Below are 287,397 nucleotides of genomic sequence, written 5' to 3'. Positions count from 1 at the left end.
GAAAGAAAATTCCCACACATGCACATGTGACAACATGAATGAACCTTGAGGATATCAGGCTATTTATAGAGATGGAATTTCCCTCTTGTCACCCAGGCTGGAGTGCAATGGCATGATCTTGGTTCACTGCAACTTCTGCCTCTGGGTTCAAGTGATTCTCCTGCCTCAGCCTCCCGAGTAGCAGGGATTACAGGAGCCCACCACCACACCTACCTAATTTTTGTATTTTTAGTAGAGATGGGGTTTTGCCATATTAGCTGGGCTAGTCTCAAACCCCTGACCTCAGGTGATCTGCCCACCTCGGCCTCCCAAAGTGCTGGGATTACAGGTGTGAGCCACCATGGCTGACCAAATTTTAATTATTTTAACTTGAAACTAATGCATTTGTCCATTCATCCATTTATGCATTTACTCTCCAATTTATTCAGCAAACATCTAATGAGCATTTTCAATATGCCAGGCCAGTGCTGAGTTGGGTTCAAAGACGAATTACTTAAGACAGGCAGCCTCCGATCTCAGGGCCCTCACAGTCTAACAGGGAGACAGACAGTTACACATTTGGGTGCAGGAGTTGATACTCCACAATTTCTCAGGCAAGAAAGTATTTTATCATTTGTGGCCAGATGGATTCCTCTGAACAGTGAGGCATAGTATTTGTCACCCAATTCCTGTTGGAAAAAACCCTTTGAGCCTCTGACCTAGATATTTTAACCATTGTTTGCTTTTAATTTGTGTTGATGGTAATGTGGCTGTGAACGATATGGAAACTGGTGGACAGTCATGTCGAGGCCTAAAACCATGGATTCCCTACACCCCAAGAGAGACGGAAATAGCTTTTTGTCCTGCCTAGTCTAATAGACTCACTTTTTAGAAAACGGGTCTCCTGGAAACCTTAGATGTTGCTAATTGACAGCCACTAAGTGGTCCTTCCTTGACAGACTATATGAGTGATCTCAGCCTCCTGGGAGCAGCACAACCCACTGATGGAGGGTGTGAGAGAGAATATGAAGACTGTTGGACCTCTTTTTAAAGCGCCGATTTCTTTTAGCAGAGGTGAATATACTTGTAATCTATTCCCTTTGTAATCATGACATAAAAATAACATGTTTTTTACTATTCAGCCACAAAAAAAGAATGAAATCTTGTCTCTCGCGGCAACATGGATGGAAATGGAGAGCATTCTGTTAAGTGAAATAAGCCAGGAACAGAAAGTGAAACACCACATGTTCTCACTCATATGCAGAAGCTAAAAAAAAGTTCATTTCCTAGAAGTAAAAAGTGGAGCAGAGGACAGGAGGCTGGGAAGGGCTGGGGGAAGAGGTGGGGGATAGGGAGGGATTTGTTAAGGAATGTCAAATTCCAGCTCGGTGGGAGGAGTAAATCCTAGCGTTGTGTAGTACTGAGCAATGACTAGAGTCAACAATGATACATCGTTTCAAATAGCCAGAAGGAGGTTATTAAATGTCCTCAACACAAAGATGATAAACGTTTGAGATGACAGGTGTAATTACCCTGATCTGATTGCTACATATTATGTGTATCAAAACATCACTATGTACTCCATGAATATGTGCAACTAGTATGTTAATTAAAAATTTAAATTCAATCCCAAAATATAGCATTTTATAATTAAATCATTTTGAACACACTCCTTGCCATTTGTACTTAAAATGGCATCTGAAAATCATCCCTGCTTGTTCCAGGGAATGCCCCGATACCACCACTGCAGCACGTGATGTGTGGCCCAAAGGTCCTCAAAGCAGACCAGGAAACATAGCCCTGGACATTCCAGAATCTTCTTGAAAAACCTAAAGACCTCCTCTTCCAGTCCAGTGTCCTTTATGGCCCTTGATATGGTTTGGATTTGTGTCCCCACCCAAATTGTAATCCACGATGTTGGAAGAGGGGCCTGGTGGGCGGTGACTGGATGGTGGGGGCGGATTTCCCCCTTGCTGTTCTCATGATGGTGAGTTCCCACGAGATCTGGCTGTTTATAAAAGTGTGTAGCACCTTCCCCTTCTCTCTCTTCCTCCTGTTCTAGACACGTAGGATGTGCCTGCTTCCCCTTCACCGTCTGCCATGATTGTGTTTCCTGGAGCCTCCCCAGCCATGCTTTCTGTAAAGCCTGCAGAACCGTGAGCCAATTAAATCTTCTTTCTTTATAAAGTAGCCAGTCTCTGGTAGTTTGTTATGGCAATGGGAGAACAGACTGATACAGCCCTCAATCTGGTATAACTAGTTATATTTTTGTGACAATGCTATGAACTGGAGTTATTCAACTCTTATCTGCTAAAGGAGCAGAATTTCTGAGGCCTTTCTGATGGCTGATGGAGATGACTGGATAGAACATTAAAAGCGAGACTTTTGGGAAGACAGGTTTGCTGTTCGTGCTCCTTCTAGTAAAGGACACTCTTAGGTTTTGATTATTTCCTTTCCCCTAACTGCTCCCTTACAAATGAGCTTGAATACACCCAGTAAGGAAAATCATGTGATCTGGTGTAAGCCTTTCCCCCAGGCCCCATGCTTGCCTTTAAATTCTCAGATGCAAAAGACTGAGATGGTGGTGGCGTGGCTCGAAATGGAAAGCCCTTATAGGTCTTGTCCTAAGACAAGCTGGAAATCTTACAGCTGATACTTCTATAGCACTTCCTCCATGCCAAGCACTGTTCTAGAACTCTGTGTATATTAACATACTCGATACAACCACCCATGAATTAGGTCCTATTAACATCCCCTTTTTTATAGATGAGGGAACTGGGGCACAGACCTCCTTTTTCAAGGTCACACAGTGAGTATGCAGCAGACCAGAGACCTAACCTAGGTGGTCTGCCTCCAGATTTAGAGAGGATAACTTTTTTTTCATAAAGAAAGCTCAGCCTTAGGAGCCAGAGAGCCTGCTTCTGAATCCAGGCTCTGCCTCCATGTAGCCAAGTAGTCCTGGGCAAGTTATCTGAACCTCAGTTTCCCTTTCTGTTAAATGGGAAGGACTCTCTGGAAGGATCAGAGGTGGTGCATGGAAGACTCCAGGTGCACTAGGGCAGTGAAGAAACGCCAGCAGTCTCCATTTCAAACCTCCCCTGGCTTTCTCCCCATACACAGACACTCAGGCCCTTGTGGCCTGGCCAACTCGTGCCCGTCAGCATGCCGAACTCAGCTTGGAGGGGCCGCTTCTTCAGCAAGCTTCCCCTCGCAAGTGCAGCGAGGCCATTGTGTGTGCATCTGTGAGCCCGATAACCATGCAAGGCGGGCAGGGAGAAAGGGCTCGGGACCCAGCTTATGGGCTTGGAGGAGGTAGCAGGAGGAACATTCCAGGCAAAGAATGAGTAAGTCGGGCAGAGGGTTAAGGAGGACCAGTACTTGTGAGTGTGCTGCTGGAGGGCAGTTAGGAATTGGAAGGTGATGGGGCCAGGCTTGGGGTGGGCAGGGGCAGTGGGGGAGGCCCTGCAAGGTTCAGGATCCAACCACGTGGGCGGCAAGACCCGTGAAGAGGCTGCTGCTCCAGGACTCTGGGGCCAGAAGCAGGGCAGGGGAGAGACCACTGCAGGAAACACATCAGTGAGACAGGCACCTAACTGGATGTGACAGGAGGGAGGAGAGGGCAGAGGGGAAGATGGGCTGGATCTGCCTGAGCCTCATGACAGCTGCTGCTATTTAACTTTAAACTGATTAAAATTCAATGGAATTTAAAATTCGCTTCCTCAGCCTCACTAGCACATTTCGCATGCTCAAGGTGCGCATTTGTGCCTGAGCAAAATCTGCTAGGGAAGCTGGGAGAAAGGCAGGTGGCTACCTGTGGCCAGTGGCTGCTTTAGGGGACAGAGCACAAGAGACACTGCCACCCCCGTAGAAGTGTCTCCTGGCCAGCAAGGCCTAGATCATGCAGCACCTCGGAGCCCAGAACAGGGCTCAAAAGCAGAGAGAAAGGGCTCATCCCAACGCCATGCATTCTCCTTGAACAGTCACTCCACCTCTCCAAGAACAGCGACCAGCAGCATAGTCATCTTAGCTTTATTGAGTAACGCATCCCAATCTCTACTAAGATTCTTCTCAGTGAATGGCTGATTTTTCTGCAAAACTATGGATTGGTCAGTTAAAGAGAAATCACCACCTCGCCACCCCATTTTGTTCCCCCACAGGACACTAAGGGTTCTTAGAGATAAAAGGACGATGCATTCATGCTTGGAGAACTAATCACACCTGATTTCTCTGGGATCTAAAATAATGTCAAATTTGATTCACTTTATGTAATGAAAATCTTTTTTTTTGCAAACCCCTTCAAAGCAATGCTGCCATCCATGAGAGATGTGTGTAAGGCCACCTCTGTATACTAAGAATGATGCCCCAGCAGGCGGAAGGACGGCACACCTGCTGAGCGTGGATGCACGCTGCGTGCTACATCTTTGAGACCACCGGTGGGTTCCGGGCATCAGACTCCAGCCACTTAATGAGGATCTGATTCACCTCGGCGGGCCTGGAGGAAAGAGAGAAGAAAAAAACAAAGCCATTCACACTTGTCTGTGCCTACCCACCCAACTCGAAGGCAGAGGTAAGTGATATGAGTGGCTAAGCCAGGCCAAAGCCACCACAATGAAACCAGGAAAGCTTTTATGGAAGGTGAACAGGGGGCCCTGCTCTCCCTGACCCCAGGTGCCCCCAACCTCCTTACTTGTCCATCTGTGTCCAGTGCCCACAGTCCTCAATGTGTCCCCTTTTCAGGTGGGGAATCTGAAAGGAAACCCCATGCAGGAAGGTAAATGGAAGAATGCAGATGGGTGTGTCTCAGGTTAGAGCAACGGGCAATGGACGCCTTCTCTCTGCTCCCCGCAGGCCACCCTGCCCGAACCCTGCATGACTTAGGAAGGGAATAATGAGTGAATGAAACCCCACATCCATGCAGGGGAAAGGAAGGCACAGTCACGGTTGCTGCTTGCAAGCGGGGGACAGTGATGTTACTGAAGTGCTTCAACCGCGGTCCCATCCACATGACAAGGTGTATCCTCCGCTGCCATCTTCCCTCTGAGCACCCTTGCCCGTGCCCTCTCCCGGGGGGCACCGATGACCCCTGTGCAGGGCCATTCCCTCACCCAGTCCTCCATGTGCTTGGACATCTGAGGAACGAGCACGAAGTCCTTCTCCGCCGTGACCATCAGGGCCGGAATCAGGATCTGGGGAGAGAACAGGAAACAGGAGTGGCCGGCACTCCACAAGGGAAGCCCTCCCTTCTCCCATGAAAGACCCCTGCCCACCGCCCTGTTGTGGTCCTGACGTTGTATCTGCCAAACTTTGCACAACAGACTCGTGGTTATTACTGGAGATCTTTAAAATGACAGCTTCAGCAGTGCAGAGGCCAACATGGGTCTTGTGTGTGCAGACGTGTGTGAGTGAGAACGTGTGCAGAGCTGCGTGTAACTGGGAGAACTGAATCGACCGCACCAAGAGGGAAGACACCCTTGAATGAAGATCAAGATTCCTCTTCTCTGAATTAAACAGACGCTTAAAAGGGGCGGCCAAGGTTCCGGAGAGAATGGGGGCAGTCACGATAGTTATCAATGTGACATGAACAGCAGCAAAATGACTTCCCTTTTAACTGCAGGCAAATGAGTTGAACGTAGGGAGGCATGCACAGGAAGGCCAGGAAACCTCTGTGTTTTTTTATTTGTTCTGGCTCCACCATTACCCTAATTTCTAAGCACCTTTGACCCATCTCTGGTTGAGGAACTTGCACTATTTTCATTTACACATGGACTGATGGGCGTCTCTCCGCACCCCTCCCTCCTCCCATAACCAGGAGCCAGGAGAAGGTCAAAAATGATTTGTGGCTAAAATGAATCCTGAGGCTTCTATGAGGTTTGTAAACTCTAGAATGTTCCAAGCTAAAATGTGAACTGGGTAGGGGGTGGCAGGGGGGCGGGATGGGAGGAAGTAGGGGAGGAGAGAGGAAGATCCGACCGGAAACTGCGGAAGAGAGGCTGGGCGCAGCGGCTCAGGCCTGTCATCCCAGCACTTTGGAAGGCCGAGGTGGGTGGATCACCTGAGCTCAGGAGTTTGAGACCACCCTGCCCAACATGGTGAAACCCTGTCTCTACTGAAACACAGAAAATTAGCAGGTTGTGGTGGCGCACTCCTGTAATTCCAGCTGCTTGGGAGGCTGAGGTAGGAGAATCACTTGAACCCAGGGGCAGAGGTTGCAGTGAGCCGAGATCACGCCACTGCACTCTAGCCTGGGCAACTGAGCAAGACTGTTTCCAGAAAAAAAGAAACTGTGGAAGAGGAGGGTTTCTGACCTTAGCACCATTGGGATTCACCTTCCCAGTGCCTTTGTCAATATTTTCCTCCACGCTTTGAGAGATTTTGTCTGTTCAACTGCAGTTTGGTCATTTTCATCAGTCATATGATGACAATGACAAGGAACACTAATGGAGCTACTAGGTTCCCAGTACTGCTTGTAACAGGTCATGTACCTTCACCCATTTCATCCTTACACAGCTCTATGAGGGAGCCACTGTTCTTGCCACTTCCATATTGCAGAAGAAGCAACAGTGGATCAGAGGGGTTAAGTACCTTTCCCAGGGTCACACAGGGATTAGACTCAGCCCATGTGCTTCCTAGGCTGCTCTTAACCATGATGTTATACACTCTAGTGCCTCAAGACCCAACTTCGGGAGGTCAAGACCTGGTCTGTTTACACACCATGGTATCCCAGGGTCTCGCAGGAAGCCTGGCACGTAGCAGTGTGTTCACTTACAGAGTGAACCAACAAGGTAACCAGGGTTACTGAGTGAGCCGATGAAGGCCTGGCGACCTGCGCAATCACACTGGGGAATAATTTGATTTCCCTTAGATTTTTAAACATTTTGAATGTAAACTGGGGACCTCGATTACTCCTTCTACAGACCCAGAGATTGGAAACCTATCTTCTGCTTGACAAATGAGGAAACTGAGACTCAGAGATTCGCTTGTGCAAGGTGACTCAACCAGAGGCTGAAGTCACATCTCTGAGAGCGTCTAATGCTCCTCCAGCGCTGGGAGCTCCAGTATCCATGTCGCTTCTGGGAGGTGCCCTGGGCCATCTGCAGCCCTGGCTTGGGGTACCACCAGGGGACCTGGGGATTCCGGATGGATGCTGCAGTAACCTGGACACACCCCACCTCCATCCCCAACGTCACCCTCTACCATCCCAAGGGAAATACCAGCAAGAAAGATCCTAACGGGAAATCCCTGAAGGGAGTCACTTCCCAAACCCCAAAGGGAAAGGAGGTAGCCAGCAGGTCTGTCCACGACCAGCTCTGGCCCAGGTCACATCAGCTCAGGCCAATGGGAAGCCCCATGGGTGGGTTCTGGGGTGCAGAGGAGACCACACTGAACCTGGCACTCACCTTCCGCCCCAAGCTTTTGCAGGCCCATTTCCAGTTCCTTTCCATGTTTCGGTACCAGTTTAGAGGACCTCTGGGGAGAGATCAGAAAGTAAAAAGAGGGAGGCGGTAAGTAGACGGCTCTGCTACACACACCAACAGAAACCTGCTCTGCACGGCCAGTCATCCTGGGAAGAGCAAAGCCTCCTGCGGGGGCAAGGGAGTAGAACCCAGGACCCACGCCGTGCTGTCGGGCGCAGTTGCCAGGCTCTAGCAGCGAGGCCTTGTGCAAGGACACAGGACTCCACTGAGTGAACTGGCAGCCTCTGGGTGGTCTTCTGGGACACACAGAAGCCGGCCCTACAGGACTGTCCGGGGAATGTCATCGTGTCGCCTTGGAGGCTGGGGAGGTTGCTGATGCTGGGGACCTTGGTTGAGCAGCCTCACCATCCAGAGGCCACTCGCCTGCCCCAGGGAGCCCACTTGAGAGGGACACAGGGAGGTGGAGCAAAGATGCCCCCTCCTAATATGACATCGGGAAGTAGGGCAAATGCACCAAAATGTATGCACTTTTTGAGTTTATGTGGATTTTTATGTCTTTCTGAAGGAAGAGCCCAGAGTTGCCATCTGATTCTCCGAGGAGCCATGACTGAAAAGTAGTTGAAAACCTCTGCCCTATGGGGGCTCCGCAAGCATAAGGAAGAACAAGCTGAGTGTCCCAAACTAGAGCAGGCTGAACACCAAAAAGTAGTGAGCCTCCTGACACTGGAGGCATTCAAGCAGAGGCTGGCCTGGCACCCATGAGGGCTGTGGTGGAGGAGAACTGGGCCTCACCCTCCACCCTGAGGGCGGAAGATCACTATCTGTCGATCGTCTCTCATCTGTGTCTGGGCCCTGCGCTCTCTTTACCTGAAACCAGACTTCTTGAACTGCTGCACATAGAACTGGATTTCCTCCTCGGTGACCATCCTGCTGAGGCTGGGCTCTTCTGGGGTCCTTACAAAAAGTCCTCCTGCAAAAAAAGCCACCTGTTGACTTTCCCGTCCCCGGGCCAGGGTTCTGCGTTTTAAGGCCTCTAACGGAGGCTGGGTACCTCACTGCCTCTCACAGACCATCTGAACTTGCGCAAGGCCTTGTGAGCGCCTCCATCTTTTGTTCCCTTATCCTTTGCCAGAGTGAGCCCATCTCCTCAAAAGCTCCAAGCTGTGATCTCACAGTCACACTGCAGGCTGACGTTCCCTCCCACCTAGCCACGACTTCACTGGCTATTATCACAGCTCCTGGACCAACCACAGTCGCCGGCTTTTTCAGGTACACAGCAGCTGTATCCCAGACCCTGCCAGCCCCCAGATCCTGCTCTCCCCCCGTCTGAACCTTTCCCAGCCAGCTTAACTGTGACCCTTCGGAGATATTGCCAGAGATTCTTGGAATTTTCCTAAGGGCTTGCTCTGTTTTTCCTCTTAGGCAGGAAGAGAACCCAGGCCAGGAGGCTGGATCCTGTCGCCTCCCATGTGCTGCACAGACCCTCTATGGTATCCCACTGTGGACCCCTATCTTGTCTTCAAGGTGCTGCACAGTCCCCCCAGAGGATGGCCTGTGATGACCCTTGGCAGCCCAGGGACCACTGCAATTTCAAAGGGCACAGCCTCAGTGCTGGTGCCTGAACAGGGCCAGTCGGCATTTTCAGATTCACGAAGACCCAGAGGCAGAGCAGCTGGCTATTCCAGGCTTTTGTGAGACATATCAAAGGGGTATGTGACCAGGGTGTCACCCTGTGATGAAACCACCCTAAGCCTCCCCACTAGGCGGGTGCCCCAGGCTCACTGTACCTCAGGGCCCCTCTGCGCGCATCCCAGCTGTTCTGCCTCCCATGAGACAGTGGGCTCACCGAGGGTGGCCACGCTGCTTCGTGTGTCTGGGTGTCTGAGCATGCAGCCCTGGCCTCATACCCAGCGTGTGCTCACAGCATTTGAGGAATGAATGAATGGGTGAATGAATGAGTGACAGACAATGTGAAGGAATAAGGGAATGTGGGTATGGGGGAGGGAAGGGAGATGTTCTTTGAGCAGTGACAAGAGCATGGCCTGCAGGGTCACAGGAGTTTAACCCCAGCTCAGCCACTTTGGACAAGTTACTTAGCCCTCTGAGACCTGTTTTCCTCTTTGGACATTAAAAATAGTAGCATTTTTTGGAAAGCTTCGAGGATCATAAATAATTTATCTAAAGGGGGTTAGTCCAGAGTTTTATACAGATGGTCAGCATGTGCCCAGACAAGTGACAGTGGTCATCATTATTCATAAAAATACAAGTGAATGATGTCAAGGCCACAGTGCTGCAGCAAAAATAAGGTCTTGTGGGAAGAGTGCTGGATCTAGGGGCCACGGGGATGAGCTCCAATCAAATCTCAACTCTGACCCTTCATTCATACCCAACCCAGGAGGGACACAAGGATGGGCTCCATGTGGGGGAATTGGAAACGTGGCGCCTGGATGGAGAGGGGCCAGTGGACTGCAATGGAGGAGACCTGGGCAGGGGACCCACCCACTCCACCTGCATACACCGGGTGACCCCCGTAGAGGTAACATCTCAATCCTGGGGTCCTTATCAGTAGAGGGTGGATTTTGCCCTGGACAAGCTCTAAGACTCCTCCAAGCTCTTACTGTTTAAGATCTTGAAGCCACAGCTCCCTAAAGGGTAGGAACTCCAGGCTGTGTGCTCAGGCCTGGGGTTAGAGTCAGCCCTATGCAGGCCAAGGAGACCCTGGTTGGGCAACTTTAAGTTCAGAGCTGGAGGGCTCAGGGCTTCTGCCCATAGCAGTTACAGGCAGAAACATCCATTTAACATTCAGCTGGTTCCCGATGTGGCTCTCCCAAGCATGTCTCTTACCCATTTCACAGACTTTATGCATGGATAAAACACTCTGTAGGAAGAAAACAGAAGAGTTACAAATGACGTCATGGGTGATGCAAAAGAAATATGCTCATCTGAAAACCCTGTTACAACAAATGACCTCTAAGTACCATGCAGACTGTAACAAACACATGGAACTCCCAAGAGAGCCCGGGACCCCCTCACAGGAGTCAAGTAAAGAGGGAGTTCACAACCAAAGCTCTGGGCTGAGACTGCCCCAGGGCCCTTGCAGACCTTGGTAATGTGAAGACCTAGGTTTATCAACTAATAGGAACAAGAAAAGAGATCTTAGGCCTATGATGAGAAGTTGGAGATGTGATATTCCATGCCCCTCCATGGTAAAGCCAGTAAATCTGGGGTCTCTGACATGCTATACCTTCAGTGAAAAAATTGATGAGAAAAAAAATCCCCTCATGATGATAAAGATGTTAAAGGAATTCATCTGTTTCAGCTTGGTACTAAGAGGAAACCAAAAGACACCCCCTTGGGAATTCATAGCTCTAGGCCTGCCTTCCCAACTGCTTGGATTTGAGTTTGCATTCTCTGCATGATCTGGAAACCCCCAAGGTGTGAAGTAAACAAGAACAACAACAACAACAACAACAAAGTGAGCCTAGGCTGGTAATGCCCCCAGGATGCTTGGCAGAAGAAATCCTTAACCACTCAAGGAGTCATTTCCTCAAGCCCAACTGAAGCAGACAGGTACAGATTAAGTACTGCTGAAGATGAGTTTATAAACCAAATTTACAAAACCCACACTCACATAACAAGGCCCCACAGCAAACGGCAGCAAAAGGAGCAAACAGTGAAATATGACTCTCCAAAAACATCAAATAATAGAGCTTGCAAGAGGGAGAGAGAGACAGAGAAAAAAAAAAAAAAAGAATTAGAAATGAATATACTTCAAATAATTGAAGACATAAAAGGAACTGAAAAATAAGAATACAAGACTCTATCAAAAGAGATCAGAATGATTTGAAAAAGAACCAAATAAAACTTTCACAAATTAAAAAAAACTATTTATTGAAATTAATACTTCAAAGATGGGTTAAACTGCAGATCAGACCTGCAGTGTCCAGGATAATTAATTGCCTTAGACAATTAACATACAGGGGGTTAGACCAGAGGCTGACTCACAAGCAAAGACAGAATTTTCTAAAAGAAAACACCCTAAAATTCTATACTCAGATAAATGATTCTTTAAGATTAAAATTAAGATGTCTTCAGGCACCACAATCTGAATTTACTACCAACAGACTCTTATTGAGAGAACTACTAAAGGGGATGCTTCAGGAAGAAAGAAACTGAACTCAATGCAAATGAGTGAGATGCAAGAAGTGATCAGTAAAGAAAGTGGAAAATATGGGACAGGGAGCAGGAATTGACTGTATATAAAACAATAGTGATGATGACTCCTAACACGTAAGACAGGAGGGTGCAGGTTACAGAGTTAAAGGTTTTTAAACTCCTCTGCTTCAAGAAGAGAGTTGGGGACAGCAATTAATTTTGGACTTGGGTAAACCAATTATGCATGTTAAAATGGTAATGGTAATAGCATAATTTCTAAGCTATCATTATTATAATCATTCTCTGACCTTGTGTGTCAGTGGGGATATAAATTTTCCCACTAAGGACGGACCAGGAGAGTGGGGACCTCAATTACCCTGACTACAGAAACGAAAGAAAAGGAGGCCAGATTGCTACTCCTGGTCCCTGCCACACACTAGGTACCCTACTTCCTTCACAACTGCCCCCTCCTGTTTTTCTGCCCCCGTCCCCACCCCTCACCTCATCGCTTGCTCTGAAGAGGCTTTTGAAAGTCCGACTCAGGTTCTGTTCCAGTTCAGCCTCAGCCACTCCCTAAAACAATCAAGAAAGCAAAATGAAGGACCCTCTAGAAATTGTGGAAACTGTTCCCCTCCTTCGTCTGACTGAAAGCAAGAAGCCCCTACTTGTGCCCCATCTAGCCCAAGTCTCATCAGAATAGCATCCATTTGAATTTTCATCTTAAAACATTTTTTAAAAGGTTAACATAAAATACAAGATGCTAACTGTAGTTTCCCATGGGAGGCAGATTCATAGATGCTGCTTTGTGTTTTTCAATATTCCTATAATGAGAAGGTACTACTTATAATAATCTCTCAAAAGGAATTGGGAAGGGGCTGGTAGAGGAACGGGTTGGAGGCTGACTGGTGGTAAGAAGAAGAGAGGGGCTCCAAGGATTCTGAGAAACCAAGCGGAAAAGCCAAAAACTATAAGCCAAATGCTCTTCCACCCAGGCATCTAAATTTCGCTATATTGAGGCCAGGAGTTTAAGACCAGCCTGGGAAACATAGGGAAACCCCATCTTTACAAAGAAATTTAAAGAATTTTTTTCTGCTCTAGAAACTTCAAAACCAACTCCTTTGATTTGGGTCTTAATTGTTACAGACCATTAGATTGCCGATGGATTATATTCCACAAACAGGACAGCGAGGTTTCCACTGTTAAAGAGCTGGGACACGTAGCCTTTCTGGTGACAAATGACCAGGTTCTTCCAGTTCTTGGGAGCGGTATGGCATTGAATTACCCAGTCGACACACAGTTCTCTGGCTGTTTCCAGGTCTCTGGTTTGTGTATGGGGGGAGTTCTCTGACCTGAACTTGCTTCATCAGTTCCACAGACACTGAGCTCCTTCTCTGGCAAACTGGACCAAGAGATGCCAATGTACAAAATACGTTTCAGAACCTTCTCGGTGGACCAGAGGATGGGGGAGGGGCTTGGATGAGGACTAAAGTGAAGTGTCCAGGTCACTGAATGTTGTGTGCTGAGGGCTAGAGAGGAGATTCCTACTGGAGACTCAGGGTGTGGAGTCTTCCTCTCCTGCTTCCCCTCTCCTTCCTACCCCAACCCCCTCCAGGAACACTTCAGCAAAGCAGACACCAAGAACAGGGGCATGGCTGGAAGGTGATGAGAGCTCCATCCATGGATCCTACTCTCCTGTAGCCTGGTTCATGGAGCATAAGAGGACAATGTTAATTCAATCTGTCTTTTCCAGAAGTTGAAAGACGGTGAACCTGAAAGCTATTCCAGATGCACTTTAGGAGAAAACAGCTGTCCTGGAGGCAGAGATCCACTAGGGGCAACCATTCAGAAATAATAAAAATCTTGGCCGGGCGCAGTGGTTCATGCTGTAATCCCAGCGCTTTGGGAGGCCGAGACAGGCAGATCACCTGAGGTCAGGAGTTCGAGACTGGCCTGGCCAATATGGTAAAACCCCGTCTCTACCAAAAATACAAAATTGGCCGGGCATGGTGGTGCACGCCTGTAATCCCAGCTATTCAGAGGCTGAGGCAGGAGAATCACTTGAACCCAGGAGGCAGAGGTTACAGTAAGCCAAGATCTCACCATTGCACTCCTGCCTGGGCAAAAAGAGCAAAACTCCATCTCAAAAAACTAAACTAAACTAAACTAATTTCTGCAACACAGCTGCTGCTGAGGGACTAGTGCTACAGGAGGGAACTGAGTTAAGTGTGGTAATGCCAACTGACTGTCCTCTCCTTCCTTCTAACCACCCACCTGCATGCACCCAAACACCAGCTGAACTGGTCTGCAGGTGTTTTCTGAGCAGGCTTCCTACTTGCTGGCCTCCCTGGTTTAACACATTGTGACCTTCACCAACAGCATGGACTTCTATCAGTTTGGCCTTCGACACCAGACCCAAACGCTGCCTTCTCCATGAGGTTCCACCTTTCCCACCACCAAGGGGTAACTCTACTTTTCTTGGATCCTGCAGAGCCTTGAGTGTGCTCTCCTGGGATCCCCTTAGGGGCAGGGACTCATCCTGTTCTCAGCAGCATCTGTGGCTACCCTTGAGATACAGTCAGAGGAGAGGAAGATCCTAAGGCCACATACACGAAGCATTCGATCCAGCGACCTGCAGTCGTCAGTGCTTGCACATGTCGAGAGGTTACATTTTTTTTTTTTTTTTTGGACGGAGTCTCGCTCTGTCACCAGGCTGGAGTGCAGTGGCACGATCTCAGCTCACTGCAAGCTCCGCCTCTCGGGTTCACGCCATTCTTCTGCCTCAGCCTCCTGAGTAGCTGGGACTACAGGCGCCCGCCACCGTGCCTGGCAAATTTTTTGTATTTTTAGTAGAGACGGGGTTTCACCGTGGTCTCGATCTCCTGACCTTTTGTATTGTTAGTAGAGACGGGGTTTCACTGTGGTCTCAATCTCCTGACCTTGTGATCCATCCGCCTCGGCCTCCCAAAGTGCTGGGATTACAGGCGTGAGCCACCGCGCCTGGCCGAGAGGTTACTTTTTTTAGTTTTATTTTTTTTAGATGGAGTCTTGCTCTGTTGCCCAGGTTGGAGTGCAGTGGCGCAATCTCAGCTCACTGCCAAGATGGGTTCAAGAGATTCTCTTGCCTCAGCCTCCCAAGTAGCTGGGATTACAGGGGCCCGCTACCATGCCCAGTTAATTTTTTTGTATTTTTAGTAGAGACAGGGTTTCACTATGCTGGTCAGCTAGTCTCGAACTTCTGACCTCAAGTGATCCGCCTGCCTCGGCCTCCCAAAGTGCTGGTATTACAGGTGTGAGCCACCACGCCCGGTGAGACATTACTCTTTTTTGTTCTGCTCATTACTCCTCACAAGAGCTCTGGATCTGTGCAGTGGCAGCACAGAAGAAACGGAGACATTGATCATCTGGTGGTGCTGGATCTAGGGTTGGAGATTTTCTGATGAAAGCCATGTCTGCCTGTTAATGACAGTTCCCTCTGTTTTGTAAGATTCAATTATAATGGTGTCAATAGCGGCCTTCTGCAACATGATGATGAATTTCTCTGCACAGTGAGAAATAGCCATGGGAAGAAGCACATTTAAGTGATGGATGGAAGCCCAGGTCAGCTCTGTGTATGTGGCTGTCGGTCATCATTCCTATTTACTGAGAGCAGTCCTCATCACAGAAACAGCTGCTGTTCATGAGCTCAGGGGTGCATTTCAGTGTTTGAAGGAACCCATGGAAGCCTGGAGAGGGCTTTGCCTCAAATGACCCTTAAAAGGGCAAACGATGTCAAAAAGTCAGTAAAGAAAATCAAAGAGAGGCTAGGTGGGGTGGCACAAGCCTGTAATCCCAGCACTTTGGGAGGTCCAGGCAGGAGGACTGCTTGAGACCAGGATTCGAGACCAGCCTGAGCAACAATAGAGACCCTGCCTCTACAAGAAATATTTCAAAAATCAGCTGGGCATGGTGGTGCATGCCTGTAGTCCCAGCTACTAGGGAGAGTGAGGCAGGAGGACTGATTGAGCCCAGGAAGTCAAGAATGCAGTGAGCTACGACTGTGCCACTGCACTTCAACCTGGGCAACAGAATGAGACCCTGTCTCTTAAAAAAAGTCAGAGAGAAAAAAGGTAAATAAATCTGTTCACTCACATAAAAGTGCAGCAGAGCAATGGAAATAATAGGATGAAGCTGGGAGCCAGAAAGGAGAGAAGATGACAGAAGATAACATTTGTCCTCTGCTTATGAACTTAGCTGAGAAATTCCGACTCTCTTTAATCTACAAAGGTAAGACTATATCTTTAAATCCTACAGACCAATGACAAATTTCCTGTCTGCCCTGGATAGGGGCTCCTCCTTTTGTGTTCCTGTGCACAGAAGTTAAAGGATGGACTTTAGAATCCAATAAACACGGTTTCAAGCCCAAGTACTGATAGTTACGAGCTGGGGAACTTCTTTCCCTAGAGCCTCGGTTTCCTTATCTGTAAAATGGGGATTTTGTAAGGATTAAATGAGATAATGCCCATTTCTTACAACGCCTGACACACAGGAGGCATGCCAATAAAATTAATATCATTACCTCCATTATTATTATTATTTGTTTAGAGACAGGGTCTTGCTCTGTTGCCCAGGCTGGAGTGCAGTAGTGCAATCACAGCTTACTGCAACCTCAAACTCCTGGACTCAAGTGACCCTCCTGCTTCAGCATGCTGAGGAGCTGGGATTATATGTGCGCACCACCATGCCTGGCTAACTTTTAAAATTTTTTTGTAGAGATGGGGTCTGGCTATGTTGCCCAGGCTGGTCTCAAACTCCTGGCCAAGTGATCCTCCCACCTTGGCCTCCCAAAATGCTGGAATTGTAGGTGTGAGTCACTGCACCTGGCTGATTTTTAAAAATTTTAAATTAATATCTAATTAGGGCTCTTTAGATGACATCATCTTGGCTTTAGATTGGGCCTTAGATCTAATGACCTGTGTCCTTATGAGAGAAAGAGGGAAACTGAGACATACAGAGACACAGAAGGGAGGATGCCACACGAAGACGGAGGCAGGGATGGGAGGGACGCGTCTACAAGCTGAGGAACACCAGGAATTGCCAGCAACTGCCAGGGGCTGGGAGACAGGCATGAAACGGACTCTCTCTCGGGAGCCCCCAGAAGGGACCAACCCTGCCAAGACCCTGATTTTGGACATCTAGCCTCAAGAACTGTCGAGAATTCACTTCCGTGGTTCTAACTCACCCAGCTTGTGGTACTTTGCTATGGCAGCCCCGGGAGTGGGAACACAAAAGGGGGAGGCCCTATCTAGAGCAGACAGGAAATTTGTCATTGGTCTGTAGGATTTAAAGATATGGTCTTACCTTTTGTAAATTAAAAAGAGTCAGAAGGTCTCAGCTAAGCACGTAAGCAGAGGACAAATGTTATCTTCTGTTATTTTCCTCCCATTCCTGGCCCCCGGCTTACACTAAAGCATATCTCCAGGGAGTATCTTGATGTGGGGGCTGAGGGGAGAGGGTGAGGAGGGAAAGGGACCAGGGTCTTCATTACCCTGGGCTCAGGGGGGCCAGACACTGTCCCCAGGAGCAACAGGCAGCAGGTGTGCCAACCACAGGGTGAGGGGTCCCAGGATCCAAGGTGCCCTGAACTTCCCTCATCCCCTCAATTTACTTTCCATGTGCGTATTCAGCTCGCTGTCAGAGGAGCCCCCAGAAATGCAGGGCGCCACCAAGAAGATGGAGTTTTGTCTAGACTTTCCACTCAGCACTGGTAGGGGCAGCGCTGTCAGTCACCTAATTTGCTAGGGAGGTGCCCCCACATCGGTAGGGGGCACAGGATTGCCTCCTGTGCTCAGCCCTCCTAACAGGGAGAGCTTCTCCTCTTTAATCTTCTCTTGTGTCCTTTCCAAGGTAGAGAACAAGTCTGCTGAGAGGCTGCACTTAATTGTGGCTATTGTTGTGTGGGTGAGACAATGGAGGCAGCTGCTGAAGCCAAACTGCAGGTCCACGAAGCCCCCGCTCAGCCCTCCCGCCCTTTACAATTAATGCCAAAGGACACCATCCAGGAGGGGAGGTGAAGTCTCTGCTGGTCAGCGGGCTGGGCCAGCGATTCTGTTTCGTGCTCCGTCTACCTTGCCAAAAATGACTCCAGTTCCTCTGGAAGTCTGCGCCAGCGTTCTCCAAGACAGGCCAGGAGAAACAGTGGGGTGGTTGTCCCTGAGGTCAAAAACGCCAGTGGCTGGAAGCATCCAAAATCTGGGCAGACAGCAAACGGTGGACCTTTGACTCTGCGGTGTGGCTGGCCAGATGAGAGAGAGGTGGACAGCAAAGACTTGGGGGGCTCTACAGAGACTCAGGGCACTGGGGGCCGCCTGCCACATGCTGATGGTGCCAGCTCTTTCTGTCCATAACAGCACTGAGCTGGGCAGCCCATTTCACAGAGGAAGACGCTCAGCTCAGGGGCCTTAAGCACCTCGTTGAAGGTCAGACAGATTATAAATGAGAACATCGGACTCCAAACCCCTCCATACTTGGTTCTTTTCACCACAACCTAACACAGCACTGCCAATTTAAGACAATGAAAATAACCCTGTCAAGGGTTTCCTCCATAAAGGGCATAAAAATTAAAGTAACGGCTAGGCATGGTGGCTCATGCCTGTAATTCCAGCGCTTTGGGAGGCCGAGGCGGGCAAATCACCTGAGGTTGGGAGTTCGAGACCAGCCTGACCAACATGGAGAAATCCTGTCTCTACTAAAAATACAAAACTAGCTGGGCGTGGTGGTGCATCCCTGTAATCCCAGCTACTTGGGAGGCTGAGACAGGAGAATCACTTGAACCCGGGAGGTGGAGGTTGTGGTGAGCTCTGAGATCACGCCATTGCCCTCCAGCCTGGGCAACAAGAGCGAAACTCCATCTCAAAAAAAAACAACAACAAAAAAAGTTAAAATAACAATAATTAAAGCTTGGTGTGTAAGGTAGCAAACAGTGGCACTTTCTTTTAAACTATATTATTTGGCTGTAAAAAAACAATCACAATAATATCCCTTAACAGAGGATTACATAATCCATAGTCTACCTGTTACAAAACCCCATGCGGTCATTAAAAAGAATGAGATAAATCTATATGTGCTGACGAAAAAAATCTGTGCAATATGTATTAAATGAAAAAGCAGCATGATTCCATTTATATGAAAAATCATGTATGTGTGCACTCATACACACATATATTTGCTTAAAAATATTCAAAAATAGTTTTAAAATATTTCAAAAAATGTCTGGGAAATACCAGATTATTAGTAGTAGCTACTAGTAGGTTGTCGGTGGGCAAAGGGGGATTCAGCTTTTTCCTTTACACAACTCAGGACTTTTTTTTTAATAGCAAGCATAAATTACTTCATAATTTCAAAACAAAAACAAAACCTAAAAAATAAACTCTAACTAATCACCAGCTGTCCCCATGGCCTGAAGGAGCTACTGTGTTCTAGAGATTAAGAAAGACTCAACATTTAGGCTGGCATGGCGGCTCTCACACCTGTAATCTCAGCAGTTTGGGAGGCTGAGGTGGGAGGATCACTTGACACCAGGACTTGGAGACCAGCCTGGGCAACACAGCAGAAAAAAAAAAAAAAGAGAGAGAGAGAGAGAGACTCCAGGTTTGAGGGGAAACAAAATCATTTGTGGATGGTTTTCAGCCATGTAAAACTTTCTGTCTGTAATTTTTCTTTTCCCACATTTTCTCTCTGATCCTTAGTTTCTCATCTGGTTAAATACTTAAACGAAAGGGCTGTTTTATTTTTTTTCCTTTTTTTTTTTTTTGCTCATGTTGGAGTGCAGTAGCGCGATCTCAGCTCACTGCAACCTCCGTCTCCCAGGTTCAAGAGATTCTCCTGCCTCAGCCTCCCGAGCAACTGGGATTACAGACATGCACCACCACGCCCAGCTAACTTTTGTACTTTTAGTAGAGACGGGGTTTCACCGTGTCGGCCAGGCTGGTCTTGAACTCCTGACCTCAGGTGATCCGTCTCCCTGCTGAGATTACAGATATGAGTCACCACGCCCAGCCCAAAAGGGCATTTCTTTTGCCTGAAATCTGCCTCTAGCTTGCTATATGGTTCCAGACACATACATAGGTGCCTGCCACCCAGTCTTCCTCAAAGAAATACAAATACACACGTGTAGTTTAAGGAGGGAGAGAACAGGGTTCATAGGATATCCTAGGCACATTCTGGTATGGGGGGCTGAGGGGGTGTAAGTATCCCCCAGGCCAAGTGAGGACTTTGGGAATCCTTAGAATTAAAACATGGAACAGCTCAGCTGAAATGACCCAGCCGATTCCACTGGCCTTGGCTGTCAGAGCTGCCTGGTCTTCATGCTTTCTCACTATACGCATGGAAAGCTGTCACCTCTTCTCTGAGAAGGAAAGAAAAACACGCCTTCTTTGTTTCCAGCAGACTTGGCAGATTCCCAGGCCAAGACTCAGCACATTGGCTAAGGGTTCAAAGAGCTATATTGGAGCTGACTCTAAACTTGGGAGTTAACCTAAGCCTCACCCTGCAGTGCTCAGCAGAGATGAGCCAGAAGTGGGGAAGACAGGGCTGGATGCAGTGGCTCACCCAGCACTTTGGGAAGCTGAGGAGGGTGGATCACCTGAGGTCAGGAGTTCAAGACCAGCCTGGCCAACATGGTGAAACCCTGTCTCTATTAAAAATGCAAAAATTAGCCAGGCACGGTGGTGGGTGCCTGTAGTCCCAGCTACTCGGGAGGCTGAGGCAGGAGAATCGCTTGAACCCGGGAGTTGGAGGTTGCAGTGAGCCGAGATCGTGCCACTGCATTCCAGCCTGGGCGATACAGTGAGACTCTGTCTCAAAAAATAATAATAAAAAAATAAGTGGGGGAGACGGGTGTACCCACGGCACAGAAGGAGTCTTCCTTAGGTTGCCTGGGTCTGGAGCAGCCTCAGTGCTCCTAGGGAGAAGGAGGAGATGTCAGAAATGCCTCCTTCTGGCCAGGGAGGGAGTGGATTAGGAGGTGGCAGGAAGGAGTAACTCCCAGCACCCACTATGCATCCAAGAGCTCTTCTCCACGTTATCGGCTTTATTTGCTGGAGTCAGCTTAAGTTTGACCTGGAGTCGGCTTAAGTTTGAAGCTATTACCTGTTTGAAAACCACCCAAAACCAGCCTTTTGCAGATGAGGAAACTGAGGGTCAGAGATGGGAAGTACCTTTGCCTACTCGTTCCTTAGGAAGTAGGTACCAGGCAGGCTGGCAGGAACCCCTGAGTGATTTCTCCTCCAGTCCCAGTTCTGTGCCTGTTGAGTGGTTCCAGTGGCTGGATGCAGCCCAACCTGGTTGCTGGGTGTCTTTCTGTGGCCCGATCACTAACTTGAATATCTAACATTTCCCTGCCAAGGCGCTTTGTTCTTAAGAACAAAACCGTCCCCGAAACTCTCACTGCAGATTTTAAACCCAGCTGCTACAACAGAATAGAGGTACTGATTTTTCCACAATAACTGTTAACAACCTTTGAAACAAAAAACTGTGCCTTGACGAGGGCTGTAATTACTAAGCGTCTTTCTCCTAAGGTCACTTTTGCCATCAGGATTTTGAACTTATCCCGATTTGTCCCTTCTCTCTCTGCTTGACTCCCCAGAGCACACAGAACAAAGCCCAAGCTCCCCTCCAGCACGGCTTAGTTGGAGGCATGGGCTTGGGAGTCAAACAAGCCTAAGTTGATATCCTGACCCAGTCATGCACCTGGTCTTGGGCCAGTTGGAGTTAAGCCCTCTGAGCCTCTGTTTGCTTGGCTGAGAAGATAGGAGAGGATTCTTTGTGTTTCTGTGAAGATGAGAACCATGTGGCATATGAGAGCTCAAAACTAGCTGTAGCTGTAACCTACTGACAGATGACTGGATTAAGAGACGGTGGTCTCTACACACCATGGAATAGTATTCAGCCTTAAAAAGGAAGGCAGTTCTGGCCCCTGCTACAACATGGGTGAACCTTGAAGGCATGATGCTAAGCGAAAGAAACTAGTCACAAAAGGACAAATACTGCATGCTTCCACTTATACGAGGTTCCTAGAGGAGTCAAAATCATACAGACAGAAAGTAGAATGGTGGCTGCCAGGGCTGGGAGAAGGGGAGATGAGGAGTTAGTGTTTAATGGGTACAGAGCTTCAGTTGGGAACATGAAAAAGTTCTGGAGGTGGATGTGGTGATGGCTGCACAACAATGTACATGTGCTTAATGCCACAGAACTGCACACTTACAAATAGGTAACATGGTCAGTTTTACATTACATGTATTTTACCACAATTAAAAGTATTTTAGGCCATGTGCAGTAGCTCACACCTGTAATCCCACCACTTTGGGAGGCCAAGGCATGTGGATCACCTGAACCCAGGCATTTGAAACCAGCCTGGTTAACATGGTGAAACCCTATCTCTATATATTTACGCCTGTAATCCCAGCACTTTGGGAGGCTGAGGCGGGCAGATCACAAGGTCAGGAGTTCGAGACCAGTCTGGCCAATATGGTGAAACCCTGTCTCTACTGAAAATACAGAAATAAATAAATAAACAAACAAACAAACAAACAAATAAATAAATAAACAACAACCAAAAACAAAAAACTAGTCAGGCGTGGTGGCATGCACCTTAGTCCCAGCTACTCGGGAGGCTGAGGCAGGAGAATCGCTTGAACCTAGGAGGTGGAGGTTGCAGTGAACCGAGATTGCGCCACTGTACTTCAGCCTGGGCAACAGAGGGAGACTCCGTCTCAAATAAAATAAAATATAAAATAAAATAAAAATAAAAAATACACACACAAAAAGCACATGGTGCTTTCATTCAGGCCAAAGGAAGCTCGTGGATTCCCACACCCCAGGCTGTGGCACATCAGGGCCCAGGCCTCCCCGCAGGATGCGGCCATGTGGGATGCGACGTGCTGAGGTCTCTTCAAAATGCTGCTGGGAGCTTTTGGTGAATGAGTCCAGTTATTGCCTGAATCGCAAAGCTCCTTTCACACAGATGCTGTCTCATTAATGAAAATAATTGTTGGAGAAGAGTTACTCATTGAATCACAACTGGGATGGTTGTGGTCTTGCGGGAAATGGTCCCTCCTAAGAGGATAAGAGGTGGAGGCTGGGAGAGGAATGTGAGAGTGTCTCTCACATTCCTGATTAATTGATTACTTCCATTCCTCTCTCTCTGGAGTGTGCGGGAAACATCTTTTATTCTCTCTGGATAATTCCCGCAAGTGGATGCCCACAGAAGGCGCAGCTGCAGCGGGGGCACCAGGCCAGGTGACGTTGACTCCTGATGCTGCTCTCAGTGAATTCCAGTTAACGGTGGCAGGGATGCCCCAATACACATATCAGCCACGTCCAGGGGCATCTCTGAAAGGCATCTTCATGGCATGTATATTAATACCGAGAAACTTCTCAGATTCTTCAGAGCACACGTGGGGCCTGCTGCAGGACTCTTTGACCCTGGTGCCATCATCACTAGCCTTTCAGCCAGAGAACCAGGAGGGGTGGCTCTACCTGAGCACTGAGCCCCCAAACTCTGCAATTGCAGAGACACTGGAGAAGTCATCCCCCAGGGCACAACATCCCCCGGCCCTTCACCACCCGAACACACACAGAAATGTGCCATTGCCTGGGAAGGACCAGCTGGGCACGGCAGCCAGTTTCACCTGAGCCCATTTGTAAAATTGTTTCTGACTAATGCCACATAAAATTAAAGGGGACAGAGATAAAGCAAACGAGAAGGAGATAGGCAGGGGAAAGGCAAACACGAATGCTCCCGTTGTTGCCCTTGGTGCCACACTTACTGGTTCTTGGAAGTAGAGCTGGTAATCGAATACCGGGTTGGCTTTGATACTCTCCAAAGGGGGCACGTTGGGATTTGCCGGTATGAAGGGAGTATTCAAACTGGCCACCGCCCTACAGAAATAAGAGGCAGCAAGATATAGCCCCTGTAAGAAGACAGTCTTACAAAAGCCAGAAAGGACTTTGAAGTTCAAAACTGGAGCTCAGAGTGGGAACATTCTATGCACAAGGTCATACACTAGCAGTGAACAGGAGAATGGGATCAGAACATCAGAACTCAGAATTTTCGATTCCTAGTTCAGTGCTTTTATTTCCCCACTAAACTGCAGTATTTCTCACCAACTTACCTTAGATACATAGGAACATGCACACACACACACACACACACACACACACACTACACATACTATAGCAACCCTGAATAGAATATGGAGACATGAATCTCTCTCTAGTTTTAAAATATGCATTCATTTTCTTCCTCCCTTTATTCACTCATTGTGTCTCCTCTGGATTGAGCATAATTCTATGGTATATACTAGAGGACAGAAAATGTAAAATGAATAAAAATGTCGTTTCTATCCTCAAGGAACTCATTATAATTTAATAAGGAGAAACAGAAAAACACACAATGACCTTATGAGATGACTGTGACATGAGCCATAGAACAGCACAAAATAGCATGGGAGTTGGAAGGAGATAAGAAATTCCTGAACTGGGCGCCATGGAGGACCCTGTGGAAAAGGGAGCATTTGAACTTGGCTTTTCAGAATGGGGAGAGTTGGGGAGGGGAACAAGGCCTGGGAGGAGAACAACATGAGGTAGCCTAAGCAAATTCTAGAAGGGGGCAAAGCTTGCAGCTGTGTTCAATGGAGCACAGAGTCAGAATGGTTAGAAGCCAAGCATGGAATGGGATATGTTGGAAAATAACAACAGAAAGGCAGTAGGGAGCCTAGACATGAAGGGCCCTGAGTCTGAATTTGATGCTGTAAGAACCAAGAAAACCATGAGGGCTTCTCAGAAGAAGGGAGGGTGGATTCGAGTTGCAGTCAGGATGATTAATCCAGCCCTTAGAGACCACGTGGACACAGAGGGAGCAGTCAGGAAGATTAATCAAGCACTGATAGACCATATGGATGCACACAGAGAGGCCAGAAGCCAGGAATCTAGCCAGCAGACCACTGACTTATCACCCGAAGATGGAATAGGATGCTAACAAAAGGAATAGAAAACATGGACGGGCAGAGTTGTCTCATGCCTGTAATCCCAGCACTTTGGGTGGATCGCTTGAGGCCAGGAGTTCTAGACCAGCCTGGCCAACGTGGTGAAGCCTCGTCTCTACTAAAAATACAAAATTTAGCCAGGCATGTTGGTGCACGCCTGTGGTCCCAGCTACTCGGGAGACTGAGGTAGGAGAATCACTTGAACCCAGGAGGCAGAGCTTGCAGCTACACTCCAGCCTGGGCAACAGAGTGAGGCTCTGTCTCAAAAAAAAAAAAAAAAAAAAAAGGAATAGAAAAGGTGGTGAATTTGAGGGGCAAACACAGCTCATTGCTATCTTTCCTTTTGTTCGCTTTAACCAGTATGTCGTGCAGTTTGTAGGGTAACTTTTTAGTGAACCCAATTCTTAAGAACCAAGCTCTTATTTCCACTTTGAATGAGAGAGGGGACAAAGAAAGAGAGAGGGAGAAGCTAGAATATGCTATGTACCCACAAGAAATTTTTTAAAAAGCTGGAGAGATGAACACAACAATAGCATGAAAACTTTAACAATATTTTAGGAAACATTTGATTCTTTTTATTCTTTGATATAATCCTATCATTTGAGCCAGGAGAGAAGCAGAACAAAGTTTCCTGGTAGTTCCAATCTCAGAAACTTAGCCAAATACAAAATAACTGGGTTAGTTAGGGAAATTCAGATGGGAAATGAGAATGATGTTTCTTTAACTTGCTAAGATCAGAGGCTAAAATGGGAAGTCAGGTTTAACTGCAGCTCACCAGCTCAAACGACCAGAGACTACAGAGTCTCTGGGCCCAAAACCTGCCATCTGATAGCTCTCACTCAAGCCATGAAATGCTGGTCTAAGAATGATTATGAATGAAATGGTGGGGACCATGACATGCTGGGCTCACTGGACATTTGCACAGCATTTTCTGGTTGTGGAGTCAGGCAGGAGTTACCATTACCACTTTGTGGTTGAGAAAGCCCAAGCCTAAGAAGTGCAGTGATGTGTCACACAGCCGATCAGGGCAGATTGAGGGCCACACTTTCTGATTCTCAGTCCAGGACTGAAGACACACCTGTTGTACTCCTCAAGCTCAGCCATTATCCTCCTGCATTCCCACTGGCCACTCGGGCCCTGAATTATCTGTCCCATGGACTGTAAGTGGAACAGGTGCTGCTTCCTAACACATTAGCTCATTAGGCCTTTTTTTTTTTTGAAACGGAGTTTCACTCTTGTTGCCCAGGCTGGAGTGCAATGGCACGATCTCGGCTCACTGCAACCTCCACCTCCCGGGTTCAAGCGATTCTCCTGTCTCAGCCTCCAGAGTAGCTGGGATTACAGGCACCCACCACCATGCCCGGCTACTTTTTGTATTTTTAGTAGAGATGGGGTTTCACCATGTTGACCAGGTTGGTCTCGAACTCCTGACCTCAGATGATCCACCCACCTCAGCTTCCCAAAGTGCTGGGATTACAGGCATGAGCCACCACGCCCGGCTAGGCCCTCTTTTCAATGTGTCACCAGATACTAAAGAGTGAAGACATCACCTTCCCAGATTACCTACTTGTTTTTGAGAAGTTTTCTGGGGTTAAAGATCTGAGGAACAATTCTCACAGGAGCCCAAGTCCAGCCTCCCCCAAATCCTTATTGCCCGAGGCCCAATTACCTCACTCTCTCGGGGTAGAAGAGAGCCATGTACCACACCAGCACACCTCCCCAGTCATGGCCAATGAACACTGCTTGAGAGAGGCCCTAGAGAAGGAAAAAGAAGGGAGGCGAATGTGAGGAGGTTTCTGGAATGGGGTGCTAAGAGGTTCAGCCCTCAGCCAGCCCCTTGACACCAGGGCCTCCTCCCCCGACCCACAGCAGCTCTCCAAATGCCCACCCTTCAAACCTCTCCTCCCTCCACCAGCCACAGACCCTCAACACAAATAGCCAGCCTTTTACATCTGCTTAGGAGACCGAGGCCACAGGCCATGGGTTCCTTCTCCCTCTCTACCTTCTCTCAAATCAAATTTTCCTTCGTTCTTTTCTCCTTTTTCCTCTCTTCTATCTTAAAAGAACTGTAACTTACCTCTTCATGTTCCAAGTACATCTTTTATCAAATGATTATGCTTCTACCCCCCAAAACCCTACTTTTTTTGGAAGCTCTCCTCCCTTAAACAACCATTAAAAGTCCCAAAGCATCTTTAATCTCTCTTTTTCTGCTGCAGGTACTGACAATGACAACGTCAACGCCTCTTCATGGAGCAGCTATAGCCACGTGTCGCTTAACAAGGGAGACACATTCTCAGAAATGTGTCAGGTGCTTTCGTCACAGAGCAAAACCTAGCTAGCAGAGCCTATCCACACCTCCCTCCACACTGACTCCGCCGGCAGCAACCACAGAGTCACTCTCTTAACAATAAGGGGCACCCTTCTAGACAGAAGACTGTACAGAGTCAGGACTGGATGGCCACTCTGGGCCATGCCCTGTTCCCTGTCCCCATCACACACAAGAGTTCCAAACCTAATCCCAGGAAACTGAGAATCCGCAGAGGGCAGGGACCATGATATCCTCACAGTCTCTTCCCTGCCGTGTCAGGCACAGCGCCCCGCTGGTGAACCAGAGGTCAGCGTCCTAGATCCTCTCTGACTCCCACATCCAATTAAGAGGCCCTAAGTCCCACAGCTCCACAGTCCTTCCCTGTCCTCCACTGCTGCTGTCCTGGCTGAGCCTGACCCCTCCGTCCATTCTGCCCCGCTGACCTCACTTGGGGAAGGGGAGGCTGTTATACCATGCAGTCTTGGGAGTGGGAAGTGTACTCTGCAAAAGCACATTCTCAGCTCACTACTGCTGATTTGCTTTCATTTGGTATCACTGAGTTTGACATTCCCGACAATGTCAAATGCAAGCAGTAGGTTCTAGGAGTTTCAGAAGGGATGAAAGTTTAAAGAGATGGGAAATATTAGCCTTCGGGGTATTTTCCAAACTTCTCTACCTGATACTCAAGGCTGTCCTCCCTGGTCCCATTCCCTGGAACCTGCCCTTCATTAAAGGACAAAGAAACAAGCTAATCTCCTCCTTGCACTTTGCCATCTGTTTCTGTGATTTTCTCTGCCCATGTCCACTCTGCCCTCGACTGCCCCCAAATGTGCCCTCCCTGCCCGTGCACCTCTGCTCGAGGCTGACGCCTTTTCTTTAAATACCCAGGTCCCAAAGGAATTCTCCAAAGATATCAGTTCAAAATAATGACTTACCAATTTATCCAGGAAGGTTACCATCTCCTAAGAAAGAAGACACACATAGGCAAAATCAGCAACCATACCTGCCTGCCTCAGCCTTTATGATGGGCTGAACTGTGTCCTCCCCAAAACTGCTGTGTTGAAGTCCTAAGCCCCAGGGCCTCAGAATGGGATTGTTTTTGAAGATACAGCCTTTAAAGGGGTGATTAAGGTAAAATGAGATTATATGGGTGGGCCCTAATCCAACGTGTCTGGAGTCCTTATAAGAAGAGGAGATTAGGCCGGGCACAGTGGCTCAAGGCTGTAATCCCAGCACTTCGGGAGGCCGAGGTGGGCGGATCACAAGGTCAAGAGATCAAGACCATCCTGGCCAACATGGTGAAACCTCACCTCTACTAAAAATACAAAAATTAGCTGGGCGTGGTGGTGCATGCCTATAGTCCCAGATACTCGGGACGCTGAGGCAGGAGAATCACTTGAACCTGGGAGGCGGAGGTTGCAGTGAGCCGAGATCACACCAGCCTGGCGACAGAGTGATACTCCATCTCAAAAAACAAACAAACAAACAAACAAAACCCCAAAAATTAGCCAGGCACGGTGGCAGGCGCCTGTAATCCCAGCTCCTCAGGAGGCTGAGGCAGAAGAATCGCTTGAACCCAGGAGGAGGAGGTTGCAGTGAGCCAAGATCGTGCCACCATACTCTAACCTGGGTGATAGATCAAGACTCTGTCTCAAAAAAAAAAAAAAGAAGAGGAAGAGATTAGGCTGGGCACAGTGGCTCACACCTATAATCCTAGCACTTTGGAAGGCCGAGGCAGGAGGATCCCTTGAGCCCAGAAGTTGGAGACCAGCCTGGGAAATACAGGGAGACCCTGTCTCATATTTTTTAAAAAAAAAAGAAAAGAAAGAAATGAAAAGAGAAGAGGAGGAGATTAGGACACAGACACCCACGAAGGGACGAGCATATGAGGACACAGGAAGAAGGCAGCATCTACAAGTCCAGGAGAGGCCTCAGGAGAACCAACCCTGCTGACACCTTGATTTTGGACTTCCAGCCTCCAAAACTGTGAGAAAACAAACATCTATTTTTGAAGCTGCCTGGTCTGTGACACTTTGTTACAGCAGCCAGGCTGAGTAGTGCAGCCATCCATCATTCAGCAGCCTTCATGACATCACCCTTCCCTTCCTTCCTAGCATCCTCTCAGGAACCAAGCTGACTCCAAACATGCACAGTGAATTATTCAGTGTACACCAATACATATCCCTAACTATCCCATCACCACTGTAAGACAGCAAGCCTGGGCTCTTCCCTGGAGGGGGATGGAAGACAGCTGCCCTGTAGAGCTTGCCCCCGTGCTGCTGCAGGGGAGCAGTGAGAGGCTCGTTCCATCCCGGGGACAACACATTCCTGCCCCACCACCCACGGTCCTGACACAGAAACCGGCTTCTTTTGCTGAGCATCATCTTTTGAGAGTTCATTCCTGCTGAAGCTTGCACCAGCACGTCATTCCTCTGTACAACTGAAGAGTGTCCCATTGTAAGGATAGGCCACATTTTATTTATCCATTCATCAGCTGATGGACATGTGGGTTGTCTCCATTTCTGGCTGTTGGGAATAATGCTGCTGTGAACATTTGTATCTGGGTTTTTTTTTGTGGACATATATCATCGATTTTCTTGGGTAAATACCTAGCTGTGGATGTACTCATGATTTTTCAAAGTTGGAACAGGAGGATGGGAGCACCATCTTGTTTGTTTTTGGTAAAAGGACTTTCTTCAAGAGACTAATTCTCCTAAGTGACCCAATGTGCCTGTCTCAAGAATGGATTTTGATGGAAATAAGCAAGGTCCAGGTTAGAGGACAACAGCAGGATAGGGGCTCCTGCGGTCACTGGTGAGACCTTGGTAGGACTTTGGGGGAGACACTTGGGATCAGGAGCAGCAGAGTGCAAGATGCAAAGACTGGGAAACTGAGGAAGGAGAAGCAGCCCTGCCTGGAAATGGAACTTTTACTCATGATTGCTTCTGAGATGCCAAAGCCAGCACATGAAGCTGGGGGACACACATGAGGGGGAGGAGCCACCCCCCCAGGGCTGTGACTCAGAGATGGAGGCTTTTGTGATCCCCGTGTCACCAGCAGCATTACTAGTTCCCCAGCCAACCTGGGGACTGTTTCCTCCCCTGGGCTCCCCCAGCCTTTGCTTTTGCTCCTGAGCTGCATGGAGGTTTGGGACCCAGTCTCTCCTCACCTTGGCCTTGGCCTCCCCTGCCAGTACTGAAGTGAGGGGCCCCTCTACAGGATGGTGCTTACACCCGTCTTAGAGCAGGAACTCCATACTGGTCACCAGTCTGCAGACGTCTGGCCTAGGTCTGGCCAACAACGTGTTTACCAGAATAAAGTGACTTTTTTCAATGCTCTAGATGGTGAGGCAATCGAATGCAGTACTGCAGGCTTCCAAAATGGCTCTACTGGCTGTTGACCTCAGGCAACTACCTTTAACTTCCCCTGACTCAGTTTTCTCTTCTGTCAATTGCTTGAAGGAAGATCTGGCACACAGTCAATGCTGCATACATGTTGGCTCTCAATCGGAAATACTGTCCTACTTTCAGTAGGAATTTCTACCCAGAGGCTGTGAAATGGTGCTTCCCTAAAATTTGAATGGATACCCCAGCTTCCGGTTTATAGCAACAAAAAAAAAGCAGGATGGGGAAGATGTTACCCAAGATCCTTCTTACCTTACATAACACTTCCATGCAATATTCTTCTATTTCTGCAATTAAAAATAAAAGAAACATATTTAATTCACGTTACTTAAAATATATCAACACATCAAGAGGGCCGTTTTGCAAAGAAAACCAAAAACCAAACAACAACAACAACAACAAACCCACAAAAACTTATTAAAGCCTCAGACCGAGGTAGACCCAAGTGTTTATTTTTGCTTTTGTTGCCTGTGCTTTTGATGTCATATCCCTCCGTGAAATCACTGCCAAGACCAATGTCAAGCTTTCCCCCTGTGTTTTCTTCTAGAAGCTGTACAGTTTCAGGTCATACATCTAAGCCTTTCATCCATTTTGAGTTGACTTTTGTGTGTGGTGTAAGATAAAGGTCCAATTTCATTCTTTTTCATGTTTCCCCACCACCATTCGTTTGAAGAGAGTGTCCTTTCTCCACTGTGTATTCTTGGTACCCTTATCAAAGATCAGTTGACCACATATATGTGGATCGACTGCTGGGCTTTCTATTCTGTTCCACTGAACTACGTCTGTCTTTATGTTTGTATCGCACTGTTTGTATCATACTATAGACTTGTAATATAGTTTGAAATCAGGAAGTGTGCTTCAAATGCCTCCAGCTTTTTTATTCTTTCTAAAGGTCGCTTTGTCTATTTGCGGTCTTTCGTGGGTCCATAAGAACTGTAGAATTGCTGTCTCTATCTTTGTAAAAAATGCCATTGAGATTTTGACAGGGATTGCATTGCATCTGTAGATTGCTTTGGGTCATATGAGTACCCAAATCAATGGGTAGTATGATTTTTAAATAATAGCAATTTTAACAATAACAGTATTTTAACAATAGCAATTCCAGAAAGCAAAAAGAAAAAGAACAAAAATAGAGAAAATCCAAGAGAAAAAAATATCAAAGAACTAATTCATGAAAAGTTACAAGAACTGAAAGATAAATGTACCCAGCAAAGTAGGTCTCTACTAAAAATCCAAAAATTAGCTGGGTGTGGTGGCACACATGTGTTATCCCAGTTACTTGGGAGGCTGAGGCAGGAGAATCACTTGAACCTGGGAGGCAGAGGTTGCAGTGAGCCAAGATCACGCCATTGCACTCCGGCCTGGGTGACAGAGTGAGACTCCGTCTCAAAAAAAAAAAAAAAACAAAAAGAAAGGAAATTGTGGTGCCATCTGTAACATGGAGGAAACTTCAGGACATTACGCTAAGTGAAAGAAGCCAGGCACAAGAGCAGAAATACTGTATGAGTCCACTTATATGAGGTCTTTAGAGGAGTTAGATTCATAGAGACAAAAAGTAGAAAGGGGTTGCCAGGGGCTGGGAAGAGGAAGAACTGAGGACTGAATATAGCCTTTCAGTTTTGCAAGATGAAGAATGTTCTGGAGATGGATGGTACATTCTATGTCCGCCATCCTCCATGATCAGTGGGAGATCCCTTGGAGCATGGGTCTTTGGGGCTGCTGTATTCATTCAGAGTGTGGGGGCAGGGGCATCTGAGGCCCAAAGTGCAGAGACACAGGGCACTGTAGGAGAGGAAAGGGGTGAAGTCAGACTCTCTTAAGGGGAAGGTTACTCTGATCTGGGACCAGGGAAAGCACTGAGGCGTGGAGCGCTCAGGCAGGTAGAAGGCAAGACCAGCACAAGACAGCTGCAAGACAGCGCACCCACCAGGAGGAGCAGACGACTCTCCATAGCCTTTCATGTCCATAGCTATGACCCGGTAACCTGCCTGGGCCAGAGCAGAGATCTAGAAAACAAACAGGCACACTCCAGCACAGTCCCATTAGTTCTAGGCGGATACTCCCTCTTTGCTTCCCTCCATCCCCTTCTTCCTGTAAATGGCTCAAACGAAAGAGCCACAAGGCACTACCTAGTATATTTGCCATGGGGCTGCAATGAGCCCATTTATACAGGGCTACTGTGGGTGGTGGCGGGGCTTGTGCACCGGAGAAATGCCACATCTAAGAGAGCATCTTTCCTGGCAAAGCTCTTGCAGCTTTCTATACTCATTACAGAGAGTTGCCAGCAGGGGGCATGGAATGTCTTAAAGAAGTCTGCCCTTTTCTAATCTGCAAAGGTGCCTCGTGGCCTAGCACAGCCCTGAGGTCTGGAGTCACCCTCCTGCCCCGACCTGGTCACACTTTGGAGACAATGCTCCACTGTAAGGTTTCAGCTTCCTCACGACAGTCCACATCAGGCCACACCATCTAGACTCCCTCCACCTCACCCTGACCGGCTGCACCTTCCCCCAGCTTTCCTCACCTGGTACCTCCAAGAATACCAGCTCTCGGGAAATCCATGGCAGAGGCACACAGCAGGGCCGGAGCCCAGCTCCACAAAATGCAGACGGACCCCGGGCTGTGGAAGGGAAAGAGGAGCGGGCAGTGACGAAGCACCAGGCCCAGTGGACCCAGGCCCCACAGCGTCTACAGAATGCCAGGGCTATTTCAGTCCATTGCTGGATCACACAGGACCCAGATTTCTCAGTGAAGGACCCCAGTGTTAGATGAAAATGGCTGAGAAGAGGCCCTGATCAACCTACTCAATAAAAACAGGTGGCTCTCACCACAACCTAAGAACTCTGCAAAGATTATGATGTTGGAAAACAAAACAACACACTTCTCTTTCCTCTCTACAAGCCCCCATACTCTCAGAATTTCTGGTGCTGTTGTGATGCATTTTCAGTATATTAAACAGGGGGCTGATATTGTGCAGAGCATAATATTCATGCTCATGTGCAGAATACCGTTGCAAGACTTTTCCTTAGTTCAGCTAAAGACGGGGTCCTTGTCCCATGGTCATGAAAATACAGGCTTGCAGACAATTTGAAGTGTGAGTAAACAGCAGGGTTTTATTGGGTGAAAAGGTGAAAAAGGGGGAACAGGGACTCTGCAAAGCCAGAGTTCCCTGCCAGAGCACTTCCCGCCTCACTGTTGGAATCCCAGTTTCCACACAGGAAGAGGAGGGGCCAGGCTCCTCCCTGCTGCAAAGGGCAAGAACTTCCTGAGGCTCTACCCCAGTGCGCAGGCTGTTTGGAGTTTCTCTGGGGACCCCCTCCCACCTGGCTATCTCAATACCATGAGTGTTTCATTAAGAGCTGTTTACTTCTTAAATATGAAATCTGTTCAAGCTTTCCCACACCCACAGTCTTTTTGGGGGCTATGGGTGTGGCAGAGACTGTGAGGGCTTGAAAAGGTCTGTGTTCCCTCTTCTTTCAGGCACATGGTAGCATCTTGCAGAGCACCTCCCCCTCCTACAGTCGCTGTGGCCATACAACTGAGCTCTGGCCAGTGTCTCCCAGAGGAAATGTGACTCTGATTGTTCTCCTGCATTTCCTTTTAGGATAGTGGAGATATGTAATTGGGGTAAGAACAGGGCACTTTGATTATTTGGTTCATTTGGCTGGATCCCACCATAATAGTCAAGGCTGGTTAGTGGCTGTAACAAACACCCTGCATCCAGGAGGTTTGATCCAGAAGGTGCTGCATCCAGGGCTCACAGGAACCTCCTGTGGCCTCTCTCCCTTCGCCTGAATGACATGGGCCTTGAGGAAGGTGGAGGCAGCAGAGAGAAGGAGCCTGGTGGTTTGAATGGCTGCGTGGACAGAGCCCACCACACTGCACTGTGCTGTAGGCGAGAAACACACTTGGTGTGAAGCCACTGAAAAGGACAGGGTGTTTGTAACAGCCACTAACCAGCCCTGACTATTACGGTGGAGTCCAGCCAAATGAACCAAATAATCAAGGTGCCCTGTTCTTACCCCAATTACATATCTCCACTATCCTAAAGGAAATGCAGGAAAACAATCAGAGCCACATTGTAGAAATTCACGGGGAACAGTTTCACTTGGCTATATCTCAGATGACTCCAAGCTGTGCCCCACACTGAAGTTTCTTTTTTGGATAGTGCGGGGACATGGTCTCACTTTGTGGCCCAGGCTGGAGGGCAGGGGCATGATCATAGCTCACTGCAGCCTCAAACTCCTGGGCTCTAGCGATCCTCCCACCTCAGTCTCCCAAGTAGCTGAGACCACAGATGCGCACCACCACCCCAGCTAATTTTTACATTTTTTTGTAGAGATGGGGGGGTCTCACTATGTTGCCCAGGCTGGTCTCAAACTCCTGGCATTAAGTGATCCTCCTGCCCTGGCCTTCCAAAGTGCTGGGATTACAGGTATGAGCCACCACACCTGGCCCCACACGACATTTCATTCATAATTCCCAACAAGCTATTTTGCCCAAGAAAACATTAGGTGGGCATCTGGCAGTCCCTCTCACGAACTAGAGTGTTTATCAGAGTTTGTTCCATAGTCTTTCCTTCAGCACTTGGCAAAAGTTGACTTTAAATTTGATCTACCTTACACTGAGAAATGTTTCACATTCTGGGATCAAACCATCCTAGTTTGCCTGTGTTCTAGCACAGATCCCAACTAAACAGCTCACTCTTGAGCTTTATCATCTCATTAGGAAGCTGTGGATACTGAGGCCTACAGCTTCATACTGACTCAGCTGAGGAGGCCAGCAAACACATGTCCTTTCTCATCTCATTTCTTTTCTGTGTTAAGAAAAATGTCCATAAAGCCAGAACACAAAAAGATCTATTATCAACCCAGTTTAGGATTCAGTAGCTATCAATGCACCAGCCCCCTGAGAGCCTGGCGCAGCTGGGACTCCCCAGAAATTCACTGCCTGCTCTTAAATATGGGGTGAAGGAAAGACAAGGTGGGGTAAAGCGATTCTGATCACACTCCTTCAAGGTCAAATAATCTCTTGAAACTGGCTGGATATGCAAACCCTAAGGGAATTACAAGAATAACCCTGTCCACGGTTACAACCCAGCCTCCAACTCTGGGCGAAAAGCCCCTCACTCCTTTTTAGCACCAGAGAGATGAGACCTGAAGGCCCTGATTAAACATTCACCCCTTCAGGAGAACCCAGAATTATAGAAGGGACGTCAGTGATGCTGAGCAGTAGCTTTAAGTCCCAGAAAAGCCTTTTCTTACTATGTAAACCCACTCGTGCTTGGATGCCCACTTTACGTTTATGGTGGCTGCCTCCACCCTTGCAGAACCCATTCTGAGCACAGATCCCATTCTGAGCAGACACCTCATCCTTGCTGTAACCAAACCACCGAGGCTGTGAATGTAAAATCCCTGGGGCCACGGAAGATCCTCCATTCATCTCAGAATTTCTCTCTGAGGTTCTCCTCCAGGACAGCAAAGGTCCCCAAGGTCTCCAAGGCCAGCACAGCCGTAGCCTCCAGCTCTCCTGTTTGTCAGCTGCAGTTTATGGAGCACATGGCTGTTGGATACTATGCCCCGTGGTCTGCATATAACATTTCATTTAATTTTCACAGAAACAGCATGGAGAGATATTGTCATTTCATTATAAAGGTGTGGATACTGATGCTCAGAGGGATAAGACGTTTGTCCAAGGCTGCAATCTCAGTTAAATGGCAAAATGTAGATTCCAGCTGGGTCTACCTGGCTGCACAGTAGCTGTCTGGCCTTTTTTGCTGATGAGTTGGACCCACAGATTTAGGTCCTTTCACATTTAAATGAGGCCAATGACAAATGAGGAAAAATCCCAAAGTGAATCTATGAGGATATACTAAACCCCTGCTCTGTGTCAGAAAGCCAAGTTAGATCTCCCAGCCAGATCATAAGCCAGGACCCTCTGTATGTGGCCTTGGCCTTACAATAACCCTTTAAAACAAAAAGAACATTTTAATGACCCTTTCTCTCTCTTTGCCCTCAATGTGGGCTCCTTGAGGACAGGTCTGTCTTGATCATCACTGCACCCCTTGTATCTGGCCTGTGCCTGACACAGAGGAAGTGCTTGATAAATGCCTGTTGAATGAAAACATGTTCTCCCCCAACACAGGCCAGCTGTGTGTGTGCTTTAGCCCCCCAGGCTGCCCAAGCCCCCTAGCCTGCTGTTCTGCGGGGGTTTGGCCACATCAGTCACACTGCTTTACAGAATCTGAGGCAGGGTCTGTCTTTCATTGATATCTGAGGAATGAGATTTGCAGGAAATATCATTTCCTTATAAATAGCGGATGTTCAATCACCCTCGATATTTAACAAATGTCACTGCTGGTCACTTTTTCTTTTTTTTTCTTGAGACAGGGTCTCACTCCATCACCCAGGCTGGAATACAGTGGTGTGATCATGGCTCACTGCAACCTCCACCTCCCAGGCTTAGGTTCCGGTGATCTTCCCAGCTCAGTCACCTGGGCGTCTCTGCTGGTTGTTTTAGGTGACCTGGTGGGACAGCACTCAGCTGACTGAAAGACAAAACTGACTCACCTTTATTGTCACGTACCCATGGCTCATGTCACTTGGATTGCAACAGGTCGGCAGAGGGGCCGGGGTATTGAGAAGCTGTAAGCAGGAAAGGTACAGTGAGAGACACTGCCGCAGCCTCCTTCCGTGAGAGGCTCTCCCGAGTACTGGTGCCAGGGGAGGCCTCAGAGATCACCTTTGCCGCTCCATCCTGAGCCCAGCTGGCGACTGACCAGCCCATCTCCCTCTCCTGCCAGCACAGCCAGACTCCATTATCCCTCCTGCCTTCAGGTTAAGTGGAGCCCCAGGACTGAGTTCTGGCCAATGGACGCAGATGGAAGAGTGCAGCCTGGCACATTAAAACCCCCACACAATTCTCTACATTCCTAACTCCCCATCTTCCGGCCAGGTGTCCAGTGTGACCTCGAAAACCACATGTAGAAGACAGTGCATCCTCCATCACCCTGATCCCCAAATGACTGTGTGAGGCAAAGCCCCTGGCAACTGCCCACTGAACTTCATATAAGCAAGAAGCAAAAATCACTTGCTCTAAGCCAGAGAGTTTGGACTTTAATTAATATTATTTGCTTCTGTGGCAGCTCCTCAGATGGTCGCCCAGGCTCATGTGGGACACCATACAAAGCTCACAGAGCAGTCACTCCATGACCGCTCCCCTCTGTCGAAAGGTCTCTCTTTCAAGTTGGCCAAAATCAAACTTTCTGGGCCTTTGTATTAGTTTGCTCCGGCTGCCATGAGTAAATACCAGTGTATGTGGTTTCAAGAACAGATATTTATTTTCTCACAGTTCTGGAGGCTGGAAGTCCAAGATCAAGGTGCTGGTGGGGCTGGTTTCTCCTGAGGCCTCTCTCCTTGGCTGGCAAACGGCCGTCTTTTCCTTGTGTCTTCACATGGACTTTCCCTTGTGTCCTCATGCTCCTGGCACCTCTCTGTGTGTGTCCTAATCTCTGCCTCTTCTCCCTTTTTTGAGGGTCTCTGCTCTGTCATCCAGGCTGGCATGCACTGATGTGATCACAGCTGACTGCAGCCTTGACCTCCTTGGCTCAAGGGATCCTCCCACCTCAGCCTCCTAAGTATGTGGAACTATAGGTGTGCACCACTATGGCCAGCTATTTTTTTTTTTTTAAAGACAGGATCTTACTATGACGCCCAGGCTGGCCTTGAACTCCTGGCCTCAAGTGCTGGGAATGCAGGAGTGAGCCACAGCTCCTGTCCATAATCTCTGCTTTTTCTGAAGAGACCAGTCAGATGAGATTAGGGCTCAGCCTTGTGACCTCATTTTAACTTCATTACCTCCTTGAATGCCTTTTTTTCAGACCCAGTCACATCCTAAGGTATTCGCGGTTAGGACTTCACTGTATTAATTTTGGGGGACACAGTCTAGCCCCTAATAGCCTTCCACCAGCAGGTCCCAGGCCTGTTCTCAGGAGTCCTTGAGGGCTTAGACTAACCCATCTCAGTAAATAGGAAATTCCTGAACAAGCAGTCCTTATGGTAGCTTTTGTACCTTACTGGAATCAGTTTCCCTGAGGCAGAAATAACAAGGAGCCTGCTACTGAGCACACGTGTGTGAATATCACCTTACGTCTGAACTCTGCTGCCAGACACGCTGTCAATCCTATTGCTGGAATGGTCACTTTTAGTCCTAAAGGTGTAACCCAAGAAAAAATTCATTCTCCTCAGTGACTCGGTTTTGTTACCTCTAAAATGGGGACATAAGCTAAGAAACCTACCTTCTCTATAACCATAGGAGACTCTGCCTGGGTGTCTGCAGAGGGGGACACAGGAGATGAGTCTCCCCACCTCTGTGGCATCTGGAGAAGACCTGGGGGCAGGGAGGTACTCAGCGTGATGCGGGAGGGCATCCTGGTGTCCCCTGATGGTCATGAGTCCATAGTCAGGGGGAGCCAAGGCCCGTGAGCAGGGCTGGTGCCCCTTAGGGCCCCTCCTGCCATGTGTCCTCAGTTTCCCAGATCACACACCAGGGGATGCCTCTGCTTTTGGGGGTGGGAAAAGTGGGGGATTCCTACTTTAATGATCCTCTTGTATGTTTGTGCAATTTACAAAGCCTGTTCATGACTGATGCCCACTGCCTTCCTCTGAGAGAGAGACATAGTCTCCCCTGTTTAAAAAGGGGTGATTTTTCTGTGGGGATATAAAAGGGCATAGCTGCTGTGAAAAACAGCACAGCATTTCCTCAAAAATTCAAAAATAGAATTTTGGCCAGGCACAGTGGCTCACGCCTGTAATCCTCATGCTTTGGGAGGCTGAGGCGGGTAGATCACGTGAGGTCAGGAGTTCAAGACCAGTCTGACCAATATGGGGAAACCCTGTGTCTATTAAAAATACAAAAATTAGCCAGAAATCACTTGATCCCGGGAGGCGGAGGTTGCAGTGAGCCAATATTGTGCCACTACACTGCAGCCTGGCCAACAGAGCAAGACTCCATCTGAAAAAAGAAATGATAATAATAAATAAAAGAAAAATAGAATTTCCATATGATCCAGCAATTCCAATCCTAGGTATACACCCAGAAGCATTGAAAACAGGGCCTCAAAGAGAGACATGCACACCCACGTTCATAGCAGCGCTATTCTCAATAGCCAAGAGGCAAAAGCAAGTCAGGCATCCTTGAATAGCTGAGGGGATAAACCCAATGTGGTCTATCAATACAGTGGAGTAGTTAGTATTCTATCCTAAAAAGGAAATTCAGACCCATGCCAGGACATAGGTCAACCTTGGAGACATTATGCTAAATGAAGTAAGCTGGTTACAAAAAGACAAATATTGTGATTCTACTTACATTAGGTCCCTACAGGAATCCAATTCACAGAGGAAAAAAGCAGGATGGCAGGTGCCAGGGGCTGGGGCAGGGGGAATGGAGAGTTCGTGTTTGATGGTGCAGAGTTTCATGTGGGGAAGATGAAAAAGTTCTGGAGGTGAATGGTGGTGATGACTGCACAACAATGTGCATATTCTTAACATCACTGAACTGTCCACACACACACACACACACACACACACACACAGGTGGTAAATTTTATATTATATGTATTTTTCCACAATGAAAAAAATAGAAGGGGGATGATGTTCATTTTTCCTTCTATCTTCCTCTTCCTCCTACCCTGAGACAAAGAGAAGTAAGATATGATTTACTTTCCCAGTTTCACAAGACAGGTATCTGTGGCTCAGGTATGCTGAAGGGACAGACCTAGCAAGTGACACGGGCACATGGGTTCCCTGACCCCAAGTCTGATGCGCTCTCTTCTCTGTTGCCTGGGACTTGTAGGTTTATAGAAGGAGAAATGAACAAAGCTTGGGCAAGATACTTTAAGGTTATGGAGTCATTGGGTGTACATTTTAATTTATTCATTAAAGACAAAAAAAATCAATCTTATCATGGGCTGAACTGTATCACTCTCAAAATTCACATGTTAAAGTCTTAGTGCCCAATACTTTTTTGTTTGTTTGTTTTTGGAGACAGAGTCTCGCTCTTGTTATCTAGGTCGGAGTGCAGTGGCACAATCTTGAATCATTGCAACCTCCACCTCCTGGGTTCAAGCTATTCTTGTGCCTCAGACTCCAGAGTAGCTGGGATTACAGGTGCCCACCACTATGCTTGGCTAAATTTTTATATTTTTAGTAGAGACGGGGTGTAGCCATGTTGGCCAGGTTGGTCTCGAACTCCGGACATCAACTGATCCACCCACCTCGGCCTCCCAAAGTGCTGTGATTACAGGAGTGAGCCACTGCACCCAGCCTTAGCCCCCAATACTTTAGAATGCGACTGTATTTGGAGATGAGGCCTTTATAGAAGTAACTAAGGTTAAAGGAGGTCATTAGGGTGGGCCCTAGTGCAATCAGACTGGTATCCTCATAAACAGAGGAAGTTCGGAAGCAGAAAGACACAGGGAAAAACAAAGTGAGGACACAGGGAGAAGGCGGTCATCTGCAAACCAAGGAGAGAGGCCTCAGGAGAAACCAACCCTGCTGGCACCTTGATCTTGGACTTCCAGCCTCCAGAACAGTGAGCGAATACGTGTCTATTGTTGAAGCCACACAGTCTGTAGTACTTTGTTACGGCAGCCTGAGCAAACTAACTCAGTTCCCTTTGAGGCAATGGCTGTGCATCCTTGGACGTGTGGCAGGCTCAGCTGAGTGCCAGCTCTCTCCTGCCTCTTCCTCCCTGTGCTCACAGGACGAGGGTGCTGTACTTCTGCAGGAGGCTGTGGACTAGGTGAGATCAGCGATTTTAGGTCAACCCAAACAAAGAAAGGTGCCTCAGACCTGGAGGAGCAGGCTAATACCCAGGCAACCCCAGGGACATCATGATGGCTGTCCCATTCACCTCAGGGAGGGACAGGCTTTTCTTAAGAGGCTTCGTTCTGAGCTGGGTGGAACTAAAGGGCTGCACCTGAGTGCCAGCAGCACACTCGGGCATGCCAGGTAGGGGCCCTGAAGCTTAGGGTAAACGTTCTCCACACTTACTCTCAAAAGTGAAGTCAGGATGGCCTTGAACATCCCACTCTTGCTGCCAGTTATCTGGCCCTGGCACTAACACTAGTATAAATTCTTGTCTCCCTGTTCACTGACTGCAGAGAAAGAGACAAGATGCTCCTTAGGGACATCATGCTGACTGCACGGCGAGTGACGGACTTCCAACTAGCGGTACCCGGGAGTCATACATGGACTCCATGGACAGCAGTTTCTCTGCTCGTGGTTTTCTCCTGAGTCCAGAAACCACAGACAATTGCAGGAAGCTTGGCTCGCTCGGAAGTCAAATTACCTGGATTCCGGTCACTTTTTCCAGTTCCCTCAGGGCTGTGTCAGTGTCCCGGACCAGGATGGTGACCATTCCCAAGTCACGGGCTGGCTTCAGATTAGACCCCACGTCATCCAAGAAGACAACCTAAGCCCAAAACAGCATGGAAGAATCCCAGAAAGAAACTCACCAGAATGCAAACAGGGGCTATTTTATGATGAGATTAAAAACCCTTTTTCTTTTGTAACCATCTACTGCAAAAATGGAAAGCATTTAATGACATCACATACGCATGAAAACACAGGTACATACGACCCCACACAGACCTACTGGCTTCAGCCACTTCTGAAATTGCAAGAGGATTAGGAGAGGATACACACTTATCAAGGTGACATTAAAATTCATCTGGGAAAATGAACAGGCATCAGTAGACCAAAAAACGTGTCTGGAAAAGAACTGTAGTGAGGGCTTAGAGTCAACAATTGATGAAGTTACAAAAGGCAGAAATTTGGCACTAGAAAAGAAACAGACATATCTATGAAATAGACTCAAATACACATAAGAATTTAGTTTCTAAGAAAAGTGTCATGTCCAATTGGTAAGGAAGATTGTTTAATGGCCTTGGTATGACTGGTTAACTGTTCAGGGGAATAAAGTGGATCCTTACTTTACATCTTACCCCCAGATAGATTTTTAATGAATCAAAAATTTGTATGTAGTAAGAAAGTGCTAGGCTTGGTGGCTCACACCTGTAATCCCAGCACTTTGGGAGACTGGAAGGATTGGTTGAAACCAGGAGTTCAAGACTAGCATAGACAATATAGTGAGACCCCTCGTTACAACAAAAAGTAAAAAATTAGCCATGCATGGTGGCATGAACCTGTGGTCACAGCCACTTGGGAGGCTGAGGCAGGAGGATCACTTGAGCTCAGGAGTTTGCGGCTGCAGTGAGCTATGACCGCACCACTGCACTCCAGCCTAGGTGACAGAGTGAGACTCCGTCTCTAGGAAAAAATAAATTAATTAGTTAATCAATAAAAAGAGAGAAAAATCCTGGAAGTCATAGAAAGCATGGATGCATGCATTTACTATCTTGGACAAGGGAAGTCTAGAATTCTAAGCAGCTCATCCAACCTGGAAGCCATCGATAGGAAGACTGATATATTCCTGTGCAGGCATAGATTCATAGCCCTGCTCTGAGGCTGACTGCAGGCACTGAGAAGAGCAGAAGCAAAGTCCAGGAGGAGAAAGGGGAGGTCCCAGGATGGAGCATGACGAGGACTCCAAGGTTTGCTCTGATCAGCTTGTGGGGAGGTGGAGGGTTGGAAATGTGAGGGAAAAGAACTTAATCTCCATCCAATCACCTTTTGCAGATTAAAGTAGGGACACCCAAAGAGAAGAGAGCTTTAGGATAGGTGATCTCTGGAGACAGGCTCAGGGCACAGGGTGTCTGGTGGCAGACCGTGGCTATACCGGAGCCCATCCCCACTCACCCTTTGTGGGGATGAACCTGACTACTAGTCTTGTGGCCTTGCAAGTCTCCTAGGATCTCCATTTCTTTGTAAGTAAACTGAGGCAACTGGGCTAAAACAGCTTTTACTGATGCCTATTTTGACCAAAGTTCTGTAAGAGCTATACAGTGGAGCCAAATGCCCACCTCTGGGAGAACTTTCTAGATCAAAGAATGGGTAACAGTCTTTTAGGAGAAGCCATGGTCTGGGAGAAGTGGACTCAGAGCTGTCCTGCCAGGCCCGAGATGTATCCCACCTGCTCACTCCTCAGTTTTTCTCTGGTTGCAATATCTCTGAACATCCTTCTCCACCGTAAGGAAGTGTCTCCGTACCTCGCTGGGGCTGGCCTTCAGGGTGTCCAGTAGAAACCTGTAGATCTGAGGTTCAGGTTTGACCATTCCCACCTGACACGACTCTATCAGGAAGTCAAAGTGCGTCTTCAGCTCACACATCAGCTGGGCCAGGCCATCTCTCTCAGCACGGTCATCCAGCCAGGTGTTGGTGAGGATGGCAGTTGTGAATCCTGAGCAAAAAGCCACCAGTGGAGGGACCAGCTATAGACCTTTGCCCTGAGATGCTCCAGATGCCCCCAGGGGACCCCAATGATGGGCCAAGCAGGTTGTGCTCACTTTTATCAATCTCTTATGCCCAGCTTTCCACTGACAAATTGGAAAATAATCATCTTGACCCATGAACACCTCTGACACAGACACAAGCGTGAGCTGCGTTCATTCAAGGCCTTCAGAAGCCCAGATGGAGACACTACCCTCCTTCCTCCTTGATAGCAGTGGAGCAGCACTCTTACATTCATCAGCTCGTTTGATCTCTACCACCTCAGGGGTGGACAGGGCCGATCTTCCCCTCCCAGATTCACAGATCAGCAAATAAGCTCAGGCAAGTTAGGAGCCGCCCAGAGCCACAAGGCGAAGGTCCAGCATTCTTTCTAGTCCATGCTACTGAAAACTCTGCTTGACTAAATTCCAGAATACCTGCCTTGGCAATCAGAGACTAGGTTCCTATTTCAAAACTAGAGAACTGTACATAGAGATAGGATTATCCTCTGGCTTTATCTGCCTAACCAGCGAGGGTGAGAACTAGGCAAGGCTGGAAAGAAGACACTGAAGAATTGATGGTGAGACTCTTCCCACGCAATAGGAGGGAGGAATTGCAGACACAGGATGGCTCAGCCACAACCAGGTAAGTCTACTGATAAGAGGGTGGAATGGTTTCAAGTATGCCTATGACAAGAGTCAGGTGCTCACACCAAGTCAATGCCTATGGATGAACTTGACCTCATGTCTTAGACTATGTGACATAATCTGAGCCCATGTCAGCCAACTCATAGCTTGGACACTCTGATACCCAGAGGCTGAGAAAATCACAGTTGCTAAAAAGGCCTTGTTTTTAAATCACTGTGACAAAAGATCGTGTCATTTGGGTCATTACTAATGTGCCATTGAAGGGGAGAATGATGCTCACGAGGCAGTCATGGGCATCAGTTGCTTTATTAAGTAAAATTCTGCCATTTTTCCAGCTATTCTAATGGTGCTGCTTTTGCCATTGGATAAAACTTGCTCTGGGGCCATGTTTAAAGAGGCTTTCCATCATGGCTCAGAAGATCTGTGATCTTAAAACTCACTTCTATGGATTCTGACCTAATGCTCCCAAGGGTTCTGTGTGGTCAGGTCTGAGAATGGCCAGTATCAGATCCTTACCTTTCTTCTTGAGCATGAGAGCTGCCTGGAGCATGGGGCGGTTGATCTTTCTGGCTGAAATCGCCTTGCCAAAGATTTCATTTACAGAGAAATTCTTGGGGAGGCTGACTTCAGAGGTCTCGGAGCACTTCCTGCAGTTTTCTTCCATGAGTGGTATCCACTGTCAAAGTGAAGTGAGGGGACAATTTGTACAGCCATTCAGAAAAGCTCTGGCAGGATCTACTATATCTAAACACATGCATTCCCTGTGACCAAGCAATTCCATTCCTGGACACATACCCACTGGAAATGTCAACATATATTCTCCAAGAGACATGGCCAAAAATGTTCATAGCTGTACTCTTCCTAGGAGTCCCAAACCAGAAACCACCCAAACGCCCAATAACAACAGAATGGATAGACTGTATTATATTCACCCACAGTCATAGCAGTGCTATCCCTAAGAGCCCATCTCAGCTGCTATACTCTTAGCCCATCTCAGTTGCTATAACAAAAGACCAGAGTCTGGGTGGCTCATAAACAGCAGAAATTTATTTCTCACAGTTCTGAAGGCTGGGAAGTCCAAGATCAAGGCTCCAGCAGATTTGGTGTCTGGTTAGGGCCTGCCTTCTCTTTAACAGATGGCACCTTCTTGCTGTCTTCACATGGCAGAAGGGGCTCGATAGCTCTCTGGGATCTCTTTTATAAGTGCACTGATCTCACTCCTCAGGGTTCCACCCTCATGACCCAATTACATCCTGAAGGCCCCACCTCTTAATTACATCACCTTGGGGGTTAGGATTTCAACATAGGGATTTTGGGGGGGACACAAACACTTGGACCATAGCAAGCCCCAAACTGGAAACTACCCAAATGTACACTGTTATGGGCTAAACTGTGTCCTCTAAAAATTCCTGTGTTGAAGTCCTAACCCCCAGAGCCTCATGATGTGACTATATTTGGAAACCAGGACTTTAAAGAGGTATTTAAGGTAAAATGAAGTCATTACGATGAATCTTAATCCAGTATGACTGGTGCCCACATAAGAAGAGGAGATGAGGACATAGACACACACAGAGGGATGACCATGTGAGGACACAGGGAGAAGACAGCCAAGAACTTGCTTTTTTCCCCTCTTTCTCTGCTTTCTACCATGTGAGGCTACAGTAAGGAGGTGGCCATCTGCAAACCAAGAAGAGAGCCCTCACCAGACACTGAACCTGCCAGTGCCTTCATCTTGGACCTCCCAGCCTCCAGAACTGTGAGCTATACACGTTTGTTGTTTAAGCCACACAGTCTATGGCATGTTTGCTGTAGGTAGCAGCTGAAGGTGCTATATAAGACACAAATACAATCGTATTAGCAAACTAATACACTCACTAATAGCAGAATGGATTGTGATATCTATACATCATCATAGCAGCACTATTTGTAATAGTCCCAAACTGAAAACTACCCAGGCCCCCATCAATAGAAGAATGGATAGATTGGGGTATATCAATGTGATGGAATGCCATGCAGCAATGAGAATAAAATGATCAATGGCAGCATGCAACAACTATGAGTCTCACTCATACAATGTTGAGCAAAAGATGACAGACACAAAAGGGCTGATCTGCACCATTCCATTTACATAAAGTCCAAAACAGGTAAAATGTTCTGTTGGGATAGAAGTCAGAAAGGTACTACTCTTGGAGGGATGGTGTCTAGAGCGGGGATATGTGTTGCCTACAGCACTGAGAATGTTTTGTTTCTTGATCTGGGTGCTGGTGACAGCAGTATACTCAATGTGTGGAAAGTCATCAAGCTATACGCTATGTGTACTTTTCTGTCTGTATAGTATATACTTTTCTGTCTGTATAGTATATACATGTATATGTATATACATGAAAAGTTAAAAGATGACATTCATTCCCAAGATAAGACTTTTTTTTTTTAAGACAAGTCAAGTGTAAATAGACTTTAGCATGATATAATTTAGTCTTCCAGGCTTCTTCCCTCTAGCCATGCCGGTTTCCTAGAAGTTACACACAGACTATCAGAAACCACTAAAGGAGTCTAAATGAAACACAGGATTTTCATAGCAATTACTAGAAATTCACTCTAAATTCTGTATATTCATTGAAAATATAGGCTGGGCATGGTGGCTCATACCTGTAATCCTAGCATTTTGGAACACCAAGGTGAGCGGATTGTTTGAAACCAGGAGTTCAAGACCAGTCTGGGTAACATGGTGAAATCCCATTTCTAGCAATAATAATAATAATACAAAACACAGCTGGGCATGGTGATGTGTGCCTGTAGTCCCAGCTACTTGGGAGGCTGAGGTGGGAGCATCATCTGAGCCCAGGAGGTAAAGGCTGCAGTGAGCCATGATTGTGCTACTCCACTGCAGCCTAGGCAATAGAGTAAGACCCTGTCTCAGAAAAAGAAGAAAGAAGGAGAAGAATATATATAGCATTTCCCTCTTTCTTACCTTCCAACAATATTACTGATGTTTTTTTATGGATTAAATAAAGTCAATAATTCAATAATGTTCTTCCCAATAGTTTCATCACAGTTTTCATTCACCAGTTGCCACAATATATTAGCATGTATGTTTTAAGGTGACTGCAATATTCCCATTAATACCATTAATACAACATTTGCCTTCACAGAAAAGGTGGGTGTTTGCTATTATGGTGGGCCCTAAGTTCGGGGAGATAGGCACATAGGCAGAGAATGTCCATCCAAAGGGCTCTGTGTGGTGATGTCCCCTCACCTGGGAAAGTGTGATCTCTCCTCTCATGAGCCGGGTAGTGGCACCCTCCAGGCCCCCTTTATGGAAAGCATCATTCAGAAGGCCTCTGGAAAACACAAAGAACATCAGGAACGTTCTGTGGATTTCGTCATGGCAGCACATGGAAGCAGATGCTGTTCATATTCATTGAGAAGCAGCCACTAGAAAGGCATACTGCCAGGAACCGGAAAATGCAAACGCAGTTCAAATTGTGATCTTTGTCCACAAGGACCCAATCAGCTGAGGATATGAGACCATACAGTAAATCACAATGTGTTCCACGGAGAAGCTGCTCATGGGAAACCACCTGATAGCAGCTTCAACCAGAGGTGCTTCCTACTTTACCATTTAAGGGTCAGAACCAAGAGTGGGCACGTGGCCATTACTGTCCTCGTGTGCACCAGGCATGGTCTCGAAGAACTTTTTCATGAGTTCACCTTCTTCAAAAAGAATGGAATATGTTTTTTCTGGTTTTGATTCTGCCTGTCTAGTTTCTATTTTATCTTAATCTCATCTTCTAACCTTTAAAAAGTTTCCTGTATTAGTCTGTTCTCACACTGCTATAAAGAAGTACCTCAGATCAAGTAATTTATAAAGAAAAGAGATTTAATTGGTTCATGGTTCTGAAGGCTGTAGAGGAAGCATGGCTGGGGAGGCCTCAGGGAACTCACAATCATGGTGGAAGGTGAAGGGGAAGCAAGGCACGTCTTACATGGTTGGAGCAGGAGGAAGAGAGAGAGGGGAGAAGTGCTACACGCTTTTATAAACTAGATCTCATGAGAACTCACCATCACGAGAACAGCAAGGAGGAAATCCACCCCCATGATCCAATCACCTCCCACCAACTCCCTCCTCCAACATTAGGGATTACAGCTGGACATGAGATTTGCGTGGGGACACAAATTCAAACCATATCAATGTGTTAAGTTGTGTGCCCCCATCCCAAATACATACATTGAAGTTCTAACTTCCAATACCTCAGGATGTGACTGTATTTGGAGAGTGGGTCTTTAAGGGGTAATTTAAGTTAAATAAGATCATACAGGTGGGCTCTAATCCAACAACAGGACTGGTGCCCTTATAAGAAGATTAGGACACAGACACACACAGAGGGTCAACCATGTGAGGACACAGGGAGAAGAACACTGTTAACAAGCCAAGGAGAGAGGCCTCAGAAGGAACCAACCCTGCTGACATCTTGATCTTGGACTTCCAGCCTCCAGAGCTGTGAGAGAAAACATTTCTATTGTTGCCATGCAGTCTATGTTTGCTGTTATAGCAGCCCCAGTAAATAAATACACTGAGTAACAGAACAAATGTATTTATGTGTACAAATGCATTTGTTCTGTTACTCATGTCTGGAAAGTAATTTTAACTGGCTTGCCAATTCCAGATGAATTCCAGTTGAATTGGCAAGCCAGTTAAAATTACCAGCCCTGAGTAACAGAACAAACATCCCCATCCCGGGAGCTTTATTTTTGATAATAGTCAAGTATACCTTTTATCAGACAGCCTCTTGCAGGTAACAGTGGTCAGCTCTGGACCAACTATAAGGAGACGTATACCTAATATCTGTGGCCTTGCTCAACTTTTCAATGTCAGCAATGGTTTGCCCATACCTTTGCCAACAGTTTTTGGTTTTTTAAAACAGCTTTCTTAAGGTATAATTACTGCTATGGTTTGAACATTTGTCTCCTCTGAAGCTCATGTTGAAATTTAATCCCCAATGTGGCAATATTGAGAGGTGGGCCTTTAAGAAGTGACTGGGTCATGAGGGCTCCACCTTCATGGATGGATTAATTCATCCATGGGATAATGGGTTAATGAGTTAATGGGTTATCATGGGATTGGGACTAGTGGCTTCACAAGAAGTGGAAGTAAGGCCTGAGCTAGCACATTGAGCCTCCTCACCATATGATGCCCTGTGCTACCTTGAGACTCTGCAGAGAGTCCCTACCAGCAAGAATGCCCTCACTAGATGCAACCCCTCAACCTTGGAATTCTCAGCCTCCATAACTGTAAGAAATAAATTCCTTTTCTTTATAAATTACCCAGTTTCAGATATCGTGTTGTAAGCAACAGAAAATGGACTAAGACAATTACATAGCATTAAATTTATGTATTATGATGATTCAATGATTTGCAGTAAATTTACAGTTGTGTAAGCATCACCACATTCCAATTTTAGAACATTTCCACCTTCTCCAAAAGACTCCTGGTCCCTTTCAGTATCTGCTCCTCAGTATTAAGAAGCAACGTAATATTCAACTTAACAATCCTATTGAGCATCTTAGGTATGCGAGGCATTGTACTATGTGCTGTGATGCAAAAGTGGAAAAATATGATGCTATTCATAGGAAGCTCACAGAAGAACAAGGAAGGCAAGGTATAAACAAATAACTACAACACACTAGGTGAGTGGGAAAACAAGGGGAAAATTATTCCTTCTTCCTGTAGAATGGCAGATGATAAAAGAAGAGGAACTAAGGAAAGAATATAACTACAAGCAAGAAGATACCACTGAATCTATAAAACAAGGGCAGGTGGTCATTAAAAAAAAAGCAACCTGATACAACAAGAACATTCTTGGTATTGGAAAACATGAATTCCCAATTTTAAGGATGCTTAATGAAGGCAGTGAACAGTAAAATGGCTTTCATAGAAAATGAAATTGTTGAATCAAAGGACAAGGAATGCTCTCTTCGGCCTTTGTTACAAGCAGGCTTTAAAAAAAAGGGAACTAGGAAGGGGTGGATGGAAAGTTATCTGACAGGATTTCTCGCTGGTTTACAGAAACAATATTGGTTAGTGATTGGCTAGGTGGCAGGCCACGTTTCCATTAGCAACCAGAACAGTCAGTTTCCTTGAACCCTTTACTATAATTTTGATGAATGCATAAGTTAAACAAAGAATTGGAGAAACTAGTGCCTGAGTATGAGGGGTAGGTTGTGAAAAGAAACCCATAAAGATCCCGCCAGGGTTTTTTCAGACCCCAAAGTCTGACTGAATAATAATAGCATTCTTACACATACACCTCCTATCAGGGTCCACTAAGATTAAGAAACTGTCCAAGACTCTCGGGAAAGCTTTCCAGACCCTACATCCTAAAGATTAGATAGCGATTGCATGAAACACTCCTGCTTGTAGGTACAATCCCACACATAGCATGGAGCTTAAAATGTATATAAGCACTAGAAAAAAAATGCAACTTTGAGCCTGGTGAGTTACTCCAACCTTCTCCCATAACAGGTTGCAGAAATAAACTCCCTTCTTTCCCAGTCTTGTCTGCATCTTGTTATTGGACCATGGGAACAAGCAGCTGGACCTCATTCTGTTCAGGAACAGCTACACATTTGTGGAAGTTGATCATCTGAATTGATTCTATACTCAACTAAAACAGAGTGGAGAAGCCAAGGGGAAAAAACATCCAAGGTTCAAAACATTGTTCCAAGAATGTAATTCTGAGAAAAAGAGAAAGGAAGAAACCAGTCAGGCAGACAGTTAGGGTGAGTCCTCCGTTAAATTATTTCAAACAAAAGTGCAGCCAGTGAAATAAAGTTGTAAGCACAGATAATGGAACTTGCCTAAGACATACCCACAGCCGCACAGATAAGAAAGGTTATACAGGTGACTTGGCCAGATATCCCCGCAATGGAAAATTCCATCCCCTGACACATGCACAGTAAGGGCAACAAAGCAAAATGGAGTAACTCAAGCTAAGAGCCTGCAGCTGTACTAGGAGGATGGGGTGGAACTACCAGAAATGCACACCTTATGCAAATGAGATGCCCAGCCCCATATGGATTTCTTACAAAAACCTCTGTATCCAAACTGTGAATCAGCAACCCATTTTTCCAGGACCCCTCTCTGTGGCAGAGAGCTTTCTTCTTTCACTTGCTAAACTTCTTTCCTTTGTTAAACTTTGGCTCCAACCTCATCCTTGGTGTCCATATTCCTTAACTTTGGTTGTCAGACAAAGGACTCAGGGTACCACCTCAGCTAACAAGAAGATCGCTACATTGTGATGCACTGGTGAGACTGTAACAATTCTCTGCAAGCCCAACTGCTAGAACTGCTTGTTCTAACTGGAAACCAGTTTTAACTCTAGCTTCTCAGATAATTTGCTACAACTCTAGGACCAATTTTTCCCATGGCTGTTGCTCACCAATCAGAGTTTGGCAGCTCCCCAAACTCTTAGAGTGCCAATGAACTTTCTCAAAGAGCAATTCACACCATTTCTCCTTTTTCATAAAACCTCTAACTTTGTCTTTGTTCTTGGGACATATCAAAGACCACCGGATCTGCGTGTGTGCCCCAAATTGCAACTCTTTCTTCCCAAATAAAACATTAAATTTAGAGATTAATCTCTACATCTCTATTTTGACTTTGACACACTGTTGAATTATAGGGTGTGAGTTATGGTGTCCAGTGTATGGCATTTTATGGCTACTTGGTTTCAGTTAGTCTACAGCCTACCTAGCCAGTGACTTCAAGAAGTAATTAGCTAATGGCAGAGAGTGAGCTGTGTAAAGCAAACTAAATATGGCCTGAGAAGGACTCTGTACTTCTATATTTGAGTCCTTGTAGACGAACTGCAACCTAACTTAATAGGTAGACAAGACTGAAACCCTAACTTACGAGTAGCACCTGTAACAATAGCTGAATCTTGGCCAATCCGAGTGGCTGTACTTCAACCATTCATACACTGCTGAGTGTTCAAACTGTGTTCAAATAAGGCAAATGCTGAGCTGTAACTAATCCAGCTATTCTGTACCTCACTTCCAGTTTCCGTAGGTCATTCCCGTTTTTTGTCTGTAAATCTTCTTCTACCACCTGGCTGTGTGGAAGTCTCTGTGAATCTGCTGTGATTCTGGGGGCTGCCCAACTCGCAAATCATTCATTGTGAGACCTGAGGCCAGCTGGACTTCTGGGGACAGGGGGAACTTTCCTGTCTTACAAGAGGATTGTAAAATGTACCAATCAGCACTCTGTAAAATGCACCAATCAGTGCTCTGTAAAACGCACCAATCAGTGCTCTGTACAATGCACCAATCAGCAGGATTCTAAAAGTAGCGGGGAAGATTGAAAAAAGGGCACTCTGATAGGACAGAAACGGACACGGGAGGGGACAATAAGAGAATAAAAGCTGGCAACCCCAGCCAGCAGTGGCAACCTGCTTGGGTCCCCTTCTACACTGTGGAAGTTTTGTCCTTTTGCTCTTCACAATAAACCTTGCTACCGCTCACTCTTTGGGTCTGTGCCATCTTTAAGAGCAGTAACACTCACCGCAAATGTCCGCGGCTTCATTCTTGAAGTCAGCAAGATCACGAACCCACCAGCAGGAACCAACTCCCGACATATCTTGGTGGCTCGTCTAGGATATCACCATGCAGTAAGTACCATCGGACCTCTTTTGCTTGCTATTCTGTCCTATTTTTCCTTAGAATTCAGGGGCTAAACACCAGGCACCTGTCATCCAGTTAAAAGCAAGTAGCGTGGCTGTCAGACTAAAGACATGGGTGACAGGCTTTCTGGGAAAGGCAAGGGTGCAGGTTTTCGAGAATGCATTGGTAAGGGCCACTAAATCTGACTTTCACTAAATCCGACCTTCCTCGGTCCTCTTTGTGGTCTGGAAGGAAAACAAGTGTTTCTGCTGCTGCTTCGGTGAGTGCAACTATTTGGAAGAGCAGGGCTCAGGGACCATTGCAGGTTCTTGGGTGGGGTGGGCGTGGGGAGCAGACCAAAACTGCAGGCGGTATTTTACTTTCAGATAAGAAACACTCAGGCATCAACAAGCTCACCCTTGAAATACATCCTAAGCCATTGGGACTAATTTGACCTGCAAACTCTGAAAAAGAAGCAGCTTATTTTTTTTCTGCACTATGGCCTGGCCCCAATATTCTCTCTCTGATGGGGAAAATTGTTCACCTGAGGGAAGTATAAATTACAATACTATCCTGGGGCTTGACCTTTTCTGTAAGAGGGAAGGCAAATGGAGTTAAATACCTTATGTCCAGGCTTTCTTTTCATTAAAGGATAATCCACAACTACGCAAAACTTGCAATTTACATTCCACAGGAGGAGCTCTCAGCTTACCTCCATATCCTAGCCTCCCTACAGCTCCTCTTCCTGTTAATGATAAGCCTCCTCTAATCTCCCGCCACCCAGAAGGAAACAAGCAAAGAAATCTCCAAGGGACCATAAAGCCCCCGGGCTATCGGTTATGTCCTCTTCAAGCTGTAGGGGGAGGGGAATTTGGCCCAACCTGGGTACATGTCCCCTTCTCCCTCTCTGATTTAAAGCAGATCAAGGTAGACCTGGGGAAGTTTTCAGATGATCCTGATAGGTATACAGATGTCCTACAGGGACTAGGGCAAACCTTTGACCTCACTTGGAGAGATGTCATGCTATTGTTAGATCAAACCCTGCCCTTTAATGAAAAGAATGTAGTTTTAGCTGCAGCCTGAGAGTTTGAAGATACCTGGTATCTTAGTCAAGTAAATGACAGAATGACAGCTGAAGAAAGGGACAAATTCCCTACCGGTCAGCAAGCCGTCCCCAGTATGGATCCCCACTGGGACCTAGACTCAGATCATGGGGACTGGAGTTGCAAACATCTGTTAACCTGTGTTCTAAGAGGACTAAGGAGAATTAGGAAAAAGCCTATGAATTATTAAATGATGTCCACCATAACTCAGGGAAAGGAAGCAAATCCTACCTTCCTTGAGCAGCTAGGGGAGGCCTTAAGAAAATATACTCCCCTGTCACCCGACCCCCTCGATGGTCAATTGATCCTAAAAGATAAGTTTATTGCCCAATCAGCCGCAGATATCAGGAGAAAGCTCCAAAAGCTACCCTTGGGCCCTGAACAAAATTTGGAGGCATTATTAAACTGGCACCCCCAGTGTTCTATAATAGGGACCAAGAGGAACAGGCCAAAAAGGAAAAGTGAGATAAGAGAAAGGCTGCAGCCTTAGTCATGGCCCTCAGACACACAAACCTTGGTGGTTCAGAGAAGACAGAAAATGGAGCAGGCCAATCACCCAGTAGGGCTTGTTATCAGTGTGGTTTGCAAGGACACTTTAAAAAATATTGTCCAACAAGAAACAAGCTGCTCCCTCACCCATGTCCACTATGCCAAGGCAATCACTGGAAGGCACACTGCCCCAGAGGACAAAGGTTCTCAGGGCCAGAAGCCCCCAACCAGATGATCCAACAACAGGACTGAGGGTGCCTGGGGCAAGCACCAGCTCATGTCATCACCCTCACTGAGCCCCGGGTAAGTTTAACCATTGAGGCCCAGGAAATTGACTTCCTCCTGGACACAGGTGCAGCCTTCTCAGTGTTAATCTCCTGCCCCGGATGGCTGTCCTCAAGGTCCCTTACCATCCAAGGAATCATGGCACAGCCTGTAACCAAGTATTTCTCCCACCTTCTCAGTTGTAATTGGGAGACTTTTCTCTTTTCACACGCCTTTCTTATTATGCCTGAAAGTCCCACACCCTTATTAGGGAGGGACATATTAACCAAAGCTAGATGTATTATCTATATAAACATGGGGAACAAGTTACCCATTTGTTGTCCCCTACATGAGGAGGGAATCAACCCTGAAGTCTGGGCATTGGAAGGACAATTTGGAAGGGCAAAAAATGCCTGCCCAGTCCAAATCAGGCTAAAAGGTCCCACCACTTTTCCTTATCAAAGGCAATATCCCTTAAGGCATGAAGCTCATAAAGGATTACAGGATATTTTTAGACATTTAAAAGTTCAAGGCTTAGTAAGAAAACGCCGCAGTCCCTGCAACACGCCAATTCTAGGAGTACAAAAACCAAATGTTCAGTGGAGACTAGTACAAGATCTTAGACTCATCAATGAGGCAGTAATTCCTCTATATCCAGCTGTACCCAACCCCTATACCCTGCTCTCTTAAATACCAGAGGAAGCAGAATGGTTCATTGTTCTGGACCTCAAAGATGCCTTCTTCTGTATTCCCCTGCAATCTGACTCCCAGTTTCTCTTTGCCTTTGAAGATCCCACAGACCACACATCCCAACTTACATGGACAGTCTTGCCTCAAGGGTTTAGGGACAGTCCTCATCTGTTTGGTCAGGCACTGGCCCAAGATCTAGGCCACTTCTCAAGTTGAGGCACTCTGGTCCTTCAGTATGTGGATGATTTACTTACGGTTACCAGTTTGGAAGGCTCATGCCAGCAGGCTACTCTAGATCTCTTGAACTTTCTAGCTAATCAAGGGTACACGGCATCTAAATTGAAGGCCCAGCTCTGCCTACAACAAATCAAATATCTAGGCCTAATCTTAGCCAGAGGAACAAGTGCTCTCAGCAAAGAGCGAATACAGCCTATACTGCCTTGTCCTTGCCCTAAGACATTAAAACAGTTGTGGGGGTTCCTTGGGATCACCAGCTTTTGCCGACTATGGATTCCCGGATACAGCGAGATGGCCAGGTCACTCTTTAATCAAGGAGACCCAGAGGGCAAGTACTCATCTAGTAGAATGGGAACCAGAGGCAGAAACAGCCTTCAAAACCTTAAAACAGGCCCTAGTACAAGCTCCAGATTTAAGCCTTCCCAAAGGACAAGACTTCTCTTTATATATCACAGAGAAAGTGGGAATAGCTCTTGGAGTCCTTACTCAGACTCATGGGACAACCCCACAACCAGTGGCATACGTAAGGAAACTGATGTAGTGGCAAAAGGCTGGCCTCACTGTTTATGGGTAGTTGTGGCAGTGGCCATCTTAGTATCAGAAGCTATCAAAATAATACAAAGAAAGGATCTCACCGTCTGGACTACTCATGATGTAAATGGCATACTAGGTGCCAAAGGAAATTTATCGCTATCAGACAACCGCCTGCTTAGATACCAGGCACTACTCCTTGAGGGACTGGTGCTTCAAATACGCACGTGTGTGACCCTGAACCCTGCTACTTTTCTCCCAGAGGATGGGGAACCAATCAAGCATGATTGCCAACAAATTGTAGCCCAGACTTATGCCAGCGAAGAGGATCTCTTAGAAGTCCCCTTAGCTAATCCTGACCTTAACCTATATACTGATGGAAGTCCATTTGTGGAGAATGAGATATGAAGGGCAGGTTATGCCATAGTTAGTGATGTAACAGTACTTCAAAGTAAGCCTCTTCCCCCAGGAACCAGTGCCCAGTTAGCAGAACTCATGGCACTTACCCGAGCCTTAGAACTGGGAAAGAAAAAAAAATAAATGTGCATACAGATAGTAAGTATGCTTATCAAATCCTACATGCCCATGCTGCAATATGGAAAGAAAGGGAGTTCCTAACCTCTGGGGGAACCCCCATTAAATACCACAAGGAAATCATGGAGTTATTGCACGTAGTGCAAAAACCCAAGGAGGTGGCAGTCTTACACTGCCAAAGCCATCAAAAAGGTGAAGGAGAAAAGGCAGAAGGAAACAGGCAGACGCTGAGGCCAAATTGCTGCCAGGTGGAACCTCCCATTAGAAATACCTAGGAAGGACCCTTGGTATGGAACAAGGCTCTCCAAAAGATTAAGCCCCATTATTCCCCAACCAAAACAGAATGAGGACTTTCACGGGGGCATAGTTTTCTCCCCTCTAGGTGGTTAACGACAGAAGAGGGAAAGGTACTCATACCCGAAGCCAGCCAGTGGAAAATACTTATGAACCTCCATCAAACTTTTCATATGGGTATTGAGAACACTCATCAAATGGTCAAATCCCTATTTACAGGGCCAAATCTCCTCCAGACTGTCCAACAAGTAGTCAAAACCTGTGAGGTGTGCCAAAGGAATAATCCCTTGGTCCATCATAAGGCCCCTCGAGGACTAGCAGTTAGACTTCACCCATATGCCTAAGTCAAGGGAATTTCAATACTTGTTGGTCTGTGTTGATACCTTTACAAATTGGATAGAAGCCTTCCCCTGAAAGACAGAGAAGGCTCAAGAAGTAGTTAAAGTCCTAATTCATGAAATAATTCCTAGATTTGGGCTTCCCCAAAGCTTACAAAGCGACAATGGTCCGGCTTTTAAAGCCACGGTAACTCAGGGAATTTCCAGGGTGCTAGGGAGACAATATCACCTTCACTGTGCCAGGAGGCCACAATCTTCAGGAAAAGCCCACACAAGACCCTGTCACCATGAATACCATCTTAACTTTCCAAGCCCCTTTATGCATCCAATGCAATCTGTTATCAGGCCTGCCCCTGGGGCACCTACTATCCCATCAGTGTAATTACACCCTATAACTTCAAGCCCCAGCTGATCATACCAACTCCCGAGTCACCCAAACAGCTCCATTCAGATGGCTTGTCTGCTTCTCAGGGCCCCCCAAAATCATCACCTCCTCCCTGCTTAACAAACAGTCCAGGTTTTGTAATGGCAAACATACTCCCTGCATGACCATTCACCCCTGGACCCCCTGCAGCAGCGCCCCCACCACTAGTGAATGCCTTCGTATCCCTCTTTCAATTACTCTCTTGAATGGCTCCTAGTAGACACAAAACGTTTTTTCTCCAATGGGAAAACAGAACACAGGGAACCACTCAGTTTGCTCCCAACACCCCTTTCCAGCCGCTCACGGGAGCTACCTTGGCAAGTACTCTAGGAGTGTAGGAAAACGAAAACAACAAACTCACCTACCTTTTTAACATACACAACCAGTGTCTACCCAGCCAAGGCATATTCTTATGTGGAACTTCAACCTATATCTGCCTCCCCACCAACTGGACAGGCACCTGCACCTTAGTCTTCCTAAGTCCCAACACTGACATTGCCCCAGGAAATCAGACCCTATCAGTACCCCTCAAAGCTCAAGTCTGTCAGCACAGGGCCATACAACTAATACCCCTACTTATAGGGCTAGGAATGGCCACTGCTACAGGAACCAGTATAGCCAGTTTATTTCATTATCCTAATACCACACACTCTGAAAGGATTCCTCAGGCAGTTTGCAAGAAATAAATCTATCCTTACTCTACAATCCCAAATAGACTCTTTGGCAGCAGTGACTCTCCAAAACCGCCGAGGCCTAGACCTCCTCACTGCTGAGAAAGTAGGACTTTGCACCTTCTTAGGGGAAGAGTGTTGTTTTCACACTAACCAGTCAGGGATAGCACAAGACACCCCCTGGCATTTACAGGAAAAGGCTTCTGAAATCAGACAAGGCCTTTCAAACTCTTATACCAACCTCTGGAGTTGGGTGACATGGCTTCTCCCCTTTCTAGGTCCCATGACAGCCATCTTGCTATTAGTCGCCTTCAGTCCCTGTATTTTTAACCTCCTTGTCAAATTCGTTTCTTCCAGGATCGAGGCCATCAAGCTACAGATGGTCTTACAAACGGAATCCCAAATGAGCTCAACTCACAACTTCTACCAAGGACCCTGGACTGACCCACTGTCCCTTTGGCCTAGAGTTCCCCTCTGCAGGACACTACAACTGCAGGGCCTCTTCTTTGCCCCATCCAGCAGGAAGTAGCTAGAGCAGTCATCACGCAGTTCCCAATAGCAGGTGGCGTGTCCTGTAAGGAGGGGGTATTGAGAGGTGAGACCAGCTGGACTTCCTTGGTCGAGTGGGGACTTGGGGAAATTTCCTGTCTTACAAGAGGATTATAAAATGCACCAATCAGCACTCTGTAAAATGCACCAATCAGTGCTCTGTAAAACGCACCAATCAGCAGGATTCTAAAAGTAGCTAATCACAGGGAGGATTGAAAAAAGGGCACTCTGATAGTACACAAATGGAACATGGGAGGGGAGAATAAGGGAATAAAAGCTGGCCACCCCCGCCAGTAGCAGCAACCTGCTCAGGTCCCCTTCCATACTGTGGAAGCTTTGGCCTTTCCCTCTTCACAATAAACCTTGCTACCACTCACTCTTTGGATCCGTGCCATCTTTAAAAGCTGTAACACTCACCACGAAGGTCCATGGCTCCATTCCTGAAGTCAGCGAGACCACGAACCCACCAGTAGGAACCAACTCTGGACACAACTACAGCCTCGAACTGCTGGGCTCAAGCAATCCTCCTGCCTTAGCTTCCCAAGTAGCTGGGGCTACATGCATGCACTAATGTCTAGCTAATTTTATTTTTATTTTTGGAAAGACATGGTCTTGCTATTTTGCCCAGGCTGGTCTTGAACTCTCAGCCTCAAGTGATCCTCCTGCCTTAGCCTCCCAAAGCACAGAGATTACAGGCCTTTCCCTCAAGCTACTTGCCATCTCATCTTCCTTACTATATTAAAAGCAAAGGCTCCAGACATGGACTGCTGAGGTTGGATTTCTGCCTCTGCTCTTTAACAGCTATGCGATCTGGAAAGCTGGTTTCTTTCTGTGCCTCAGTTTCCTCATATGTAAAAGGAGGATATGAACAATGGCTTCCATGCCTGGTCTTCTTTTTTCACTTTATAAATAAGTGTACTTCTTTCTGAATGTAGGAATAATACATTGTTTGTTAATTTAAAAGTTGGAAACTACAAAAAAAAAAAAAAGAGAGAGAGAGAGAAAGAAAATCATTACATTATTCCTCATCCCATTTGATGTACTTTGGCCTACTTCTTCCACGCATTTTTCTGCATGTACCTTTTTTCCATAGTTGAAACCATATTGTATAAACAGCTTCAGATTCTGGTGGGCTGTTTTTTTCATGTAGTAGAACAGGTATTTTCCCAAGTCCCTGAACTCAGACTCTGCACACCCCATCTACCATTTCCCAGTGATGTGGCTTTGGGCGGTTGCTGCAGTTTGCTATTACACAACAAGTAAACCTGCAACCCACACCTGGGGACAGAACTTTCTTCTCTCCTGAATCTCAGCGCGCATGTTTAAGCGCCACCCCATTAGACAGGACGCAGCAGCAGTAGAAAGCTCCGTAACTCCTCTCCCTTTTGGAAAAGTTCACAGAAAGCAATTTTGGAGTCCTTAGCAAGGTTTAATTATGAACGTTTAGAAAGACGACGGATCGCCTCATCCGCACTAGGACTTCAGGGCCAGGTCTTCAGTTTCATGATTCGCATGAATCGCAGGGCTCCGGCACAGGAGCCATCTGAAAGCAGGGCTGCAAGTCCAGCCCGGCCTGCCTCCTGAGGCCCCGACCCATTGCGGCGGTGGCGCTGGGCCCCCTTACCTGGGCAGCGCCAGGGCCTCCTCCGTGCGGCCGAGGACGCCGAAGACCGCTGGCAGCGCCAGCACCCCGTCAAGGTCGAATACCGCCGCGCGCAGCGCCATGGCGGCGGGTCTGCAGCCTCGCACCCGGACACGCTGCTCACCCGGGTCCGGAGCGCAGGACCCGCCCAACTTGGCCCGGCTCTGCCCCGCCCCTGCCCTGGCCCCGTCTCCTCCCGAAGCCGCCTTAACCTGGCTCCGCCCCCTGCCCGGGTTAAGGCTGGACTCTGTCCGGCCGAGAAAGAGGCAGGGGGAGGGGCATGGGAAAGGGAGTCAGAGGGAGAGGGAGAGGAGACCGGGAAGGCGGGGACCCCAGGCTAGAATCTCGCCTCCAGATGTAATACCTTCTACTGTCCCAAAAGAAAGTCCAAAGTCTCATATGCCCCCTCCCCACGCCCCTGCAGTAACTGCTTGAAGAGGCAAACCCAGGCCCGGGCCTTCCTGGACGGGCTGACATCTCCCTGCGAAGTTGCCGGACTTGGAATGCCTGGAAAAGAGGCCACAGACCGCGTGTGTGTGTGTGTGTGTGTGTGTGTGTGTGTGTGTGTCAGCACATCCAGTGGCTTTTCTAGATTCAGAACATAAGACCATGTGTGTGTGTGTATGTGTGTGTGTGTCGGCATATCCAGTGACTTCCAGATTCAAAACATAAGACCCTGTTGGGGTGGCAGGGAGGGGGCATATCCAGTGACTTTCCTAGATTCAGAACAAAGGATCACAGATCCCTCACTATCCTGACCACTCCTCTAGGCACGCTCTTCTTTGCCAAGGCAAATGTGTTTCTAGAATAAAATGTGATGTTCCAGCTATGGTGTGCCAGGCCAGAATACTTCGATTTCAACCTCTTGTGGAATGAGGCTTAGAAGGACTAACTGTATGCTATTATTTTCCTTTTGTACATGCTACTTGTAATAATTCTGTCTAAAAATGTGCGAGGTTTGTTTTTAATCACCGATTTCCACACTACTGGCTCATTTATATTCCTAGAAAAACTAGAACTTTGGCTGGGAGTCCTTGAGCTGTTGTAGTGCAGCTCCGTGAATTAAAAACCATGTCTTTGGTGAAGATCAAACAGAGTGAGTGAGGTCTCCAACAGTGGAGAATTTACTCTTGAATGTGTCTCTGTGGATTTATCCAACATACCCTCTACCACGGAGCTTCAAGAACCTCGTGAGAGGTTGTCAGATACGTCACTGTAACTGGGAGGTCTACAACAGTCTCTGGATCTAGCAATCAACAACAGGATTGACCAGAGCCGTGGGTTTCCTCTGGGCTGTTTGCTCTTGGCAGGCTATGCTGTTGCTTCCTTCTCTAGCTTGGTAACCTCTTCTAGGCTCCTGCCTGGAGCAGTTATTAGTGTGTTCTGAGATTCTTGTCAAAGAAGCGGAGAGTGGCCCACACTGCCAAATGTTACAGGAAGAACTGAAAAAAAAAAACCGTCCAATTTTGAATTTGGATGACACTGGATGTTTCAGAACACTTTTTGTGGGCCCTTTGTGGTAGGAGCTAGATTACTCTGGATTTGAAGACTGAAAGATTGGCAGAGAACGGAATACAGTAAGCTAGTTCTCATGAAGTTAGTTGATCTCAAAGGTATAATTGAATTTAAAAAATAGAAAGCAAATTGCAGCCTGACCTATATAGTATGAAACCTCTTAAATCTCCAGATTGGGCATGGTGGCACACACCTGTAATCCCAGCACTTTGGGAGGCTGAGGTGGGAGAATTGCTTGAGGCCAGGAGTTAGAGACAAGCCTGGGCAACAAGACAAGACCTCCTTTCTATAAAAAATAAAAATAAAATATTAGCTACGCATGGTGATGAACGCCAGTAGTCTCTGCTATTCAGGAGGCTGAGGTGGGAAGATCACTTTAGCCCAGAAAGTGGAGGCTGCAGTGAGCCATGACTGTGCCACTGCACTCCAGCCTGAGTGACAGAGCAAGACTCTACCTCCAAAAAAAAGAAAAAAAAATTAAATCTCCAGCTTAGAGTTTCCTTTGGGCTCCAGACTTGCCAATTTCTTACTCAACATCTTACTCAACGTCAATCCAACTTCTTACTCAATATCTTCTCTTGAGTGTCTAACAGGCATCTCAAATTTATCATGGCTAAAACGGAACTCTTGCTCCATTTCTACTTCCCACGTCTGTTCCTCCTAGTGTACTCCCTATCTTACAAACTGGCATCCCCATTGACTCAGTGGCTCAGTCCCGAGACCACAGAGTTGCTTCCAGATCCCTGGCTCCCAGCCAAACCATATGTTCGTGTTTCTAGTGGTGGGCCGCTGATTGAGGCAGAGATAGCAGCTTCTAGTTCTATGGTGATGTTTTCTGGGAGTCCTTCCTAAAGGCCCAGTCTGGAGCTCACTCCTCCATTCTGTTCAAAGATTTTGTAGGTTTGTAGTCTCTCATCTTAAATCCCTTTCTTCTCTTTCTGTTTAAAATAGCTACAGTGATTTCTGTAGCCTGCATCTGAATTCTGCATCTAGCACAGTATTGCTTATGAATACATAAGTATATTTATATAAGCAATAAAGTGTAGAGGACCAACATACCTACGGAACTAGATTTCATAAAGCCCCCCTTTGAGACAAAAAAATTTAAAAACGTAGAAATATGAGTTTTCTTTCCTCTTTGGTTAAGAGAAAGCCATGAAGCTATCACATGAACTTTTATTTATTCAGGAGCGGTTAACCTGTAAATAGCTCTAGTGTGGAATGTTTTATAATGCCTTGTGAGTTATAGAACTTTCTGGATGAATTGCTTAGGCAAAGATTAAAGGTTTTGATTGCATTTCACTGCACTTTGCCCTTTTTCATGGGTCGTGCTTTTCCTGTGTTTTCTGCTACTAAGGTAGAGAGAGAAGTGCTTACCCAGCAGGGCTATGGGAACTGGGTGCCTTTTTGAAATGTAAATCCTAACCCCTGTGTCTTCTAATTTTAATATTTATGAAATATGTTTTAGGTGATAGCATGAATCATAAAAGATAGCTAATGTAGTAGTGAAAATTTATAAATTACACCTGATTTCAATCACTAAATTCATAATGAACGTACAGTGACCTCATTAAGGTTTATTTTGGGTTTCCTGCCATTCTTATGCCTTCCCTCACTTCCTGCTAGTCCTTGATTGTCCAACCCTATTTTATAAAATCTATTTAACCACTAGGGTTTGAGAGGGAAGAATTTACACTGCTGCTTCTCTCTACTGTAGATACTTTAATCAAATTCAAAGTAAAGCTACCTCTGGCAGTTTTCTAAAACTACAAACCACTTGAAGTTTTGTCCTTTTTTCAATGCAGTAAATGAACGGGTGTCTTTAATTCCATCAACAAATATGTATCAAGCACATTCTATGTGCCAGGCACTGTTCTAGGCACTTGGAATCAATTGTTAAATAGATCAGACAAATATAGGGGCCGTCAAGGATCTTCCATTTTAGTGGAATAATGAATTCAAATAGTAGTGGCTCGTGGTTTCTGGGGCAGTGAAAAGAATGAGATTGGGAATAGTGGTGGTGGCTACTTGTCATTTTTCTTATTTGTCATTTTCCAGCTTCCCAACATCTATAACGTTTTCTTACATACAGAAAATTCCACCCAGGCATGGTGGCTCACGCCTGTAATCCCAGCACTTTGGGAGAGTGAGGCGGATGGGTCACCCGAAGTCAAGAGTTGGAGACCAGCCTGGCCAACATGGGGAAACCCCATCCCTACTAAAAACACAAAAATTATCTGGGCATGGTGGCACACACCTGTAATCCCAGCTACTTGGGAGACTGAGGCAGGAGAATTGCTTGAACCCAGGAGGCAGAGGTTGCAGTGAGCCAAGATCATGCCACTACACTCCAGCCTGGGAAACAGAGCAAGATTCTGTCTCAGAAAAGAAAAGAAAACAAAAGAAAAGAAGAGAAGAGAAGAGAGAAGAGAAAGAGAGAAAGAGAGAGAGAGAAAGAAAGAAAAAGAAAGGAAGGAAGGAAGGAAGAAAGGAAGGAAGGAAGGAAGGAAGGAAGAGAAAAGAGAAAATTCCACCTGGCAGTGATGAAGTTCTGCTTCAGAGATACACAACATCCTTTGAACATCTTCTATTTTGATAGTTCTCACTGTTTGAGAGCTACTACTGTTTTGAGTTCTACCCTCTCACAGTAGAATCCACAAACAACATGTTGTCCAGGCGCCCTTAATGCTGGCCGGGTGCACGGGCTCTGCCAGTTGGGGCACACACTCGCCAGGGATTTGGAGATGGAGATTGGGCAGCCCAAAGCCACAGCTGTGTGCGCGGGAACTTTCTTTCAGCAAAGGCAGAAGCAGCAGCCTCTAGTTTTTCTGGGGAGGCTGTGATGGAGCTTCTCCACTCTGGTCCTGAGTGTACTTGGTGCCCGCGCTGGGGCACAGCGGTAGCTTTGTTAAAATTGCACTAAGGGTGGCCTGCAGTCACTGTGCTGTTCTTGGCTATATAGTTTCCAAAACTGCATCTCTTGTCCTCCCTGAGATTCTGTGAGCTGTTAATGTCCTATAATAAGCCCCTTTCTGCTTATATGACCGAGAGGAAGCTCTGTGGTTGTAATAAAAACCCGATAACGCATGCCCGCCTTATGAATGTTGGTAGAAGGAAGAACCGCATGGACTGTAGAATTTGGAAATGCCGTGTGCCCACTCCCCAGCCTGCTTGGAAGTGAGGATGAAGGCCTGTGAGTTCGACTCAGCAACTCAGGCGCACCAGCCCAGCCTTTTACAGTGGGAGCAGGTGAGGGAAACAGGCCAGAGGAGAAGGGTGTTGGTCGGCGGTTTGAAGGGCAGCAGCAGCAGCGGCCAGGGTCCCTGGCTGGCAGGGATGGTGCAGGCGCCGAGGTCCTCAGCACCCAGCTACAGCAGTGGTGTCTTCACAAGTCCATTTCTGTGCTATGAATTTGGCAATGGCCTTGCTCTTGTTTTCCAGGCTTAGTTCTCCAAGCTCCCAAGGGCCCTCACCGATATCCTGCCCTCAGATTCTGTGCTTATGTCAGTCAGAGTAGACACTTCTCACTCTTCACCAACTCCAAAAACTCTTCTACTGTGCCATCTGGAACTTTCTGGAACTTGGGAATATCATCAGCAAAATTCGCCATTTCCTCAACCTCTTTTCCATTCTCTTCCCCTCCTGCTGTACCTGAAACCTGGCTCTGCCCTGAGGAACCTGCTTCCACTTCAGTCTTTTTTTTTTTTTTTTGAGATGGAGTATCAGTGTGTTACCCAGGCTGGAGTGCACTGGCATGATCCTAGCTCACTGTAGAGAGCAGCAGGAGGCAGCCAAATGCCTGGGCAGATAGGAGCGGGTCCCTGGTGAAGCCCCACCTCCAAGCCGAAGACAGTTTAAAGCCTCAATACCAAACTACAAGTTAAATCCCCAGACCGGATTTGTCTTCCTGTTAGGCACACCTTCCTCTGACTGTTCCCACCCTGCACCTATTAGACATATACCTACCCTTTCCTAATTTGTTTTCTACACTGTCATGCCCACCTTTGAGTGGTGTCATCACTTTAACCTTTTTTGTATACTCACAAACCAATCAGCATGCACACTCCCCATTCTGAGTCCATAAAAGGCCCCAGACCCAGCCACACGAGGGACTTTCCCACCTTTGGGTAGGGGGACCACCCCTGTGTCCCCTCTCTCCTGAAAGCTGTTTCATCACTCAATAAGATTCTTCTCCACCCTTCTCACCCCTCAATGTCCAGCATATCCTCATTCTTTTTGGGTGCAGTACAAGAGCTTGGGAACCACCAAACATGGGTACAAGCTATAACACAGGCAAGCTGGGGCACGCCAGCTTAGCCAGCGGGGCCTGGGTGGGGTGTCACTGGCAGGAAGTCCCCAGCTTGCAAAGTGATCAAGAAGAAAAATCCTACATCACTGTAACCTCCAACTCCTGAACTTAAGCGATCCTCCCACCGTAGCCTCCTGAATAGCTCAGACTACAAGCATACGCCATTGTGCTTGGCTAATTTTTAAATTTTTTGTAGAGATGGGGTCTTGTTGTGTTGCTCAGGCTGGTTTCAAACTCCTGGCTTCAAGCTCCTGCCTCGGCTTCCTAAAGTGTTGGGATGACAGGTGTGAACCACCATGCCTGACCCCCATGGCATGCCTGGCCCCCACCACAGTCTTTGCAAATGCTCAGTGTTCTCTCCCCTCCTCCCTTGTGCCACTGGGCAAGGACAGGCAGCTATGCTTCTTGGCCCTCATCACAGCTCCTGAATTGTCCCTGAAGACCCACTAATTCTACTATTCTTCTCTAATCTGTTTTCTCTCCTAATCGCCTAGAAGACTATGTAAGCTCCCTTCTCTGCTTGCATCTCCAATACTCTCTCCCTTATCCTTACTCTCAGCCAATACCTTTTCTTCCTATTTCTTTGAGAAAATTGGAACAATCAGAAAACCGACTGGATCGCAGCCCCCTGTCAACCCTGCACCTAGGCAGATTCCCTGCTGTCACAATGTCCAGGCCCCACCACTCTTAACCGAGGCCAGCTTTCTACTGAGGCAGTAGATTTGGTGCGCCTGTAGGCAAGAGGACAATCCCCCATCTCCCACATTGTTGGTTATCTCCTCTACGGGATCATCTCATTCTCATACCAACAAAAATAACGTATTGAGCCCACATTTCCCTCCAGTTACCATCGTATTTCTCTCTTCTAAAGGGAAAGTCTGTGAGAGAATTGTTTCTGCTTTTTATCACTTAGCCTTCTTGGCCCATTCACCCCGAACTCATTGAAATCATGCTTTTGTCTTTACTCCTAGCTGAAAGTCATCTTGCCAATGTCCCAAAAAAACCTCTACATGGCTAAATCCACAGGACAATGGAAGTCCTCATGGCACCTGGCCTATCAGCAGCCTTTGGCCCAGCTGCTCCTCTCTCTTCCTTAGCAGGCTGTCTTTCCTGGCTTCTGAGATCCTTTCCTCCTCTCCCCCGGGCTGCTCCTGCCTGATTTCCTTTGCAGGCTTGTCATTGTACTGATCTCTAAATAAAAAGTTGGTCTTTGGATCTCTTCTTCTTCTTATCTACAGTCACCCTTTTGGTGATCTTGGCCAGTCTCTTCTTCCTAAATGAGTTTTTTTGTAGCCTTCCTCATGCATGTCCTCTGGCCACAGTCAACTGCAGGCAGATCACGTGGGTCTCTGGTTTCCATGTCAAGAGGGCCTCAGAAAGGGGACAGCCTGACCAACATGGAGAAATTCCGTCTCTACCAAAAATACAAAATTAGCCGAACATTGTGGTGCATGCCTGTAATCCCAGCGACTCGGGAGGCTGAGGCAGGAGAATCACTTGAACTCAGGAGGTGGAGGTTGTGCTGAGCCAAGATTACACCATGGCACTCCAGCCTGGGCAACAAGAGCGAAACTCCGTCTCAACAGCAACAGCAACAACAACAACAAAAGAATTGGGAAGGTTTCCATGATAAATGCCATGGAGCCTTCCTTATCAATGAAAAATGTTTCTCTTTCTCTGCCTCATGAGCCCGTTCCTGCCTAAGCTGAAAATCCTGTCACATCCTTGCCTGAAGGATACACCACACACCCCAGGTAAACCCATTTTCTTCACGGTCCACCCCTCCCTGCCTCTGGACTTGAACTAGAGTCAGATCCCCACATGTCCTGGCAGGTGGGGCATGGGAAAATCTCAGAAGAAACATAAAACACACCCCAAGTCTGAAAGATGCTGCTTGTTTGTGGTCACAATCTGATGAACATACACAGGAATGGACTCTTGAGGTCCTAGACCAAGGACAGAAAGCTGAAGTAGAGTTTGGCTAACAGGGGTGTGCTTTCTTAAGATTTGGGTTTAGTCTGTAAAGTTGAACAGCTGAAGGAAGTACTCACAGTTTGCTCAACTGATAATCCATGCAAAGCGAAGATAAGATACCAGAAATTAGTTCAATGTAATGGAAGACTTGGAGGAACAGGAATATTGGAATGAATTGCTTAATGTATGATCTGCTCGCCTTCCTCCTGATATGGAAGGACTCATCAGAGACTTCTTTTTCCAAGACCTTGAGAGGTACATTGGTGAGGAAGAACCATCATCTCAATTACTGGAAAGTGCAGGAAGTGGTTTGGACCTTCAGTCCCAAGCTTAGAGTTAGGGAAACTTCTCAGTACATGGCTGTATTAGTCCATCCTTACACTGCTGTAAATACCTAAGACTGGGTAATTTATAAAGAAAGGAGGCTTAATTGGCTCATAGTTTGCAGGCTGTACAGGAAGCGTGGCTGGGGAGGCCTCAGGAAACTTACAGTTATGGCAGAAAGCAAAGGGAAAGCAGGCACAGCTTCACATTGCTAGAGCAGGAGGAAGAAGAGAGAAGGGGGAGATTAAACACTCTTTTAAACACCAGATCTTGTGAGAACTCATTCACTATCATGAGAACAGCAAGGGAGAAATCCACCCTCATGATCCAATCACCTCCCACCACGCCCCACCTCCAACATGGGGGATTACAATTTGACATGAGATTTGGGCGGCAACACAAATCCAAACCTGTCAATGGCACACATCTATCATCCATCTGCTGAAGGAGGAAACAAGAGGAAGCTGTGTAGTGCCTCCTACCTGACAAAACCATAAATGCAATTAATACAATATCTCCAGAAGAATCCCAAGAATTAGGGCCACCAGCAAACACTGTAAGGATGCAGAAGTGGTAATTTTGATGATCACCAAATGCTACCTTAGGTAGATGGGTCTCAGACTGTCAGTGGTTCATCGTAAACTTAAGTGATTCTGATTACAGAAGCTGTTCCCAATGTGGCCCAAATGCTCATTTTCCCAGCAGCAGTGGCAAACCCTGGTTTCTAGATGTGCTGGCAGAGCCCAGAGGTTCAAATTATTCACTTGGTGGCAAGTTGATTGTAGCGAATGCCTTACATGCTTGAGAAGGCAGCAATCTGGCTTTTATGGAATACCATAGATGCTTATTCTGGAGAATGGCTGGAGAGGAAAGCAATACATCCTGACCCTAACCTCATGACCTATTACTACAATGAGCACTGTACCTGTCTGTATTTTCTTACTGACTTTGCTAATTTATTTCATTTTCTGCCCACCCCATTACTTTCTATGTGTGTGTGTTGGGTGAACGTTATCATTTACTCCATAGAAAACAGAATTTCAAGATGGCTCCAGTGTCAGGACTAGAGCAAGAATAGAATTAGAGCAGGAGGCTGGACTTGGAGCTGGATGGTCACTGGTGAGACTTGGGATTCTATCCCTGTAGAATTAGGGTGGGGTTAGGGGGAGCCTTTTTGCTTGTATGAGGAATGGTTACATTCTGTTAGGTTCTATATTTGTCTGTTTGGCATCCACTATGTGCAGAGCCAAACTAACAGCCAGCATTGTTTATATCTCCCCTGCAACCAGCTTTTGCAGGTGCACTAAAGTTATAGTACAAGCCCTCTGCCTAATCTTGACTCAGTATCTCCAACAACCCCATTTGTCGAACTCTCACACACTGAGCCAATATTCCTCCTGCCCCAAATCACCTCAGAGCCAGGTACTGGGCAATCACAGACCACCCCTATGGCCCAGAGCCCACCAAGATTATTCAAACTATCTCATCGCAAGCTGCTTCCTTGCACTGCCCTGGCTTTCCCGGGAAACCTCATGAAGCTCGGGGCCAGGCTTCCTGCATTGTGCCCTCCACCTCCTGACACTCCCTGGTGCTGCTCTGTGTGGCCCTGCGGGGATGTGCCACCCCTCCTGTTTCTAGGGATCTGTCAGTATAAACTCCTTCCTTTATGACAGTCACTTACGTGTCTGCATGTCTTACCACACCTGATTAAACATTTTTTTTCAAGGTGTGATAATGGAAAGTTGAGTGTGCACTGATATTAGGAGCCAAAGAGCTAGATTTTGGGTGTGGGAGGGGGGCTTTCCAGCATTGAAACAACTTTCAAATATTTCAGGAATGTCCCCCCTCTTGAAGTGGGCAGAGCCCACCTTCTGCATAGAAGCTCAAAACCCCAGATTCCTGCTTCCTTGGCCTTCCTGGCATCTGGTTTGGGAGCACATGCTTTAATCAGATGCATCTGTTTCGACTTTTGTATGCAGAGCTAGTGACACAAAGGAGCAGGGCTGGAGGAGAATTAACTGTGGCAGCAGCAGCAGCAGCGGCAGCAGCAGGGACGGCTGCTTCCAGGGACAGCGGTGACAGTGGCACCCGTGATGGTGCCAGGTTCTCATGCAGCTCTGTAGCAGCAGGACCCACCACGCTGGCCGGGGGCAAAGGCTTCCCTCTTCTTCCTGCTCTCCAAGCAGCCCCTCCAGCTTTCTAGGTTCTTCTGTGGACCACCCGTTTTCCCTCAATAAAACCATTCTCCACTTAAAGTAATTGGTAGGTTTTATTGCTTGCAACCAAGAATCCTGATGGATACGATCTGTGATTTTCTTTTCTTTTCTTTTTTCTTTTCTTTTCTTCCCTCCCTCCCTTCCCTCCTTTCCTCCTCCCTTCCCTCCCTCCCTCCCTCCCTCCGTCCCTCCGTCCCTCCCTCCTTCCTTCCTTCCTTTCCTTCCCTCCTTCCTTCCTCCAGTCTCCAGATGGAAAATGTATACATCTAACTTTATATATGTAAATATGGTGAAATATTAACATTTATTACTTATGAATAGTGGAAATATGAGTGTTTATGGTTTTTTGGTATTTTATTGTCTTTTAATTCTCTCAAAAGATGATGCTAACAATCACATGCACATGTGTACACACAATGCATGTGTGTGTTTGTGTTTATTTGTGCTAATTGACTCCTCATAGTGAACCTATGAGGCAGGAGCCATTGCTCACATCTTCTTTTTACATCTGAGGAAACTGAGGCATAGGAGGCTGAAGAGGCCTGTCCAGGATTATGCAGCTGTTTAAGAGCAGAGCTAGAAATTCAATCTCAGCAGTTCGTGGCCGGGGCAGGTCCAGGGCCTTTGCTTTTAACAAAATAAGGGAGAAGAGCTAGCAAGTAGCTTGAGGGAAAGGCCGAAACCAAATAGCGTTTTTAGGATTGGAGATAAGCTTAGTTAGGCGCTGAAGGGAACGAACAAGTGGGGAGGAGAGGGAGGGTCTGAGAAAACCCGGGCTGTTAATAGATGGGGTGATGTCAAGATCACAGCGGGCCAGGTTTCGCCATGCATGGGAGGAGACAGGAGTCCTGATCTGATGCTGGAGAAAAGGAGACTTCTCCCGAAAATCAAAGGCAAGGTCACCTGCAAGGAGGCTGAGGGGGTGAGAGGGAAGCAGCCACACTGGGTGGCCACGCGAGTGACTGGTGGTCCTCTAGGGTGGTGGGGGAGGGGTCTCACAGGGGAGGAGGGCAAGGAGAGAACCGTGGGCTGACTGGCCAGCAGCTCTGTCCTTACTCCAATTTTTCCGATGCTATTTACTGACTTAGCAGGTAAATACTTTCCAAGGTTCTTCAAGTTCTTTACAGCTGGGCTTGTTCCAAGGCTGGAATTTGTGAAGTGGATTCCTCATTTCAAAACTCTACTGCTATATTGACAGATAGACCCAGGACCCAGGACCCAGAACCTGTGTTTGCATTCAGGGGCCCCAGACAGTGATCCTGACTCAATAACATACTGAGCCCACATTTCCCTCCAGTTACCCTCATATTTCTCTCTTTTAAAGGGAAAGTCTGTGAGAGAATTGTTTCTACTTTTTATCACTTAGCCTTCTTGGCCCATTCGCCCCTGAACTCATTGAAATCATACTTTTGTCTTTACTCCTTGCTGAAAGTCGTCTTGCCAACATCCCCCAAAAAACTCTACATGGCTAAATCCACAGGACAATGGAAGTCCTCGTGGCACCTGATCTATCAGCAGTCTTTGGCCCAGCTGCTCCTCTCTCTTCCTTAGCAGGCTGTCTCTAGGGGTCCAGAGAGCAGGGAAGGGAGCATCGTGGTGACTGGACAGAGGGAGGGCAGAGCTACCACTGTCCCCACCAGACACAGGCTGGAAAGTCACAGGCTCCTCCTCCTTCCCCTCCAGAGAGGCTGTGTGTGTGTGTGTGTGTATATGTGTGTGTGTGTGTGTGTGTGACAGAGAGAGCGGCGTGAGCCTGTGTGCTTGTGTGCTGAGTGCTGAGCCCTCATCCCCTCCTGGGGCCAGGCTTGGGTTTCACCTGCAGAATCGCTTGTGCTGGGCTGCCTGGGCTCTCGTCAGTGGCGCCTGCATGAAGCCACTCTGGCTGCCAGAGCTGGACAGCCCCAGGAAAACCTACCTCTCTGCAGAGCTTGCCCAGCCGTCCCTGGGAAGCCAGCTGCCTCTCACGTAAGTCCTCCGCTCGACGGGGTGTCTCTAAACCCTCACTCTTCAGCCTCTGTTTGACCATGAAATGAAGTGACTGAGCTCTATTCTGTACCTGCCACTCTATTTCTGGGGTGCCTTTGTCAGCTGCGCAGAATGTCCGAGCCAGGCTGGTTCTCTGAATCCTTTGAATGACCTGTCTTCTTCTGTAACCACAGGTAAGAAAGGTACCCAAGGCTTATGTTGGGGGTGGCATGCATGTGGAGAGATTGTGGATGTGGGGTCAAAGAAATACTAGCAGTTTCTGGGTACTCAGGAGGGGGTTATGTCGGAATGCGGGATGTCACCTGCTCCTAGAAATATTTTAGTCTCCTGGTTGTCCCTGCTGAGGCTGTCCACAGCCAGGTGATGATGAACACCTCCTGGCTAGGATGGCTAGCCCAGTCTCAGGAATAGTGGCTTTATTATACTGTATCTGCTCCTATGTCTTTATCACTGCTGTCCGTTCTTTTGTTCATTTATTTATTCATTCAGTAAATTGTCTATGTGCTTTAAAAGGGCTAAAAGACACCAATGCTATTTACTCACTTAGAAGGCAAATACCTTCCAAGGTTCTTCAAGTTCTTTACAGCTGGGCTTGTTCCAAGGCTGGCGTTTGTGAAGTGGATTCCTCCATCAGCTGGTGTGGTAGTTCAGATGACCTTCCAGATCCCACCCAACCTTGAGATGTTAAACTTCTGTGATTGAGCAAAGCAGATATAAAAGCTAGAAATACACTCTCTAGCCCCTAAGCACCTCTAGTGAATTTATTGGGAAGAAGAAACAGTACCAGTTTCTCTAATGGAGGGGCTTCTTTGGGAGTGTAGTGTTGCCAGTTGTGAAAAAGCTGAGACCCGTATGCTTGGGGAGGTTCTGGACGGTAGAAAGGAACCAGATGGGATGGAAGCAGCCTTTCGGGAGAAGGAAGTATTAGTAAAAAGAGGAGAATGTGGGCTGGTGGGTGGGAAGTTGAAAACAGCAGTAGTAGAACTATGGGCAGGGAAGTGAGCTCAAATCACCTTGACTTCCATAGAACCAGAATTCAAGCAGGCTAGAGATGCTGCAGTGAGTGTGGGGGTGGGGTGGGGGTGGCTGGCACTGGTGTACATGAGCAGCGACACAAGCCCAATGGGGACACTGATGTCCGAGCACTTTACATATGCAATCTCTTTTACATAGGCTTCTCTGTACACCCCATTCACCTAGACCCACTTTATAACTAGGGACCTCATTCCATTCTCTCCTCTTCCCCAAATCTGCCAATCCAGCCACTTAGAGGGTCAAAGTGTGCAGCTCTTTTTCTTTTGACATCTTCCTAACCAGAGGTGGAAGTTCCCTCTAATTACCGTCAATCACTTGGAACAATTCCTCCTTTGGTTTCCAGTGATAAGTTAAATGAAATGATATAGTGGGCTCATCACAGGGGGTGCAGATTTGAGGCATCTTACTGGGAATACATCCTCTAGAGTCACCGCATCTTATTTGCACATTCTTCTGGGGGGTCCCGGGTGGCTCTCCTTGGATCTCTACATGATGCAATTTTAGTATGCCTGGATTCCTATTCTCACTAATGGAGAAAAAAATCTCCTTTTTAAAAAATGCACTTGGTTAAAAGGTGAAACAGATGATAGCTTTGGAATTTGCAACGATGATATTGATTGGCTGGATAAGAAAGTGAATCTGCACTAGAGGAACCTCCTAGAATCTGGGATCCAGGTGGACCTAGCTTTGGGGTGAGGTGCCTGTTCCCTCTCCTCACTTGTCCTCAACAGACCTCAGTCCTGATGGTGGCTTAACAATGACAGACACAGTGCTAGGGTCTACAGAACACAGGTGAGTACTGGCTGAGTTGCTTATATGAAATTGCCCCCCTAGTTAACACCACATTATAATTTATCACATTCTAGTTTCGAAGCTAAAGATCTTAGCTTGAATCTCAGCTTCATCACTTTTTATCTATGTGGCTTTGGTCAACTTCTCTGAATATCAGTTTTTTTCTTTTTAACTTACATGAAAGAGATAATAATATCTCTTCCCCACACCCTCCTAGGGGTCATGTGAGGCCCAAATAGGTCAAAGCTGCAAAAGTACTTTGTAAATCTGAAAAAAACATAAATGCATGGTGTTCTTAGGAAGACCTTTTAGGAATTAACATCAGGGGGGATTCTGAAATCCTCATTCCCTGCACCAAATCAGCCCTGTGTTCTAATATCTAGCAAAAACTTCATGCCTGTATGAAGGTAGACATAAACCATGGAATTTCACAACTCTTCTTTATTTTAACTAGCAAATGAAACTTCTAGATGGCACTGAGCCACATGTAAATGGGGGAGGGCATGAGATCTTTGAGGATCTTAAATCCTCCAGGGTAGAAAGGATGAAAGAGACAAGAGACAAGGAACCAGAATGGCAGCTTTGTGATTATCAGGTGTTTGAATGATTGTGGAGAGCAGAGAAAAAACCTCACCTCCTCTGCAGTTTCCCCTGGGTATTAACGAAATTTAATCTCTGATGACAACACTAGGGTCTCTAAACTCAAGTCAACCCAACCCAAGCATCTCTCAGACACTTATGCAGATTCAGACTCGGGGAAGAGCTTCCCAATGTGGAGAGTTGTAAAAAGCCTGGAAAGGATGCCTTGGGGAACTTGGGGCCTCCCTGGATGGCTTTGGAAGCAATGGGGCTAAATGAATAAAATCATGTCCCACATTAGGGGTGGATGAGTGGATGAGACTCTAGCATTTTCCTTCCTTTTGGTTCTTCTCTATTCAAGTTCACTCAGTTCCCTGTCCCTGGTGCCTGGCACACTGTTGGCCCTGATGAAGAATGAGGCAGTACATTCTCTTACAGTCCAAGCGTGAAACAACAACAACAACACAAAATGAATGAGGTAGTGGAAAGATAAACAAAGAAAAGTCAACAATCACACTATGAGTGCAAATGTTTGAAGCCGTGCTGCTCCCCAAATTAAGTGACAAGCCTTGGTCTCCTTCTTCAGGCTCTCGGAGCCCTCCTCCTGCCCTGGGTACCTTTTGCAGGTGGCTCTGAATACGTGGAACCCACAAAGTGGGCTGGGGCTTTGCTTGGGGCTGGAGGGAAGAGGTGAATAAGATACAGTGGTCACCCTTAAGGAGCGACCTCACGACAGGAAGTTCAACTTTTCTCTGAAAGCCCCCATTTGACCTTTGAGATCAATGTGGCGATCCCATTTCCCGGGCCTCAGCCCTAAGGTGATTCCAGATGAACACAGCTGACTTTTAAAAAAATTATTATTGTGGTAAAATATGCATAACATAATTTACCAGTGTAACCATTATTAAGTGTATATAGTTCCTCGTGTTAAGAACATTCACATTGTTGTGCAGACATCACCACTGCCCATCTGCAGATTTTTCATCATCCCAAACTGAAACTCTGCACCCATTGAACAACAGCTCCTCACTCCCTTCCCCCTAGCTCCTGGCACCCCCTCCATGCTACTTTCTGTCTCTATGAATTTGACTATTCTAGGAACCTCCTATAAATGGAATCACAATGTCTTTGTCTGTTTATAACTGGCTTATTTTACTTAGCATAATGTCCTCAAGGTTCATCCGTGTTGTAGCATGGATCAGAATTTCTGTCCTTTTTGAGGATAAATAATATTCCATTGTATGGATAGACCACATTTGTTTAACCATTCATCTGTCGCTGGATACCGGAGTTGCTTCCGCTTTTTACACAGCTGATTGATGAACTGCACTGCATTCCGACGGAAGAGTGGAGTCAAATCTACAGAGTTTGGGTGAGCTCCTGCTGCTGTGAGATGAGGGGAGGGTGCGTAAAACACACCACAGGTATTGCTGCCCACTTGAAAATTATTCTGATATTAAGTAACCGATACATGCTGATAGTGGGAAATTTGGAAAATGCAGAAAACTGTCAAAAAGAATAATATTCGCCTCTAATTCCTGTGCCCAGAGATAACACAGGTGATCTATTTATATGTAGAAAAGAGATTAAAAGAGAAAAGAGCAAAATGGTAATGCTAGCCCTCTCTGGTAATCAGGTAGCTGTGCTGTTTCCTTTGCAGTGGTCTGCTTGGGGGAAGTCCCCTGGGGACAAGCTCCCGCACCTTCGAGGGCCAGAGATCCCAGACCCTGCCACTGCGGTTCACCCGAGCCACAGAAGCTGCTGATGCCCAGGCTGGGGTGGGTGCTGTACAAACATTCTGCATAATTTGCAGGGCGATGTGAGGTTACACATTATATAAAGCTGCACTCCTGAATGAGAGCTCTTGTGGGGCTGTGTATATCAGGCCTATCTGTGGAGAAGCTTCCCACTGCCAGGACTCCCTGCTTCTCCCCCGTGGAGGCACCGTCCTGGGAGAGCTTTGGGAGGCTCTCTCGGGCAGCTTATTCCATATACTGGGAACCACCAGCCTTTTCCACTTGCCAGCTGGGGATTTTCAGAGCCAGGTAGGAACCAGGAACCTCTAAGACTGGGACAAAGTGAGGAATCCCAGGGCAGGATGGGGTGTAGGGTGGCACGGAAGATAAGGGCAGCGGGTGGACAGGGGCAATATTCTCCCAAGGGAACAGAAGAAAAATGTAATCCTCTATTTCCAACAAGTCTTTGAATTGAAACCTTCTGGGGAAATTGATGCAGGAGGGCCCTTTTCCCCCACAACACTCTGGTGTCTGTGCTATAGTCAGTATACGACAGCAATTCCAACACATCAAATCCTTCCCACATTCCTCTTCTCCGACTTGACACAAACTGTCATTGTGCGATGCCACTGGATCATGGGCCCTGACAACCACAAGAGCAACCTGTTCCCTGATCAGCCCTCTGCAGTTCCCCAGGGACTGTCATGGACACAAATGACCCCGTTTGCTCCCGTCACTCCTCCCACAGGGCAGAAAGTGTTCGATCTTTATCTTAAGACAAAATCCCAGGGGGATTGAGTGACCTTTCACAGATCACCACCAGCCAGTGGTGGGGCCAGGACTCGAAGCCACGTTTGCCAGCACCAGCCCTGCTCTCATTTCCTGCCAGGAGGGTAGGATGGGTTGGTGCAACAGGCCCTGGGAGAGATGGAGGATTAGTGACGCCAGAAACACTGTTGAGAGGCTGGGTCAGAGTGGGCAGGAAGATGAGAATGACCAGATAAAAGTGGTTTCACAACTCCATGAATAATAATTCTGATTCTCTCATACCTGGTGGTTTACTTTGATTTTTACTCTCTTTTTGAGATGGGATCTTGCTCTGTTGCCCAGGCTGGAGTGCAGTGGCATGATCATAGCTCATTGCAGCCTTGGTTTTCCCAGGCTCACGCGACCCTCCCTTCTTAGCCTCCCCAGTAGCTGAGATCACAGACACACGCCACTATGCCCAGCTAATTTTTAAATTTTTTTGCAGAGACGGGGGGGTCTCACTATGTTGCCCAGGCTGGTTTTGAACTTCTGAGCTCAAACACTCCTTCTGTCTTGCTCCAAAAGAGCTGGAATTACAGGCATGAGCTACTGTGCCCAGTCCTTGGTTTACATTTTTAAAGCCACTTTTACCCTTATTCTTTTTTTAAAGTTGTGATTCAGTACACATAACATAAAATTGATCATTATTGGCATTCAGTACAATTGGAACAGTGTGCAGCCATCAGCACTATCTAGTTCTAGAACATTCTCACCCTCCCAAAGGAAATCCTGCACTCACTAGTTGTACCGAGAGCCATTGTTATCTCCCTAGACCGCACACACGATGTGTCCCTGAACACAAGGCCTCGCTCTTCTCCCCATGGGGGGCTGTTTCAAAAAATGCTAATTTGAATGTGTAAGCTTGTAAGGCAATAATGTTATTTTAGTGATATATACATATGATTTAAATCACACACTATATAAAATAATATTTTAAAATACTGCTTTTCCCGACTTTCCCAATTATGAAACATTCATTTCACATGAAACATTATGTTTACCCCGATCTTTGACATCCGTGTCCTTCTGGTCACTAGAACCCTTTGTGTATTGATTCTTCATGTTTGGCAAATATTGTCACCACAGTCAAGAGAGGTAGCTGCTGCTGCTTTTTTTTTTTTTTTTTTTTTTTTTTGAGATGGAGTGTTGCTCTGTCACCCAGGCTGGAGTGCAGTGCAACGGTCTCGGTTCACTGCAAGCTCCGCTCCCGGGTTCACGCCGTTTTCCTGCCTCAGCCTGCCAAGTAGCTGGGACTACAGGCGCCCGCCATTACGCCCGGCTATTTTTTTGTATTTTTAGTAGAGACAGGGTTTCACCGTGTTAACCAGGATGGTCTCGATCTCCTGACCTCGTGATCCACCTGCCTCGGCCTCCCAAAGTGCTGCGATTACAGGCGTGAGCCACTGCGTGCCGGCCTAGCTGCTGCTTCTTAATCCACGAGGTGTTTGTTTATTTTTTAATAAGTTTTTTTGAGATATAATTAAAATACCATAAAATTCACCCATTTAAAGTGTGCAATTTGGTGAATTTTAGTATATTCACACATCTGTGCAACACCACACCATCTAGTTCCAGAGCTCTCTTATCCCCTCTAAGGGAAACTCAGTGATCATTAAGCAGTCACTTCCCATCCCTCCCTCCCGCCACCCCACAACCACTAATCTACGTCTGTCTCTATAGATTTGCCTGTTCTACATATTCCATATCAATGGGATCATACAATGTGTAGGAAAAACCACAAACTGTTTTTCTCTGCTCTCACTCCACAACAATCAACACGGAAGACTTCTGTGACCCCCAAAGATGTGGGGATTTCTCCCCACCCACAAGCAAGCAGTCAGTTCTGTAGCAGAGATCAGCTGGGTGCCTTCTAATTCAATTCAGACACCATCCACCTGGAGACAGCTCAGATCCCACACGTCGAGGGCTCAGTCCCCAACACTGGCCCCCAATGTCAATGCCGATCACAAGTCCTAGGTTGTTTTACCTGTGCTTCCAACCCACTGGCTATAAATTGGAATTGGGGTTCCCATGACTCCTCCTTGGGTTCGACTAACTTGCTAGAATGGCCCACAGAACTCAGGGAAACACTGGTTTACTAGCTTATAAGAGATAGTGTAAGATACAGGTGACAAGATGCATACAGCAAGGTTTGGGAAGGGGCACAGAGATTCCATGCCCTCCCTGGGATCATCACCCCTCAGGAACCTCCAATGTTCTGCTATTTAGAAACTCTTCAAAACCTGTCCTTTCGGGTTTTTATGGAGGCTTCATCATGCAGCATGATTGATTAATCCAGTGGTCACTGGTGATCAACTTAACCTTTAGCTCCTCTCCTGTCCCTGGAGGTTTGAGGGGCGGGGCTGAAAGTCCTAACCCTATAAAGCCTGCCTTTGTCTTCCTGTGACCAGCCCCATCTTGCAGCTGCCTAGGGGCTGCCAGCCACCAGTCATGCAAAAAGACATCATTTTGCAGATTCCAAGTACTTAGGAGTTGTATTCCGGGAAATAGGATTGAAGACCAAATACATATTTTACGTATCACCTTCAGTACGTGGCTTTTTACCACTGGCTTCTGGTACTTTGCAGAATGCTTTCTAGGTTCCTCCATGCTGTAGCAAGTGTCAGCACCTCAGTCCTTTTTATGGTAGAATCATGTTCCGTTGTAAGGATTTACTGCCTTTTGTCCATCCATTCATCAGCTGATGGACATTTGTTTGGACAAAAGGCTGTTTCCGCCCTTCGGATCTTGTGAATAGTACCCTGATTCTTTTATTGATCACTCTTTGCAGTATGATTATTCCCATTTTACAGATGACCACTGAGGCAAAGCAATGGGGACCTCGGTCCCATCCTGTGCCCTCCTTTGTCCAGCAGGTCAGGGCTGGTCTTAGGGCAGAGTCGCTGGCTGACTGGAGAAAGAGGAAGAGGCTGATTCCTCAATAAGCCAGGGAGAGCCCAGGAGCGCTTAACTGCTGAGAGGCCTGCTGAGGGCCTTTTGCTCACATTTCATGCCTGTGTAGAACGTGAGAAACAGAAATATGCCTGTGTCAAGGATACACGACCCTAAGAGCCCTTTCTTGGGCTTGCTCAGGTTTGGTGGTGAGAGGAAGCCTTGCAGAATCCAGCAGCAGCTCTGCTGGGGACATGGTCCGAGGTGCAACCCACAGTGAAGCCCTGACCTGACCTCCTGATGCTCAGGGGAAGCCATGGGCCCCTCCCGTCCTGCATTCCTGTCCTTCACAAAGCTCAGTCTGTGGTGGCTCCTTCTGACCTCAGCAGGTGAGTGCTTGTCACCTGTCATTGTAAGACTTCATCTCACGCTTGTCGGCTCACAAACTGTAGGAAGGAGTCTGCAGATGGACCCCTTGCAACCGTCAAAGCTGCAGGGGACTTCAGAGGCCATCAGCCGGGTGGCTGGTTCCACTGGGAGAGGTGGAGGGGCGGTCACAGCTCTGACGTTAGCATCTGTGTCACCTTAAATGTCCCCAAGCTTCAATGTCCTCAGCTGCAAAATGCAAACAGTATTGTGTACCTCCCAGGCCTATTGTGAGGATTAAACGAAAGTTTGTGACCAGAATCCGGAATACAGGAGGCACTCGGGATGCAGCGCTTTCTGTCCCAGATGGTGCTGACACGTTTTTCTGGGATTTGGAGCTGTAATTCTCGACTTGCTCGGACAGCAGAGCCCTGAAGGGGTGAAGCTGTTTGCTGAACACAGTGAAAACTGACATGAGTGATGTCATAGAAACATTTTGAAAAGCTTTGTTTATCTGATAGGAAGTGGCACATGCCCATGGTTTAAGAAAAAATTGGGGAGGATCCCAAAGCGGTCTATTTCCCTGTTAGCATTAATGGTTCATCCAACAAGTGGGTGGGAACGGGAGACCGCTGACCCTGGCCAGGCTCACTGCAATGCCGGAGCCCTTCTCCCTGCAGCCCCCGACTTAGACCAGGCATCTCTTTCACTTCCCTGTCCCCGCAGGGGCTCTTCCATATGGGGCTGAATCTTGTCTGTAGATTCATGTTTCCCTACTTCCCTGCCTCTGCCCCTTCCCCTCGACCCCTGCAGCACTAGTTCCCACTCCTTTCTTCTCTAACATCACAAAGCAGTTGACCTTTCCTGAGCTCCCACGACCCCACAGCCTACTTATGCTGTGCTCAGCTCTGATAGACATTATCATCTGCCATCTTCAACAGTGTTTTGAGATAGGTTCTGGATAAGTATCCCCATTTTACAGATGAGCAAACTGAGGCTCAATGAGGCTGAGTGGCTCTGATTTGATAGCAGGTGGAGAGGAAGCCAAGCGCCCACCTCCCAGGGCTCCTGGAGACCCCCTCTCCTCTCCCAGTCCCACGGCGTTGCCGCAGGGAGGATCCCATACCCAGGCTGAGGACCGGCTCTTCAAACACCTCTTCCGGGGCTACAACCGCTGGGCGCGCCCGGTGCCCAACACTTCAGACGTGGTGATTGTGCGCTTCGGACTGTCCATCGCTCAGCTCATCGACGTGGTGCGCCTGTCCTCCCACCCCTGGCCCCGGGGAAGGAGATCCCAGACCACCCACCACTTCCCGCCACCCCCAACCGCTTCCCGCGCCCCCCCCACTTCCTCTACCCCAGCCCAGCCCTCACGCACAGCAGTGACCTGGGGTGGGGGCGGGGACGGCTCTTCCCGGGGCTGCTACACCCTTCCCTCTCCCAGCTCTGGAGCTCTCTCCTAGGAGGGCATTGATTGGCAGCAGTGCCTGTGCGATCCTGGAGAATCTGAGTAAGGGTGGGGTTTCAGAGCGGATGGTGGGCGGGATGGGCTTGGGGTGTCCTATCAGAGGGTCTGAAACAGCCCATCCCACTCCACCCTGTCTTCTGGGACTGGGCCAACCCCTCTAATTGCTCCTGTCTGTCTCTGGGCCAGGATGAGAAGAACCAAATGATGACCACCAACGTCTGGCTAAAACAGGTGAGGGCCCCTCCTCCAGTCCAGGCAGGAGCCTACTGGAAATCCATGGACCCCAGACCCCCCTAGGACTTCTTCGCTAGTGAAAGACCAAGGAACAGCAAGACCCTGAACTTAGTTTACCAAGCAGATGCCACATGGGATGTTCCCAAAGCTGACTTTTTCCACAGGGCCTGTGTTCTTGGTGGCTAGACTTAAGTCTAGTGCCTGAGAAGGTCGCCTCAGGCACTAGAAAGCCACGTGGTGCTTTCCTGGGAGCAGGCATCCATTCATCCCTGCTACTTCGGAATCCTCCCCAAAGCCCCAGGAGGGGTTCGTTCTGCCCATTTTGCAGCTCAGGAGAGCAGGAAGCAGAGAGCAGCTGGGCTGGAAAAGGGGGCCCAGCTGTGCCTGACTCCGAGCCCCAGGCTCCTACGAGAGAACGCTGAGTGCTTAATATCTATGCTGCCACCCAAATACCCCCAAACTTACAGGCTCACAGCAGCTCCTAAGTCACTATGTCTTATGGCTTTATGGCCAGGAGTTTGGGTGGTTTCTTCTGCTTCGCATAGTGACCACTAGGGTTACTTGGTGGTATTTGAGTGAGGGTTCATCTGGTCTGGAGGGTCTAAGACAGCTTAATTCACACATATGTCCCTTAGCGGGGATGTCCGGAAGGCTCTGGAAGGTGCTGGAAGGCTGGACTCAGATGGGCCCCTCGTCCCCTTCAGGGTCTCTCCAGCAGGGGAGTCAGATTTCTTGCCTAGTGGTTCAGGGATTCCAGAGTGAGGGTCCCAAGAGACAGGGAGTAAAAGAAACTGGGCCAGCATTGATCTTGTTGTATACTACTGGTCAAGACAGTCATAGAACCCAGTTAGACTCAGGAAAGGACGCACAGATCCTGCTTAGGTCGGAGTCTTCCCTCCCTCTGATGCCATAATCCAGGAGCTATTAGGGGTCACTTGGCTAATCTTTATGGATGTGACAGCTGAGGGCCAGAGGGAAGCAGAAACTTGGAAGCTACCCAGTCATGTGGTGTGTGTGTGTGTGCAGGGAGGCAGGACTAGAACTTGGTTTGACCCAATTGTCCCCATAGGCTGGTCACCTGGGCTTCAGGGTTGAGATGGCAGGGCAAGGAAGGAGTACTGGAGTATGAGTCAGGCCAGTCAGCAATGCCTCTGATTAGCTTGTGATACTGGGTGAGCTACATAACCTCTCAGAGCCTCAGTTTCCTCATCTGCAAAATGAGGATAACACAGTCTACTACCACATGCCTGGGAGGATTAATGTACCCCAATTTGGTATGGCTGCCTCAAAATGTTGGTTGGACCTGAAAACTTGACAGATGGACTACAGAGAGAATACAAACCTGATGGAGGCAGGGGGACCTGCCTTGGTGGAGGCCTCGGTGGAGGCAGGGCTCCCATCCCATCTCTGGTGGAACTCCTGTGGGGCACTTGGGAGTGCAGTTGGAAGATCCCCAGGTAACTCCCCTGCCTCACTGTATGCCTCTGGCAGGTTGATTTTCCTGTCTCTGGTCCTCAGTTTGCTCATCTGCTAAATGGGGGAGATGCTTTCACTTGCTCTGCATTCCCTGCTTAGCTGTCCCGTGGAGGCTCTTCCTAGATGGAGAGTAGAAAACAAACCATAAACTGTGATGCACTAAAAATGAGAGACTTCACTAGAGATGAGTGAGGTGGCCCACCAAGGTCATCCAGCCAGGGATTGGCAGAACAAGGACTAGAGGCAGGACAAGGGTGAACTTCATGTGCCCAGGACCTTGACTACTAAAGTCCAGGCAAAGCGAGAAGGTTGATTACTTGCTCAGAGCCCATTCCCAGCACTGCAGCTCCCTCCACTATTCTGGGCTGTGTGGGGAGCCCTGGCTGCTCCAAGGGGGCTGCTTGGCCCAATTCTGGGCATCCCTGGGGTGTGCTAGCTTTGCCCTAGGCTGCTCCCTGAGAGCGAGGTTGACACAACTTCCTCCCCACGCACAGGAGTGGAGCGACTACAAACTGCGCTGGAATCCCGCCGATTTCGGCAATATCACATCTCTCCGGGTCCCTTCTGAGATGATCTGGATCCCCGACATTGTCCTCTACAACAAGTAGGAAGCCATTGGGGTCCTGGGGGGATGAGGGGAGGCCAACTGGCAGGGGCCGGGTCCATGGCCTTGGGAGGGGCACCCCTGGTGTCAGCTTCCTCGCCTCCTTCTCGACTGCTTTGCTGAGCATGTCTCCCCCACCTCTCTCTTTATTCTTTCATTTCTTTCCTTTTGTTCTCACTCTACACCAAAATGAATGGCAGCTGAGCACCTGTTAGGTATTGGTGCCTGGCACTGTGCTAGAGGAACAGAGATTTGTCAATACGGAGTATTCTTTGAGAAATGTGGTGCAGGCTCTAAAAACAATGCCTTGGGGTTGAAGTTGTGAGGGGTGGCAGTGTTGGTCAGACAGGCAGGCAGCATCGGCCAACACCTTCAAAGGCCATGCACTTCCTTGGCGTGCAGTTTCCTTTTTCCCAATCACGTTATTTTGTAGTTGTCTTCAAGACTAAAAAGGAGTAATCTTTGACTACAATGTCAAGAAGTTAATAGAAGGCAGAGGAGTCTAAAGAGAGCCCCAGTGGACAAAAATAAATCAACAAAAAATATTTTGATGGAATAGATAGACATCTATAATTTCATTTCTGTATTTGGTATCAGGCAATTCTTCCCTTAGAAGTTAAGAAGTTAAAATGAAAAGATGTTTGGTGTTACGTTCATCTAAAAATGTTTTCTAAGGTGGGGCTATAGAGCATGGCTTCTTTGAGTTATAAATAGGTATGAAAAAGGGTTCTGTGGTCAAGTAATTTTGGATGACATTGTATGTAACACCCACCCCCATCCCCACCCAAGTCTTTTGGAAAATGGCAGAGCACAATAGCGTTTTAAAAATGTTATTAGAAGTCCTTCAGCAAAGACATCCACCCAGCCCAGCATTTCCCAATTCATTTGATCCTACTTTGGAAATGCTATTTTTAAAGAAAGAAATAAAAGGAAAAATGACCCATTTCTGGATTGTTTGTCTTCAGACGGGTCAGATGGTTTTTTTTTACACTGTCTAGTTCTGGTCAGAACTAAGCCCTTTCACCTAAGCCATTTTGGTGAACACGTGTTCATCCTGGGTTCTCACACTGGCAGCTCTCACATCTCAGGTGCCTAGTGTTTGCAGCTGCTGCGGGACTCACGAACTCCCCACCCTGTCATATCTCTGTGCCCCATAGCTGGCACCCAGGATCCTCTGGTTTCTGTTTTCTTTAGGGGTGGCAGAGGTCAGGAGCAAAGTCCTACATCAACTATGACTTTGAGTTTGAGGATTACCCAATAAGACTTCAGCCAGTATTACTTGAATAATTACAAGAAATTTTTTTTGGGGGGGGTACAAAATTCCAAGCCAAAGTCCTGCTGACATTTAGAAAAGGGTCCCTCCACCCAGATACCCCACTCAAGGTTAACAGGAAGGCGTCAAAGAGTTTGCCAGGTTCCTTCCCCCAAATGAGCACATGTTGCCATCTAGTGGTCGTTGTGTGTGATAAACAAAATGCTTTAAAACAATTTTGTTTTTGCCTGGGCGCGGTGGCTCACCCAGTACTAATCCCAGTACTTTCGGAGGCCGAGGTGGGCGGATTACGAGGTCAAGAGACTGAGACCATCCTGGCTAACATGGTGAAACCCTGCCTCTACTAAAAATACAAAAATTAGCCGGGCATGGTGGTGCGTGCCTGTAGTCCCAGCTACTCGGGAGGCTGAGGCAGGAGAATCGCTTGAACCCGAGAGATGGAGGTTGCCGTGAGCCGAGATCACACTCCTGCACTCCAACCTGATGACAGAGTGAGACTCCGCCTCAAAAAAGAATTTTTTTTTTTTTAACTTTTGTCTCAAGGTATTTGTTACTGCCTTACAAAGTTCCTATTTCCAACCTGCCTATATCTCTACCGTGGAACTACTCCATGGGGGAATAAGGCCCCCTGTTCCCAAGCACTCTTCTGATTTCTTGGATTTTAGAATTGGCTGTGGGAATTAGAGGGGGAGGGAGGATGGTTAAAGACTAGAGCAGGAGTCCACTGAGCCAACTCCTGGTGGAATCAGGGGCTGAGGTTTCCAGGAAGTGCTGCCTGACTGGTCACCACTATTCCAGTGTCCCCAGACTCCTTGTGGGTCCTTGAATGCCTAGTCCCACGATACCCCTGATTCACACTCTCTGTCCCTGTGCGAGCCTCTACCGGAAAGCTCTCTGCCCATGTCTCAGCCAAATGCTACCATCAGTCGAGGCCTTTTCCAAATGGCAGGCTTCTCGATGACCCTGCTCACCTCCCAGATTTCCCCCAAAGGGCCCGGGGAGCACCCAGACCGCCCTCCTAGTGTTGCCAGCTGCCTCTCTGATGTTGCAGTGGTTCCTGGAGACGTCTCATCTCCTCATGGCTCCTTGGGCAGGGATCTTTCTCATATTCCTCTTCTGCACAGCTCTGGTACCGGCCCTAGTGGATGAGAGGCTCAAAAACGCATGTTAAATGGATACATTCAAGGGAGTATCTTCACCCGCAAAGATGTTAGGTCTCTTCTGAGCAAGGATGATCCCAGGTGGAAAGGGATCGCCCTCCTGAGGGGCCGACTCATCATCTGCTAGGGAAGAAAAACAGACTCATAGATATCACTCTAAAATATTAAATGTTCAGCGCACAGGAGGACAGCTTTGACCCACTGCGATATCATCTCCGCCCAGCCAATAGCAGCAAGCACCTGGCCACACCCACCCCTTCCCCAAAACTGCCTTTGAAAAACCCCTAACCTGCGAAGTTTGGAAGAGATGCTTTGAGCGCTATCTCCATCTCCCCTGTGGCGTGGCTGACCTTGTGTCTATTCAACTCTTTCCTTACTGCAAATGAAATAAAATATTAAATGACTAAAAATAGGCAATCAAATGACATATACCCCATGATCACAAATATATATGATTGTCATATATTGATAATGTATACATAATCGTTTTATATTTTATATACACATATTTATCATCAAAATGTTATTAGTGGTTGTTTTTAGAATTCTTGGTACTTCACTCTATTCCTCACAATTCCTCCTTTTGTATTTAAGAAGGTAGTAATTGACAAGACAGCTCAGTGGCTATAAATGTGTGTGCCGGGGGAGACTTACACACTTGTAAAAATAAACCCCACCAGGGTGGCCGGGTCTGACTTGGTTCTTGGGGTTCCCCTGCTGCCAGCTCTCTGAGTAGCTTGGCTCAGGCAGGTGGGTGTGCAGGGGTCTCCCCAGCTCCTCTCCTCTCCCCAGTGCAGATGGGGAGTTTGCAGTGACCCACATGACCAAGGCCCACCTCTTCTCCACGGGCACTGTGCACTGGGTGCCCCCGGCCATCTACAAGAGCTCCTGCAGCATCGACGTCACCTTCTTCCCCTTCGACCAGCAGAACTGCAAGATGAAGTTCGGCTCCTGGACTTATGACAAGGCCAAGATCGACCTGGAGCAGATGGAGCAGACGGTGGACCTGAAGGACTACTGGGAGAGCGGCGAGTGGGCCATTGTCAATGCCACGGGCACCTACAACAGCAAGAAGTACGATTGCTGTGCCGAGATCTACCCTGATGTCACCTACGCCTTTGTCATCCGGCGGCTGCCGCTCTTCTACACCATCAATCTCATCATCCCCTGTCTGCTCATCTCCTGCCTCACCGTGCTGGTCTTCTACCTGCCCTCCGACTGCGGTGAGAAGATCACGCTGTGCATCTCGGTGCTGCTGTCGCTCACCGTCTTCCTGCTGCTCATCACCGAGATCATCCCATCCACCTCGCTGGTCATCCCGCTCATTGGCGAGTACCTGCTGTTCACCATGATCTTCGTCACGCTGTCCATCGTCATCACTGTCTTCGTGCTCAATGTGCACCATCGCTCCCCCAGCACCCACACCATGCCCCGCTGGGTGCGGGGGGCCCTTCTAGGCTGTGTGCCCCGGTGGCTTCTGATGAACCGGCCCCTGCCATCCTTGGAGCTCTGCCACCCCCCAGGCCTGAAGCTCAGCCCCTCTTATCACTGGCTGGAGACCAACGTGGATGCCGAGGAGAGGGAGGTGGTGGTGGAGGAGGAGGACAGATGGGCGTGTGCAGGTCATGTGGCCCCCTCTGTAGGCACCCTCTGCAGCCACGGCCACCTGCACTCTGGAGCCTCAGGTCCCAAGGCTGAGGCTGTGCTGCAGGAGGGTGAGCTGCTGCTGTCACCCCGCATGCGGAAGGCACTGGAAGGCGTGCACTACATTGCCGACCACCTGCGGTCCGAGGATGCCGACTCTTCGGTGCGTTGGGGTTGGGAGAGGGGCCAGCCTAGGTGACCCCACCAACTTAGCGGGGAACCACCTTACCACAGAGTGTGAGCTTGGGCAGCCCAGGCCCCTCCCGTGAGGACCCACTTCCCTCAGTCATGGTCCTTAGAAGTATGGAATAAATGGTGAGAGAGCACATGTAGCTGGCCACTCTGAGGACATTTATTGGCAGGTGGCAGGTTACACACCATGGGGTCAGACATGAGCAGCTCAGCCTAATAGGAAGCCTGAGAGCCAGAGAGGGAGGACCCTGCTGCTGAACCCCATGCCTCCCTCAGGCCGCCAGCTCCCACCATTGCCTTGGAGGTGGCGGGAAGCAGGGGGAGCATTTCAGGAGAGACCTAGAAAGTCAGCTGCTGCAGCGTCAGCCTTTGTCTTTTGTCTTGGATGGTCTCTTCCTCTGCTTTCTTGTTTATGGACTCTTGAGGATCTTGCAAACTTCACTCTTCAACCACAAACCCTGCAGATTCTTGGTTGTGCCAGGTGGACTCCGCTCCCCCGCCCCTGCCATGGCATTGGCCACACCCTGACCCCTGCCCCAGCCCCTATCTGCCATTGTTACATGAGCCGGCCACTACTCTAGCACAGACCTCCTCCTGATGGAGCCAGGCACAGGGAGCAGGGTTCCTGGGGAGGAAGGAGGGCGGAGGGAGGGAGGGAGGGAGGACAGGCCGAACAAGAAGAGTTTGAGTTGGGTCAGGGCCACTACTCTACCACTACTCTTATCAGCCTAGGGAAGGATGAAAGGCTGGGAGGTTATTATGAGTGGCCTTGATGAATAGATAAGAAAATTAATCATGATGTCATCCAGGAGCAGTGAAGAATCCAGGCTCCATTGTCTGGGCTGTGAGCCCAAGTTCTACGAAGCCTCCGCCCCACCCCCAGCCTGCCAGGGGTCCCAGCCACCTTCGCCTGTTTCCCTCTCCCCAGCTCCAGCAGGTGGGCGAGGAGGCAACCTGTGGGCAGCAAAGTCCGGTGTTGCATTGAAGTCACTGCAGACTCCCTAGAAGGGCCCATGCCCCTGGGTGGTCCTGCCGCCTCCTTGCGTCCCTCTAGCCTCCTTTACCTATAGTCTGGGAGCAAAACATGGACATGTGGAGGGGCTGGGATGGGAGGGGAATCATCAGGGGAGCTTACTGGAGCCTTGAAACAGCCCGTCCCTCCCCTCCACCCACCCTGCTCCGTGCGCTGACCTTTGCTCCGCAAGATCTCTGTGGGGCAGTTACTGCTGCCCCCAGTGGCCATCTGTGCAGCGGCTGTGCATGGGGGGAACCCATCCCCTTTCCTGGGCCTGGCCCCCGTCACTGTGTGCTGTCTTCCCCACAGGTGAAGGAGGACTGGAAGTACGTCGCCATGGTCATTGACAGAATCTTCCTCTGGCTGTTTATCATCGTCTGCTTCCTGGGGACCATCGGCCTCTTTCTGCCTCCATTCTTAGCTGGAATGATCTGACTGCACCTCCCTCAAGTTGGCTCCCAGGGCACCCCCGCTGGCCTTCTTTTGACCATCTCTGCTGCAGCTGCCTCTAGTGTCCTCTTTGGGGTGAGCAGGTGTCTCTCTGCGGAGTCTGGACACTGACCCAGGCATTGCAGGCCTCCATCCAGCTTAACATTATTGTACCAGGGCTGAGAGCCTTCTGGGTGCAAACTCCTGTTTTGGATACTGAGGAGCTAGGGAAGCTCTGCAGAAGGTCACAATAGTGTGGTGACCAAGTGGGGCAGAGTAAGATTCTCCTGGAGGAGCAGTGCAGACCCTAAGTGACAGAAGGGTCAACCAGGGAGACAGTGGGGCCAGGGTGACAAGGAAGGGAATGCAGACTTCAAAGGAGGGGCCATGGGGGCAAAGGGGAGGGTTCCTTGGGGGTGGAAGGGCTCTGAACAATGTTTAGACTTGGGAATGAGCCCGAAGTGCCAGGGAGAACAGCCAGGTGAGGTAGGAGGTTGGAGAGCCAGGTGGGGTCTCTCTCAGCCAGGCTGGGGATGAAGTTCGGAGTCTGTCCGAGTTGCAGGGTGCTGAGCTGTACGATCCAGCAGGGGAGTAATAAGGGCTCTTCCGGAAGGGGAGGAAGCAGGAAGCAGGGCCTGCACCTGAGGTGGAGGTGCAGGGCAGATCTTCCCTACCGGGGAGGGACGGATTGTTGGATACAGGTGGCTGGGCTATTCCATCCATCTGGAAGCACATTTGAGCCTCCAGGCTTCTCCTTGATGTCATTCCTCTCCCTTCCTTGCTGCAAAATGGCTCTGCACCAGCCGGCCCCCAGGAGGTCTGGCAGAGCTGAGCCATGGCCTGCAGGGGCTCCATATGTCTGTACACGCGCAGCGGGCAAACGTGAAAGACCATCCTGAGCTGCTCCTGACCCAACTCAAACTCATCTCGTTCGGCCTGTCCTCCCTCCCTCCCTCCGCCCTCCTTCCTCCCCAGGAACCCTGTTCCCTGTGCCTGGCTCCATCAGCAGGAGGCCTCACTTGGGAGTTGAAGATCTTTGCCTTTAGTTCCTTTGATTCGGAACTTCTCAAGGGCAGGACCTCTGCCTGTTATTTTTCCCATCCCCAGCACCTAGCACAGCACCGGGTGAGTGGGTCAGCACTTAAGGCGTTTGTTCTGAGTGGCTGAGGGGAGCAAGCTGGATTGTTTGGGCCCCAGGACTGCTGTGTAGATGGCAAAGCTGTGATCCCATCCCTTATCAGCCTGGCCCGTCTCTCCCAGAGCCCCAGGGTGTGTTGACCTGCTCTGAACCCCTCAGAGCCGCCTGTGTGTGCACTTTGGAAGGCACCACCCCAAAGCCTGAGGCTGCACCCGGGATCCCAGGCCTAGCTGCTGCTCCTGGGATCGGGCACCAAACCTCTCCCCAGCTCTGTCCAGACCAGAGGGTGGGACGTTGGCAGCTAACAGATGTGGGCACTGGCTTCTTGGGACAGTGTGGAGGCTCCAGGCAGGAAGCCGACCAGGGCGAGCTTCCAGTTTCCTTTTGGTCCTAGGGGTCCCCTCCTTCCAAACCCCGAAATCTCTCTCCCTGACACTCCCAGCCTGCCTGTGACACCCTGGCCCACGCCCTGCCACGCCTCATTCCTCTCCCACTACCCCCTGCTCATGGCCCATCTGGTTTCTGTCTCCTGTCTACTCCTATGCATGCAGCCCCCAGCCTCCCCTCTCCTCCCGCTTGCTCTCCGGAGGCCTCAGAGCTCTCAGGTCCAGGCTCCCAGACCCACTCTCCTGAGACAGTGATGTTCACTCCTGTTGTCCACATCTCCCATCCGCCTTGCATGTGAATAAAGAGATTAAATAAAGCTGCACCTACTGCTCACTCAACTGTGTGGCCCCCTCCCTGCCAGCCACACTTCAACATCGCCAGTGTCACCCAAGCCCCTCCGGAACCTGGGTGGTTTGGGGGCCCACTGGGAGAGAAATGATATGGCATTCCTCATGTGGCCATGGAGGGGACTGCTCTGGGTCCCTCCTGGAAAGTCGCCCCCCACGGCCCCTGCAAGGGCAAAGAGGCCAGCGCACACCCCTGACCCACTGCCGGGCATCGCCGTTTGTCCCTCCTTGGCCGATGCCCAGCGCTGGACGGCCCTTGATCTCCGTCCAACATGAACACAATCGGTTTCTTCCAAGGCTTGGCTCACAGTCCCCATTCTCCCACAAAGGGCGGATCAAACAAACAAAACAAACCGCAAAGCAAATGGGACAATTTTAATTCAACCACAAGTCAAATAGAAAGAAGTTAAAAGAATGTTTATGCAAACACGCGAGAAAATGGGGTGCAGATGAGAACGGGGCTCGGGGGGAGAAAAAGGAGGAGTAAGAAAAGAGGGAAGAGAAGAAAGGGAAAGTAAAGGAAGAGAGAGAAAGAGGGGCAGGGAGAGAGTGGATTTGGTCCAAGGTCCTATCTTGGCCGCATCTCTCTGCTTCTTCCCTCTGATGCTTGGTTTGCTGACAACACAGCGTCCTGTGCCTGGACTCCCAATTAGGTTGTTCCTGGACTATGCCCCAGGTCCTCCCTCAGGAGGGCACATGCTGTCAGTCCAGACCAAACTCACATTAAATAAATTCCAATATACACTGTACAAGAATGCCAGGCCCATCCCTCATCTCACTGGCTGCTTGACCCCCAAAACAAAGCTTCTCCCCAGCTTCTGTGTGCATCAGGGGACATCTGAGGGCCGAAGAGGAAGGAAAAGGAATAGCTTGGTTCCCAAATCGGCCTGCCATGTCCATAGATAAAGCTAGGGGCACCGCGTGACACTCCCCCACCCCCAGGAGCCCCCTGCACGGACCAGGCTGGCGTAGGGAGGAGTGGCCAGGCAGCAGCAGTGCCCCCTCCGAGCCATCTTTGTCACCCTCACCCTGTGTCCGTAGCCCAGAGTCCCCTCTGTCCAGCTGCAGCCTGAGCAGTACAGCCTGGGGTAGGGGTGGGGAGAGGGAGTCGTGCAAAGTGGCAAGGGAAGGTGACTCCCCTCGGCCTTCCCCCTGGAAGACCCACATGACCAACAGCAAGGCAGGGGAGGTACATGGCAGGCAGGGGCGGAAGATGCAGGCAGGTGGCCCCCACCCTCCGTCACTCTGCAGGCGGGTGGGCCAGATTGGCCAGAACCTTGGCCTGGTCCACAGCGTCGAGCAGGTTCTTGGCGTCCACGGCCAGGGTGTGTGAAGCCGTCAGCATCTGCCTCTTGCACTCCTCACTCAGGGAGGTCACGGCGTTCTGCTGGGCCAGCCGCATCTTGTTGATGAGCTCTGCCAGGTCTTTGTTGAGCAGTTTCTGGGTGCCCTCGATCTGTAGGAAGATCACACAGGACAGGTTGAGGGGCCACAAAGTCTATGCCTGGAGGATAGGGAAGCCACAGAGGTGTCCACCTGCGTGCTGGCCAAGGCAATCAGAAGTTCCCTGGAAGCAAATCAGACTTAGGAGTGGGCTGAATGCAACACCTGGTGCAGGGTGGAGTCAGGTCTACAAGGACTGACATCTCAGACCCCAGCCGACCCTGTGTAGGCCCAGCCTGACCATCCCTTCATGGAAACATCCCCTTATGCTTTCTAAAATGCGAATCTGATCTTTTTTTTTTTCTTTCTGAGACTGAGCTTTGCTCCTGTCGCCCAGGCTGGAGTGCAGTAGTGCAACTTCAACTGACTGCAACGTCCACCTCCTGGGTTCAAACAATTCTCTTGCCTCAGTCTCCTGAGTAGCTGGGATTACAGGCACTTGCCACTATGCCTGGCTAATTTTTGTATTTTTAGTAGAGATGGCGTTTCACCATGTTGGCCAGACTGGTCTCAAACTCCTGACCTCAGCTGATCCTCCCACCTCAGCCTTCCATAGTGCTGAGATTATAGGCATGAGCCACCACTCAGCCATCCACTGAAGCCTTGAACCTCTCAAAATCATCCATGAGGGTTGGAATCAACTTCTTCCAAATGGTTAATGATATTTTGACCTCTTCCTATGAATCACAAATGTTCCTAATATTATCTAGAATGGTAAATCCTTTCCAAAATATTTTCAATGAACTTTAGTCAGATCCATAAGAGAAATCACTATCTATGGCAGCCATGGCCTTAGAAATGTATTTCTTAAATAATAGAAGTTGAAAGTAGAAATTACTCCTTGATCCATGGGCTGCAGAATGGATGCAGTGAAAACATTAATCTTCTTCTATATCTCCATCTGAGCTCTTGAGTAGAGGCATTGTCAATGAGTAGTAATACTTGAAGATAATCTTTTTTTTTCTGAGCATTAATCCTCAACAGTGGGCTTATGATATTCAGTAAAACATGCTGTAAACAGATGTGCGGTCATCGAGGGTTCATTGTTCCATTTATAGAGCATAAGAAAAGTAGATTTAGGTTAATTCTTAAGGGCCCTAAGGTTTTCAGAATGGCCAATGAGCGCTGGCTTCAATCGGCATTAGCCCCTAACAAGAGAGTCAGCCTGTCCTTTGAAGCTTTGAAGCCAGGCATTGACTTCTCTTCTAGCTATGAAAGTCCTAGATGGCATCTGCTTCCAATAGAAAGTCGTTCATCTACACTGAAAAATCTGTGGTTTAGTGGAGCCATCTTCATCAATGATCTTAGCTAGATCTTCTGGAGAACTTGCTGCGGCTTCTCCATCAGCACTGGCTGCCTCACCTTGCACTTTTTTATTACAGAGGTGGTTTATTTCCTTAAACCTCATGAACCAACCTCTGCTAGCTTCCAACTTTTCTTCTGCAACTCCCTGAACCTCTCTCAGCCTTCATGGAATTGAAGGCCTTGCTCTGGATTAGGCTTTGGGAAAAGGGGATGTTGTGGCTGGCTTGATCTTCTATCCAGACCACTCCAACTTTCTCCATATCAGCAATAAGGTTGTTTCACTTTCTTATCATTCATGTGTTCACCGGAGTAGCTAACTTTTCCTTTGCATTCACAACATGGCTAACTGGGACAAGAGGCCTGTTTTTTGGCCTATCTTGGTTTTCAACATGCCTTCCTCACGCAGCTTAATCATTTCTAGTTTTTGATTTAAAGTGAGAGGTGGGCGACTCTTCCTTTTACTAGAACATACAGAGACCACTGTAGGGTTATTAAATGGCCTAATTTCAATATTGTTGTGTCCCAGGGAAAAGGGAGGCCCAAGGAGAGAGGATAGGGGAATGGATGGTCGGAGGAGCAGTCAGAACACACACAACATTTATTGATAAGTCTTCTGTGGGCACAGTTTATGATGGCCCCTCAAAATGATTACAATACTAACATCGCTGATCACCAATCACCAATCACCAACCATAACAGTTATAATCATACTGAAAACGTTTGAAATATTGTGAGAATTACCAAAATGTGAAGAGACACAAAGTGAGCACGTGCTGTTGGAAACATGGTACCAATATGCTTGCTCATTGTACGGTTGCCACAGATGTTCAATTTGTGAAAAATGAGATATCTGGGAAGTGCAATGAAAGCAAAGTGCAATAAAATGAGGTGTGCCTGTTCGTAGCTGGTGCCCAAGAGGTATTTACAAATGAAGTAGATGAATGAATGAATGGGTTGGCATCCCAAGGGTAAGGAGCTCTTAACTGAGATGAGACAGCCCCACAGCCCCACCTAGGGCTCCTGCATGGGTTGTCACTGCCCCTGAGAGAGAGGCCAGGAATTGGCCCAAACTCTCCTGCCTTCTCCTGCCTTGGGCAGCCACTGACAGTAGGGACAGTGGCGGGATGTGGTAGTCATCTGTGCCGCAGGGCTGGCCGCTGGGAAGCAGGGGATCAAAGGGCTCCAGGCAGACAACCAACAAACGTCCCATGGCACTGTATTGTGTGCCTATGGCTTTGGCAACTAATTACCAGAAATTTAGTGGCGCAAAACAACACAGATTTACTGTCTTATAGTTCTGAAGGGCAGAAGTCTGAAGTGGGTCCAACTGGGCTAAAGTCAAAGTGGCCACAGGGCTGGTTCTCCCTGGAGGCTCCAGAGGAGAACCTGTTCCTTGCCTTCTCCAGCTCCAAGAGGCTGCCGCCTTCCTTAGCCTGCGACCTCCTTCATCCATCACATCTGTCACTCTGACCGTGTGTCTCTTGTCACACACTGCCTCCCTCTTGTTTTATTTATTTATTGTTTTGAGATAGGGTGTCGCTGCTGCCCAGGCTGGAGTGCAGTGGTGTGACCACGGCTCACTGCAGCCTCCACCTCCTAGGCTCAGTCTATCCTCCCACCTCCGCCTTCTGAGCAGCTGGGACTACAGGCACAGGCCACCACACCCAGCTAATTTTTGTATGGTTTTGCCATGATGACCAGGCTGGTCTCAAACTCCTGAGTTCAAGCAATTCACCTGCCTTGGCCTCCCCACAGGTTGGCATTCTAGATGTGAGTTGCCACGCCCAGCCAGTGTTGTCACAGAGAGCCCTGTAAGATCAGGACCCCTGATCCCGGGATCTCTGTGACAACACTGGGCCCAGTCTGATAACTGAGCACAATCTCCCAATCTCAAGGTTCTTAACTTTATCACATTTGCAAAGTCTCTTTTGCCATGGAAGGGGGCATGTTTCCAGGTGCCAGGGCTTAGGATGTGGACATCTTTGGGGGCCTTTACTCTCCCTACCGCAGGTACCATCTCGTGGAGCACCAAGACTCTTGTTTTGATTTTCAGTGATTGCTTCTCATTTAAATAAAGAAAATCAGATTAAATAATTAAAGAAACCTTAAGTGCTATTTCTATGACTCATCCATGTTAATCTTAACACAGACGGCAAGGCAACCAGACAAACGATAATAGGAGGGGGGAAAGGAAGGTGTGTCCCCTTTAGCATAACCTCAGTAAGAATTCACTGCCATCATCTGGAGACCTGAACTAGGAAATCCCCGCTAGCATCTGGCCAGGTCCCTGGGTGCCCTCTCAGCCCTCTGGTGGTAGCTGATGGGATGAGCCACACAGAACCCACCTGGTGGGGACTCAGTGGACAGACATGATGTTGCCCAGGCAGCCCTCGTGAGCCTCTTATGGAAGCATAAGCAGGAACAGGTGGGGGTGCAGGAGCAAAGCAACAGCCTATGGCGCTGTCTGGGATAGGACACTCACCTCTGTCCGTGAAGACGACGGCAAGGAAGGCAGGAGATCGTCCACGCTCCCGATGAGCTTCCGCAGGGTAAGCCCCACGTTCTGAGGAGAGAAAGGGGCAGGATGGCTGCCACTCGTGGCTTTTGGAGACAGCCAGGTTTCCCCTGGGGAGAGCTCTCCTGGGGTGGTGCTTGGCCCCATGAGTGGCCTGGGACTCAATTCCCCTGGCCCAGTTTGCTCTAACAGGATCTGCTGGGCCAGCCAACAGGAAGCGCAGTTCTCCTTCCTTCAGGGCGGAGTTGAGCTGCCTCCACCTCCCCGACCCGGCCCTGCTCTCACCTTCACCACCACCACATAGCCCTCGGGGGGCAGCTGACAGAGCTCATTCTTGAGCTCCAGCACAGCCCGCACCAGCTCCATGACATTGAGGTACACCAGGTCATCGGTCCGGTCCAGGTTAGCTGTGGGCTGGATGGACTGAGGGGAAGACACAGGTGGCCAGTGAGTGGAGGAGAGCCAGAGCGTGGCACCATTCTCTCCTGGGCAGGCACTACTGCGGCCACCTCCACCACCAGCCCGATTTGAAAGGACTATTCTCTAGAACAATCATGCCCTGTCCCATGATGCAATGCCCCTGTCCACTTCTGGGGCAGTTTCCAGCCAGGGAGCCTTAACAAAATACTGGTGGTAGCCTCACAACAGACTAATAGAACCACCGCCTGGACATAGGGTGCAGGTAGGCTTTTTTTCTTTGAAGAGACAGGGTCTCACTCTGTTGCCCAGCCTGGAGTATAATGGCACAGTCATAGCTCACTGCTGCCTTGACCTCCTGGGCTCAAGCAATCCTCCCGCCTCAGTCTCCTGAGTAGCAGGCATGCCACCAAGTCAATTTTTAAAAACAATTTTTAGTAAAGACGGGTTCTTGCTATATTGCCCAGGCTGGTCTTGAATTCCTGGGCTCAAGCAATCCTCCTGCCATGGCCTCCCAGAGTGCTGGGATTAAAGGTGTGAGCCACTGCACCTGGCCTGTGCAGAGGGTTTCAAAGTTCCTTGGGTGATTGTAATGGACAGCCAAGGCTGAGAATCACTGTTCCAGAGGAAAGAAAGCCAGCACCACCCCAGATGGATGTAAGAAAAATGGAAACCAAGTGAGAAGGCTCAGAAGAGGGAGGGAACCCACATCCCTTTCCCTGAGGCTGGACCAGGGAATTCTACTCCAAGTCTGGGAGGGGGATGAAGGGTGGGAGATTGGTTCTTCCTCTTGCTTTTTCATGAATTAGCTGTGTGGCCTTAGGCAAGGCACCCCACCCCACTCCCCCTGCCCCGGGCTTCATCTGTATAATGAGGACACTGCACTGCATTCTGAGAACTGTGAAGCTTTCATAGTCCATGGTCTTCAGTCTTGTGCAACTCTCACTCTCATTTCTTATCAGTTTCAGCGGAGCCCACACATACCTGCGCGCCCAGCCTTGGGGGCTTCTGTGGGGGCCCTGTGAACTCCACTGCAACAAAAAGAACAGCAAGTGGGGGGCAGTTCTCAGCACTCCAACCCTTCCCTTCGTACCTGCTGACATCAAATGAACCCCCTCCCCTCTACCACCAGGAGACGTCAGGGAAATTAACTCTGAATCCAGGAAGCAGGAAGGAGAAAGAACCTCCTGGCCTCTCTGGTTTCGCAGTCGTCAGGGACATCACTGTTGTCCCTTTTATAGGAAGAAAAAGGCAAAGTCCCAGCAAGATGGGGGGATTGCAGTGGTGCCCCAGCTCTGGCTTGGGGTTCCTGCCTGATGGACACAAGGCCTGAGGGACAGTGCTGGGTAATCTGAAGGGAAGAAACCTCTCTCTGAAGCCAGCAGGTGCCTGTGGTGCCCCCGCCCTGGGGAGACAGCAGCTCATGGAGTAAATTTGTGTGGATTCTCTAATGGTTTTCCCGGAGTGTTTGGGGCTGAAGGAAGCAAAATTGCAGCAGAAGCATGCTATTCACTCCCACTTTGAAGAGCAAAGACATACACAAGTCCACTCAGCACACTTTGTTCCATTTTTTTTTTTTTTTTTTGAGACAGGGCTTGCTCTGTCACCGTGGCTGGAGCACAGTGGTGTGATCACAGCTCACTGTAGCCTCAACCTTCTAGGCTCAGGCAATCCTCCTGCCTCGGCCTCCTGAGCAGCTGGGCTTGCAGGCATGCATCACCATGCCTAATATTCTTAATCTTTTGTAGAGATGAGGTCTTGCTATGATGGCCAAGCCAGTCTCAAACTCCTGTGCTCAAGTGATCCTCCCGCCTCAGCCTCCCAAAGTGCTGGGATTACAGGTGTGAGCCATCACACCTGGCCTTCTATTCTCACCTCTGCCACCAAAGAGCTCTGCGACCACCCCAGGCAGCTCACACTCCCAGGGCCTTAATTTTCATTTGTAAGATAAGAGAGTGAGCTCAGAAGGGACTCTAAAGTCAGAAGACTTGGGTTCAAATCTGAGCTTTGCTAACTATTAGCTGTGTGACTTTGGACAAGTTACTTAACCACCTTGTACCTCAGAAGATAATAAATGGTCCCAGGCCCATGTCTGACTTGTGTCCAGTTCTGTGACTGCTGTCATCCTGCTCCTCCTCAGTGCCACCCCTCCAGGCCCCGGGCTTACTGCTGGCTCTTCCCTCCCTGCCTTCAACAGGGTCTTCCAGAGAGAGCCTGAGGGCTCAGCTGCCCCTCCCACTTTCTCTCCTCTGTCCCTCAGGCCTACAGAAGATGAATCTGAACTGGGAGAGGCAGGTGGCACTGCTTAACTTTCCCCGCAGGAGCCTCTGACAGAGCAGGAAATAAGGAAGAGAGAATTCCCAACTCGTCCAAACTAATGCAGGAGGGGGATGACTTGAGGAGGGGCCTGAGGATGTGGCCGCTGAGAGAGAGATGGGCAGGGCGCTGGGCAGGGAGAGGAATGGGGTGGAGGGAGTGGAGGAGAAGCTGGCCCGCCCCACGTGCTCTGAATTAAATCACAGCTGATGCTGCAGGAAACGCAGACAGACTCTTCTGCTCCCTGCCCTGGGCGGTGGGCAAGGATGGTGGTTCTGAGCAAGGTGCCAAGCGGAAACCCCCCGAAGAAGGGCGGGAACACTCACTGTAGCCGACCTCCTTCTCTGGCGTCTGGAGGAAGGAGGAAAGAGAGCGTGAACGTCACTCATGCGGCTCTGGAGACAACCTCCTCCCCCGTTACCCATTCCCCAGTCCCTCCACTGTGTGTTTAGAGATTATAGCCATGGGGTCAGGGGTGCTTCTGGGAGCAGCTTGTGACCCAAAGCTACCATTCTGGGAGGCCGAGGGGCCTTGGGGAGGGCCACAGACAGCGTTAAGGGTGCAATCACAGGAGACTTCAGGAAAAGGGCCACATAGGGGTTGGCGGAAAAGGAAAAGACACCCTCCCAACACGGGAAGCCACTGAGGAGGAGCTGGGCAGGCCCGGGGGTAGGAGCAAGGGTGGGGTCCTATGGTGGACGAGGCCTTCCCAGGCCTTGGCATGAAGGAAGAGGCCTCTACTGGCGACTCACCAACGGGGACTTATCATTCATATAAACCATGGGGTCCTGCAGAGGAAGAAAGAAGAGCAAAGGACTTAGAATTCTGGAGCTGAAAGCACCAAGAATGCAGGGGACCCTTGCCCCAGCCACCTGGGGAGGTGGAAGAGGACACAGATGGGTGCAGGGCACCGACATCCTTCCTGGGGTGCTCACCAGGGACTTCTCCTCCTGCCTGAGCCACTGGTAGTCCTCCACCATCTGCTTCTGCTGCTTGTCCAGGATTTGTCGCATCTTGATCTTCTCGGCCTCCCACAGCTGCTGGGCCTCTTCTCGGCTGCTGGGTCGGATGAAGTCCTCCTCCTAGGAGGACGGCAGAGAGAAGGGAGAGGATGCAATGAGCCCTGCTCTCAGACTCCAGCAGGGACAGTCCTCTGAAGAACCTCATGGCAGCAGCAAGCCTTGGCCTGGCCAGCTGCTTTTTTCTCATAAGTTTGTTCTGAAACCCAGAGCTGTATGTGCAGATGGTTACTGGGTATCAACCCGAAGCATGTGCCTGCGTTGCAATGTGATACCAAACCCAAGAACCCATATTGCTCAACATGTGCTGTATTCAAATGATTACATGTCTGCTCATGATATTTTATCAAGTGACTGCTCTACTATTATCTCAGTATTTGTGATGGTTGCTGTCATTTAATAGATTTAAAAAAGAAAACTATTATCTCAGTGTTTGTGATGGTTGTTGTCATTTAATAGATTTAAAAAAGAAAACCTATTAAAGTCTATTAAAATCTACTTTAAAATCTACTAAAAGCATCCAAAGGGTTTCCAAGGGGCTGGCTCTGCTTAGTTGGAGAGCATCACACCGTTCTGATGCTATCTCCACCTAAGGACCAAGGTGGCAGGTCTGGAAGCTTTGAGAGACAGGGGTGCTGCCTCTAGCCTCACGGTGTGCAGTCCCACGTGTGTCCATGAATGAGCAGAGCCTGAGAGAACAAGCAACAGCATGCACCCACCAATCATGCCTTCCTATTAAGACATACTCTTTATTAAGATAATAGCTTGGGTTATTTAACTAAATGTTAGGAGAAATGCATGAGCTAAGGGATAAAATAGGAACAAAATTTCATGAAATACAGCACTACAGAGATAAGATAAATGCAATCATAGCTTGAGTTATTTAACCAATGATTAGAAGAAATGCATGAACTAATAGATAACATGAAAAACAAAATTCAAAGAAATATAGTTTGATAGAGATAAGATAAATGTTTCCTCTCCCTAGATCTAGTAATCTAACTCTTGCCTTAACTTACCTCTAGGGCATTAGACCTATTCATAGTTTTAGCTGCTAGTTCCTAAATAGAAAGTATTCCATGTCTTCCTATTTTCCTTCAATCTTCCCCCATGGTTCATTTGTATAAATATCTGCTCAGTGCCTCTAAACTATTTTTCTCTTGTTGTGCAGCACATGGTGACCCTGGCCTCCTGGACAGATGGAGGAGGAATATTATTGGCATCCTTTTCATTGCACAAAGCCCAGGAGTTGCCTTTGCTAGGGCAGGATTTTTCTGTGACATCTAAGCTGGCAGGTCTGTCAGTTCCTTGCCTTTGAAGTGGCCATTTGCATACAAGTCACTTGCAGAAGATGCTAACAATTATCTCTATCTACTTTTAGCAAGCAATAATCCCTACCAAGCCTCTTAAAAGACTTTCCTCACTAAGCTCTACAAAACACACTTGAATATTACAATATGGTTTAAAAGTGGTTATATTGGGATGTTTTACTTAGTGCACACTGAGCTTCAATTACTAACCTCAATTTCTAATCACACGTTTCCCCACAAGTTAGGTTCCTTGCTGAAATATTCTTTATTCATTAATCTATTCAACAATTATTTATTAAGCAACTACTATGTGGCAGGGCTGGGTGCTGGGAGGACAGTGATTTTAAACTGTGCAATATTCTTGTTCTCATGAGGTTAAGTAAATACTAGTTAGACCAGGGCTCCTCAACCTGAGCACTGTTGACATTTGGAACCAGACAAGTCTTTATTTCCAGGACAATTTCTTGTACATTGTAGGATGCTGAGCAGCATCTCTGGTCTCCCCACAATATATGCCTATAGCACCTCCCCAGTTGTAACAAAAATGCCTCCAGACATTGTCAAATGTCCTCTGAGAGGGAAAACAACTTAGCTGAGAACCACTGAGCTAGACTTTATTTTAGGAAAACAGAGTCCAGCATTTAAGAGTATTTTATAATCATGGAATTGATAAAAATGAAATAGGTTTTGTTGATCAGAGGCTGATACTCCAAAATGAGGACATTTTAAGGCCATAAAAATCCCCAGTTAAATGTCAACACCTGCAGACACAATGGCATGGCTGCCCCAGGCTGTTGACAAATAGTGACAAACAGGAACTCAGTGTCAAAAGTTCTAAATATAGAGCTAGGGATTTCTGGATGTGAGAAAAATGTATGGGTTAAGGAAGAATATGGTACCAGTACTCTTCATATCAGTATGGTACTTAATATACTGGTTAAGTACCAGTGGGATGCGTTACTAGAATCAAGAAAATTCTACAAGCATTTATAAGTATTTGTAAGTTTATAAGTGTTGAGAGAAGATTCCACCACTAAAATGCCTAGCATGCCCCAGGCCTGATCATACCACGTATTTTAACAAACACAGATTAGGAGACATCCTGATGCCTTCCAATTTCATAATAAAACTCAAGGAGAAAAATGAACACTTAAAAAAATGGAATCTCTTTGAGGTTAGTTTTGCTGAAATGCATCTCCAATATTCTTATTAGATAATGGATACTTACATTGCTAATTACATTCTATTCTTAAAAGGAATTGGGTACTCATGGTGTTTTAAAATGACTCTTGTAAGTCGTGACACCTTCCATAATTTGGCTATGACCCATCTGCTGGCCTTATGTCAACATCCACAAGTACCCTTCCTGTTGTAGTCCAACAGTTGTTGCACTTGTCCTGTGGTTTCCCACCACTCAGTCTTGGCTCCTACTGAAGCCTCTGCCTCTTCTATTTCCTGAATCTCAGTTTCCTCCTGTCCACATCTTTCCCATCTTTCAAGGCCCAGCTTTTAAATAGAAGCTGGAAAGGGTTATCCTCCTCTCTGAACTCCCACTTTGTGATACCCACGACCTTCTGGCTTGCATCACAGGTAAGTGTGTACCTGGCCTGATCCTTCTGGTCGACTGTAAGCGCTTTGAAAGCAGAGCCTCCCTCCTTCAGCACCGAGGACAGCGTCCACCAGTCACAGCAAGCCGTACTGTTTATTGAATTGTATTATTTTTATTTTTATTTTATTTTATTTATTTTTTTGAGACAGAGTTTTGCTCTGTTGCCCAGGCTGGAGTGCAGTGGTGTGATCTCAGCTCACTGCAACCTCTGCCTCCCGGGTTCAAGTGTTCTCCTGCCTCAGCCTCCCGAGTAGCTAGGATTACAGGTGCACACCACCACACCTGACTAATTTTTTGTATTTTTAGTAGAGACGGGGTTTCACCATGATGGCCAGGCTGGCCTCAAACTCCCGACATCAAGTGATCCATCTGCCTTGGCCTCCCAAAATGCTGGGATCACAGGCATGAGCCACCGTGCCCAGCCTTGAATTGTATTATTTTTAAAGCTCAATTGTGAGGTCTTCAAGAGAGAGACTGCTGCCATCCCAATGCTGGTATGGCATCCCACAGACTCCCTGATGAGTCAGGCTATAGAGCCACTCAGTAGAAAAGTTGTTTTTCTGGGAAAACCACCTCTGAATTTTTGTTAAATGCTTCCAAATGCTTTGTGAGGAGCCTATTATACCTTCTCAGCATTCTACCTGGAAGAGACTTTCTCAGTGTTTCTGATCTGTGTCATAAAATGGAGCTTATGTTTTTAACTTTTTTGGGTTTGTTTATTTAAAGACATGCTCATTGTGTTCTTTTAGGCAGATTTTCCTTATGGCAATTACTTCTAAAGCCCTGATACAAAAGGTCTTTTTTCCTACTACACAATCTCTTTATGGAACTGAACAAGGTCCTTGTGGAGAAGCAGGAATTGGATAAACGCAATGCTACCCCTCAAATGTGCAAATACCTTCATTCTAAAATAACACAATTTAAAGCAAAACTTACTAAAACAATCAATTATGAATAGAGAGTCAAAGGCAGGAGGGTGGAGGAACTGAACACGGCCTAAATTATAGCACATGCTTAAAAATGTAGTTTTATTATTGTTAAGCATATGCAAAGACAGAAATTGGTTAAATTAATATAAAAGAGAAACACGAGGTAGGTCAGAGGAAAATTTATTTCACAAAAAAATCTTAGTGCCTGGAATTCTAAGTTATCATGCTCATTTCAAAATTCTACTAAATTAAGCATAATGGCACGAAAGTAATATCAGCGTACTTGCCTGTATCTTCCAAATATGTTATGATAAACGTCTAATTTTTTCAAAAAAAAAAAGTTTAGTCATGTTCAGTGAGCCTGAAATACTATGCATGTATGCAGAGTTAGAGCTAAAATAAGTGTTTTAGTGTGTTTTAGTTGGTTTAGTAACATAGATCAAGTGTTCATGGCAACTGACCACCAGGGGCCATTTGTATGGAAGAAGGTGGTTGGTGACCAGTGGGCATCTGGTTATAAGCAAAAGTGTCTTTTTCACACAAGACTTGACAATCAGAAGCCAGCCATGAAGCACTTGGGGCTTCACCAGCAGTTAACAACACCCAGTGACAAAGAGCTAACAAGAGAGGTGGCTTAGGCCCCTGCTCTAGCCAGTTAATGAGCCTGTATTCCCACTAACCCTCAACTCCTCACCCAGCAGCAACCTGAACAAAAGCAGAAGGGAAAAAAGCCACAAGGAAGCCTTTCCTTTGACTGAGGAGAGATTTCACACCCAAAGCCATCAGGTAGGAAGGATCCTTTACTCTCAAGCACCACTAAGCTGTGCTGTGCCCTGCCTAGGAGCCTCCATGCTGCCAGGGATCTCCCTACCCCTGGGGCTCAGGAGAGGGAGAGATTTGTATATCTCCAGCCATAGCACCAGCATGGCCAAGGGCAGGTTAGGTCCAGCTGGTGTCCTCCAGAGCAGGGCCTGGTGTGGCCGCCATCCTCTGATGTGTTTGCAAAAGGAAGGAAGTCAGAGAGTTCCTGCTTGGTGGCCTGACTGGTGCAGGGGAGCAGGGAGGGCCCTCCTGAGCTGAGGACGTGGGGTTTCCAGTGTCCCCGGCCACCTCCCTCCAGCAGCCTCCTCAGTCCGGGCAGGGACCAGCATGCAGAGCCCTCTTACCCGCATGCTGTGGCGTTTGAAGACATTGTGCCGATGGAGAGGTGGGGTGTGCAGTGAGTTAACGGGAGATGGATACTCCATAGGGCTGGTGAGCGTAGGAGAGCTGGCACACAGACCCTCAGGGACCTATTCAGGAAAAGCAAAGAAGCACAAGGCACGGGACAAAGCGAGAAGGTGGACAATTAGCTGCTACAAACATGAGCACAAAGAAACCACACATGAGCACCATGGGGGATAGGGCTTGCTCTCCAGGAGTTAATAAAGAACACGACATGGGCCTTCCATTGCTCCGAGAGAGATGGTGGAGCAGCGTGGCCTCTCATTCATCCAACATTCCCCTATGATGCTCTGGACACAGTGGGGTCCACACTGGTTACTGACCCACTGAGACCAGGGTTCCTCCCTCAGGACTCTTTAGAAAACAGTTATGTTTCAGTTGCATGACAAACTGACTGATGTGGTTAACACACCGATTTATAGAGATATGTATGAATTACTTTTAAAAAATTCAGACAGGCTCTTGCTCTGTTGCCCAGGCTGGGATACAGTGGTATGATCATAGCTCACTGCAGCCTTAAACTCTTGGCCTCAAGCGATCCTCCTGCCTCAGCCTCCCACATAGCTGGGACTACAGATGCATGCCACCATGGCTGCCTTGAATTTTTTTTAAATTAAAAAATAATTATATCACAATTTTATTATTCTTTGCTTTTAGAGATGGGGTCTCACTATATTGCCCAGGCTGGTCCCAAACTCCTGAGCTCAATCAATCCTCCCATCTCACCCTCCTTAGTAGCCGGGACTACAGGTGTGTGCCACCCCACCTAACTCTCTGTTTTAAATATCATGCATGAGTATATTTCTTTTTTTTTTTTTCAGAACAATGTTTCCATCTTCTGAATCAAGCTTTCTCTTCACATGAAGAGGATTTATCTATTAGTCCTTAGATGGTCTTGTTTCGGCACTCAGGCATTTCCTTGAGAACAGATACAGGACCATGGGACACCACCTTTCTATAAAGGGCACCAACTAAATGGACATTATTTCTAGTGGTTGAGGGGATCGATTTTTGAGCAGTGACTCTGAGCTGGGGGATGCAAGAGAAGAAATAAGAGGAGACTGGACTCCCTCTCTCCTAGAGGCAAGAGAGACACAGAACAGAGATGTTCAGGGTCAGGGACCCACAGCTTGGGAAAGAGTCATGGTTGGGGATAATGGAGCTGGGAGAAAGCTCAGGTAAAACCCTGCTGTCTCTTCAGTGGCCACCCAGGTTCTGGATGGGGCCTCTTTGGGGAGACCCATGGAGCCACTCCATTTGCTGGGGAATATTCCCTGAGATTCCTTTTGGGAAGGAGGCCTGGGAGGCCTTATATGTGGGGAGAAAGCAGCAGGCAGGCACACAAAGCAGCAGATGCTGTAGACAGAGGGATGGGGCTTAAGGCAGGTCTCAGCTGAGCACAGCCTGGGAGACCAGTATTTTCATTCTTGTGATCTGAGTCTGCATTCTGTTCTGGATGCCAAAGAAGAGTAAACCTAGGCAATCTCCATCACCCAAGTGAGTGACAGCTGCTCCTCTAAGGCACAAGAATGAAGTTTCAGGAAGGACCTGGATGAGAGGCAGACCTGAAGTTCCCATCATCTGGTTCTATCTTTACCTGGAACTGCAGCTTCGGAGCCAGGAGGTTGGTTTGTGGAGGGGGTCTGTACTTAGGTCGGCTGGGCTGGAGAGAGAACACAGATGGGTCAGTCTCTGTCCCTCTCCTTGAGTGAACACAACTCACTAAGGGGAACATCAGGTCAAAGACACCTCAGACTTGTTCTGAAGGAAGGAAAGTTGAGGGACAAAGCTGTCATGAAACTCCTTTTGCATCCATTTATTGAGCACTGATTATCTACTGAGTGGTGGAGGGTACAAAGAAGCCACCTCGCTGCCCTCCTGGGGCTATGGCTAATTGGAGGGTTAATGATCGGTACATTGTTGCCTCCCTATATGTGGGAGCACCCGCCAAGTCAGAGCTCCAGAGCACAGGCATGCAGAGGTACGAGCTCACCAGGGGCTTGGGCACTCACGGAAGCCGCATGGAGGAGATGAACGCTGAGCCAGGCCCGAGGGGAGGGGTGGGACACTCCAGGTAAGAGGGACAAGTGAGAAAAGGCCTTAGATGGGATCAGACATTGTTATGGACTGAATATTTGTCCTCCTTTTCGATCTGCATGTTGAAGCCTGAACCCCCAATGTGATAGCATTAAGGAAGTGCAGGTTTTTGGAGGTAATTAGGGTTCGATGAGGTTATGACGATGGAGCCCATGATAGGATTAGTGCCCTCATAAGAAGAAAAAGAAAGATGACTCTGTGTCTGCCAGGTGAAAACATAGTGAGAAGGTGGTTGTCTGTAAGCCAGGCAGAGAGCCCTCACAAGAAACCAACGCCTTGATCTTGGACTTCCCAGCCTCCAGAACTGTGAGAGATAAACATCTGTTGTTTAAGCCACTTGGTCTGTGGTCCTTTTGTTGCAGCAGCTCCAGTTGACTAGGACAGGCATGGCCTCTCAGACCTACCCACCTAATGGCAGCAGGGCCCTGGTTCCTGAGCTCAGGGTGGCCATGGAGGGTATAGATGTAGGGACTGGACCTAAAAGACCCAGGATACTTCCCATCCATGTGTCCTCATGGGGATCTCATTTGTTCCTAAGAAAACACCTAGAAGACAAGCCTCGCCTCTCAGGGAACACTTTTGAGGAATGATTCTTGACCCACAAGGTGGCTGCTATCTCTAAGTCCACCTGCCAGAGCACTGATGTGACACACTGATAGTGATGGTGGATGCCGGGTGAAGGACTGAGAGAGGGCTGTAGGGGGCATTCTGCCTGTGTAGTAAGGGGGGCAAGGATCAGACAGGGACCTGGCTCTGCTTTGACTCACAGGATCCATGAGGCCACGGCTTGGCTTACCTTGGGTGGGGGTTCCTGGAAGGCTGTGGGCTCCAAGATTTTAGGGGTTCGGTAGCGAGCATTCCTCTCTTGCTCCATGGCAATGTCCTTCTCCATCTGATAAATGTCACTGCAGTGAGTCAGGTCAGATAAGGAGAGAAACAAGGTCAAAGTGAGACGCTCCTTGGGGCTCCTCTTTGTACTCCGTGGAAGCCCGAGAGGCCTGGGCAAGGCTGCTAGGTCCAATTTCTGTTTCCATCTCCACTGCAGAGTGGCCTGGGGAGAGCCCCCTGAGACAGGCCTGGATATGGGCCCTGAGGCCACACTGAAGTTGGGAGGATCACAGGAATAGATCCAAGGTGGAAAAGCATCCTTGTTGAGCCAGTCCCAGCCCAAACATGCAGTAGGAGCCTGACTGCAGCCCCACTCCCCAGGCCTTGTGCCCTCCTGGGCTTGTGATTGGCACCAAACCCTTATGTAGATTTCCAAAGTCCCAGCCAACTTCATGGCCCTGGCCCAGAATCTACATCTCCTGTTTCTCATGAAACATCCCCCAACGCATCCCTGGTGTGTGCTAATGAGGCATGTGGGTTCACTCCCAGGCTAGCCATGTGCACGCCTCTCACCTTTCTTACCCAATCCAGTGTTCCTAACCTGGAATCACAGACCCCAGAGGACTCTGGAATTATTACTGCCCATGAATCCACATGTTCATATGGGTAGCAAGTATTATATACTACTGAATATGTGACACTTAATACTATATTTTCAAGTGTGTATGTATTTTAAAATGCATTATATAGCCCACTATATTTTGTTCAGCAAAAGATTTTAAAAATATAATTATCGTTACAGAGACACTCAAAATTTGAATTAGAAGGGTCTTTCCTCCCTGGGACGATTAGCAAACACTGATCAAATCCCTTCTGAACTCTAAGGAGGAAGTGTCAGGTGGTGGCCTGAGGAAGCAACCTGGGGTCTTCTGAGTTTTTCGGTGTTTTCCAGACCACACCAGAAACCAGCTCCCACCTCCACTTGTGGCGGGGGCCTGGCCGGTGCCTCTGATGGGAACATCTCTCAGCCCAGGAGATCATGGGAACACCTCTCAGTTCAGGAGATGACAGGAACACCTCTCAGCCCAGGGGATGACGGGAACACCTCTCAGCCCAGGGGATGACGGGAACCCCTCTCAGCCCAGGGGATGACGGGAACCCCCTCTCAGCCCAGGGGATGATGGGAACACCTCTCAGCCCAGGAGAGTCGCCTGCACAGCTCCCTGTGGCTCTCAAGGCCTCAGAGTGAATCAAAACCCCCAGTTCCATCCCCCCAGGGCTTTTACCCTCCCAAATTACATCTTTCAAATACTTTTATCCTGCAGCCCTTTGGCTTCTCAAACCTCCCATACAAGGGACCAACAGAGGAGTCTAGAATTAACTGGGAGGCTCACTGAAGGGATAGACAGGAACAGAGAGGCCTTTTAAGCCAGAGGTTTTGCAGATGATGTTGAAGGCCCTGCCCCACAGAAAACATGCAGGGTCACCCCCAGTGCCCCTGGCCTGGGCATTGCTGGCATCCCCTGGGGTGCCTCCCCATCAGGCAGTTTTCAGGGGCTGTTTTCTCGCCCTAAAATTGAACAAGGCAACATGTTGAGTACAGTATTTAAAAATCACAATAGCTCAAGTCAATTAAGTTCCAGACTCCCTAAAGTAGGGTTCAGCAAATAAGAGCCCAGAGGGCAAATCTGGCTTCTCATCTATTCTTGTATGGCCCCAAATGAAGAATGATTTTCACATGGTTTCAATGACTGAAAAAACTAAAAGACAAAAAATATTTTATGACACATGAAAATTATTTGAAATTCAAATTTCAGCATCCGAAATGACACTGGAGCCCAGCTACACCCATTCATTGATGTATTGTCTATGGCTGTTTTTGAGCAGCCATAGTTAAGAGAGTTAGCAGTTCTGGCAGAGACTTGCATAAACTGCAAAGCCCCAAATATTTACTATTTGGCCCTTTATAGAAAATGCTTACTGACTCCTACCCCAGAGGAAGCCAAAAGAAGTCAGATCTCCCGCAGGAGGGCTAATGGCAGGCTTGCCACCAAGAAAGCTGGAGGACCCTGAACCTCCGAAACAGATGACCTTCTTCCCCAGTGACCTCCCCAGACCTAGGGAATCATGGCTCCTAGGCACCGACGGGTCCTCAGGTCCCTTATCCCCCATTCAGAAGGGAGAGGTGGCCCCTGGGTCATAGTCTTGAATAACAGGTCAAAGATCACTCCCTTCCTTGCTATCTGGGAGGAAAGATCAAAGTCGAGAGATGAGGCGAGAGGAAAGCAGGTGGGACGCCTCAATACCACAAAGAGCACAGGCACTTCAATGAGAGTCTGGCTCAGTCTTCTAAGTCTAACCTAGAAAATATTTTCTGAGCACATCCTATGAACAAGGCTCTGTGCTCTGTGTTGACAGATGCCCAGATAAGCCAGAATTCCCCAGGGCCGCCTTATCTCTAAGCTCATATCTGACAGTGAACCTGGCTTCAGCCTCCCGTCCTTGACCCTGGCCTGTCTCATTTAGGGAGATGTGGTGCAAATGTCTGTGTGTGCTGGTCTTGCTCCCTGGTGCAGCCGGGTGGGCCCCCAGCCCCCAGCTCACGCTCCATGCTTACCTGAGGCTGCACACTAGCTCGGTGAAGCGGGGCCGGTCACTGGGGTCGTAGTCCCAGCAGCGGGTCATGAGGGTATAAAGGACTGGTGGACAGAGGTCGGGCTTGGGCAGCCGGTCCCCTTTCTCCAGCACCCCGATGACATCCTTGTTCTCCAGCCAGAAGAACGGCTGCTTCCCAAAGCTCAGGATCTCCCACATGCACACGGCTGGGGTGGAAGGGAGCGTCAGGTCCCGGGTGGGGAGACCAGTACCTCCCACCCAGGAGCACTGTCACCATTAGTGCTCGGTCTTGACCAGAAGCAGCTCCTGTGGTCCTTCCTCCCCCTCCAGCACCGTGGGGTCCTGCCCACCATGGTGGTCTGCCCGAGGGACAAGTGACCTACATCTGCAGTAAGTGACCTAAGACTTTGCTCCCTAGACCCCTGTCAGGGTACTGCAGGATCAACAGGTGGCAGTCATGGCATGTCATTGGGACCACAAGTGTCTTCTCTTAGGAGGGAGGGGAGCCACTGCTTAGTAAAGCTGGAATTGGAAGCCTCGCACCAACGCTTGGTACCTGTGTGATTGTGGGCAGGCTCCTGACTCACCTGAACCTCAGTTTTCTTAACCGGAAAATGAGAGTGATAATAATATTCTACGGGGCTGACTGCGGGAGAACTAAGTGAGATGGTCTGCGGGAGGTGTTCCCTAAGGAGCTGTCTCTCTACACCTGCCTTTGCTCTCTCCCCTCCCTGCACCTCTCTCAGAACCAGTCACAGAGTTCCATCTTAGTTTCTGGGGCTGGTAGGTGGAGCACACACGTCACAAGAACCTCTTCCAGGAGGATGAGCCTGCATAGCCCAGGCCAGTCCTTAGCCTAGGTCACCCCCCTTCCTACCCCTACGTAGGCCTCCCTCACTCTAAGACTTCTCAGGGGCCACAGCAAAATTGAACCCTGGGAACGGGAGGTGGAGGTCAGACCCCTGCTCCCTGCACCCACCCCCTTAGCTTGGTTCAGAGGTGAGAATCTGAACTCTTTTTCATCCCCTCCCAAATCAGCACTCACCAAACATCCAGACATCACTGGCTGTCGTGAAGCGTCGGAAGTTAATGGACTCTGGGGACATCCATTTGATGGGCAGACGAGTCACAGAGGCTTTGGGTGGGCAAAGAGGTTAATTTTTAGGGAAGAAAGATCAGAATTATCCAGAAATACATCCTACTTTCTGAAGACCCTTAGGCTGGGCTGTCCAACTGTAGACTTCCTTCTTCTAGAATTTTTGGCTTCAGCGACCCCTCCAAGGCCAAAGCAGAGGCTGGGAAGTCCTCCTCACCTTTGTAATAGTCCTCATCCTCAATGTACCGGGAAAGACCAAAGTCCCCCAGCTTCACACACTCAGGGGAGGCCACCAGGATGTTCCGGACAGCAATGTCCCTGGAAAAAGGGCATCAAAACCAGGATGAGTCACTGCCCACCCCCATGGGAGCAGGAACACTCAGAGAGACGGACAGACAGATAGAAAAGAGACCAAGAGTGTAAGCCAGGGACTCAGCCTCCAGAGCAGAAATGGGCAGCTTCTGTGGGTCACTGTCTCCCCCGAGTGGTCTTGCTATAGCACAGCCCAGGTAGGAGCCCAGCTGGCCCCTCTGCACCCCAACATGCACAGGTGCTTTGCCATCTCCTTCCCTCTTGCTGTCGGGCTCTGTCTCCCATCACCCCTTCATGCATCTCCAGCTTGAAGCCTGGCTCAGACTCCTGGCATCTGCTACACTCCACTTCTGTGCTGTTGCCTACACCGTCCCCCATGCCAGGGAGGCTGTCACCTGGTGATTCTTTAAGGATAAACTCCAACCACTTCCCTGAACACAGGTATCCTCTCTCATCTGCATTTCCACAGTACAGGTTAGGACTTTGGTATAGCAGGAGTGGCAGCGGCGGCACAGCTAACTCTGATGGGGCACTTAGGATACTAGGATCGCACGAGAGCTTCACACACCATGAGTCATGACACAGAGACCCTCAGACCCCCCTGGTGCAGGGGAGGAGACCGGACCCAGGGAGCTGAAGGAACTTGCCCAGCAGGTCACCAGTGGAAAAGGGTGTTGCCCAGGTAGGCTACTCCAGAGCTGAGCTCTCGCTCCTCCCAGGAGACGCACCACTGACTCAGTTTACCCTGTGTTCTTGCCATCACTCTCAACCCCAAACTAGTTTGCCTGCTTGCTTCTCACAGGCAGGCTCCACTTTCTAGTGTTTGTTTTATAGTTGAAATGATGGCTTAAAAGCACAGCAACTTCAAATGAAGAAACAAATCTATCCTCCCACCACCTTTGTCCTGACAATCAATTTCTCCAGTTTGACCCTCATGCTAGAAGGTAAGCTTCACAAGGAAAAGGAGTTTTGCTTGTTTTCAATGCGACTTTGTCCCAGAGCCTAGGTCAGTGCCTGGCACTGAGAGGTGTTCCATAGTGCTTGTTGGACGGATGAATGAATGAATGAACAAACGAAGGAACAAATGAATGAATGCAGGGTTTTATCCCCTGATGTGGCTTTCCATAGAATCAGGTACAAGGCCACAGAGCCAATGTCAATGGTTGGTAATGTCCAACCACTAACTCCCTCGGGGGTCAGGCTCTCATGGCAGGGAATGGGAACAAAGCCAGGAGGAACAGTGGCCAACTCCTGGGCGCGGTGGCTCAAGCCTGTAATCCCAGCACTTTGGGAGGCGAGGCAGGCCCGGATCTGCGAGGTCAGGAGATGAAGCCCATCCCACAGCTATGCAGTGAAACCCCTCTCTACTAAAAATACAACAAACTGGCTGGGGCAAGGTGGCTGGCCTGTAGTCCCAGCTACACGGGGCCTTAGAGGCAGGAGAATGGCGTAATGCAGTAGGCTGGGATCCGGCCACTGCACCTCCAGCCCAGGTGATAAGAGGAAGCAGACTCAAGTCTCCAAAAAAAAAAAAAAAAAGAGGTGGGGGCCAGCTCCCACATGCAGAAGTCCCGGCAGTCCAGGGGTGTCAGGAACCAGGATGGTGTTCGGGTCAGGACCTCAGGATTTTTCTGGCCCTGCTCCAGCCCAGTCCCATGCTGCAGTTGCGTGCCACCAAGCCGGTGAGCTGGAGGTGAGCGAGCTCTAAGGAAGGTTGGGGGCCAGTTCCTGGCACTCCCAGGGAGGCTGAAAGTGCTTGACGCTATGAACAGACACCTTGGATTTCAGAGTTACTCCTAACAACCCCATGAGGTACATACAGTACCTGCAACTTTATAGATTCGGAGACAGGGTCAGAGAGGTTGCTCAAGTGCTCGAAGCTGCCGGGACAGGCAGGGCCAATGCTGGGATTCCAACACTGCTCTGTGTCACCCACAAACCCTGCTTCTACCCAGATGCCTTGAGGATCCGGTGAAGGCCTGGCTTCCACACCGCTGGCCACCCCCTCCACCCCTACCTGTGCACGCAGTTGATGCTCTCCAGGTAGGCCATGGCTTTGCAAATCTGCAGCGAGTATAGCACGAGGGTGAGCACCTTCAGGGAATTCTTGTTCCGCTCCAGGTAGTGGCCCAGCTGCGGGAATGGGGAGGTGCCATCAAGACCCCTGGTTGGTCCTGGCACGGAGCCAGGGGGCCAGGGTGCTGGCAGCTCCTGACCCTTCCCTGGGGGTGGCAGGAGACAAACCCAAAGCTGGCAAAATGTTCCAGCAATTTCCTTGACAAACAGGGCCTCTGGCTTGTTCCAGCTGAATACAGAAGCCAGGAAGCTGGGAGGAATGGGCTATGGTCTGAATGCCCCCCAGTGCTGCAGCTCAGGGGTCACCTCCTACCACCCTCTTCTACCACCTCCAGCTCACCTCCCCGTAGGGATACAATTCCATGATGATCCAGGTGGGCTCCTCTTCAATGATGCCGATCAGCCTCACGATGTGCGGGTGGTCGAGGTTCTTCATGATCACTGCAGTCGGGAGGCAAGACGGACGGGCGGGGCGGCTCAAAGGTCCAATTCAGAAAAGGCCTTTGCTCTTCCAGCAAGGGGAACGGGGACCCCTCCTCCAACATGGTCCCTGCACTGCTCACCCCTCCCTTCCCAGGTCCAAGCCCCTCCCATCTTGGAGGCCTGGTTGGTCTCAGGGGTCCCTACCTGCCTCGCTCATGAACTTCTCCTTGTTGTCCAGAGTGCAGTCTTTCTTGCAGGTCTTGACAGCTACGTTGATTTTCTCCCCTTTCTGTAACAAGAGTGTGTTCAGGACCCCTTGGTCCAGCCCAGCGCTCAGCAGAATGTTCCCTCCTGGCCTCCCCATGGCCTCCTGCAGACTTTGCCACCAGCCAAGGTCCTTTTCTCCTATGTCTCTCTTCTTCTCCCCTTTGTCTTCCTCTCCTCTCCTTCCCCACTCCCCTTCTTCTTGATCAGGGTCTGTTAGAACTGAAAAGGGCTTTAGTGGTCAGATGAGTCAAGCCGCTCTTGACTCATCCATCCAGATGAGGACACTGAGACTGAGGGGCCGTGTGACCTGCCCAAAGCCAGAGGCACCTGCAGGCAATTATCAGGCATGGAGGCTGGGCCTTTTTCTTTCTCTGTCTTTATCGTTGGATTTTACATTCTTGATGCCTCTTTCTTTTTTCCCCTGGGCCTGCTAGAATCGTGACCACAGTGGTCAGCCTTGCCCTCCCCCGTCACTGGCCTTGACACTAGCTCCAGATCCTGCCTCGCCTTTTCTCAGAACTGTCTTTATCCTGCCGCCCCCTTTGTATTCTCCCACCAAGAATCAGTGACCCTTCTCCAGGTTCTCCCTGTATCTCCATCCCTGGTATTTTGCTACCCTTCTTGAACATGACTCTTGACTCCATCATTCTTTGAGTATTTAATAAATACCATCATGCCCAGTGGACAAGGGGCCCTTAGAGACAAGGGGCCCTAAGTGGATGAAAGCTGTGCCAACTCCAACCTGCTCAGATTCAAGCTCTGTCTCACCCTACCGACACATGGAAAAGGAGTGTCAGGGAAGATCCTGGAACTCACGTGATTTGTGTAGACACCTTCATAGACCTCCCCAAAAAAGCCTTCCCCAAGAATACGATTCAGGACCACATCTTCACGGGCAATGCCATACTGTGAACCTGCACAGACGGAGAAAACAGTCGCAGATCACAGAGATCAGTGGTGCCCCGCAAGGAACCTGAGTGTCTGCAGGCTCCAAAGGCAGGCGTCACCAGATCTGTAACACCTCAGCCAAGATCCAGGGGCTGGGCTGGGGAAATGGGGGTCTAGAATGTTCCACTGTCTCAGGGAAGAGCCATCCCCCTGCTCCCTCTGAAGGCTGGGTCCCAGGTCCAAGTTATTAGAATCCCCACGCAGCTCCATGGGCACACGAAAGGGCAATCAGTATAGGGAGAAAAAAAAACATCTCAGCTTTCAAATCCATGGCATCTCAGGTTTGCCACTGTCTAAGCCTAGCACGAAGGGAGGATAAACGAGGAAAAGAACATTCCCTGTGGTGTCACCAGAGTCCTTGCCGTGTCATTTCACAGGGTCTTGACTGCAGTCGCTGTGGCGGGGTTGAGAACCTACCTCCAGGCCTTCGCAGGGTTTCGTCGGGAATCTCTGCGTAGATGTCTGACTCTGGAATGACAGGAAGAAGCACAGACGTGGACAAGATGCCCTCGGTGGGCACCGCCAGGAATCAGGTGTGAGGCTCCCCAGTAGAGACCAGAGGAGACCAAGGGGATAGGAGGAAAAGCCAGGCAGGTCCCAAAACCCCCAGCAGAGTTTTTTTTTTTTTTTTTTTTTTTTTTTTTGAGGCAGGAGTCTCCCTCTATCACCAGGCTGAGTGCAGTGGCACCATGCCAGCTCACTGCAAGCTCCGCCTCCTGGAGTTCCGCATGTTCTCCTGCCTCGGCCTCGGTGGCTGGGACTGCATGCACCACCATGCCTGGCTAGTGCCCCAACCATTTTTTAGTAGAGGCAGGGTTTCACCATGTTAGCCAGGATGGTCACGATCTCCTGACCTGCGTGATCAGCCGTCACGGCCTAAGTGCTGGGATTACAGGCTTGAGCCACCGCGCCCGGCCACCAACCCAGGTTTTAGAGTGGCCACAGAGCCCAGGGCACCTTGGCTGAACTCCCTGCTGTCTGCTTCCCAACTTGCATTATTTAGGGCAAGTTGGTTAATCTCCCTTAATCTCAGTTTCCCCTACTATGAAATGAATACTGGGGGATGCTGTAAAGATTGAATCAAATAATACCTGTTGCATGTTTAATACCACTAAGGACTAGATGTTTGTGTACCTCCCAAATTCCTTTGTTGAAGCCCTAACTCCCAATGCGATGGGATTAGGAGATGGGGCCTTTGGGAGGCGGTGCAGTCCTGAGTGTGGGGCCTGCATAATGGGATCCGTGCCCTTATAAGCAGAAGAAGAGAGGCCAGAACTCTCTCTTCATCATGTGAGCCCACAGTGAAAGGACAGTTATCTGCAAACAAGGATTAAAGCCCTCACCAGATGCAGACTCAGCCAGCACCTTGATCTTGGACTTCCAGCCTCTAGAACTGTGAGCAATAAAGTATCTGGTTTTAAGCCACGCAGTCTATGGTACTTTGTTATGGCAGGCCAAGCTGCCTAAGATAAACATGGTGTCATGTACTAAGTACTCAATATACACTAGTGATTACTATTCATGTTTTTTTTTTTTTTTTTTTTTTTGAGATGTAATCTTGCTGGGTTGACACGCTGGAGTGCAGAGGTGCGATCTCAGCTCACAGCAACCTCCGCCTCCTGGGTTCAAGCTATTTTCCTGTCTCAGTCGCCCAAGTAGCTGGGACTACAGGCACATGCCACCATGCCCATCCAATTTTTGTATATTTAGTAGAGATGGGGTGTCACCATGTTGGTCAGGATGGTCTCAATTTCTTGACATCATGCTCCACCCACCTTGGCCTCCCAAAGTGCTGGGATTACAGGCGTGAGCCACTGCACCCAGCCACAATTCATGATATTTTAAAGCCATCATTGAGAAGTTACGGGGGAGGATCGTTTTCCTGTAACTTGGAGGACACCCTCGGCAATGTCATGAGAGCAGGCAGCGGGGAGCAAGCAGACGGGAGGCAACTGGAGCAGGTGGAGGATGCAGCAGGCAGCTCACCTATGCTGCAGCTCTCTGAGAAGTGGGACCGCCGGGCCTCCAGGTTTCTGTAGGAGGTGAGAGGGCAGAAGCCAGGTGAGCTCAGAGTCCAGTAATGCTCCCCTGGGTAGCCTCAGCCCGCCCTCTCCTCCTGCCCCCTGGGGAGAAGTAGTCTGTCCAGATTAGCAATGACCTGGGAGCACAGCCAAGGCTGCCAGGGGCTGGAGTTGGGGGACAGCAGCAACCCCCCAGGACAACACCAGGTGGCCTGAAGGCAAAGAAATATTCCTGCAGGTATTTACTGGGAGGGAAAGATCATCTTTTTTCAGGGTTCTCCTGGGCCTGAAAACCAGAAACTATGGAGGTGGGGACTCCCAGTTTCTTCTTCTTCCTCTCAGTAGCATAGGCTAAGCTCAGGGCCCCGTCCTCTGCACCCCACCGTACTCACAGCATGGGGATCTGGGGCAGGCTGTTCCGCTTCTCGCCATCTAGGAAGAGAGGAAGAAGGAGGAGGTTGGAGCTGGGGACACAGGGGCCTAAGTGGGTGACTGACCTCCTCACTATTCCTAAAAGGGACTCTCCTCCCACCCCAGCCCCTAATTCCATTCTCTTCCAGCCTGGGAGCGAGGGAGGCCTTGGGCCAGAACTGGAATCCTCCTTGGAGGCTGCCTCAGGCCAGATTTCGCCTGCTCCAGCTGGGACCCCTGCTTCCTGATTAAGGAAGACCCAAGACCCAAGACCTAAGACCCAAGATGGAGACACACACAGGCGGGACCAGCCTTGCTCTAGCGATGGCTTTGAGCTTGCTGGGCTAAAACGCTTCTCCTCCAGAAGGTGCCTCTCTGTGGACGTTGACTAGCAGGGCTGTGGGTAGGTGGACCAGCCAGGGCTTAAAGCCCAAGATGGGCCCACTGGAAGCTTCCTGCTGGGCTGTGGGGAAAGCCTCCTCATTCACTTATCCATCAGCCACTTAGCTTCTGCCACTCTGCCTCTGGGGACTCGGGTGTGCTGCCACCCGTGGTCCAGCCACTTTACCTTTAAATGGAACCCACCTTTCCTAGGATGGATGATGAGAGAGCCTTGGTGCTCCCCCTGCAGCCGGCAGTAGCCATCTATGAGGTCAGCCATGTTCTCAGCCTCTGCCAGGGACGAAGTTTTGATGGACAAGGCCTGAGGAGCAGAGACCGGCCAAGGGTGAAACCCCAGAGCGTTGGCTAGAGACCACCCCCAGGGCTGGCGAACAGATGGCAGGACCCCTGCCACAACCCTTGCCTGGATGCCAATGTTGTCTGCACCTCTCCTGGGGCCCTACCCTGGAGTCCAGACTACATTCTGTCACCCCTTTCACCTGTACGCCCATGCTCTCCAAAGGCCAGTCCCAGGCCTCACTTATTTTGGCCTCTGAGCACACAGCACAATGCCTGGTATCTAGTCGGTGCTCAATAAATAGAAGCAGAAACTGAGAAAATGGAAGAGGGGGCTGGGCGCAGTGGCTCACACCTATAATCCCAGCACTTTAGAAGGCTGAGGCAGGCAGATCACCTGAGGTCAGGAGCTTGAGACCAGCCTGGCCAACATGGTGAAACCCTGTGTCTACTAAAAGTAAAAAAATTAGTTGGGTCTTGTGGCATGCATCTGCAGTCCTAGCTACTCAGGAGGCTGAGGCAGGAGAATCTGCTGAACTCAGGAGGTGGAGGTTACAGTGAGTTGAGATTGTACCACTGCACTCTGGCCTGGGCGACAGAGTAAGACTTTGTCAAGAAAGGAAAGAAAAGGAAAGGAAAGGAGAGGAAAGGAAGGAAGGAAGGAAGGAAGGAAGGAAGGAAGGAAGAAGGGGAGGTAATGGGGCAGGGCACAGATGGGTGAAAGGAGAGAGAGATGAACACTCTGCGGCCTGAGGTCTCTCTGGGTGTTTTACCACAAAACAAAACAAAACAAAGCAAAGCAAAACAACAAAAAAACCCCGTGTTTTTGAGGTCTTGATGTCCACATCATTGTTCCCTTCGTAAAACTTAGGCCTGTGATTTATACCTGATTTCTGCTCACCTTGAACATTCCTCTACCTGAAAACCTTCCCAATTTCTTTCCTGACATTAAACAAATTGTTTCCCGAATTTTCCTACAATTTATCATCATCCTGGTACCTTTTGTCTAAGAACTTGGTGCAGTTTTCTTAACACAATCCCCAAAGCCAGGAAGCTCCTGGCCTCCTGCGTGCCATGGACTTTTGGTCTGAGCAAGAGCTCCCTACTTGCCATTATATCCCCTGCAGAGCTGCCAGGTGCCCAGAGACACTCACCTGGGGGGCACCTTCAATGCCCAGCTGCAGTACCGCCTGGCCCTCCTCCAGTGGCAGGCACCTGATGGACCTGATCTGCTTGAACTCGGCCAGGCAGGTGGGCTGCGGGAAAAGAAGGGGGAGCTTCAGAACATCCCACTACCAGGACTGGGCCATGCAGATTGGTCAGTATAGGGGAGCTGGGGTGAGGAGGAACTGGGAGTTTCTCTGGGAGATGAAGAGAGAATCAAAGACTATTAAGGCTAGACGGATCCTCTAGTTCAGAGGTGTCCAATCTTTTGGCTTCCCTGGGTCACACTGGAAGAAGAATTGTCTTGGGCCACACATAAAATACACTAACACTACTTGATGAGTGTAAAAAAAAAATCGCACAAAAAAATCCTATCATGTTTTAAGAAAGTTTACAAATTTGTGTTGGTCTGCATTCAAAGCTGTTCTGGGACCACAAGCTTGATCTAGACCAAGCCCCTCCCTATGCCAAGGAGAAAATGAGGTCTAGAGAAAGCCAGGACTTGCTCAAGGTCATGTGCCAAGCTGGCAGTGGAGCCAGGACTGGACTCAGGTCCCCTGGCTTCCAAGGGAATCATGTCTCATATTGTTGCTGAAAGGGCAAGACTGCTGAGCTCTGCCAGTAATCATAGCGGCCCTGTCTCCCCTCCCACCACCTCTGTGTAGATGACAGTCACAGGGATGTAAACGGCCATCTGCCCCACGATGCCATCTCCAAACGCTCTCCACTGCTGCTCACGCCAGGGCATGGCTTTAGAAAGGACTCTGCTCTCAGCAACTGGGGCAAGAAGAGCTGAAGGGGCAGACAGGGCAGGAGGCAGCAGAGAGGGGAAGGCCTCCCGACTTGGGGCTGGGTGGGGCAACCCCCCAGTCTTTCTACCTTTGCGTCCTGACTGGTCAGCTGGCGGATCCCTTTAGGGCCAATGACCAGGTCCACAGTAATGTTCCATCCTTGCTGGAATAAAAGGAGAGGGGACTGTTGTCCCAGAGCTGCCCTCCCCATTCTTCAGAAACTTGAAGAAAAGCTCCCTAAGCTAGACACAGGCCACTGTTTCCTGGGTCTCCAGCTCTTTCCCGCCGAAACCCTGGCCATATGGATGTTTCCCTCCTGACACCTTTCCTGTCCTGCCCACCTCCCAGATCTGGAGGCCAAAATTTCAGTGCCTGCTTCAGGCAAGGGGATGCTCGTGACTTCCACTGTCAGCAGGTCAGCGAGGCTCTGCTGCCTGAGAATCTGCAGCAACTGCAGCATCTCCCTGCCCCCTCCTGGCCCCCTTTCCCGAGAGGCCTGGGATCCAGGTCAGGGAGAGGCTCAAGAGAGCCTGCCATTACAATGAGTTCACAGCGGTAGGTCTCCTGGTCAATGTTGGCGAAGCCTGCGAGAGTGTTGAAGAACTTCATGACGCACTCCTCCTCCCTGAGCGAGGCGTACTGCTGGAAGGTCTGCTGGATCATCTTCCGGAACTGTTTGGGCTGGGGGAGGGGATGGGCAGTGTGAGCAAGGCCCACTCCTCCCAGGTCTCACTCCTTCCCTTAGGGTCTCACTGAGAGACTGCCCGCTGCTCGAAAATGATTCCCAGCGCCTTTGCCCCCAAAGCAGCTGTGATCTATGACCTAAAACACACACCCATTGTCTCAAGGGAGACTCCCCATACCCCTACGAAGGAAGTGGAGGGGGCAAGGGGTAGCTTCCCAGTACTGGGGCCAGAGAGCTGATCAGGCCTGGATGCGGAGCGGGAGCCCAGGCATGTCACAGTTGGATCCCCAGCCCCAGAGAGGACCCCTGGGTGCATTTAATAGTCCTGTGTCCAAATGCCCAAGGCCATGCAGATGCCCTGGCTTCTCTGAGTATCCCCAGTCTCATCCCTTCCACTCTAGTCTTGGGAATCAGCACAAAGAGGTCCTCGCCCATTGGTTTCCTCACCTTTAAGTTCTCCTGCATCTGCTTTGGGAAAAACAAGTCCAGCCCCACTTCCTTTCTGCAAAAAGGAAGAAAAAGGCAGCATGTGACTCCCCCTGACCCCCATCCCAGGACTGCGGGCCAATCAGGAAGAGGTGAGAAGGCTTTGGGACCTGGAGACGGGCCCTGTGGGGCTCTGGTCTGGGGAGGGGTGGAGGAGAGGGTGAGGAGGAAAAGTACGCATGGAAGGACAGGAAGGGAGGGGAGGTGGGCGACCCCAGAACTTACTCTAGGAGCTCGAAGTTGGACTTCTTGTCAAGGGCATTGTGGGGCATATCCTTGAAGAACCGCCTGGAGAAAGAGGTGGTGGAGGGGGGGCTGAAGGCTGGAGAATGAGGGAGTCAGACCCAGGGCACCTCAGGCCACTAGAAGCCCCCTTCCCCTGCCATATATGGGAATCACCAGGAGAAAGGAAGTTAGGAAAGTCATAAAATTTAGTATTTTGACCTGTGAGGAAAAGGAAACCCCCACAAATTTCATTCCAAGAAAAGACTCCAGCCTTGGATCCTAGGAAACTCACGCTAGGAATGGGCAGATACTGGGCTGAGGAGGAAGATGGTGGCTCTATCTGTGGCCTCTCAGAACAAAGGCCCAAGGCAGCCAAGGCTTGAATGATCAGCCTAGGAACACCGACCTTTACCTGCAGGTCCTGGGGGACTCTTGTGATTTCCTTTTCACTTATTTGCTATCTCTGAGATATTATATGTGTGTATGTTTGTGTGTTCATTTAGATACTTGCTAAATGTAGCACTGTATATATACAAACTTGAGGACTTATAGAAGAAGAAAATAAAATTATTCATAGTCTAACCAGAGGAGACAGCTATTATACTTTACTCATATTCTTTAAGTCTCATTTCCCCTAAAAATGTATGCTTTGATAAATACTTTTATGTAATTGTGGCTTAAGCTGAGACCAAATAGCTAATGTCCTCACATGTGCCAGCCTCCCTTGCCTGTCTGGGTCACTGTGTCTAGTAATTTCATTGACTGCTGCAGACATTATCCTACTCCTGATCTTATATTAAAGTCATTCAGTGTTCCTTTAATTCAGGCATCCTTATAAATATCTGGTAAAACTTTTGTGCAACTAATACTATAAGCAGGGTGAGGGAAGTAATTTATGATTCAAAAGCAATGACTTTTAGACAGTTCACTGTGTTTAGAAAATAGGAAGGTTAGGTCAGGCGTGGTGGCTCACGACTGTAATCCCAGCACTTAAAGAGGCCAAGGCAGGCGGATCACAAGGTCAAGAGATTGAGACCATCCTGGCCAACATGGTGAAACCTTGTCTCTACTAAAAACACAAAAATTAGCTGGGTGTGGTGGCGCATGCCTGTAGTCCTAGCTACTCGGGAGGCTGCAGGAGAATCACTTGAACCCAGGAGGTGGAGGTTGCAGTGAGCCAAGATTGCGCCATTGCACTCCAGCATAGGAGTGAAACTCTGTCTCAAAAAAATGGAAAAGAAGACACTCAAGGCATGAAATCATAGAGGAAATACCCAATAAAAATGTAAAACATAAAATGCTATATCCTTAACAATTTTTAATAAATGGTGTCTTTGAATATATTGTCAAGCAAAATAAGTAGTTACCTCTTAAGAAATATGGTCCCAATTTTGCACTCTGTGCCCTAGCCTGAGACACTGGGCAATGTCTGGAGATAGTTCTGGTTATCATACCTAGTTGGAGTAGGGGGCTGGTAGTGCTACCAGCCTCAAGTGGGTAGAGACCAGGGATACTGCTAAACATCCTTCAATGCACAGGAAGCCAACCCCCAACGCCCCCTAACAAAGAAGCATCCAGCCCCAAATGTCACTAGTAGTAAGGCTAGAAAACCCTGGGAATTTGATCCAAGAAAAGAACTTAGAAAACTAAGAAGATGGGTCCTTCCCTACCCTTACTTCTCTGTACTGGGTATCTGACAGAGGGAGGTAAGCAGTGGTGCCTGAGATGGGATGTTCTTGCTAAGGGCAGATGTGCAGAATTGGAAACCAGAAGACTGGCAGATAGGAATGACATTCAGATGTAGTGAAGGTCCCCAACCCCCCGGGGCCATGGACCGGTACTGGTCCGTGGCCTGTCTGGCTGCAGAGCAGGATGTGAGCAGTGGGTGAGTGACCGACGTTTCATCTGTATTTACAGCTGTCCCCCATCACTTGCTATATTGCCTGAGTTCCATCTCCTGTCAGATCAGTGGCGACATTAGATTCTCATAGGAGTGTGAACCCTATTGTGAACCATGTATGAAAGGGATCTAGGTTTCACGCTCCTTATGAGAATCCAATGCTCAGTGATCTGTCACTGCCTCCTATCACATCCAGATGGACCGTCTAGTTGCAGGAAAACAAGCTTAGGGCTCGCACTGATTCTACATTATGGTGAGTTGTACATTTATTTTATTATATATTACAATGTAATAATAATAGAAATAAAGTACACAATAAATATAATGTGCTTGAATCATCCCGAAACCATCCCCCACCCCAACCCCAGTCCATGGAAAAACTGTCTTCCACGAAACTGGTCCCTGGTGCCCAAAAGGTTGGGGGTCTCTGAGGTATAGGACATGAGAAGCCTACCCAGAATTCTCCCCTGGATGGAAGCTCCTCCTCCTCTTCCTCCTCCCACTTGAAGAGTGCCTGCAGTTAAGATCCCCAAATTCCATACAATTGACCATGGCAGCTTTAGAAAACGTTTCAAGCCAGTGTTACCTGCTCGACCTCCACAGTAATAAGAAACCTCAGGGTGATTATAGGTAGCTTGGTCATCTGTAGTTCCCCTGGGTTGAGTGAGCCATAAAATATACACCTAGGTAACTGAACACATTGGCTTGCTGTACACAGCTATTTGATTCTAACAGAATAAATGTTGGCAAAGGTCCACTGAGGAAGAAGATTTCAGTTCTTTCAGAGTTATCCATTTATTCAACTATGTATTGAGCTCTTATGTGCCAGGCAAAGGCAGCACCCATTCTGACTCTAAGGATTTGATAGAATTTCACAATCTGGTGCACGGGGACATGTCATTGCCTCACAGAGCTCTGCGCAAGTACAGTGGTATTGCAAAGGAGGATGGAGGAGGTCAGGATGGGGCAGAAAAGGCTTCAAGATGAAGAGACCCTTAGGCTGGCTTGATGAGAAGAGCAGATGGTCACACTGCTTGTAATTGACACCTCATAGGCTCACGCTGAGGTTTCCTGTGTATGTAGAGGACAGGCAGGTAACATGGGCTCAGTACGTTTTCTAAAGGTGCCAGAAGATAGAAGAGTTTACTAGGCTGGAAAGGGAAATGAGAAGACTGTGCCAGGCAGGAGGGATGCATTGCCCACTCATGGGGTGAGATCTGCTTCCCAGCCACAAAGAAGAGTGGTTTCCTAAAGCCACTCCAGGCTTACGATCTGTTGTTGAATGAATAAATGAACTTTGAGACTTGTGAAGAAAGAATCTGGAAGACTGGGATATTTAAATATTACATTTTTAAAAACAGGGTTAGCTAAATGAAAGCGTAAACACATTTTGAAATTAACACTGAGCAATTAAGGCACATAAAAAAAACCACAACATTTTAGCATGATCAAGGTGGTATTGAATGGAAAAATGTTTCATTAGGATAAAGGAAGCTCAGCTAGCACATCGAGGTCGCCCCAAACTCCTGAATCCAGCTTGCTTAGCCCACTCCCTGTGTCCCAGATGGCCCTTCTCTCAGGCATAGAAGATCATTTACATAGTCACCATTGACAAAAGTGTCCAATCACTCAGATGTGCCACAATCTGGGTGTTTCTAACATTTGTAGCAACTGAACATCTTGGGAACGTCTGGTAGAACTAGTAACCATCACTCAAGGGAGACGCTGCTCTCCCCAGCAAGGTAGCTTCCCAATCTTCTGTGCTGAGTCCCATCTCAGCTGCTCTCCAGGGGCACCCAGGTCTCCCAAATATGCCTGAACTGCCATCACTCAGTGAGGCCGTGCCTACCCGGAGTGCCCTCTAGTGCCTGACTGGTCCTTCCAGCTCAAGACTGCAATTTTGAGTAGCTAACACCAGGTGGACAGCGGTGGAGTCTATAATCAGATACAGGCCTATGACTGATACCCAGGTAAGGACAGCAGAAAATAAGGAAACAACCAAATCAAACCCAGTTGGTTTCTTTTTTTCTTCTAAACATCAATAGAAATTAACTACAAACCAAGATACCTTTTGATGCAAAGCAAGCTGTCTGTTGTTTCTCTAATCTTTATTTATTATCAGTTACTTAATTAATCTGGGGTTAAACATTCACTCTGTGTTGTTGTTGTTGTTGTTGTTGTTTTAGGGCTCTCCTGGGGGTGGACAATAGTCCTAGGTATCTCAGGTCAAGGGGGAGAAGTTATTTGGTTCCTCAAACTGGGCAGGTACTGATTTCTAGCATAGAGGCCCTGAATTTCAAACTTTCATTTAGAGGCATTATTTAGATCAAACATTTGGCATTTATAAAGCACCTCCAATAAATGAATAAAATTAACTAGGCATCATTCCCGCTAAAAGAGATTCTGGAAAAGGCAAAATTATGGCAACGATAAAATGATCAATGGTTGCCAGGGTTAGAGGGAAGAAGGGATGGATAGGTGGAGTATGGAGAAATTTCAGGGCAGTGAAACTACTGTGTGCAATACTATAATGGTGGATATAGGTCATTATTCATTTAGCCAACCCATAGAACATACAATACCAAGAGTGAACCCTAATGTAAACTACAGGTTTTAGGTAATAATGATGTGTCAGTGTAGGCTCATCAATTGTAACAAATGCACCACTTTGGTGGGGAACTCTGATGGAGAATGTCGATAGTAGGGGAGGCTGTGCATGTGTGGGGAAGAGGGTATATAGGAACTCTGTACCTTCTGCTCAATTTTGCTGTGAACCTGTAACTTCTCTAAAGAACAAAGCCTATTCAAAATAAATAAATGAAGGAAGGGTAAAGAGAAAAAAGTAAGTAAAATAAAATAAATAATTATTGAATACTTTGGTCCCTGCCATTGCTCTAATTACTTTAAATACATTAACTCATTTATTATTCATAACAACCTTGCAGGTTTGTTATGTTACTATTGTATAGTATGCAATACTATACAATACTATACTATAGTATACTATGCAATACTATACAATAGTAACATAACATACATATTATATAGTAGCATATATGTTATATAGTAGCATATATATGTTACATAGCAACACATATATGTTATATAGTAACATAACATTGTTCTATGTTATATAGTATAACAAATGTTATATGATAACATAACATGTTTTATAGTAACACAATGTTACTATAATGTTACTATTATCATTCCTATTTTACAGATGAAGGAATCCAGGCAGAAAGAGGGTAATCAACTTGCCCAGAATAACTCAGGAAACACAGGACTCCATGGAGGATTCATTTCACTAATCTCGTATCCAGGCATACATCATACCTCTTTTATAAGCTAGGAAATAATACAATTTTTTTTTCCTGGAGATGCTGTATATCTATAGGCAGGTGGCATAATCAATGATGTTAATAGGACACGGGATTATTGCCCATGATTTGTAGGTAGCCCCACACTCTGGGACAATTTTAGGCAAGAGCCACAGCCGTAGAAAATTCTGCCTAATGGCCTGATTTTCTGAAATGTGTCCAATTCTCTCTGGGTGAGAAATAGTTCTAACTTGACTTTAAAATGGCTCATCATAACAAATAACTGCATTCAACTTTAAAAATTATTAGACCTGCAAATCTTCTATTCCGTTTACAAAATAGGTGTTTTCCATATTCTCTCCCTAATATCATATACCCCACATTTCAATGGTCAACCAGTAAGAATAGGAACATCTCTCCGACTCTGTTCCTCACACTCAGGAGATGTGAAACAATACGTCTCTTGCACAAAACAAGCATGGCTTTTAGAATCATCCTGCATTGGTTCTAGCAGATATCAGCAGTCACACTCTTGACAATACTACCTACAGGAGTCATGTCGGATGCCTCGCCCTGTCCTCCAAAACATCAGTGCAGTGCCTGGAGCTTAGGCCACCACCAGTAATAGTCTGGGGATGATTGGAGGATATAATAAAATAAAATAGAATGTTAATGGGTCTTTGTGATGCTGTTTTACAACTAAGTGATGACTGCTTGACAGGTGACAAGTGATAGATGTCTCAAAGTGACACTAGCATCCTGTCTCAAAGTGACACTAGATCCATAAATAAAAAGGTAAAGATAAGCTTTTTCGACTTTTCTAATTTTATAGGGGAAGATGAGACTGTATAGGAGGATGTAATGCAGGTCACAGGAGCCGAGAAGTCTGAGAAGGGATAAAAGGCATAGATAATAAAATAAACTTTGCAGACTGTCCCTGGTCTGCCAGCACTGAGCTCCCAAGATTATTATTAACGGCAGCGAGCTAGGATGCCTTCTAAGCAGCTTCAGGGATGGCAGGCCTCCTCTGTGCAGAAGACTCAAATGCTCCCTTGCTTCTTGAGACAAAGTCACCAAATGTGAAGCCCTCGAAGCTGCCCTTGACCTATTCTGTCACTAATGCCAACAGCCTCAGATGCTGAAATCAAAGTGGGACTCTCCCTTTGCCACCCCACTGCCCCCACCAGAGGACCCCAGAGCATTCTCTTTGACTGAGACTAACAACGGAGCCAGAACTCCCCAGTGACCCCCGTTCTGTAGAAGTGGCAGCAGAGTTCTACTCTCTATTAACCATGAGGTCATAGATAAGGCTCCGGAAATGCAGTTCTAGAAAACAGGAAGTAATCCTTGGCCAGCGATTTCCCTGGCAGTCATCCTGAAAGTCCTTCCATCAACCCATATGACTAATGGTATTCAAGTCACCTAGGGGGCTGGTCGAAAATGCCTAGGATAAGGTCCCACCCAGGCCTGCCAAATCAAATCTCCCAAGGGTAGGGCCAGGATGCCTCCAGTTTATTAAGCTCCCAGGTGATTATGATTTGCAAGCAGATGTTAAAACCACTGCTCTAAGACAGAGAAGGGGTAGAGAGAAGGGAAGGAGAAGGTGAAAAGTTGGGGGATGGTGAAACTCAATGGCACTGCCCTGGTCAAGACAGGGCTAGAGCACAGGTCAGTCACATCACCCTCCTCAGTCCCGAATGGCAATGACCCCCTGGCAGCCAAGAATAAGGCCTAATTTTTTAGACTGTCATTCTAATTGTGTCATTCTAACAATATCATTCTAATGATAACATTGGACTGCCATTGTCCGGATGGTGTCTTCCACCATCAGCCCCAACTTACCCCTCCAAACTCACGATTTGCCAGTCTATGCTTTTCCTTCCACTGATCCCTGGAGTGTATCTCCCCTGACCCCTGTTCTCTGCTGATTGAAATCTTTCTCCTCCTTTCAGGAGCAATTCAGATACCCTCTTGCTGGTGCTCTCAGGCAGGATGGATGGCTCCCACATGGAAGTTGGTGCCATCCTCGTTCTGCCTTGTATTGTGATTAATTGTATACACATCTGTCACCTCCCCAACATGGAAGCGTGAGGGCCTCTCTGGATGATGTACTAATTTCACACATATTGATTAACTGCCTACTGGAGATGGGGATACAGCAACGGACAACACAGATAGACATCTCTAGGCTCAAATGTCCTCCAAATCCTAGTCTGGTGCTCAAGAAACATTTGCTGAATTGCTTGAACAGCAGGAGAGGTGGTTGACAGATGGAAGAAGCCAGCAGCCTGCAGGCAAGAGCACTGGTAGCAACGGAAGCCAGGAGAGTGAGACTAGGGAGGGGGCTGGTCCCCCTACCCCTACCATCCCAAGGACCCAACACCCAGCCCCTCAGAGCCTCACCTGCTGCTGGTCACCACCTCTCCCCTTCCTGGCTCCCACACACTCAGTCCTGCTTCCCATCTTGGACATGGGGAAAGGCCGGGCCGGCCCAGAGCTCAGCACAGTGCCCTCCCAGCAGAGACCTCAAGGCCACATACCTGAGCTCCAGGCAGCCCAGCTGCAGGGCCATGCCCTCGCTGACCTTGCTGGCGTAGCGCTGCATATAGTCGTTCCGGAGCTGGTGGGGAGAAAGGTCAAGCATCAGACTTGCACCCTCACCCCTGACTTCCCAGGACAGAGACCTCAGAAGAGGAAGGGCCTCATTCTGCCTCCCTGACCGACAGCCACCCACCCAACTACAAACAAGCATGGAGCAGGGATGGAGAGCACACGGGGAAGAGGTGCCTGTGCCTCCACAGGCCGAGGCTGTGAGGTTTTTGAGATGCTTTTACAGGCATTCTCTCCCTGCTCCATAGGCAAGAAGTTCAGATTTCCCTCCCCTGCCCACCATTTTGGATAGAAGGAAACTGAGATTTTGCAAGGAGTCAGTAATTTATCCAAAGGCCTGTTGGTAAGTAGTGATAAATGTCATTAACAGGCCAAGAAAAATCTAGCTCAGTCTCTAGCAAAACAGGAGGGAGATCTTGGAGGGACCTAGGACCAGACAGAAAACAACAATGGCCACTCATGTTGATGCTGTGCTTTGTTCTGCACCTGGTGCTGGGCTTGGCTCTGCATATGCATTCTGTCGGGGAAGTCTGAGATGCTCAAAACAGCTCCTGAGAGCCGGTTATTAAGTTTTCAGAAGTTTTGTGAGCAAGTAGGTATCCTATTGGTAGCTTGAAACAGGCCAAGTATGTGGGTGGTATTTACACCATAGAAACTGGCAGGTGCCATAAAAATGAATGAAATAACGGCATTTGCAGCAACCTGGATGGAGTTGGAGACCATTATTCTAAGTGAAGTAACTTCAGAATGGAAAACCAACATTGTATGTTCTCACTCATAAGTGGGAGCTAACCATGATGATGCAAAGGCATAAGAATGATACAACGGACTTTGGGGACTCAGGGGAAAGGGTGAGAGAGGAGTGAGGGATAAAAGACTACACACTGGGTACAGTGTACACTGCTTGGGTGATGGGTGCACCAACATCTCAGAAATCACCACTAAAGAAATTGTTCATGTAACCAACACCACCCGTTCCCCCCAAAAACCCATTGAAATAAGTAAGTAAATAAACAAACAAACAAATAGGCAAGTGCTACACATAATGGAATTTTTCTTTGGAGAGTCAATTTAGCAGCCAATGATATCATCTGGTTCCTACAATAACCCTATAAAGTAGGTGTTATTATTATGATTCCCATAATAATTTTATAGCAGAGGAAACAGCTTCATGCAAGTAAATGAGGTCCCCCAGGGCTATCAGATTAGTGAATGGCAGAGCCGGATTAGTGGACAACAGACTGCAGAGCTGTGTAGTAAGCACTGCAGGATTCATCTTGGACCTGCTCTTGCTGCTTCACTAGTCAGGTCTCCTGGGCCACCAGAAAAGTCCAAGAGGAGTTGGGAGCACATGGGGCAGTTTAGCCAGTGCTTAAATACTGAGAGAGAAGCGGGGTTGGAGCCGCTGACCATAGACCAAGGACCTTCTTTAAGAGAAGCTTCCTAGCCTGGGCCCTCCATAATCTGGGCTTTGTCTTTCCATCTCCCTAGGACAGAATGGTTCATGCTTGGCATTTAAGGTGCAATGGGAGCCTCAGGGCAAGAAGATAAAGTACTTTTTACCTGTTGGTAAAAATAAAGCAGCGTGGTCCTGTCCTCCTTCAGGCTCTCCATGAAGTCTTCCGGCAAGTAGCGGATTTGAAGGTCATACCTGCAACAGGACATTCAGGCTCTGGTTGACACAGAGAAGCTGGTGTCTGAAGAAAGGAGTAAGACCCCAAGGGCAGAAGCAAGTCCATCCCCCAGTGCAAAAGGAAGGGCTGCCCATGGGTCTCGTGGCCACCCATTCAGGGCTGGTTTTGCTCTTTCCCTCCTCCGTGGTTGGGCAGGGGACCATAAACGGGGAGGTGACTGGCAGGTGGTCAGAGCTAGCCCTGACTCTCCACCTTTCTCCTTCATGGCAGCTGTTTCTCTTAGGTTCATAGGCTAGCCCTGGACCTGGGCTTTCCATCCGCCCCACCCTTCTGTCTCTCTTCTACCCTAGCACTGTCAGCATCCTGTTTAGGGTTATCTTTAGGTGTCTGCTCTGGGATGGGGATAGTCTATGAAGCCCAGGTTAGGTCTTGGAAAATACACGCATTTGATACTGGAGGAAGACTAAGCCTAGAATGCCACTCAGGTTTTGCTAGAAGTTTCTGAGGCAGGGGAATGCTCTAAGGGAGGAACTCCCAGGGCCTCCCCACCCTAAATTCCTCTCCTCCCCACTTTCAGAGCCCAGGAGTCCACTCCTACCTCCACTCGGCTTCCACGTGCAGACACTCATACTTGTCCTGCACCTCACCCACCGTCATCTGCGGGTGCAGCCAGTGGATCTCATCGGACTTCATGTGCTTCAACCTCAGCCCATAGCACTCAGCCAGCTGGATGTTGGGCCCAATCCGTCCGCTCAGCAGGATGGAGGTGATAATCTCCTGCAGAAGAGAAGAGAGAGGCTCGACTCAGGGGTGCCCTCCTTTGGGCTCCCACAATTCTCACACAGACCTGAAAAGCGTGATTCTCTAGGGTGGGATTCTGTCTTCATGTTCAATTTGTCTCTCATTCTCTAGCACTTAGGGGAAGATTTGTACACAATGGGCTCTAGCTGATAAATTGACAAATGGGTGAAATGAGGCAGAGATAGACGAACTGAGAGAGCAGTGAAGGAGAAAATGCAGAGAGGCAACGAATACCAGAAATTTGCTTCTGCACCTCATTACAATCTAACCAATTAATAATTACCAATTAGTAATTACCAAAATTACCAATTACCAATTAATAATAGCATCCACCATGTGAACAGCATCTTCTGAGTGGCTTGCAATTCAGCCAGTATCACTGAGTTCCTATAACAGGCACTGCTAGGCCCTTTGTAGACATGATTTCATTGAATCCACACAACACAGGGCAGCAGGTGTTACCATCCCCGTGTGGCTGATGGAGAAACTAATATAGGTCCCACAATCCACGGAATTAAACTAGGATTTGGAATCCTGGGACACTAGAATCTGAGGATTTCTTCTAGGCCAAGCTGATTCATGGAGTGGTGAGGCTGGACAAGATAAGGACAAGATTCACTTGGAAGGATTAAGTGCCACAATCCCCACATGAGCAGGGACACAAGAAATGAGTGCTGGCAAGAAACCGGTGCCCTCTTGTTCCTGCTTTCTTGTTAACCGGAGGTTAATAGACTGCCTATCTCCCAGCCTGATGCCACAGCTTCCTGGCTTAGAGCCAGATATGGATTAACAGGTGGGCCAACTGGGCAGCTGCCTGGAAGTCCATCTGTAAGGCCCTGCCTAGTTCTGAAATCACTTTGGTGCCATTTTTTTTTTTCTTGAGATAGAGTCTTGCTCTGTCACCCAGGCTGGAGTGCAGTGATGCGATCTCGGCTCACTGCAACCTCCGCCTCCCAGGTTCAAGCCATTCTCCTGCCTCATCCTCCTGAGTAGCTGGGACTACAGGTATGCACCACCATGCCTGGATAATTTTTTTTTTTTTTTTTTTTTTGAGACGGAGTCTTGCTCTGTTGCCCAGGCTGGAGTGCAGTGGCCGGATCTCAGCTCACTGCAAGCTCTACCTCCCGGGTTCACGCCATTCTCCTGCCTCAGCCTTCCGAGTAGCTGGGACTAGAGGCGCCCGCCACCTCGCCCGGCTAGTTTTTTGTATTTTTTAGTAGAGACGGGGTTTCACCGTGTTAGCCAGGATGGTCTCGATCTCCTGACCTCGTGATCCGCCCGTCTCAGCCTCCCAAAGTGCTGGAATTACAGGCTTGAGCCACCGCGCCCGGCCCTTGAGCCACGGCGCCTGGCCGATAATTTTTGTATTTTTAGTAGAGATGAGGTTTTATCATGTTGGTCAGGCTGGTCTCAAACTTCTGACCTCAAGTGATCTGCCCACCTTGGCCTCCCAAAGTGCTGGGATTCCAGGCATGAGCCACCACACCTGGACTTTGGTGCCATTTTAACTCAAGTTTCTCATGTAGTTCCACATATTGTTAGTGAATTGAACTCACTCCTGACAGAGCTGAGAGTCCTATGGGATATAAATTTAAAAACCTGAAGTACTGACCTATCTCTGTTGGATATGTCTGCAATGTGCATGCCACCAAGCCTACATCAGCCTAAAGACTGAATAATGCATAATAGGTTGCTGTCAGACCAAAAAGAGGAGGAACACTTGATTAGATTTTACATTTTCTTAACATGCCTCCCAAGACAGTTTCTAATTTGGTAAATCAACTATAATCAGTTCCTTAATTGGAATGAAAAGGAGGCATATTATATTTCTCAGAAGGAAATAAATTTATTTCTCTCTCCACTAGGAAAATGTCATGCTAATATTTAGATAATCCTGGTTTGAAGGAATGCCCAGTTATTTGCTTGCCTGGGCACCCATGTGTCTCGGGCCAGCTGCCTCTTGCTAGCCCTTCTGGACTCCAGGGAGGGAGTTGTGAAACTAGAAGACCCTCAGCCTGAAAAATCCCTTCCCCTTTAGGAAAGAAAATACCCGTCACAGAGGGTGATGACTGCTCTGTGAGATAGATGGGGAAACGGAGACACAGAATGCACTTGTGAACAGTTGTAACTAACCAGTGCAGGAATCAGAATTGAGGCCCTGGAGGGGATGAAGACTGGGATCAGTGGCACTCCTACAGTGAGAGGGACATCTGGTTGGGGGAGGAGTGCCAGCCCGTGAAGTCAACCATTTTGTCATCCTCTCTACCCATTTCTCCTGTCCCTGACCTTCTGCCCTGCTCTGTCCACTGTCATCCTGAATAATGCATTACTAAGAGCCCCCACGTCACTCCCAAGTCCCTCCTGGAGCCCCCACCTCTGGTGCTTTTGAACTTATAGTCCTCTCCTGCTCCAGCTGAAACCTACTTGGCTAATATCTAATTTCCTCAGGGCTAGAACCCCTGTGCAGTTGATGATCAAAAATCTCAAACATATACAAAGTAAACAGAAGAGTATAATAAACCCCCACGTACGCATCACCCAGCCTCAACAATTACCAACCTTCTGCCTTCTTGCTTCATCGATATCACCACTCACTCCCCAACTGTGACTCAATTATTACTTGTTTACAGTTCTTATTTAAATGTAAAATTTATATATATTAAAATGCATAAATTGTAGCTATACAATTTTGACACATGAATATAACTGTGTAACCCACATACCAATTAAGGTATAGAACTTTCCAGATCCCCAGAAAACTCCCCCATATCCCTTCGCAGTCCACCCTCATGGCCCACTCCCTCCCACCTCTCCAGGCAACCTTACCCTAGCCCCACCACTTTCAATTGGTTTCGCCTGTTCTAGAACATCATATACATGAAATCATTTAGCATACAATTTTTTTTGTGTCTTTTTCCACTCAGCATAATGTCTGAGATCCATCATGTTGTTGCATATATCAGAAATTCATTCCTATTTATTGATCGGTAATGTTCTGCTCTGTAAATGAATCACAATATGTTGATTCAGTCCTCTGCTTCTGGACACCTGGACTATTTCTAATTTTTGGCTATTGTGAATTAAACTACTATGACCATTAATGTACAAGTATTTTTGTGAATACACGTTGTCATTTCCTGTGGATAAATGCTGAGAAGAGGAATTACTGGATCAAAGATAGATGTATGTCTGACTTGATAAGCAGCTGTCAGGATTATTCCATTTTATATTTCTCCTGTGTCATGAGACTTCTGTTACACCACATCTTCACTAACATTTGGTGGTGTCAGTCTTTTTAATATTAGCCATCTCAGTGGGTGCGTGGTGTCTCATTGTGCTTTTAATTTGCATCTCTCTGATGACTAATGATACTGAACATATTTTCATGTGTTTATAGGCCATTCATATACCTTCCTTTGGGAAGTGGTTGTTTGAATCTTTTCCCCATTTGTTCTGTTGTGTTCTCATTTGTAGGAGAGTTGTAGGAGACTTTTATACATTCTAGATAAAAGTATTTTGTACGATGTATTTTATGAATATTTTTTCCAGGTCTGTAGTGTGCTTATTCTGCATTGCCTAATCTATGTCTTCTGACAGCATCTAACTTGTCAAAATTTTCTTTCATGGTTAGTGCTTTCTGAATCCTAAGGAATCTTTGCCTGCCTCCAGGCCATGAAGATATTCTATGTTTTCTTTTATAAGCTTCATAGTTTTAATTTTTAGTTTTGTGATCTATCGTGAATTTTTGTATATGGTATTCATTTTCAAAAATATAGATCTATGGTTGTTCAGCATTGGTTGTTGACTTTCCTTTCCCAAATGAATTGCTTTTGTCAAAAATCATTTGGCCATCCAGGTTTATTTCTGAACTCTCATTTCTTTTCTATTGATCTTTGTCTATACTGTACCAATATCAACCACACTGTCTGCATTACTGTAGCTTTACATGAGATCTTGAAGTCAAGTAGGGTTAAGTCTTCTGCTGTTCCCCATCCCCTAGATTATTGGGCTAGGTCTTTGCATGTCCACATAAATGTTAGAATCAGCTGGCCACTTTCTTTTTAAAAGGTCTGCTGCATTATGAGTGGGACTGTGTTAAATCTATAGCTTAATGGGAGAGAATTGGCATTTCTTTTAATGTTGAAATTTTTATAGAGTTTGGGTCATGCTATGTTGACCAGGCTGGACTTGAACCCTTGCACCTCAAGTGATCCTCCCACCTTGGCTTCGCAAAGTGTTGGGATTATAGGCATGAGCCACTGCACCTGGCCAGAATTGGCATCTTAACAGCATTGATGCCTGTAATACATGAACATGGTATATCTCTCTATTTATTTAGGTCTTCTTTATTTTCTTTTAGTAATGTTTTATTGTTTTCAACACATATATATTGTGCAGGTCTTTTGTTAAATTCATTTCTAAGTAGTTTGTAAATTTCAAATTTATAAATTTTAGAAATTTGCTTCTATAAATTATTTTTAAAAATTAATGTTTTATTTTGGGGCTTACTGTCTCCATGATTTTCTGCTAATCTTCTTGCTGCTCTGCCAATCCCAAATTGTATCCTCTGACCCTTTAAGCTAGTAAGGCTGCAGATTTTTGCCCCTGGAGCCCTCTTCCAGACTGGAAAGCTCTCTCAGGCAAAAAGCAATAAACTTGCAGATCTCATTCATCACAGTTTAGCTCTCAAGAGTAGGTTTCCTTTTAGTTTGTGCTTGCTATGGGCACTCACCAATGCCTGCAGAGAGTTCACTTTTATATTTCGTCCAGATTTCCTCATTGTTATCTGGAGAAAGATGAGTTTAGCCAAGCTATCCCATCATTTTTGAAATCTTTGTGCTATTTTATTAACAAATCTGTGTTCTCTGCAAATGGGAGAGGGTTGGGGATCAGAGAGCTCCTTTTAAGTCATGGATAACTGAAATGCAGACTAGCAATAGCCAGGAGCACAAGCCCTGGTGCCAGGCTGCAGCAGTGCCCCATCTACCCACCACCATCACCCAGCTGGATATGCTTGGATATATATTAAAGTTCTCTGGATTTGGTTTTCTCATCTAGAATATGGACAAAATAATAGTACCAATTTGGAATGCTTTTGTGAGGATTAAATTAGATAAAACTCTATAGAACGGTCCTTGGGCCAAGGTAAATACTCAAAAAACAAACAAACAAACAAAAAATAGCCCCCAAAACGACAAAATATTAGCCTTATTTTGACACAGCAATCTCCTACACAGGCTGGTGCTCTGTAAACCAGACTGGGAAAACAAAGCAAAATTCATCCTATTTTTCTCTCTCTCTACCTTTCTATCCTCTTTTTCCTTCCTTTGGAGGTGGTGGCAGGATTGGGGGTCAAAGGCCAAGAGAGATGATTGGAGTGATTAGGAGATTGTAAGCAAACAGGGGGAGTAAGCAAAGAACCAAACAGGGGGAGGGAGCAAAGAAGTAACCAAACAGGGGGAGTGAGCAAAGAACTAAATGTATTGAGGATAATGGGAGACTCTTAAGGAGATGGGGAGCCTAGAGAGTCTAGCCAACCTATCTCATCACTTTTGAAATCTTTGGAGGTGAGGGATTGGAATTGGAAGTACTGGTGTGACTCATGGTTTTATAGATAGAAAGAGATACACACACACACACACACACACACACAGACACAGAGAGAGAGAGAGAGAGAGAGAGAGAGAGAGAGAGAGACTGAGCTTCATTTATAGAAAGGACTTAGAAGCAGTGACAGCCCATAGTGATTGCACACCCAGCACCAAGTTGCAGTTTTCAAATATCCTTCTCCTTTTAAAGAATCCAAAGCTCCTTGTAGAAATGGCTGATTCCAGGGCCAGGGGCAAAAGGACAAGATGAGCCTGGAATGTTATTTTGTGTCATATGAAAACAAAGTGTTTAGAGAAAATTGGGGACTCATAACAACAAATCAGGATCAGCCTGAAGGAACTCACATGGGGCACATCTAGGATAACTTAAGTATTAAAATATATGATAGGAATGAGTTACATCCTGCCAAAAAAAAAAAAAAAAAAAAAAAGAATCTAAGACAGATAAATAATTGGGGAAGAAGAAAATACTCTTCCATGTGTAGAATGCCAAGTAATAAATGTAGAAGAAGGATGGAAATAGAAAGTCACCATTTGGCCACAAACTTAGTGTTGGTTGATTCAGGCAGGATTCATCAATGGGTGATGAAGCTGGAGGGTGGAGGTTTGATGATGAATAGGATATTGACATGGTCTCAGTGCTTTCAGTCACAGAATGTACTAATCAAATGCACACACACAAAAAAAACCTGGCAGACACAAACAACCAGATCATCACGGTTTACATCCCGAGTGGTGGAACAGGTAAGCACAGTGGGCTTCCTGCCTCGATGCACCAAGAAGAGAGCAGCAAGGTTGCTTAGATCTTCCTGCCATGAGTCTGTGGCCTGATCTAGTCATGAGACCAGAGACCCAGGATAAGGAGCCTCCTCAGGGACCTATAGAACAAAAGGACTGTACTCTTTTGGATTAAGAAACTCTCCCAGATTGGAGGAGACTAAAGGGATATGACAGCTGAGTGCAATGTGCGCTCCTGGATCAGACAGGAAAAACAGACACTGCTGGGACAGTTGGTAAAATCTGGATGGCATCTATGGTGTGGATGGTAGTGTTATAGCAATGCTGACTTCCTGATTTAGATGCACGCAGCATATCTTCTGTAGGAGCGTGTCCCTGTTTGGGGAGATAAACCCTGGAGCATTCTGGTGATGGGGCAGCACTGCTGCAAGTTGCTCTCAAACAGTTCAGAAAAAAGAATAACGATAATGGGCATATTTGTGTATGTGTATGCATGTATGTCTGCTTATGAAGAGATACAGCTGGTAATACAGAAAATGATAAATTTAAACCATTGAGGATTCTGGGAGAAAGCAATACGGGAGTCCTTAGCCCTGTTTTTTCCCAACTTCTTAAAAAGTTTGAAATAATTTCAAATTAAAAAGAGAGAAGAGACTCTGGTGAGGGAGATTCCCAGCCACATGAGAAGTAAAGGCACCATATCAAGGGGTTGAATAAGACTTGTATCAGGCCAGACATGGCCTTGCAGCTTCTCTCCCACCCATAGTTTCTAAGAGGTGTCAGACTGAATCCAGCTAATGGTTCTAGTGATGAAATTCTCCAGGACACTGCTTGCACAATTTTTTTTTCAGATTTCCTTCAAGAAGCAACCAATTTCTGTTGTAGACATGGTGGAGAAAAGTTTAAATCGAGGTCCTTGGGGTTGAAATTCATTAAGAGACTCTTTACCCAATGTATCTTCATAGGAAGACAGATTTCAGCTTCAGGTAAGGAAGACCTTGGGAGCTTTCTAAGCATGAAATGCACTATTTGGGAGGTGCCTGGTGCTGGGCAGATTCTTATCAGTGGTGCATTCTTTCCTGGTTGGGGGGGGGGGACCTGAAGTTCTTGGGAGAGAGGGAGCTTTATCAGATGGCACTTGCACCTGCCACCAATGTCACCACTGCTGGTTACTGATGGTGTATCATAAAGAATCTGATGAGTCTTTGTCCTTGGTTCTGCAGAGGAGGTGTTTAAACCCTTGGAATTTCCTAAGAGTTAGGATGGCCTTTGTATTTCACTGTAGGTTCCTCAGACCACACCTGGATCTACACTAATGAGGTGATTCATGGTGCGTCCCTGCTAGCCTCAGGATGGGGACTGCAGTGCTGGAAAGACCAACTGGGTAATTAGAGAGTTGAAGCTTTGAGCCACATGGTTCAGCCTGACCTCCAGGGAGGGAAGGGGAGCTGGATATTGAGTTCAATGATGTGGCCAATGATTCAATCAACCAACCAATCAATCAACCATGCCTGTATAATAAGGCCTAATAAATTCCCAGATACCAAAGCTCAGGTGAGCTTCCTGGTTGGTGACGAACATCTTGTTGGTTTGTCTGGAGGGCAAAGCCTTCTGAGGATATGAAACCTTCCTGGTGGGGGTCCCTCAGACCTGTCCTCTCTGTTTCTTCATTTGGCTGGCTCTAATTTATACGATAAAACTGTAAGGATAGCACTTTCCTGCATTCTGTGAGTTCTTTTAGGAAACCGTTGAAACTGCTGGGATAGTGGAAACCCCCAAATTTGTAGCCAGTTGATCAGAAGTGTGAATGGCCTGGGAATCCTGGAGCTTCCAACTGGGGTGTGAGGGGAGGGGGTCTTGTGGAGGATGCACCCTTAGCCTGTGAAGTCTGAGCTAACTCCAGAAGTGCATTGTGGCAGGACTGCATTGCAAAGTGTGCCAATCCTGTAGGCACACAGAGGCAAGGGGAAACAAGGTGTTTGACCATGAGTGACACAGAAAGAGCTCTAACTTTGGAGTCATACAAATAAGGGTGAGAACCCAACTTTGACATGTACTTCCAACAGGATGACAAGCTCCCTGAGCCACAGTCCTCTCCCTGTAGCCCTCCAGCCTCATCATGCCAAGCTGCAGAATGGCTTCTTCATTTAAACCATCAGCAACTGTCTATGACACACTCACTACGCAAAACAGAGCTAGGGGTTCTCGTGCACACACATAGACCCTTGCCCCAAGGAGCTTCTTACATTTTGTAGGTAGGAGGAAAGGTATGGTGTAAATGCAGCGGGGGTGGCCAGATTGGGGTAACAGAAGGGTCAGTGCTGAGATTTGAAATGTTCTCACCTGCACTGGCTCTTGCACAAGCACTGCCTTCCTCAGCCTGAATCCTCTTCTCTATTATTCTAATATGTACACAGCTTCTCAGCAAACAGTGGGGGCAGCAAGATCAGCACTCTACCCAGAGCTCCTCAACTGCTACCACTGAATCAATGCTTTCTCTATTAATAGATCACTTTAAAAAAATGACAGTATACAATGATTACTCACTAGATTGCCATATATGCCATGATTTTTAAAAACTGTCTTAATTTTATCAGTTGCTATTTAGGTAAGCCCAGGACTCTTTTTGCTACAGGAAGACCTTTGTGTCTTCCCACAGGAGGGCTTCCAGGCTCTCTGACTGCCCATGGCTCACAGCCTGGTTATTAAGAGTCTTTGAATGCTTTCTGGCAAACATTAAAATGTCTATAGCTTTTCCTCCTGCTTGGCTAACACTGATTTAGTTGCTTTATCAAATAGTGTAAAGACTTCAAACTACCTTTGTCTCTCTCCCTATTCTCTGGCCTTTCTTCCTGTAGGTCAGAAACAAAGAAGCAACGGGACCGGATGGCTTGTCTCTGCACTCTGGATAATCTACTTCCAAAAAGGAAAAGATGGTTGAAGGAATTAATTACTCAACTCACTTTCCTTCTCTTTTGTCAGTGCTCATCCATTTATAACTTTCTTCAGTGATCTCTATTGTCTCGCTATTTTCTCAGGCTCACCTATTTCTAATAAAATACCTCGCTTTTTTGGCTTTTTTCTTAATAAGCTTTTTAAACATGTTTGATGTCAGTGGCTGGGTTTTTGGAAACAATATGACAGCTGAGTCCTTTACTGTCCTCCACCAGGATTGCTCTCACTCAAAGAGTGGCCCTTGCCTAAGGTCACACCTTTCCTGGGGGACGTCCATATCCAGTGACTGGTCAACTCAAGGTCATAACACCTATGTCCTTTCATCCTGATTTGGGACAGCTCTTCTGGGCTCCAGGGCTCCATGTGGAATGGGCTGAGGCCTTTGCTCTGGCTGCATCCCAGCCCAACTTTTCCCTCTGCCCCGTCCTGCTTTCTTCCCGCCTACTAGCTATGTGCCTTGGGAGCTCCCATCAACATGCTTCCTCCAAGCAAGCCTACCACCCAGGTCTGCTTCCCAGGAACCTGACCTGGGACAGTGGCCTGCAAACTGCTTCCCCGGCTTAATTCAATTCACCCTCCTTACTCTTTTCAAAGTATTCTTTTTTGTTTGTTTTAGTAAGGTGACTATACTTAACATTTTAATAAATAAACTACACTTAAGCTTTTGTTGAAAAATGTCTCAGGCCAGGAGTGGTGACTCACACTTGTAATTCCAGCCCTTTGGAGGCCAAGGCAGGAGGATCACCTGAGGTCAGGAGTTCGAGACTAGCCTGGCCAACATGGTGAAACCCTGCCTCTACTAAAAATACAAAAATTAGCCTGGCATGGTGGTGCATGCCTATAATTCCAGCTACTTAGGAGGCTGAGGAAGGAGAACCACTTGAACCCGGGAGGTGGACGTTGCAGTGAGCCAAGATCGCACCACTGCACTTCAGCCTGGGCCACAAGAGCAAAACTTTGTATTAAAAATAAAAACAAGTCTTGCTTAAATTTTATTTAAGAAGGTGTCACTCTGAGGTTGAGGACAAAATCAATGCAGGTGATTCTGGTGGAAAGTCCCTCATTGGTTCCTCATTTTCTGTACAATCAGAGAAGACCCAAATTAATGAACACGAGGCATAAACCTCCCTTTGGGGTTTTTTTCCCACACGTTCTTTCCAGTCCCATCCCCTCTGAACCCACAGTGTGCTCTGTGCCTGGTCTCCAAAGTTGCTCTCTTTCTTCCCCCAACACAGCATGCTCTTGCTTTCCTCTGTGCCGAACACATTCAATTCTTCCTGCCTGGGGGACCCCTGGCTTCCCTCTCCCCCTTGTCCTCTCCTCCTGGTGAACTCCCAGTTATCCTTTCAGGCCCAGTGAGCACTATGATGGCCCCTGGGAAGCCTTCCCTGACTCCCCGTGATAAGGTTTTTGTTTCTTCCCCTGGATTCCAAAAACTTTACACGCCTATCTAGTAAGATACCATTATGGGTTGAACTGTGGCTCCCCAAAAAAGATATGTTGAAGTCTTAACCTCTAGTGCCTTAGCACGGGACTTTATAGGGTCTTTACAGACTCATCAAGTTAAAATGAGGTCATTCGAGTGGGCTGTAATCTAAAATGACTGGTGTCCTTATAAAAAGGGGGAAGTGTGAATGCAGACAGAGACGTGCACACAGGGAGATGATGTAAGATTTGAGTGATGCAGCTGCAGGCCAAGGAGTGTCAAAGACCACTGGCGAATCCCCATCCAGGGAGGGGCAAGGACGGGTTCCCCTATGGGCTTCAGAGGGAGCACGGTCCTGCTAACACCTTGATCTTGAATTTCTAGCCTCCAGAACTGTGAGACAATACCTTTCTGTGGTTTCACATCACTCTGTTTGTGGTGCTTTGTTGCAGCAGCCCTAGGAGACCAATACAGACATGGACCAATTAGAGCTAAAGCGACTCTCCATGTCTGACCTTGGGGTAGACAGACACAGACAGCTGTTTTACTTTTAACTGGTATATGGTTATGAGAATTTTAATAAATTTTACTACCTATCTGGACAGTGATTCCCCAGTGATATCCCCTGTGGGGGCCCAGGCTTTTGGCTTCCTAAAGGTTCACTGAAAAATCACTGAAATGAGGCAGATTGATTAAAAGGAGAAAAGGCATACAAATTTACTCAATATGCATACACAGGTCCCTTCAGAATGAAGACCCAAAAACAGAGGAGAAACTGTCCATTTTTATGCTTAGGTTTAGCAAACAATGGATAGTCATGTAGAAATATGATCGGAGGAGAAGGGTCTGATCTAATGTTAACAGGCTGAGTGGGGAAACCCAGACAGGCCTGTCTGTCTAGATTCTTCTTGGCCTCTCTGAGCCGTGTTCCTTCCTGCTGGGTGCAGGGCAAGCCCTCTCTGGAATCAAGGTCTTATGACCTATAGTCAAACAATGTAGGTCAGATAATTTCTTTATGGCCTGTTTCTACATGGAATATTTTTAGGTTTTATGGCTGGCTTTCTGTTAGGGAAAAGAGGTTCTGGTTTCTGTGACCCACCTCAGGAAGACAATCCTAGTCAATCCTAGTTTCTATGGCGCCTCGGGGGAGAGTGGGGCTGAGAGACAGGGAGCAGGAGAAAGTAACAGAAAAACTTTTGCTGCTGAGGCCTTCATTTGGGGGTATTGTTTTCTGAGCCCCAACAGTTCTCTCTCCTCAAAGAGACTATAGTAAAGATTTAAATGGATTTCCAGTTATTTTTAGATGACAGACTAATATATGTTGGAATGTGATGCTATACTGAGACTGGCTTCAAGGTCAGAACAACTGGCTGCCTTTATGTGGGTTACAGACACGTAAGAGCCTAGCACAATGGTAGGTGCAGAGCAGGTGCTCAAAAGATGGTAGCTAGCACTGTGATGGGCAACGGGGGAAGGATGAACACGGCTCAAGGGTCAAGTCAACCTGAGGAGATGATTAACCCAAGAAGTCTAGAATTAAGACATGAAGATGGGAGCCGGAAATGGAGTCTGGGGTCCTTGGGCCAGAGGCACCTCCCCTGACTAGGTGGGAACTGACGCCTGGGAAGACCCACCTCCTGGGAGCAACTGTACAGTAGTGGCTCTAAAGGCTTCCAAAGGCTGAGCCCTGTAGAGGGGTACAGGCAGTTGAAGGAAGCAATCCCTGAAGAAAGGGATCTGAGGCCCTTTGTGAGCTGGAACCAGCACCAGCAGCCGGTGGGTGAAGTGCAATCAAGGAGCCTCATAGGATGATCAGGTCATGACCACGCCTGATCCGGCCATGCCAGTGACCCAGGGTGAACAATGCAAAGAAAAACAACTTCCTTCTGCTTGGAGCAAGAGAATCATGAAGGATTTTATGTTCCCAGGGCAAGAGCTAGATAGCAGGCTCTTCCCTTGCACCTTCTGCTATGTGTGAAGACGGGAAGTAGATCTCTGAGAAGGTAGAAAAAAGGCTGAAAAGGTAACAAATGGCCTTTTCTTTAATCAACTTGAGTAGAATATAAGTGTCTCTGAAAAATAAAAATGTTCTGTTAAAAATGAGACCATTCGGTCAAAAATTCTGATTTACCCATAAACTGTAGAAAGGGCTCTTGACGCCACGCTGAGATTGAGGAGGGATGAGAAACAATAAAGATCAGTTGGGAGAATACCAGGTGGCTTTCGTAGATTTTTCCCCCTCAAAGCCCCCTACTAAAATATCTTTTAAAGCAGTTACTATACAGTTCTTTCGGGTGACCTGCAGTGTTTGCCTCAGAGCAGGAGGGGCAGGTGTCACTCCAACATGACAGGTAAAGTTTTATTTTTCGCGTGGGGTCTGGGTTCAGAGCATTCGTTGTACCGTAATGCTTCCTAATTCACATCAGTGAATTTCAGCAGGGTCCCACTGGCACTTGGGGCAGGAGGATTCTTTGTTGTATGGGACCGTTCACCCACGGCAAGAGCCCACCCACCAAATCCCAAGCCCCAGCCCCAATCATTGTGAGAATCATGACAATGTGCCAACTATAAAGGGCCCTACACATTTTCCAATGCTGACTTCCAGGAGGTGCGGAACGGTTCCCAGGGAGAAGTGCTGACTCACATATTCAGTGAGCCTCTATTTTCTTCTGCACATACCCCCTAATGACATAATAAAAGCTTTTAAAGGGACAAAGGGTCCACTCATTGCTATACATCTGGGTACACTGGTCTGTGTGTGCCTGAATGGGGGTACCAGCAACAGATACTATGATCTGAACTGATGGTCATAATGGGTCGAATGGTGGCCCCCAAAAGATATGTCCAGGTCCTAACCCCAGAATCTGTGAATGTGATCTCATCTGGAAAAAAAATGGGGGGCATTTGCAAAGCCTAGAGCCACCAAAAGCCTAGAGCCACCAAAAGCAGGGAGAGGCAGGGAGAGATCCTCCCCTAGAGCCTTCAGGAGAACGGAGTCCCTGCTGACACCTTGATTTGGGGACTTCTGGCCTCCAGAACTGTGAGAGAATCATTTCTATTGTAAGCCACCAGGTTTGTGATAATTTGCAAAGGCAGCCATAGAAAACCGATACACTGGTTATATACATTCTGAGTTCGCAACACATGTAAGGGATCATTCTAAAAAAAGTGATTGAAGAACAAAATAATACAAGTGAGCATAACTTAACACCCTGAAAGCATTCATTTTGAGATGATAAAAGTCTCTAACAAGGACATTCAGCAATGCAACTACCAGATTAAAAATAGAAACGAAAGCCCAGGCACCTGACTACCAATTTGTGGATGCAATGAATGTGAGCGTGGAGATCCACAGAGGCCCAGAACCTGCGTGTCTGCCTTGTGCTGGCCTCTGTAGGTGTCTGTGTGGGGGTGGGCCGGACTGCAGAGCACACACAGGAAACAGGGAGGGGGTGCAGAAGCAGGAGGTCCTTGTGAATATACCTTTTTAAATATCGTGGCACTGGGTTGTGGTTTCCTGGTTGAACCCTTTCCTCTTTTTCAGGGATTGTTTTCATGCATGGGAGACTAGCCTTGTGTGCTTCCATTTATTCTCTCTAGGGTAGTCTTTGTTTCAAAAATGGCAACTTAGCAGGACAAGTAACCTCCTCCTCCCTACCTCTTGCACTGAGACCTTGGGCCCTACTCTAGCAGCATCTGAAGGAGGGTGACAGATATTGTTCCAGATACAGAGAACCTGAGCCAATGGACTGTGGGCCAGAGACTGCTCTTCCAGGCACAGGGAACTGCCGGCCTGTGTCCCGGTCATCTTGAGCTGCTCTAACAAATCACCCTGACTGGGTGCCTTAAACAACAAGCATTTATGTCTAAATAGCTCTGGAGCTGGGAGTCTAAGATCAAGGTACAGCAGATTTGGTTCCTGGTGCGAGCTTCCTCATTTACAGAGGAAAGCCTTCTCCTTGTGTCCTCACATGGCTGAGAGACAGACAGACAGACAGACAGACAGAGAGAGAGAGAGAGAGAGAGGAACCTAGCCTCTTCCTCTCTTTTAAGGACACTAATCCCATTATAGGGCCCCCACTCTCATGACCTCACCTAAGCCCAATTACCTTCCAATACCCCTACCTTCAAATACCATTACATTGGGGGTTAGGGCATCAATATATGGATTTGGGGGTGAGGGGACATAAACATCCAGTCCATAACACCCTGTGCACCCTGTGTCTGGTTGAGTAACAATAGATTAAACTCAAAGCTAACTGGGATAAGTGTGTGATGGGTGTAGGGAGCGAAGGGCAAAGTCAATGGGTTCTGACATCTGCAGTCTGCCTCTGGGGATTTCTGGAAAGGAATGTGTGATCACTGAATGCACGCGGGAGGTGGTGAGGACAGGCGCGTGTAGACCAGGCTGCATTTGGAACTGGACAGCTCTCCTCATGCACCAGACAAGCAATGCCCAAGGACACCCCTGCAACCTGGAGCCCCTGCTGCGGGCGGGAGGGATGCATCCAGACTGGGTGGGAAGGGCACAGGATAGCTGCAGCCTCTGCCCTTCCTGGGGATGTGAATGTGAATTCTGAGTGGGGTGATACTTCAGGACAAAACAAGGATGAATCTTGAACCCAGGTTTCCAGCTTGGTAGAAACTGGCTGAGGGAGAAGGTTTTGGATGTAGGACCCCATCGGCACCTCTGAGCAACACCATACCCCAGATGAATATCTCTTCTTCTGCTTAATGCCTTCCTGGGTGAGAAAAGATGGTCTCGTGACAGGAAGAGATGAGCACATGAAGAGAGTGGATCAACTAGAGGAAGCTGGAGGGAGAAAACACCACGAGCCAGCCGGTCAGTGTGCCAGGCAGGGAGAGGAGAGAGCAGAGCCATGTCATTATCATGTCATTATCACCCATATCATGATACATTTGAGACTGGCAGGGGCACTGCAGATAGTCATCCCTGGACAATGTAAGGAAACTGGGGCTGAGACAAATCAGGACATATGACTTGAGAAGAAGAGAGAGCAGAGGGAAAGGAAGAAGAGACAGAGAGAGAGAGGAAGAAGAGACGTAGGAGGAAGAGGAGACAGAGAAGGAGAAGGAAAAAGAGGACGAGGACAAGAAGAAGAAAAGGAAGAAAGAAAGAAGGGAGAAAGAAGAAAAAAGAAAGAGAGAAGAAAGAAGAACAGAGAAGAAAGAAGAAAAAGAGAAGGAGGAGGAGCAGCAGCAGTGAGAGCCAAAGAGAGCCGCCCTGTGTGGGCACGTCTGGGTGCCGCTCTGCCAGTTCTTTTCAGAGTGTCATCTTACCCCTTTTCCCAGACAAGCAAATTAGCACGTTAGAGAAAAATATAATGATATGAGCCTCTGTTTGCTCCAGAAATTCAGAGTTCCTAAACAAACACAATTTCCTATAAATATCAAACAAAAAGGAAATAGAAAATCCAGAAGAGCAAAATCAATTTCTCATTGTTCTCTGCAACACCTGCCTAATTTCTTTTAGGTCCTAGGCACAGGGGCCAGCGCTTATTCACAAAGCTTTTTATAACATGGAGAAATCACCATGAAGCTACTACATCTGCAGGAAAAAGAAAAAAAAAGTAGAGAATAAAGACCAAAACATGAAATCAGCAAATATGCATGGAGTAACTATGTTTTGGAAATGTGTTGCCATGTGGATTGTGTCAGGGTGATTTGCGACTGCTTCCATTTGATCAGACACTGCTATGTGGGGGTGTCAGGATCTCAGGAGCGTTCTTGGGGAAGGACATGTGCTTGGCAAATTTGAAAGGGCTGGCAGCATTCTGAGTACTGGGAAAATGAGGGGAGGAAGATACAAGGATGGAAGTAGAAAAATCCATCAAAGGATAAAGCCAAGCTAGGAAAGGAGACCGCAAAAAGAAGTCAGGAAGCAGAGAGAAGGGCTGCTCCAGGAGCATCCCAGACAAGGAAGTTGGGCTTGGACTCCCACCTGGACACTGTATCCCCAAACAGGCACTGCACAGCAAAGCTATTCCTCTGCATGTAAATCCAGTCCCACTCTCACAACCTATGAGTGACATAAGATTGTGCTTTTTAAAGGTAACTTGGGATACATAATGGAAAATACACTGGAGAAAGGCAAGAATGGATGTGGGGAGATGTTATGTGGCTATTACAGTGAATCAAATGAGAGACGACAGTAGCTTAAATTAAGGCTGTAGCCATGGAGATGATGATGATGACCTGTTCTCACAAGACCTATGGTTTCCTGTAGGAGCATGTGCTTCAGATTGAGAAGGTTCATTCATTAGTGTGAGTCCACGTCAGTCTCACTCTTGGCCAGGAAGCCCTATGAAAGCAGGGAGAGCAATGTGTTTTGGGATATGCTAATACCCTAGGCCATACCAGCATAGTGCCAGGCACATGGGAGGATCTAACAAACATTTGTGGAGTGGACGATGGAGTAATTCAGAACCCTTTCCTGAATGATCTCATTCATAGCCATGCTTCAACCACCAGATGGTTGGATTGACCTCACTCAAATGTCTATGACCAACCTGGTTCCCTCCTCCAGAATTACATATCCAAGGATCTACTTAGCATTTCCATGTGAAGATGTTAATGTGTCTCAATTGTACTCCACAGGTCCAAAACTGGGCATGTGAACTCCTCACTCTCCAGTGGATTTCTCTTCCAGTGTTTTTCATCTTAGGGAACGGGACCCTGGCCACCCAGACCAGGGCTGCCATTCTTCACACCTCCCTCTTCCTCATTTGTGAATCTCCTGTCATCACAAAAGCCTTTCATCTCCTCAATTCTGTGGATTATAATCACTTCTCTCTATTGATCACAGTGGTTAAGAGTGCAGGCTGTGGAAGTGCATCGTTTAGGTTTAAAAATAGGCTTCACCCCTTACTGTCAATTTGCTTAAATCCTCTGTGCTTAGTTTCCTTATATATGAAGTGGAAATAATAATAGTTTGTTCTTTATTGGGTTCTTTTGAGAAGTCAATATGATGGTGCATATTATTGCTTTCCAAAGTGCTAGCTGCCATCACCACTACTGCCATCATCATCACTAACATCACCACTACTGTTACCATCATCATCAACATCATCACCACCATCACCATCACTATCTCCATGGCTATAATCTTAAGCTACTGTCATCTCTCATTTGATTCACTGTAATAGCCACATAACATTTCCCCACATCCATTCCTGCCTTCCTCCAATGCATTTTCCATTATGTAACCCAAGTGGTCTTTAAAAAGCACAATTTCATTTCACCCATAGGTTTAAATTATATCAGTGGCTTCCCATAAGAGATGGAATAAAAACCAAAATGGTTAACATGGTTTAAATAGCCAAACTTAAGCAATCCTTAGTCTCAAACCCGCTATGTGCCTTCCCACTTCAGGACCTTTACACATGCTGTTCCCTCTGCAGTGAACACTGTTCCTTTAGCCTTCCCTTCTTTCTTTTCCTTCTTGGTCAAAACCTCTCTTAAATGTTACTTATACTCACTGTCTCCACTATAATTCATTGCACAATGTGTTCTGCCTCCATCTCTCCACTAAAATTGCCCAAACAAAGATGATTCCTGGCACCTGCTGCTAAAGCCATGCACTTATTTCTAACCTTATCTGCTGTCCTTTCTGAGCATCTGACACTACCAGTCACTATTTCCTTAAAGCCCCCTCTGCCTCGGGCTCCTCAGATTCTGTCCTCCTGGTTCTCTTGCTCCTTCTTTGACTGATTCTTGTTTTTCCTTCATTTGCTGCTCTTTATCAGCCTTTTAGAAGCTGATTTCCCCAGGTTTCCCACCTGGATCTCTTTATTTTTTGAGATGGAGTCTCACATTGTCGCCTGGGCTGGAGTGCAGTGGTGCAATCTTGGTTCACTGCAACCTCCGCCTTCCAGGTTCAAGTGATTGTCTTGCCTCGGCCTCCTGAGTAGCTGGGATTACAGGTGCGTGCCACCACACCCAGCTAATTTTTTTGTATTTTTAGTAGAGATGGGGTTTCACTATGTTGGCCAGGCTGGTCTTGAATGCCTGACCTCATGCTGGATCTGTTTTTCTTCTGTTACACTCATTCCTTGTGGGTGATCCTACCCATTTGCGTGACATCAATTGCATAATGACACCCAAATTTGTCTCTAGATTCTTTCTCCCTCCTGAGCTCCAGACCCACGTTCCTCCATGGGGGTGTTTCATAAACACTTTAAACACAACACATGTAAAGTTGAAATCTCAGAACGCCCTCCCTTTCTCTGTTTGGATTTCAATGAATGGTACCAACACCCATTCAGTCGCCCAAGCAAAAACTTGAGTCATCCTTCTCTCCTTCCTTTCTTTCCCTCCCTATATCTAGTTAATCATCAAATTCTATTGACTCTGCCTCCTTGGATATACTCAATTATGTTGGTTTATCTCTATTCCCAATGCCATTCCCTTAGTCCAGGTCCTCATCATTTTGCTTTTGCAGTATGACCACAGCCTCCTAACCCATCTCCCATTCACCAGTCCTTTTTTTTTAATTTTTTTTATTTATTTTTATTATTATTATTTTTTAATCTAGTCCTCTTTTCTCTGCTGTCAGAGTTTAGGGGGAAAAGTTCCCTAAATGATTGTCCAGAGAGCTAGTGGTTTAAAAGAAGGGTTTTTTTTTTAGGCAAATAAGAAATTGTTTATTTAAGAAAATATCACCTCTGTGGCCGTTCTTAGTGATTTATCAGGCATATCAGCCTATTTAAGGTTCTGAGAAGTCTTACTGCAAAAGAATCTGTTCAGAATTGTTTAACCAAACATTTCCCAATCTTTTTGACCACACATTCACTTCCTGAGGGCACACTTCTTAACATCTTGCAGAACACCATGTTGCTGTTTTAAAACACAAATCTGATCATATTATTTCTTTATTTGAACATAAGATAAATACCTGGATAGACACCAAAAGAAGACAATTTGTACTTTCTTCTCTGGGCAATTAGAGGCCTTTGGAGATTCCTCAGCTGGGTAATAACCTAATACCCACACAATCAATAGCCTCCAGTTATGGACACTGCTATGTGCTTTGTGCTTCTCCTCCATCATTTCCAGTCTTTACAGCATGATCCCCGGGTGAAGAGACTGAAGCCTAGATCAGTTAATCATTAGGTCCCAGGCCACACAACCAGTAAGGATGGAGCAGGACTTGGCTAGAAGTCTAGGTATGGCTTTAAAGCCTCAGCTGTTTGCAATAAGCAGGTGACATTTTGCCTGCAGGAGACACTGGAAGCAGGAAAAATCAGAAGGCTTGGACATATTCCTAGAAGTCAGTCACTTCTGTTCTCCACCTCTGTTCCCCACCAACCCCAGATAATGCCTCAAGCCATTCTTCTTAAGCCTGGGTCTCATTGCCTTCTCCATAGGCCCGTTGTATACCTTCATCCGTTAAACACCCAGCAGGGTATATCATACAACTCCAGGAACATCTTGCCCTTGCTTAAAAATATGTGTTCTTCCCTAATGCCTGTCCATTTCCAGATTTCTCTGCCTGATATTCTAGGCCCTTCATTCTCTGCTGTCAACTTTCCTTTTTGATCTTGACTTTAGATACTTTTCTAAATATAATCCATACTCCAGTCAAACTGAACTACTTACTGTTCAGAGGCCTCCCAGCCTTTTGACATGCTGTTCTGTCCTCTTGGAAAGTCTCTTCCTGTCCCCAGTGTCACTGCTTTAAATCCTACCTCTTTTTCAGGACCTTTTCGCTGTTGACTCCATGGAACCTGTCCTAATCTGAACTAACCAGCTGCTCTCTGTTTTTCAGCACAAAATAACAATGAGGTGCTCCTCCCTAAACTTGGAAATCAGGTTAACTTCTGAAAATTAAACTAGTAAAATTCACAGTGGATGGCATCAGCTCTTTGCAAAAATGATATACCCAAAGGAAGACTCACGAAGTGGATAAAGAGATAGGAAAACATCCTCCTGGAGGAAGATGACCAGGGCTTACTCTCAGGACACAATTGTGCCTCTGTATCAGAAACCATAAGATGAGCAAACAAGGCCTTAATCGAATCAGTTACAGGAAACAGAGAGAGCCAATCAAACCGTAATCAATGGTGATAACTGGCCATGACAGTGACGTAATCAATTACACTGTGCTCTGGTGTGTGGAAGCACAGCGTGTGCTATAGCAGACGGAAGGCAGCCAGGATGATGTGGCCAGGGCACAGCAGCACTAACCAAAGGAAACATTCATGGAGTTTAGGGACACTGGCTTTCAGGACATGGGAAGGGTTGGCTATGAGCTGGAGATGGCTCATCCCATGTCTTCAGACCTGATTAGCTTTCCCAAAAGTTCCTGCTTCCATTATTCAAATTACTCACTAAGCAACCTTCCCAGAACCAATCTAGCTTTCCCTCCCATCATCAGAAAGGGGTGCTCTGGGCAGCGGAAAGGTATGTCCTCAGTGTATCTACTCATGGGAATGCTGGGAAGATTTAATGGAATAATGTGTATAGAGGGATTGGCCCAGGCTCCACATAGCAATTGTTCAATAAATGTAGGTGACTGAAATTAGTTCAGCACGTTGGAACTCTGCTTATGATGACAATCTCATATACATTTGGTTAAGGTGAATTGGCATCCTGGTGTCCAGGTGCCCTGATGAAGGTGGATACCTGGACCTGCAAAACAGATGTTGTGATTCTGAGTAGGAGTGAGCAAAAGGATGTGTTGCCAGGTAGGGCTTGTTAACCCTCCACCTGGCCCAAAGCACCTCTACTTCATTATCATCCTCTAAATGCCCCACCAGCGCCTTCCTCTACATGCACAGCACACAAGTCTTATACCAGTTTTGTTCTATTTTTAATGCAATCACTTGTGTATCTCTAATTCCTATTTCATCAGAGTGTAAACTCTTTGAGGATAGGAGATTTTAAGTCCCTTGCAGAGCTTCAAGTATCATAAATACTTAATAAGTTGAAATGAATTGAATCAGAGGCCAAACAAATGATCTGGGGTTCAAGCAAAGTCTACAACATGTGTTTCCCACGCTCCTAGAGAAGTAGTATGTGCACATCTGGAGAGAAGGCCTGGTGATGCAGGCTGAGCACATGTCTCTGATGCCACCTCACCTGTTCCACCCAGGGAGAGCTGCAAGGCTGCAGGAGAGCTGCTCAGCTGCCCAGGAAGAGGACAGAGGGACAGACAGATGGACAGAGCAGATGCCTTCACACTTACCCGGATCTCCGTCTGGACAGTGCATTTGACCAGTTTGAAGTTCTTCCCAGGATTGAAGCTGTTGCTATAGAAGCAGACCTTCAGGATACGCACGTCTTCCTTTTCCACATCTACTGGTACCACCACCATGGGCTCTGCGGGGCCTTCAGGCCGGCGTAATGTGCCCAACTTTACTCGGCTCAGGGGCTCGGACACCCCAGACATCCTCTCAGACAGCAGCTAAGACCAGCACATCGCAGTCCTGCAGAGACAGCAGAGGGTCAGCCCTGAAAGAGCCCCACACAGGCCCACACAGCTCATGCCCCAGGGACAGCACCCACCAAGCTCCAAGACAGACACAAATGCTATATATTATCCCATTCCCAAAAGCTCCCCTGCAAGGCACCTGGCTCTCTTGACTGGGAAAGCTGCAGGTATGAAATCCAGACTTGGGGCTCCCAGGGGTATGAGCTCTGTCTCCTGGAAGCCCCTCTCTCCGACCCATTCCTCCCTCCACCCTGGCACCCAGGCAAGGGGCCCACCCTTAGCAAAGGCAGCTGTGAGAGGAGGCGGTCACAGCTTGGTTCCAAGGCACAGCTGAACAGAAAAAGCAAAGAGCGAGACAGTAGAAAATAGCAGGAGAGGAACAGGGACAAGAGGGAAAATCTGAGAAGAAACAGAACTGGAGAACAAGTGGCCCCAAGGGAACAGGAATGGAGAAGGCAGGAAAGGGCCCAGGTGGAGGGCCAGGCTGTCAATTGATGCTGTCTGTCCCCATCTTCAGCTGCCAGCAAAAACTTTCAGGGTGGGAAGGCCTCCGTCCGACAGGAGCTCGTCACATAGACATCACTCATCACACGCAGGAGGATTCAAGAGGAACAGTGCTCTGCCCAGCAGCCCCACAGGGAAGAGCATTCTGCACGTGGGAGGGAGCTGAGCTGGGACCCTAGAAAACCCAGCCCAGTTCTGCTGACAGCCTGGGTTGACACAGATGTAGACGATAAGAATCCTAGGAATCTGCAGTTCACCTTGAATCTCAGCAACATTGGTCCTGGCCTCTGGATCCAACACGACTCAGTAGAGTAGGGTTTATCTCCCACTGATCTAAAGCAGGGAATGCCCAAAGGAAGAAGTGGATGGGTTCTAGATGGATGGCACCAGCCTTGGCTCCACATAATCACTTGGGATGCTTTCAGAAACCCTAAACCAAGCCCTATCCTCAGAGACTGCTGTCAAACTGGTCTGGGCTGAGCATTGACATACTCATTCCCTAGGATTTTTCTAATGTTTGGCCTGGGTTGGAAACCACTGTTCTACAATGAGCTTAGCTCTTATCCTGAAACCCCTTCTTAAAGAAAAATATCTCCTGTCTAAGAAGAGACGGTGATTTTAGAGGGAGGGAAATTCCTTGACCAGGAGTTGGGGGTAAAATGATGGAGTTGGCAATGTTACAACACCAATGTGGAGTCATATATCTGAAAAGTGGAATCATAGCCTATATTTATTTATTCACACTGTGCTGGACAATAGAAAAGAAAGATTTAGATGGCCATTAGCTTCGAAAAGCCATTCCTTTTTAAAAAAGTGAATGTGTATTATGAAGATGCAAAAGAGAGGCAAGGATGAGAGAAGGAGCTGGGCATGTCCTTCAGGTCAGGGGCAGGCAGACAACACGCAGCACCAAGCTCAGAGTCCACAAGGGCAGCAAAACATGGCATGAGACCTATGGAGAGAATATGCAATCTGCTTTAAGATATATATATATATTCTTATCTAAAAGATATGTATGTTCTAGAAGTAACTGTCTATTCTAGAGCTATCCATACCATTTTCCAACAAACATCTGCTGGACGTGTCCTGCATGCCAATACTCTGTTATGTAGTGAAGATGTATCCCAGATCCCCTGACCTTCAACAAGGAATCCAGGGGGAAGTCGTTTGAGAGGTAACCCCAGGAAACATCAGAGAAATGACAGGGAGGGGAAAACAGCTAAAAAGAGTGATCAAGTGAGTTATCACTTGGACAACCACAGTTTAATCCTGCTGGGAACTCTAGGAGCCAGGACAGAATGTACCCCACCCAGAGAGGGAGGGATCTGGGGTATTTATACACCACTCTTACAGTCATTGTTCCAGCACATCCAGTCAGTTCTGCACAAGGGAGAGCTGAGAAAGTCCTCAGGCACAGAGGTGCAGAGCTGGTGGCAGGCGGGTAGAAGACAGGATTGTACTGAAATGGCAGGGCGCAGGGGACACAGGAGGGAACAGTGGCAGCCCTGTTACAGGGTATAAAGATGAGATAAGCAGGTCTTTCCCTAAAGAGCACACACTCTAGTCAGAGAGACAACAGGCAAATACACTCACATAGCACAATATGGCATATCTAATAATGTTTCAGGCAATGGTGGACCGCATATACGATGGTGGTCCCCGAAGAGTGGAACGGAGCTGAAAAATTCCTCTCACCTAGTGACATCATAACTGTGGTAAGGTCACAGCGCAATGCATGACTCATGTGTTTGTGGTGACGCTGGCATAAACAAACCCGCCACACTGCCAGGAACAGAGAAGTCTAGCACACACAATTATGGGTGGTACATAATACTTGATAATGATAATAAAGATTATGTGACTGGTTTATGTACTTACTCTATACTTTTTATCATTATTTTAGAGTCTACTCCTTCTACTTATAAGAAAAAGTTAACTGTAAAACAGCGTCAGCCAGGTCCTTCAGGAGGTATCCAGAAGAAGACATTACTCTCACAGGCAATGACAGCTCCATGCCTGTTACTGCCCCTGAAGAGCTTCCAGTGAGACGAGATGCAGAGGTGGAAGATAGTGATATTGATGGTCCTGATCTTGTGTAGGGTTATGCTAATGTGTGCGCTTGTGTCTTCGTTTTTAACAAAAAAGTTTAAAAAGTAAAAAATAAAAAATAAAAAACTTTAGAAATGGAAAGCTTATAGATTAAGGATATAAAGAAAGAAAATATTTCTGTACAATTGTACAATGCACATGTGTTTTAAGCTAAGTATTATTGCAAAAGAGTCAACAAGCTTTAAAAAAAGGTTTATAAAGTAAAAACATTACAGTAAGCTAAGGTTATTCTATTACTGAAGAAATACAATTTTAAAAAATAAATTTAGTGTAGCCTAAGTACACCATGTTTATAAAGTCTATGGTAGTGTACAGCAATGTCCTGGGCCTTCATATTCACTCACACTCACTCGCAGATTCCAAGAGCAACTTCCAGACCTGCAAGCTCCATTCACTGTAAGTACCCTAGACAGGTGAACCATTTTTTATCTTTTACACTGTATTTTTACTGTACCTTTTCTATGTTTAGATACACAAATACCTACCATTGTGTTACAGTTGCCTACAGCATTCAGTACAGTAACTTGCTGCACAGGGTTGTAGGAGCCATGCACTATACCATATAGTCTAGGCTGTACCATCTAGGTTTGTGTAAGTGAACCAGAGAAATGATGATAGGGAAGGGAAAATAGTCAAAAAGAGTGATCAAGTAAGTGATCACTTGGGCAACTGCCATTTAACCCTGCTGGGAACTCTAGGAGCCAGGACAGAATGTACCCCACCCAGAGAGTGAGGGATCTGGGGTATTTATACCCTCCATTGTGTTACAGTTACCTGCAGTATTCGGTACAGTAATCTGCTGTACAGGTCTGTAGGAGCAATAGGTGATACTATATAGTCCAGGTGTGTAGTAGGCTGTAGCATCTAGGTTTCTGTAAGTACTCTGATGTTCACACAACTGCCTAATGATGCATTTCTGAGAATGCATCCTCATCCTTAAGTGACAGGGGACTGCACATGCAGCTATGGAGGCACCACACATGCAGCAGGTCCCAGCTTCAGGATCTACTGTATCTAGTGAGCCTATGGCCCTGAGGACCCTGGACATCTTTGGTGATCATGATGTGTCCACACAGGTTTATGGACTGTGACAAATGCTCCACTCTGGGGGGTGTGGGATGTTGATAGTAGGGGAAGTGGTGCCTGTGTCAGGGCAGGGTGCATGTGGGAACTCTCTGCACTTTCGACTCAATTTTGCTGTAAACCAAAAACTTCTCTAAAAAGAAAGTCTATTAAGAAAAAAATGTAGCAATGAGAAACCACAGCCTGATAGTTGTCCTTCCATCCCCCAGCCTGGCTGGGCAGGGTCTAGCCCACTCAGGAGCCAACTCCCATATCAGTCCCAATCAAAGAGAAAGATTCACACTGTACATCAGACACAGTGCAGTCCACCCAGACACCATTATCAGCGTGCTTGGAGGACCCTGGTGTCTTATCTTCATCAGACTCCCTTGGCCCCTGGTTCAAGAGCCACCAACTGCAGTCACCAACATAGCTCAAGGAGAAATATTTCAGCAAAGTCATTTCTGTCACCCAGAATCTACCTCTACCTTCACCTGATGCAAGTTACTCAGTTCTCCCTTTAGCCCTTTGCAGCAGAAACTTCTGATGTGGATGCTCATTCCAAAAGTAATTGCAATTTAAAAACCTATAAAGAAACACAAGTGCTTTGTGCAACAATCCTGGGAGGTGGGCAGAAGTGAAGATGATCATTTTACAGATGGTAACACACTCAAAAAGGTCTAAGCCAATTTGGTCAAGGATTCATGCCTGCTAAGTAGCAAACTTAGATCCCAAAACAGGTTTGAATCCCAATTTCTCCCACTTCCTCAGCTGCCCTGGAGGAAGGTGGAATCCCCTAAAGGCGGCACAAACTCCATGAAAGATAAAGGTGACAATTAGCATCGAATATCCCTGGTCAGTGAAGAATCCTGAACCCCTCCTGGCTTAGAGATAATCACCCTTGTTGTGCTAGGACTTTGTCTTGAGAGGTCCTGGATGGACTCAACACTAGAACATAGGTTTGATCAAAAGCCTCAGGCCCAGGTAGGTGGTGCCCATGTCTCTATTGACACATGGCAACTTCCTCAAGTGCACACAAAACTCTGATCTGTAGACACAGATCTGTAATGAACACTCAGAACTATTTGAAGCAAAGTAAATGAATGGTTCCATGAAAGGAAGGCATCCGCCACCCCTCTTCAGGGTCTTGGGAGAACATAGCTCTCAATTCCATGCCATCTTCCCTCACGCTCACCCTGCCTATGTTCTGCTCCCAGCTCATTTTCTTGGCTCTAAAATCTTGTGCAAGTAACTTTACCTCTCCTGGCCTCATTTTCCTCCCCTATAAAGTAGGGTAATGCTGCCTACCCTGTTTTCCTCACAGAAGGGTGGTGAGGATGAAGTGAGAAAACAGAAGTGAGAGTTCATCGTAAACAATAAAGCGGGACACCAGTGAAAGGCTCTATCATCATGACTATTTTCACTTGTCTTTTTTCCAAAATCTTGTCTGATGACCTGTATTCCCTGTATCTTGCTCCTCCTGTCAGTAGTGCTCCAGAAAAAAAAAAAAAAAAAAAAGCTCTACTTTGCAGAACTTGCCAATTTCTGTAGTGTAAAAATTCCCACTGTGACTGACCTTCAGGTACCAACGCACATCACTGCTGAATGCTGAGTTAGGAAGAGATGACAACAATCTGCTGACTCCACCTCCTCTTCTTGATGACAGAACTTGTTCACGCCTCTAAATATTGTCTGATTATTTGAACTACTCATCAATGGCGTATCTCTGGCCTTTAATGATCACAAAATCCTCTGATGCTCAACTCATGAGCCAAAAACTGCCCCTTTCTCCAGACCTCCTTCCTGGCTCTCCAAGCCCTGGCATTCCATCCTCCCTGCTTCCTGGTCTGCCCCAGACCCTCGGAGCAGAGTCAGAGGAGACTACATCCCATGGCACTAGTGAAAACCCTGGCTCTGAGCCATCCTGGGCTTCGGTTTGCCTCCTGGCCCCCAAATCTGCCACAGTCAAAGTCAAAGAATAACAAACACAAGGAAATGGGCTCAAATTAAAACAGGAAAAGTTCTGATTGGCTGTAAGAACTTCTTGGCCAAAATCTGCAAAGGGTACTATAGGAGGATGGACAGTCTCTGAGTTCTTAAGATCTTCAGGAAGAAAATAAATTATGCTCTTCCTGAATGGCAAGACATTGACCTGCCTGCAGGAGGGGGAACTGAAGCAGCATTTCAGTCCCTTCCAGATGCACCAGGTTGTAACTGTACCTAGTACTGTGCTTCTGGCACAGGGGAGACGCTAGGGTTACAGGAATAAATATCACAGGAAAACTTAACTCTGGCCCTTGAAGACATCATAGGGTAATGTTACACACGTTGTGTTCAATAAATAGCTTAGCCTCTTGGGGAGGCAGATACCAAAGGGGATGCTGGGAGTCCCAAACATAAAATGCATGGTCTTGAGGACTGAAAGTTCTGTTCCTGGCCAGATGTGGTGGCTCATGACTGTAATCCTAGCACTGTGGGAGTTTGAGGCAGGCAGATCACTTGAAGTCAGGAGTTCAAGACCAGTCTGACTGACATGGTGAAACCCCATCTCAAAATTTAGCTACTTGGGAGGCTGAGACAAAAGAATCCCTTGAACCCAGGAGATGGAGGTTGCAGCGAGCCAAGACTGCACTGCTGTACTCCAGCCTGAGGGAAAAGAGTGAAACTCCACCTCAAGAAGGAAAAAAAACCAGTTATATTCCTGATTTGAGAGAGTGTGGAAAGGGGACCATTAGTCAGAAAGGCTGTATGATCTCAGGGAGAAGGCGCATACATCTAACTCATTCAAACCTGGATTTAAACCACTTTCTTCGGGGCTGGCAAGCCACACAACTGGGCCATTACTCGAGTGTGGCAACATGGCAGCCTTAAGTCTCTGCCATGGACCTGTTGTGTGATTTGGACAAGACAATCTCTGTAGGCCTCAGTTTCCTTCATTGGGGCATGAGGTTACTATTACTTATCCTGCAGAATTTTCTGAAGGATTAGAGGTTACTTCTGTAAACTCCTTGGCACATTCATTTTTTAAGTGTCTGTGACTTGGCAGAAGAAAGAATTGGAAATATAATACTAAGACCCACCTTTTAATTTTGAAATTTAATTTTAATTATTATATTTTAGAGATAGGGGCTTGCTCTGTTGTTCAGACTGGAGTGTAGGGATGTGATCATAGCTCACTACAGCCTCAAACTCCTGGACTCAGGTGATCCTCCTGCCTCGGCCTCCCAAGTAGCTGGGGCTACAGGTACCTGCCACCATGTCTAGTTCAATTTTTTATTTTTATTTTGGATAGAGATAGGGTTTCTCTGTGTTACCTAGGCTAGTCTTGAACTTCTGGCCTCAAGTGATCCTTCCTCCTCAACCTCCCAAAGTGCTGGGATTACAGGTATGAGCCACCATGCCTGGCCTTTAAACCTTACTTTTAAAAAGTCTAAACTGACCTCCTAAGTGCAGGATCAGGTGGTTGTGGCAGCCCCTTCTACCTCCAGCGCTCGGTGCACCAAGGCTGCCTTTTCACCGAGCCCCGCCTTCCTCCGTGCACCTGCCCCACCTCCACAGATCACGCTTCCCTTTCCTCTGCTCCTGCACAGCCCCATTGCCTGTCCTCAGAGCACCACAGGCGCCTGTCCATGGAAAGAAGCCTCCTGGGAGACAGTCAAGCACAGCCCTTTGGATCTAGTAGAAGTCAGAATGTCACGAGACACACTCCGCCTTTCCACTCCGCCTCTGAGTCACTTCCCTTTGCTGTTTCCACATCAACAAGATGGAGAACACAGCCCTTTCCTATCCCAAAGGCCTGCTGAGTGCAGGCACTTAACTAATTGCAACGACCTTGCAGTCTCAGGGAACTGGTCCTAGGTTTCTGGGCAAGGCTGGGCCCTGCTGGCTCCTCACAGCGCCCCCTCCGCAGCTGGAGCCCTCTCAGCCCTCAGTTCCCGCAGGGCCAGCATTCTGCCTGCTCCAGGGCCCTCCAGTCCAGCATTTGCTAAATCACCTCCCTCCTCTCCAAGCCTTTCTCCTATTACCTTGCGAAAGAGAGAACCAGAAAGGTTGTGATTATTGCCAGCTATAATTGAATGTAATTCAAAAAGCATTTGTTAAAACTTTACCACGTTTTCAGCTCCCCACCCCCGCACCCATTACCCACCGGGAGTCCCTCTGTTGCCAGCTCCTGCCAGCCCAGAGGCCAGCTGACTTGGGGGGTCTTGCAGGGCAGGAGGGGAGCAACAGGGATGCATTACCCTGTGCTTTCTTGCTAAGGGAACCTCTTCTCCCCTCAAAGCCTTTGATCCCTGCAGCTAGCCAGATTTTTCTTATCTCTTATTTGACTTCTGGGCTCCACTCTTCTCTCAGTTCTTCAAAAATCATACTCATCTTGCTCCTTATTTGCCAGGTCATGAATGCCTTTTGGTGGAGTGTCTTCCTGTCTTCCCTCCTGTCTTCCTTCTTTTCTTCCCTCCCTCCCTCCTTTCTTCTTTCCTTCCTTCCCTCCTCTCTCTGCCTTCCTATGTTTCAGGAGCCATAACGGACCTGTAGCTATGAAGATAAACAGAAGAGGGAAGAAGGTCCCCAACTATTAGATCATAATCCAGTAAAAAGAAAAAAGGTAAAACAGAACAAAACACACAAAAACAGCCATAGCCTGCTACGGTCTCTAATAGAAATCTAAGCATGGGACCAGAGGATCATAGAAGAGAACCTGCCTACTGGGCCTCAGGATCTTAGGAAAAAGTGACCCAGAAAGATCAGGACACCCCATGACATGCTGCCTATAGGGCTGGTGAAGAGGGTGGGCGAGGGGTCATTGGGAAATGAGACCAGAAGGTGGCAATCTGCTAAGAAATTTTTGAACATCATCCATGGAAAAGCAGATTTTCATTTTAAAAATATAAACATGGCACAAGGATACAGCACAGGTGTGAGCTGGGAGGCTGCAGGGGCAGCGAGAATAAGTGCCTGGTGTGTCTTTGGCCACTGGCAATCCAAGAGAAGGATGCCTTGATTTGTAGCACTTGCCAATTTCTCTGGTGTAAATACTTCCATTGTGGTTGATTCCAAGCCACCAGCATGATGGTACTGAAAGGGGAGTTGGGGAGAAATGGATGCCATTGGCTTGTGAGAGTTGGTTCCAGCACACCACTGCCTGAACAGTGACAGAGTCTAGGCAAAGAGGGCAGATCTCAGGGTCCCTGGCCTCAAGCCACCTCTGACCCTTGATGTCCCACTTGTTGCCTGTAGTGGTTGCACCACCCAGCACTTCAAGATAACAATGTACAAGGTGCATGAAGGCATAACATCTTACCATGTACCCCTTCCTCCCAAGAGCTTCTTTTCTCTTACTCTCCAGTCCTCTGAAAGTTGTTATTTTCAAAACCACACTCTTTGTCATCTTTAATCTCAAACTAAGTTATCCAACAACTTCTCCTCTTAAGATTTGTCATCTTTAATCGCAGACTAAGTTATCCAACAACTTCTCCTCTTCAAATCATGATCTCAGCTTTTTCCTTCCCTCTCAACCTCCAACTCCTGCAAATCTCATGTCCCTCTCCAGGTGGGTTACAAAGTTGGCTGCTGAGCAAGGAAATTTGGTACCATGACAAATCAATGCTTCAGTTTGTCTGAGTTCTTCCCCATTTTCTAGAGAAGTTAATAAGGAGGTCAGATGATAGCAGGTGAATTCCTAGCTGGTCAAATGGTTTTTTCTAAAGACTGCCAATCAAATGTCTACATTAACCTGGATGGAAGACTGTTACTTTAATTGCTTCTGTTCACACCTTTTAATTGGGTATGAAGGAGCTTGTGGTTATTAAACAAGAAGCATCAAGTTGAGCACAGGATTGGGAGAGATTATGGCTTTAACAGAGGATCAAAAAAAGTTCCTGAAATCCTCGCAGGCTGGTAAGTCATGCCAAGTTTAACAAAATGCAACTTGTGAAGTGGGATAAATGAGCCATTCTTCATGTAGATTAAAAAAAAAAAAAAAAGAAAAGAAAAAAAGTCTTCCCCAGTCTAGGATGAGAAAGAAGTGGTTTAGCAGCGATGGATTAAAAAATAGGATTTAGACTAACTGTAAATTCACTGTTAGTCACTACGATGTGGCTGCCAAGAAAAGTTAATGTAGTGTTGGGATTACCAGAAAACCCCTAAGAAACGACGGTGATTTCCCTCCGGGCTCTGCACACACGATCCCACCTCAGCGGTGCAAGCTGAGGGCCTGGGGTTTGACAGGCCGTCTGCTAGGGCAAGGGCATTCAACAAAGCCCTATCACCTGGTGCAGACCCCTAAAACCAAAGAGAGAGTCATGGGAATGCAGGATGGATTGCTGGTTTTGAACAGTTGTAGGACTGCCCAGTGAAAGATGGATCTGACTCCTTCCTCCAAGTCAACGTTAAGAAGAAATGTAACAGCCAGAGGAAGAGGAGCTTCACATTTGCATATCACTCGCTGAATCTCCCTTCATAGCGTTTGCACCCTTGCTACCTCACTGATACCTCCCAAGGCAGGCTGCTCTCCCATTTTGAGGACGAGGAAAAGTGACTGACTAAGCAGCTTTCCTGGGGTCCCCTTTCTTCAGTAGCAGAGATAAGACCAGAGCTCAGATTTCCCTCTGTACCCCAACAAATACAGTCCACGGCCTACATCCCAGCACTAAGTGCCCCCCAACCTTCCCTCCGCCCCTGCTCTGAGCTTGGTCTCCACACCTCAAGCTTATTTCCGCGTCAAAGAGTACAGTCCAGATGAACCTGCTTTTCTGAGGTAGCCCCCAGAATTCTGCTCAAACACAAATTCCTCATACATGCATGGAAACGAATGCAGACTTTTGACATGTTAATATGTATATAGTCATGGATACGTAGGACTTGATTAAGGTATATTTTATGATACATGTAATAAACAGAAAAAAAAAGTTGGTGATTAAAAAAAAAAAAACTCAGGTACTTTTTTTTAACTAGAAAGTATAAACCCAAGTCTAACTGTACAGATTAGCACCCCTGTCTCTCACCACCTTAAAAGCAACAAAACCATCCTCTTGAACAATCTTCTCCACCTGCCAACCCCCTAGTCTGCCACTCTCTGCAAACCTAGTATACACCAAACATTTGCTTTATGTAAACAGATCTCAAAACCATTAAACATGACCAAGCCCCCATCTGTAGATGTATTCAGCTTTCATTTTAATGCGAATTGGATAAAACAGCAATTTTAATGCCCCTTCAAGCAAACAGGACGCCACCTGTGTGTGAAAAAGACTTGAGAAAATTAAAAATAGATGGAAAAGCCCTCAGCAGTTGAAAATGCTAATAAAAACAACTTTAAGGAACCACCATAAACCTACTAAACAAGCCAAGTTACCTAGGGAAAAAAAAGAAAAACTTATGTTCATTGACTTGAAATGAACTAGTACAATTGCCAATTACTCAGAATTGGCTTTCTGAAGCAAGGAAGTTAAATACAAAATAACTCACATGTGTTGATCTTGCTACCCAACGTTGGGAAACATACCGCATCTATCCAAGGCGAGGGGTGTGAAGCATTTGCACAAAGATGTTCCTAGCTGTACTATTTATAGTAGTGAAATAATGAGAATCAAAACAAAATGCTCAGGGGGAAGTTTGAGCGCTAGCAATAATGATAAACTATGATAAAAATATGAGTAGTGCATGAAAAGATTTATATAAAAATGTTAAGTGACAGAGAATGAAATTTACATACTGATTAGAACTACATAAAAACACAGTCCACATTTAGAACTGCATGCAGTTAGAGATCTTAAGTTACATCGGTTATAATATTGTTATTTTGGTTAAATATATTTTAGAAATGTGTAAAGTCTGTTGCACAAGGATAAAAACTGGACCTCTCTCCTATGCATCAATCTCTAGCTCCTCCTCAGACACAGTTTTTGTGTGTGTGTGTGTGTGATGGAATCTCACTTTGTCGCCCAGGCTGGAGTGCAGTGACATGATCTTGGCTCACTGCAACCTCTCCTCCCGGGTTCAAGTGATTCTCATGCCTCAGCCTCCTGAGTAGCTGGGATTACAGGCGCCCGCCCCCATACGCAGCTAATTTTTGTATTTTTAGTAGAGAGGGGGTTTCACCATGTTGACCAGGCTGATCTCGAACTCCTGGCCTCAAGTGATCAGCCCACCTCAGCCTCTCAAAGTGCTGGGATTACAGGTGTGAGCCACTGCGCCCGGCCGTGATAGTTTTATTTTCTGTACTCCACGTGGCCCACACAGAGGGGCTGATCTTCTCCCCACCAAGCTAGATAAGGAAGCAAATAGGTCCCTGAAATTCACCTAGATTTCTGGATCCTATCCAAAATTAGGCTTGGATTAAATAGGATAGACAGATACCTCAATGAAATGTGACAAGAGAAGAGATGCCTAGGATTACAGAAAGTTATCTCCAACTCTGAACAGTTCTCCAAGAGCCCAGAGTGTCTGGCAGTGCCTTGAGGTTCTTTGCCACCCCACCATCTTGATTTCCTCCTCAGCCCTGAGACCTTGAGCACACGTCCTCTTCCTCCAGCTCTCCATGACCGCCAAAGGGCTCATTTCTGAGAAACAGCAGAGGTAACAGAGTGCTTCCCTAGCCCAACCCTGGGCTAGCACTTTCCATGCACAATGAGCCCAGTCCATTCGAAGAAAAACCCAAAAGGTAGGTACTGTTATCCCCCATCTCATGGATGAAGTCTCTGAGGCTGAGCAAAGTAACTTCCCAAAGGCCACACAGCAAGTAGAGAGCAGAACTGTGATTTGAGTGGAGTCAGAAGGGGCTGCAGGTGTGGGCTCTTTCTCACTGCATCCTGCAGTGATGAAGATTCTGGTTATAATTCACAGTACAGACCTACCCAAGAAGGAGGCCTCATTCCATAGACACCCCCACAGTAAGGTCCTCTGGGGCTCTGGATTCTAATGGTAAAACGTTGCTGTTAGATGAGCAACAACCTCAGACAGCACTTGGTCCCTGGGTTCTTCACCCTGTCTACCTGCATGTCGGCATTGCTGGAATATATAGTGTAAATATCTCTAAGACTTAACCTGACCTAGTGCATGGAGACCTTGGGGGTTGGGGCCTAGCCATCTGTATTTCTCAATAACATCTCAGGTGATTCTTTATAAAAATATTTTTAACTGAAATTGTATATATTTGAGTTGTACAGCAAGTTGATTATTACAGTCAAGCTAATTAGCATATTCATCTCCACAGTTACCTTTTCTTGTGTGTGTACTGAAAACACTTAAGATCTATTCTCTAGGAAGTACTGATCAGTGCAATTAGGCAAGAAAAAGAAATGAAAGGCATTCAAGTTGGAAAAGAGGAAGTCAAATTGTTCCTCTTTGCAGATGACATGATTTTATATAAACACCTAAATACTCCACCAAAAATGGTTAGAGCTAATAAACAAATTCGGTAAAGTTGCAGGGTATAAAATCAACATATAAAAACCAGTAGTGTTTCTGTATACCTATAACCAACTAGCTAAAAAAGAAACAGAAAAAGTAATCTTGGCTTGGCACAGTGGCTCATGCCTGTCATCCCAACATTTTGGGAGGCTGAGGCAGGAGGATTGCTTGAGTCCAGGAGTTTGAGACCAGCCTGGACAAACAGGGAGACCCTGTTTCTACAAAACATTTAAAAATTAGCCAGGTGTTCGGCCAGGCGCGGTGGCTCACACCTGTAATCCCAGCACTTTGGGAGGCCGAGGCAGGCAGATCACCTGAGGTCCGGAGTTTAAGATCAGCCTGACCAACATGAGAAATCCCGTCTCTACTAAAAATACAAAAAACTAGCTGGGCATGGTGGCTCATGCCTGTAATCCCAGCTACTCGGGAGGCAGAGGCAGGAGAATCACTTGAACCTGGGAGGCGAAGGTTGCGGTGAGTCGAGATCATACCATTGCACTCCAGCCTGGGCAACAAGAGTGAAACTCCATCTCAAAAAAAAAAAAAAAAAAAAAAAAAAAATTAGCCAGGTGTGGTGATGCGCACCTGTGGCCCCAGCTACTCAGGAGGTTGAGGTGGGAGGATCAGTTGAGCCCAGGAGGTCAAGGCTGCAGTGAGCTATGATGGTGCCAATGTACTCCAGCCCAGGCAATAGCATAAGACTTTATCTAAAACAAAACTAAACAATCTCATTTATAATAGCTACAAAAATCATAATAAAATAGGAATAAATTTAATAAGACAGGATAGTTTTTAACCAAGAAAGACCTTTATGATGAAAACTATAAAACACTGATGAAAGAAATAGAAGAGGCTGGACGTGGAGGCTCACGCCTGTAATCCCAGCACTTTGGGAGGTCGATTTGGGCAGATCACAAGGTCAGGAGCTCGAGACCAGCCATTTTGAGACCAGCCTGGCCAACATGGTGACACCCCATCTCTACTAAAAATACAAAAATTATCCAGGCGTGGTGGCATGCGCCTGTAATCCTTACTACTCGGGAGGCTGAGGCAGGAGAATTGCTTGAACCCAGGAGGTGGAAGTTGCAGTGAGCTAAGATCGCACCACAGCATTCCAGCCTAGGTGACAGAACAAGACTCCATCTTGGGTGGGGGGTAGGGGGGAAGAATTAGAAGAGGACACACACATGAAATGGAAAAATGTTCCATGTTCATGGACTGGAAGAATTAATATTCTTAAAATAACCATACTACCCAAAGCGCTCTACAAATTCCATGCAACCCCCATCAAAAGACCAATGACATTCTTCACAGAAATATAATAGAAAACACAATCTTAAAGTTCATGTAGAATCACAAAAGACCCCAAATAGCCAAAGCAATTCTGAGCAAAAAGAGCAAAGCTGGAGGCATCACACTACCTGACTTCAAAAATACTACAAAGCTAAAGTAACCAAAATAGCATGGTACTGATATAAAACAGACACATAGACAAATGAAACAGAATAAAGAACCCAGAAATAAATCCACATATTTATAGCTAACTGATTTTCAACAAAGATGCCAAGAACATACATTGGGAAAAAGACAGCATTTTCAGTAAATGGTGCTGAAAAACCTGAATAACCATATGCAGAAGAATGAAACTAGATCCCTATCTCTCACTATACACGAAATCAACTCAGAATAAGGACGAAAATGTGAGATTCAAAACTATAAAACTACTAGAAGAAAGAAGGGTAAATCCTTCAGGACATTGTTTTGGGCAAAGATTTTGCAGGGAAAACAAAAAATTTTGCAGGTAACAAAAGTAAAAATAGGCAAATGGGATTTAAAAAAAAAAACAGAGACAGCATCTCACTATGTTGCCCAGGCTTATCTCGAACTCCTGACCTTAAGCAATTCTCCTGTCTTGACCTCCCAATGACAAATCGGATTTTATCAAGCTAAAAGCTTCTGCACAGCAAAGGAAACAATTGACAGAGTGGACCAGGCAACCTGTAGAACGGGAGAAAATATGGGCACACTGTTCATTCAATAAGGGACTGATATCTAGGATACATGAGGAACTCAAACAACTCAATGGTAAAAAAATAATAATTTTTTTTTTTTAATGAGCAAAGTATCTGAAAGGACATTTCTCAAAAGAAGACATACAACCAGACGTGATGGTTCACACCTGTAATCCCAGCACTTTGGAAGGTCAAGGTGGATGGATCACTTGAGGTCAGGAGTTCGAGACCAGCCTGGCCAACATGGGGAAAGCCCCTCTCTACTAAAAATTCAAAAATTAGCTGGGCATGGTGGCACACCCGTAATCCCAGCTACTCCAATGGCTGAGGCACGAGAATCGTTGGAACCCAGAAGGCAAAGGTTTCAGTGAGCCGAGATCGCACCACTGCACTCCAGCCTGGGCAACGAAGCGAGACTGCATCTCAGAAAAACAAAGACATAGAAATGACCAACAGATAAATGAAAATATGTTCAATATCACTAATCATAAGAGAAATATGAATCAAAACTACAATGAGATAGCATCTCACCCAGTTAGAATGGCTATTATCAAAAAGACAAAAAATAAATGCTGGTGAGGATGTTGAGAAAAGAGAACTCCTAAACACTGTTGGTGGGAATGTAAATTAGTATAACCGTTACGAAGAACCGTATGGAGATTCCTCAAAAAACTACAAATAGAACTACCGTATGATCTAGCAATCCCACTACTAGGGATTTTTCCAAAGGAAAGTAAAATCAATGTGTTGAAGAGATATCTGTACGTCCACATTGATTGCAGCACTACTCACAATAGCCAAAATAGGAAATCAACTGAAGTGCCCATCAACAGACGGAGTGCTATTTAGCCATGACAAAGAACGAAATCTTGTCATTCAAAACAACATGGATGAACCTGGAGGACGTTATGTTAAGTGAAATAAGTCAAGCACAGAAAGAGAAATACTATATTTTCTCACCCATAGATGGGAGCTAAAAAAGTTGAGCTCAGAGAAGTAGAGAGAATTGTGGTTATTAGAGGCTGGGAAGGGCAGGGTGGAAGGTAGACGGAGAGAGGTTGGTTAATGGATACCAAATTAAAGCTAGACAGGAGGAATAAGTGCTAATGTTCTGTAGCCCTGTAGGGTGACTAGAGTCAATAATTTATTGTATATTTTTAAATAGAACAGAGAATTTTGGATGTCCCCAACACAAAGAAATAAAATGTTTTCCATGATGAATATAGTAATTACTCTGATTTGATTATTACACAGAGTATACATGTATTCAAATATCACTCTGTACCCCATAATACGTACAGTTATTGTGCATCAATTTAAAAAATTACTAAAATTTAAAAAATCGACTCTCTTAGCCAATCTGAAGTATGTAATTCAGCATGCTTAGGTACAGTCACCATGCTGTACATTAGATCTCTGGGACTTATTCATTCTACATAAATAAAACTTTGTCCCCTTTGACCAACACCTCCCTCTTTCCCCACCCTCCTAACATCTCAGGTGATTCCGGTACCCACGTGGTGAGGCTGAAGAATGGCTGGCTTGGCCCTCAACTCACTGTGAGAACTGAATCAAGAGAGACTCATGACATGGTGAGGTCTCTCCACTGGGACACAGGTCTCCCAGTTCCCAGGCTGCAGGCCTCCCTCCCAGGACAGAGCTCAGCAAACATTTGGTGCCGCGATGGATCTCAGGGAGTGACAAGTCATAAAGGCAGGCCCTTCCTGGGTGTCTCAGAGTCTCTTATTTTAGAGCAGAGTTGTGGTTTCAGTTTTAGTTTCTTGTCATTACCCAAGCCCTTTATTGGGAAATGGGCACTTGGGTAAAAAGAGAAAAAATAAAATAGGTGGTTTCAATCATTCAGAGTTCAGAAAATTCAGGGGAACTTTGGCCTTTAAAACTCCAGCCACGAGGCCTCCAAAGTAGGGAAACCCTGAATGCGGTAGCGAGAAATCCCCCTGTGGGCAGCTCTTCTCTGGCAAGTCTCCCCAGCACAACTCACATGGTAGCAAGAGTTTTCCTCCCTGGTTAAAAGCATCAAATAAAATACAAAGGGAAAACCCAGCTGAAAATTTCCTGAGCAAGGTCACAAAATGACTGTTACCCTTTTAGAAGAACGGTAGGAGAAAAAGGTCTCAGGGATCCAAAATCAGACATGAACACAGCACCAGGAAGCCAGGGCTGGGCAGAGAAAGACCTGACCCTGAGAGTCTCCTGTGGATCATAATATGAGTAGCAAGGCCCTGAGAACAGGAGCTTATAGACAGAAAGCTCAGCAATGTGCCGTCGAAACAACAACAAACAACGAAAACAAAAACAACATCAAAAAAGCACAGGGCCAGGCGCGGTGGCTCACACCTGTAATACCAGCACTTTGGGAGGCCGAGGCAGGTGGATTGCCTGAGCTCAGGAGTTTGAAACCACCCTGGACAACGTGGTGAAACCCTGTCTCTACTAAAATACAAAAAAATTAGCCGGGTGTGGTGACATGTGCCTGTAATCCCAGCTCGAGAGGCTGAAGGGGGAGAATTGCTTGAGCCCAAGAGGCGGAGATTGCAGTGAGCCAAGATCGTGCCATTGCAGTCCAGTGTTTTTAGACTCCATCTCAAAAAAAAAAAAAAAAAAAAAAAGGCACAGGTTTTCCCTGTGATGCTCTTCTTACCTGGATGCAGAGACTCACTTGTAAATTAACTTGTGTGTGCTAAAAGGTAAGTAACAAGGAGACTACTTAGGCATATTCAATTAAGGGGTTATGAAAACTTCAAAGATTATATGCAAATTATCTATGGAAATATGCTCCTACGGTTACAGCTGAGTTGTACACTGAGGGAAAACAGAGAAATTAAAACAGTTGTGGTAGGCTGGGTGTGGTGGCTCATGCCTGTAATCCCAGCACTTTGGGAGGCCGAGGTGGGTGGATCACTTGAGCCCAGAAGTTTGAGACCAGCCTGGGCCACAGGCAAGACTCCTGTCTCTGCAAAAAATCTTTAAAAAGACCCCGTCATGGTGGCATGTGCCTGTAGTCCCAGCTACCCAGGTAGGTGAGGTGGCCCAGGAGTTCAAAGATCAGTGAGCTATGACCGTGCCATTGCACTCCAGCCTGGGCGACAGAATGAGACCCTGTCTGCAAAACCAAACAAAAAACGGTGGTTGTAGACAGGAAATTAAGTGTTTCCTTTTAACGTTGGTTTGATTTCAATGATACATACTCTAAAGACTCACTTCAGCTACCTCTTTAAATACATTAGACCTAAGCCTGAAAAGAATGAGAAACCTGCGACCTACTTCCAGCTCCCAAGCACTGACATTCCCCATGCAGCCACGTTGGGAACAGGGCAGTCGGAATCCTGAATCCTGGGTTTCATCTCTATAAAAATCAGGCATCCAGCTCCCCCATGTCGGATGTGAGTCTATGTTTGGCATAACGGTTCCGGGGCCCTTTCTTCCTTTAGCTCTTTGTTCATTGAGGTTTCTGAAGCACACAGGAAGTCAGAAAAAAGAACAGCAACCCACTTCTCCACAGCCTCACCGCAGACGAGAAGCAGCAGGGAGAAGACAGCCAGTGAGGAGGGGAACTGTGTGCTGCTCTCCCCCAGCTCCTCTAGGGGAAAGGGAGCAAGATGAAGCCGGTAGGAGGGGAGTGTGCGGGTTATGTCTACACCCCAGTTTTCAGGAGCCCCAGAAGGAACCAACTTCTACTTTTCTGCTTCTATTGACAGAATGTTCTGATTGCCTTGTGTACACACACACACACACACACGGATAAGCTGTAAGATTTTACACTCTTTTCAATCACATGCAACTTAAACCCCAGAGCGACACTCGGGTAACTTGGATCCATCACCTTATATATCTGAACTCAGCTTTTCTCATCTAAAAAGTGAGGGGATTAGGTGAGAGGGATGTTCTTCCAACAAAGTGTTGCACATATGAATATTTCGTACTGTTTAAAGTGATCGTTCAGCTCCTGAAGTGGTTTATTTCTTCATTGTTTGGCTGAAAATACTTCTATAATTGCAGAACCCCCTTGAATCTCTCACCATAGCCCTGGATTCCTTAAAGTCTGGGCTAAAGCCCCTGGACTAGACTTGATGCTTCCAGGATCGTTGTCTTGGTCTGTAATTCTGGGAGCTAAACTCATTAGCTACAAGGAGAGACCTTGGTTGTTGAGGGAGATATGAGACAGTGGAGGGAAAAAAAGGTGAGGGAGAGAAAAGCAGAAAAGAAAGAAAAAGATAGGAGGAGATATTGATAAAAGAGAAAAGTAACAACTAAGATTGTAAACTCACCAATGGTAGGAACCAGAGCTAAAGGGTATGTCAGATAATTTGTTTTTACTTCCCTTGGTTTTACAAGTGAGGGAACTGAAGGTAGGGATGTTCCCTTCCCCAAAGTAAATGCTCTGGGGGGTGCTAGCTTTCAAGTAATCCCTCAAGGACTGACTATGCAGGTGACGCCAGGAAAGTAGAGGAGGAGGTTTACATTTTCCAGAACCTTCTCCACTTGCACCCAACACCTCCTGATCTTTACCTGTGAACTGTGTAATGGGAGAGGGTCTTTCCAGCTAGAGCTAATGTGCCCACCTGTTTAGAAATGGAGTCTCCATTTTAATGTAATGGCACCCTTCAGTAAAAATACCCTCCTGTGACACAGGCAGTGCATGTGACAGAGAGCTCACAGAGCACTAGCTCTCTGTCTTCTCTCTTCCCTCCAGAGGTGGTCCTGGCCCCTTTACAGGAAGGAGACACTGGCTCAGAAAGGGTTAAGACCACACTCAGCTGGAGACAGAATCAGGCCCAGAACTAAGACCTCCCCATGGCAGCCAAAGAAGGATGCCAGGTGCGCAAAGTTCTTATCACACTGGCATGAAACAAGCACATTTTTGGAGCTCTGTCCTGGCCCAGTCAAATCATCTGGGACAAATCCCATTACCTCCCTGAACCTCAGTGTACTCACCCATAAAAGTTGGGCATGTTAGCACTATCTTTCCCAGAACTGTTGTGAACATTAATGAAAATAATATCTGTAATGTACGTGGTAAACTACACATCCCCAACTCTGAGTGTTGGCGGTAATCACAGATCACCTGAGTTCCTCTGGTTCCTTCAAGCATCTGCATATTTCAGTGACAGGGGCCCCTTTTGGCAAAAACAACCTATCTATTCCATTTCTGGATGGTTTTCAGTACCAGAGAGGTCTTTCTGAGGATATGTTAAAGGAGTTTTTCTACACTTTTTACCCGCAGGGGTCAGCTCTGCCTCTGGAGCTGTGAGACATGAGTTGCACCCTTCTCCCTCCCACTTTACAACAGCAAGTCTCTGGTTCTAAACACAGAAGTGAAAATGTTATAGGAAAGCGGTCCCGATTCAGACCCCAAGAGAGGTTTCTTGGATCTCACGCAAGAAAGAATTCAGGGCGAGTCCATAAAGTGAAAGCAACTTTATTAAGAAAGTAAAGGAATAAGAGAATGGCTACTCCATAGACAGAGCAGTCCTGAAGGCTGCTGTTTGCCCATTTTTATAGTTATTTCTTGAATACTTGCTAAACAAAGGGTGGATTATTCATGCCTCCCCTTTTTAGACCAGAAATTTTAGACCAGGGTAATTTCCTGACATTTCCATGGCATTTGTAAACTGTCATGGCACTGGTGGGAGTGTAGCAGTGAGGATGACCAGAGGACATTCTTGTCGCCATCTTGGTTTTGGTGGGTTTTGGCTGACTTTTTACTGCAACCTGTTTTATCAGCAAGGTCTTTATGACCTGTATCGTGTGCTGACTTCCTATCTCACCCTGTGACTTAGAATGCCTTAACCGTCTGGGAATGCAACACAATAGGTCTCAGCCTCATTTTACCTAGCTCCTTTAAGATGGAGTTGCTCTGGTTCACATGCCTCTGACAAAAAAAAACATGAGGGTTTGTATGGTTCGAGATCATTCCAGTCCAGGTCCACCTGCTGCTCAGACACATTTTAGTCCCAACCTCGAGAAGCCCACAGGAATCAATTTGGACAAGATCTGCTGACACCAGTAATGATCACCAGAAGTCTCCAAAGACTGCTCCCTCCGAGAAGGGCCAATGGCACTAGTTGGGGTGGGGGCAGCCAAGCCTATTGCTTCTGCCCAGATTGGCCTGGCCTGAACCCACTCTGCAGCTCCCTGCTATCTGGGTCTAGGTCTTGGGTTCTGAGGACTCTAGACCTGAATGGGTTTTGAAGGTAACTCACCCTGGACTCTCTCCCACAGCTTTGCAGCCCACACCTGGGGCTCCTGTCTGATGCTTCGTACATTCTGAGCTCTGGTCTCTGCTCAGCCTCGAGCTGAGGTGGCAACCACAAACCTCTTCGTCCCACAGCACTGCTGAGCAGACTAACCTCCCACTCTTGGGTTCTATTCTTGGCTGTCAACATTGGCATCATGTGTCAAGTGCCTAATTGCATGGCCGTGAGCCTGGTGAGGGGAATGAAGGCTCCAGAACACAAGGTACCCTGCTCACCAGTGCAGCCCACGACCCTTCTGAGAACAAACAGGTCGTACAGGCAGAATACTAAACCAGATATGAGTGGACACGACACACTTCTATATAGCTGGGTGCACCCGTGCATAACTGGGGAGGAGGGAGGTGCCCGCTGAGGAGAGGCACATGGGACAGGGAAAGAACACAGTCCCTGGAGGCAGGAAATGTGGGGTCTGGTTCCCAGCCCTTCACTACCTAGTAGCTTATGACCGGGAGGCAGTCAATCAGAGCACTGTAGGATTTAACACTGGAAGGGTCCAGTGGATTCTAGGACCTGGATGCTCCTCAAGGGAAATCATTAGAAATACATGTGTTCTGCCCTGGACCTACAGGTCAGAACTAGGGGGTGGGGCAAAGGGATCTTTATTTGAACAGAAATGATGATGGCACGCTTTGGAAATGACTGGATGACCGTTGGGAAGGGTGACACCAGAGAGGAAAACTCAACTGCCCAAGTCAGACACTTGGTTCAGGGCAAAGCTGAGACCAGATTGAGGTCTCCTCATCCCAGGCTACATCCTGGCTCTAAGACCTTAGGCTCTGAGTTCCCCACATGTCCAGGACAGGGTAAGGGGACTCAGGAGGGCCTCACTGGTCTGGCAGGGACTGTTCTACTGCCCACATCTTCCTTCTGCCCCAGAAATGCCCTATGCTGCAGCCTGGGCACTCCTGAGCCCATGTCCCCCTCATGATTGTGAGATCACACGGATGAAAATGCCGTGCCACACCCATCAGCCCCTTCCAGCCTCACAGGATGGTGGGAAAACCTTGAGTTCCAGTCCCCATTTTATAATCCATCATGAGACAATCAGGTTGGTTCAGCTCTTTGGACTCAGGTCCCCTCTGTTCAAAGAGGAGATAAGGCTGGACTCTCAAGTCATTTCCAGCTCATTATGCTATTAGATTTACAGTGTCTCAGGGCTGAAAGGAATCGCAGATATCACGTAGTGCAGTGCTTCACGTCTGGCGCACCTGGGCAAACTCATCCCCTCAGCCCTCAAGGGCATGTGGGCCAGGCTTTGTAATAACCACGCTTTCTGGTTTCTACATTTGATGCTTTGACATGGGGCCCCACTGACCCTGGAGGGACTGCTTCTCCCAGGGCCAGCCAGTTTCTGACAGCTGCCTTTCATATATGTATACCAACCCATCCAGAGCCCACACTTGCAACCGCCTCTTGTCACATTCACACTGAAGGCCACTATCCATCTGTCCTAATCACCCCAGGGTAGGTACCAGGTAACTGGGGACAGTGTCTATGCAAGAGCCCAGAGCCTGCTGAAATTATTCAGATGAGCCAGTCCTAAACCTGCTATGCTGTTTCATGTTCCTTCCCATGGAAATCACAATAAATGCTCCTGCTTACATTTTTTCTCACTCTCTCTGCCTCCTGACCTACCCGTATTGCCCCACGGGGCCCTGTATGGTGTGCTGGGACTCCTGTTGTGAGGGGTCTGTGAATGTGAACTTCTTCCTTCATGACAGTCATCTCTGCATCTGCATGTCTTACCATATTGGATTAAAACAAATCCCAAGTATACTCAAAACAGGCCAGCCATGGTTGGACCTGTTAGGTCCAAGGTTGGAGCCTTTAGGCTTAAATGCAGTCCCCTTTAGGGTTTCCAATCCCTGCCAGTCTACTTTTTGTGTGCCCTGCAAACACTTCTATTGTCTATGTGCACTGCGCATGCAAAAGGCTTAGAAGCCCCAGTGTGCAGCCCCTGCTGCCCCTCAGCCTGGCGATTTACCCCCTATGTATGGGCATTCCCACTTCCAAGGAGCTCTCTTTGGTGGAAAAGCCTGCATTATACTCACCGCAAGCCTGCTTTCTCACTGCTGTTGGTCCCTGCTTGGACTTCTGCCCTCTGGGGTCATGCAGGGTTGGTTCAATACCTCCTCCTTGTGATGTCTCCTCAGCTTTTTATAAGCAGCAGCTCTGGGTTCCCTAGAGGCTTTTCTTCTCCCACCTAAACACCTCTTGTTCAAGAGGCATATTTTTCACTATTCTGTGGCTCTCGAAGATCCCATACCAAGGCTCTTCTCTAAGGGCCTCTCCTGCTTTAAACCAGAAGGAGAAGACACCGTGCCCTGAAAAGATGCCTGACCTCCATATGACCACTGCTGGTTTTTCATGAGAGTTTTAATGTGAAATCTCCAATAAAAAAAAAAAATTATTTTAGAGACAGAGTCTCGCTGTGTCACCCAGGCTAGAGTGCGGTAGTGTGATCATAGCTCATTGTAACCTCCAACTTCTGGCCTCAAGTGATTCTCCTGCCTCAGCCTCCCAAGTAGCTAGAGCTATAGGTGTGTGCCACCACACCCAGCTCTATGTTTGAAATGTTGAGATAAACTTACACAATATAGAGGCAGGGAGGAGCAACGGGTCCTCTCCCAGCTGCTTGCCCAAGGCCAATTCTCTCCAGTTGTTTAGCTACTTTCTAGTTGGAGGGGACAGAGTTTTCCCACCACTGCCCAAGTCCCCTCCCCAGGCAAAGAACTATGTGAAGACTCTGGTCACAGAGAACACTTTAGACAGCAGCTTGTTGGAGAAGTCTGTGCGGGGACTAGGGAGTAAGATGTCTGATATGTGCTTTGAACACAGGATCATGCTGCCTCCCTGCTGTGCTCCCACAGAGAGAACACAGAATGCTGCTGCCATGGGCTCCCCACTGTGGCAGGGGCAGGGCCCTGATGTTTGGGCCTGGGTGTCTTTTCTCCTAAAGCAGCAGCAGTGGTAACGTGCATGAGTGAAGCCCATCAGGCATGGCTGGTGGAGCCTAAGCCAATACGACAGTGGGTATCTGGGCTAAGGGGGCAACTGTGGCTTTGGTTCAGCTGATGCTTGCCTTGTGAGAATGGATGCTTGATCTCTATGGGGCCACTTCTAGTCTTTCAAGAGAAGCTGGAAATTTAGACTTTGTATATGAACTCTCTAATCTTTAAATGCTAATGCAGATTTACAAAACAGTATAAGCTAACAAAAGCACATCTTTGGATTGGATCAAGTTCCAAGACCACTAGTTTGCATCCTCTGTCCCAACCTCAGCTGGGGTTATCCTCCCCTCCAGAACAGGGTGGTTGCCAGCACAGCCCAGGTGTCCTCAGCTCTCCTCTAGGCTGTCTCAGCTATGATGTCCTCTGGCCATTGCTCCCTGTGGTGGTTAATTTTCTGTGTCAACTTGACTGGGCTATGGAGTACCCAGATATTTGGTCGAACATTATTCTGGGTGAGTCTGTGAGGGTGCTTTTGCATGAGATTAGCTTTTGAGTTGGTAGACTGAGTAAAGTGGATCGACCTCCCTAACAAGAATGGGCCTCATTCAATCAGTTGAAGGCCTAAATAGAACAAAAGGCTGACCCCCCTGCTGAGTAAGAGGGAATTCCTGCTGCCTGAGGGCCCTCCAACTGGGACACCAGCTTTTTCTTGCCTTCAGAATCAAACTGAAACATTAACTCTTCCTGGGTCTTGAGCCTGCCGACTGTAGATCTTGGGACTAGCCAGTCTCCATACTCCTGTGTGCCAATTCCTTATAATAAATCTCTTTATAGACATCTCTACATCTTGTTTGTTCTGTTTCTCAGGGGAACTTGGACTAATACACTCACTTTAATCAAAAGACAGTTACACCTTTGAGGAAGAAACTGAACATTTTATCAAACAAAAGTTCCTCTTCTGGCTCACTGACCACATTTATATCATATTTCTAGCGTAGAATATAACAACAATAGCAACTACTATTTATCGAGTGCTTTGTATGTATCAGGCATGGGGTCAAGCAATGCATATGTGCTTTCTTATGCAATCCACATAATACCCTGTTCCCCTTGCAGAACACATGAGTATCCCTAGCTCAAGCATCATATTGGTCCTTCCCAGGACACGCGCCTCTGCCTAGATCGGTGCCTGGCACAGACGAGGTGCTCAGTAGATTATTCCTGAAATCAAGAAATGAACTCTTCTTTAAAAAAGATTCTGTTGGCCGGGCATGGTGGCTCATGCCTGTAATCTCAGCACTTTGAAGGGCCAAGGTGGGCAGATCACCTGAGGTCAGGAGTTCGAGACCAGCATGGCCAACACGGTGAAATCCCATCTCTACTAAAAATACAAAAAGTAGCCAGGCATGGTGGTGCATGCCTGTAATTCCAGCTACTCGGGATGCTGAGGCAGGAGAATTGCTTGAACTCAGGAGGCAGAGGTTGCAGTGAGCCAAGATTGTGCCACTGCACTCCAGCCTGGATGTCAGAGTGAGACTCTGTCTCAAAAAAAAAAATATATATATATAAAATAAAAAGAGATTCTGTTTATATTCCCATATTACAGATGAGAAAATGGAATCTCAAGGACAATAAATAACCAGCCCAAGGTAACAGAGCTAAGAAATGGTAGAGCTGAGACATACCTCCAAGTCCCTTGAGTTCAAAACTCACATTCTTCACCCTATGCCCACTCCCAGTGTGCATGGAAGAACCAGGTCCGCCTCCAGCCCCTGACCTTGGCATTCACAACTACAACTCTCTCAGTCGGCAAGAATGCCCTCTGTGTAGCTCCCTCAATGCTCAGCAAGCCCGAGCTACCCCCAGGCTGACAGTTTTACTCCTGGACAGTCCACCAGGGCTTATAAAGACTAACCTGGGGCCAGGTGTGGTGGCTCATGCTTGTAATCCCAGCATTTGGGAGGCTGAGGCAGGTGGATCACTTGAGGCCAGGACTTTGAGAACAGTGTGGCCAACATAGCAAAACCTGGTCTCTACTAAAAATATAAAAAATAGCTGGGTGTGGTGGTGAGCACCTGTAGCCCCATCTGCTTGGGAGGCTGAGGTGGAAGGATCATTTGAACCCAGTAGGCAGAGGCTGCAGTAAGCCGAGACTGCACTACTGCCCTCCAGCCTGGGCAACTCTGCCTCAAAAAAAAAAACAAAAAAACAAAAACCAAAAATAAACTAAAAAGACTAACTCGAGAGTCTCACCACAGTTTTCTCTTTAAAAATAGGAGAAAATCAAGAGAGGAAATCCACTGAAGTCTCAGATCATCCTCTTTTCATAGAGTTGCTTTCAGGTAACACGGGAAAAAGGTCTGATGCACAGGCTGAGACGTGAGACCACAGAGCAAGATGAGGCTGAACCACACTTGGACCTGGGTAGAGGAAGGTCGTGAGGCAACATATCCAGTTTCCAGGAACTCCCTGTCCTTGCATTCTGCATTGCTCTTGAGCCTCATGTGGGTGAAGCCACACAGCAGATCGGCAGATAGAGGATGGGTGGTGAGTGGAGTTAGGCACATTTCACAAAAGTGAAATCATACCAACCACAGGTAAGGGACAAGAGAGGGAAAGGATGAAGGCCGTAATGGAAGGGCGCTGGATAGACCACAGAGGAGGTGAGTGATATGCATGGGCCTTCGCACACTGTCAGACTTACTGGTTTACAAAAGAGTAAGCTAATCACTTGGCCTTGAATGTGGCCATATATACAAGTCTCTTCATTTGCTCCTTAGTGATTAAACCTTCCCACCCACTGGTATCCGGAAAGCATCCCTGATTGCCCTGTTCTTCCTAAAAGCCATCTCAGTCCATAAATCCACTGGGTAGTACACATCTGCTTTGTCCAAGACAAACAATGGTCTGATTTCTCTCTCTTGCAGCATCGAGCTCCCTTTCACTGATTTCAATACAACACAGCTGTTCTGATAATGATATAGCCAGGTACGAGGAAAACTGCATAGAATGTTATGGCTCCTGCCTGAACTCCCAGGAGCTCTGAGACCCTGAGCCCAACACATCCTCAATGGAGACCTCTGTTGCCTCACTGAAGCAGAATGCTGGACCAGCTCTGATAATCTCTGACTTAAGTTCTTTCTTTCTTTTTTGAGATGGAGTCTCACTCTGTCACCCAGGCTGAAGTGCAGTGGCATGATCTCGGCTCACTGCAACCTCCGCCTCCCAAGCTCAAGCTATTCTCCTGCCTCAGCCTCCCAACTAGTTGGGATTACAGGCACATGCCACCATTTTTGGCTAGTTTTTCTATATTTTTAGTAGAGAGGGGGTTTTACCATGTTGGCCAGGCTGGTCTCAAACTCCTGCCCTCAGGTGATCCTTGGTCTCTCAAAGTGCTGGGATTTCAGGCATGAGCTACCACACTCAGCCTTGACTTCAGTTCTTTTGTTTTTGAGATGGAGTCTCATTCTGTCACCCAGGCTGAAGTACAGTGGCATGATCTCGGCTCATCACAGCCTCTGCCTCCTGGATTCAAGCAATTCTCCTGCCTCAGCCTCCCCAGTAGCTGGGACAACAGGCATCCACCACCACACCTGGCTAATTTTTGTATTTTTAGTAGAGATGGGGTTTTGCCATGTTGGCCAGGCTGGTCTCGAACTCCTGACCTCAGGTGATCCACCTGCCTCGGCCTCCGAAAGTGCTGGAATTACAGGCATGAGTCACCACACTTAGCCTTAAGTTCTTAATACATGAACTCCTGTGTCACTTGGCATTGGGTTCTTTGCAGATAGAAGCCCCTGGAGCCCCCAAGCCCAGCACAGGGCCTGGTCATCTCAGGTCCCCCTCTGTGCCAGTGAAGGGATCCTGTGATTCTAAGAGGATAGAAGGTAAGCTGTAGGGCAGGGGGTGTGGAGGTCGAGGTCTTAGGGCAAGGCCTTTAAGAAGAGGGAAGCGGAGGTTGGAAAACATGGGGAAGAGGGAGGGCATAAGGAAGAGACGTTATTCCATTCTGCTTTCAACACAATATCACAGCTCTGTTTATTCTGAGAAGCAACCAGCTGCAGCTCCAAAATAGTGATGCCGAGAAACGCCTCTGATGAGAGAGACTGCTGCTGAGGGAACAAGGTTAGAACAGCCCTTCGCAAGGGCTGGAGTGAGAAAGGCCCCGAGAGGGGAGACATTCCTGGATCTCTTTCCACTTCTGCCCCACCTGCCCCTGCTTCCTCCTTCCTAGCCCAAGGCAGCCCTAGCTCTTCTTTCCAGGATCTCCAGGACCCAGGGCTGGCACATGACAGAGCAGAGTGCGGCCCTGCCGTCACTCCAGGCCCCAGCAAGAGTGGTCAGTGTTCCTGGACAGAAGCTCCATGGCCAAGTGGCACAGATGGCTTCCTTCTCCCTGGACCTGAATATCCTTTTCAAGCAATGTTGCTGGGAGCAGGAGAGATAATGAGACAATGGGACGGAACCAGCGGGTTTGCTAAGTGTCTGTGTTAAGAGCTTGTGTGTGCTTGCACATGTAAGCAGGAGCAAAATCACATCAGGTGAAGTTAATCAGGCAGGAAGCCTTGTTTCCAGGTTATTGCAATAGGGCCAAGACTATTGCAATAGGGGAGGCAGACTGAACTCACTTCCGACCACTAGGGGAACAGCTGACGATTCACAGCCAGTGGGCAGGGTGAGGGAGTCAGTGGAGGGACGAATACTAAGGGGAATTTGGTTAGGTAGCGATGGTGGCGGGGTAGGGGGTCAGGGGGTGGTTCTTGCTGGACTTTCTGGCGCTTAGCAGGCCAAGGAGCAGGGCTGGGGAGCCGAAAAGAGGGCTCAGAAGAGCCTGCCTAAAGTTCAGTCAAGGAGGGGAAGGAAAGCAAAGAGAACAGGATATTTAGGGACATAGCTGTTCCCCTCCCTCACCCATGTGAGCATCAGTTCTAATAGGAGCCACCCATCCGTCATGCACTCACTCCACGGCAGAGAGAAAGGATGGTCCTAGGCCATCTGGCATCTGCTAACAAGGGCAGCGTGAGTTTGGGCCCATAGAGGCCCATCCCATCCCCAAAGCAGGCCAGCCTGGGCCTGACTGCACAGCCCCCTACTCCATGGGGCCTGCTTTGTCCCCTGGCTCTTATGGAATCAAAGAGACCCTGATACAGTTTAGATGTTTATCTCCTCCAATTTTATGTTGAAATGTGATTCCCAGTGTTGGAGGTGGGGCCTTGTGGGAGGTGTTTGTGTCATGTGGTGGATCCTTTATGAATGGCATGGTGCCTTCCCCACGTAATGAGTTTAATGAGTTCATGCGAGATCTGTTGTTTAAAAAGGAGGCTGGCACCTCCCCTGCTTCTCTCTTGCCATGTGAGACACAGCTCCTCTTCCCTTCCGCCATGATTGGAAGCTTCCTGAGGCCTCACCAGAAGCCAAACTGATGTTGGTGCCATGCTTGTTCAGCCTGCAGAACCATGAGTTGATCAAGCCTCTTTTCTTTATGAATCACCCAGCCCGGATATTCTGTTACAACAATGCAAACAAACTGATAGAAACCCTGAAAGGACTTTCCCCATCAAGGCCCCACTGCATTTGCCGGGGACTAACCTGGGGTGACTGAGAAGAGAGGCCATCGTCCTGGGGGCCTGTCACCTTCCTCCCTATTGAAATGGACACTTGGCTAAACATGGACAGGTGGGCAAGCCCAGACACCCCGCACCTGGGCTGTTCAGTCCCTCACTATCCCCAGCAGGACCAAATGGACCCAGTCCACATGGACTTTCTGGACTTTTTGTTCAACAGCCCGGAATACCCTCCAGCTGCCACTGTGCCCACTGGAGGGTCTCTCCGGCAGGGCTGGGCTGCCCCAAAAACCAGGATGGCCACTTGGCTCAGGCCTCACAGGACAAAGAACCCTTGACATTATTTCCAAATGAGTCCATTCACGTAGTCAGTGTGTGTGTGGCATGTGTGCGTGTGTGTTTAAAACTATTAATTGGTGAAAGTAAACATTTAAATGACATCATAATGTTTGCTGCCCTATTTGGCTATTTCTGTCTCTCCTTCTTCTTTCTTAATCCAGAGAGACTCCAAACATGGAAGAGGCCCAGGCTTTTCTAGAACTCTAGTGACCCTGGTCTCAGGCACCTTCTACCTCCTCACATTGAGCATTCCAGTGCCAGCTGAGCCACCACATTCGGCCTCCTCCTCTGCCGCATCCTCTTTTCTCAGTCCAATTCTGTGTCTGAGGCTGCAGCTCCTCCCTCCCCCTGCACCCTCTCCTCTGCACCCTCTCCTGCCCCAGCCCAGCATTGCCCTTTGCTCTCCACACACAGCCACTCAGCCACAAACACCCCTTGACATGCTTGAGTGGGAGCCTCAGAGCTGGTCCTCTCCCAGCCTCTATTGTGTGTGCTCAGAAATTTCAAAAGGGACTTCTTGCCTCCGGGGGGAAATGGGCTGGGTCACAAGAAATTTGCATACTGTAAAGACTGACCTGCACAGGAACCCTGGCTCAGGAAATACCTTCCTGGGGGCAAGAGGCCAGAAGGTGAGAGGAAGAGGCTAGAAGTTGTTGCCATGCCCAGATGCCTGCTCAGCTTCTGCCTAGAACTGACTCCATAGGATTTTGGGCAGATAATGGTCTGGCTGGTGGAAAGACTTCCTAAATTAATTAGGCAAAGGACAACACAGCACCACAAGAACCCTGGGCACCCACATCTAGAAGCGGGATGTTGCCTGGTGATTGCTTTGTACACATAGGAGACAAACAAGATTAGCACAAAACCTCAGAAGATGGGAACTGGGGGCATTAGTCCAAAGCCCTAAAAGAAGTAGACAGCCGCCCCCTGGGGGATGGAGAAATGGAAGGGGTGGGAGGTACTGGGGTGGATCTGTCCTCAGGGAGGCTGAACTAATTCTAGGATCAGCACTGAAGTGAGATTTTCTAGTGACTTGTGCCACCCCAAGACCCAAGAGCCATGATTTGCTTCTTTGGGTTTCAGAATTTCCTGTCAATCACAGGAAGTAGCGCAGGTGGGTCCTTCTCCTATTTGACAAGGAAGCTTCTTTGAAACGTGATGTCAAGAAGAGATGAGGCAGGTGTGCCAGGGCTGGCTGCCAGAGGCCTCCTGTTTCTGGGACAGTGTCAACAGAAAACAATAAAAACATCAGGTATAATTAGTGGTTTTGTTTGAAATGCTTCTGTCAGGACTGGCTAAGTCCGAAGTCCTTCATTGCTTTATTTCATAACTGAGGAGCAGTTTTACAGCCTTTGAAAGGAAGGTAAATTACCAGCAATGTCTGGCTGGAACAGTCCCCATCACCAGGGTCATCTCAGGCCCTCCTAGCTTTAAGGTGTGTGCATTTTGCCTTCTAGGAGGGAACACAGGCTACTACTCATAATAACTTTAAAATAATAAATATCTTTGGGGTATTTTTAATGAGCGGTGACAAATGTTTACTCATTTAATCCTCAAAACAAAGAAGTTGGTATTGTCATTCTCCTACCATGTTACATATGGGGAAACTGAGGCATAGGAGATTAAAGGAACTCTCTCAGTGGCACAGAGGTAAGAAATGGCAGATCTGTTTCCTATTTCCTTAACCAGTATACCACACTGTCCCTCAAGGAAACATACGGGACTTTGCCATATTGCAGAGTAAAGGAACCAAGGCTTAGGCAGGTCCCTGTCTTGCTAAATTCTTTCTTTTTCCAAAGAAAGAGGCCAAGGTTAAGGTGTCATGGGTCTACTGCCTTCTCTCGGGCTAGGGATGAACTGCGGGAATTGTGACTACAATCAATTCAACAAACACCTTTGAGTACCGACCCAGTGGGCAGACGAGAGAGAGTACAAAAGGAGAAATTAGTGATCCAGGGACTGACAGCCAAGTTGGAGAGAAAGATGTTGCCACCAAATAATACCACACAGCACAGTGTGGTCAGTGCAAGAGAAGGGGACATGAAATTTTGTCTGGGGAGTAGCACGGGTGAAGGAAGTTAATTTCACCTCATGGGAAAGGCAGGATATGAGTTGGACCTTCTAGGCTGGCTAGGTTTGTAAACAAGAAGAGGTGGGTTGAAAGCTGTTAGCAAAACTTAGAATGCATATGGGCAAAACTGCAGGAAAGCCTGAGGCTTGCTGAAGATGTCATCAGAAGTGTCAAGGTTTACAGAGGTGACTACCCACAGCTATGCATAGGACAGATTTGCAGGAAGAAACCCTGGGGCAGCAATCGAGTGACCAATGCATTGATTTTGGCAAGAAGAAGTAGTGTCTTACTCAAGATGGGGGCGATAATGAGGAAAAAGAAGTAGATGAAGGAAGATGTCCCAAGGTGGAATCCACAGGAATCGATAGCCAGTTAGAAGAACAGCGAATATTGCCTACAGTCTTCTCCTGTCGATGGGACGTTGGTGAGGCCACTCATCAAGTCAGGATGAGAAGATGGGGTTGGAAGGTTCTGGGATCATCCATATGCAGGTAGTCAAAGTGGGAAGGTCAATAATGCTTGCTTAACTGCAGCTCAGGAATTCATGGTAAAATTCTGTTCAGTCCCTGCGGTGCTGAGCCTAATGTCTCCCTGCCCCACATCTCCATATCTCTGCCTGTCTAAGGCTCCTCTTGGTAAAGCCCACGTCAAATTTCACCTCCTGAAAGCTTTTCTTCATGGCTGCTTTTCCCTTTTCAGCACATCTTGGTTACTGTAAATGTGCTATGTTTACCCTTTGGGGCTCCAGGTTTCCGGTAAGCTGGCAATAGTGTGTTAAGCACTGTTTTCCCAGTTGTATTTAGCATAGGCCCTGGAATTCATGCCTCCATCATTCACCCAGGAGTATGGAACCGAACTGCCCTGGCTGAAGCCCCTGAGGTGCATTCTCTGAGCTGCCTGGGGTGCATCGCATGGAAGGCACCTTAGAGCCTCTGGTGGCAGTCAGTGGCACAGAGGGCAGAGCTGAGCACAAGCCACAGCTCTATCCCTTGCTAGTCATGCACAGACTTATTTCCAACTATCCTGAGCCCTGGCTTCTTTCTCTGTAAAACGGGGACGCTGATGCAGCTGTTTCAGCGCTGTGGTGAGGACTCCTTGCCAGGTGTTTGTATGTAGAATGTGTGGAGAGCCCTGGGCCCTGGGACTCAGCTGGTACACAGGATCTTAACTGGGGGGAGCTGCTTGTGCGCATGTGTCAAGACAGGAGGCCAGGCCCTGGTCTAATCTTAGCCCTGCAGCGCCCTGGGTATTTCCTCACTTCCTCATCTCCAGCGCATGGGAGAGTAATCGTGGCCCACAGGACTGGGGGTGGGTGAAGCCGCCGGTGAGAATTCACATGAACATATCCCCGGAACGCCAAGTGACTGTCACAGCCCAGCACATGGCAGGTATTTCTGGGGCTTCAGCCAGTCAATAGTCATCATGCAGCTACCCAGACAGGACATGGGTGAGCCCCTGAGTCTCTGCCTGGCTCAGAGGAGGAGGTCCATGATGAAAAAAAGAAAGACTTGCAAGAAGGGCAGGGTTAGACCCAAATCAGAATCACAGAGGCTCAGAGAAGCAAGAGCAGTCAGAACCCATGCTCTGCATCCCAGACCATGCGGGCACTCCCTCTTGGCCACTTCTTGCTTGAATTCTTCTAGTGATGAGGAACTCACTACCTCAACATTTCTGCAACCTGTCCCATTGCTCAGAGCTCTAATTATTAAAAAGCCTTCCTTTATATTCATCCCAAATCTACTTTTCTGTAACTTCCTGGGCCTGCTTGTGGAGATGCACAGAGCAAAACCCATCTCACTTCCACCTCGTGACCTTTCACTAGTGGAAATCAGCTCCTCTGCTCTCCCAGGCCTTCTCCAGTCTGACCTGCCTCAGTTCCTCCAAACACTTCTCACAAGATGTCATCTCTGACTCCCCTCTCTCCCTCAAAGCTTCCCAAAAGCTGGTTCAAGAGGGGCCCTCAGAACTGGGCTGAAGACCACAGAAGTGCCCTGGCCTGACGGGATGGGCTGCCCCTTGTCCTAGTCCCTACTTCAATGAGGGAATTTGCCCAGGGCCAGTGGGATAGCCTGAGTTTTTACTCATTTTCCACCATGACGAGAACAGGAGGGATGCTATCCAACGAGCTGCTTCCACAAAAATTCCTAGCTGTCTCTGGCCATGAGGGTATCCCTGTTTGTCATAAAGGCTTGGGAAGATGCTCCAGAGAGGTGACACTGCCACACCTACTGAACCTCATTTCCATCCAGCAGTTCTAGATTTCATGTGGGAGCAGTGCTAGATTTTGCGTGGGAGCAGTTCTAGATTCTGCGTGGGAGCAGTTCTAGATTTCGTGTGGGAGCAGTTCTAGATTTTGCATGGGAGCAGTTCTAGATTTTGCATGGGAGCAGTTCTAGATTTTGCGTGGTAGAAGTTCTAGATTTCACGTGGGAACAGTTCTAGATTTTGCATGGTAACAGCTCTTTGCCTGCCCCTGTCTCTGTCTCAGAGACAGGCTCCCGAGGCTGGGTCCCTCCTGTCTCTGCTGGAAGGGGAGGCTGCTACACAGGGGGTTTGGCAAGGCCAGAGGGTCCCAAGGAAGACTTGGTGGGGGGAAACAAAACACTGCTGGGGTCAGGGTGAAGGTAGGGGTGGGGTGTTGCTTTGCCAAAGGCCCACAGGTGTTGGGAAGGAAGATGAGTAGTTCTCAGAGGAACAGAGAACCCTGCTCCCCACAGTCATCTCTCAGCAAAAACAGAACACCTCCCCCTACCGTGAGAAATTCATCCTAACACTAAATCCCTAGGTCAACAACTTTGGAAACCCTTAGCCCTTCTCCATCGGGCTAGAAGAGCCACAGTGTGGGGGGTGCTACCACTGCAAGTCTGGGTCTCACCAGCATAAGGAAATGACACATACCTGCCAGGCCGATAGGGCCTGCCTGTGAGTCATGCCCAGGAAGTGGAGAGGGGAGGACAGGTCAGCCTAGGGGAGGGAGAAGGGGAGGCCCCGGAAAGTGCAGGCTCCTGGTGCTGCCCGGAGGCTCTAACTTTTCAACTCAAGCCCTGCCTCCAGGATGACAAACTGGGTCAGCAAAATGACAGGAGGTTCAGGGCCAGACCTGGATTAGAACAGGCCTGCCCAGACAGGTCAGCGATTTGTGTCCATAAAAGGAAGATCCAAGGGAAACGAGGCCTGCCCTTCTCACCCACAGACCCGGTCAGGTTGGTTAGTAAACATCAGACAGGGCACGCTCAGCGCATCACCTCCAAACACATCGAGTGTGCTTGCCTGGCACATGGGGCAGGGCTGACTGCAATGATGAATAGGAGGATGAGAAAAATTCCTGAGGGACGCCGTCTACATCATTGGGATTATCAGTGAAGAGCAGTGTGTGGGTGTGGAGGGGAGCAGGAGGGCTGATAGACTCCACAGCCCAGTCCATCCACATACAGAGGACCCCAGGACCGTACTTCATTGAGAGCACCAGAAAAGCAGGCAGTGGGCCTCAGCCACACCCACACCCCTGGGGAGACCACCTTGGATACCAGAGACAGAAGGGCCCTCCAGCTCCCTTAGTATGACCTAATTTTACAGAGAAGGTGCCTGGAGCCCATGAGCCCCCTACCCAAGGTCCCTCCCTGAAGTCAGAGGGAGAGCTGGGCCATTTTCCCACCCTGCCCAGTCCAGGGCTCACTCTTTCCTTTAAAAAGCCAAATCCGGGCCAGGTGCGGTGGCTCATGCCTGTAATCCCAGCACTTTGGGAGGCGAAAGTGGGAGCATCGCTTGAGGCCAGAAGTTCAAGAACAGCTGGAGCAACAAAAGGGAGACCCCCATCTGTACAAAAAGTAAAATAAAAAATTAGCCAGGCATGGTGGTACGTGCCTGTGGTCCCAGCTACTCAGGAGGCTAAGATGGGAGGATCACCTGAGCCCAGGAGTTTGAGGCTGTAGTGAGCTATGATTGTACCACTGAATTCCAGCCTGGGCAACAGAGCAAGACCCTATATCAAATAAACAAACAAAAAGGAAACAAAAAAGAAATAAAAAGCTAAATCCGGAGCTAAATAATTTGCACATATGGACATAGAGTGTGGAATAATAGACACTGGAGACTCAGGAGGGTGGGAAGGGGGTGAGGAATAAGAAATTACTTAATGGGTATAATATACAGTATTCTGGTGATGGCTGCACTACAAGCCCAGACTTTACCACTACGCAATGTATCCATGTAACAAAATCACACTCACTTGTACCCCTTAACTTTATACCAACAAAAAGCACAAATCCTACCCACCCTTCCCTACATCACCCCACTGACCATTTGAAAGACCAACACATTTTATTTAGAGAATAATTGGGGGCCCTTCCTGGCTGTCATCTGGAAGGAGAAGAAATCTCCACATCTAGACCCAGAGGGCCAGAGAAATGCAGTTTTGGGTCTTTCTCCCCATCTTGCAAGTGAAAAGATCCCAGGTGCAACATTTGCACAGAACTCTTTCACATCCTTTTCTGAAAGTTCACAGAATATACGTGTCATTTGATAGTTCACAGTGTTTTGGGGCATCATACCCAGGGACATCCTACCCTCTCACCTACTGCCACCCCTTTGTGATTGCATCGCCATGGGATTCTGCCACGGGATCAGATATCAGCTAGCTCACAGGTCACACTGGCTTCCATGGTGAAGGAACGGGGCTGGAAGAAGGGAGGGGCCTGGAAGGAGGCAGGGCACCAGAAACACTGACTGTTCTTGGGCTGTCCTCTGGCCTCTGTGACAGCTCCCTGTCTCTATCCCTCCCTGATCCCTGCCCGGGCCAGGCCTCCTCTGAGCATCAGCCGTCTCTCATCAGCATGCCCTTCCTTCTCTGCGGCGCTTGCCAGCATCACACATGGATTCCTTGGGTTGTCTGATGCCAGCCCATCTCCCATTCTGGATGTTAAGTTCTGGGAGGTCAGGGAGGACTGTGTCTCTTTATATGTCACCCTAGCCCTAGATTTCTAGTTGGCTCAGTGACATTTGTTGACTGAATAAATGAAAGTGAGCTTTTGCCAATGTGAGAGCATGCAGATGTATGATTTTTCAGTCGCTGTAATAGACAGACCTAATGTTGACTGGGCTCTTCCCCCTTCCCATGCATGGTATGCTGAATAAACCATAACAAAGACGCCTTAATCACATCCGAGTGGTAAAGAAGAAATTCTCAGGTGTCAGAAATATCCGGAAAAATCTAAAGCAGTGTGTGGGCACTAAAGCTATGGAGGCCACCCAGGTATCAGAGGATGTTGGCCCAGGAGCTGGGGCTGGGGGTTTAACGTTCATGCAGGGTGATTTCTTCAGGCTCCAGACCCTTGTGAGGCAGGGATTAACACAGCAAATACCATCCTGACTACGAGGTGGGCACTAGAAACACTGTTCACCAGCCCTGGGCATGAAGAAGCTTGATCTCTGTCTGGGTCCTATGAAAGAAAGAAAGAGAGAGAGAGAGAGAGAAAGAGAGAAAGTAAAACCCAAAACCTGTGTCATTCTACTTACATGCAGTGGGAATTGTAATCCAAGTAATTAAAATAAAAACAAATCCAGAGATGGTGACAAGTGATTAAAGCAGAGGAAAAAGCAGAACTCTGGAGGGCATTTCCATAAGCAAAAGCACCTAAATACCCTGCTCCTCCTGCCCCAGTCCACAGTCACGATCCATACAACCAAACAACCCACCTTGAGAAAGCGGCAGCAGATGTACATTGTAGATTAGAAAATCAAGAACTGAAGTAAGTGAAATAACTTAGGACAATTAAAAGTATATTTGCGAGGCCAGGAGCAGTGGCTCACACCTGTAATCCCAGCACTTTGGGAGGCAGAGGCGGGCAGATTGCTTGAGGTCAGGAGTTTGAGACCAGCCTGGCCAACATGGTGAAACCCTTTCTCTACTAAAAATACAAAAAAGTTAACCAGGCATTGTGGCGCATGCCTGTAGTCCCAGCTACTCGGGAGGCTGTCGCAGGAGAATCACTTGGACCTGGGAGGTGGAGGTTTCAGTGAGCTGAGATCACGCCACTGCACTACAGCCTGGGTGACAGAGCAAGACTATATTTCAAAAATATATATATTTGCAATATCTAAATAGAAAAAAAAAGAAGGTATGCAAAGTCCAAGATGATAATCCTAATGGCTAAAATGGGGAGGGGAGATGTTGAAAAGAAGATAATGCTATAATCCCAGTGGACAACAGTTTGGGACATGAGAAGAGAAAGATCAGAGTCAAAGTGTCATAAAATCCTTCCAATCTGGTGAGGAGGATAATGATATTGACTAATCTTAGACCTTAAATTCAAGTATGTGTTAAAAAATTAAAATAATAGAAACCCATTATTAGGTTTTATTTTTAACCAATTATTTCCATTAAAATAATAGAAACCTAATATATAACTTCTAAACCAATAGGCTACAAGATGAGAAAATAATAAACACATAATCGATACAGTGAAAGGCAAGAGGTGAGAAAAGGCAAAGATGAAGCATGGCAAACAAAATAATGTAGTATACGTATACTAAATATATTAGAAATCTTAATAAATAAAGAAGCTTAAATTGCCTGTTAAAAGACAAAGATGCTTAGACTTAATTTTTTAAAAATCTGGCTATCTGTAGTTTACAAGAACCAAACCTAAAAACATTAAGATATCAAAAGTTAAAAATAAAGAGACAGAAAAATATAAACCAGTTACTAAGTGAAAGTTGATATTGACATATAAAATAGCAAATAAGATTTGAAGAAAAACATTTAAAATATGATTATGAGGAATCATGTTAAAAAGGAAAAATTTGCCAAGAAGTTACAATCATAAGCTTATATGCACCAAAACACAGAGATTAAAAATATAAAGCAAAAATGGATAGAAATGCAAAAAGAATTGCTTCTTTTCTTCTTCATGGTTTCATTTGGCCTCAGTGCTACAAAACTGTGTAGCAGTCAACTCATCTGAGGATGGCTTAACTCAGCTAAACCTACAGCAGAGCTATGTCCACAGCCCTGTGCTGCCCTAGGGGAATTTAGATGGTTCTAACCAATCTACCAAGGAGAAGAGGAGCAAAGAGTGAGGACGAAGATTACTAATGAGAAAAAGGGAACATCTACTATGCTTAAGATATTATGCTAAGAACTAAGTAAACCTTTTTTTTTTTTTTTTTTTTTTTGAGAGGGAGTCTCGCACTGTCGCCCAGGCTGGAGTGCAGTGGCCGGATCTCAGCTCACTGCAAGCTCCGCCTCCCAGGTTTACGCCATTCTCCTGCCTCAGCCTCCCTATAGCTGGGACTACAGGCGCCCGCCACCTCGCCCGGCTATTTTTTGTGTGTTTTTTAGTAGAGACGGGGTTTCACTGTGTTAGCCAGGATGGTCTCGATCTCCTGACCTCGTGATCCGCCCGTCTCGGCCTCCCAAAGTGCTGGGATTACAGGCTTGAGCCACCGCGCCCGGCCTAAGTAAACCTTCTTATTCAACCTCACAGAAATCCAGTGAGGTTGGATTGGTTACCCCAGTTACTACTAGTAACCCCAATTTACAGAGTAGAAACCGAGTTTCAAAGACATTAAGTAACTTTTCAGAGGTCACATGACTGGGGAACAATAGCGTTTACATTGTAGTCATCTGACATAATCTCCATGAGGCCAGGGACCATATTTTCACTCCATATCCCTAGTATGTAAAACTATGCCTGGCACAGATTAGGCACTTGATAAATATCAGATGAATGGATGAATGCAGCTGTAATTCCAAGCCTGTGCATTTTCTATTATGCCAGAGCACCAACTCTGTTATCTCACTTACTCTTGGCTATCTATATCTTTATCTCACTCAGATCTCCTCTTCAAAAAAGGCATCTCCTCGCTCTAGCCTGACCCATTTCCCCTCTCTCATTCAGAGCTGATAAAGGAGAGAGAAGAAAGCCCAGTTTAACAACAACAGACCCAATTTCCTTCAAAGCTGGTGGTTGGCAAATGATGCTCCTGATAGCAGTTAAGGGAGACAGCAGGCAACGGGTGGCCCCCTGCACTGGACATTTGCAAGAAAAAGAATTTCCCATTCTCCTCTGCTGTCGGTTGCTGGTTACCTCCTTATCCTACAAGATCATGAGAAGACCCCTGGAAATGATGTGAGGACCATAACGGATTAATATTTAAACACCAACTGAAGTGGCTCTGGAACCATACAAGTGGTGAGAAAATTCTTGGAGACAGAAGAAGTGCCAGAGGAATTTTAATTTGTCACTATTTTTTTGTACTTTTTATTTTGAAATAATTATAGACTCACAGGAAGTTGTACAAATAGCACACAGAGTCCTGAGTACCCTTGACTCATCTTCCCCTAATGGGAACACCTTGTAGAATAATATTAATACCAACACCAGGAAACTGACATTTGTATAATACTTGACTGAACTACAGACCTGATCCCACTTTCACTATTTTTTTACATGGATTCATTTGTATGTGAGGTTGTGCGTGGTATATATGTAGCTCTATGCAATTTCATCCTGTGAACACACTCATGAGACCATCACCACAATCAAGATACAGAACTGTTTCATCACCCTGAAAAGACTTCTTGGGTTACCCCTTTTAGACACACTCATGCTGCCATCCATCTCCACAACCCCTAGTTTGTTCTCCATCTCTACAGTTTTATCTCTTAAAGGATATGATGTCAATGGAATCATACAGCATGTGACTTTTTGAGATGAACATTTTCTTCATTCAGCATAATACCCTTGAGATCTATCCAGGTTGTTGCCCATGTCAATAGTTTGTTCACTTTCATTGCTGAGTAGTATTTCATGGTATGAATATACCAGTCTCCCATTGAAGGACATTTGCATTGTTTACATTTTTCCACTATTGACTGCAGCTCTTTGACAAGAGGGTCAGTCCTGCTTCAGGTTGCAGAGCCTTCAGAATTCCTGGTGAGCAGTGAGGATCTATACTGCATTCCATGAATTCATTGGCTTTTCAGCTGCAGTTCATTCTTATCAATCCTTCAAGTTTTAAGTAAAACATCAACTTTTCTGCGACGTCTTTGCATTGATAACCATCTCCGTGGCCAGACTCCTGCAGCTTCCTTATAATCCCATAGATGTCCTTTACTCTTTGCCCTCAGCTCTGGCCCAGGGCCCAACACGGTCAGTGAGCATTTGTTGAATCAAGAGATCAACAGCAAAGCTGTCATCACAGTCTTTTCCTAATACAGGCCACCCCCACCTGTGATCATAACACATTGCTGGAAGCCACATAGAGAGGGACTGTCATCACTAAGGGGGCCACGTTTTCTTACTTGAACAATGTTATAATTACAATATAGATAGGGCCACCAGTAGGACTTTCAGATGGTTCCAAGGTGTTACTATTCTATATAATACTGAAACTTTTTTTTTTTTTTTGAGACAGTCTTGCACTGTCACCCAGGCTGGAGTGCAATGGTGTGATCTCGGCTCACTGCAACGTCTGCCTCCTGGGTTCAAGTGATTCTCCTGCCTCAGCCTCCCAAGTAGCTGAGATTACAGGTGCCTGCCACCATGCCCAGCTAATTGTTTGTATTTTTAGTAGAGACAGGGTTTCACTATGTTGGCCAGGCTGGTCTCAAACTCCTGATCTCGTGATTCGCCAGCCTTGGCCTCCCAAAGTGCTGGGATTACAGGCATGAGCCACCATGCGCGGCCTCAAACTTCTTAATATATAAGTGTATTTCTACAGATCTGATTATTTCGCTAGGAGAGAAGCCTAGAGCTAGAATTGCTCAGTCAGAAGGAATACGCTCTTATATTTCTTAGTACATGCTGCCAAGTTGCTCTCCAGAAAGGTAGCTGTATTGGTTGCCTACTATTGCTGTAACAAATTACCACCGATTTAGTGGCTTAAAATAACACTAATTTATCTTACCATTCTGGTGGTCAGAAGTCCTAAAACCAAGGTGCTAGCAGGGTTGACTTCTTTCTGGGGTGCTAGGGGAGAATCCTTCTTGTCTTTTCCAGCTCCTAGAGGCTACAACATTACTTGGCTCGCCGTTCCTTCCTCCATCTTCAAAACCAGCAGCATAGTCCTTCCGATCTCTCTCTTTTCTCTCTTCTTTCTTTCCTCTCTCTTTCTGAGTTCTGCTTCTGTAGTTGCACTGCCTTCTCTTACTCTGACCTTCCTACCTTTCTCTTAGAAGGACCCTTGTGATAACATTAAGTCCAACCGGATAATCCAAGATAATCTCCCCATCCCACTATCCTTAACTTAATTGCATCTGCAAAGTCTCTTTGGCATGTAAGGTAGCACACACACAAGTTCTGGGATTAGGATGCAGACATCTTTGGGAGGCTGTTATTAGACAGCCTGTAGCAGAATATTAGAGCTAATGCTCCTTTTGAACGAGAACAAAGTATAGTCTAGGGAGTTCAGAGGCAGAATCAAAAATTGCTGTTTACTGTAAGAACATCATTCCCTCAAGACTGAAGTGCAAGGTGGTTTTCAGCTCTAGACATAAGCAGTATAATAAAAATATCATTCTTGAAAATCAGGGATGATTCTGTGGAAAGACTATCCCCTAATACTGACATTGGGTTCCAGCCCCGGAGAGACAGAACAAGAAGCAAACACACAAATTGGTTAGTGAGATCCTACAAGCAGGCCAACAAGACAAGGAAGGCAAGTTCGGTTACCTTCATGGAATAACAATCGTCAAAAAGCCCAGCGGTATGTAAATGATTTATTGACGTATACTTCACACCCTCACTACCTGTTCTTTCTGCAAAGTTTTATTTTGTTCCCAGCAATAACATAATTACACGCTGCCAATTTTCAAGCACTTCGGATGTCACTATTTTCCTCTGTTTTCCAAGTTTATCAGTCCTCCCAACAGTCAACGTACCTGCTGGCCACAAATCACAAACTGCTTGCACATAGATTGCAGGGGACTTCAATTGTTTCATCTGTCTGCAACGTTCTTTCCCTGCTTGGAAGAATTTCACTGGCTTTCTGTGTGAGACTATTCCTCCTCCCAGACCATCCTTCTGCTGCTAGTGGAGATGGCTCATCACAGAGCACCATCTCCTTTTCCTCCCCGTCCTGGCCTGGACCACAGGATGGGGCACATTAATCAAGAGGAAGTAAACACAATACCCCACCCTTTTGGCTGTGGAGGTTAGTCCAGAAATGGACACATGATCTTAGCCAAACTAATCAGAGTTCTTCTTTGGCATTTTTTAAACTTTAGCTTGGGGAAAAGGGCTTTTCTCTGGGTGATGGGGTTATGGCTGGGAGCTCAGACACCATTAGCCACCAAGTTCCTTGCTTTTGGCACAAGTTGTTCTGAAAGAATTAAGCCAACATGTCATGACAGTCAGAGATGTGAGAGACAGAAGCAGAGGCAGAGGGGCAGACCCAGAGATGCCTGAGGTTCTGGGATGAGATGAGGTCCTGGTTCCCACCATGCCTGAGTTGAGCTGCTTCCTGGATCTTCACTTAATTTGAGTATGTGAGCCAAGGTGAATCCTCTCTTTTGGGTTTCTGTCATCTGCAACTAAGAGAGTGCTGGGGAAATAAACAGGGGTGTGAGGCCTGCCTTTCCCTGCTTCATCTTCAATAGCAGGCCCATTTCTGCTGATGCTCTTTTTCCTCTGCTCTTGGGAAACATCTTACAAAGCCACCCGTAGTCAGATCTAAGTGACTGATAAGGTTTATGGAGTTGGCGCTCCAGGCTATTAACTTCATGCAGCTGAGCAGTGGAAATTGTGCCTCCTGAGCAGCCTCCCCTGGGAACAGCCCTACCCTAGTTGCCTCATCTGTTCAAGTGCTGTCTTGGTCTGCCATTACTAGGTAGATATAGGGCTGTGCTATGGTGACCACAGGATCAATGTGTGTGTGTGTGTGTGTGTGTGTGTGTGTGTGTTAAAGAGAGAGCGAGCACGCATGAGTGAATGAGTTAGGAGCTGTGTTTACTCATACTCACAGATCAGCATGTGAGGGCACAGTTAGGCCAAGCTGGGCCTTTCCTATCCCATATGAAGAAAGGACAAGGAGGAGAAAATTCCACAACAGATTGGTAAGCAACATACCCTGCATCTGAGATGTCCTAGCAAAAACCAGCACTTTCTTGGACAAGGAGTGCCATCCCCAAAGCCGAGGGTGACGGACTAGCCTGATGTAGTATCTCCCTATCCACCCCCTACTGCCCTTGAGTATTGGAGAAAAACACAGCCCCCAACATTAACAGCCCAACTGATACGTAGCTCATGGCAAACTTACACCATAAATCTTCCGGGTCCCTTCTGTAGTGGATGCTAAATAAATATTTTTGGATTGCTAACTAAATATTTTTGCAATTAATCCCCTTTAATCCCAAGACTAGATGAGCAGTCCTGTGAAAATGTGGCTCTCCACTTCTCTGTATCCTTTAGGTGACTATAGCCTGGGCTGGCTTAGGTGAAGGAGACCCCCATACTTCTTAGTCAATCCTTTGTAACTGTTCTTGTTATGCAAAATGCTATGGTACTTGTTCTAGAATCCATCCCCTTGAGTTCAGAATAATAATGTATTAGTCCGTTTTCACACTGCTGATAAAGACATAACTGAGACTGGGCAATTTACAAAACAAAGGGGTTTAATTGAACTTAAAGTTCCACGTGGCTAGGGAAGCCTCACAATTATGGCAGCAGGCAAGGAGGAGCAAGTCACATCTTACATGGATGGCAACAGGCAAAAAGAGCTTGTGCAGGGAGACTTCCATTTTTCAAAACCATCAGATCTCATGAGACATATCCACCATCATCAGAACAGTGTGGGAAAGACCTACCCCCATGATTCAATTACCTCCCACTGGGTCCCTCCCACATCACGTGAGAATTCAAGATGAGATTTGGGTGGGGACACAGCCAAACCATATCAAATAATGTGCATCCAAATAAGTAAAAGCTCCTTTCATAGCTGATTCTATAGCAAAAAGAAGTTTACAAGTGTGGGCTGTCCCAGATGACCACTCCCCTCCAACCCTGAAGACATTAAATAGATCGTGGTCGTGCTCCAACAAGCATTTAGAAGAGGTGAGATGGTTGGGAGGCTTTTCCTGTCTTTTGCTTTTGTTTTTTGCAGGAACACATGTTGGCCTTTCCTTGGCCTTCCATGCGTCATGCCTACACTGGAGACTATGAATTCTATAGGTGAGTAGGTGGGTGAAAAAAGCACTTTGGCAGCTTATCAAGATACGTGCACAGCACTGCTTTAGAAAAAGTAATGGGGTGAGGGGGAGCCACCAGTCTTATGAATTGGTGAGAACTTTGAAAGCTGAGAGAGTCAGGGACAGCAGTGCTTGGAAGAGCAGAAGGGTGTTGGTTGGCTGGGGAGAGGAGAGGCAGCCCCCCTTCCGTGGGGCCCCTGAGTCAACCATGATGGGCACAGCAGAGCCGCTGCTGTCAGCTCCCAGCCCAGAGGAAGTGAAGCCCAAACAGCAGACTGAGTCATATTTATTGAAGAGACCACGAGAACAAAAGCTGTAGACAGGAGCTTCTGCGGGGGATGGCATTCAAACTGCTTTTACCATCCCATTAGCAGTTTCTCTTTCCCTTGAGTGGATGGGCTACGTGGGAAGTGGGTTACAAATATCAAACAGAGGTTCCATTTTCACATTGCCCTTCAATGGGCGGTTTTAACCCTACATAACCAGGTGTGTTTTGAGAGATTTGCTGACTGCTGACATTTTAGGTGTAACGTTTCCCCATAGATAAGTCTATGTTTTATTCAGAAGATAATGTTGATGAAATTATCCTGGAGATTGTGAAATGTTGAAAATGGAAAGTTTTACATTGCAAAGACTAGTTGGAGACATTAGTACACTTTTTTTTTTTTTTTTTTGGCAAAGGATATGTTTGGAAACTCAGTTCTAGCCTCAGATGGAATCCACTGGGACCAGTAGAGGGATAGAAGTCAACAGATTCAGGGTCTAGACAAATTCTTTGTCTGTGTGGCTGTGGAACCTTAGGCAAGTCACTTTTATCCATTCTTATTTTTGTATTTTTATTTTAAAGGTAAATGAAACATTTCTACAATCCCAAATTAATCACTTCTAACATCTTGGAGACCATTTTCTCACCCGTGATTAAAGGGGTTGGACCAGGTGATTATTATGGTTCCTATCGGCTTAATATTCTTTGATTCCATGACTTTCTATTCTATGGGTCCAGGAAGAACATAGATTAAATCCTGCTTGTGAAATAATATCTATCTATCTATCTATCTATCTATCTATCTATCTATCTATATCATTTTTAGAGACACGGTCTTGCTCTGCCACCCAGACTGGAGTGCAATAATTATAGCTCATTGCCGCCTGGAACTTCTGGGCTCAAGTGATCCTTCTACCTTAGCCTCCTGAGTAGCTGGGACTACAGACTACAGGTGTGCACCACTATGCCTGCTCCAAGTATGTACGTGTGTGTGTGTGTGTGTATATATATATATATATTTTTTTTTTTTTTTTTTTTTGAGACAGAGCCTTTCTCTCTCCCCCAGGCTGGAATGCACTGGTGTGATCTCGGCTCACTGCAACCTCTGCCTCCCGGGTTCAAGCAATTCTCCTGCCTCAGCCTCTTGAGTGGCTGGGATTATAGGCATGTGCCACCAACACCCTAATTTTTGTATTTTTAGTAGAGACGGGGTTTCACCATGTTGGCCAGAGTGGTCTCGAACTCTTAACCTCAGGTGATCCACCTGCCTTGGCCTCCCAAAGTGCTGGGATTACAGGCACGAGCCACCTTGCCCAGCCCCAAATACTTATATTTTTTAAAAGTTAGTTACAACTGGGGTTAATAGTTCACACTTGTGTTATGTCCGACCTCTTGCAACTTTATTATGAAGCAGGAGTTCCCCCGCTTATTAACAGGAGGCTCTACTGATCTTTGCCCTGAAGTCACGGGACTGGAGAATGTGTAACAGCAAGGTCCCTGAGTGGGGTTGCACCCCTCTCCCCAAAGGGCATTGAAATGGATCTTCCAGACACATCCAGAGCTTTGAGAGCTCTGAATCTCCTATCTTATCTGCTGAGATGCTGTTATTTGGAGACCCTATAATTGCCTGGGGGAAGTCTCTCAGAAGAGAATGCAAATGTCTCTGGAATGTTTGCTCATCCTTGGCCAGACTCCCAATCTATAAGGTCTCAATAACATGCAAATTCTATTTGTTCGTCCCTCTGCTATTTGACTTACTGTGACTGACGTTATGCATTTTTCAATGTATTGCTTAATGTATTCTCCATTTGCAAATTCTACTGTCTTTTAGGCTGCTACCAAACACACAGCCACCATGGAAGTAACCATGACATAAACTTCAAACACCTACACCAGCGATTGCTTCCCTGTACCTTTATCATGCTTTGAGTATGCTCTGACTCATTTGTTTTCCTTACTGAAAGAACAGAGTTATATACATTTCCGTGCTAGGATGAGAAGACTGCAGAATGTTACTGGGCTGAGGTCTTGACTGGGTGATAACCAGCCACCTCGGTCAAGGGGCCACTGTGAACAGAGAGTAGAAGTATTGCTGCAATCTATCCTGACAACTTGAGGACAAAGACTGCCTGTGATGAAGGAGTCTGTTCTGTCTAGGGTGGCCCTTGATGGGCAAGCAACCATCACCTCTCAGTTTGTCACAATATTAGGATTTAAGTGGGTTTTAGACATTTTGGAATCTCATTTCATTTTACAGGTACAAAAATGGGACCAGGTTTGTCTGAGAAAATTATTCTAAAATTTGTAAAACATCTTGAAATGTGTACAGGATATCGATGCATATTATTTCCTTTGAGCTTTTTAGCAACTCTGCATGAGACATGCCAGGTGCTCTTCGCTCCATTTTACAGGGGAATGAAAGGAATCTCGGGGCTGTTAGGTGTGGGGCCCAGGATCAGAGCTGAGGTCTTCAACCCTGCCCCGCGTTCCTGCCAATGCACTGTGCTGCCTTCTGAGAATCCAACTCCAAAACTGGCTTTAGCTTGAGGTTTGAAAGGAAGAACAAAGAGGCAGAGATGGAAGGACAGGAAGAGGATATTTAACGGGTTCTCTGACTGTATGCCATGTGGTTTATTACAGAGTTCTATTTGTACTTTATGTAATTGCCATCTTTGCCCTGTGAGGCAAATATTCCAACCCCTCTCGAAAATTAAGACTTAAAGAGGTTAAAGAAACTTGACCTAAGTCATACAGTTAAGACCAAAAAACAAACAGAAAAAGGGATCTGGGATTGGAAATACACTTTTAGACTCTAGACTCTCTGGCCTTCTCTGTTGTTTTCTGGGTGCAACATGACACCCTGGAAACTTCAGTTAAGTCACAATGATCCAATTTCTAATAAGGACACCAGAAGAGAGCAGGAGGCAGGCCTCAGTCCCCTCTGTTTGGCATCAGACCCAGTTGTCTGAGGCTGGGATGCACAGGAACATGAGAAATAGTAATGAGGGAGAAACATGCCTGATGGGGTGTTGGAAAGACAGAGGCATAGGTACTGGGAGGACAGGTTAGCTGCAAGGTGGAGGTCCATGCAGTGTCAGGGCATGGAAGAACAGCCTCCAAATGGAAGAGGCAGCGGTGAATAGCTTGGGATGTGGGGGGATGTGGCTTGGTACAGGGCAGGGCTGCGTGGGAGCAGAGAGGATTCTGCAAGCTGCCCAGCCTGCATCACTGGCATCCTGAGAACAAGTGCAAGCAGAGAGATCCGGCCCTTCAAGAACCACCTACCCAGCCACCCCCACAAAGATATTGCCCAATGCCAAGTAGAAGCCAAGCAACAACCAATTTGGGCCCCCGGATGATGAGCCACTATCTCTGGAGCATAATGCTGGCCACCTCTGACAATTACTTTCCTCTAGCTGCAAAGAGAACCAGGGAACTGTTTGTATTGTCTGCAGTGCTTCACATACAGTGCTGGGAGGTGCGATCGCACTTCTCTTACTGGTTGCTAAGCATATCGTTACTAGGCGACGGCATCAAGATGATGCACAAGGCTGGAGTTCCAGGAGGTGTGTGTGCTGGAGTGTGTGCACGCCGGGAAGAGCTGGAAAGTGGAGTGGGAAGAAAAGGGGGTTCTATTGATTTTGCTTTGACTGAGGGGTCTTGGCAAGCGAAATTTAGGAGAGTCCTGCCATGCAGAGGAAACAGGGCAGAGATCACGCTACTCCCGCACGGCTGGAAACAAGCAAAGAAACATCTGAATATTCGTAACATAGGAAAAGGGCCAGATCTGGCTTAAAGCTGCTCCCCAAGAAGAGTCTCTCAGAGTAGACAGACTTTAGACATCCAGTTTCACTGGCTTTCAACTGTGGGGATATTTCTGTTTTTTCCCATATGCTACTCGGTTCTCATTTTATGTAGAGGTCGTTTTATTTATCTGGAGATTGTTTTATCTGAATTGAAAAGCACCTTGGGTTTGTGAAATGTGAGACCTCTCCAGGTCCACATTGCTAGGGTGTGATGCTATTGAAGCCAGAAGAATGGGCTGCTGCAGAGAGAAGGAGCTCCCCATCTCTGTGGGTGTTTAAACAGACTGGACACCCGCTTGGCATGAGAGCTTCTTGGAAGAGCAGCTTTGAAAGAGAAGCAGGGGAGGAAGGCAAGAGGTAGTGGGGCCAAATGCATGAGAGGTAGAGATACAGTGATTGCAGAGACTAGGTAAAGTCAGCTGGCTAGATGATGGCAAGGCAGAATGTTCTGGCTGAATTGTGTCCCCCAAAATTCCTATGTTGAGGTCCTAACCCACAGTACTTCACAATGGGACTGTATTTAGAGATGGGTCTTTAAAGTGGTGATTATAATGGGACCATTAGGATTGGCCCTAATCCAGTATGGCTGGTGTCTTTATAAAAGGAGAAGATTAAGACACACACACAGAGGGATGACCATGTGAGGACACAGGCAACAGACGGCATTTGCAAGCCAAAGAGGCCTCAGAAGAAACCAGCCATGCTGACACCTTGATGTTGGACTTCCAGCCTCCAGAACTGGGAGAAAATAAATTTCTGTTGTTGAAGCTGCCCAGTCCATGGTGCTTTCTGATGACAGTTGAACAAACTAACATAAGAATGGCTGGGCACATGGTAGCTCATGCCTGTAATCCCAACATTTTGGGAGGCTGACGTGGGTGGATCTCGGCTCACTGCAACCTCTGCCTCTGGGATTCAAGCGATTCTCCTCCTTCAGCCTCCCAAGTAGCTGGGATTACAGGTGCATGCCACCATGCTCAGCTAATTTTTTATTTTTAGTAAAGATGGGGTTTCACCACATTGGCCAGGCTGGTCTTGAATTCCTGACCTCAAGTGATCCACCCACTTCAGCCTCCCAAAGTGCTTGGATTACAGGCATGAGCCACAGTGTCCAGCTCAGCCATGACTTTTTAAGATGGCAACAGAATAATTGATCTAGGAGTGGAGAGCCAGAAAGGCACGACATCCGAAAACCCATCTCATGCAAAGAAGAGGGGAAGTAACTCTTGATGTTAAGCCTAGATCCAGGGATAATGGGGTGGGTAGCTCCCTATCATTGAGGGCTGTCAAATTGCAAAACAGTCATCATTCTGGGCTATTGCCAAGCGCAGTTCAGCACCAAAGAAGCATGAGTTTCAGAAAGTTTGGCTCAGTGAAAGAAAGAACCTTTCAGCCATGCATTATCCAACAACTGGAATGAGGTGTTGGGATGAAACATTCTCAACAGGTGCTCAAGGAAAAGATGACCTCTCTCCATGAGGAGGAGTTTGGGCTGGATGACTTTTAGTGGTCTATCCCCACTTTTCCCCCAAATAATTTGTTGTTCAGTGGGGATATTTCTGGTCCTTCGTGATGTTCCATTTTTCTCTGATGAAAGGAGACTGCTCGTCACTTTCTCCATCGCTCACAGCAGCATGAAGAGCAGGAAGCAACCTTTTTTTTTTCCTTCTGAGACAGTGTCTGGCTCTGTTGCCCAGGCTGGAGGGTAGTGGCACAATCATGGCTCACTGTAGCCTCAACCTCCTGGGCTCAAGAAATCTTCCCACCTCAGCCCCCTGAGTAGCTGGGACTACAGGCGTGTGCCACCAGACCAGGCTAATTTTTGTGTTTTGTACTTTTTTTTGTGTGGAGACAGGGTCTCGTCATGTTGCCCAGGCTAGTCTTGAACTCCTAGTTCAAACGATCTGCCTGCCTTAGCCTCCCAAGTGCTAGCGTTACAGCCATGAGCCACAGCACCCCACAAAGAAAGCAAATACCTTTAAGAAAACAAAGTGAAAACACAGATCCACATGACCTCTTTTATGAGCTCTAACCCATCTACAAACAGAAAACTAGCTCAAAGAGGGCAAACTACCTGTAACATATGCCATAGTCCTGAGCAACCAGACTTGTAGTTGAAGTCTTAACTTCAACTTCAAAATTGCAAGAGGGAATGAGGAACATTGGGGTAGGAGAAACAGCTCTTCTGGCAGAGGGGTGAGACATGAATCTTTTTTGGGAAGCAAAGAGTTTGGACACCTTTGGTCTGGTGTCTCAGACTGGCTCAGTCACTTTGTAGCCAGTGGTGTGAGCATCTCCTGCTCCTCTAAGTTCCTCACCATGGCCCCAACCCCTCACTGTGGCCTCCAGGATCACGAGGTCCTGGTTTCCATGTGGCTGCTGGATCTGGGGCTTGTATACACATTTTTACCTGACTTGCCTTCCCATCAATGTCATAGGTTTTATGTGTTTTCCATGCCTGGAATCACCCATATGTCATAGAAGCTGCTTGCCTCTCATTTCCTCCTTTGATCAGAAAGTCAGCATAGAAGTTCTGCACAGATAGGTTGCTGGGTCCCATCATCAAAATGTCACATCTGCAGGCTGGGGAAAGCAAATACTTCCCAGAATTCATTCACAGTCAGAATCATCCATACCCCACTCCTGGCTCAGCTTGCCTTTGCAGGGGAATCAGGGGGATTCTCCAATATAGGCTGTTCTCCAGGCCACTAAGCCCCTCACTCAGAGCAGCCTCACCATTCCCCAGGGACAGGCAGGTCCTCACTGTGGCCCAGATGTCAACATGGGCAGCTCTGCCCCAAGGATGTGGCATGTGTTTAAACACATATAAAAGATGAAGAGGAGATTGTAGCAGAAGTCCTCCTAAGAAGAAAACCATTTAGAAACATGCACCTGCTAAATCATTGCAGTTAGAAGATGAGGCCTGAGGAAGCTGGGGTGGTATAATTCGTTCATTGCTGTGGGAAAAGAAGGAGAAATAAAAGCAAAGAGGTGTCCAAAGTAGTAATGGAATGGGAATACCCCATGATCTGACCCTCTCCATAACACTTTTTGAGACACAGTCTCACTGTCTCCCAGGCTGCAGTTCAGTGGTGCCATCTTGGCTTAGTGCAACATCCAGCTCCTAGGTTCAAGTGATTCTCCTGCCTCAGCCTCCTGAGTAACTGGGATTACAGGTGCCCACCACCATGGCTGGCTAATTTTTATATCTTTAGTAGAGACGAGGTTTTGCCATACTGGCCTTAAACTCCTGACCTTAAGTGATCTGCCCGTCTTGGCCTCCCAAAGTGCTAGGATTACAGGTATGAGCCACCGCGCCCGGCCTCTTTCCCTAATACTCTTCCTCCCTCCTTCCTTCCTCCAGGAAAAATTGTAAGTGTTCTGTATGGTCTGAGACTTCTTGGGGTCATTGGTGAAGGGGCTGAGGTGTGTGTCCTGGAGTGACATGGCTAAACAAGATGCAACAGTACAGAGGTGGCAGAAGCATGAGGAAGTGAGTTTACACCTGGACAGACACTTAGACAGACCAAGGGAACCCCGGGCTGAGGGACTGAAGTTTCTGCCAAGTTCCATAGAATGGATGAGGGATGGGGCCCTGGGTGACCTTAGTTATCTGTATTTCTGTCTTCTAGTAATATACGCCATCAATACAAGTAACAGCTACATGGATTGAATACTTATTACATGTAGCACACCAATGCATGCTAAGTGCTTTATATAGGTATGTGTATGATCCCCTTTTAACCTTTGTAATATCCCTTAAGGAAAACACCGGGGTTGTCACCCTTCAGCATGCAGGAAAGCTGAGGATGGGAGGGGTCAGAACGTGCTGAGGTCACGTGGCTGGGAAGTAGAGGGGCCACACCTTGAGAAGCCCTCACTCCTAACCCTTGGGACCTGCCTTGCTGACAGAGTGTAAATTGTGTGCAAACCGGATGTTTGTCCTTCTCCACAGGGAGACATATTGCTCCAAATTTAAAAGAGCAATAATATCAGTTCCAACCTCATGCTGGGGAGGGGAGGTCTTGGGGAGGGAGAAGTGGGAGAGGGCACACAAATACATGGGCTGAGGTATGTGCCATTTCCCTGAAGAGTAAAATACGGGCAGGAACTGAGTCTAGGAGTCCTTTCTCCAAACTTAGTGCATTTTCCTCTAGTTACAGCACTGATGAAAAAAATTTTTTTATTTTTTATTTATTTATTTTTTTGAGACAGAGTCTCACTCTGTCACCCAGGCTGGAGTGCAGTGGCGCAATCTCGGCTCACCGCACGCTCCGCCTCCTGGGTTCACGCCATTCTCCTGCCTCAGCCTCCCAACTAGCTGGGACTACAGGCGCCACCACCACGCCCGGCTAATTTTTTGTATTTTTAGTAGAGACAGGGTTTCACCATGTTAGCCAGGATGCTCTCAATCTCCTGACTTCGTGATCCGCCCGCCTCAGCTCCCAAAGTGCTGGGATTACAGGCGTGAGCCACCACGTCTGGCGAAAAAAAATTTTTTAAAGGAGAAAGGACAGAAGGCAGGCGACATGGTAACAGTGAATGAATAAGGTAAAGGTTGAATGGGGTTGTCAAGAGCACCTCTGTGGCATTGGGCTGAGACTGGCTGAATGTGCATTCTGTGAGCTGGGCATCCCCTCCGGGGTGACGGGTCATTAGACAGATGTAAAAAAGCAACAAAGGGCAGTCATTCCCAGACAGGTATCTGGAACACTCCAGTGCTTTGGGGACTACATGGGGTCCCCAGGTCAGGGGACTCCATGTGCCTGGAAAACACCAGTGGCTTCATTTCAAAGTCATTTGTGATTTTCACAACAAAGTAAAAGAGCAAGACCTTGAGCCAGGCTTGAGGGAGAGGAACCTCGTTTGGAAGTGACTTGAGAGGGGAAGGGAGCAATGGGGGGGCTTGGCTGTATGTCAGCTGAGAGATCCAAAAGAAGAAGGTGGATCTGGAAGATGTACAAGAACAAGCAAAAAACAAATAAACAAACAAACAAAGAAGGATCAATCATAAAATGAAATTCCTGAGGCTGACTTGAATGTCAAAGTCCGCACATTTTTTTGCCTGAGGAAAACACTCTTAATGCAGCTCTGGGGGTGGTAGTTCCCTGAGCGATACTGATTAGTAATCAAATTATTTTCAAGGCTGATGAGCACATTGGACCCTGGCACTCAGCGACATCAGCTCAGGGGTGGCTTCACAAACGCCTCCTCTTCTCTGCTACCCAGGCCTTGGTAGGTGCGTTTCGAGAGCTGGTGGCCAGCAAGGGCCAATGTAAACAGGTCTCTTGTTTTTCAGGCCCTTCTCACTGCAATTCAGCAGACATGGATGGAACACGTCTTCTATGTGACCCACTGAGGGGGGACACAGGTGCCAGGACTCCATCCTCAGGACTATAGTCTAAGTGGGGAAGGCACACGTGCAATGAAAGGTAAAATAAGGCAGAAGGAAAGTCCTAACTGAGTCAGGAAGAAGAGTGTGAGATCAGAGGAGCACAGATGGGATGAACCCGGGGCACTGGGAGAAGGGCACAGCAGAGGTGGCACAGGGGGAGGGTTTGAAGGAATCTGAGAGGTGGGAATTTAGAAAGCCTGGGAGAGGCAGTCTTGCCTTCAAGAACACCGGGAACGAAGACAAAAATCTGGGGAAGCCAACCAAGTCATCAGGGCGCCGTGGGCAGGAAAGGAAACATAGTCGTTGTTTTAACCAGGGTGGGCACCAAAACTATTTTTGAAGCATTAAGAACAAAGCAGGCTGGGCTCAGTGGCTTCTCGAGAGGCTGAGGTGGGAGGATCATTTGAGCCGGGAGGTTGAGACTGCAGTGAGCTATAATTACACTGCTGCACTCCAGCATGGGCAACAGAGTGAGACCCTGTCTCAAGGCGGGGGGGGGAGGGGGGAGGGGAAGAACAAAGTAAAGCAAAACCAAAGAGAATAAGAAATGACTGCCTGGGCACAACAGCAGACAGGCACAGAAGTGTCTTAAAATCTCACCTGTGGGGTGGGGGTTCTGATACACACCCCTAAGGAACAGAATTGCAAAGGTGCTTGAGGGTACGTCCCTGTGGGGGAACCTCCACCGCAGTGGTTCTCAAAGTGGGGTCCCCAGGCCAGCAGTGTCCATATCACTTGCAATCCTGTGGGAAGTACAATTCTTGCTCTCCCCAGATGCACTGTGGTAGAAACTATGGAGTTGGAGCCCAGTTTAAAAGCCGTGCAGCCAGGTGGGGTGGATCATATCTGTGTAATCCCAGAACTTTGGGAGGCTAAGACAGGAGGATCACTTGACCCCAGGGGTTCAAGACCTGGCAACAGAGCAAGACTATCTCTACAAAAAAATTAGCTGAGTGTGATGGTGGGTGCCTGTAGTCCCAGCTACTAGGGAGGCTGAGGTGGAGGAGATTGCTTGAGCCTGGGAGGTAGAAGCTGCATTGAGGTATGACTGCACCATTGTACTGGAGGCTGGGCAACAGAACAAGACCCTGTGAAAAACAAACAAACAAAAAACACACAAAAAACCCCCACAGCACCGCAAGTGATTCTGATGCCACTGACTCCACGCTGTGCTGAAGGACTGCAGTGAGTCCAAGGACTGTCCGCCTTGGTCATGACACACACCTCCCCTTGGAACATTCTCCACTGAGGTGGCCACATCCTGGGGCCAGGGACTCCTCCACTCACTCAGCTCTTTTGGGAGTAGATGAGCTTTTGTGGGTCTTGTTCTTATCTGAATCTCTCTGATGCCCCTCATTTCCACAGGTATCAGAGATCATCCCAAAACAAGCACTTTTTCCTCAAATCTTTCCCCTAAAAGTTCTCCGCATCTGAACAAATGTTTCCACAGTGTGAGCTCCATATCCTGACATTTGCTAGATTATGATTGGGAGACAAAGGGGCACAAGACGGGGGCCCATCTTTCCTTCATCCCATTTAGCAACACATGTACTTGTGAAAAATAATTTTATCTCAAGAAAACATGTGCCAGGCATAAACGGATGGTACAGCCAAGAGCTCTGGGAGGAGGGGCACTGGGGGAGGTAGAACGTGAGGATGCCCTTCCCTCCACCACAGTGCCTTCTAGTCCTGAACATCCTCTATGTGCCATCATCCCGATGGAATAGCTGAGCCCAACTGTTGGGGCAAAAATAGCTGCCAGGCCATCCTCTTGCTCTCCAGGTAGGTATCCCCTTCATCTGTCTCTCCCTCTGCACCTCTTGCTGACAGCTGGCTGGTTCTTACCCATCTGGCCAAGCCCTGTCTGTTCTGTCTGCCCCCCTCCCCACTGTACATACGCAAACAGCAGCAAGAGGCAGGAAGTGGGTTCTTCCTTCACCAGCCCTGCTGGCCAGCGGCCAGTGTGGCAGCTTCAATGCCTGAGCAGCAGTCAGCAGCCTGGGCCATGCCCCTAGAGGGCTGGCACCTCCCGCTTGCTGCACCAGCTCAGCCCTGGCCACTCCCCAGACATGCCTGTCTGCCCATGCCCAGCCAAGGCTTCTCCATGCTTGGTGCAAGAGCTCCTGCAGCCTGGGGCCAAAGTTCTCTTTAAACAAAAATCTGCCTCTCTTCCCTGCTTAAAAATTCCTGCAACTGTCTATCCTATCCTATCTATCCTATTGCTTCCTGTCACTGGAGAATGATGTCCAACGCTAAGCCACCAGGATCAAGGGTCTCTATAGCATTCCCGCCTTATCTCCACTGTGCTCCTGCTAGACCCAGCCACCCTCAGATGTTCCCAGCTTCCCAAACAGGCCCCATTTATTCAGTGCCTTCTTATCTTTGCATATGTTGTGCTCTCACCCGGTAAAGCACCTCACCTCACCACCCTTTTTCTGTCTGGCACACTCCTATCTATTCTTCAAAACCCTTCCCAGCACCACCTAACTATGAAGCCTTTTGGGCCTCCCCTTGGTAAAGTTGGTAGCTCTGGCCTTCCTGCCTCCATGGCATCTGTTCTACTGTCATGCAGAACATCTGTTCTCACTGTGGCTGCCTGCATTACTTTTCATCTTGAGAATAACACTCCTTGTTCACCTCCGAAACCACTAATGCCTTGCATGGTACCTGGCCCATAGCAGGTGCTAAGTGATGTGGAGCTAGGCTTTAGATTCACCATGTCAAAGCCACCAATTCTACATTCTCAAAAATAGGAAATATGGCTTCAAGGAGGCACATAGACTCGTTCCTTGCAGATGTTTAAAGCTGAAAGGAAAACAGCCACCTGCTAGGACAGGTGAGACTCCGTCCTGACCAACAGGCACAGAAGAAAGGACTAGGTGTCGCTGTCACTGGGAACACTGGGATCCTGCCCAGGAATGGACTAAAATTCTATGGAAGGGATCTGGATGCTTCTCTGATAGACGGTGACCTGAACTCCTAAATCTGAACCTGCCAACCACCATCAGTAAAGGAAAGGAGTCCAGGCCATATATGTCCACACTGCTATGTACTGTCCCTGGTCCCCTGATCCCCAACTCCAACCACATACACTCCAGAATCAACTACGCCGGAGCCTGCCCGCTATGTTACCACCCTGCCGGTCTTTCCATTGTCCCAACTTCTTCCCTTTCCAGGGTCTGAGCCTTTAAAGGTCATCTCTCAAGCTTTTGCCCATGTCTCCGTGCCCATGTCAGGCCACAGCTTCCTTTCTTATCTTCTTGCCCAATATTCTTCCTCTTTCTCTCTCTTACGCCAAACTCTAGAGTACCATTTGCCAGCTCACACATTTTCTTAAGAAAGGACCAATGGTAAAGGATGGGGAGGGGGCTGTGACTCTCTGCAGTTGGTGGCGAATCGTGGTGAGTGTGGCTTCTGAGATGGATCAGACTGTTTCATCGCAGAGAAGGTAGAAGGAGAGACCTCCAGAGCCACCACACACAACACCAGCAACCCAGAACCTTTGTGCTGATGGAAAGAGCAATGAAGAGCTGGTGGGCCCACCCAAGAAAACCCTTGTTATCACGTCACGTGCCCACAGGTCCCACTCTGGTGACTTACAACTCTGGACCAAGGCCTACAATCACATCACTTGATGTCTGAGTTTCTTGACTGCCTCCAGGACCCTGCGCAGCCTTAGTTCCTTCCCATTTTAAAGGAAGATGATAAAGATACTCCAGGCGACAGAAAATAGTGTCTTGTTTCCAATCTGTAACTGCAAACTTGTTCTTTCAACAATTTTATATATGGTTCCATAAAATGTAAATTAAAGACCAAGGCTGATTTACTAAGTGGGGATTAGAAAATCCTAAACAAAGAGGGAAAGATTGGTTTGGTTGCTTGATTGGTTTACTTGCTTGCATTTCTTCTTTTGTTCATTCATTCATGAGTCCACTGTCCATCCATCCATCTACTTATTTTTAAATATCACATTTGCTTGAATAGGAGGTAAAGCTCTCTACCTTCCCAAATTATCTGCCGGAAAAGAGAAAGTTTATATCCAAGCCCTTACAGAATCTTTCGTATTATGGGTTGCTTTCTCAATTATCTTATTTTGAACAACAATATACTGTTTGGGGAAAGTATTAGCACTCCAATCAAGGCTAGTTTGGGATGCTTACGAAGGTTACTTAAAAGAATTGGTTTTTATGGAAAAAAAAAAAAAAACCCACCATACTATAATATAGATTCAGCGATTTTTCTTTTTAAAATTTTTTTCTTTCTTTCCATAGGTTTTTGGGGAACAGGTGGTGTTTGGTTACATAAATAAGTTCTTTAGTGGTGATTTCTGAGATTTTGATGGACTTATGCCACTGGAGCAGTATATACTGTATCCAATTTGTCTTTTATCCCTCACCCCCCTCCCACGCTTCCCCTTGATTCCCCAAAGTTCATTGTATAATTCTTATGCCTTTGCATCCTCATAGCTTAGCTCCCTCAGCAATTTTTCTTGAGGGCATAACCTCAAAATTTCAAGTGCTAAATGTTGTAAACAAACCTTTAAAAGATCATTGTCTAAAAAGCAGTGTACTGAGTCGTTATACTGTTGACATAAAAAATAAATATTTTATAAAGGATTTGAACAGACATTTTTTCCCAAGAAGACATACAAATGGCCAATAAGAACATGAAAAGGTGTTCACCATCATTAATTATCAGGGAAATGCAACCAAAAACCATAGTAAGATACTACTTAATCCCCACTGGAATGGCTAACATCAAAATTACAGACAACAACAAGTGTTGGCAAGAACATGGAGGTGTTAGAACCAACAAGTACTGCTGATGGGAATAAAAAATGAGGCAGTTGCTGTGAAAAACCATTCAGCAGTTCCTCAAAATGTTAAACAGAGTTATCACAGGACCCAGCAACTCCACTCTTAAGTTTATAGCTCAGAGAAATGAAAACATATGTCCACAAAAAAACTTGTACGTGAATGCGTATAGCAGCATTATTTACAATGGTCAAAAAGTGGAAACAACCCAAATGTTTATTAACTAATGAAGAGATAAACAAAATATGGCATATCCATACAACAAAATATTACTCATCAATAAATATCAATCAAAATGAAACGAAGCACTAATAGATGTTACAACATGGATGAAGTTTCAAAACACTGTGCTAAGTGAAAGCAGCCAGTCACGAAAGGCCACAGTGTTGTATGATTCCATTTATATGGAATGACCAGAAAAGGCAGATCCATAAAAATAGAAAGTAGATAGTCTTGCCAGGGTACGGGGGAGTGGAGAACAGGGTGTGACTGTTGATGGTACGGGGGTTTCTTTTTGGAGTGACGAGAATGTTCTGCAATTATATAGCAGTGACGGAGGGCCAGGCGCGGTGGCTCACGCCTGTAATCTCAGCACTTTAGGAGCCCAAAGCGGGCAGATCACTTGAGCTAGGAGTTCAAGACCAGCCTGACCAACATGGTGAAACCCTGTCTCTACTAAAAAATACAAAAACTAGCCGGGCATAATGGCAGGTACCTGTCATCCCAGCTACTTGGGAGGCTGAGGCAGGAGAATCGCTTGAACCAGGAGGGAGAGGTTGCAGTGAGCTGATATCATGCCATTCACTTCAGCCTGGGCAACAGAACAAGACTGTCTTAAAAAAAAAAGAAGCGGTGATGGTTGCACAGCTCTGTGAATGTACTAAAAACTGTTGAACTGCACGTTTTAAAAAGGTGAATTTTATGGTATGTGAATTGTATCTCAAAAAATATTACTCATCAATAAAAATCAATTAGCGATTATTAAAAAATAAACTGGGGGAGGGGGAGCTGGGCTGAGGCAGGAGAATCACTTGAATCCAGGAGGCAGAGGATACAGCAAGCTGAGGATGTGCCACTGCACTCCAGCCTGGGTGACAGAGTAAGACTCTATCTCAAAAATGAAAAATAAATAAATAAAGAAAGAGGTAAATAAACTCCTTTTGCATCAATATGAAACAGCCAACTCTCTGCAGACCATAGGGACTATGATGAATGCAGAACATGAAGAGCTGATGCAAAAAGCATTCTGGTGACAAGGAGGACACTGATGTCAGAGACGGGAGTGAACAGTTACAATGTTTCCTAAACTGGGAGAGTTGGGGAAAAGCAGTATTTAAGTTAATGTATTATGTTATTAGTGTGTGATTGAAAATGTATCACTAAAATAATTTTTCAACATTATCCTACAAAGTTTACATATGAAAATCAGCTTTTTAATTGTTTTTTTTTTTTTAGCAGCCCTCCTTATTGGGAGAACAGAGCCGCCTTATGTCAGGCACACATTGTATGTACCCAATGCCAGTTGTGTGTCAGGCACCAGGCTGTGTCCTTGGGATATAACAGTGACTCTCCATACAGATATGGTTCTTTCCTCAACAGGGCTTATGGCCTAGTTTGTCTGAATTAAAAAGGAGCTCAAGATTGAGGTCATTTTTATGAAAGGTTTGTAGAATGGATGATAATATCTTACAAGAGATGTTCTTAATCTTTTGGGGTCACAGGTGCCTTGGAGAGTCAGATGATAGCAATGAACTTTCTTTCATAAACATACGCATTTGCTCCATGGTGAGAATTACACATCTTTTAGGGAGTTCAAGTCTACAGCCCCTCCTACCACTCACACATACATAAACCTGCCATGCCCCAGGCTGGACTTCCGACTTTGAGATTGTTCTTTTCCAAATCCATTTGCACCTACAGCCATTCTCCAGCTCCCATGACACATACACAATGAGCACCTCAAGAGCCTGAGACCCAGAAAGAATTCCAGATGACCTGCACCCCAGGAGATCCATGGAAGGGACTCAAGGGTCTGGTAGGTACCTCGCCTTCTCACTCCAACCCTGGACAGGAATATTTTTCCCTGGTTTAAATCGGGCACTTACCTAAGATCTGCTTTGAAGAAAGCTTTCCACTTGCTAAAAAGTCCAACACCTCCTGATTGCACATACAAATAAAAAAACAGGAGGCTTGAACAGGCTTACGCAGGGGACTCACCCCATAGCATGTGGTGGGATATGAAGGAGGCAGTGACTAGCTCAGGGCTCCTAGGCTCAAGGCAGCTCCTGTGCCCTCTTCCGGGGTCCCCGAGGGCATGAACATAGGCTGGGGCTGAGTGTTCAGTGTTGGGTGCAGAAAGCATTTTTCTTTTCTCTCTTTTTTTTTTTTTTTTTTGAGACAGTGTTTTGCTGTTTTGCCCAGCCAGGCTGGAGTGCAATGGCATGATCTTGGCTCACTGCAACCTTTGCCTTCCAGGTTCCAGCGATTCTCCTGCCTCAGTTTCCCGGGTAGCTGGGATTACAGGCATGCCCCACCATGCCTGGCTAATTTTGTATTTTTAGTAGAGATGGGGTTTCTCCATATTGGTCAGGCTGGTCTCAAACTCCCGACCTCAGGTGATCTGTCCACCTCGGCCTCCCAAAGCGCTGGGATTACAGGCGTGAGCCACCACGCTTGGCCCAGAAAGCATTTTTCTATACAGGGTCAAGTAAAGAGGGGGAGAGGGCTCAGAGGCTACACTGGTGATAATGCAGATAAATGAGGTGATTGTCGACCAAGTGTTTGCAAATCTGAGCTTCCCAGGGCCAGAAAGCTCAGAGTCCAGCAGCCATGGCAGGTGTATGTCTGTGTACACTGGAGGTCAAAGTCCAAGTTACTAAAAACTGGCAATCTGTGCCTTGTAAATCTTTCCCATTTTCCCGGAGCATTGTACCCTCTGCCAAGGATGCCTAACTTCTTTCCTCCTCCCCTTCTTTCTCCTCTCATTCAGCCTGGCCTACCTAGTTAGACTCAACAGCAGGAGGAGGAGAGACAAGGGAAAGGTAAGACTCGTAGAGATTAGAGAGAGTTAGGAGTGGTTTAGTAAAGAAATGATGGAGTTCCTGCCCTACATTGCTGACTCCCTCTTTCTGGGCTGTAGGAAATCTCCACCTTCAGGACAGGCAAGAAGGGCATGCTAACCACAGGGCAAGAATTCAAGAGGCTTGGGATGTGGCCCCTATTCTAGTTGCAACTGGCTGTTGCGACACCCACTGTGGGGAATGAGGAAGCGCTGTCTGGCTCACTGCCTGTGAGCCAGGCGTGAGTGTACAGGGAAGGAGGGATCCCTTTTCACAGGCCCAGGGAAATGCAATTTTCTATCCTTGGAATTTGAGGGTATAAGGAAGAAGAACAAAATAAAAGGCATCTCCCTGCTCTGGAGGAATGTAGCATCAGGTTGAGAAATAGATTCTGGGAGATCCCAGGATGCAAAGAAGCCCAGAAGTTGCCATGGGGAGCTCAGATGTCCTCCAAAAGGGTGGGTCACCAACTGAGCCTTAAAGGAGTAAGTAGGACTGGTGAAGTGCATGGGGCTGGCATTCCAAACAGGACACAGGACTTGAGTAGAGGCTTACCAGAGACTGGGGCGCACACCAGGCTGGCTGGAGCTTCATTTGGAAGGTATGGGGAAAGTTCAGTTAGAAGAGCAGATCAAGGTTGGATTACGGGAAGCACTGAATGGTAAATTTAAGGGGGCTGGATTTGCCTGGGGGCATTGGGGAGTTTTCCAAAGGAACCAGGGATAGGACGAGGCTCTTGGGTAAAAATATGAAGCAATATTAGGTAATATGATTTGGGTCGGAGTAGGGGCCACAGAAATGGGAAGGAAGGAATGAAAGGCATGAAGAAAGAATCTGCAGGATTGAGTGATGGGCAAGATACGAGCAGAGAAAAGTGGAGGCGTGGAAAAAGGGGAGGCAACAGCAAGGTTTCTGACCTGAGCGTGTGGGAGAGGAACAACCCCATGAAGAGGAGAGAAGCCAGGAGGAAGAGATGGTTTGGCGTGAGAAAAGGAGGAGTTTAATTTCTGAGATACAGCATTTAAGAAAACAAGCTCCTCAAGTGGGAATATCTTATAGACTCTTAGAAGCGAGGCCTAAGGGAGGGAAGGAGGGTCCTGGGAATCATCACATCTGGGTGGTCACTGGAGACATGATGGAGAAGGGGCCTGTGGATCTAAGTGCATATTCCTGACTTGATACTTCAAGGGGCTGCCAGACAGAGGTTGGGACAGGCTGGCATTTAACACACTCCTAGCAGAGGGGAGGCCCAGGGGGAAGCGGCTGGGCTGAGAATCAAGAATATGGAAGACAGAGGTGAAGAATGGTGGGTTCCTCACGGATGTTCTCGTAAGTCCTGTATCTCTCAAATTCATCAAAGAACCAATTTCAACTCAGAGAAAGAAGCCTCCAGGGGCTGCCTGGATGCTCCATGGGACCGCAAAGCATCTGAGTTATGCAATTTATTCAGATGTGTGAGGCCTGAACCATTACAACACTCTCTTATCTGCCCCCCTGGGAGTTTGAGCTCTCCTCACTCTCATCCACTCTACAATCCGGAATCTGACCCTGGCACCTCCATCCAAGTCAGTGTGGTCAACAGCTCCCTACTGCCTTCAGAATAAAGCCCCACAGCTGCCTGGGACTTCCAGAATAACTCTCAAACACATTGGCCTCCCTGTCCAAGCCTTATCTTCCTTTCCACTCCCATCTCTGATTCCCTTTTGCCACTCTTGACTCCACCCAAAATGAGTCACTCAAACCACACCTCTCCATCTCTCTGCTGTTATTTATACTCTTCTTTGACTACAGCCACCATCTGAAGTTCCCACAGTGTATCCTGTCTATCCTTTCAGAGTTTTGCCAAATGCCGTCTCCTCCAGGAAGCATTCCCAGAGTCCATAGCCAGAAGGAATCTCTGTCCTGCAATCTCATAGCACTTCGTGCCTCTTTTATGGCACAACATTATTTACCTTTAAATAACTTAGAGTTAAATAAATACCGTACAGTTCTTTATCTTCATGTATTGCCTCCCCTACCATACTATAAACTTTGTGAGGACAGATATAATTCCTCAAATTTTGGGGAAGAAGTGGTGGTTCTTGCCTGTAATCCCAACACTCTGGGAGGCCGAAGCAGAACTGCTTGAGCCCAGGTGTTCAACACCAGCCTGGGCAACATAGCAAGACATCGTCTCTATAAAAATTTTAAAAATTAACCAGGTGCAGTGGTGTGGTCTCAGCTACTCAGGAGGCTGAGGCTGGAGGATTGCTTGAGTCCGAGAGGTCAAGGTTGCAGTGAGGCGTGATTGCACCACTGTACTCCAACCTGAGCAACAGAGTGAGATTCTGTCTCAAAATAAGATTTAAAAAATTGGGGGAAGAAAAACTATACCTTGAGAGTAAAGGGGGTGATGGGGAGAAACATTCAGCAAGTGCCTAGAACAAATTACAAATGAGCAAAGTAAGGCTCAGAGAGGTTCTATCACTTGGCGATGTCAGACAGGCAGAGTGTGACAGAGTCGAGAGTCAAACCCACCACGTTCTGATCCCAAATTCATTACTTTTCCTGGGACAATGCCTGTGATGTTTCATGGGGGATTTTCACACAGTCAAGTATTTCTCTCCATGACCCTACTAGGGAGGCAGTACTAATTCTTCATCTTCAAATGAGAAAAGGGAGGCTTGAAGAGGAAGGAGATTTAGCCAATGTCCCCCAGTTAACAGGTGAGAGGATCTACACCAAAGCCCACGCCTCCTGCCCTCTCTCTTGCCTCTTGCCCAGGCTGAAAAACTGCCTGAGCTTCTGCCTGTAATGAGCTGGGGGCTGGGATTCAAGCTTGCTGTGAGTCATTTGCAGCTGTCTCAGTTGGCACTGCTGTCTGCCAGTGCCAAACATCTGCCTAAATAGCAGAGGGGATGTGATCGGATGCTGCCGAGAGCCTCTGCAGAGGTGCAAAGTGCAGCAGCATCAGATCTCTCATAACCTACCTGGGGCGGGACCTGGGGGCGGGGACTGTGTACACCCAAGCTGGGTGAAAGGGGTTGGGTTTTGACTGCAAATGCTCCCAGAGAACACAGAAAAGCACTTGAGGTTCCCAGAGCAGTGGGATGGACATAGTACATTAATTGAGAAATCAGAAAATGGGCTGGGTGTGGTGGCTCATGCCAGTAATCCTAGCACTTTGAGAGGCTGAGGGGAGTGGATCACCTGAGGTCAGGAGTTTGAGACTAGCCTGGCCAATATGGTGAAACCCCGTTTCTACTAAAAATAAAAGAACTAGCCAGGGATGGTGGTGGGTGTCTGTAATCTCAGCTACTCGGGAGGCTGAGGCAGAAGAACCTCTTGAACCCGGGAGGTGGAGGTTGTAGAAAGAAAATAAGCCAGGTGTGGTGGCATGTGCCTGTAGTCTTGGCTCATGCCCCTGCGCCCAAGTGAGATTTCATCTCAAAAAAAACAAAGAAAGAAAGAAAGCAGAAAATGATGGTGCTCCAAGTGGCCAGAACCACCACAGGGGCCATTCTGTCCCAGGTGAGAAGGGAACCCCCAGAAAAGCAAAACCCAAACTCAGGTCAGAATTCCCAGTAGACCACCCCCCGTCAATCACCCCCATATACACCAGTGGGACTGCTATGGCTTGTGGGGGGCAGGTTCTCACAGAATCAGGTGCAAGGCCCTCAAGAAAGGAAGCACATTAAAAGAGGGTCTGCCCCCACAATTACTGGGAGAATTGGCCGAATTTAAAAGAAGACAAATGCAGGAGATGCGAATTAAACCCGGTACCAAGCTCTAAACCCTAGGCGAGGTGGATTCTTTGAGCGCCCCTGTCTCTAGTGAGTGATCTTGCCAGATTCTGTGTGGGTGGATTTCAGAACATAAAAGGAAGAGAGAGAACTGGAGAGGGGGAAGATGTTAGTGAACAGAGCCAAGCTAGGAAACGGGAAGGCTTGCCTCCCGCAGGTATTGGCCGTTGCTGATCTTGGTTCTAGTCACACTGACTGGCTGCCTCATAAAAGCAGCAACCACCTGAGCGCTGGGAAAAGGTAAGAGTCCACGAAGACCACAAAACTCAGAGCAGTGTCCAGACCTGCAGCCTGCCTATAGCCTACCTGGAGGGTCTCCCGAAAATTAAACTCCGCATTCACACCAACCTGCCCATTGCATCTAGTTGAAAAGTGCGTTGGAACATGCAGCCTCAAGTCTGCTCTCTTAATAAACTGTCACTATGAGTAATAATTATTCCTTGAGAAACAGCAGAGTGACTCAAAAAGCTGTCCCCTCCCCCTCTGCCGCCCCCTCGCACAGCTCCCAGCTTTGTACACAGTATTAGGAGGCCTAGAAAGTGAAGCCACCATTTCCTCCTGCCTGTCAGCTCTCTGAACACTTTAAATGACCATCTGGACTTCAGTGCTGGATGGGCATTCGTAGACAGTCTCTTTGCTGTCTAAAGAGTTAATTAGGGCTGGCTGTTCCCCAACCACAGTGAACTGAGAGTGGGGCTAGGCAGAAACAAACATCATTGAATACCTGATGTATGCTTGTGAGACAGTGCTCAGGGAAGCTGCCTGATGCCTCGCAGAAGAGGCCCTATAACCTCTGGAAAAATAAATGGTGCTGACCCACCAGCTCAGATATGGCCATACGTGTAAAGACACTGGAGAGCTCACACTTACTGGATGTGTATCATCTGCCTAATTATGGGACTGAATGTTTTATTGTACTTTGACTCTATTATTATTAAGTGGGTGCATAAGACGCTATTATTAAGCGGGTACATCTGGGTTGTTGAAATATCAAAATAGTCCATCCTCGTTGGAAATGTCCATGCTACAGCCCCCCAAAGGCCTGTTTCTTCCACCCCCAGACTCCCCAAGATGCACTGACAGGGTAAGCCTGGCATGGAAGGGGGTTTCTCTGATGCTGCTCAGGGCAATGGTGGTGTCTATTCTGTTTGATCTGTACTCAGGCTTTAGTAGCTGTATTTTGAATATCTCTCTAATGTACACTATCTCATGCCACCCTCACCCGAAGCCCTGTTATTGTCTCCATCTTGCAGATAGGAAGCTAGGGCTAACTCACCTACCTAAGGCCACTCACGGGGTCCCAGACCTGGGCTGGAACCCAGGCAGACTGACTCTGAGCCCGAGCTCTTGAACATCTGACTGCTTGGACAGATAAGGCATATCAGTGTTGCAGAGTCACCACTATCCCTGCTCTTTCTCCTCGACCCTGGAACTGACCTATACTCTACAAGAAACTCTTCATCCTCAAGCCAGCAAAACTTATCTTCATTACCACACTTTCAGCCCCAGGCACGTCGCAGCTCTGCACCTCTACTCCATCCCCCGATGTGGCCATCTACCTGGGAGGCCAGAGTCACGTGGTCCTGAGTCATATGGGTCCCAGGCAGGGGAAACTAGAGACTGAGTGACCTACCATGCAGGCTAGCACCAGGGTAGCCTCCCTCCCTAGCCTCACCATCAGTTTCCTTTGTCCTAGCAGTATTTGGGGCACATGGAGCTACTGTCATCACTATGCAGAGCTAAGTGCCAAGGGACTTGGACTTTCTCCAGGGTCCTCTGCACGATAAAACATGGCCAGAGCTGCAAAGGGAAGACTGAGGCTGACACAGGTGGGAGTTTGTGTCTCTGAAGGATGCATGATGCTAGAAAGGTTGCATATAGCCAGACGCAGTGGCTCAGGCCTGTAATCCCAGCACTTTGGGAGGCTGAGGCGGGTGGATCACGAGGTCAAGAGATTGAGACCCTCCTGGCCAACACAGTGAAACCCTGTCTCTACTAAAAATACAAAAATTAGTGGAACATGGTGGTGCATGCCTGTAGTCCCAGCTACTCGGGAGGCTGAGGCAGGAGAATCACTTGAACCCAAGAGGCGGAGGTTGCAGTAAGCTGAGATTGCACCACTGCACTCCAGCCTGGGCGAGAGAGTGAGACTCCACCTCAAAAAAAAAAAAAAAAAAAGGTTGCACACAAGGGCTCCTTCCTTGAAGATCTTCTCTAAGTTGGACACTGCCTAGTCTAGAATGAATTAGGTCCATCCTGGCTAGCGTTATGAGAAGGGCTATGTCTTCTGAAAGACCTGCTTGGTCCCCAAACTGTGCTCACATCAATCAAGGTTCACTCAACGTGGAGTGCTGTTTCCCTGAGAATCTGCATGGGCTCTATAGCCATACTTAGGGAATGACACGTGTCTTTTTATGCAGGACTGATCATAACCTTGCAAATATTCAAGACACAAGTCCAAGTGCAGGCTCATTTGAACGTTTCATCAGCGGAACACCTCTATCCATCTCACGCCATAGGATCTCTCTCAGCACCACCTGGGCAAACAATCTAAGGACCTGGGGACAAAATGTTTATCACAGGGGGATGGGGAGGTTCAGCCACTGGAAAGAAGGACCATTTTTAACCTAGCCGTTCCCGCAAAGGAAACACACTTTCCATTTCCTCTTTCTCTTAACGAATTCTTAACTTCCTCTAGGTTCCCTTTTAGGAGGACCCTAATTTGTTGTTACGAATGCTCCCATTAAAGTCAAAATCCAGTTCACAAGGCACCCTCACTTGCTCTATCTCTTAGCACTACTTTTCTAATAAGGAACTCATCCTAAAACTGGGAATCATGACAGCCAAATTTCATGGCCCGTTTGTCTGCACTGAATATTTTATGTGGATTCTCTACTTTAATTCATTCACATTTCCCTTCAGTTAATTCTACTTTGAGTCACTCTCTGCCCACCCACCATCCCTCAAGAAGAGCGTTATATCTCCACCCCTTGAAGCAGGTCATATGGGAAGGGAGTAGCAAAGCTAAAAACATAATGTAGACTCTGCCCCCAACCCAAGGGCTAACCCCAGGTGTTCTCACTGGACGCAGAAACCCTACCCTGTATTTTGCCTGAGACCTCCAAGTGCTCACTTGTGGAAGTAAATGCACCCAAGCACTCTGTGGCTGTTGTTTTGCTCACCCCTGTGAAGGTGTTGCAAAATTCAATATGCACCGTGTTTCCTTTAGTACTCACTAGGCAATTTACATACATTATCAGGGATCCTCCCAACCACCTGCACAGATATTCCTGCCCTCGTTTCAGAAAAGAGGATTCTGAAGGTCAGAGGAGCTCACCAGTCTACACGGATTTGAACCCAGATCTGTCTGGATTTAATGCTGTTTCTTTCTGAGGTACCATACTCCTTTCACTTGTATAGATGAGTAAACTGACCAAGGAATTGATCTTTTTTGTCTTTTAAATAATAGTGTCAATCAGTGAATGAGCTCAAAAATAAAATCCAGGAGGAATGGTTACAAGATAAACCTGAGACTGTTCTCAGAGTGCCTGGGCAGTTTCCAGCCCTTACTTCCCAGCATTGCGCCAACCTTAGCTTCTCCTAGAGTAGGGTTGCCAAATACAGGACACCCAGTTACATGTGAATTTCAGAGAAACAGTGAATAATGTTTGAGTATAAGTATGTTCCACATAGTTCATGAGACATATTTGTATTGAAAAAAAAAAAAAAACCTTGAGTGCTTATCTGAAATTCAAATCTGAGTGTCCTGTGCTTTTATTGGCTAAATCTGGCAACCCCTTTCTGCTGGGAAGTCTCCTGCCTGGCTCCAGGTCCCAAGTGTTGCTCCAACAGAAGTTGCCATGGCAGCCTGGCAGGCCTTCCAAAGCCTTCTAGAGCGGTCTCCACTCACCCCTGCAGCTTCCCCTCGCCCCTGCATGTTCTAGGCTCCCAACAAGCCCAGCTACTTTCATTTTCCTGGATGCCTCCCGCTGCTTCCAGCCTCCTGCTGCTTTTAGCCTCTGGTCTCTGCACTTGCTGTTCTTTCCCCTCTTCTCTTGCCTGGCTAATTTCTAGTCATCCTTCAGCTCTCAACTTGGAGTCACTTCTGCCAGGAAACCCACCTGGCCATTGCTGATTGGCTCCCCCCACAGCCCTCTAGTGCACGGTTGGATAGTACCCTGTACCTTCCCCTGGCAGCCTCCCTCAACCACCCCCTATCCCACACTGCCCTGGTGAGCAGAGGCCATGCCACACTCACCTCGTCCCCACACCTTGCACCTGCACCGGGCCACAGGCGGGAAGCCAGTGAGTGCCTGCTGAATGAATGACTGCAGACTGTCCCGCCAATGCTGGGGCTCTCCAGTGTGACTACTTCCTTCCTCCCTTCTGTCTTTAGTCACTTTTTCATCAGTGTCCTCCTCCCCCTCCCCTAGAGTGGTTGTGAAAGACAGGGCCGTCAGTAACAGCACTCGGGGTGAACAGAGAGCATCCTACGTGGAGGGGCCTCCCAGCACCCACTACCGGGTCACGCCAGGTGCACAGCCCCAGTGGGCTCAGACCCAGCCACAGCGCAGCTTCCGAGTCCCTCTTGGCTAACACCACCTCTAGGCACAACTTTCTGCTCTTGTCCTCCCGCTGGCCCCTTAAATGAGCGGACTTGGGTTTTGCTCCCAGTTTGGGGTATAGGGAGATGCCGGTGTCATGTGGTCGAGGCTTAGGGCAGGTGGCAGGGCTTGCAGAACATCACCCATATGCCGCTCCACGCTCACCCACCCAAAGCGGTGCCCACGCTCAGCCTGACAGCAGGCAGAGGCAGCTCCAAACTTAACCCTTGAGTGGCACTCAGGAGGCGGCTTCTCAAGGAACCAGAGTGGCCAGTGTTGACTACACACACACATACACACACACACACATATACAAGAGCTCCCCTGCCCCCCAGAACACTCCTGCTTTCCTCCAGCCAGGGCTTGGTTCAGAAGATGACCTCTCAGGGGCAAGGAGTGGCTGCAGGAGAGTTCGGGTGGGCTGTGGGTGAGACTATGACCCCAGGAGCTGCAGAAGGGCCCAGGAGGAGCGGGGAGCGGGGCGGGAGCAGGCAGAGGTCTGAGGCAGGATCTGAAACCCCGTGGCTCCCTAACCTGACCTTTAGAGGCAGCAGCCTGCCTGTGCCCTCACACTGTCACCCCTAGCCTCCCCGAGCCTCCCCTGTCTGAATATGTTGAGAGGACAAAGAGGGAGAAACACCCTATAGTGTCAAATTTACTCCTAAAATAGAACCCCTCTTCCCTGCGGAAGGCTGGCGAGCTCCGGGCGTGTGCATAGCACCCACGGTTCCGATTTCCTGGGTCTGGCTGTTTTTCCGGGAACTCCCAGCTCAGGTGCCCAGGATCCCGGAATTGTCGTCCCCAACCCCTGCCATTCGGTCAAGCCTCCAACTTCTGCCGGGCACAGCGCTCAGCCCTGGCTCGCGGGAGGGACTCACCCAGGGAGGCGCGGACTCCGGCGACTGCTCCCTCTGGCCCCGCCAGGTGAGCCGGGACGGCGGCAGGTACAGGTAAGTCGCCCGGGCGGGTAGGTGTGCAGCGGCTCCGCAGGCTGTGGCTGAGTAAAAGGGCTGACAGGTTAGATTCCCCCTCCTCCTCTGAGTTGTTAACCACACCCCTGCTGCTCTCCTCCCCACTTCCTTAAAGGGTGGGGTGTGTTGTCTGTGTGTGCAGGCTACAGCCTCTTACCATAAACTCTGAAATAGAAGCTGCCACCAATTCCCTGAGCGCCAGGCAGACCGGAGGGGCGATCTCTGCCATCCCCCCGGCCGCAAATGGGATCCTCAGATGTTATGTGCCCCTTGTGAGCAGCTGACTCCCCAATTCCTAACACCCCTCCATCCTCTGTCCACTCCACCTGCAGCCTTTTGGAGGCCAAAAGGTGTGTGTAGGGAGGTGGGGGCAGGGCGGGCAGGGGAAACCAACTTCTCAGGCTGGTTCTCCCCCAATCCCCCCGCAGTGGGAGATGTTACCTACATGGTACTCTGAGCACCTGTGTCCTAATCTCTCCATGTCCTAAAGTGGCCCCAGTCCCTTTGCAGGCATGAAAAATCATAAATATCACCAGGGATTTGGGCAGAACCGGTCCAGGTCCCTGAACACCGAAGACCAGGTCCCTGAGCTGTGACCAAGTAGGGTCTGAGGACAGCACAAGAATAGTTAGAGATTCTGGAGAGCCCCTTCCAGGGCCCTGTCTCCACATCAGTCCACCTGGCTGCCCAGAGGCTGGTCCCCTCTTTCCTCGGGTCAGTGAGATGTGAGCAGGCACTCAAGGGCACTTAGCAACACTTCTTCCCTATCCCTAGAAAAACTCCAGACTTGCTCTTGAGTAGGAGGAGGAAGTTACCTGGACTTGGCATAAGGTCAAAAAGGTGGAGGGTACTCAGCATCACCCTCATCCTACAATGTCCTCTCCAGAGCCCCTGTCCCAAGCTTCTTTATTCTGTGTCCTGTGCAGGACTGGAATCTGATTCCCAGGGCTGCTGTGTTGCACAATTCTAGAGGATGCTATTCACAATGTACTTTCTGAGAATGGCGCCCCCTGGAGTTGTGCTGAGGAAGCAGTTTCCAAGATTGCACTGACTCCTTCACATTTCTGAAAAGAAGCTGGAGACTTAGATTAATTAACGAAGCTAGGAAGTCAATGTTTCGCAAAGTGTAATTGGTGGACTACGTATAGCTATTGGCTGGATGCCACTCTGGGTCCACTGAAGATCAGACTCTCTGCAGCTGAGGCCCACCTGCCCAGCACAGCGCTCACAACCCATTGATGGTCACTGCCAGCCTTGACAGCTGGAGCCCCCAACCCCTTCCCATTCATGCTATTCACAGATTTGTTACATTCCCAGCACTCAGTGTCTTGGAGGTAATCTTGGTGACTACACAGTGGTCAGCACGTCAGAAGGTGGCCAGGTGGGAGAACTTGGCCAGGGATGGGAGAAGCTGAAGTTAGCAGGGAAGGTGTGGGGATGAGGCGGCGGGCAATTGACAACAAGGCAAGGACATGGTCAGAGGGCATCTGGCAGTCGGTGTCCCTTCTGTATTCTTGCCCTTGGAAATGAAGTGATGAAGGCCAAGTGGCACGAAAGTTAGATACCTGGGTGAGCTGTTAAGAGTCTGTACTAGGAGGTGGCAGTGGGAACTAAAAGCAAAGACAATCAAGACCTGTTCAAGAAAACGTGAGTTTGTGTGTGCTGCCCCTGTGTGGCCACATAAATGAACTACAATCTTATCTTGCTGGGACAAATTCCGGGAAAGGTGAGTTTTCAGAGGTTGAATTCTTCAGCACTTTACAAAAAATCTCCCAAATCTACCTCATAGAATCATAAAACCATAGGTTTTTAAACGAAAAAGACATTGAGAAACTCTCTGGGGTGACCAACTCCACGATTAGGTCTCCCTAGGTTCTGTCCAGTGTCATGTACAAGCAACCCAGGTGACAGCGTCATGCATTTCTGCCTGTTATTGCCTTTTAAAAAACCCATTGGAAATGCCTCAGGAGCCCTCAGATTCCATTGAAATCCCTAAAAAACGCTATCCATGGTGATGCTGTCCATATGGCATAGGTTGCAATAATGATCCACCCCAGTTAGAAAAGAAAAGTACTTCCCTTCTACTTCTGTATCTCAGGCTGACCAAGTGCCATGTGGGAGGCCCTAATTGCGGGGGTGTCAGGAGGATGTGTACCTGGATCAGCAGAAGGAGAAAACTGTAATGAAAAAGGCCTTTGAACAAATGTCCTTTCAGCTGCTTTTTTCCATTTGGATGTTCCACTCTTACCCCAAACAGGTCTATAACCCTGATTCATCTTGCTCTTCAAACAAGCCCTGTTCCAGCCCTCCCCGTGAATGTCAACAAAAGAGGAGTCACCTTTGACTCTCCCTCTCCCACCTTACCCCGCAGCCATACAGTCTCCAATCTCTAAGTCCTGGGAGTCCCCACATTTTTCCTATTCCTTGTTTTCTTTCCTGTCCTATTGACCCACCCCGGTTCAGGTTCTCTCTCTTATCTTTTCACTAACTGCAGATCACAAAGGTGGTTAAGCTGGTGATTAACTTTTGGGATGGCATTTGAAACCACGAGAATGGATAAGCTTGTCTAAGGCAAGAGTAGGAGACAGCAGAGGACTTCAAGTCAAGCTCTTACCAGGAGCAAATGAATGAAGAGCCACAGGTCAAGTGGGGTGGGCTGATAAGTAAACTGAAAGTGAAGACACAGAGGCAGCACGTGCTGATGAGTCCTGGAAAGCTTGGCTACCAAGGACAATTGAGACCAGGGGGTATTGGAGGGGCTCGTGGGTTGAAAGAGGACTGATTTGTCATTCAGGATGGTAGCCAGTAGAGCAGGTTTCAATGCTCATAGGAAGGGTCCAGGAAAGAGGGAAGAGGTTGTGACTTCGGACATGCGAATCCATCTTTCTGAGCTTATATTTTCTAATGTAGAAAAATAGAAAAATAAGTATTATCGGCTCTACCTGTTTCCCAGGGTATTGTGAAGCCCAAATTAAGTGATAGGTGTACAAATGCTATGAAAAATTCTATGGCTATAAGTTTTAGAAATGATAGCAATTCAAGTAAGCTTCATGGGTAGATAGTACATACATATCTGCCATATAATTTATCAAGTGTTCACTCTGTGCCAAGAACTTTCATCTGTCGTCTAGCTTGTCTTCACAACCATCTCTGATGTAGCTAGTCCTATTCCTGGTTGAGGAAAGGAAAAGGAAGCTTGGAGAAGGTAAATAAATTATTCACAGACTCACAAGTGGTCGCAGGACTGCATCAAAACCCATCATTGGCAGGGCTCCGATATTACGTAATTGACATCTCTCCATTGTAAATGATGGAATTTAAATTACATCATGTAAATTTACTATTATGTAGAATACATTTTATTTTAAAAGAATAGTATGGTTATAAGTAGTCTAACAAAAAAAATGGACAAATACAAAAACTAGCTGGTCATAGTGGCATATGCCAAGAGTCCCAGCTCCTTGGTGGGGCTGAGGCAGGAGAATCACTGGAACCCAGGAGGCGGAGGTTACAGTGAGCTGTAATTGTGCCACTGCACTCCAGCCTGGGCAACAGAGTGAGATTCCATTTAAAAAAAAAAAAAAAAAAAAAAGGACAAAGAAAAACTTATGGGTACAAGTACTAAAAAAAGTACTTCATCACCAAGGGATGTCTACCTCTCATTTAACCAGATATCACTATGTTTACCAAGTGGGCCACAGTTGAGGCCAAAATAAGTTCAGAGTATGGCTTGAATGGAACTCAAAATCATGACCTCAACTTAAAGAGAACCTTCTCTTTTCTTTCCTTAATAATGGAGTCCCTGACTTTCGGATGGTCACAGGCTGCCCAAAATGAAGACCACATTTCCCAGTCTCCCTTGCAGGTGTGACCAGGTGCAACCATGTGATTAAGTTCTCAGCAATGGTTGAAGAGTAGAAGCGATGCACAAAACTCCAGAATCATGCCCTTTAAGGGAATGAGCACATCCTCCGATATTTTCCACTCTATCTTTTCCACCTCCACCTGACAATGAAACCTGGAGCAGCCATCCAGTCTATGATGTTAAGAATCTGGGTACCTAATGCCATCCAGCCACCATGCTTACCCTGGACATAGTCTGAACCTAGTTTAACTTTTACATGAGAAAGAAGTTTAAGGTGCTTGGGTTACTTCATTTTGGCCTTTGTTACCATGGCCTGAACTACATCAGTGATATTATGATATTATGACATAATTAAGAAATATATATTTGGTCTCTGACCCTGCACACAACTTCTAAAACTCTTGGAATTTCTGGGGTGTTAAGAATGTTTTTTTGAGGCCAGGCATGGTGGCTCATGCCTGTAATCCAAACACTTTGGGAGGCTGAGGCGGGAGGACTGCTTGAGGTCAGGAGTTCGAGACCAGCCTGGCCAACGTGGCAAGACTTCATCTGTACAAAAAAATACAAAAATTAGCTGGGCATGGTAGTATGCACCTGTTGTTTTAGCTACTTGGGAGGCTGAGGCAAGAGGATTGCTTGAGCCCAGCAGATTGAGGATGCAATGAGCTATGATTGTACCACTGGATGAATTTAGCCTGGGCAACAGAGCAATACCCTGTCTCAAAAAAAAAAAAAAAAAAGTGCCTTTTGTGTGCCAATGAGATGCCTGGTGGCTTAGATATCTTAGATCCCGTAGATAGCTTCAGGATGAGGGCTGGTCATCAGAAAGACTGAGGCATGATGAGAAGGCTGAACTTTCAGCCCTACCCCCAAACCTCGGGGAAGGAAAGGGGCTGAAGGTTGAGTTGATCACCCATGGCCAATACTGTAATCGGTCATGCCTACATAAAGAAGCCTCCCTAAAAACTCAAAAGAACAGGGTTCAGAGCTGAACTTGCAGAGGTTCTCAAAGGGTGGCACTTTAAGGGAAGGCATGAAGCTCCACGCCCCTTCCCACAGACCTCACCCTGTGCATCTCTTCCCTTTGGCTGCTCATCTGTATCCTTCACAATATCCTTTTTAATAAAGGACAAAAGAAAGAAAAGTGTTTCTCTGAGCTTTGTGAGCCACTCTAGCAGATTAATCAAACCTCCTTAGAGGGGGTCATGGGAACCCTGATGTATAGTCAGTCAGGCGGAAGCACAGGCCACAACCCAGGACTTGCTACTGGCATCTGAAGCTGGAGCGCGGTGGCAGGGTGGGGGAGTTGGGGCAGTCTTGTGGGACTGAGCCCTTAACCTGTGTTATCTGATGCTATCTCCAGGTAGATAGTGTCTGAATTGAGCCGAATTATGGGGCACTCAGTGTTGTGGGACTTTTCCTTAGGTTAGCTAAAGACGGGATCCTTGTCTCATGGCCATGAAAGATTAGGCTCACAGACAATTTGAAGGGTGAGTAAGGCAGGGTTTTACTGGGTGAAAAGGGAAAAAAATGGCAACAGAGACCCTTCACAAAGCCAGAGTCCCTATGGGCTTCCTACCTCATGGTTTGAATCGCAGGTACCACCCAGGAAAAGGAGGGCCCAGGCTCCTCCACACTGCAAACAGCAGAAACTTCTGTGGCTCCACCCCAGTGCACTCCTCCCAGCACACAGGCTGACTGGAGTTTCTCTAGGGACCCTTCCCACCTGGTTGTCTCACCAGCTGGTGTTCACTGGCGAATCAGCTGTTGGTGGGGAGAGACTCCTGTGCATCCAGCATCAGACATGACTGTTGAATGGTACATGAGAATACAGAGAAATAAGCAGTGCTTTTCTTTTCTTCAGAGCATCCTAGCTAATACACCACCATTTAGCCTATTGTCTTTTAGATACAAATTAAGGCAGAACCTCAATTTCCTCATCTATAAAATGGGATTAAATTTACCTTATGCGATTGTTAGAAAAACTAGAAATTCATGTGCATTTCCTCGCTATTGCTATAGCTCATAACTGACCATTAATGGATATTATGTCCTGTTGTAACTTTTTTTTTTTTTTGGGTATAGTCTTGCTCTGTCACCCAGGCTAGGGTGCAGTGGCGCAATCTCGGCTCACTGCAAGCTCCACCTCCTGGGTTCATGCCATTCTCCTGCCTCAGCCTCTGGAGTAGCTGGGACTACAGGCACCCACCAGCACGCCCAGATAATTTCTTTGTATTTTTAGTAGAGACTGGGTTTCACCCTGTTAGCCCGGACAGTCTTGATCTCCTGACCTCGTGATCCACCCGCCATGGCCTCCCAAAGTGCTGGGATTACAGGCATGAGCCACCGTGCCCGGCCCTGTTGTAACTTTTTAAAATGCGTTCTTGGAGAGAGAAAAAAAAAAAAAAAAAAAGATTGCTTTAAAATATTCCACCTCCCCCATAAAAAAAAAAAAAAATCTGTGGAGGGGAGAGATAAAATGAAAAAAGGAAAGTTGATAATAATGCAAGCTGAATGATGTGTATGTGGAGGTTAATTATACTGTTCTCTCTAAAATATTGAGTGTATTTGAAAATGCACATAATGAAAAAGTTAAAATAAATGAACAAAATAAGATCTTTCCACAGAAGAAAAAAAAGGGCCCCTGGAAAAATAAAGACATAGTTAAACCACTGAAAAATTGATTTCGGTCCCAAAGAGGGAGGGAAGGATGGAAAACACAGAACAGCATTTTTAATTCTTCCATTAAAGAACAACACACAAGGCCAGGCACAGTGGTTCACGCCTGTAATCCCAGCACTTCGGGAGGCTGAGGCAGGAAGATCACTTGAGGTCAGGAGTTTGAGACCAGCCTGGCCAACATGGTGAAGCCCCGTGTCTACTAAAAATACAAAAATTAGCCGGGCATAGTGGTGCATACCTGTAATTCCAGCTACTCTGGAGGCTGAGGCAGAAGAATTGCTTGAACCCTGGAAGCAGAGGTTGCAGTGAGCCGAGGTCATGCCACTATACTCCAGCCTGGGCAATAGAACAATACTGTCTCAAAAACAAACAAAAACCATGCAGAGAAAGCCTCATTGCCACAGAGGACACATGGTCGCCACAGAGGACACATGGTTTCTGCAGCTATTGGGCACGCTTCTGGATTTCCATAACTCCCCAGGTCGCTGCAGGGCTGGCCTGCAGGGTACTCCTAGAAAGAGTGGCTGCCTAGAAGAGGAGACTGCCCTGATGCCCTGCCGACTCTGAGTCAGCTCTATGACTTTGGTCTTCTTGGCCCTGAACCCCTAACCCCCATCTGTGAGTGGGCTCTGCTGGTCCCCCACATCCCATGGATAAGCTCTGAAGCATTGAGTGACCGCCCAAACCTTCCTTGCCAGTGTTGAATTCCATAATTCTAACAAGCATGGTGATCTGGTCCCAGCCCGCCGTGTGCAGGAAACATCAACTAGGAAGTGAAAGCGGGTTGCTGCAGGCAAATGCATTGTTAGCAGCAAGAAGAACTTCTAGATAGGAAAAAAATGCCTAGCATGTGCAAGAGCCCTCAAAACACAGGCATCTGTGGCCATTTACAGGACAGAGGCAAACAACCCTGCATGCTTCATTAACTCCTATTACTTTATTAGCCAGCACAGTAGAGTATTATTGTCTATTTTGGTACATCATGAGGTATGATTTATATTACATTCTGCACGCTTTAGAGAAAAAAAAAACCACAAAATATATTTCTGAAATATTCCCATCTGAAGTGTTTCCAATAAAATAATCGAGTGCTTCAATATAAATTTCAGGAACATGGAAAATCAGCTTTGTGTTGTGTTCAGTTGCCAAGTTGACTGTCTATTCCTGTACCACTCCAGTGTCTTTATAACGAATTGCAGCAATGTGTAACTTCATGTGGATGATCTAAACAAGAGGTCGAAAGCTGAAATGCCTACAGGGGCCAAGCAGGGAATGTGAGGGAAGCTGGCTGGATAGGAACTGTGGCAAATGGGAGAACAAATGTCCCTCCTACAGCGAGCAGCTGCTATTCAGCTCAAAAGTCTATTGCCATGCAGAAAAGTAAGCTTAATGAAGCCAGATCCTCCTTTTTTCAAAACGCAAAGGCAGACAGTGAACTATCTACAAAGGAAGTTAAGAAAAAACAATTCCATTTACAATGACATCAAAAATAAGATACTTGGAAATAAACTTAACCAAGGAGGCAAAAGTCTTGCATGATGAAAACTACAAAATATTGCTGAAAGAAATAATAGAAGGCATAAGGAAATGGAAAAGACATCCTGTGTTCATGGATTGGAAGACATAATGTTGCCTAGGTCACTGCCTATCGAATGAAAAATTTTCCCTCTTTTATAATAAATAGCAGAGCCACTAATGTATCTCAGGTAATCACCTTCATCACATGATTCAGGTAAATTCTGATTAGCTCAAGTCAATCATGATGGTCTTATTCCCCTTGCCAGTGATGAATTTAGAAGTGAACATGTGACCCAGTTCTGGCCAATAAGATGCGAGGGAGTATTCTGGAAGGTTTTAGGAAAGGTTTCTTAGCTCTAAAAATGAGACACACAGGGAGAAATGGCCTTATTTCATTTCTAGACATTGGTTCACATCAGGATAAGATGCTGGAGTTGCTGCAGTCATTTTCCAACCAAAAGGAAGCCATAGGGCTGACCAGAGAGAGAGGATGAATCTGAAGTCACTGACATAACCACCAGTGGATGCCTTTTGCCTCCAGATTTCCTGGTATGTGAGATAATCCACCCCCTTATGGCTTAAATCATTTTTTGTTACATTTTATCTACATGTAGCTTAAAAGATCATAAATGATACAGATGAAAAAAAGTAAAGGTCAAATAAAAGATGTTTGCAGTCAAATATGACCCAGAGGTAGGCAGTTTACTACCCTCAGTGTTTCCCTAGTTACTTGGGAACACTATTTCTCACAGAAGTTCTCCCTGCATTATTCAGATCAACTGAGAGCTCCCACCCTCCTTGTTTCTGTAGTTTAGGCCTCAGGAAAGGTATATCGGACTATAGTGATTTCCTCAAAGATTTACTTGGTAACTCTGACGAACAAGGTCTATTATGTCTGCAGTGCCAGGATGCCTGTTTCTGAAGATGCTGCTGCCAGCCCTGTGGCTGACTTTATTTAGCAACTGTTGTCCTTATCCCAATATTTTGTTATCTGAAATCTGCTTTGTCTGATATTAACATAGACATACCAGTTTTCTTTTTATTAGCATTAGCGTGGTATATCTTTTTCCATCCTGTTAGTTCAATCTGTATGTTTACATTTAAAGTAAGTTCCTTGTAGCCAGCATATAGCTGAGTCTTGCCTTTTTATGTAATCTAACAATCTCTGCCTTTATTTGCAGTAGCTACTTTCTAGTTCACTGTTTCAAAAAGAAAAAAAAACAAGGCAATTTTCTCCTTTACTCTCTGTACCTGGGAATTTATTTTCTTAACAATTTAAAAAGTTATTCCTTACATAAATTTACATGGTGATGGCAAAGGGTTTGGAAATCTGGTAGTGCTTGGCAGGGCATTTGGGATGTGGGATGCAGGACTTTGAGATTATGAGAACTTTTGAGTAAGCTCTTGCAGAAGATTAGCTAGTATACACAGGACTTGAACATCAATAAGGACCTTTGAATAAGGTCTTTTCTACTGAAAGGAGAAACATAAATTGGTGACAGATTGGTTCTAGTCACCAAGATTTCTCTTTCCTGGTGTCTGGCTAAGTCTTAGTCACCCTTATCCACCCACCCCCGCCCCTGCCCCTGCCCCCCACCCCCATATGCAAAGAATAAAACAATTTCAGAGCATCTGAGTTGGTAAGAACTTGGAGCAATTAGTTTCATTTTTTCTTTTACAGTGGAGGAAAAGCAAGTTAGAAAAGTGAAATAATATGCCTCAGGTTCTGCCCCTGGGTAGTGGTGGAGCTTGGACTAGAACTAAGTCCTGTCTGGATTTCCAGAATGACTGAAGAGTCTTATTGGTTTAATGTTAACCTTTGTATTGTAGTTTAGAAGATACAATTTCTACTCTTCCTTCTTGTTTTTGATTTGTGGCCCCATTCAGAATATGAGAAAAAAATCCCAACAAAATAAGGAAGATCAGGTAAGAACAGAATGAAACACATAGACAGCAACACATATCAATTCACAAAGCAACTGGGACACATAGATAAGAACACAAGGAGAGAGAATGAGACAAGATAAGATTCTCTGCTGGGGGAGGTGAAAGGGCTATCTGGAGTGTAGCGTTGTTAGCCCCATCTTGTGGCTTTTTTGGATATTGCCTCTAAGGTTAATTTTTGAACCACTAACCATAGCTGGAGATCCAACAACTTGTTGGGTGAATAGATCTAGGATAATTGCTCTCAAACTTTTTTGCATCTGAGAATCACCTAGCGTGCATGTGAAAATGAAGACTCCTGGGCCTCACTTTCCACAACAAAGGTGAGTAGCTTAAAGTGGGCCGAGGAAACTGCTTTTAGAAAACTCCCCAGGTAATTGCAGGAGAACCATGAACCACAGTTAAGAAACACTGAAGGCAATCAGAATTAGTGGTATTCATCCCTTGTCATTGTGAGGAAAGGACTATTCTGAGGAAAAGTGTGGAAGGAAACTGTTAAGAACTTTAAAGGTCTGAGATTTTACCCTACTTGCAAGCTAATGTGTGGGCCAAGGGAAAACATCTCCTCGCCCCTTGAAGTTTCACGGCAAATCACTGACAAAAAGGTTAAGAAGAGGAAAGGGATAGAAATTTATTTATTTATTTATTTATTTATTTTTGAGACAGGGTCTGGCTCTGTCACCCAGGCTGGAGTGCAGTGGCACGATCTCGACTCACTGCCACCTCCTGGATTCAAGCGATTCTCCCACCTCAGCCTCCAGAGTAGCTGGGACTGTTAATGGCGGAGGGTGTCCAGGTTCTTGGCATCTTGAACAAAGAATTGGAAAAAGCACACAAACTAAGCAGGGAAGGCATGAAGGGTTTTATAGAAAATGAAAGTACACTGCACAGTGTGGGAGCCGGCCTGAGAATAGGGGCTCAAAGGCCCCGTTACAGAACTTTCGGGAGTTTAAATACCCTCTAGAGGACTCCATTGGTTACTTGGGGTACGCCCTATGTAAATGGAGAGGATATTTCTTGTTGCAGCTGAAGTGTGAATTGCCCTTATGTTCCCTGCCTCCAGACCCTATTTTCCTGCCTCAGACTATAGGTGTACACCACCACACCTGGCTTGTTGTATTTTTTGTAGAGATGGGGTTTTGCTACGTTACCCAGGCTGCTTTTGAACTTGTGAGCTCAAGGCCTGCTTCGACCTCCCAAAGTGCTGGGGTTACAGGTATGAGCCACCACCGGCACCTGGCCTGGTCTGATCATAGTTTTATGTGACATCGGAGCCTTCAGAATGAAGATCGGAAGATACAGGGGAAATGGCTCATTTTCATGCTTAGGTTCAACAAAGTATGAGTAGCTGTGTAGAAATATGATTGGACAAAAGAGTATGAGCTAATGTTAATAAACTGAGTGGGGAACCTAGGCCTGTCTGTCTAGATTTTTCTTGGCCTCTACGAACATGCATTTCTTCCTTCCGGGTATGTTACATGTAGTTAGACAGGCATGAGCAGGGCAGGAGAGGGCTCTGCCCGCCCCAAACCCCTCAAGCAAGAATGCCAGGTGATGGTTCTGCAGTTATCACACTGCCTTTCTAAAATGGATAATTTGGCAGCTGGACCAGAGACAGACAATTCCCTGATGGTCCACAGCTGTCACACTAAAGTGTTAATTGATATTAATTGATATTAATGCAGGTGCCAGACATAGGCAATTTCCCAAACAGATAAAAACACTTGAGATTGGTAATCAGCTTCCGATAAAATTTCAGAAATTGGGTGAGTGAGCTTGGGCATGCACATTAAGAGACAAAATAGTGGAGTATGACTTTCAGGGGGCATTCCACTGGAAAAGGGAAGAAAACCTCAGATGGGCATGTGTACAAATTCCTAAGCACACGGTGCATGCTCAGCCCCCAAGCATAAGGAGGGCACTGTGCATTCGGGCAGCTCATGCTGAGGGAAGAATGAAGGGAGAGGGCAGCAAGACCCCAGAAGTGGGCCAGCATATGAAGTCCCAGGATCAGGGTTAAATGCCACACTTGTCCCTCAAGTTGCCCGCTTGGGTCTCTTCCAAGTGTACTTTCTTTCCTGTCCTAAAACTTTTTAATAAACTTCCACTCTTGCTCTGAAAGTTGCCTCAGTTTCTTTTTCTCCCTTATGCCCTGTATTAGTTCATTTTCACATTGCTATAAAGAACTGCCTTAGACTGACTGGGTAATTTATAAAGGAAAGAGGTTTAATTGACTCACAGTTCCGCATGACTGGGGAGGCCTCAGAAAACTTACAATCAAGGTGGAAGGTGAAGGGGAAGCAAGACACCTCCTTTGCAAGGCTGTAGGAAGGAGAATGAACATAGCAGGAATTACCAAACACTTGGAAAGCCATCAGATCTCGTGAGAACTCACTCACTATTAGGAGAATGGCATGGGGAAAACCACCCCCATGATTCAATTACCTCCACCTGGTCTCTCCCTTGACATGTGGGAATTATGGGGATTACAATTCAAGATGAGATTTGGGGTGGGGACACAGCCAAACCATATCATGCCCCTCAGTCTAATTCTTTCTTTTAAGGAGGCAAGAATTGAGGTTGCTGCAGACATACAGATTCACTGCTCGTAACTCAGACACCTTCTACTCCTAACAGGTATGGGGCAGGACCCTCTCTGGAATCGGGCTCTTATAGCCTATAATCAAACAAGGTAGGTCAGATAATTTCTTTATGGACAGTTTCCACAGAAAGGCAGAGAGAAAGTTAGACTAATATTTTAAGGTTTCAAGACTGGCTTTAGGAAAAAGGGGTTCTGGTTTCTATGACCTGCCTTGGGGAAAAAGAATTCTAGTTTCTATGGCTATCCTTGGGGACTGAGAGATAGGAGGGCAGAAGGGCAGAGAAAAACTTCTGCTTTTGAGGCCATCATTTTGGGTTATTCTTATTTGAGTTTCAACACTAACAAGTTTGCATGCCAAAATTTCATGAATACTGGTAAAAGATATGAGACTCCTGGATCAGAGACAAAGGACAATACTAACAGCAATAATAGTAGTTACAATATTGTCATCGGGCCAGTTTCTGAGCCCTAATTCTTGCAAGACTATGTGATGAAGGCCACAGTAGGTTGCATTATAGGAGAGGGGCCCCAAGTTTAGGAAACTCAAATCTCTTATAATTGGGAATAAATCTGCCAGATCTTTGGAGAGACAAGAATTCTGCCTTCCAGGGCTATTCAATGCAGAAACATCCTTGAAAAGATAGTTGGAAAAAGGCAGTTAGTGCCTCTGCTCTCTCAAGACATGCAGGAACATGACACATGTGAATTGTCTCCCAACAGAACAGGAATGAAAGTGCATCATGTGAAAAGTATTCTGCATCCGGAGGCTGTAAAGTGATCAAACTGAAGCAGGAATGAGGATTTGAAGGAATCATCCAGGCCTATTGTACCGGGCAAGAACTGAGCATGAACTCTAGTTATCTCAGCTAAACTTTGCAGAAGTCCTCAATTTCACTGTTTTAACGGGACTTGCCCATTAAAACAGTGCTTGTCATGAGCACTTTCCACATTTATTTCACTTGAATCCTCACATTTCATGGAAACATAGATATTACGGCTATTGTGCTCATGAGTAAATGGACTTTGAAACATGATCACTTGTTCACTTTTTCAACCACAGGACAAGAATCAGGTTTTCTCGGAGCTCTTCTGCCGCCTCCCCTCTCTTGTTTCTCCTTACCGCGGCAGGCTAGAAGAAGACTGGCTAAAATAAGTAAACGACTGATGCAAGAGTGGCATAGGTCCTCAAAAAGGCGCTGTAAACCTTAAGCGGTAATTGCACTCACGGTGCTTTAAGACCCAGCCACTACTTCGGAAGCAGGAAGTTGGGATCTCTGGTTTCTCCCAGCCGCGGGCCTGAGGTTCCCGGGGATTGGTTAAGGAACGGGCTCCTTTTCCCATTTCCAGCCGGAAGTAGGTTTCCAGTGACACGGAAGACCTACCGCGCCGCCTGGAGGACCCTTCCGTGCTACCCAGGCCAGGGACCCGCCCCGACCCGAGCAGGCGGGAACTGCGGGCACAAGGCAGATCCCGCTCTCCCAGGATTTCGTGTGCACACCGGAAGTGGGTGGGGCTCCTCCGGGCGCCTCGCCTTCCCCCCCGCCCCGCACGATTGGCCAGCGCCGTTGTCTCTCAGCGTTCTAGGGGAAAGGACTGGGCGATTCCCAGCACTCGGGCTGTGGGCGCTGGCAGCCAGACGGGTGGGAGGGGCCGGAGCAAAAGTTCCGGGAGCCCGAGCCGGCTGCTCGTGCCATGGAGCGGAGCCCCGACGTGTCTCCCGGGCCTTCCCGCTCCTTCAAGGAGGAGTTGCTCTGCGCCGTCTGCTACGACCCCTTCCGCGACGCAGTGACTCTGCGCTGCGGCCACAACTTCTGCCGCGGGTGTGTGAGCCGCTGCTGGGAAGTGCAGGTGTCGCCCACCTGCCCGGTGTGCAAAGATCGCGCGTCGCCCGCCGACCTGCGCACCAACCACACCCTCAACAACCTTGTGGAGAAGCTGCTGCGCGAGGAGGCCGAGGGCGCGCGCTGGACCAGCTACCGCTTCTCGCGTGTCTGCCGCCTGCACCGCGGCCAGCTCAGCCTCTTCTGCCTGGAGGACAAGGAGCTGCTGTGCTGCTCCTGCCAGGCCGACCCCCGACACCAGGGGCACCGCGTGCAGCCGGTGAAGGACACTGCCCACGACTTTCGGGTAAGAGCAGCGGTTTGCACGAGGCAGCCGAGCCGAGACTGGAACCCGGAACCCCTTGGCTCTGCTGCTCCCGCTTGTCCTGCCTGCCAGAGCCCAGTGTGCCCGCGTCTCGCTCCCAGCTTGCAGGACCCCACCTCTCCGACCCAGGTTCCCTACAGGGCCTGGCTGCTTCTTCAAGGTCGGCCCAGGGGTCCGTGCTAGGAGAAGAGAATGCAAACAGAAAGTGAGAGCTGAGGTTACATGATGTTCCCAAGACATTTGCCTCTGAAGGGCCCGGGCCATGCATCCCTTGTGCCAGCCGGGTGTGGCCCAGGTCCCTTTAAGCGGCACGGAAGTGGGTGCGGCCCACAAGCCCTGTAGCTTGGCACACTCAGTTTAGAAGTGGAGGAGGAGCCACAGACCTGGCCAGGGATGTGGAACCTTAAGATTTCCCCCAAACCAGTCACCTACTTGCCAAGCTGATCCCACGGTTTGTATTATCTGGGGGAGAGGCCACTGACCCTGGCTGGCTGACTGACTTATTCTGGTTTGTAAACCAGCATCTCCATACCTACAGTTCTAGTGGCTATACATAAACCCAGGAGCAACTTACAGGACAAAACTAACATGGAGAATTCTTCGGTATAGGAAGGAAAAATTAACAGAAGATAAGGGTTAGCCTAAGTCAGCATTTTCCAAAACGTTTAATCTTAGCCCATAGGAAGCAGTGCATTTTCCTTTGTGACCCAGAACATATGTATCAGTTGAAACAAAAGTTTCTGAACATGTCCATGGCACTCTGGCATTTTCTGTTACTTCACTTTTTTTTTTTTTTTGAGACCTCTATCGCCCAGGCTAGAGTGCAGTGGCGTGCTCTCAGCTCACTGCAACCTCCGCCTCCCAGGGTCAAGCTATTCTGGTGCCTCAGCCCCCTGAGTAGCTGAGATTACAGGCATGTACCAACACTTTTTTTTTTTTTTTTTTAATTTCTAGTAGAGACAGGGTTTCACCATGTTGGCCAGGCTGGTCTGGAACTCCTGGCCTCAAGTGATCTGCCCACCTCTGCCTCCCAAACTACTGGGATTACAGGTGTGAGCCACTCCGCCTGGCCTCTGTTACTTTACTTTTAAAAAATTACCCAGCATGTGAAATATTGAATTTATTTCATCACCTGCTAATGCATGAGTCATAGCCCCAGTTGGGAGAACACTGGGTAGCTGGCCCGAAGCTGCATGGACTGGAGAGGAGGAGCTGCCCCAGTCCCCAGTGCCTGGTCTCTGGGCCCCTCTGCAGCCCTGCCTTTTTTTTTTTTGCAATACCTGTTTAAATACAGAAGTCTATTACTGCTCCATATGCATTTGACAAAGTGAAGGGGAATGTAAGGATGCTGTCAGTACGCATGTCTCAGTGAGTAATCCTTTTACTCCTGTCACCGTTTTTGCTTAACATGGGTCCATGTCAATGCTTTTCCTGTTTCCACTGGCGGAAGTAGCAGATCCTGATTTGGGACAGCTGGAATAAGTGCTGGCCAGCCTGGAGTCTGGGGCCAGGTCAAGGAGGGATCATGGTTCAGGTCTTGACTGATCCCTATTTGGCTGGCCAAAGTGCTGATCAGGAGATGGGCGGGGGTCAAGGCTGAGAATATCCAGGCAGAGCCCCCAGGTTGGGGCCAAGCTAGGATTAAAGAGCAGAGAGCCATGCACCAGCAGATGCCTGCTACTGCAGGGTCCCAGGGATACTGCAGGAGGCAAGGTAGACAATTTCCAGCCTCAAGGAGCTTCCAGCAGAGACCCAAGGGAAGAGAAGGTGTCAGCCAGGTGAAAGAGCGTATTTCAGGTAGAGGCAGCAACATTTGGAAGTGGGAAAGCCTGACTTTCCAGGCACCGAGGGAATTTCAGGGTAGTTAGAATGAGGATGGAAGTGCAGGAGGATCCAGGAGGCCTGTGGCTCACCCTTGCTGTGAACAGCAGCTGGGGGTTTTAACAGAAGAACGATGGTGTCAAGTCAGTGGACACTCAGGATGATGTCAGGGGCTGAGTAGTCTAGTCCCAAATGGATCTGAGAAGAATGAGAGCCAAGCGTGGTCAGCCTGATGCAGGGTGCAAATCACTCATTTACTAGACAAATGGATACTGATGGCTGTTGGGTGCCTTGGCCTCTTCTTAGCTTCATGGAATTCTCATTTGAGCAGGGGGCATAGAGAGTCAATAGACAAGATGTAGTTCTGTGTGATTCAATGTAGGTGGTTGTGGGGGAGCAGTATGGGAAGATTCCCCCCCACCACTTGGTAAGAAGGGACTAGGTAAGAAGCTGTGTGCCTCGCTGAGGGAGTTTTCAGCTGTGTGCTGTGGGGAGCCCTGAAAGATTCTAAACGGGGGAGTTTGTGATGGGATGTGTGCTTTAGAAAAAGATTACTTTGCCAAAATCATCCCAGCAGACACATTTCGGTGCTCACCCTGTGCTAGATGCTTTTCAGTGTTCACATGTCAGCAAATTTAATGCTTACAAAAACTTATTTTCAGGTCCTGTGTTAGTTTTCTGTTACAGTCATAATACACAGCCACAAATGTGGTGGTTTAAAGTAGCACAAGTTTGTTCTCTTATGGTTCTGGAGGTCAGAAGTCCTAAAATCGAGGTGTCTATAGGGCTACAGTCCTTTTGGAAGCTCAGGGAGAATATCTGTCCTTGCCTTCTCCAGCTTGCAGAGGCCCCCTTCTTTCAACTCGAAGTGTGTCTTTCCATTCTGCGTCTGTTGTCACTTTGCCGCCTTTGACCAGTTCTACTACCTCCCTCTCATAAGGACTCTGTGATGACATTGGGCCCACCGAGGTAATCCAGGATAACCTCCCCACAGCAAGATCCTTAATTTAATCATCCACACAGTCCCTTTTGCCATACAAGGTAACATATTCACAGGTTCTGGGGATTAGAATGGGGACATCTTCTGGGGGGAATAATTATTCAGCTTGCCACAGTTAGGTGCTATTATCCCCATTTTATAGACAACGATAGAATCATAGAGAGGATAAGAAACTTGTCCAGAGTCGCAGAGCAAGTAGCTCTGAAGATCACCTGGAGCCTTGTTCAGTTCACACTGATCCTGGACATTGAGAGAGGTTTCTCTCGTCTCAGACTTGTGTGGGCAGCTGACTGTGTGTCAGGGGTTTGAGTGGCTGTTGACCACTGTCAGGACGGCAGAAGGTACTGGTTGTGTGCCAGTACTGCATGTCCAGTACAGGGCAGGACAGTCCTAGACCTTGCCTTCGTGGGCATGGTTGTATCATCTCACTAATAATTACATAGTTTCAGCTCAATGTTCCTGTGAAAGACAGTACAGGATGTGGTGGGAGATTGTAAGGGGGAGGCTGCTTTTGTTTCGTGGAGCGTGGGAACGAGTCTCCAAGGAAGTGATTTCGCTGAGAGGAGCTGATTGAGGGGCGGCCAGGAGTGTGTATGTCCGGGGTTGGGGAGCGGGGTACAGCGTTGGGGTGTGCAGTGACCGAGAGATGTTTCACGTGGGGATGAGGGAGTGCAGGACAGATCCCGCAGGACACAGAGGGCCGTGCCAAGGAGCTGGGATTTTTGTGGTAGGTGCAGTGGCACATGATGGAAGGACTGATGAGATCTGGGAATCTGGCATCATGCTTGCAGCAGAGCTCTAGCAAGGAACAGTGCTTAGAAGGACCTTCCGAAATCCTAGTGTGGTGTTTCTCAAACTTGAACAAGTACACATTCTTCTTAAAGGAAAAAATAGTCCAGCAGTGAGAGTTAAATTATTTTATTGCTTACATGCATACAAACGCAAACCTGGTATATATAGCACTTGCTCACGCCACATATAAGCAATAAAACCAAAGGAAGTGAACAGATTGAATACAAAACTAAAATCAATAACATTCCACTTAAAATACTAATTCTAAAGTTTTATTTTGCTGGAACAAAATCTCTACTCCTGGCCAAGATACTTCTGATTCTCCCATTACTCTGTTCCAAGTGACTATTTAATCCACCCAAATTTCTCTGAAGAGCTCTGGAGCTTTCCTGTTACGGGATTGGCCTTCATTTGGGTGTGGCACATTCTTTACCTGCTATGTGTATTTCTCTTCTTTCCTTATCAGGACAAGAAAGTTGTATGGCTTGATATCAAGTAAGCTGTTAAGAAAATACGAATGGTGGACGGGCATGGTGGCTCATGCCTGTAATCCCAGCACTTTGGGAGGCCGAGGCAGGTGGATCATGAGGTCATGGGGTTCGAGACCAGCCTGGCCAGTATGATGAAACCCCGTCTCTACTAAAAATGCAAAAATTAACCCAGCATGGTGGCGGGTGCCTGTAATCCCAGCTACTTGGGAGGCTGAGGCAGGAGAATTGCTTGAACCTGGGAGGTGGAGGTTGCAGTGAGCTGAGATCGTGCCACTGCCCTCCAACCTGGGTGACAGAGCAAGACTCTTGTCTCGAAAAAAAGAAAATACAAATGCTGGTGCTGAAGTTGTGAACTGAAAGCATGTGTCAGCGCTGTTTATTCTGTGACTTGGAGTTGGATTGTCTTAGTATTGGTTTAGGTTACCATTAAACGAAAATATCCTCAGACACAGACTGTTCGTCATTCCATTGTGACGGAATGGTTACATCTTGTGAGGAAATGGTTACATCTCAGTAGTGAGAGGTGGATCAAGGCCACTGTGTTTCATGCCTGTAATCCCAGTGCTTGGGGAGCCTGAAGCAGGAGGATTGCTTGAGGCCAGGAGTTCAAGATCCTGCACCAAAGCAGAAAAAAATTAGCTGGGTGTGGTGGCACATACCTGTAGTCCCAGCTACTCGAGGGGTTGAGATGGGAGGATTGCTTGAGGCCAGGTATTCGAGGCTGCAGTGAGCTATGACTGGGCCACTGCACTCCAGCCTGGGCCACAGTGCAAGACCCTGTCTCATACGTACATACATAAAGTTCTAAAGTCAGAACTCAGGATTCCTGCCTCTCAGTCCAGTGCTCTCCAGCTTACATCTTCAACAGAAACCCTGTGCTGAGCTGCCTTGTCCAGACCCTTGTCTTATCCAGACCTTGTCTTATCCATCTCACAGGACTGGCATGATGACCACTCTTTGCCACAGCCTCTCCCTGTCCCAGCTCCAGCCCTCTCTCCCCTTCTGGGGTCAACATCTTAGAGTCCATCTGGCTGGATCTAACCCGAGCGTACTCTCGATACCTCTTGAGCCACATTCCAAGTCTTCCCGCTTCCAATGCTTTTCCCCATTTCCTAACCACTCACCCCATCCTGATCGCCAGCTTTTAGGCAAGGACTTACCAGCTCTTCGGTTGCACCAGAGGACATTGTTGCTTGCTTGTCCAGGCCTGTGCCCAGTGGTATTGGGAGATGGGGACAGTGGGGGGTGTCTCACTAGACTCTGCACACTGAGGCTCCTGAGTGATGGCCTCCAGCAGTGGGCCCCATGGCAGACACCTGCTTCGGAATGAGGTCTGAACACATAGGGGAAAGACGGATCCGGGAGACTGAGTTGGAGTTGCATAAGGAAGGAATTTGGATGAGCTCAAGTTATCCTCCATGCATTTTTGCTGTTCATTTAAGAAACGTGGACCATATCCAGCAGGAGAGTTAGGTTACCTGGCATGTAGGTGGCACTTAACTTAAAAGCTATGCCAAATGCACAGCATGTGCCAGCCACTCTCGTGTAAGCATCTTACAGGTATTGACTTGTGGAGTCCTCACAGCAGTCCTTTGAGTTTGGTAGTATTTTTTATCCCTCTTATCCAGATGAGGACATGGAGGTGCAGAGAAGTGAAGGAACATGTTCAAGATCACCTGCTACTAGGTGGAGGTGCTGGGATTTGAACCTGGACGGCCAGGTGCCAGAACTCTTGGCTGCTGCATCAATCTGCCTGAAAGCAAATGGTGAAATTTGAGAGACTGTAGAAACTTCTCTGCCTTCATTTTTAAGGTGAGGAGCCTGATAGCTGAAGAGAGAAGGAACTTTTACCAACTCACCAGTGGGTAGCGACAAAGACAAGGCTCCAAACCAGCCCTCCTAACCTTCAGTCCAGGAGGCACGGTGGTATAGCAGAAAAAACACAGGCATTCCATGTACTCATTGACTGGGCAGGTGGTTAACTGAGCATCTACTTTATGCAGGGACTTGGATAGGCAGGGGACAAAACAAAGTCTCTCACCTTGCAGAGCAAGCATTCCTTCTGCAGAAGTGTACTGAGCACCACTGTGCGAGGTAGGGAGGACCTGGAGGGTAAGACCTGCCCTCAGGAAAGAGAAGCTATTACCCTGGATAGTGAGTGTGGCGACAGAGGTATCCAGGGTGCTGTGAGCCCCTAGAATGGAACCAGAGCTGGCAAGATCAGGGGGCTTCCTGGAGGAAATGAGGGGTACTAGAGCTGAGTTTTCAAGGTGATGTTGGGTTAGTTGGAGGAAGCAGGTGGGAACCAGGCAGAGCAACAGGCAGAGCAACAGAGTCTCACAGGACAGAAAACCTGGCTCGGACCAGACAGAGCTGGTTTCAAATGCAACTCTAGCACTTTGGTAAGTACTTGCAAAAGGGCTGTGAAGACCTTGTACAATGATACTCATTCTTTCCCTTGCCCCTACCTTCCCACTTCCAGCTATACTACAGAGCACCTGTCCTGTTAATGAAAACTGTGGGTAACATGTTAATGAAAATTGTGGGTAGCATATTAAGGTATTCAATATACAATTGAAATTTGATGCTTAAGGAATCAATTTGTCATTTTTGGGAAATCATGTAGTCTATATGATCACATTCTGGATCCTTTAGTATGAATAAAAACCTATTTTGTGTGTATTTATAACTAAATAATCTTTAATGTAGGCCAGGCGCGGTGGCTTACGCCTGTAACCCCAGCACTTTGGGAGGTCGAGGCGGGCGGATCACCCGAGGCCAAGGGTTCGAGACCACCCTGGCCAACCTGGTGAAACCCTGTCTCTACTAAAAATACAAAAATTAGCTGGGCGTAGCCTGTAATCCCAGCTACTCGGGAGGCTGGGGCAAGAGAATTGCTTGAATCTGGGAGACAGAGGTTGCAGTGAACTGAGATCGCGCCATTACACTCTAGCCTGGGCAACAAGAGCGAGACTCTATCTCAAACCAAAAAAAAAAAAAAAAAAAACAAACCTTCAATGTTATAACGTGATGCTAACATCAAGGCTTGTTTGCTCTCTTGAGCTTGGGGCTGGGGGATGTTTCAGATCTGTCTTGGGCCCCTGCTACTGCCCATTCATGTGCTCCTTGGGCTACAGGCAGGTCCCTTGAGTGGTAGTTCTATTTGTAATCCAAGCATATTTAGGGTTAAAATTAATACCAAAAGCAAACAAAAGAATATTGTTTAGATGCATTCAAATTCACACTTCTTACATGTCATATTTCCTAGGTTAACTACTAGATGCACAGAAGGGGAAAAGTGGAGTAAAAAAATGTGTAGTAAATTTTAAAAAAGGAAAGGAAGAAAAAGAAAAATAGAATAAGCAAGACAAATAGCTCAGAACAAGGTGGCAGATTTAAATGCAAACATATCGGTAATTGTGTGTTAAATGCTCCAGTTAAATGAAAATGTTGATATGACTGGATAAGAAAACGAAACCTAATTCTGTGTTGCTTAATATAATTATCTCAGTGAAAAAACATTTGATAAAATTTACCATCTTTTTGTGATTAGAAAAGCAGGAAACTAGGAATTGAAGGAATTTTATTAGTTTGATTAAGGATATCTAGCAAAAAAACAGCGAATATCACATTTAATGGCAAAACATTGAAAGCTTTCTTATTGACATCAAGAAAAAGACAGGAATGCCCATTATGACCAACTCTATTCAGTTTTGTGCAGGATAGCCTTGTCAAGGAACTAAGGCAAGAATTATAAATAAAAGATGTAAGGTTTGGAAAGAAGGGAAGAAAAACTGGCGTGTAGATAATACGGGTTGCGTATTTTTGCACTGAGATTTCTATGTGTAGAAAATAAAGATTCTACAGTGAAATCATGAGTATTAATAAGTTTAGGCGAATGCTGAATCCAAAATCAAGATACAAAACCAGTTGTATTTCTATGTATCACTAGCAAATAGAAAATGAAACATAGATGGAGGTTCACACCTGTAATCCCGGCACTTTGGGAGGCTGAGGCCAGAGGATTGTTTGAGCCTAGGAGTTTGAGACCAGCTTGCACAACATAGCTCTGGCTCTACAAAAAATTAAAACAAATTAGCCAGGTGTGGTGGTGCATGCTTGTGGTCCCAGCTACTTGGGAGGCTGAGGTGGTGGGAGGCTCACTTGAGCACAGGAGGCTGCAGTGAGCTATGATTGCACTACTGCACTGCAACCTGGGTGACAGAGGGAGACCCTGTTTTGGTTTGTTTTTTTTTTTTAATTTAAAAATATGCTTACAATAATATAAAAAATAAGATATCTAGGAAGAAATTAACAAAAAATATGCAAAACTCTGATAGGGAAAAATATACTTCATTGAGAGATATCAAAGAACATGAAGTAACTGGTGAGATATATTATGTTCGTGGATTAGTAGAGTCAGTATTTAAGCCTTTCAGTTTTCCCCGAATTGATCTATAGAGACAATACTGTACTAATCTAAGTCTCAACACGATTATTTTTGTGTAACTTCACAAACAGATTCTAAAATTTATATGACCCTCCAAGGGCCAAAAATTGCCCAGACATTCTTGAAGAGAAACCCATCAGAAATCCTCTTTGTTACAGCTACAGAAATTAAGGCTGTGTAATATCGGCACAAGGATAAACAGATGGGCCAGAGAAACAGATGGAGAGAACCAAGTAACAGATGTATGTTTGATTTAAGACAGAGGTGGCTCTGCAGACCAGTGAGCAGAGATGGTCTTTTTAAATAACGGTGCTAAGACAATGAGCTACCTGGGCACACCATGTACAAAAATAAACTCCAGGTATCCACATCAGACCTAAATGTGAAAGGAAAGCTATAAAGCTTTGAGAAAATAATAGAGAGCTATACAATAATAATACAAAGCCGTAAAGCTTTGAGAAAATAATATGATTGTTTTTGTGATCTCAGTGTAGGGAGGTGTTTCTTAAAATTAGTGTACTAATCCTAAAGGAAAAGACTAATACATATGGCCATATTTCAATTAAGAAAGATAAATGATGAAGTAGAAAATACCCATTACACCTCTAACTAATCAAGGACATACATTGTGTGTATATAATAAATTCCCACACATCAGTTAGGAAAATGGCAGGCAACGTAATGGAAAAATGGGCAGTACTTTACTGAGTACTTAAAAATAAACATTGAAGTGGTCAATAAACATTTTCCATTAACATTGCTCTTGCTGTAAAAATTGGTACCACTGCTTTGGAAAACAATTTGGCATTACCTACTAAAGTTGAAGACACATCTGGTGGCCCAGCAGTTTTATCCCCAGGAATATATTACAGAGAAACGAGTTCACATGTGTCCCCAGGAGACATGTACAAGAGGGTTACCTCCTCTGGGTCTAACTTGATCCTCTGTATAGTTGGACTCACAGTGCTTACCTTACAGGGAGAATTCAAATTAAATAATTGAATTAAATAGAATGTTTGTAAAGTACATAATTTAGTGCCTTGTGTATAGTACATGCTTAACAGTAATTGCTTGCTAGTAATAGTAATATAATTGTTGGTTAGTCTCATCAACTGACATCTCAGAGAAGGGCCATTTTAGGATTGGTCTTTTCTGAAGGAAACCAGAACTCTCTTAAGTGGTTGAAAAGTTTGAGAAGATCAAGGGAGTATCCCCTTTCCATCTTTATTGTCCCATGACTTCCTAAGGGCCAGGGTTGAAGGGCAGGGGCTGGGCTGTGTTGTTTTGGGGCCTGCACACCTCTGGGTAATGCATATGAGCAGCTGCTTCACTCCTGTCACTTACACTAATTTGGCAAATCACCAAATTGTCCTTTTGGACTCTTACATGATTTTGTGTCAAAAATCTCATTCTATAAAATAAAACATTGGAATGACATTTCAGTGGTTTCGTGGGGGCATTCATGCAAACTATAGATGATATACTATAGAAAACAATGTTTAAAAATCTTAAATATTCTCACTTAAGATGAGAAGATCAAAATGAGTTGAAAATAAAACAGAACTGCAGGAAATGAAATCAGTAACCGTTTTGTTTTCTGTACTGTAAAACTTAAAGGAATGGGCTACTGAGTGGGACCAATGGGCCAGTTCTCTATTTCCTAGTAAATTGCCCCAAAACTTAGCTCCTTAAAACAAACATTTATTATCTTTGAGTTTCTGTGGGTCAGGAATTGGGCTTGCCTTAGCTCTGGGTGCCTCTGCCTCAAAGTGTCTCATGAGGGGCTGCAGTCAGGGTACTGTGGGCTAATTCTAGCCAATGGGCTAGTTTTCTATTTCCTAGCAAATTGCCCCAAAACTTCATGCCTTAAAACAAACATTTATTATCTTTGAGTTTCTGTGGGTCAGGAATTGGGCCTGCCTTAGCTCTGGGTGCCTCTGCCTCAAGGCCTGTCATGAGGGGCTGTAGGTACAGAGCTGTGGTCTCATCTGAAGGCTCAGCTAGGGCAGGCTCCTCATTTACACTCACATGTGTAGCTGTTGGCAGGATTCAGGTCTTCACTGGCTGTTGGCCTGAGAGCATGAGTCCCTCACTGGCTGTAGGTCAGAAGCTACTCTCAGTTTCTTGCCCCAACAGTCACTCCCAGGGCAGATGACCACATAGGCAGCTGGCTGCCATCCCAGTGAGCAAGCTAGAGAGAGCAAGGCAGGGTGTGCACAGCCTTTGTCACCTAACCTCTGAGGTGACTTAGTATCACTTGCCACATTCTTTTGGTCAGAAGCAAGTCACTAGCCCACAGGGGAGGGGATTTCACAAGGGCATGAGTACCAGGAAGTGAGGGTCACTGGGGCCACTTTAGAGGCTGCCTGCCTGAATCTGCCCTTTGCCCACAAGGAGTCATGTCCCTCCCACATGCAAAATGTACTTGCCCTCTCCCAAGCTCCCCAAACATCTCATCCTTTACAGCATCAGCCGGAAGTCCAGATTTGTCATCTAAATCAGGTCCAGATGGGAATAAGGTTTTGGGGGACACATCTGTATAATTTATGGCTGCATAACCAGTCACCCATTGAAACACTCATTTCACAGGAGGGAGGAATCACTGGGTGCTCACTGGGTGTCTCAGCAGCTGCCTCCACAGCTGTCCAGGTTCACGTCCTGACTCTTCCACGTACTAGCTGTGTGCCCTTGGGCTGGTCATTTCCCTTCTGTGCCTCACTTTCTCATCTGTAAATGGGGCCAGTAATATAACTTATCTACTAGAGAGGAGTAATGATTAAATGACATAAATTCTCAAGTAATTGGCATAGTCCTTGGCACAGAGTAAGTGCTGAATACATGATAACCATTTATAATTGTTTGAATTATTTTTCTTAAGAAAAAACTTCAGACGCTTTCTGAGAATGTAGATCGAAAAGGATAAAGAGGGAGAGAAAATGATAGGTCTCAGATACAAGAGGCAGGAATCCAACATAAAACACTGTCGTGGTTCTTCAGGTCGTCCAAGAACATCAGAAACAATCATTAAAGTTTTAAGAAACAAAAACTACTAAACGAAAAGTATTTGTGCTTGCTGATTAAAGTATTCCATGCCATCCAAGCAGTGTTAGAATGTCAGGATGCGGGAGGGGTATGGAGGGCCATGTTGAGGTAAGGCCTCATGGGAGGTAACTGAACCCCATGGGAAATGACCGGCTCCACCCCCGTTGTCAGTCACCACCTGTTAGAGATTGCAGACCCGTTCAGTTTAGGAAATTGCAAAGGGAACCTGTGACCACACTCAGGGATTCAGACCCAGCATGAACCAGCTTTTGGCCCTCATGGGACACTCTTCTAGCTGGTGCTGTGACCAACATGAGAGCAGATGACTTCTCAGCCCCATCTCCCAGTCCGTAGCAGGCTGGACTAGAGGATATCTGAGGGCCCTTTATCCCATAGATGTCTGATTCAGGATCAGGACTGTACTTAACCATCTGTGCCCACAGCACTTGGCATGGCTGGGGTTCGGCAAATGCATTTGAGTTACACTTGTGTTGAAGTGGAGTCCCAGTTGTAAATGTGATGTGTCTGTCCTCCCTGCCCAACCTCCAGCCCTAACCTATCTTCCTCTCATTCCCACATCAGGCCAAGTGCAGGAACATGGAGCATGCGCTGCGGGAGAAGGCCAAGGCCTTCTGGGCCATGCGGCGCTCCTATGAGGCCATCGCCAAGCACAATCAGGTGAGTGAACGATGGGGCTGGGTGGGGAGATTGGGTCTACTCAGGGCAGTTGGGGGAGGAGTGAAGTTGCGTCAGCCCTGACTTTGTCTCACATAACCCTCTGGGTAGAGGTGGGCTCCCTTACCTCTGATGGTCCTGTGCAGCCACGTCGTGGATGCTGACCGTGGCTTCTCTGCCTTGGCCCCTCTAAAGACCCAGGTGTGATCATGCCATCAGCCACAGGAGTGACTTAAAAAGCTACCAACACCATCTGCCCTGTGGCACATGCATTGTATCACCGCCACCTGTGCGTTCAGTGATGACCTGGGACTCATGTAATTTCTTGTTTTCTTTCAGTTCCCACATCCACTCCATCAGCAATCCTATTCCCCCATCTCTAAAGTACATTATTTCTGCCAAACTCTCTATGTTCTGGTCCAGGTCACCATCATCTCTCACTGGGCCTCCTGCCTGTGCCTCGTGCTTTCATTCTGTTGTATTCTGCTTTCCACGGACTGGGGTGATCGTTTAGTAAAACAAACCAGCAGTGCCCCTCCTCTGCTTAAAATTGCCAGTGGCTTCCAGTCACCCTCAGTACCACCCAGATTCCTTACCATGGCCTCCGAGGCCATTGCCTGACCCTGCCTATCCTCAACCTCATTTACTTCTCTGCCTCATCTTCTTTCTGTCCCTTAAGCAAACTAAGTCTTCTCCCCAGAATGCGTGCCCAGCATCTTTGCCATTAAAATCTCAGATGTCCCCGTCAAGAAACTTTTCCTGATCACCCTCCTCTTTTACTCGATGGCATACTTCCCTGGTTTATTTCCTTGATGACACTTCATTACCTGTAATTACCTTTGGTTTTCTATCTGCTTTTTATCCCTTCCCATCAGCATATAATGAAAACAGGGCACACTATTGCCAATTAACTAGAGGAGTTCTTGGCACACAATAGGTGACCAATAAAAGTGTTTGTTGATTGAGTGAAGTGAGTAGGTGACCAATAACTGTTAATCAAATGAATGAATGGGCTCCCTCTGTGCCCACTCTGGTTGTTCTGCCTGGCACCCTCTCTTCCTCCAGGTCCTGTGTGGATTGGCAGCCTTGTTTCTGACTTTTGATCTTAGCTCTGGTCTTTGGCTTTCTGAGGTGGCTGCCTCTAGTAATTACCACTCTGTTAGACTCGTGTTAGTGATAGCTGAGCCATGCCTGGTCCGGTTTGCTGGGTGCTGTCCTCAGGAGCCTGTGGTCCCCTCCACTATGTGTCCAAAGGTGAGGATTAGGCCCAGGAAAGGGCCTCACATCTGGCTGTAGAGTTTACCCTGAGCCACAGAGCTGGTGGAACAGAGTGGAAGAAAGAACTGTGTGACACACTAGGCACCAGGGCAGTAACCGCAAAGCAGACCTATTTCCAAACCTAAGCCCAGTTCCCCAGCGGATCCCTCAACCCCCTCCAAGCTAATCCCCTCCTCTAAAAAGAGGGCAATTCCCTCTTACTAGGATTAAAAAAAAAATTCAGATAAAATAGTGCATATAAGTGCCCAACAGAGAGAAGTCGTTAACATTTCTGATGTCTAATAGACCGACAAACTGGTGGGAGAGAGTTTCACTTTTTCAGTGGATTATTTTGTCATCCGATGTCAGAGCTATAAATACATGTTGAAATTCCAACTCTAAATAGCAATTACGAACCTGCTGTTGCTGGAGTTTGTTGAGTTGTTTTTCCAGTAGTCATCGTGGAGTCATGTAGCTTCATCATTGTTCTCTTACTTGGTTTCCTTTTGTGGCTAAAGCCATATGACTGGCTTGCCTTGTCCAGGACTGGGTTGGGGATACTTGGGGAGTGTCTGTCTGTCCATGTGGCAGTACTGCCTGCCCACCCAGGGAGTGTAGGAGTCCTGAGCTTTTTGCTGAGGCTGAGGGTAATGAGGTCACGTGGGAAGCCCCTAGGATTCCAGCCTGATTAATACTTTGTCTATTAAATTCAGTTAATCAAGTCGATGAGAAAAGTGAAAGTTCTGGTGTTTATTCCTTTACAGTGAGGCCGTCATTGCCCACGGTGAGTGGGCAGGAGTTGACCTTGCACTTGCTGGTTTTTCCTGCCATGCTCTATTCTTGATTTTTCTGTGTGATAAGAATTATCAAGGAGAGGGAAAGCGTCAAGATAAATAGCTAATGCATATGGGGCTTAATACCTAGGTGATGGGTTGACAGGTGCAGCAGACCATCATAGGCACATTTACCTATGTAGCAAACCTGCACATCCTGCACATGTATCCTGGAACTTAAATGTAAAAAAAAAAAAAAGAATCACCCTGTATTCTACTCTCTCCAATGCAGACATCAGTCTTTTCAGTCTGATGGGTTAGCCATGCTGTTTGTCCTCATTTGCATTTCTTTGATTATTGGTAAGTCTGTACACCTTTTCAGAAGCATAACGGCCATTTATTTATTCTTCTTGGAATGCTAATTCACATTCTTTTTTTCCCTTGGAATATTTGTCTTTTCTCTCAGTGGATTTGTAAGAGTGCTTTGTACATTAAGAATAATAGCCATTTGTCATAAATGTTGCAAATATACTTCCTGTTTGTCATTTCTTTTTCAGTGGATCATTTTCAATTTTTTTGGCCATTTTCACTTTTTCAGTGAATCCTTTTGTTATATTTTCAGAGCTATAAACATACAAACAGTCCCTGGCTTATGATTTTTTGACTTTACCATGGTGCACAGGCAATGTGCATTCAGTAGAAACTGTACTTTGAGTACCCATGCAACCATTCTGTTTTTCCCCTTCAGTACAGTATTCAATAAATTACATGAGACACTCAGTGCTTTGTTATGACATAGGCTTTGTGTTGGATGATTCTGCCCAACTGTAGGCTAATGTGAGTGTCCTGGGCACGTTTAAGGTAGGCTAGACTAGGCCGGGTGCAGTGGCTCACGCGTGTAATCCCAGCAGTTTGGGAGGCTGAGGCAGGCGGATCATGAGGTCAGGAGATCGAGACCATCCTGGCTAACATGGTGAAACCCCGTCTCTACTAAAAAGGTACAAAAAATTAGCCGGCGTGGTGGCGGGCACCTGTAGTCCCAGCTTTGGGAGACTGAGGCAGGAGAATGGCGTGAACCCGGGAGGCGGAGCTTGCAGTGAGCCGAGATTGTGCCACTGCACTCCAGCCTGGGCGACAGAGCAAGACTCCGTCTCATAAATAAATAAATAAATAAATAAGGTAGGCTAGGCTAACCTATGATGTTTTTAGTAGTTTAGGTGTATTCATTGCTTTGACTTAACCGTTTTTCAACTTACGATGGGCTTATTGGGATGTAACCCCATCATACGTTGAGGAACATCAATATTTAACTTTCAGTCCAAAGACAGATTACTGTTTCCTGCCGCCATTGCCACAGCACATTTTAAATGGTTTTCTGGTTGGCTCATGGAATTATATTTTTGTCTTTAACTTTATAGATAGTCTCTTGCCACACCACACCTCTTCTTCTCTATTTAGTTATCTCATTCTTTCTTTGAGGCTTCTCAGTTTCTTTTTGAGGCCGTGAATTCTCACTCTCTGTCACCAGGCTGGAGTGCAGTGGCGGATCTCGGCTTCTGCAAGCTCGCCTCCAGTTCAACCATTCTCGACCTCCAGCCTTCGGTAGCTGGGACTACAGGTGCCCGCCACCTCGCCCGGCTAGTTTTTTGTATTTCTTAATAGAGACGGGGTTTCACCGTGTTAGCCAGGATGGTCTCGATCTCCTGACCTCGTGATCCGCCCGTCTCGGCCTCCCAAAGTGCTGGGATTACAGGCTTGAGCCACCGCGCCCGGCCGCTCGAATGGTTTTTCTAACAGTTGTCATGGAATTATATTTTTGTCTTTAACTTTATGAATAGTCTCTTGCCATACACACCTCTTATTCTTCTATGTATTCAGTTATCTCATTCTTTCTTTGAGGCTTCTCAGTTTTGTACTGCGCCAAGGAATGTCTTATTAAAGCTTTGTTATTCCAAGCTTTATTTGCTTTTTCTTTAATTACATTTATGGTTTTATCTTCCCTTTGAAAAAACTTTTTGTGAGGACAGGCACGATGGCTTACGCCTGTAATCCTAGCACTTTGGGAGGCCGAGGCAGGTGGATCACCTTAAGTCAGGAGTTTGAGACCAGTCTGACCAACATGGCGAAACCCCATCTCTGCTAAAAAATACAAAACTTAGCCGGGCATGGTGGCACACACCTGTAGTCCCAGCTACTTGGGAGGCTGAGGCAGGGTGAATCGCTTGAACCCAGGAGGCAGAGGTTGCAGTGAGCCAAGATCACGCCACTGCACTCCAGCCTAGGCGAAAGAGTGAGACTCAGTCTCAAAAAAAAAAAGAAAGAAAAAAACAACAAACCTTTTGTGGTTATGATTTGGAGTGTGTATATTATTTTAATGATTATTTTAAAATAAATACTTCCTACTGCTCCTTTGGTAAAGCCTCTGGATCAGACAAATTTTAAGTCCTAAGATTGGAAGGCAAATACTTTAAAAGAAATCATTGCTATTTGCAGCCATTCATTTCTATGATTCAGGACTTCCTTGTTATGGTGCAACCTAAAGAAGGAACTGAACATTGTATGTAGATGAGATTATAGTACTACAGTTGCAATCTATAAGCTGTGATTTTATTTTTTAAAAATCCCTATGAAAACAACCTATTATTAGGTTGTTGGACTTTCTCATTTGAAATCTGAACTTAGAAATGTGTGCTTATAAACTATTATGTTGATATTTTATCTATAGGAGTTCTATACATGATTTCTTTGAACATAAAGTTCCTTTGCTAAAAATGGGAAAGTTGCTGGGCTATGGAGGTTCCCTCTGTATCTGACCCCTGACTCCCTCCCGCTCTCTGCTGTAGGTGGAGGCTGCATGGCTGGAAGGCCGGATCCGGCAGGAGTTTGATAAGCTTCGCGAGTTCTTGAGAGTGGAGGAGCAGGCCATTCTGGATGCCATGGCCGAAGAGACAAGGCAGAAGCAGCTTCTGGCTGACGAGAAGATGAAGCAGCTCACAGAGGAGACAGAGGTGCTGGCACATGAGATTGAGCGGCTGCAGATGGAGATGAAGGAGGACGACGTTTCTTTTCTCATGGTAAGGAGCTCAGCGTCTGGATTCAGTGACAGGGCCAGATGTTCTGGCACCAGCTGGGAGCCACAGCCCACCAGCCCTGGCCAACCTTATCTTCCTGGAGCTTCCCGGGTACTGGCCTGGAAGAGCTCACAAGTGACCTGCTCTGCTTGTGTCATAAAGCTAAAAAGACTTACCAGGGCGGAGTTCCTTGAAACCCTCTTATTTCTTCCTCTCTCTTCTTTTTTTTTAGAGACAGGGTCTTGTTCTGTCACCCAGGCTGGAGTACAGTGGGTGATTATAGCTCAGTGTAACCTCAAACTCATGAGCTCAAGTGATCCTCTCTCCTTAGCCTCCTGAGTAGCTGGGACTACAGGCACGAGCCACCATGCCCAGCTAAGGTTTTCATTTTTTAACAGTCAGGTGGGGGTGAGGAGGGTCTCACTATGTTGCCCAAGCTGGTCTTGAATCCCTGGCCTCAAGTGATGCTTTCACCTTGGCCTCCCAGGTAGTTGGACTGCTGGCGCTCCACTGTGCCCAGCTCCTGTCTCTTCTTTCTTCCTTTCTCTTGCCCTCTCTCTTACTCTCATTTTTTTCCTGTCTCTCCTTTTTGTTTTGTTTTGTTTTTTTGTTTTTGATACGGAGTCTCGCTTTGTCGCCCAGGCTGGAGTGCAGTGGCGCCATCTCGGCTCAATGCAAGATCCACCTCCCGGGTTCACGCCATTCTCCTGCCTCAGCCTCCGAGTAGCTGGGATTACAGGCGCGCACCACCACACCTGGCTAATTTTTTTTTTTTTTTGTATTTTTAGTAGAGACGGGGTTTCACCATGTTAGCCAGGATGGTCTCGATCTCCTGACCTCGTGATCCACCCGCCTCGGCCTCCCAAAGTGCTGGGATTACAGGTGTGAGCCACCGCACCTGGCCTGTCTCTACCTTTTAATAAAATGAATTCTTTTTAAAATCATTCAATTATTTAAATTTTTTATTTAAATATGATGCCTTGGCTTTCTGTCTTCTTAAGAAAAAGATGATTCTGTTCTCTCTTTTAAAGAACAGTATTATTCATTTTTTCTTCCTTTTATTGATTTATTTCCTCCCCATGAGCCATCGGTCCTTACAAATTTCCTGCAGGGAAATTTCTGGGCTTGAAAGCTGGTCTGTAAACTGGCCAGGGTGGTGAGGTGTCTCCTGTCCCTGGAAAACAGCTGATTGCTGTGGAAGGGGTGTCGCTGTAGAGCGGAGTGGGAGGTGACAGGGACGGTTATATGTTCAGGCAGTGTCACCTCCTGGGTGGGACCTTTAGGAGTTCTCCACCTCACTCAGAGCCTCGAACCATGAAGCCTTCTGTCTCTAAAATGTCCCTGATTATGAAATCATTCTGTGTTCAGAGCTGTCTCTAAAAAGAAAAATGAAGGAGAAAAAAAAGATAGAAAAACCATTTCGTGGGATCTAAAAGCTGTGTGTCTCGTGGATTCCGTTTAGGGAACTGGAAGTATTGTCTTGCCCAGTACCCAGAGTGCTTTCAGGGATGATTTTGGTTTGTGACTCCTTTTTATTTTTTATTAGCAACTTTATCGAGATATAATTTACATGCTAAACAATTCACCCATTTAAAATGTACCACTCAGTGATTTTTAGTATATACAGAGTTGTGCAACCATCACGACAATTTTAGAACATTTCATGCCTCCAAAAGCAGCCCTGCTTTAGCTGTCACTCCCCAGTTCCTCCTCCCACATAAAAACTGTTACCTAAATTGAGTCTAACAGAGTGGTAATTACTAGAATTAGCAGCCCCTGGCAACCACTAATCTACATACTATCTACATAGATTTACCTATTCTAGACATTTCAAATGCATGGAATTATGTAACATGTAATCTTTTGTGACTGCCTTCTTTCAGTCAGCGTATTTTGAAACATCATTCATGTTGTAGCATCTATCAGTACTTCATTCCTTTTTATGGCCGAATAATATTCCATGGCATAGATATACAATCATGCATTGCTTGGTGATGGGGATATGTTCTGAGAAATGTGTTATTAGGCAATTTTTTCATTATGCAAATGTCATGGAGTGTGCTTACATAAACCTACATGGTGTAGCCTACTACACACCTAGGTTATATGGAATAGCCTTTTGCTCCTAGGTTACAAACCTGTATAGCATGTTGCTGTACTGAATACTATAGGCAACTAGAGCCCACTGTTAAGTATTTGTGTATCTAAACATAGAAAAAGTACAGTAAAAATATGGTGATGTAATCTCATGGGACCAGAGTCATATATGTGGTTCCTTGTTGACTGAAACATCATTACATCACACATGGCTATATTACATTTTATTTATTGATTTATCAATTGGTGGTTGCTGTGGTTTAAATATGTTCCCCAAAATTTATGTGTTGCAAACTTAATCCCCAATGCAACAGTGTTGGGAGGTGGAGCCTAATAAGAAGTGATTGGGTCCTGAGAGCCCTCATGAATGGGTTAATGTTGTTCCTGGCAGGGTGGGTTAGTTATTGAGAGAGTGGGCTTGTTATAAAAGTGAATTTGGGCCCCTCTTGCTTGCTTGCTCTTGGTCTTATGTGTGGTCTCTTGCCCTTCTTCCTTCTGCCATGGGATGACACAGCGTGAGGGCTCTCATCAGAAGCCAGTGCCTTGCACTTGGACTTCCCAGCTTCAGAAACACGAGTGAAATAAACTATTGTTTATAAATTACCCAGTCTGTGGTATTTTGTTACAGCAGCACAAAATGAACTAAGACAGTGGTCATTTGGGTTGTTTCTATTTTGGCTATTATGAATAATATGGCTGTAAACATTCAGATAGCAACTTTTATGTGGACATATTTTCATTTTTCTTGGAAATACGTCTGGGAGTAGATTTGCTGGATCATATGGTAACTCTAGGTTTAACTATTGGAAGAACTGCCAGGCCATTATCCAGAGCAGCTGTATCATTTTATATTCCCATCAGGAGTGTATGTGGATTCCAGTTTCTCCACATTTTTGCCAAAATTTGTTTTTTAAAAATTATAGCTATCCTTGTAGGTGTGAAGTGGTATCTCCTTGTGTATTGCATGTCATCATTTCCCTGATGGCTAATGACCTGGAACATCTTTTCATGGGCTTTTTGATCATTAGTAGATCTTCCTTGGACAAATGTCTATTCAGATCCTTTGCCCATTTTTAACGTGGGTTGTCTTTTTATTGTTGAATTGTAAGAGTTCTTTATATAGGCTAGATACAAGTTCTTTATCGGTTTTAACTCTACAGGTAGGTCTTTGATGCATTTTGAGTTATTTTTTGTATATGGTATAGTAAGGGTTAGTCCAACTTCTTTTTTTTCTTTTTTTTTTTTTTTTTTTGCATGTCAACATACAGTTTTCCCAGTACCGTTTGTTGGAAAGATGATTGATTCCTCCATTAAATCATCTTGGCACTCTTGTAAATAATTGATTGATGGTAAATATGAGGGTTTATTTCTGGACTTTCAATTCTATTCCATTGATCCCAACGCCTGTTTTTATATTAGCACCACATATCTTGATTACTGTTGATTTGTAGTAAGTCTTGAAATTGGGGATTATGAGTCTTCCAATGTTCTTCTTTTTCAAGATGGTTTTGGCTGTTCTGGGTCCCTCGAAATTTTGTGTGAATTTTAGGATCAGTTTTTTAGTTTCTGCAAAGAAGCCAGCCAGGATAACGGATTGCACTGAGTCAGTAGATCAACTTAAGGAGTGTCTTAGTATGTTTTCTGTTGCTATGACAAAATATCACAGACTGGGTAAATTATAAAACAGTCCAAGTTTATTCAGCTCATTGTTCTGGGTGAGGCCAGGAAGTCCAGGAACATGATGGCGCTGGCATTTGGTATGGGCCATCTCATGGAAGAAGGAGGAAATGAGTGCAAGACACAGTAGTTGCTCATTGTTTTACAGCAACGCAGTCTCATGATAACTAAACCGCTTCACAGTAATGACATTAATCCATTTGTGAGGGCTCTGCCCTCATGACCCAGTCACCTCTTTTTAGGCCCTACCTCCCAACACAGTTGCATTGGGGATTCAGTGTTCAACACATGAACTTTCGGATAATATGTCCAAATCATAGCAGAGATGTTATTGTTAACATCTTGACAATATTAAGACTTACGATCCATGGAATGCATGACTCCTTTTGAGGTCAGAAACGTATATATTTCCTCTATATCTGTGTCTCTGTGTTGTTATTTTTTTATTTTCATTTTTTTTCAGAAACACAAGAGCCGAAAACGCCGGTAAGTTGCCAAAGCGGGTGGAGGGGAGGGCAGGAGTGGGCAGAAATACCAGGGGTGCAAACTCCAGTGGCCCCGGGGCAAGCAGGTAACAGCCAGCTGGGTGCACCAGCCCACATGAGCTACTGTGTCCTGGTTTTGAGAGGGAGTGGTGGACAATGGCCAGGTGGAGAGAGCCCTCTCACAGCATCCAGTTCCAGCTGGCTCTGGGGCAGTGTTGTTCTCCTGAGTGTGGAGGGTCCCCGCCTGCCGTGCAGGGATGGAGAACACCGTCCTACACGTGGCTCGCGTTTCTCGGGGCCAGTCAATGTCAGGCTTGTTTCTTGGCCAGCCCCCTCCCTCTGAGAGTCTTAGGCCACAGTGGTTTGTGTTGATGGTTGTTGGGTTCACAGGGATGAATGAGGAAGAGCTGTGTCCCAGTCAGAGCTGTCCAAAGATGGAAGAGAGTGCTTTTGGAGGGAGTGAGTTCCCTGTGCTCACTTCCCACTGGCAGTGTGCAAGCAAAGGCCGGAGGACACCTTGGGGCCATTGGACTAGAGCATCCTTAGGGTCCCTTCCAACTCAGACATCCCGTGAGCCGGATGTGTAAGTGTGATTTCTGCCTGCAAGGAAGGCAGCCATGTTAGAGAACCTCCTGTTTGTATTTCTCCTAGGTGGGGCAGGGTGAGCCCTCGGACTGAATTCTGAAGGGCGGTAGCAGCCCTGTTGGCCTTGGCCCATCTCCCATCATAGCCCAGTCTAGTCTTGTCCTGGGGAAGGTGGCCAGGAAACTTGGGCCTGAGGGAAGGGAACGAGTCCTGTTGCTGGTTTCCAGTTAGCCCAGTTTGGCCCAGGATGCATGACTCTGGCCCTGCCTGCCATACCCCATTGTACTTTTCCAGACTCTTCTGCACCATGGAGCCAGAGCCAGTCCAGCCTGGCATGCTTATCGATGTCTGCAAGTACCTGGGCTCCCTGCAGTACCGCGTCTGGAAGAAGATGCTTGCATCTGTGGAATCTGGTGAGCGGGGGTGCAGGCAGGTGTCCCAAGCATGGGTGGAAGCCCTTTATGTTAGCAAAGAGGCACCAGGGCTGGTCTCTGCCCACCTCCCACCTCCTCAGAGGTCCCCTCCTCTCTCAGGTGATCCCTCTGCCAGGCCCTTGCAGGCGAGTTCCCGTACCCTGGTCTTCTCCACTCTGCCCAACACCTCCAACCCTCCTCGTAGAATGCCTTCTCTCAGGACCTTGACACTTGGTCCCCTCTTCAGAGAGGGAAACTGGCTTCCTTGTCTATTCAGAACTGTATTTTGTATGATAAAAGACCTCCTCCGTCCGGGATCGCCTCTCCCAAGGCGACTGCAGCCCACACGAGCCACAGTGTCCTGGTTTTACAGGGAGGAATATCACTGACTCAGGGAATGGGCCATGCTGTCCTAACATCCCTGGGTCGTGTGAATGTTGAGTCTCTGCCTGTATGAGTTCCTGTGGCTACCATAACAAAGGACCCAAACTGGAGAATGAGAGAAGTCGACTCTCTCACAGTTCTGGAGGCTAGAAATCCAAAATCCAGATGTCGGCAGGGCCAGGCCCCTCTGAAGCCTGTAGAGGGGAGTCTTCATTGCCTCTTCCGTCTCCTGCTGCCTCCTGGCCATTCTTGGCCTTACTGGCTCCCCACCAGCACTTTAATCCCCACCTCTGCCATCACACAGCATTTCCCCCTGTGTGTCTGTGTCTGTCTCCTCTTTATTATAAGGACACAGGTCATACTGGATTGGGGACCCTCCTCCAGTCTTACTAACACATGTACAAACACCCCACTCCCAAAGAAGGTCACACTCTGAGGTACAGGGGTTGGGACTGCCACATATCTTCTGGGGGATACAGCCCAACCCCTGCCACTGCTCCAGCCCTGGGCGGCTCCTTGCATGGACTTGGGGCCAGGTAGGACACAGTGGTTGGTTTGTGGGGCTAGAGATATCCACGTGTGGCCTAAGGGACCTCAGGTTTGCTGATTCCCCATTTCTGCCCCTGCTCGCAGTACCCTTCAGCTTTGACCCCAACACCGCAGCCGGCTGGCTCTCCGTGTCTGACGACCTCACCAGCGTCACCAACCACGGCTACCGCGTGCAGGTGGAGAACCCGGAACGCTTCTCCTCGGCGCCCTGCCTGCTGGGCTCCCGTGTCTTCTCTCAGGGCTCGCACGCCTGGGAGGTGGCCCTGGGGGGGCTGCAGAGCTGGCGGGTGGGCGTGGTGCGTGTGCGCCAGGACTCGGGCGCTGAGGGCCACTCGCACAGCTGCTACCACGACACACGCTCGGGCTTCTGGTACGTCTGCCGCACGCAGGGCGTGGAGGGGGACCACTGCGTGACCTCGGACCCAGCCACGTCGCCCCTGGTCCTGGCCATCCCACGCCGCCTGCGTGTGGAGCTGGAGTGCGAGGAGGGCGAGCTGTCTTTCTATGACGCTGAGCGCCACTGCCACCTGTACACCTTCCACGCACGCTTTGGGGAGGTGCGCCCCTACTTCTACCTGGGGGGTGCACGGGGAGCTGGGCCTCCAGAGCCTTTGCGCATCTGCCCCCTGCACATCAGCATCAAGGAAGAACTGGACGGCTGAGCCGGCCCGGGGCTGCCCAGGTCTTGTGCCACGGCACTGTTTTCTTTCTGCCTTCTTCCTAATGCCCACATTGCTTGGGCACTGCTGTGCCCCCACCTCCTTGCCAGGCTCTTCTTCCTGTCCCGCCTGGTCCTTTTCCGTGACTCAAGGCTGCACCTCTCTCCATGTTTAGTCCCTTCTCTGTCCACAGTCAGGAGCTATCTGGGTGGCACCTCACTGGCCAGGCTCTCCCGAGTCGTGGCACCTCCACAATGTGAATTTTCTGAATCCCCATTCCCGGATTTCTGGGAATAATGTTTACTTCTAGAATGGGCCTGTTGTAAGCCATCTCATCCAGGTGTGGTAAAGCCATTGGATGAGGCGGGGACTGCCATGGAAAGGAGAGTTTGTTACTTATGGTTCCAAGAGGAGGGGCCGCATAGGAAAGCCCCAGGGTGGGTCAGAGGGAGGAAGGAGGGAGGGGAACAGGTGGGCAGGAGACTTCGTCTGGTTTTCTCAGGAGGAAGTGGGCAAGGCAGAGTAAGCAGGGGAGACAGGTTTAGGGGTAGCTGACTTGAGTAATTTCAGTGGCTCTCAGCGTAGGGGCTGGTCTTTTTGTCCAATACCTGGCCCCAGGATAGTCAGGACAGGTGAATGTTGGCCTGGGGTGTGACAGCCCTGGGAGAGCCATGTGAAGGAGGCAGCTGGCGCCATCGCTCCGGATTAGTTGGTTTCCGTAGGAAAGGTGTGTGCTCAGCCGGATGCTTGCTATCTCCAGGGATTAGGGGATTGGCTAGCCTGGGAGGAGCAGTCTGTCCAGGTCAGCGAGGCCCCAGATATCAGAGCATCAAGAGGAAATACAGTTAATACAGGGCCTCTGTATTAACCATCCCCATGGTTAATACAGCTGTATGCCCCGTCCCCATCAGATCAGCTCTGATTGATCTGTTCTTGCACAGTTTCTTCTGAACCCAGGGTTCCAGAGCACTTAAACACAACATTTAAAATCGTGGTTTTGGCCTATTTCCTTGCCAGGCCCGTTTCCCCACCTGGAAATGAGATAGGAGGATTGGATGAGGACATCCTGCTATAGTCGCTGTGGAGGAAATTCCTCTGGTTAATTCTCATCAGCGTCTGCAGAAAGGAAGGAAAGAGGGCACCCTTTTCGGTTGGGAAGAAAGGAGAGGGGTGGCGCCACGGACGTGGCCCTAAACGCTGTGGGAGAGGGAAGAGGAGACTGGGCCTCGCTGCCCTCTTCAGTCTGCTGACTTCAGCCTGGTCATGCTTGCTCTACCACTTGTGATTTCATCCTAAATTGCTTCCTCCACCGTGCCTGCAGACTTTTCCCTAGGCTTGTTTTTTCTCCCACATCTCTGAAGAGAGTTTTTAATCGTCAACTCACTATGTCCCAGGAAGTGGCATCATAAAAGGAAACATTTTCTTTCCTAGGAGCAGTGTTAAAATCTGGGTCACATTCCTGACCAAGGACTCAGCATCCCACTTTCTGCCCATCCCCTCCAGTTCACAAAAACTGACATTTTAAACAAATCATGACTCATGCCTATTAGTTGGTTATAAGTATATTGTGTACACTGGTTACATAAAACTTACAGCCACAAGGAGGGCCCAGGTAGGCAATGCCAGTGTGTGAAGGGGCTGGGTTGGGTGTGGTGAGGATGTTGGCAAACCAGCGCATGCACCTGGTTGGAAGATGCTCAGCCTCACAAAAACTCCAAGACCTTTGGGAGCCAAAGTGTCTGAGAGTGTGATACTCCTCTAAAGTATTTATCACACCCATTAATATAATTTCTATATAATAAACTTGACCTGAAATTACTTCATTCGTTATATTAAAATTTTAAAAATGTTTTTTATTTACACTCTAGATAGGGGAAGAGTTTTTTGTTTTTTTGTTTTTTAAACAGGATAACTTGAGCAGGCCAGGCCTCTTAAAAAATGATATTTGAGCTAAAACTCATTTTTCTTTTGGCGTTTTCTTTTCAACGTTCTTATAAGCAAAGTTCATCCATGTTGTAGCATGTGTTCAACTTTATTTTTTCGTCGGCCAATATTCCATTGTATGGAATGATAGTACTACATTTTATTTATCATGCATCGATTGGTGGACATTTGGGTTGTTTCTACTTCTTGACTATTATACATAATGCTGCTAGGAACACTTGTGTACAAGTTTTTGTGTGGACATATGTTTTCATTTCTCTTTGGTATCTGCCTGGGAGCAGATTTGCTGGATCATGTGGAAACTGTTTAACCCTTGAGGGACTCCCAAGCTGTTTTCCAGCATGGTGACACAATTTTATATCCCGTCAACAGGGCATGAGGGTTCTGATTACTCCACATGCCTCAGTGCTTTTTATTATCCATCTTTAGCCGTCCCAGTAGGGGTGATGTGGCATCTCATTGTGATTTTGGTTTGCATTTCCCTGATGGCGAATGATATTGAGCATCTTTTCATGAGCTTATTGGCCATTTGCATATGTTCTTAGGACAACTATCTTTAGATCACTTGCTCCTTTTTTAATTGGGTTATTTGTCTTTTTATTATTGAGTTGTAAGAGTCCCTTTATAGCCTAGCACAAGTTCCTTTAACTGGTATATGATTATAAAATTTTTCTCTGTGAACTGTTTCATTTCCTTGATGATGTCCTTTGAAATACTAAAGCTTTTAATTTTGATGATGTCCAGTTTTTATTTTTTCTTTTGTTGTATATGTATCCTAGAAATCTCACTTTTGATGCCGTCCTCAGGTCCATGTAAGTTCTGGGTTTTGGCTCAGGGATGGGGCAGTTGTTCTGTTGGCAGGAAGCCCTAGTCCACGAGTTCATTAATTCTTCCCTGAAGTCCCTCTCCTGCCCTCACCTTCCACTCACCCCGTCACTCTCCTTCTCATTACTGTGTCCAGGCTCAAAGCAGCAGCTCCTTGGGAAGGTCCCTGTTCTCCAGTTTCTCCCACTTTTGCATCCATTCCACATGCACCATCGTTCATGTTCCCATCACCCGGAGGGACCCCACTTCCAACGCGCTGCAGTGCATTTCTCCAGGGCAGCTCTCAGGGCATGTTGTCATCGCGCTCTGCCTTTTTACCTGGAGTCTTCTCAGTCTCTTCACACACCGCTGCAGCCGGACCAGGCTCCCCTGCCCTCGCCAGGGGCCCATTGTCACTGAAATGTCCTGACCTCAGTTGCTCTGGCTCTCCTGGTCATATTGACTGCCACTTACATGATATCTCCTGGGGCACACTGCCTGCCTGAGCTTATTTCCTCATCTGTAGAAGTGGGGCCCCTCCCCATCTCCTGAATGTCTCAGCAGCGTGAGCACCTCAGAAACCAGAGTCTCAGAGCATGCGAGAGCCTCAGTGACCTCCAGGCTCCCAGTCACGTCCATGTCAGCCACCTGGTATCAACTGGTCAGAATTAGGTGCACAGGGACCATTTCCTTTTTCGCTTCCTCTTGTGGGGGTTGAAATTTCTCTCAACAAAATTTGATTGCTCCATATCACAATAGTGGAAGTCTTTCATGACCCCTGTGATGAGTGATGGGGAAGTGGCAAGAGTTTTCCCAGCTCCCGAGTGACATTCGAGACCCTTCCCTGGCTGGCTCCTGCTACCATGGTCACCACTATTTACACAGACCCTGCCCAGCCTTCCTGGGCGCAGGGTCCCATTGTTCCTCCTGCCTGCAGCGCCTGTCGCCCTCCTTTTATTGTCCCTCAGTCCCCCTTCTCAGCTTGGCGGTGCCTTCCCAGACCTGCCTGGGGCTCCCTGGGCTGCCACTGCATGCTGTCCGTTTTGCTGGAAGAGCACCTCGCTGTCTTTTCTGCTTGGAGACCTGGGAGTGCGGGAAGCATGTCATCTTCCTCTTTCAGGCCCCAAATCTGTGAATGTTGCTGGACCATAATAAATGATTGTTGAGGCCAGGCGAGGTGGCCCATGCCTGTAATCCCAGCACTTTGGGAGGCTGAGATGGGTGGATCACCTGAGGTTGGGAGTTTGAGGCCAGCCTGACCAACATGGTGAAACTCCATCTTTAGTAAATACAAAGTTAGCCATGCGTGGTGGCGCATGCCTGTAATTCCAGCTACTTGGGAGGCTGAGGAAGGAGAATCGCTTGAACCCAGGAGGCGGAGGTTGCGGTGAGCCGAGATGGTGCCATTGCACTCCAGGAGCTGAGATTGTGCCATTGCACTCCAGCCTGGGCAACGAGTGAAACTCCGCCTCAAAAAAAATAATAATAAAAAATAAATAAATGATTGTAGAGTATGTGTATGGTTAGAGACGTGCACTGCGGGGCAGGAAAGCTGCCCTTGAAAGTGCTACAGACCAACTGGTGGCATTTTGCTAAGGAGAAAGTGGCATGAAGCCCACAGTCCAGATTCTGGATCCAGATGCAAGCCCCGTGATTTCTGGGCTGCCTGAATCTTCTGACCCTCTGCTCCCTCACGTAGAATGAAGATGACAATATCTACCTCAGGCACTTGTGGGGATTCAGTGAGGAAAATGATGGTAAAAGTGTGAAGTATTGTGTTCTAAACTTAGGACAGGATTAATACACATTGGCTAGTTCTTCAGAAATGGGAGATTCTGAATATAGAATTGTGATTCCCAGTGATGACAAATCCCAAATAAAAGTGAGAGATTGAGAAGTAGAAGTTACCTGTGTTGGGAGTGCTCCGATTTCTTCAGATTTTTAACAAGAATGTTTGCATAAAACTCATGTTCATGAAAAACTTTCAGTAGCATGAGAAAATGGTTATGTTGTAAGAACCAAAAAAATAGAATTCAAAGCAGTAAGTACAGGCATGCAACCACTCACAACAAGCAGGAGCCTGTCTTTAATTTGTGTTGTTTGATTAGATAATCCATTTACATGGCTGTGAGTTCCAAAGGTACAAAATGTACTAGAACAGTGTGTCTCCTTCTGCCCAAACACTCAGCAACCCCCCTGGTAGGCAACATATATTACCAGTTTTTTTCAATCTTCCCAGAGATGTTTTATGCATAGCACATATCCTGTTGATGGGTATATTCTGTTCACCCCAATACATTATAATTTAGAGCAGACAGCTCTAGCTGTCATCCCTGAGCATCCCAACCAAGAGGCAAAAACCCGAAAGATGCTATTAAAATCCTTTTCTCTCAAGGGGGCGGTTTGTACTGATGTTTTCAAGCAGTCCGTTCAGTGGATGGATTTGACTTTTTGTTGTGTTTAAATACTTCACCTTAAGGTTTTAAAACAGAAAAAGCAAAGCAGAAACCTTAAACCTGAGACCTCAATACACATGTCACCCAGGCTGAAGTACAGTGGTGCGATCTCAGTTCAATGCAACCTCCACCTCCCGGGTTCAAGCAATTCTCCTGCCTCAGCCTCCTGAGTAGCTGGGATGCATGTGCCACCACACCTGGCTAATTTTTGTATTTTTAGTAGAGATGGGGTTTCTCCAGGCTGGTCTCAAATCCCTGACGTCAGGTGATCTGTCTGCCTTGGCTTCCCAAAGTGGTGGGATTGCAGGCATGAGCCACTGTGCCCGGCCTCAATGTACATTTTTAAAATCTAAATTCACTAGAACCCTTACAAAGGTTTCTGGTGGTTAAGAGGCTGGGATACCAGATTGGACAACCTGGACCTAAACTCTGACTCAACCGCCGTGTGATCTTGGGGGAGTTACTTGACCTCTCTGTGCCTTAGTTTCATCGTGAGGAAAATGAAGACAGTAAGAGTTCCTACCTCATAGGGTGGATATGAGGTTAAATGAGCAAATGTGTGAAACACTTAGAAGAGGATCTGGCACAGTTGGGAGTTTATTGTTGTCTTACCTGGCTCTGCTATTTAAATAGCTGCAAGATTGATATAGCCATTGTATTTTTCTGTAAACAGGGAAACTTGGACATTTGCATGTGTTTTCCAGGTCATTCCATTCTAGCATCCTGTGATCCATAATTTATGTCACTAGCAAAAGCCTATGTCTTGTGCACAGTAGGGATTGCTGACTCAGGGTGCTGCTGCTGGCCAATATTCCAGAACCTGGGATTGGGAGGAGAAACTTTGTCTCATGTTTTGACCCTAGGGTGGAAAAAAGACTAATGAGTCATAATGTTTTAGGCATAAGAAAGGTTATTCTGGAGAGGAGTGAGTTCTTTAAAAAAGTTCATAAAATTAGTAATCGATTATGCACAATGAAATCATGTTATGTTCCAGAGATGACATATGTACTTGTATGTATGAGATTAAAGATGATGACAAATACTGACTCATGTCCACTGTGAAGGTGACCTTAACTTCCAGTAGCAGTGGAGCTATTTGGGTTGGACAAAAATGATTGTTAGCGATGTGAGATGCTGGGATTACAGCATCTCCCTTCCAGATCTCAAAAAGAAAATGCAGCTTCTCGCACTGGCCTGTGCCACTCACTCCTTCTCCCAGCCGTGACTGGAGGACCTGACAAATGCCTTCAGGAACTACTAAACAATAAGTACTGAAGCCTGATGGCCCAGGGCACGGGGAAGCTCCCCTTCTCTGGGGCGCTGTTTGTCCTTGTTTGTGGGTGTCACCTGGGTGGGATTCTTCTGCCAGGGAATAGGCTGAGGAAGATGGGAGATTCTGGTTTCTATGGATACTGGGCTAGCTGGGATTTGCATAACAGTTCAGAGAACAGACAGTCTGGGAACAATGTGGACCCAGGAGGAACATCAAGGCACATGGAAACGAGTTGGAGGGTCTGGGCAGCCGTGTTGCATACAGCCCCCTTCTAGGGACACGAATCTGTGTCTTCCCCTGCTCTCTGGATAGGCAGCAGTGTGGAGCCCCGAGGATGGAGGGAGGCTGTGTGTGAGCAGTGCCCCAACCAGGGTATGGCACATACTTGGGGCTCAACAAATATTGGTGCTTTTTACTCTCCACCCCCTCTTAAATTGGCTATGGGCATGCGAAACCTCCCTTGTTTACTTAACAAAGCATCTCATGTAGGCTCTGTTGTAATCCCTACTACCTGAGTACCGTGTGAGATAGGCTCCAAAAAGGGGTCAGAGGGCTTGTTCAAGGTCACAGGACTAATCAGTGACAGAGCTGAACCTCAGACCCTAGTCTCCTGGTGTTACTGTCCCTAGATCTCAAAAACATCTGGGTTTGCAGCAGTAAATGTGGTATAATCCAGGCAGTTCAGTTGATGAGGGGCTGAAGTAAGATGGGGGTGTGGGGGTAAGGCAGGGGATATGGCGAGAAGTAGGCGGTTAGAAGTCCTGGTGGAGGTGGAGTTACCAGGCAGACCGTGTACAGACTGGACCGGGTGAAGCAAGGAGGCTGCGAGGTTTCTGTCCTGAACGACTGGTGCTGGTCACTGGGACGTGGTGAGGTCAGTGCAGCGTTTGGGGACATGGGGTGGAAGCGCAGGGAAGGCCATTAGAGAGCTCTGGAGTCCAGGATCTGCACGGGAGATACGGAGTCGTGCGGCACAGGCACATTTTAGATGGGGAGCTGAGGATTCAGGTTACAGACCTATGAGGAGTGAATAGAGGCAGAATTGCAACCAGAGGAAGGCAGCGTAACAGATGTAAATATAAACACGTTGAACAGCAGTGCCAAAAGACCCCGAATTCCAGTACAGTGGGGATGGAAAGTAACACATGGACTCGTTCAAGGCAGCATACAGCCTGCAGCCCCCAGCATGGCTTTGCCCAGTACCAGGGAAGACAGAAGCAAAGACAAAAACACCGACGACCAACAAAAAGTGATGGATGGCCAACCTACTGGCAGAAATTGGGGAGGATTTCCCTTAACTATGAAGCCCATGGAGCCTGAGTTCCAGCAGCCACCCAGACACATCGAAAAGGTGCTTTGTCCCTTCCTCCCTCTCCCCTGTCTACACCGAGGATCAGACGCCACTGAGGTTCCGATGTTGGACCTTTGGGGTCTAAAGAGGTGGTCTGGGTGCTGCAGAGTCGTGCTCCCGGGTTACTCCTTGCAGCATGCCCTTTTGCTCTCTGAGAGCCTGGTCTCAGCTGTAGGAAGTAAGGGAGGACTCCCACTGTGGGGCTCCAGGGACATCTGCAGCATGGGGCGGTTACTGAGCTTGACATTTGTTGAGTGAATGCCTAAACAATTGAATCACCCCCCAGGGAGAAACCGAATCTGGGAAATGTGAAAGGGAAATAAATCTTGGAGCCCCCAAATCAAGCTAAAGGGCGAAGTCAAGCTGGGAACTGCTTAGGGCCAACCTGCCTCCCACTCCATTCAAAGTCACCCGTCTGCTCACTGAGATAAATGCATATCTCATCACCTTCTTTGGAGAGGCTAATCAGAAACTCAAAAGAATGCAGCCGTTTGTCTCTCATCCACCTGTGACCTAGAAGCCCCCTCCCTGCTTAAGTTGTCCCGCCTTTCCAGACAGAACCAATATACACCTTACATACATTGATTGATGTCTTATGTCTCCCTAAAATGGATAAAACCAAGCTGTGATGTGACCAACTTGGGCACATGTCATCAGGACCTGTTGAGGTTGTGTCACAGGCGGACATCCTCAACCTTGGCAAAATAAACTTTTAAATTAACTGACACCTGTCTCAGCTTTTCGGGGTTCACAGAAACAAAAATTGAGGCTGTGAGATCTAGCCATTCTCCCGAGCATCGGGGCATTATTTTAATTAAGGGAGTTTCCTGACATGTCCTAACTCTCTACTGTTCTCCAGCTGCTTTTTGAAGTGGCCAGGAATACTGTTTTCTTCTGTCCTTCATCCTATCGTCACGCACGTCCGTGTGAACAGACCACCGAACAGGCTTTGTGTGAGCAACAAGGCTGTTTATTTCACCTGGGTGCATGCGGGCTGAGTCCGAAAAGAGAGTCAGTGAAGGGAGACAGGGGTGGGGCCGTTTTATAAGATTTGGGTAGGTAAAGGAAAATTACAGTCAAAAGGGGGTTGTTCTCTGGCGGGCAGGGGTGGGGGTCCCAAGGTGCCCAATGGGGGAGCTTTTGAGCCAGGATGGGCCAGGAGAAGGAATTTTACAAGGTAGTGTCATCAGTTAAGGCAGGGACCGGCCATTTTCACTTCTTTTGTGATTCTTCACTTGCTTAGGGCCATCTGGGTGTATACGTGCAGGTCACAGGGGATATGATGGCTTAGCTTGGGGTCAGTACCCATCCTAGCGACTGCAAGCTCCAGGAAGCAACTGGGCAGAGAGGAGGGGGTACTGGCGGCAACATGGTGCATCCTGGGAGGTGGAATTCCTATAGGACAGTGCGGCAGGGATAGGAAGCACCTTTTCCAGTGAGCATGTGGGTTTGTAGTTTCTTGTTCTGTGTTTTTGTCAGTCCTCATTTTCATAGTTTCAGGAGAGCTATAGGCATAGAAGATTTCGCCTTCAGACAGCAGAGCCACCCCACTTTGATGCTGAGAGAGGCTGGGAGGGTGCTGGCAGCTGGGTCACCCCAACCACTGTTCGTTGTACCCGTCTCATCTCCTGTGTGGGTTTTATGTGGAGCTGAGAGAATTTAGGATTTAGATTTCACCTCCTTGGTGTTGAGTCTATTAATTAAAAACAACAGGCTCGGCGCAGTGGCTCACGCCTGTAATGCCAACACCTTGGGAGGCCAACGAGGGAGGATCACTTGAGCCCAGGCATTCCAGACCAACCTGGGCAACAAGCGAGACCCCATCTCTCCAAAAAAATTTTTTAAAAATTAGCTGGGCATGGCGGTGTGTGTCTGTAGTCCCAGCTACACGAGAAGCTGAGGTGGGAGGATCTCTTGAGTCCAGGAGTTCAAGGCTGCAATGAACTGTGATTACACCACTGGACTCCAGCCTGGGCGACAGAGTAAGACTCTGTCTCTTAACATAAATAAATAAAATAAAAACAACATGGGGACATGACAGAATACCACAGAACAAAGGGGAGGAATTATCCTGAAGATTCTGTGGAAGAAAATAATTTCTTTAAAAGGCCATCTGCAGTACCTGGAAGGAAGCTTTGGCATCCTTAATAAGGAGTCGTCTCTTTAAGCAGGAACGGACAGAGGAAGGGGACAGGAGGCTGAGTATGAGAAGGGAGTGAGTGAGATAGAGCAAAACTGCAAGGAAACTGAGACGATCACAGCGGACTTGAAACTCATAGAAGAGACAGTCAAGAACAGAGCTGTAACCAAGACAGAAAAATGGAGTAAGCGACATGGGAGATAAATTTGAGAAACATTGCCAGAAGACAGGGAGAGGGGAAAAAGAGGAGGGGAGGGGAGGGGAGGAGAGGGAGGGCAGAGGAAGGATTAAAGTCTAACAAAAATTATAGGAAAAAAATAAGAACAAATTACAACTGACATGACTGATAGAATTGAAGATTGGAAGTGCTTGTCACATTCCAAACAAATTCATGGCAAATACTTTCAATTATAGGATACAAAATAAATTATAATAACATCCAAGACTACAAAGCAAAACAACACAACACAACAAAAACCTAGCAATTACCAAGGAATAAAAATCAGTCTGCTTTGCCAAAAGACAAATGGGAAAATATGTACAGAATTTTGAGAAAGATTGTGAATCATCTGGAATTTTGTATCCAGACAGGTTGTGCAAAGGTAAAATAAATGACATTTTCAAAATGCAAGGATTCAGAAAATATGCCATAAGTGAACCCCACTTGGAATAATTTGATTGAATATGTGTTATATTGCAAATGTCAAAAGTTCTTGGAAGAGATGATATATAATGTTAAATAGAATTTGACAACAGTGATCATATTATATAACTCCAGATTACAGTAACCAAACCCAGAAAATTTGGAGGCAAGGGAAGTAAAGTTTCTTAAATCCCCATATGGAGGAAAAGAGGTGGGAAGGAACAGAATTCTTTTGTAAAGTATTGTTTTATTATGTATTTCTGATATTGAAACAAGTATATGTTGAAAGGTTGCTTTCAGGGATCACTGAAACTAGGAGACTTTTAAAACAGCGTACATTTCTTCCAAAACATGAAAAAACAGAGAAGGAAAAAGATAGTCTATGCAGAAAGAATGACAACAAATGAAATAGTAATAAAAGAAAATGTCATCATTGCTATGCCGGCAGATACACATTATCTAAATATTCTTATTAAAAACTAAGATTCTCAAATTTTAAAAACCCTATAATCGGCTTCTGATAAAAAATATCTCAAACTAAATGACCAACTGAATCACAGTACCAAGGAGTCTCGTTTCTAACAAAACAGATCCAAACAAAACAGGATGGTGATCATTTCAGGCAGGAATTCAAAGGAAAAGGGCAAAATGAGATATAAAGAGATTTTTTTTTTCCTGGAAAATAAAAAAGCCATCAAATACCTGAGGCAAGTTCTTTGATATACACTGAAAGTTTGGTGGTGTAATGATTACCTAGAAACTCAATAGAATCAACCGATAATAAAAGACTTGGTGAAGTGAATTCAAATGACATTAGTTTATAAATATGAACACTTGATATCAGCAATATTCAGGAAGAAAATATGCTGGAAATAAGACTCCATAATAGCAACTGAAATATAAAACTACCTTGAATTAAATTTTAAAACAGAACTATAAAACTTTACTGAAATCTAAAAAACTAGTTAGAATAAGCAGTCATAACTCGAAATACCTAGAGCTCTGGTTTTAAATTAGACAAACTGATTTTTATTTAATTTGGAATAACCAAAAAAAGCTAAATATTTTTAGGAAAACAATAATTTCACTAAGATGTATCTTTTTTTTTTTTTTTTGAGATGGAGTCTCGTTCTGTTGCCAAGGCTGGAGTGCAGTGGGCATGATCTCGGCTCACTGTAAGATTTATCTTAAGGAAATATTCAGATATTAGGACAAGAAAATCTGTACAAAAGATCCGTCGTTCATCATGGAATTATTTAAAATAGAAAATAGTTGAACGTAATCTAAATATCCAACGGTAGGGGAAGAGTTCGGTGCATTATTCCATATGCTGGAATGCTACGAAGCCACTTAAAAAACAAAATTAAAAAACCAAGAATATTTAAAGACATGAGGAAATGCTTACTTGGCTAAAGCCAAACCCAAACTATAGTCAATGCGATGCCAAATTTGTAAATCTATCATATTTTAGATACTGTTAGCCATGGATATCTCTGGATGCTGTTTACACGTTTGTTGACCCCTATCCACCCCCCCCCCCCCGTTTTCTAGAATGAGAAGCGTGACATTTATAGTGAGAAAGGGTCGCGGTATGAAGACGCCAGTCGGTTAGGTTTGGTTTAGTACGTGCTTCTTGGTGCCCTGGACACAGGGTTTTCTTTTAAGAGCTGCGAGGCTATGAGGAAGACTCACCACAAGCGAAAGCGGGCGTAACCCCTGGGCTGGGTCCCAAGAGAGAGGAAGAGAAAAATATGGGGACAAGGGAAGTCGCCGCCTTGACTCATTAGCAGGACGCAGTCACCTGCTGAGAAACAAGCGGCGAAATTCCCCGGAGAGAAACCGGTGACGCCCTGGAAGAGAGGGGCTGGGGGAGGAACTAGAGTGGGAAGCAGCCCTCGCTAGCCACAGCCTAGAAGGTCCGGGTATGCAGGGCGGGCGCCCACGGAGCCCAGCCGGCCGCGTATAGAACGGCAACTACTACTACTACCCAGCGGGTGCAGGAGGCTCATTAAGGCATCCGGGGCTTAAGAAACTTCGTCGGCAGGGGCGCTGCTATTGGCTCCCGCGACTGGCATGATGTCACTGTCATCCAATCTGAACTCAGTTGCTCCTCCCAGTCTAATGAGTTAATTAGGAGTTAATTAACTCTTCCTAAGCCATAGGGGCAACAAAAACAACCCTCCTCAACTCTTGGCTGTACTTTGCCAGGTACAGGAGTAAGAAGGTGGAAATGGAAATCAACTGAATAAGAGCAGATGGGCAGGTTTTATAGATATAAGGTGTGTGTGTATATATACACACACACACGTGTGTATATGTGCACATATATACATATATACATCTTAAATCTATATAAATATATATGTGTGTATAAATATATTTACATATATACCATACATAAATTTATATAAATATATATTTATATATGTCATATAAATTTATATATAATTTATATAAATATATTTAACTATATAAGTATAGTTAAATACACATACTATATAAACCATATATAAAATATACCGTATACCATATGTACATTATAATATATACCATATATTTATACATAAAGTAATGTATGTTCACTCAGAAATATGTATAAGGAATCACCCAGAATTCCACCATCCAGAGTTAATACTATTTAACATTTTTATGCAGTTTCTTTTTATATGTTTAAACTCAAAAGCGTGAGATTTGTACAGAAATTAGATCACACTATATTTTTGTAGCCCTTTTATTCACTTACTGTTTTCTTTGCTATTTAATATCTTCAAATGTGTAGGATTTAGTGGCTGTAAACCTTTTCAACTAAATAGACATTCCGTAAGTGTACCATTTTCCTTTATGGAAATCTGTGGCATCAGTTTTACTGGCTCCAATGATTTGTACTGAGTATATCATAATTGACTTCTAAAATTTCCAGGACAAGTCTGCGTACCGTGGCTCACACCTGTAATCCCAGCATTTTGGGAGACTGAGGCAGGTGGATCACTTGAGGGCAGGAGTTTGAGACCAGCCTGGCCAACATGGTGAAATCCCATCTCTACTAAAAATACAAAAATTAGCTGGGCATGGTGACACATGCCTGTAATCCCAGCTCCTCGGGAGGCTGAGGCAGGAGAATCACTTGAACCTGGGAGGTGGAGGTTGCAGTGAGCTGAGATTATGCTACTGCACTCCAGCCAGGGTGACAAAGCAATACCCCATCTCAAAAAAAAAAAAAATCCCCAAGTCACCGTTATAAGCCGTACTGCAACTGACACACTTACACATTTGCATACACATTGTATTTTAGGAGTCCTGTTCAATTAGGATAAATTCCTAGAAAGAAAACTCCTGTGTCAAAGATGAAAATAAATGTTAGGCCCTTCTGTCCAAGATGGTAGACTGGACCCAGGTTTCCCTCCTCTTTCTGAGACACCATAACAAAGTTAGTAAAGTTACAAACCCACAACAACAAAGTCAATGGACCATGATGGGGAAGAAATTTGACAATGCCTTTTTCTGATTCTGGTCAATTTTCATAATCTCCCTAAGAAACAGAGACCCAACACGAAATAGGTCCTCAGCACTGTAGGCTCCTCCTCTACAGAATCCCGTGTAACCTCCCTCAGAGTCCATGAAGGTGGATCTTAAATTACAGTGGTCTGGGTTCTAACAGCTCATCTGGGGGATAGGTGTTCAAAACTTGAAATGCATTACCCAGGAGACAGGAAGTTTGCTTCTATATTACTGCGGAATAACTCCATCTACAGCTTTTGTCCCCAAGAGTACTCTTCTTTGTTTCCTTCTTCCTGGGATATTTCCTACATTCTGGGCTCAGAACCCTGCTGGATGAATCCCCGATACCTGCACTGCCCATGGGTTTCTGTTGAAATGCTCCACCCAGTCCAAGGAAAAAAATGAAGCAGACAGAGACAATGCACTGTCTTCCTTCTTTCTTCTCTTTGGACTTTTGAAGAGCTGTGGTGATCGTCCTTGAAAGGGGCCTTTGATAGGATCAGCCCCCTCATCTTACAGTCTGGGAGCATGAAACCCACTTTCTTTCTCCATCCCAGACAACACCTAGGACCTCAAGTTCTGCAGCCAAATCCTCAGGCCCAGGTTGGGATAGCCAAGGGCAGTCTGTTTCCTGTTTATTTATTTGTTTGTTTATGTTTTTTTCTTTTTTCATGACTTCCCAAATTTCACTGTGTTTGAGCCTCTGCCAGGCACTGAGATACATGCAGAGGATAAGAGGATAACAGGACATGGTCCTCGAACTTGAGAAGCTCATATTCTAATGGGAGTAAAAGATATTGTGCAAGTGCAGGGACAACATTCGGTTCAAGAACTGAAAGGAACAGTGGAGTGGGGTGGGGAAGGCGGGGCTTCCTGTGAGGAGGAAGGCAGGATGAGTAGAAGAGAAGGAGCATGAGGTAACGTCTGCCCCATCTAGGCTGTACACTCCGTGAAGGCTGACACACAACTGTGAATTTTACTTTCATATCAACCGACATAAAGTATTTACTCCGGGGTCCAGTGCAACATAGAGTCTTGCAGTCAGAAAACTCCAGTTCATCATTTGCCCCCACCATATACCCATGTGACCTTGGCCAAATTAGTTAGCCTCCCTGAGGCTCAGCTTCCTCATGTGGAAACTGGTAATAGTCATTCCCATCAGACAGGCTTATTGTGGAAAATCTATGTCAAGAACTTAGCAGAGGACCTGGCCTGTGCAAGAATCGGTGTCTAGCAGCTATTGTTGTTACTGTTTCAGGCTAAGATTCTAAGAAAACAGGATGCACCCCTACCACAGTCTAAAGTGAGGAGTGGGACCCCAAATCAGGGTATCCAAGGAAGGCTGACAGCCTGTTTTGCAAATCTCAGGGGACTTCCCTCTTCAGCCTATAAGAAGTTAGAAAATCAAAGGCAAAGCTGAGATTAGAAGGTGGATTTCTTTTTCTTTCCTTTTTTCTTTTTTTTTTCCCCTTTCCTTTTTTTTTTTTGAGCTGGAGTCTCACTCTGTCTCCCAGGCGGGAGTACAATAGCGTAATCTTGACTCACTGCAACCTCCGCCTACGGCGTTCAAGCGATTCTCCTACCTCAGCCTCCCGAGTAGGTGGGATTACAGGTGTGCACCACCACACCCAGCTATTTTTTGTATTTGTAGTAGAGATGGGGTTTCACCACGTTGGCCAGGCTGGTCTCGAACTCTTGACCTCAGGTGATCCACCTGCTTCAGCCTCCCAAAGTGCTGGGATTATAGGCGTGAGCCACCGCACCCAGCGAGGGTGTTGTTGGTATGCTGTGATCTCATCCTTCCTCCCAATCCCACCATTCCAATTCCTTCCCACCCCAAGTCCAAGCTTCCACAACCATGAAGAATGAAGGACGTGTCTTTCTCTTCCTCCAACATGAATGCACTACCGGAATACTTGCTATGTGACCCCTGGAGCTGGGAGGTCACAGTGGGCCACCATCTGACCATTGCTCAAGCAATTCAACAGAGAGTGTCCACGCTTGGCTGACTGCTCTGATGGCAGATGAAAGGGAGGCTGCTGCTTCAGGGACAGTCTGCTAGCTTTGTCAGAACAAAGGGCATGTGACAATGCCCTGAGGAGCAGATGTGGCTTGTGTGTAATCCCATCACTTTGGGAGGTTGAGGTGGGAGGATCACTTGAGCCCAGGAGTTCGAGGCTACAGTGAGCGATGATCACACCACTGCACTCCAGCCTGCATGATAGTGTGAGACCCTGTCTCTAAAAAATATTTTTTTAAGTAAATAAAAATAAGAAATGGGTGGCAGGTGGAGGGAGGCTCTTTGAAGAACTCTCCAAAGTGCTGCAAGGGGAAAAGTAAGCTCTAAACACCTACAAGGCGCAGAGAATGCCAAGGTCATCATCATGACCATCACAGCCTTGGACGACCTTTCTTTCCCTCACTCTCCTTCCTATCCCCTGTATCCCCATTCTGGCAGATGGGGCAAGAGGGGCAGAAAAGGAGCTGATGCCACCCGCAAACATGCCCAGGCTGGAGGGGGGCCAGAGTGGTAACGTCAGAGTCAGAAGTTTCCATGGGATATATTGATCATTGAACTGAAGCTGCTTTGGGGACTGAAAAGATGATATTCCATTATCTGATTGAAACAAGAAGAGTCAGGCAGGCCAGGCACGGTGGCTCACCCCTATAGTCCCAACATTCTGGGAGGCCGAGGCAGGGGGATTGCTTTAACCCAGAGTTGAAGACTAGCCTAGGCAACTAAGTGGGACCCTGTCTCTACAAAAAATACAAAAATTAGCTGGGTATGGTGGTGTGCACTTGTAGTCCCAGCTACTTGGGAGACTGAGGCAGGAGGCTTGCTTGAGCCCAGGAGGTCGAGGCTGCAATGAGCGTGATCCTGCCACTGTACTCCAGCCTGGGCAACAGAGCAAGAGACCCTGTCTCAAAAAAAAAAAAAAAAAAAAAATTGCTGTGCTTGCTTGAATTTGGTGTATGTATATCTGAAACTGGTTTTGAACCCATTGAGCAGAACGAGGCCGACCCTAAACTACAAAGGAAGAGGCATGAGAGTCACGGCAGCGTTTTGTTAGCAGTCACAGCGGACTGTATGCATTTCTTCCTATTCCACCCCTTTTTAAAACCTACTTTATGATTTTCCAAGTCCCTACTGTCCTTAAATCTAAATCCTAGGGGACTGGGGAAGGTGGACCAGTCCGGCCCCTTCCTCGTCAAGTGCTCCTGAGTGCGGCAGGGAGGGAATGTGCTGGGTGACTCCAGAGCTGATTCCAGATCCCTGCTTCCAGCACCTTCAGCACATAAAAGCATGCAGCAGATAGAACTGGACAGCTGAGGAAGAGGTCGCCCTCTTTCCTTCCCTCCCAGTCTCTGGCCCTTTTGACAACCCATGTTAAAAGACTCATTTGTGCACACCCTGCTCTGACATCTCTAGGGGTGTTCAGCCCCTGGGGATTCTGCAATGGGGAGAGGCAGCTGTAGTGCTAGAGGTCAGGATACTCATAAGGCAAATCGTTTTCCCATCCCCAGCTTGCCTAACCCAATTAAAATGTTCCACCACTGGCAATGAACTTAGGTTCAGGCATTTTTGTAATGAGCACAATATTACCGTTTGCTTTTTAGTTGCTGACCCTGATGGAGCACACATGTGGGGTGTCTGCTGGGCACTCCGTTACCCTCCCCCCAGAACAGGACCCCTACCCCATACAGATTTGCACAATGCAGGCCACACCCCTGGTCAAAATCCTTGGCACCAGACACACACACCTGACCTAAAGTGAGCCAGATGGATTCTCTTGCCTGGACATTCTGAAATCAGGATGGAGAGAGGGCTAGTCTGTCTCTCTGTCACCCCAAGAAATGTGGGCTGGCCACTGCTTGGAAGTGGAGAGGGGATCTGTCTTGGAGATGGAAGATGCAGATGCAGAATAAGGTGGGGGTGAGAGAAAGAGGGGAGAGAGAGAGAGAGAGAGAGAGAGGGAGAGAGAGAGGGAGGGGGAGGGGGAGAGGGGGAGAGAGAGAGAGAGAGAGAGAGAGCGAGCTGCTGCTGCTGCTTCCTGATTCCAGCCAGCTGTCCTTTTTGTGTTGGTTTCTTTGTGATATCTTTCTTGAATGAATTTCCTGTTTTTGCTTATGGTAATTTGGAGTAGATTCCTGTTAATTTGCAGCCAAATGAACTCTAAATAAGATGCAACCTGGTACTAGGAAATGAAGCTGCACATAAACACATAACTGACCCGTTTCAGGGCGCGGAGACAATAGGATCCCATCATTCTGCGATGGGGGAAGCTGGCTGCCTGTCAGTGATATACAAACACAAACAGCTGGTGAAATCAGTGTTGCTGGTTTTTGGAACTTGGACAGTTTTTCGACTGAGACGGAGGCTTTAGGGGATTGTAAGGCCATGTTGAAGGAGGTCAGGCCGTGCTGGTGACTGGGATTTCAGTAAAGTGCATGGGGTCAAGTCTGAGGCTGTTGGGCTTAAAATGGATGGGGAAAACCAGGAAAACTAGGTCAGTTATGCAAACTCTGCTCCTGAAGTCCTTTCTGCTCATAGTATAGGATCTGAGACCACTTAGGGTCAATTCTCGAAGTTAATCACAGGACTCACAGAGCTGCAGCAGTTACACTCGGCAGCAACCTACATCGAGAACTAAATTTGGTGCACCAATTATGAAACAGTGAGGTTCTGGCACTTGGAAAAAGGACATTCAGGAAAGGCCAGGGGAGCTGGGAAACCCTGAATCTTCCAAACTTCTTCCGGTCCATTTTTCTGCACCCTCTTGCTGGACAAGATGGGGGGTGCCTCCCACTGTGAAGCACCCTTTGGAACCAGGTTTGGGATGATCTACAAGCTAACAAGGTGAAGGTGGGCTTTCTCAACTGCCCTTCGCACCCTAAGGCGAAATCCATGAAGCGGAGAATCCGGGCCCTCCGCCTTCCTTCTAAGAAACTGCAACCCCGCAGGCAGGGCCCAGCTCGGCTGCTCAGCTTCGCAAGCTGTCTAGAAACAGCTTTCAACAAATGGAGTCTCCCTAAATTAAATTGACGGGCTGCCAGTTAAGGTTTTATAGGTGCTGTGCTGCCAAAAAAACCTCAAGCCCAGAGAACAGGGTCTTTAGATCAACACAAATCAGCCACACACAGGGAGTCTTCATCCCTCAGGCAAGCTGCAGGCCAAGGCCGAAGGCTGCCAGCTGCCTTCAGAAGGCATCACATGACCACAGTCAGTTTCTTGTCAGTCTCCTTCCGAGGTGGGCCCGGAGGACCCTGGACAAGGGCAGTATCCCTGTGGGCAGAGCCTATAGTGGTTTACTGGCTCACCAAGGAACTCTGTCGGGTGTCAGCTGGAGTCACCATGCAGGGGGCCACAAGCTTCGTCGTGTGTCCCGTGGGAGGCAGTTCACACTTGACACTGTAACTGCCTGAGGAGCTCTTCCTGCCCAATGCACAGACAAAAGCAATTCCTGGAGACCATGGAGTTTCATTGGCCTGAGGCCTGTCACGTCATGGGGGAGACAGAGTTCTTACTCAAGTCAATCTTCCTGAGCATTTAGAGGCTAGGGTTTATCAAAGGCAGTTTGAAGGAAGGGGTGGAGGTAGTGAGGCAACGGGTGGTTGCTGATGATTGGTTGGGGGCGCAATCATGGGGCATGGGAAGTGTTCCTCCTGCACACTGAGTTGCTTCTGGGTGGGGCCGCAGGAGCAGTTGGAGGGCCCAGGTGGGGCCACTGGTCATCAGATTCGCAAAAAACCTGAAGAGATACCTCAAACGGCCCATCTTAGGTTCTCCAATAGTGATGTTACTTGTAGGAGAGACAGAGGATGTTGCATATCGTG

General features: G+C 47.2%; 4 protein-coding genes across 13 annotated transcripts; 2 read left to right on the top strand and 2 right to left on the bottom strand.

The window, feature by feature from the left end:
- Positions 1–3,992: 3,992 nt before the first annotated feature.
- Positions 3,993–61,239, bottom strand: EPHX2 (epoxide hydrolase 2). Of its 2 annotated transcripts, XM_003902583.3 has the most exons (19): positions 60,722–61,239; positions 47,572–47,656; positions 44,832–44,991; positions 43,449–43,639; positions 41,630–41,752; positions 36,850–36,924; positions 32,805–32,900; positions 32,211–32,289; positions 30,536–30,570; positions 27,815–27,841; positions 26,241–26,326; positions 23,354–23,465; positions 12,051–12,122; positions 10,239–10,272; positions 8,262–8,364; positions 7,377–7,446; positions 5,085–5,165; positions 4,667–4,725; positions 3,993–4,471 (listed from the first exon to the last, which is right to left on the bottom strand). In XM_003902583.3, exons 1-19 carry the CDS (start codon positions 60,820–60,822, stop codon positions 4,393–4,395), a joined length of 1,668 nt encoding a protein of 555 aa, XP_003902632.1. In that variant the 5' UTR covers positions 60,823–61,239; the 3' UTR covers positions 3,993–4,392. The 2 variants fall into 2 exon arrangements, with proteins under 2 accessions (XP_003902632.1, XP_003902633.1); XM_003902584.3 differs by lacking the exon at positions 47,572–47,656 and having other exon boundaries at positions 60,722–60,868.
- A 10,970-nt stretch (positions 61,240–72,209) lies between these two features.
- Positions 72,210–92,621, top strand: CHRNA2 (cholinergic receptor nicotinic alpha 2 subunit). Of its 4 annotated transcripts, XM_021942154.2 has the most exons (9): positions 72,210–73,236; positions 76,782–76,841; positions 77,130–77,247; positions 81,106–81,293; positions 82,300–82,523; positions 82,925–82,969; positions 84,943–85,052; positions 88,278–89,292; positions 90,646–92,621. In XM_021942154.2, the coding sequence occupies exons 4-9, from the start codon at positions 81,221–81,223 to the stop codon at positions 90,769–90,771; spliced, it is 1,593 nt and encodes a 530-aa protein (XP_021797846.1). In that variant the 5' UTR covers positions 72,210–73,236; positions 76,782–76,841; positions 77,130–77,247; positions 81,106–81,220; the 3' UTR covers positions 90,772–92,621. The 4 variants fall into 4 exon arrangements, with proteins under 4 accessions (XP_021797846.1, XP_021797847.1, XP_021797849.1 ...); XM_021942155.2 differs by lacking the exon at positions 72,210–73,236 and having other exon boundaries at positions 76,668–76,841; XM_021942157.2 differs by lacking the exons at positions 72,210–73,236; positions 76,782–76,841; positions 77,130–77,247; positions 81,106–81,293 and having other exon boundaries at positions 82,303–82,523; positions 88,414–89,292.
- Positions 92,622–92,994: 373 nt separating this feature from the next.
- PTK2B (protein tyrosine kinase 2 beta) lies at positions 92,995–228,582 on the bottom strand. Of its 6 annotated transcripts, none has more exons than XM_003902579.4 (31): positions 228,384–228,582; positions 156,048–156,288; positions 133,911–134,089; positions 133,242–133,329; positions 131,609–131,688; positions 123,849–123,911; positions 123,585–123,639; positions 122,993–123,133; positions 122,541–122,615; positions 121,652–121,753; positions 120,405–120,522; positions 119,801–119,840; positions 119,374–119,420; positions 117,805–117,855; positions 117,256–117,353; positions 116,377–116,461; positions 116,090–116,190; positions 115,691–115,806; positions 113,579–113,679; positions 113,311–113,400; positions 112,267–112,471; positions 109,618–109,726; positions 108,322–108,387; positions 106,667–106,792; positions 101,569–101,715; positions 101,386–101,421; positions 100,960–100,984; positions 99,302–99,348; positions 98,186–98,323; positions 97,868–97,948; positions 92,995–94,093 (listed from the first exon to the last, which is right to left on the bottom strand). In XM_003902579.4, the coding sequence occupies exons 2-31, from the start codon at positions 156,249–156,251 to the stop codon at positions 93,878–93,880; spliced, it is 3,030 nt and encodes a 1,009-aa protein (XP_003902628.1). In that variant the 5' UTR covers positions 156,252–156,288; positions 228,384–228,582; the 3' UTR covers positions 92,995–93,877. The 6 variants fall into 6 exon arrangements, with proteins under 6 accessions (XP_003902628.1, XP_009211005.1, XP_031525309.1 ...); XM_009212741.4 differs by lacking the exon at positions 228,384–228,582 and adding an exon at positions 227,160–227,330; XM_031669449.1 differs by lacking the exon at positions 228,384–228,582 and adding an exon at positions 172,950–173,736.
- A 13,888-nt stretch (positions 228,583–242,470) lies between these two features.
- Positions 242,471–270,131, top strand: TRIM35 (tripartite motif containing 35). Its single transcript, XM_003902578.5, has 6 exons — positions 242,471–243,214; positions 255,411–255,506; positions 260,377–260,607; positions 264,842–264,864; positions 265,743–265,861; positions 266,879–270,131. Exons 1-6 carry the CDS (start codon positions 242,780–242,782, stop codon positions 267,454–267,456), a joined length of 1,482 nt encoding a protein of 493 aa, XP_003902627.1. The 5' UTR covers positions 242,471–242,779; the 3' UTR covers positions 267,457–270,131.
- Positions 270,132–287,397: the final 17,266 nt, after the last annotated feature.

Source organism: Papio anubis, chromosome 8, assembly GCF_008728515.1.
Source record: "Papio anubis isolate 15944 chromosome 8, Panubis1.0, whole genome shotgun sequence".
NCBI lineage: Eukaryota > Metazoa > Chordata > Mammalia > Primates > Cercopithecidae > Papio > Papio anubis.
This window is presented reverse-complemented; position numbering and strand designations above follow the sequence as displayed.

Excerpts from the sequence above, each read along its gene's own strand:
- EPHX2 (XM_003902583.3), bottom strand. The coding sequence starts at position 60,822 with ATGGCGCTGCGCGCGGCGGTATTCGACCTTGACGGGGTGCTGGCGCTG. Across the intron at positions 44,992-47,571 it reads GAGAGATCACACTTTCCCAG|TGGATACCACTCATGGAAGA; the intron begins GTGAGGGGACAT and ends TCACTTTGACAG. Across the intron at positions 8,365-10,238 it reads GCATAAAGTCTGTGAAATGG|GAGGACTTTTTGTAAGGACC; the intron begins GTAAGAGACATG and ends CTTTTTTTGCAG.
- CHRNA2 (XM_021942154.2), top strand. The coding sequence starts at position 81,221 with ATGGGCCCCTCCCGTCCTGCATTCCTGTCCTTCACAAAGCTCAGTCTG. Across the intron at positions 81,294-82,299 it reads GCTCCTTCTGACCTCAGCAG|CAGGTGGAGAGGAAGCCAAG; the intron begins GTGAGTGCTTGT and ends CTGATTTGATAG. Across the intron at positions 85,053-88,277 it reads GACATTGTCCTCTACAACAA|TGCAGATGGGGAGTTTGCAG; the intron begins GTAGGAAGCCAT and ends TCCTCTCCCCAG.
- PTK2B (XM_003902579.4), bottom strand. The coding sequence starts at position 156,251 with ATGTCTGGGGTGTCCGAGCCCCTGAGCCGAGTAAAGTTGGGCACATTA. Across the intron at positions 119,841-120,404 it reads CATCATCCATCCTAGGAAAG|ATGGCGAGAAGCGGAACAGC; the intron begins GTGGGTTCCATT and ends CTCTCTTCCTAG. Across the intron at positions 116,191-116,376 it reads GAAGTTCATGAGCGAGGCAG|TGATCATGAAGAACCTCGAC; the intron begins GTAGGGACCCCT and ends TCCCGACTGCAG.
- TRIM35 (XM_003902578.5), top strand. The coding sequence starts at position 242,780 with ATGGAGCGGAGCCCCGACGTGTCTCCCGGGCCTTCCCGCTCCTTCAAG. Across the intron at positions 255,507-260,376 it reads CCATCGCCAAGCACAATCAG|GTGGAGGCTGCATGGCTGGA; the intron begins GTGAGTGAACGA and ends TCTCTGCTGTAG. Across the intron at positions 260,608-264,841 it reads ACGACGTTTCTTTTCTCATG|AAACACAAGAGCCGAAAACG; the intron begins GTAAGGAGCTCA and ends ATTTTTTTTCAG.